The sequence below is a fragment of the Lepus europaeus genome, chromosome 6 (assembly GCF_033115175.1).
Source record: "Lepus europaeus isolate LE1 chromosome 6, mLepTim1.pri, whole genome shotgun sequence".
Lineage (NCBI taxonomy): Eukaryota > Metazoa > Chordata > Mammalia > Lagomorpha > Leporidae > Lepus > Lepus europaeus.
The window spans coordinates 93,480,687-93,769,044 of NC_084832.1; the positions used below are offsets into that span (position 1 = coordinate 93,480,687).

At 41.4% G+C, this 288,358-nt stretch overlaps 1 protein-coding gene and 2 pseudogenes across 1 annotated transcript; 2 read left to right on the plus strand and 1 right to left on the minus strand.

Moving 5' to 3' along the window:
- Positions 1 to 17,027: 17,027 nt before the first annotated feature.
- Positions 17,028 to 222,634, plus strand: LOC133762145 (phospholipid-transporting ATPase IB-like). The gene is made up of 31 exons (XM_062195193.1): positions 17,028 to 17,088; positions 39,057 to 39,176; positions 39,354 to 39,498; positions 46,491 to 46,590; positions 48,974 to 49,072; positions 52,474 to 52,519; positions 59,509 to 59,549; positions 62,728 to 62,801; positions 65,126 to 65,195; positions 68,446 to 68,573; positions 69,462 to 69,573; positions 74,041 to 74,203; positions 95,105 to 95,232; positions 97,063 to 97,140; positions 111,095 to 111,183; positions 112,359 to 112,431; positions 120,901 to 121,006; positions 122,492 to 122,574; positions 123,705 to 123,754; positions 125,690 to 125,759; positions 129,237 to 129,321; positions 130,252 to 130,391; positions 139,723 to 139,861; positions 142,154 to 142,218; positions 158,241 to 158,413; positions 166,580 to 166,763; positions 169,257 to 169,367; positions 185,868 to 185,942; positions 201,203 to 201,325; positions 204,737 to 204,815; positions 222,525 to 222,634. Exons 2-31 carry the CDS (start codon positions 39,131 to 39,133, stop codon positions 222,632 to 222,634), a joined length of 2,985 nt encoding a protein of 994 aa, XP_062051177.1. The 5' UTR covers positions 17,028 to 17,088; positions 39,057 to 39,130.
- LOC133762560 (histone-lysine N-methyltransferase SUV39H2-like) lies at positions 143,409 to 150,063 on the plus strand (annotated as a pseudogene).
- LOC133761781 (chromobox protein homolog 3-like) lies at positions 181,923 to 182,502 on the minus strand (annotated as a pseudogene).
- Positions 222,635 to 288,358: the final 65,724 nt, after the last annotated feature.

Consider the following 288,358-nt stretch of genomic DNA (forward strand, 5'->3'; position numbering starts at 1 on the left):
TGGCGCAGCAGGTTAATGCCCTGGCCTGAAGCACCGGCATCACACGTAGGTACCAGTTCTAGTCCCGGCTGCTCCTCTTCCAATCCATCTCTCTGCTATAGCCCGGGAAAGCAGTGGAAGATGGTCCAAGTCCTTGGGCTCCTGCACCTGCATGGGAGACCCAGAAGAAGCTCATGGCTCCTAGCTTCAGATCGGCTCAGCTCCTGCCGTTGCGGCCATTTGGGGAGGGAACCATCGGATGGAAGACCTCTCTCTCTGTCTCTACCTCTCTAGCTCTGTCTGTCGAATAAATAAAAATAAATCTTAAAAAAAAAAAAAAGAGTGGGTCAAAGGGTTGCCCATGAAAGAGAAAAAGGGAGCTGTATGTCCAAACATGGTCCCTGGCAAAAAGAGACCTCTTCGCAGCCTCATTTATAAGGTAGTGGGTGACATACTAATCAGTTAAACAGAGAGGGGTCCTAGCATGTGCGAAGACTTTGGGGACTTACAACACCACCATGTGGAATCTAAATTCCGTGAGGTCTTTATATTGTCTCCTTCTTAGACCCAGATAAGACACAGGTACATCCTGGGAAGGTGGGCCTATCAAACCAACCGTTAAAGAGACAATCGTTACATTGCAGGTCTGTAGGAATTCCAGCTCACCTAAGCCTAACTAAATACACCTTCACTGCATTAGAAAGGAGGAATCTCTCCCTCCCTCCCTCTCTCATTTATTTATTTCCTTCCTTCCTCCCTCCCTCCTTTTTTTTTTTTTTGTCTCTTCTCTAGGGTCAGGTAGAATATCTTTTCATTCCAGTCAGCTAGGATGAAGTTATGTGGCTAGTCCGCTGCAGCCATGTAGTTTGAGAAGACTTCCATTACATTTCCATTCCCACTTATTACTAGGTGTTGCAGAAAAATCTCTGTGTTGGGGGTCTCCAAGAGTATCCTTGCATTCAGCAATTCAGTAGAACTCTGGAGCCAGCATGTAGTTAAAATTTCTTAGAGGGAAAGGATATGAGCACAATCAGAAAAAGGGAAAGGTGCCCGAGATGAAGTCTGGAGGAAGTTAGGAAGCTTCCAAGAGTCCTGTCCGAGCAAAGTCATGCAAGACATACTTAATTCCTCCCACAATGAACTGTGACAACATGGAAGAAGGGTTGTCTACCAGAGAAGCTCATGTCCAAGGGTTTTCACTGGAGGCTGGTCACACAGATACACTGTGCTTAGCACATACCAAAGTCCCAGACTCCTAGAAGGAAAGCAGGTGTTCCGGATAAACCAAATTATTTGCAAAGACAGTCTAGGCACAGCAATACACCCTTATCATTTATTAGGGAATGGTGGCAATGCTTCTAGCCTACTTCCTGGATGCCAGCCATAGGCCAAGCTTGCAAGCAGGCCTTTCTAAGGATAGGCTGAGGCCCACTATATAAATTCTTTTCTTCACACACTCACATCTCCCTTTCCAGCTCAGAATGTTTTCTTAAATTCTAGGTCACAGTTATGATTTCCTTGGTTACAACATCTACTATGTTGTCCAAGAACCTCAGCTTCAACATGTTCAGAATTTAAATAATTGTCTTCCCATGAAGTGTTCGTCATTCTTTTCCCCAGCTCAACCAATGCCTCTACATTTACTGGTTGATCAATTAAGGCAGGAAAGTCTGATGCACTCCTGCCTCTTTGGAGGTCAGGTGGGACCAGCTGGGCTAGGTGAGGCCCCAGAGGCCAGATTGGGCAGCAGGAGTACCTTGCACTCATGCCTGTGGGGGCACAAAGGTCAAGTACAAAATTGTGGCCAAGACACAGATAAGCCTCAGAAGTGGAGAAGGGGTTAAAATAGGATGTCAAAATAGGAGGGACTGGAGATGTTGAAAGATCAGGAGGAATTAGTCCAATTAGATGGATACAAGAATGTCAGAAAATACCACAGTGTGGCTGTTTCCTTTGTGGTTGGTTGCTTTGATGTGCTGTATTTTTAATGAGTAAGCAAGCATGAATTAAAGGGCTAAATAAGAAAGAAAGAAGAACCTGGGGCCGGCGCCGTGGCTTAACAGGCTAATCCCCCGCCTTGCGGTGCTGGCACACCGGGTTCTAGTCCCGGTCGGGGCGCCGGATTCTATCCCGGTTGCCCCTCTTCCAGGCCAGCTCTCTGCTATGGCCCGGGAAGGCAGTGGAGGATGGCCCAAGTCCTTGGGCCCTGCACCCGCATGGGAGACCAGGAGAAGCACCTGGCTCCTGGCTTCGGATCAGCATGATGCACTGGCCGCAGCGGCCATTGGAGGGTGAACCAACGGCAAAAAGGAAGACCCTTCTCTCTGTCTCTCTCTCACTATCCACTCTGCCTGTCAAAAAAAAAGAAAGAAAGAAAGAAGAACCTGGATTCGACCTCACTCCTCCTCCCAGCTGACCAAGCTGCATCCTTGGGGATGTTTATGTTCATTCTCACTGTCTTAGTGAGGGCTGGCATCGTTCCTCATATAGGCTTTTGCCATCGTCTCTTTAGTGATCTTATGTCATTCTTCCAATGACTACCGTAATCTTTCTATAAGGCACATCTGGATATGCCATTTCCAGTGTTCCCATTCCTCAATATTCTCAGAATAACTTGCCAAGAGTCTCTATATTCTTGGCCTCTGCCTACCTTTCCCAAATGCTTTTTTCTCACTTAAGAGTCTCTCATAGGGCCTTTTTCTGTGGGCTTCCTACTTGTAAGGTTTTGCCCGTGCTGTTCTGTCTTCCCCAAACGGTCTTTCCCCTCATGTCTTCAGGTTAATTCCTGCTCAGTATGTAACTGTTGCTTCCTGTGTCGCTTCTGCAGATCCTCATCTGCTCTCATCTCCAGGGACATCTTATTCACTAGGCACAGAATGCATAATGCCTAAGGCCTATAATAATGCTTTAATTTCTCTTAAAACCAGACACACATCAAAAGAGAACACAGTCCAGTCTGGATGATATTTATCTTTAATACAATGCTTTGGTAAAATACAATTTTTAATATTTTTAAATGGGAAGAGGACCCAGGAAGACCAAATGTGCCAAGGGCCATGCAAGTCACATTGCAGCCCTGCACTTTGCCCCTTCCATTCTACTCTCTTCTCCAGAGAACCCTTCAAGCTATCCTCAGCACCTAGGATGAGGCCTGGTACACACTAATGCTGTGGGTCCAGCCTAGGTACCTCAATCTTCATTCCAGGTTCTTGCCTCCACAGAGATAAGAATTCAAAGCAGAGGCATACATATGTGCACAAGCAAAAGCAGGATTTATTTTAAAAAAAAAACAGAGAAAATAAAAATGCATTCATGTGTGAGGGTAGGCCACCCCGTATGGAGAGATACCTATCATGAGTGGGCCACAGAGCTGCCCAGGAGAAGGGGGAGGAAGAGGAGGACTGAAAAAGATGCCCAAGCCTGGTCAAAAGCCAAAGAAGGGCCCCTCCCATACTATCAGCCTCTTTTATGAGATGGGGGTAGAGTAGAGTTGAATGTCTGTAAGTCTTTCTGGAACTTTCATGATGCCTCCCTGCGGAATTTAACATCTATGTGGCCATCATAGTGTCTTCTCCTTCCTGGTCCCAGATGAGATTCAGATGTGTCTTGGGAAGGAGGACATATTAAATTGACAGTTAAGGGGACAGAGTTGCAATGCAGGGCTGGCAGAAATTCCAGCTCACCTATTTCTATCTAATCTTCCTGCCTAGTTTCCCCGTATCACTAGGTCACTCAATGTATATTTAATAAGCAAATGCATAGGAGTTGCAGTATCTAGGTAGAGCTCCACTTAGAAATAAGTGGCACCTCGGGTTCTATTCCCGGTTGGGGCGCTGGTTCTGTCCCGGTTGCTCTTCTTCCAGTCCAGCTCTCTGCAGTGGCCCAGGAAGGCAGTGGAGGATGGCCCAAGTGCTTGGGCCCTGCACCCCATGGGAGACCAGGAGGAAGCACCTGGTTCCTGGCTTTGGATCGGTGCAGTGCACCAGCTGTGGTGGCCATTTAGGGGGTGAACCAACAGAAAAGGAAGACCTTCCTCTCTCTGTCTAACTGCCTGTCAAAAAAAGAAAAAAAAGAAAAGAAATAAGCTTATACATTAAAACTTTGCTTGTAATTTTTTTTGAAACTCAGAACCCATTTACCATAGAAATAATATCATATGTTTATGCTCTTGAGACTGTGAGGCCTGCCTTTGTCAGATTTCAACTGCTCTGTCTCCATCGGCCTGCTGCAGACCCTGTGTCTACTGGCACCTTGGCTCACCAGCCTCAGTCTCTGCCTCAGGTCATTCTGCCTGGCAGACAAACAGGTGGCTGCCAATGGACGTGCTCTACCTTGTCTTGTCACTCTCTTGCTTCCGTCTGTTTCCTCTGCTGGCTCCCCTCTCCCAACCACCAGGAAGGGGAGGTGGAAATGGAGCCCCCTAGCCACTGGGCTGGCAGCCAGACTGGCCATTCTCACGGTGAGGAGGGGTTCTGGTGGTCTCCGGGGCCCCCGAAGAGCAGGTTAACTCTTCACAGATTCATGCTGAATGTGCATCACCATTAGCTGTGTTTGGATTTTTTTTTTTTTTAACAAAGAAAACTAATTTAGGTTTCATCTGAAAGTGTGTTCCATATCTGTGATTATTTGATAGTAGAGTTGTTTGTGTCTGAGGAACTGAGATTAGCAAACTCTTTCCTTATTCAACAGGACATCCCCCTAGAGCTCTGTGAGCTGTTGAGAAAAGAGGTTTCCCTAGCTCAGTACGCTGAGAGAGAGGCGCCCACGCCAGGAAAGTGTACCATATCCCTATGGAAAGACATTTTCTGAACTAGTCCAGTCCTCATGAGAAGCAAAGAATAAACCTGACCCCTTAAAAGGAAGTAAAGATTACAATTTCAATGGCTTTATAATGTTGAGCCTCAACACTCACGATTTTTTTGGATGATTTAAAGAACTTAAATAATTTATCCAAAGTTATTTGGCTGGTTAGAAGCAGGGCACGTAGTCTTTTTTTTTCTTTTAATGTCCTACTTTATTAACTATAAAGAATTTTTCGAAGATCTAACTTTGTGTTTGCAATTTCCAGAGGAGGTCTGGTTGTTGATCTTGTAAGGCCAATGATTCAAACTTGATATAGGGAAAGCTTTTGTTCAGGGCAAGTATGAGCTGCGAGCTGACGCTTCAGGACTTTGCTGAAGTTTTTAGTTGCTTTATCATGCTGCTCCAGGGACCCTACGTGCTTCCAAAGCTGGTTTGGAAGGACCCAGGCCTCCGATCTATAGCCTTGGGCTACGCAGGGGTATGGTCTCTGTTTACTCCTCAGTAATTTTAGTAGCATCTGTTGGCGCCGTGCAGGTTTCAGATCAAAGAAGGTGGCAGGAGCAATAAAGATGCCATTTCAGACATTGTTCATTTTCAAACAGATGAATACCTTGAGGTCATACTACTCAGGCCCTGTTGCAGCAGATACTTTAAACACTAAAATATCCTAGGAGGGCCGACGCTGTGGCGTAGTGAGTTAATGCCCTGGCCTGAGGTGCTGGCGTCCCATATGGGTGCCAGTTGAAGACCAGCTGCTCCACTTCCCATCCAGCTCTCTGCTATGGCCTGGGAAAGCAGTGGAAGAGGGCCCAAGTCCTTGGGCCCCTGCACCCACGTGGGAGACCCAGAAGAAGCTCCTGGCTCCTGGCTTCGGATCAGTGCAACTCCAGCTGTTGCGACCAATTGGGGAGTGAACCATCGGATGGAAGACCTCTCCACCCCCCACCCCCCACCCCGCCTCTCCTCCTCTCTCTGTGTAACTCTTTCAAATAAATAAATAAATAAATCTTTTAAAAAATAAAATAAAATACCCTAGGGACATTCAACCTGTTATATTTAAACACTAAATACAGACCCATAGGATCTCAAGCCTGAGAGAAGAATGGATAGTCTTCTAAGAACATCTACCATGGGCCCCCAAGAACTTGTACTTGGCATTTCTCATTCAGTTAATTGCCAAGCCTGATTGTCAAGACTAAAGGTGTTGTTTCCCTTTTGCTACACACTCAATATGGTGGCAGACTCAATATTGGGTCTCTGAGAAGTGGACAACAAGGCAGGGTTATATACACAAGAGGTTTATTGGGGAAATGCTTGTCAAGGATAGGGAGAGGGAGGAGTAGTAGGTGAGAACTTCCAGGCCACACTGTAAGTCTGATACTCTGAAAAGGAAAAAGGGGGCAGGGCTGGTGATGTGGCACTGCAGGTTAAAGGCAGCATTTCATATCAAAGTGCCAGTGTGAGGCTCCGCTCTTCTGTTTCCAATTCAGCTCCCTGCTAATGAACCTGGAAAAGCAGCAGAAGACAGTCCCTGCTTCCCACATGGGAGACCAGGATAGAGTTCCTGGCTCCTGGCTTTGGCCTGACCTAGCCATGGCTGTTGTGGCCATGAGGGAGCGAACCAGTAGATGGAAGGTATTTCTCCCTGGCTCTTCCTCTCTCTGTTGTTTTGCCCTGCAAATAAATAAGTAATAAATTAAAAAAAAAAAAAAAAGGAAAGAAAAGGAAAAAGGGAAGGCAGGCTTGGATAGGAAACTTTTTTTTTTTTTTTTGACAGGCAGAGTGGACAGTGAGAGAGAGAGACAGAGAGAAAGGTCTTCCTTTTCTGTTGATTCACCCCCAAATGGCCATGGCAGCCGGTGCGTTGTGGCTGGTACACTGCGGCCAGCACACCGCGCCAATCCAAAACCAGGAACCAGGTGCTTCCTCCTGGTCTCCCATGCTGGTGCGGGGCCCAAGGACCTGGGCCATCCTCCACTGCCCTCCCGGGCCACAGCAGAGAGCTGGACAGGAAGAGGAGCAACCGGGACAGAATCCGGCGCCCTGACTGGGGCTAGAACCTGGGGTGCACCGCAGGCAAAGGATTAGCCTATTGAGCCACGGCGCCAGCTAGGAAACGTTTTAGCTTGCAGTGTAGATCTGAGAGTCTTAGGTAGGGAGTTCTGCAGGCTGAGAGCCCCACTTTGCCAACACCATCAAGCTCAGTCCATGGTAGGGACAGCTGAGTCTGAGCACTGTCACGGGCCCAAAGGTGTGACAGTCAGGGACTGCCAGTCCAGTAAGCTCCCCCAGCAGTCTCTCAAGTGCTGCACCTCCATGGCCTCCGCAAACATTTAGCTTCCTTCATGTCTAGAAACAATTGCAGTTTGATTCCAGCTTACTCAATCCTCTGCAAAACCCTTGTACCTATTCCTTGATCCCAGTTACCATCAGATAAGCTAATACTGTCGTGGGCCATATCCCTGCTTTCTCTTTTCTAAATCAAATGTCCTATCCCTTCGCTGCTCTCCCTTGAATCTGCAAACTGAGCTCTACCCAAGCAAGATGCCCTCTGATAGGCACTTTATGTCAGTGATGACAAGAAACACACACCTTAGGAACAGGTGTCACCTTTGTCTCAGATTTGGTGTTGAATGGCTCAGAGGCCAAGCACAAGTACTGTGACTTTCTGATCTCTCATTTCCTTATTTGTAAAATGTGACTAGCAATCATACCTTGCTGTGGACTAAGTGAGCTAATGTATGCATCCATCAGAAGCCTTTTGTACAGAGTAAGCACTTGGTAAAAATCAGGTCAGCCTATCATTAGCATCATGTCAAGTCCCGTGCTTAATTAGTGAAAGGACTCACATCCAATTCTGTGATCCATTGGCCTTGGCTTGGAAGTACTTTCGTTCATGGTTTGTTCACAGTATCACACAATGGGACATAGGTGTGTATTAGTTTTCCATCACTATAAACTAAATACCAGAGGCAGGCTAAATGCATATAGAGAAGAGGTTTATTTTGGGGCCGGCACTGTGGCTCAGAGGTTAATGTCCTGGCCTGAAGCTCAGGCATCCCATATGGGTGCTGGTTCTAGTCCCGGCTGCTCCTCTTCTGATCCAGCTCTCTGCTATGGCCTGAGAAAGCAGTAGAAGATGGCCCAAGTCCTTGGGCCCCTGCACCCGCTTGGGAGACCTGGAAGATGCTCCTGGCTCCTGGCTTCAGATTGGTGCAGCTCTGGCCGTTGCGGCCAACTGGGGAGTTAACCAGCGGATGGAAGACCTCTCTTCTCTCTGCCTGTCCTCTCTCTGTGTAACTCTGACTTTCAAATAAATAAATAAATAAATAAATCTTTAAAAAGAAAAGAGAAGAGGCTTATTTAGCTCAGTTTTGGAGATTCAAGGCTGTGGCACTGGCCTAAGCTTGGTTCTGGGGAGGACCTCGTGGCAGACGGCAGGAGCACGTGCAAGTGGGTAAAATCACATCACCAGGTGGGAAGCCAGAGAGAGGTGGGGCCAGGCTCAGGCTTTCATACCCACCTTCTTCTCGTCCTTTTCCTTCTCTCCTTCTTCGATTTATTTTATTTACTTGAATGGCACAAAGCTAGAGAGAGAGAGAGAATCTTCCGTCTGCTGTTCACTCCCCAAATGGCCACAAGGGCGGGGCTGGGCCTATGCCAAACTTCTTGCAAGAACTAACTAGGGCGCCACGAGAAATACTTGCATCCACTGGAGAACAGGATCCTGAATGACCTAAGGACCACAGTGGGTCCCATCTTTTCAAGGTCCCAAATTTCTCAGCACCACCACACTGGGGACCAAGTTTTCAACACATGGATGTTGGGGTATAAACCACACCCAAACCTTAGCAGGGTGTCTCTGTTTCTCCTTTCTAAATGTACCATACTATTTAAAAACATTTTAAAAAATGTATATAATGGGAACAAATTTCATAGGCTTCATGTATACAGTTTTAAGAACATAATGGTACTCCCATCCTACTCTGCCTCTCTATCTCACTCCCACCTTCCCTCCTCCTTCCTTTCTTATTTTTCTTTCAATTTTTGCAATGGCATACTTTCAATTTACTTTATAGTCACAAGCTTAACCCTCCACTAAATAAAGAAGTCAACAAGTAAGTAAACACTGTTCCATACTATTTTTAATCTTGCTCATAGAAACTATGTCTTCTAGCTTGGCTGCAGTGTCCTCCTGGGACTCAGTGGGAGGTTTTTATTTTATTATTACTTCAGCGATTCTGAGAGGCCAGATATAAGTTGCCCTGTTTCATTGCGAAAATATTCCATCCCTGAGGAATAACAGCTAATGCTTCATCTGGATTCATAGCGGTTCCTAGGTTTTCGGGAAACTGGCATCGCCATAAAATTCTGTGGTGCTTATTTCACGAGTAACAATTTATTGATGGATATTGTAATTCCCATAACATCTGATTCTGATCCTAACTTTATCCCCTCCCATTGCAAACAATATGGAAGGGAATGGCAGGATACCAGCTGCCATCGGGACTGTCAAACTAACCAGCATTGCACCTTAATTTTCTAAGACATTTCATTTTGTCCAAAAAGATTTATTCTCATTGTCTCTCTTTTTAAAAAATATTTATTGATTTGAAAGTCTGAGTTAGAGAGAAAGGAGGAGAGACAGAGATCGATCTTCCATCTGCTGGCTCACTCCCCAAGTGCCTGTAACTGCTAGGGCTGTGCCAGGTGGAAATCAGGAGCCAGGAGCTTCAGCCCAGACTACCACGTGGGGGGAAGAGGCCCAAACACTTGGGCCATCTTCTGCTGCTTTTCCCAGGCCATTAGCAGGGAGCTGGATCAGAAGTAGAGCAGCAGGGACACAAAACAATACCCATATGGGATGCCAGCTGTGTAGGCAGTGGCTTTACCTGCTGTGCCACAGCGCTGCCCCACCAAGTGACTTCTTAACTCCTGTGCCAAACACCTGTTCTAAGTAATTGTTGCAGTCCTCACTTTCACCAGCCAGTGCGTGGTTTCCAGCTCCTCTGTGTTGTCCAGCTTCTTTCTGCCTGTCTTCCAAGGTGAATATCACATGTGCTTGCAAAAAAAAAAGTCCTCTCAACACCTACCTGTTGTCTAAGGCTGTAACATTAATAGGGACCTGACATTGTAGTGGTCCTATCCTAGACCTTTTAACTCTGGACCTATCCCCAGAACTTTCTGTAAAAGCACACTTTGAAGGTTATTTTTCACAGTATTTGTGGACACTAAGTGGGTATGGCTTGTTGTGCTCAAATTGTCTCAATCATACTGTATCTTTAAACATCCGAACCTCTGTGAAAATAAGAAACGAAGCCAAGTTGTTACTTGCCCCTAGAAAGGTTAAATTTTGCCCTTCAGAAATGGGAAACACTGTTCAAGTTCCCTGAGCTGAAACAGGTATTCAAAGAAGGGGGTGCTCTGGCCGGCACCGCTGCTCACTACGTTAATCCTTCGCCGGTGGTGCCGGCACCCTGGGTTCTTGTCCTGGTTGCTCCTCTTCCAGTCCAGCTCTCTGCTGTGGCCCGGGAGTGCAGTGGAGGATGGCCCAAGTCCCTGGGCCCTGCACCCGCATGGGAAACCAGGAGGAAGCACCTGGCTCCTGGCTTTGGATTGGCGCAGCGCGCTGGCCACAGTGGCCATTTGGGGGGTGAACCAACGGAAGACCTTTCTTTCTGTCTCTCTCACTGTCTAACTCTGCCTGTCAAAAAGAAAGGGGGTGCTCAGAGTTCTCTAGAACCTTGTACATAACTGAAAAGGATATCAATGTCACACCACTATTTACTAAAATGTGCCATACATTAGTGCAAATTTACATGATGCTGTCCTTTCTGACCATTATTTATCCAAATCTGCTCATCTTGGAAGGCTGCTCCTTTTCCAAGAAGCTATTTTACTCTATCAGAAACTTTTCTCTCTTCGAATAATATATTATATGTACATGAGGGTACTTCAAAAAGTTCATGGAAAATAGAATTAATTAAAAGATGTTATTTGGCTACAAAAAGTTTTGAGAGCCATACATAGTTTTTCCTTAATACTAATTTTTCTTGAACTTTTTGAAGGCCCTGTGTATACATGGATTTCAAAAATTTTTTTGCATCCAAATGAACATTTTAAAATCCATTTTCCATGAACTTTTCCAAGTGCCCTTGTATTTTCACTTCCCTCATAGAGTCAGGGCCACAGTTTCTGGTTTGTTTCTGGATCCTTTTTTCAATCCTCCAGTTATCATGCAAGATCCCTGAGGATACTTTTGCACTGGACACATGCTTTGAAACTCAGCAGTTCCAGAACTTCTCATCTTTTTCTAATTGCCCTGATTTATGTTCCCCATGGCACTCATAAGTATCTGAAATTATCTTAGGTCTCTTAGGGCTTGAGTAAGACCTTAAGAGGATGGAGCTCTAAAAATATTTTGTTGTTCCTCCACATGGTAAAGACAATTCTAACATACAAGACACACACAAAAGTCTATTTAAGTTCAAATTTCCCCCAATAATTTCCACTTAGATTGTTTTTAAATAACAAAAATTTTCAAGTGTTATTTTGGTACCCTGTGATCTGATGGTATATCAGAATGTTATAAAAGCTCAATGTTGGACTATTCACCTGTCTCATACATTAGAAAGAAAGCATTATGAGTGTGGGGTTCTTGTCTGGCTAATTAATCACTGTATCTCTGGAGCCTAGAAGCTCCCAAATACAACACATGCCCAAAATGTTCACTTAATGAATCAAAGTGAGCTCTTCTTGTGTCTTCAGCTATTTGAAGAACTTCATGTGGACGGTGAGCAGAAAGGGATCTGGGGTATGAGAACTGTTGGGACTGAACATTGAGAGTGGGTCCACAATACCGTGGGCAGCCTCATGAATCAGGGACCTCCCCATCGATGGAAGCGCTCAGGGTTAAATGAGTGTCTGTCACAAGTATTAGAGTGTTACAGCATTCCACACTTGAGACAGGAATTGGAAGAGTTAACTGTGGTAAGCAGAATGACGGCCCTCCAAGGATGTCCGTCCACATCATCCTACAGCCCAGAATCTGAATATGTTAGCTTATGCGGAAAAAGGGATGTTGTGGATGAGATCAAGTTAAAGAGCTTAAAATGAACAGATGATCTTGGATTATAAATGGGTCCATCTAATCACACGTCCTTAAAAGCAGCAAGCATTTCCCAGATAATTGGGTTGGAGAAAAATGTGAAGAATGGCCAGAGAGAGACATTTGCTGGCTTAGAAGATAGAGGAAGGGGGCCCAAACCAAGGAATGTGGTCAGTCTCTAAATGGTAGAAAAGGTAAGGCAAAGATTCAAAATAATAGCCTCCAGAAAGAAACACATTTGCCAAAACCTTGGTTTTGGCCCAGTGAGAGCTGTGTTGGATTTCTAATGTAGAACTGTAAGATAATAAATTTGTTTTAATCCATCAAATGTGGAAAATTCTATGACCTTTAAGGTTATTTGCCAGATTGAAGATTCCAAAATGCTACATTGTTGGTGCAGAGATTGAATGACAGCCATGGGAGCCATCCCAAAGTGAAGTTATTTATTTATTTTTTGACAGGCAGAGTGGATAGTGAGAGAGAGAGACAGAGAGAAAGGTCTTCTTCTTTGCCGTTGGTTCACCCTCCAATGGCCACTGTGGCCAGCGCATCTCGCTGATCCGAAGCCCGGAGCCAGGTACTTCTCCTGGTCTCCCACACGGGTGCAGGGCCCAAGAACTTGGGCCATCCTCCACTGCACTCCCGGGCCATAGCAGAGAGCTGGCCTGGAAGAGGGGCAACTGGGACAGAATCCGGCGCCCCAACCAGGACTAAAACCCGGTGTGCCGGTGCCGCTAGGCAGAGGATTAGCCTGTTGAGCCACGGCGCCAGCCTCCAAAATAATCTTTTAACTTCACTTTTTTCCAGGAAGTTTTTGAAGTACCTTCATATATACATAGAAAATCAGCCATTTATGTGTTATTCCAACTCTGTCCAAACTGAGCCTCTCATGTGATTCTGATTGACTGAAGTAAGGCTACATAGTGTCATTCAAGGGGCTGTTACCGTGAAAAGCATTTGGATTATATATTAAATTTGAGTCTCTCCTACCTCAGGGCACTCTAGAGCTTTCAAACTACAATAGGCATACAACAGGAACTCTTCAGGTTTCCGTTCTGATTGGCCCAACCAAGATGGAGAGCGAGCCTTCACTGAAACTCCCCTGTCTGCCCTTGTGTGTGTCACCTGCTGCTGGCTTCAGAGAAGTCATCAAACATGCCTTAAACAGCAACAGGACTGTCATGCTTTGTTGGTTACATTCGTTTTGGAAAGTAACATAGAGATTCAACTGCACTAGATAATTCCAAGTAGCTACTCAGTCACAGCTGCTATGAGGCTCTCCCTGCAACCATTATCAGGAGCATTTTGACAAACGATGAGTTCTTGTTTCAAGGGTCAGTATCCCTAATGTGAATGCACACCAGCATGCCTACCTGAGTGTCACAATCAATCGCTATGTGTTAGAAGGGGTGCGGTATGGGTTGGGGGGATAATGTCATAGTCACTGCCCTTGTCACCATCAGCATTTCTCATCTGTCCTTGAGAACTGGTGCCTTTATCCTTACACACTTTAGCTTCCCAACAGCAATGATGAGGCCACTTCACCTTGGAGCTGCTACTTCTATGCACATTAATCTAAAAGCCTCCAACAGGGCTTGGATGGCAGCCTGCAAATGATCAATTACACTTTCTGGAGTTCTCAGATTATTACGGCTGCAAGGGACCTTGGACGTTGACAGCGCCGATCTCATTTCATCCATATGCAGAAACTGAAGCCTAGGGTGTTTAGACCACATGCTGACTTCCAGTTCTATTTTTTTGACTCCTAGTTTCCAGGTACTTTGTGGACCAAGCTAGCTTCAGACAGGTCACGGGAGGAGTCTAACACTGTGGAGCAACACACTGGCAGTGTGCTCTTGGAATGCCACTCATTACCATAATCCCCAAGTCACTGATTAAACTTCCAGAACTTGGCTAATCCCGGGAACGGGACCTCTAAGAATTGGGGTAATTTCCAACCAGTCCATCACACGGGGCAAGGGAACCGTGGGTTGGATGAGGCTCAAAGGCATCAAGTTAACTGGCGATCTCAAGATTTAGAGGCGAGCTGCTTCCTGCTCACCAGAGTCCACGGGTTGCCATTCCTGCCAGCTGCACCCGACCCCGTGAACTCTCCTACTCTGCGATCCACAAGGCCATCACTGCCAGGCCAGCAGAAACTGTTTTAACCTACAAAGGATAAAGTCGGAGGGCTGTGATCCTCTCAAGTCGCAGCCAGTACCACAGGAGCCCACGGTTGCAGGCCAAGTTGTCATCAGGCCTATGGCCTGACAGCGAGGGAGCGAGGACAGCCGCTGACCCGAACCTCTGGCCGGACGAGGTTCGCAACTAGTCCCTGAGCAAAAGCGGAGGGCAGCAGGCCAGTGGGCGGGGGCGGCCAGAGACAAAGCTGGCGCTCCAGCGTTCTCCGGATGCGAACGCAGCACAGCTAACTCGATGCCCAAACCCAGGTGGCGAAGCACCCGGTTCCCCTCGGGAGGGCCCAGTGAGCAATGCCAACAGAGCAGGCCGAAACACAGAGCAACCGTCCAGTTAGGGTCCGCACAGACGTGTGTGCGCATGCGTATGCGCGTTTGTGCCTTCCGTGCGTCTGCGCATGCGCGAGCATCCTGCTGGCGCTCCGAGCGTTTCCCGGGTGTCGGCTGGTCTGTGGCGCGTCGGCGGGTGTGGAGGCTGCTGGGTGCGCGTCGCACGCGGGCTGGTTCCCCCGCACCCCCAGCGGAGAAAGGCAACAGCACGACCTGTCTACCCCTTTGGATGTTCAGCTGCGCAGTCTCGGGCCTTTCGAACACAGCGCTCCTCATCTGCCAGCTTTCCCTCCAGAAATGTTTTTGAGTCCTATTTTATTTTATTTTTTAAAAATTGAAATGTTCCTCTGTAGTGTTTACTCACTATGGACGGGTTTCAAAAAATGTGTTGCGTAGTATGCTTGCACCCCCTTTTGGAAGTACCCTCCTGTATCAAGTCTGACACGTTGTAGGCAAACCATGGTGATGAAAAATGGGAACCAGAGCTTCAGAAAATGCATTCTCAATCCTGAGTAAAGCCTGTAAGTCTTCCCCACTGCGCTTTTTTATTTTTTTAAACATTTATTTGTTTATTTGAGAGGCAGCGTTACAGAGAAGCAGAGGCGGGGGGGGGGGGGGGGAAGAGAGAGAGAGGTCTTCATCTGCTGGTTCACTCCCTAGGTGGCCACAACAGCCAGAGCTTCACCTATCTGGAACCAGGAGCCAGGAGCTTCTTCCGGGTCTCCCACGCGGGTGCAGGGACCGTAGCAGAGAGCTGGATTGGAAGTGGAGCAGCCAGGACACTAACCAGGGTCATATGGGACACCCCCCCCCCCCCATTTTAGTTTGAAATCTGGACTCCTCACCAGGTCTTCAGCCGTGGTGGCCCAGTCCTTGTGTGCTGGGCTGGCCTCTTTTCCTGCGCAGGGCCCACCTGGCGTGGATGTGTCACAGTTGCACGGGGAGACAACGAACGCTTTCCTGCCCTTCGGTTTCCACCAGGGTTAAGATTCTGCCTCCTCTCACTGCCAACCCCGAAGACCTTCACTGGTATACCAAACCTTATTGTCCTTGGCACTTAATGCTATGATTTAAAACATAGATTTTATTTTATTTTTTAAATTTTTTAAATTTTTATTATTTTTTTGATAGGCAGAGTGGACAGTGAGAGAGAGAGACAGAGAGAAAGGTCTTCCTTCTTCTGTTGGCTCACCCTCCAATGGCCGCTTTGGCCTGCGCACCGCGCTAATCCGAAGCCAAGAGCCAGGTACTTCTCCTGGTCTCCCATGCGGGTGCAGGGCCCAGGGACTTGGGCCATCCTCCACTGCACTCCCGGGCCACAGCAGAGAGCTGGCCTGGAAGAGGAGCAACTGGGACAGAATCCGGCGCCCCGACCGGGACTAGAACCCGGTGTGCCGGCGCCGCAGGCGAAGGATTAGCCTAGTGAGCCACGGTGCTGGCCTTAAAACATAGATTTTATGTTTATTTAATACTTAGGTGTACTCCGTTGTAAGTTTCATAAGGGTGCAGGGCTATTTCCTTTTTGTATGTTAACTGTATTTTCAGAATCCAGGAGGAGCTAAGACATGGTGGGTATTGTCCAAATACTTACAGAATGTAAGCAAGAGAGGCACTTTGTGTTCCGAGACCAGACACCCTCTATGCCACAACCCTGGCTGCTCTAAGTATTATTTTCATGTTGGCTATTTAACAGGGTTGTGGCATGGAGAGTTAAGCTACTGCCTGGGATGCTGGCATCCCACACGTGTTCCTGTCTGTGTCCTGGCTGTTCCACTTCCTGTCCAGCTCCCTGCTCATGGCCTGGGAAGAGCAACTGGAAGATGGCTGCCATGATCAGGGCTTCACAGCTCTTGGCTCCTGGCTTTGGCCTGACAGCCCTGCTCATGGCAGCCATTTGGGGGAGTGAACCAGTGGATGGAAGATCTCTCTGTCTCTCCATCTCTCTCTGTACTCTGTCTTTGAAGTAAATAAATGCATTAAAAAATAATACTTATAAATGAAAGTTCGGAAATACTTTCCTGCAGTGCACTTTGGAGCCCAAGATGGTTTGCAGGAACAGGCTGCCCTCTAGAGGGTAACTGCAGACAGTTGCTTTGGATTGCCTGTGAGTTCTTCAGGCTGCAGCAGGTCTCCCGTATTGTGGCCTATGCAGCATGTACTCTTAGCATTCACAGTATACATTATTTCCCATTCGTAGAAAATGCAAAGCAAAGCATAGTTTTGAGCCAGCACTTTTTTTTAAAAAAAGATTTGTTTTATTTGTTTGAAAGGTAGTTACAGAAGAGAGGGAGAGACGGAGCTATCTTCCATCCGCTGGTCTACTCCCTGAATGGCTGCAATGGCCAGGGCTGAGCTTCATTTGGGTCTCCATGTGGGTTCAGGGGCCCAAGGACTTGGGCCATCTTCCGTGGTTTTCCCAGGTGCATTAGCAGGGAGCTCGATCAAGGTGGGGCACCTGGGACTCCAGCTGCACCCATATGAGATGCTGATGTCACAGGCAGCAGCTTTACCCACTGTGCCATAGCGCCAGCCCTACCAGCACATCTTTAAGAGGCAGAAATATTTGTATTTACAGTTGTAATGGATCAGAAAACCTTGAAGCCTCCGAAATAGAAGTGACTGGAAGCTGAGTGTCCACCTTCATAACACCAGGATCAGTACTCAGGAAAGGTAAAGCAATTACTATGTTCTCAGTGTCCAGTCTTACAAACTTTTCCCCTTTGAAGACAACTGAATTATATTATTGAAGCTTTGTGGGGTATGTCCTGCTGATTTTTCAAGACTTGAAGACTTTAGAGGAAAAGCTGAACAAATTTCTCTAAAATGGCATGCCTTTTTTTTTTAAACTTCAATAGTTCAGTGTTTCAACATGAATTTATTTATACAGGGGTAGGCAGTCCTGGGAGTATATTACAGATGTGTGTATGAATTTCTAGCAAGTCCATCTACATCTTCTGTGAGAAATGTGAATGGAATGTACAGCACAGAATGTAGCCAGCTGTGAAGTTGTTTACCAAGTTGCCAGTATCTGGATAAATAATTCAGTTGCTATCTATCATTTATTAGTTCAAGCTAGTTTTTGCTGCGTATCCAACTTCTCACTTTTACTGTCTCAATTCTACTTCTGAAAAAAAACTAGTCTTGTTTTAGAGTCTATCTAAGCTTCACCTATCTCCAAGCTGTTCATTGTCTGAGGGTGGGGGGAATACAGGCAGAATGACAGATGATTATAAGCAAATAAGAATCCTGATCCCTCACCCTAACACAAATAACACATTCACCATCGAATACACCAAAGACCCCCAAATGCCAGGGCAAGGTGGTGAAAGAAAAGAAAAAAGACAAACTAGAATTGCTTTAGCTGTACAATGATTTAGAGTTACTCACATTGGATGGAAATTGCCTTCACAACTTATTTCATTTAGTTTGACTCCATAACAAATGTCAAGTAAGAAAATGTCAAGTAAGAAAAAGCACATAATGCAGCTATATTTTCCAAAGGCTATAAATAACCCAGAATTCCTACCTCAAAACCCATAGGCGAATCCAGTATTCCCATCTTTTGCTTACTCAAAATCACTAAAGGAATTCTTTTTTTGAATCTGTTTATAACTTATATGGGATACCAGATTATGAATGCTAGTCAGGGTTTCCAAAAGTAGATTACTTATTCATTACAAATTTAAAAAGGTACTGTTACAATGGAGAAATTTATAGGTTACTATTTTAATTAGATGATCAATAATAGAAAACTCTGCAGTTTTTGCCCCTAATGTAATGCATCAAGGAGGATACAATTTGTCTTATTTTTGCCAAAGATGTATACTCTGAATCTAATTCAAGGAAGCAGACAAATTCAAATTTAGGGACATTCTTTAAAACAATAGGTCTGAACTTGTCAAAAATATCAATGTGATTTTTTAAAAAGGGGGAGGAACTGTTTGTTTCAGATTAAAATAGATTAACTACAATTTTAAATCTTTGCCTGGGTCCTGGTCAAGATACAAAAATAGTTTCAGGGGCCAGTGCTGTGGCGCAGTGGGTTAAAGCCCTGGCCTGCAGCGTCCACATCTCGTATGGGTACCAGTTCGAGTCCCAGCTGCTCCACTTCTGATCCAGCTCTCTGCTGTGGCCTGGGGAAGCAGTGGAAGATGGCCCAAGTCCTTGGGCCCCTGCACCGCATGGGAGACCCAGAAGACACTCCTGGCTCCTGGCTTTGGATCAGCTCAGCTCTGGCCGCTGTGGTCATTTGGGAAGTGAACCAGCGACAGAAGACCTCTCTCTCTCTCTCTCTTAAAAAACAAAAACAAAAAACCCTGAGAATTGAAGTGACTTCAGCAAGATGGTGGCCCAAGAGGCACCAGCTCTTACTCCCTTCCCAGAACAACAGTTTAACTACCCACCAATGAAAGTCACTCTGACAGAGCCCCAGAGTATAATTAGAAATTTGTTGTAACCCAGTGGAAAACCAAAGACTTCAGAGAAAAGTAGCAGCAGTATTTTACCTTTACCATCCTATGCCCCAGCTGGGCACAGTTTGGCACCAAGAGAGATCTTCTGGGTTTTGATTTATCCCCACCGCCATGGGGAGGTGCCCAAGATTTAGGGACATGCCTACCAATGGTATGATATGGTTTACCCACAGCTCTGCGATGCTAAATGCAGATGGGTCTAGTGAACTGTGGCTGCCATCCAGCAAGTTGATGACCATCCTTTGACTAAGGCTAGATTTGGATGCTCCATTCAATAGGGAGAACCTATTTTTAAAAAGATTTTTATTTATTTATTTGAAAGGCAGAGTTAGAGAGAGGCAGAGAGAGGGGGCCTCGATCTGCTGGTTCACTCAAATGGCTGCAATGGCCAGAGCCATGCCAATCTGAAGCCAGGAGCTTCATCCAGGTCTCTCATATGGGTGCAGGCCATAGTGGAGAGCTGGATTGGAAGTGGAGTAGCTGGGACTCGAACCTGTGCCCACATTGAATGCCAGCACTGCAGATGGTGGCTTTACCTGCTATGCCACAGCACCGGTCCCAAGACAACCCGTGTTCAGTGGTGATGGCGACAAAGCCATCCCTGCTGCCATATCTTGCCACATATTTACTGATTAAGGGGCCATTGCCAATAGTCAGGTCAGGAGAATGGTAACAGAGTTGATCGAACTGTAAGCATGGGTAGCTGCGCCAGGCAACCTCCTGATCAGGCTGTGGAATCCCGATGTCGGTGATCCCAGTGATGTGGAATCCTGATGTCAGTGATCCCAGTCGTTCTTTTTCCTTTTTCCATTTAGAGTGCATGCCCTGGGGGAACTTCTTACCTGGAATGTTAGGATCCCAGGCCTGGTGGCTAATGGCCACCTTCCTCCTGGCTATGGTTCAGCAGTATTGCGCTGACATTGTGTCAGTCAAGGTGCTCCATCAATCTGATGAGATAAACCTCCATCTCAAGGAGGTTGTTGGAGGTGGACTAGCCTTGCTAAGAGGGCTGGTTCCTGAGTTGGGGCAGGGGACTCCAGGAGGACAGGTGGAATGGCCTTGGCTGACCCAGCTCCTCTCCCTCCGAGTTGTAGTCTTCAGGATAAGCCTGAGACAAGGAGGAACTGTGGCTATGAACAGAGTGGGGCACTTTCAGGGTCTCTCAGCTTAGGTGTGAAGTGTGGCACTTGCAGCTGAGACTCCATCCAGCCTGGGATGCTTCCCTGTGCTTTGGGAGACTGGCTTGCCACAGGTCTTGGGCTTCTGTTGATTTCTGCTTGCCTAACTGAGGAATGCCTTTGCGTTGCCTCCCTTAGTGACTGTGCTATGTCACCTGGCCAGACCTGAGGTGACAAGAGGGAGAGAGATGATTGCTGGGGCAGCTGGGTCTGCTTTAAGCCCCTGCCTGAATCAAGAACCTTTCTGAACTCCGGCAGCTGGGCTGTTCAAAACCTCTTGCCAAAGCAGAAATTGGCGAGGTGCTTGGAGTCCTCCCTTAGGATTGATAACCATTGTGCAGTGTTCCTCTCTTGGGGATTCATATGGTTTCATGGTATCTCTGGTTAACAGTATCGTAGGCGTTCAGCTTGACATGACTGTACTCATATTGGATGCAACTGCCACATCAGCTTATAGGATAAAAAACATCATTAAGATAAAAGCTTGTACTCTTATCTGATGTCTGGAATGTCGCTTACTTGACATCTGTAATGTTTCCTATTAGTGTTAATTGTTTTTAAAGATTCATTTATTTATTTGAAAGGCAGAGTTACAGAGAAGGAGAGGCATAGAAAGAGAGGGAGAGACAGAGACAGAGACAGAGAGACAGAGATAGAGAGAGAATGAATGATTCTTCCATCTGTTGGTTTACTCCCAAGTGGCCAGGGCTGGGCCAGGCTGAAGCCAGGAGCCAGGAACTTCATCTGGGTCTCCCACATGCGTGGCAGGGGCCCAAGAACTTGGGTCATCTTCTGCTGCTCTCCCAGGCACACCAGCAGGGAGCTGGATCAGAAGTAGAGCAGCTGGGATTGTAACTGATGCCCATATAGGATGCCGGGATCATGGACGGAAGCTTTACCCACTATGCCACAACACCAGCCCTGAATGTTAAAATGTCTTGAAACAGTCCAAGTACATTCTGATTAGCTGCAAGCCTCCTTTGTCTATAAAATTCCTTTTCTCTTGGCTCATGGCACAGGGATCCACATGTCTTGTGGCCACCCAAGATCCTGCTTCTGATCGGATGTCCCCCCTAGTAAATGACATTCTATGTAATCCTGGAGTCACTCTCTTTCTTTGGGCTCTTGGCAACCTTCTGCCTTTGGCAGCCAGTTCTTTTTTTTTAATTTTAAACAATTGTATTTATTTATTTGAGAGGTAGAGTTACAGACAGTGAGAGGAAGAGACAGAGAGAGAGGTCTTCCTTCCATTGGTTCATTCTCCAGATGGCCACAACAGCAGGAGCTGTGCCTATCCAAAGCCAGGAGCCAGGTGCTTCTTCCCAGTCTCCCATGCGGGTTCAGGGTCCCAAGCACTTGGGCCATCTTCTCCTGATTTACTAGGCCATAGCAGAGAGCTGGACTGGAAGAGGGGCAGCCGGGACCAGAACCAGTGCCCATATGGGATGCCGGTGCCACAGGGGGAGGATTAACCTAGTGCGCTACGGCGCTGGTCCCTGGCAGCCAGTTCTCATACACTGGGTTTTTCTGAAATAAATATGAATACGAATATACAACAAACTATAGTCAGTCTTTAAAAAAAGAAGGAAATTCTGTCTTTTGCAGCAATATGGATGAACTTGGAGGGTACTGTGCTAAGCAAAATAAACCAGTCACAGGAAGACAAATATCATATGACTTCCCTTATGCTGATACATGGAATCTTAAACAGACAAATTCATAGAAGCAGGCAGTAGGGTGGTGGTTGCCAGGGGCTGGAGGGAAAGGGAAATGGAGACATGTTGGTCCAGGGTACAGTTTCAGTTAAGCAAATGAGTCAGTTCTGGTGATCTAATGAGCAGCATGATGACTGTACTTAACAGTAGTGTATTATAAACTTGAAATTTGCTCAAAGGGTAGGTCTCATCACATGCACACACACACACACAAAGAAATGGAAATGCTAACTTCTGTAGTCTAAGTGATTGTGTTCCTCTCACATTCTATGGTAAAGCCTAACCTCCAGTGTGAGTACTGGGGGCAGGGCCTGTGGGAGGTGATTAGATCATGGGTCCTTCATGAATGGGATTGGAGCCCTTATCTCCCTCCACCGTGTGAGGACTCAGTGAGAAGGCGTCAGCTCTGGTGCATGTCTGCCAGCATCTGGAAGGAGTGCTCAGCCTCCAGAGCTATTGGTAACAAACCTCTGTTGCTTTTAAGCTACCCAGTTTTAGGTATTCTTGTTACAGTATCCTGAATGAACTAAGATGGTAAACTGAATGAGGTGATGGGGATGCTAATTAGCTTCACCGAGGTGATTATTTTGCAGTATGTGCCCCCTACACACATGTACAGCAAATGTACACTGTGAATATAAACAATTTCTATTTGACACCTCAATTTCATAGCACCTCAATAAAGATGAAATGGAGACAATTTGGAAATGTGATTATGGATTGCACATTAAGGAATATTTTACCCAGTACTCAGTTTCTTGAAGAATGGTATTGTGCTTGGGTTAGAGAACATGAGTTGAACAGATGTCTTAGAGAACACATGCTGAGATATTTACTGGCAAATGGCTGTAGGGAACTTACTCTAAATGGCTGAGTACTTCACCCTTTCTCCATATGTACCTATAGTTTTATGGGTATCCAGTAATCTTGTCAGGCCTTAGAAAACCTCAGTGTTAGCACCTCTATATAAGCAGTGGTTTTGACTGTTTCTAGTAGTCTCTTTTATTTGCATTACCTGAGAGGCACATAGTTAAACGTATTTTTTTGCATTTTAGAAAATATCACCTGAACAGCTTGATGAGTACATCCATGGATATTTTTCCTGAAAAATTATGATACATTCCTTAGAGAAATGTTGGGTGCTTTTTAATGTTTTTATTTCCGAATTTTAGGCACTTTTGTAGGCCGTGATCTAGAATTAGATCAGCACCCATTACTTGATGATTTTGTGTAACTGATACTAATGGATAATTAGCATAGTTGGGATAGGAGATGAGAGCCAATGCCCTGGCCATCTGCTAGTGAATGCCTTGGGCTTCTCAACCACGTGACTCCTAGACAGGCCTGGGAAGCTTTCAACCCAGATGGAAAGCTCCATGTAAGTTGTCATAGGTATTACTCTATGACTCTGTTGAAAACAATGGCCGACATGTGAGAGGTACTTGATCAAGGTGTGTTGATTGAATGAAAGTTTCCAGCTACCTTTGCTGCCTGCTCCTGTCTTTCCTTTTCCAGTCCTCCAGTGGGGTACAGGGTAATGCTGAAGCACCCCACCCCCCAAAATGGAGCAACAGTAGAAAATGCTTGTGATTGACATGACTCACTGGGGGGCTCTCAAGATGGCATCCTCTTTAAGGTAAGTGGCTGAAGGTTGCACTCATTCCTAGCCCACGGGAATCCCACCTAAACATTTGGGATACAATTTGCATAGAATTATAAGGCCATCAGCACTGGTGGCTGCATGAGTGCTAATGGAAAGGAACGTGCTGATCCCCAATAGTTGCTCTGCTTGTTGCCTTTTGACTGTTAGGTTTTCTATTTGTTTTAGGGAGGAAAAGCACATTTATGTGATATACCGTTTCCTCCTTGGAAAAATCTCATAACACTTAAGTGCCTCAAGAGGGTGGGTGTCTGAGCAAAACATGGTAATTAGGGATCAGGGTGCTTGCAAGGGCACTTGCAAATGGCTTTTTAGAAATTATTTAATAGGTACATTTCATTTATTGAGACAAACCATGGGTGTTTACAGAGAGTATTATTATGATATCACTAAGATGTTATTTACCTGGGCTGGCGATGTGCTTTAGTGGGTAAAGCCGCTGCCTGCAATGCCAACATCCCATATGGGCGCCGGTTTGAGTCCTGACTGCTCCTCTTCCGATCCAGCTCTCTGCTGTGGCCTGGGAAAGCCACTGGGAAAGCCCCTGCACCTGTGTGGGAGACCTGAAAGAAGCTCCTGGTTCCTGGTGTCAGATTGGTGCAGCTGCGGCTGTTGAGGATAATTGGGGAGTGAATCCGTGGATGAATGATTCTCTCTCTCTCTCTCTCTCTCTCTCTCTCTCTCTCTCTCTCCTGCTCCTTCTCTCTCTGTGTAACTCTTTCAAATAAATAAATATTTTTTAAAAAGATGTTATTTAAATTTTTCAATGAGTTAGCATTTGGTCTAAAAGAAATAGCAGGCAAAGTTGGTGCCTTAGCACAAATTCAGGCAGTGGTACCAAACTGTACTATTAGTCATTTTACATATTTAGATTTATTCATTTATTTGAAAGAGTTACAGAGAGAGAGAGAGAGAGAGAGAGAGAGAGGGAGAGAGAGATCTTCAGCCAGTCTGCTGATTCATTCCCCAAATGGCCACAACAGCCAGAACTGGGCCAGTCCAAAGCCTGGAGCCAGGAGTTTCCTCTGGATCTGCCATGTGGGCTCAGGGGCACAAGCACCTGGGCTGTCTTCTGCTGCTTTCCCATGTGCATTAGCAGGGAGCTGAATTGGAAGTGGAGCACCCGGGACTTGAACTGTTGCTCATATGGGATGCCAGAGGGCTTTACCTATTATGCCACAGTGCTGGCCCCTATTGTATTTTTCACGTCATGCACTTTCAGAAAAAGTATCACTTAAGCGAGTACATGATGAAGTGGTAAAATCTGTTAACTTTAAGGTCTGGAACCTTGCATGCATGCCTTTTTTACCATTCTGTGAGATAAAATGGGACAGATGCATAAAGTGCTTTTGGATGCTTCAAGTAACATAGCTGTTTTTATATTGGAGTTCTCAGCTGAACTAACCATATTTCTAAAAAATACTTACTTTGTTTGAGGAAAAACAAGATTGTCAAACTAGGTCTTTTTCAAACCTTGATATTTGGCAGATATATTTTCAAAATTGAATAAAGTGAGCATTGCCATTTTAAGGAAAACAACACACAGTATTGTTTCTAATGTTAAAATTTGAGTTTTCAAGTGAAAATAGAAACTTTGGAAAACATGTATCCACCTCCATGAGCCGGACAGCTTTCCACTAATTGAAGACTTTCTTATGAGAACACTTACAATATTAACAAGCATAATTGAGAAGATTGGTGATCCGATATTTTCCAATTTACTGTGACTTAAGTTACAAAATCATGGTGACAGATTCACGCAAAATGCAAAATAGGCCAACAGATTTTCAGATAACAGTATGCAAGTTTGTTGATAAGGTTTCCTATCCCACATCACAACTAACCTTTAAGAGATATACTCACCATAGGCCGGCGCCGCGGCTCACTAGGCTAATCCTCCGCCTTGCGGCGCCGGCACACTGGGTTCTAGTCCCAGTCGGGGCATCGATCCTGTCCTGGTTGCCCCTCTTCCAGGCCAGCTCTCTGCTGTGGCCAGGGAGTGCAGTGGAGGATGGCCCAAGTGCTTGGGTCCTGCACTCGCATGGGAGACCGGGAGGAAGCACCTGGCTCCTGCCATCGGATCAGCGCAGTGCGCCGGCCGCAGCGCGCTACCGCGGCGGCCATTGGAGGGTGAACCAACTTCAAAAGGAAGACCTTTCTCTCTGTCTCTCTCTCACTGTCCACTCTGCCTGTAAAAAAAAAAAAAAAAAAAAAAAGAAAAAAAGAAATATACTCACTATAATTATACAGACTATTAAAATACTCCTCCAGCTGTGTATCTTTATGTGGCTAGATTTTCTTAATTTATTTCCCGTTTTCTTCTATTAAGCCAGACAGTAAGATGTGTGAGGATGTAAAATGATGTAATTGTTCTCACTCAATTATTTTTTATTTTTGAAAATATTACCTGGATAAAAACATTATTTATATTAACATGTAGTGCCTAGATTGTTTTTAAAATAGATTAATGAATAAGTATTTAAACATTTCCCTTCAGTTGTAATTTTGACTGTGGTACATATCAAAAGATATAAGCAACATAAAAAATTCTCTTTGTGTTCTTCAATAGTTTATAACAATCTGAAGTGTTCCTGAGGCCATAAAGCTTGAGAACCAATGACTTAGACTGCACAAGCATTGCTAATAATTGTCAATGACCAAACTTACATTGAATTCATGTTGTTTTAAGCCAAGTAGTATCTCTCTCTCTTCTCCTCCCTCTGCTTCTACTCTTTTTGTTTTTTAAGATTTATTTGTTTTTTTGAAAGGCAAAGGTACAAGAGAGGGAGACACACACACACACACACAGATCTTCCATCTACTGGTTTACTTTCCAAATGGTCACAACAACCAGATCTGGGCCAGGCTGAAGCCAAGAGGCAGCAACTCCATCTTGGTCTCCTATGTGGGTGGCAGGAACTTAAGTACCATCTTCCACTGCTTTCCATGTGCATTCCAGGGAGCTGGGTTGGAAGTGGAGCAGCTGGGACTTGAACCAGTGTGCCACAATGCTGGCCCCTGAGCAACAAAGCTTTCTCCACACTCGCGATGTACAACACGATGTTCTAAAGTGTGTATACATATGGAATGACTCATGCATGCTCATGAACTTATGCAGCAGCTGAAATGCTTTCTGATGATGGGCTTGCTCCTTGATAGGGGACAAGACTTACTTTTCACTACTTGAAAACAAAGTGGATTATCCTCTGAATGTGGAAGGTCTCCTGCATCCTTCTTTGCTGAGTTAAAAGGATGGGGTACTTCAGAGGGAATGAGAGTGCAACCTGTGAGTGTGGCAGGACAGCGGGTCTGGCAGCCTGGTCCCAGGAACACGGGGTGGAGGGGAATTGCTGAACCCTCAACTGTCAGAATCTTCAGAGGCAAGCTGGGAAGGCTTCCCTCTCCTACCAGGTGAAGATAAGGTGCCACAGTCTGGAACCAGGACCATCCGTGTTGTGCGACAACGCTCAGGTTATTAACACTAAAAGATCAGTTTTGTAATTACAAGTGGTGTCCCCAGCCTGGCTGGTGAGTGACTGGCTTTCAGGTTCCTGTGCCTTTAAGCAGGTACTGCCCTGCAACAGTCACTGTAACTGAACTTGGCACATTCTCAAATGTCCCAGGCTCGCTCAGGCAGCCTGCAAGTCTCTCATTCCAGGTTCTGGCCCTGGAAATCCTCTGTGACTGGCACTTAGATAGTGAAATCAGTGTGCTGTGTCCTACACAGCCAGGGAAATAATAAACCGAGATGATATGTTCAAGTGTAATTAGGTACAGCTTAAAACATTCCAGTAGTTTGGACAGCAATTGTTTGTTGGGTGCTGGTACAGTCTGTGTGACTTGTGTGTGAATAGAAAGGTGAGTGTGTGCACAAAACTCAACAAACACTCAAATTTTCACCTTTCAGAATAAACAACCTTTACTATTATATTTCTTCTCAGGATTTTCTTTATGCTTTCTTTTTTTATAATTTCTTTCTAAATTTTATTTTTATTTATTTGAGAGGCAGAGAAACAGAGAGATCTTCCATCATTCCTTATACCCCAAATGCCTGCACAGGCAGGTCTGGCCAGGTGGAAGCCAGAGCCAGGAACTCCATCTAAGACCCTGGGCAGGGGCCCAAGTACTCGAGGCATCACTGCTATCTCCCAGCGTGTGCATTAGTAGGAAACTAGAATTAGAAGCAAAGCTGGGACTGCAGTCCAGGCACTCCTATGTGGCATACCAGTGTCCCAACCACAGCTTAACTGATGCACCAGACAGTGGCCTGCCCCTCTATGCTTTTCTTCTTCTTCTTCTTTTTTATTTTAAAGAAATAAATTCTTGGGGCCAACATCTCTTATGGGTGCCTGCATCCCCCATATGGGTGCCAGTTCAAGTCCCGGCTGCTCCACTTCCAGTCCAGCTCCTTACTAATGCTCCTGGGAAAGCAGTGGAAGATGACCCTAGTGCTTAGGCCCCTGTACCCACACAGGAGACCCAGAAAAAGCTCCTGGCTCTTGTCTTCGGACCAGCCCAGCTCAGGCTGTTGCAGCCATCTGGGGAGTGAACTAGTGGATGGAAGACCTCTTTCTCTGTCTTTCCTTTTCTGTCTCTCTCTGTAACTCTGTCTTTCAAATAAAATAAATTATTTAAGAAAGAAAGAAATCTTTGAAGATGAGGCAAAGCAAAAATTGCTTTTAACCATCATCTGAGGTTCATTCCTTCTTCCCTCAACCCCACAAACTATTATTAACAATGTGTGTGTATAAGGATTTTTTTAGGTCTAAAATTATATTTTTGCATATGCAACATTATATTTCCCATATACAACATATAATAGTATAGTTATTTTATGAGTTTACATAATTTAAGAGTGTGCATATATTATATTTATCTTTTTCACTCCACTCTTAGGTTTTCGACATCTATCAATTACTTATTTATTGTCACATTTTAAATGTCACATTTCATCATATTTCATCACATCTTTGTTCATTTCTTCTTGCATACATGCATGAGATGTTTCAACCTATTGCTTAATATGGAAGTACTGAATTGTAGGGCATTTGCAACCCAAATTTGATCTCTCTAAAGTGATTGTACCAAGTTATACCCCACCTGTACTATCTCTGTTTCTACTTCCCCATGCCCTTGTCAACCTTTGACTTCCTCATGCCCCTGTAACTTTTAGCTTGACCTTAACTGAGTGTGAGCATATTTTCATATAGTTATGGACCACTTACTTGCATTTTTTTCCTTTCCTAAGTTCTTTGCCTGTTTATGTCTTTTGCTCCTGTTTCTATTTTATAGTTATTTGTATGAATTCTTTATAAATAGTCTAGAAAGAAAACTTTTGTCAATTAGATATATTAAAATCATATTAGTGGCCAGTGATGCGGCTCAATAGGCTAATCTTCTACCTGCAGCGCCGGCACATCAGGTTCTAGTTCCGGTCCGGGCGCCGGATTCTGCCCCGGTTGCCCCTCTTCCAGGCCAGCTCTCTGCTGAGGCCCGGGAGTGCAGTGGAGGGTGGCCCAAGTCCTTGGGCCCTGCACCCCATGGGAGACCAGGGGAAGCACCTGGCTCCTGGCTTCGGATCAGCACAGTGCGCCCTCTGCATCGCACCGGCCACAGCGGCCATTGGGGGGTGAACCAACGGCAAAAGGAAGGCCTTTCTCTCTGTCTCTCTCTCACTGTCCACTCTGCCTGTCAAAAAAAAAAAATCATATTAGAAGCATGTGGTTTGCTTTTAAAATTTGTTTTACTATTTTGATGTATGGGAGTTTCTTTGTTGTAAAGAAGCCAGAATAGTATTTCCCTTTGTGGTTTCTGAATCTGAAACTTTTGGAAGGGATCTTTCTCAGATTCTCATATAAAGATTTCAGTAATATTTTTCTTTTAAATATTTAATGTTTTTTATATTTACTTGAAAGGCAGAGTTAGAGAGAGAGAGAGAAGAGAGAGAGAGAGAGAGAGAGAGAGGTCTTCTATCTGCTGGTTCACTTCCCAGATAGCCGCAATGGCTGGAGCTGCACCAATCTGAAGCTAGGAGCCAGGAGTTTCTTCTGGGGCTCCCATGTGGGCGCAGGGGCCCAAGGGCTTGGGCCATCTTCTACTGCTTTCCCAGGCCATAGCAGAGAGCTGGATTGGAGGTGGAGCAGCCGGGACTCGAACTGGCACACATGTGAGATGCCAGTACTGCAGGCGGCAGCTTTACCCTCTTTGCCACAGTGCCAGCCCCTAATGTTTTACTTTTTATTAGACTTTTTAGCCTGTCAGAATGTATTTTTTGAGTAGTATAAAGTGTGTGTGTACATATATATATTCATAAATGTATATTTAACATTTATACATATCATATATATTCTATATTTCTAGCTAGTTATTCTAGTGTCATTTGTAGAAAAGGCCATTCATTTTCTAATGTATTATAATGCCACTCACAACTTATCAGGCCTGTGAATTATATTTTTAATATAGATTTTTTATTTTTTAAAGGGATTTATTTATTTATTTGAAAGTCAGAGTTACAGAGAGAAGAGAGGCAGAGAGAGAGAGGTCTTCCATTGAATGGTTCACTCCCCAGTTGGCCTCAACCGTTGGAGCTGCACCGATCTGAAGCCAGGAGCCAGGAGCTTCTTCCAGGTCTCCCACACAGGTGCAGGAGCCCAAGGACTTGGGCCATTCTCTACTGCTTTCCCAGGCCCTATCAGAGAGCTGGATCAGAAGTGGAGCAGCTGGGACTAGAACCGGCGCCCATATGGGATGCCATTGTCTCAGGCAGCATCTTTACCCACTGTGTCACAAAACAGGCCCCTACATGTATTCTTTTCAGAAATGTCTATTTAAATCCTGCCCCATTTTAAAATTAGGTTATTTGTTTTATTGGTAATTGTAGGAGTTCTTTATCCTGGAATTGAAATCTTCTCAGATATACAATTTACAATTGTTTTTTTTTTTTTTTCTCATTCTGCTAGCTATCTTTTCACTCTTTTCATAGTCTCTTAGGTACAACAGTTTTTTAAATTTAGATAAAATTCAGTTTATCTGTTTTCTTTTTTGTTGCCTTTGTTTTTGGTGTCATATATAAGAAATTATTGTCAAATTCAATGTCATGAAGATTCTCCCCTGTCTTAAGACTTTAGTGGTTTTAGCTTTTATGATCCATTTTGGCTTGTGTGTACGTGTGTGGGTGTGTGGGTGGGTCGGTGAGTGGGGTAAGAGAAGGGTCCAGCTTCATTCTTTTGCATGTGGATGTGCAGCTTCCCCAACACTACTTGCTGAAGGGACTATTATTTCCCCAATTGCATGGTCTTTGAGCCTTTCTAAAAAGTCATTTGACTGTATTGTGAGGGTTTATTTCTGACTTCTTTGATCCATTAGAAGTTTAAGAGTATGTTAATACACAAGATTATGTGACTTTTTTACCTTTGCTCTGGAGTTCTAATTTTATCCCATGGAGGTCAGAGAAGATATTTTGTAAACTTGAGGCCTCACATATAGTCCGTCTTGGAGAATGTCTCAGGTGCACTTGAGAGGAATGTGTATGCTGTTGTCTGTTACATTCAGTTGGTGTACTGTGTTAAGTTCTCTATTTCCTTACTTATCTACTGTCTGGTGGTTCTATTTGTTATTGAGAAGGTATTGATGTCTCCAACTGTCATGTAGAGCCGTCTGTCTGTCCTTGCTGTTGCTCCAGCGATGGCCTGCTTGCTGGCAGAGTCACAAGGTGGCACAGGATGTCATGCACTGAGAGAAACAACACACGTGTGTATGCTGGTCTCTCTGTGCCTCTTATAAAACTACCAGTGTTCAATAATGAGGCTCCACTCCGATGAGCTTATCTAATCCTACTCATCTCCCAAAGGCTTCATCTCTAAACATCATAGTCAGATTAAGTTTTCACTTTCTTAATCCCTCACAATGGGGATTAACTTTTAACACAAAACTTCAGAGGAAACAAATCATATCCATATCATAGCAGCAGGCCTAGTGGTAACAAATGCCCTCAAATTTGTTGATCTGGAAATAGCTTAATTTCTCACTCACTCTAAAAATTAACTAGTGAATTGATTTTTATTAAATGGAAAGGCAGAGAAATTGGGGAGCTGGGTAGGGAGATGGATAGGCTGATGCAGAGATATCTCCCATCTGTTGGTTCACTGCCAGGTCAAAGCTAGAGGCCAGGAACCTAATCAGGTCCCCCATGTGAGTGGCAGGGGCCCAACTACTGAAGCCATCATCTGCTGCCTCCCAAGGTTTTCATTAGTAGGAAACTTGGGTCAGAAGTGGAGCCAGAACTTAAACCCAGGCACTCTGATATGGAATGCGAGCTTCCCAAGTGGCTTCTTAACTGTTGGGCCAAATGTCCACCCCTTCCCTCCTCCTGAGAATCTTATGATGCACATGTTGTTCTACTTGAAAATTTCCTACAAACCCCTTAGATTTTGTTCATTTTTCTTCAGTCATTTTTTCTTTTCTTGTCCTCACACTTGGTAATTTTCATTATCCTGTCTTCAAGGTTGCTGATTCTTTTGTCTGCTCAAATCTTTGAATCCTTGATTTTCTAAATTTCAATTATTGTGCAGTAGCTCCTCTTATCTGTAGTTTGGTTTGCTTTTTGTGTTTCAGTTACCTATAGTTAACTATGGTCCAAAAATATTAGGTGAAAAATTCTAGAATTTCTAAACAACTCCTAAGTTTTAAATTATATGTCATTCTGGGTAGCCACCTTGATTGTCATATGAACTATTGTGGTATCACAGTGCTTGTATATAGAGTTTGGTACAATCCACAATATCAGGTTCCACTGGAGGTCATCAGCTCCAGAATTTCTTTTTGGTTTCTTTCTATTGGTATCTCTATTTCACTCATTCATCATTTTCTTGACTTTCTTCACATCTTCCTTTAGATTTTTGAGTATGTTTAAGATATTTGCTTTAAAGTTTTTGTTCTGTCTTTTTCAAGGACAGTTGCTGTTGATATTTTTTCCCTTGGAATAGGACATTTTTTTTCCTGTTTCTTTGCATGCCTTGTGATTTTTTTTTGTGGTTGAAAACTGGACCTTTGAATAAAATAATGTGGTCATTTTGGAAATCAGAGTCTCCAGGAGGCTGTTTTTCTTAATTTTATTTATTTTTACTTTTTTAAAATTATCATATGCTATTTCTTTCTTTTTTTTTTTTTTTTGACAGTCAGAGTGGACAGTGAGAGAGAGAGAGCCAGAGAGAAAGGTCTTCCTTTGCCGTTGGTTCACCCTCCAATGGCCGCCGCAGCCAGAGTGCTGCAGCCGGCACACCATGCTGATCGCAAGCCAGGAGCCAGGTGCTTATCCTGGTCTCCCATGGGGTGCAGGGCCCAAGGACTTGGGCCATCCTCCACTGCACTCCCAGGCCGTAGCAGAGAGCTGGCCTGGAAGAGGGGCAACCAGGACAGAATCCGGCGCCCCGACCGGGACTAGAACCCGGTGTGCCGGTGCCACAAGGCGGAGGATTGGCCTGTTGAGCCACGGCGCCGGCTTCATCATATGCTATTTCTAAGCCAAGGATGAGACTGAGGTGTACACTTAAGGTCTTATCAAGGCTTTTCTAAGCCCAAGACTTTCCCAGGGCAGATATGGTAACTTTCTAGTTTTCCTCATATATGTGGTTGTTTTTGAGTGTTCTTGTCCTGAATGTCTGATGCAGCTTGTCCTGCAAGGCCACACTGTTGAGAAGAGCAGAGCGACAGTGTCCTTCCCACAAGAAACACTGGGGACAGGCTTTGGTGAACATGTCCGAGTTTATTCACAGCCACGCATATTTTTAAAGGGCAGGTAGAAAGGGCATAACTAACTCAGAGGAACACTAACTATAGGACAGAACTTACACTGGTGCCAATATGCCTCTCCAATCACCCTGAAGATCACATAGCCAGGGTAACTTTCCAGGTGGTCCTAATGGGCCTGGGCCACATCTGGAGCTACTTACCTGATTGGTAATTACAGGGCCCTTTAACAGGGAGCTGGGGTGGGGAAAAGTACCTGGAGCTTCGGTCACCTGCCAGCAGTCCGGTTGTGGGGTCCTTCCCAGGAGGCATGGTGTGCCATGTCCTCTCAACCTCCTACATGGGCCGGGCAGGCAGACTCCCCACTAGGTACAGTATCACCTGCAGTCTGACTCCCTAAAGGGGAAAAAGAGAAACACAACCACTTGAGCCAGCAGGAGCTGGAGCTGGGGATCACACCCAGGGACTGTGATGTGGAAGGCAGGCATCCTGACTAGTGTCTTAATTGCTAGGTCAAATGCTTACCCTATTCCTTTTACTTTTAACCCATTTACATAGTAATATTCAAAGTGGGTTAATTATAAGTAACATACAACTGAATCTTGTTTTTTAAGTCCAATGTGGCTTTTTCTTTTAATTAGAATATTTATACCACATATGTTTAATGTTTATTTGGCTTTCTACATCCTGAGCAAAAACAAAGCCCTGTATTTATAGTTTTACAAAGTCAATATTCATTTACATCTGTCTATCTACATATTAATCACTTTCTTCACTCTTCATTTCTTCTGGTATCTGATACCTTGCTTTATATCATTTCCTTTCATCCTTTAATAACCTTTGATTTTAACCAACTATCATTATTTATAATTTTTTTTTATTAGTCTTCTTCTGGTGATGAAAATTTGTCTTTAATTAGCCTTCTTAATGTTTTTTTTGTCTGAAAATATTTTATTTTCACTGTTAATTCTCATAATGTATGTGTGTGTGTGTGCATGCCTATGTGTACATACTGGATAAAGAACTCTAAACTGATCATTAATTTTTAGTCCATTGATAATGTCATCCAATTTTTTCTTCGTTTTTGTTACTGTTGAGAAGTTCCATGTCAGATTAGGGCTGCATCTTTTATAGTCATCTGGGATCTTTGTCCCCTTCTCCAGCCCCCCTCCTTTTTTTTTTTTTTTCATTTTCTTTGTAAATCTCAAGGTGATTTTTTAAAAAATTTATTGTTTGAAGCTTATTGGGTTTCTTGCATTGGTAGAAAACTTGTAGCCACTGTTTATTCACGTATTGTTTCTGCTGTTTTTTAGCTCTCTTTCTGGGACTTCAGTTAATTCTGTGTTATCTCTTCTCACTCTGTTCACTTGGTCTTAGATCTTTTATGTGTATATTCGGCATCTTTGCTTCTTCATGCTGCACTTTTGGTAATTTTTAACCTATATTTCACTTTGTATTTTCCCTTTCAGCAGAATCCTACATACTGCCAAACTTACCAATGTGTTTTATGTTTGACTTTGACTGTCCTCTTATTCCTAGGGGTTTCATTTTTTTCCCAAAACTTTCTAGGTCACTTTCATTTTTTCCTCTTTTTTTAGGTATTTTATTTTTTTAAACTTTTATTTAGTAAATATAAATTTCCAAAGTATAGTTTATGGATTACAATGGCTTTTTCCTCCCCATAACTTCCCTCCCACCCGCACCCCTGCCATCTCCTGCTCCCTCTCCCATTCCATTCACATCAAGATTCATTTTCAATTATCTTTATATACAGAAGATTGATTTAGTATATATTAAGTAAAGATTTCATCAGTTTGAAAGTCAGAGTTACACAGAGAGAGGAGAGGCAGAGAGAGAGAGAGGTCTTCCATCCGATGGTTCACTCCCCACATGGCACAGCTCTGGCCATTGCCGATCCTAAGCCAGGAGCCAGGAGCTTCTTCCAGGTCTCGCACATGGGTGCAGGGGCCCAAGGACTTGGGCCATCTTCTACTGCTTTCCCAGGCCACAGAAGAGAGCTGGATCAGAAGTGGAGCAGCTGGGTCTCAAACCGACACCCATATGGGATGCCAGCACTTCAGGCTGGGGCATTAACCTGCTGTGCCACAGCGCTGGCTCTGTATAGTAATTCTTGCTTTTGGTAAGTTATTCAAGTAGATTCTTTGAGGCCTAGTATTATTCATCATGGAGGATTCCTGTTTGCTGTCGTATACCACTACCAATCTGGAACCATTTAAAACTGAATTCAGTGTCTGAGGTTTAGACAACTTTGGTGATGCTGATTGGGACATTGTTCCTCTACTGAGCCACTAGAAATGTCATAGCCTTCCAGAAATGGAGCCGTCACTCCTTCGTTCCTTTCTTTCTCTCTCTTCCTTCTTCATTTCTCCTCCTGGTCAGTTCTAATCCAAGTTTCCTTGAAGCTCTATGGGCGTGGTTGAGTGCTGAGTGAAGCAAGTTTCTCTCTTCTGACCCTTAACCTGAGATGAATCTACATGCCCATGGGGTCCCTCAGGTTCTTCATCTTTTCCATGAATTGAGTCTCTCCTCCCTTGCTTTAGTAGGAAGTGGAAAATTTCTTCAGCTGAAAAGTACTTCTGAATTCTTTATCTGTTTTTCTAGATTTTTGTTTCCGATTATATTGTTAATAGTTAGTATCATGACTATTCAATGCATTTCAAAGGATTTTTAATTTAAAAATATCAAGCTTTTAAAACTGCTTTAGAAGAAAATTTGGTCCCATAAGATGGCCCAGTGTTATCTAAAGCCTTACTTTCATATTTAAATATTGTGCTGTTTCCTACCAATCTTATTTATGAGAACTTTCCATCTAACTTCTGCCTGTGGCTTGCATGTTTCAGTGGTGATGTCTAAGTGTAGTGCCAATATTCCATCTTTCTGCAAACCTCTTTCTGCAGATTGAGCGATTCAATTGGTTTGTGATTATGAATAATGAATTTCTGGGCCAGCACTGTGGCCTAGAGGGTTAAGCCTCCACCTGCAGTGCTGGCATCCCATGCTTGCTGCTGCTTTTCTGATCCAGCTCCCTGCTGATGGCCTGGGAAAACAGAGGAAGATGGCCCAAGTATTTGGGCCCCTGCTCCATGTAGGAGACCCAGAAGAAGCTTCTGGATCCTGGCTTTGGCCTGGCTCAGCCCTGGCTGTTGAGGCCATTTGTGGAGTGAACCCTCAAATGGAAAATCTGGCTCTCCCTCTCTCTCTCCTTCTCTCTGTATCTCTGTCTTTCAAATAAATAAATCTAAGAAACAAGAAAAACCTGCTACAACATTCTTATTTCTTTAAAAAAGCTAAATTAAAAATAAAAGAATAATCATATTCACTTTGTGTTTCTGTGTGGGTGCAAACTGTTGAAATCTTTACTTAATATATACTAAATTGATCTTCTGTATATAAAGAGAATTGAAAATGAATCTTGATGTGAATGGAAGGGGAGAGGGAGCAGGAGAGGGGAGGGTTGCGGGTGGGAGGGAAGTTATGGGGGGGAAAGCCATTGTAATCCATAAGCTGTACTTTGGAAATTTATATTCATTAAATAAAAGTTAAAAAAAAATAAAAGAATAATGAAATTTTCCAACTGCTCTTACAGTCTAATAACTGCCAAGACAGGTCTCAGTACTGGTGGCCTCATATCAGATTCTCCTGAGTTATGTTGTGTTCATTAAAGAAAGGTCTTCTTTTAGTGAAGAGTTTATCCTGCTATGAATTTTGAATTTTTCGTTTTCATTTCTTTCCCAAGAACAATAAACACAAGAGTGCTTCAGGCACCAGATTCTGTCCCGGTTGCCCCTCTTCCAGTCCAGCTCTCTGTGGTGGCCCGGGAAAGCAGTGGAGGATGGTTCAAGTGCTTGGGCCATGCACCCACATGGTAGACCAGGAGGAAGCACCTGGCTCCTGGCTTGGGATCGGCGCAGTGCACCAGCCGTAGTGGCCATTTTGGGGGTGAACCAATGGAAGGAAGATCTTTCTCTCTGTCTCTCTCTCTCTCTCTCTCACTGTCTAACTCTGCCTGTCAAAAAATAATAGGAAGAAAGAAAGAAAGAAAGAAAGAAAGAAAGAAAGAAAGAAAGAAAGAAAGAAAGAAAAGAGTGCTTCAAACAGTTTGTGGAAAAATGGAATTGAAATATGTTTTCTTTAGTTGCAAACGTTCTAGAATCCACACACAGTTTTACACATTTTCCATGAGCTTTTGAAGGCTGCTCAGATGCCTGTATTAGATATCTTCTGTCCCATATCTGTGATTTTATCCAAGCCTTAATCTGCTGTGCTCTGTTCATTTCACTTTGCTAGTTTTCTGTAGTCTCTGCAGCACAAACCTCCATTCAGATATCTAGGCCTTGAGTTGCTTTTGATGTAGTTTTCCTTTTTCTTCAGGTATTTTTCTTTCACTTCTTTTCTGAGCTGTTTCAGATCACTTTAAAATTCTTCTCTGGTTTTATTATTTTAAAAAGTGTATTTTTTGAACTCTTGCTTTATAAACTCTCTATTTAATTTCTTTGAAAGGAAATACATTTTTTTCCATTGTTTTCACCTGCTTTGTAACTTGATTTTATTTATTTATTTTTTTGATGGGGAAAAGAAATTTCCTTTGTTTCTCAGACTTTCTTATATTTTGAGCAAAGGACTTACACACAGAACCCATGCTGGTTCACACTTTTACTGTTACTCAATTTAAGTGGGGTCACTGTAACAGGCTAGTTATACAAGATGTGTTCGATGGAAGGATGCACCTAGTGTTTGAGCTGGGACGTTAGCTTAGCTTTCAGCCTTTCAGCTGAGGACATTTGGCCAGGAGCCACCTTCCCTCAGGTAGCAGGTGGTCAGCAGGTTTCATGAGGCAGCCTTAAAGGTCACAGCAGGGTGATTGGGACTTTATGTTCATCAGCAGCTGCCTAGCTGTCACCCCCCTTATATTCTTCCACCCTCACAAAGGATGTGTTGTTAATGAAATGTCTAAAGAGAGATAACTATATTAAACATACGAGGACAATGGTGAAAAAAACAACAAACCCTTTTCCCAAGGTTGTGAACATCTACACTGACCCTGGACTACAAGAACGTTTGGCAAATGGGGAAAATCTGAGCACATGGATCCTGGTACAGAGGTGTTCCTGGGTGTTGAGGGCCTGCAGGGCAAATGCCTCTCCAGTCTGACGTCTATTGTGCATCAAAAGCAAATAAAACTTGCCTTTGCCCTTTTTGTCAAAAATCTCATTCTCTTGTGGGTTGGGAGACATCAAAGTATAAGTGGCCCTGGACACAGCGTTTATGGAAAACTGTATCTGAGGTGCTTGTAGTAGTGGAGACAATGGCCTCAAGTCTGCTGAAGCAAAGGCTGCAGGGCTGTGCAGCCTCGGGTATGAGTGGGGCGGATGGTACGGCACCTGTGTTTGTGAATTGGCTTTGTCCAGAGGATAGGTATGTGTTCTGCCATCTTCATGGCAGGAAGCAGTTTTGCAGTCTGCACCAAGGCACCTGCTGAAGTTAGTTAGGCTCCTCTCCTGGCTCAGAGTCTGGGGGAGAGGAGTGCCACGGTCCTGGGCAGTGCCATGTCACAGGGCTGCCCTAGGTCCCTGAGAAAGATTTCCCCTGAGCATTGGGGCTGTCAGGAAGCTAGTAAGGAGAAGTATGCATGTTTCAAAGAAGATGGGGAAAGAATTTATAAATACAAGTTCCCTATCATAGAAGCTTTATTTTAGGATGAAGAAAAGAGGGAACTAGGGCCCTGGAATCAGAAGAACCCTGCCTCCAGTCTAGTCAAGCTGAGGACCATGTTAAGGCCCTCCAGGGACAGGACTCCTCAGGTGGTTCTTCCCTCCCCTTCCTTCCCTCTTGTTGCCTCTCCCAGCTCATCTGCCTGAGCCTAGCCTGTGCACCTTCCGTCACCACCTCTCCTGGGGTCACGCTGAGCCTTGGAGCCACATGGAGCCTGCAGAGTGGAATGGAGCCTGGGGAGCCTGCAGTGGAGGTATGGCTGTGTGAGTTGGCAGGGAGCCTGGGTGGAGGAGGGGCCAGGCAAGAGAGGAGCTGGGGGCTGGAGAGCAGCCTTCTCCCATCCCCCCACGTAGGGGCCCCACATGGCTGAGATCCCCAGCCTGCCTTCCTTTGCATTTCGGCTTTAAGCCTCTGTGTCCTCTCACTGCAGGATCTGCTTCGGTATGCCTGGGCAGTCAGAAGGTGGAGGAAAGGATGGGCTGGCAACAATCTCTTCCAGCCTTAGAAGCATCCAGAATTCGTACCATTTACATCAATGACCCCCTGAAGAACATTTTCAGCCAAAACTGGATCAGGTAAGATAAGCGGATGAAGCTGGGAGGAGAGGAAGGAAGACGTTCTGGTCCCCACTCCCCATAGGTCTGCTGCTGTGATTGCATGCTAGGGCTGCGGCTGTTTCCTGCAGCCTTCAGGGAGTTCCGGTTCTCAGGTTCACTACCAACAACAGGTTCTACTCTCACTTTTTTCTGTTCATGGCCGTTACCATGCAGCCCAGTGCCAACTGACAGAACTCTTTGGCAGCTCTGTAAATATAAGCTGATGTGCTTTCCTAGGGCACCTCACACATCTGCTGAGTTCCCACCAGCATACTGATTAGGGCGACTGCACACTGAGCTTCTTAGGGATTCTCTCTCCAAGCAGTTTGCTGAGCTGAGTTCTTACTTCAGAGGCAGAGTTACATGAAAACCTGAAGCAAAGGAAGCTATAAGTCCACCACAAAACACATCAAAGGGAGAGGGCGAAGAAGAGAAGGTGGAAAGGGGGAGAGGGAGAGAGAGAGAGAGAGAGAGAGAGAGAGAGAGTGTGTTCCTGTGAGGGAAGCAGCTCCTGTTATACTCCTGCAGGGAGTAAGGAAGTGGGAGCAGTGAATTCCGTTAGGCTGGGGGTGGAGCTGACACTTGTGGTTGGGCTGGTTGGTCGGGCACCTGGCATCTAGTGAGTGAGGTTGGTGATGGGGCCAGAGCCTGAGATGGTGCCACAGATAAGACACCCTTTTACTAACAGAAACTAATTTTTTATTGTTTATTTATTTTCATCTACTTGAAAGGCAGAGCATCAGTAAGAGAGAGAAAGAGAGAGAGAGAGAGAGAGAGAGAGAGAGAGAGAGAGAGAGAGAGAGAATATGAATCTTCCTTCTGGTGATTCACTCCCCAAATGCCTGAAATAGCCAGGGCTGGACCAAAGAGACCACGAGCCAGGAACTCCTTCCTAGTCTCCCACATGAATGGAAGGAACCCAATTGCTGGGACATCATCTGCTGCCTCCAAGGATGCACCAGCAGGAAAAGCTGGATCAGCGGTGGAGTTGCTGGGACTTGACCTCACACTCCAACATGGGGTGTGGGCATCCCAAGTGGTGCCACAATGACCATCCAGAATAAAACCAGTGTTTTCCTCTTTTTTTTTTAAAGATTGACCTATTTATTTGGAGAGTGGAGTTCCAGAGAGGGAGAGGGAGAAGCAGAGGCACAGGGAAGACTCCCATCTGCCGGTTCACTCCTCAAATGGACACTGGGGCTAGGCTGGATATAAGCCAGGAGCCAGCAGATTCTTTCAGGTCTCCCACATAGGTGCAGGGGCCCAAGGACTTGGGTCATCTCCCATTGCTTTCCCAGGCACATTAGCAGGGAGCTGCATTAGAAGTGTAACAGCTAGAACTCAAACTCATACCCATATGGGATGCTGGCACTGCAGATGGCATCTTAACCCTCTGTGTCACGGCACCAGCCCCTCAGCTCCTACTTTTTTTTTTTTTTTAACCAGCATTAAGATCAGGTTGAATACAATAGCTGGGTAGTCTTTACATTTTTTGATTGTGAACTCATCCTATAGGTTAAAAATACACATCATCAACATGTAAACAAGAGTAATCTGTGGAGGTCCCAAGTGAAGGCAAAGAGGGATTCTAAGGATTGGTGGGGCACTGAAGCAGGTGAATGCCCCGGGGCTCTGCCTTGTCCTGAGGACCTAGAGTTTTGGTTTAAGTGTTCAGTTGCACAGAGCTGTGAAACTAGAGCCCACACAGGGTGGAATACAGAGTTAGAGACCCTACCCCTGCAAAATCAAGACTTTGCAGGGCCACATTTAAATGAAGCAAGAATAAATTAAAAAAAAAATCTGCCTTAGGGGGACGGATGGGGCAGGACTTTGGTGCAGTGGTTTCAAACCCTCTTGTGGGGCTGGTGCTGTGGCGCAGACGGTTAAGGGCCTGGCCTGCGGTGCTGGCGTCCCATATGGGTGCTGGTTCACGTCCTGGATGTTCCACTTCCAATCCAGCTCTCTGCTAATGAACCTGGGAAAGCCACAGAGGATGACCCAAGTGCTTGGGCCCTTGTACCTGTGTGGGAGACCTGAAATAAGCTCCTGGCTTCAGATCAGCTCAGCTCTAGTTGTGCAGTAGTGACATCTGGAGAGCGAACCAGCAGATGGAAGACTTCTCTCTCTCTCTGGCTCTACTTTTTCTGTAACTGTCTTTCAAATAAATAAATCTTTTAAAATAAAAAAGATGACTCTTGGGACACTCATATGTCCTATTAGAGTGCCTGGGTTTGAGTCTCCACACCCTGTTCCAGCTTCCCACTAATGTACATCCTGGGAGGCAGCAAATGATTCAAGTACTTGAGTCCCTGCCACCCATGTGGGAGATCCAGATGGAGTTCCTGGCTCCTGGCTTTTGACTGGCATAGCCTTAGCTGTTGTACTTAGGGAGGGAACCAGCAGATAGGAGCTCTGTCTGTCTCTGTTTCTCAAATCAACAAAATAAATAAAAAAAACTTTTAAAATCTGCTTTGGGATATGGTGTGGAAATTTGACCTCTCAAACTTGGCTCTGAGTTGAAGCAAAAAGCAAACAAACAAACAAACAAAACCATCATTTTAAGAATTATTCAAGCACTCTGACCACCTTCTTACAGTTTTGATACCAGTGGAGTCCAAAAAAATTTAAGTGTAAAAACATATTTTAAAATGGAGCCAGGTCACTGGTGTGCCCAGGCATCTGGCATAAGCAAAGGCAGACCTTGTCAGGAGGAATTGCTTCATCAACTGAGGCCCCAGTACTTCCCAGGGAGAAAGTGTGCTCACTCATGAGTCATGAAGAACACCCGCATGGAGGAGAGCAGGGCCTCCTTGGTGAGAGGCAATTGAGAGAATGAATAATGAGAAGATTTCAGGTAGTAAAATCACAAGTACAGCATTAAAATAAGAATATTTCCTACTAAACGTTTAAGATAATGTGTTTAAAGGAGTCCAAAGAACAGGCTGCAGCAGATTTGGAAAAGAAACAAAATATGATCATCTTTTTAAAAAAAATCTCAGTGGATAGAGTCAAAGACAAGGGGGATGAGGGACATACAGAGCCCTTGTGAGAAACTACTCCTGACCCAACAGAGACCACTGAAGACATGGAGGAGTGTTTCAGAAACATGAACACCAGAGTTAGCAGCTGAACCTGTATCAAATCAGAAGTCCAAATGAGAGAATAGAGAAGATGAGCCAGACATAGTCAAAGAAACCATGGCCAAAACTTTTCCAGGACAAATGAGAGAGGAATCCTAAAACCCAGGAACCTCAATAAATCCCGAGCACATTAAATGAAAAGAAATTCATACCTAGCCGTGTGACACACAGAATAAGTGAGAGTATTGGTGTTGACCAGTATATTAAATATTAATAACATCTACTTTTAGATTAAAACATACAAATAGAGTTTTTAGCACTTTTTCCAATGAACTACTCAGGGTATCTCATTTTTAGGTGACAACTACTCCAGATCTGTCTTTTTCAAAATTATTTGTAAGGTGGAAGCAGAGAAAAACAGATTTTCCATCTACTGGTTCACTCCCCAAATGCCCACAACAGCCAGAGCTGGGCCAGGGCAAAGTGAGGAACCTGGAATTCAGTCCAGGTCTATGTCCAGACCCAGGTACTTGATCTTCATCTGCTGCCTCCCAAGGTGCACATTAACAGGAAACTGGGTTGGAAGCAGAGCTGGGACTTGAACTCAGGCTCTCCACTATGGCATGTGGGCATCCCACAGGGTAATTTAGCAGCTGCACCAAATGCCCACCACCTTGGCTCTGTTTTGTACTTTTTTTTTTTTCTGACTGGGGAAGGACGTTATTAACCTGTTTTACAGTAGATGAAACAGTGGCAGGAAAAAGGTATCATTTGCCCTTGGTCTCCTGGCCATTCAATGGCAGTACCAGAATAAAACACCATGCGTCTTAGATCTGAAAATCCATTTTATATATATATATATGTGTGTGTGTGTGTGTGTGTGTGTATTTTAAAGATTTATTTTATTTATTTGAAAGAGAGAGTTACAGAGAGAGGTAGAGACAGAGAGAGGTCTTCCATCCACTGGTTCACTCCCCTGATGGCCACAATGGCCGGAGTTGCACCGATCTGAAGCCAGGAGCCAGGAGCTTCTTCCGGATCTCCCATGCAGGTGCAGGGGCCCAATGACTTGGGGCCATCTTCTGTTGCTATCCCAGGCCATAGCAGAGAGCTGGATCGGAAGAGGGCAGCCGGGACTAGAACCGGCACCCATATGGGATGCTGGTGCTTCAGGCCAGAGCTTTAACCCACTGTGCCACAGCGCCAGTCCCAAAATTCATTTTCAGCTCTTACTAACCAGAATCTCTAGTTATAGATATTGGTAGTTTCTTAAGCATAACAGCAATTCTTACAACCAATCAGAGAAAGTTATATCCACGAGGAATCTCTCAGATTATCAACAGTGGGAGCATGAGAAACAGAGGTGTTGACTAGTGTAGGGATCTAGTCCAGGATCCAGAGTTAGAGGGAACTCTGGGATCTGGACAGTCTCATGCCCTTTCCTTTTGAAATTTATTTTGGGAACAATCATGAGTGGGCTTATATATGGAAAACTAGTTTTAAAATTATTCACCCAGGGGCTGGTGTTGTGGTCTAGCAGGTTAAGCTGCCACCTGCGATGCTGGCATCACACATGAGTGCTGGTTCAAGACATGGATGCTCCACTTCTGTTCCAGATTCCTGCTCCTGGGAAAGCAGCAGAAGATGGCCCAAGTGCATGGGCCTTTGCCACCCTTATGGGAGACCTGGATGAAGCTGTTGGCTCCTAGATTCGGCCTGACTCAGTCCTGGCCATTGCAAGCATTTAGGAAGTGAACCAGAGAATGGAAGATGTCTCTCTGTCTATCCCACTCTCTCTGCCTTTCAAATAAATGAATAACTAAATCTTTAGCAAATTAACAAACAAAAATTATCCTTTCAATTTATTTTAAAGTATTTACAGATGAAATTAAGACGGCTGGGATTTTTTTCAAAATAATTTGGGAGGCTGGCATTGTGGCACAGTGCGTTAAACTGCCACTTGTGATGCTGGCATCCTGTATGGATACCAATGTGAGTCCTAGCTGCTCCATTTCTGATCCAGATCCCTGTTAATGTGCCTGGGAAAACAGTGGATATGGCTCTAGTGCTTGGGCCCTTGCTCCCATGTGGGAGAACAGGTGGAGTTTCATGCTCCTGGTTTTGTCCTAGCCCAGCCCCAGCCCCAGCCCCAGCTGTTACAGTCTTTTGGAGAGTGAACCAGAGGATGGAAGATCTCTCAATGTCTCTCCCTCTGTCTCTCTGTCTCTCTCTCTCCCTCTCCCTCTCCCTCTCTCTCTCTCTCTCTCACACACACACACACATACACATATATGTTCAAAAATATTATTCAAAAATATATATACCTGTCTCTCCCTCACTTTCTGTCATTCTGCCTTTCAAATAAATCAGTAAATCTTTAAAAAAGACAACATTTTGGAAGCGGGAGCTATTGGGGGCATGGACAAGACATAATTAATTGTCCGTGTAGTTGATAACTGTTGAAGCTGGGAGATAAGTAGCAGGGTTCATTATTAATTCTCCTCTTCTTTGCGTATATTTTAAAGTTTCCACAATAAAAAAAAGCATTTGAAAATTAGCTGGTCAATGAACACATTTTTGGTGAATCCATGTGTCATTGGGCTATTGTACATCACAGGCAGGTGAGAAACACCAACTGCCAGGCTCTCTTTCACAGGGCTTAAAACAGCTCTTCCTGTGTGTTTGCAGAGTGTGTCTTAACCTCCATGCATGTTAACCTTGTTTTGCTTAATGTAACCTGAGGCCCAAGACTAATATTTGGCTTTACTCAAGTAGTAGAATTTTAAAACAAATTAAAAATAGTTTGAGCTGGGGCCGGCGCTGTGGTGCAGTGGGTTAAAGCCCTGGCCTGAAGTACCAGTATCCTATATGGGCGCCAGTTCTAGTCCTGGCTGCTCCTCTTCCGATCCAGCTCTCTGCTATGGCCTGGGATAGCAATAGAAGATGACCCAAGTCCTTGGGCCTCTACACCTGCATGGGAGACCTGGAGGAAGCTCCTGGCTCCTGGCTTCGTATTGGTGCAAATCCAGCCATTGTGACCATCAGGGGAGTGAACGAGCGGATGGAAGACCTCTGTCTCTGTCTCTACCTCTCCCTGTAACTCTGTCTCTGAAATAAATAAAATAAATCTGAAAAAAAAATAGTTTGATCTGGTGGGTTTTGGAGAGAGGAATCTCTTCTAGAAAGAGGTGTTCTCTACCATTAAGGGAAAAAACATGACTTAAGGGTGTGTGTGTGTGTGTGTGTGTGTGTGTGTAAGATGTAGTTTATCTATTTGAAACACAGAGGGAGAAAGAGAAAGAGAGAGCGAGTCACACACACACACACACACATACACACAGAGAAATAGAGATCTTCTATCCACTGGTTTACTCTCAGATGGCTGCAACAACCAGTTCTAGGCCAGACCAAAGCCAGGAGCCAGGAGCTCCATCCAGGTCTCCTACATGGGTGCAGAGGTCCAAGCACTTGGGCTATCTTCTGCTGCTTTCCCAGGTACATTAGCAGGGAGCTGGATCAGAAGTGGAGCATCCCAGACTGGTATCAGCACTCATAGGGGATGCTGGCATCACAGGCGGAGGCTTAACCTGCTGTGCCACAGCGCCAGCCCCCTCTCTCTAGCTTTTGATCCTTAGTTCTCCACATCCACTGTATCCACAGCACTTAGTTCCTCAGATGGGGACCATATTCCTCCTTTATTCTGACAGTGTTTTTGGGTGACTGTGAGTGCTTTCAGAAAGCACAAAATGGCTTGAGGAAAAGATCCGTGTTTTATGACTGTGTTGTATTTTTAATCCACCTGTGATTTATGATGAGTTCTTTGTGTTTTCCATTCATGTTCTTAGAGTCTAGATTATCAACTGACAGTGGTATTTTCCTTCCTACCCACAGCACAGCCAAGTACAGCCTGTGGTCCTTTCTCCCTCGATATCTGTACCTGCAGTTTAGCAAAGCGGCCAATGCTTTTTTCCTGTTCATTGCTATATTACAGGTAATATTTTAAAGTTTTAGATTGAAATCCCTAAGCAGTCTTAAGAGAACACTTGTAAAAAGCCCATTTAATTGAAATAATAGTTTGATGTACATAAAGCATTTAAATATTATAAGAAAGGAATCCTCTTACAATGGTTAAGTCATACAGTGAAACATAATTTTTGGACTGAAAAAACAGGTGGATGCATAATCATTGAATTTGCCTGCAGTTTGTCTTGATCAAGATCTTTAATGAGATCTTATTGGAGTGATTTTGGTCACCAATACCACTGCCATAATGGAATAATTTTATTATATCTTGAAGGAATAATTTAAAGGAAACTCAAATACTAGCTTAAGATAGCATCTTTTCAAAACAGTTAAGTTCAATACTTTCCATAATCTATTTTATTCTTGTTTGTGAAACCTTACTTTGAGCATGACCCCCACAATCCAATTACGCAACTCATCTCACAGTTACCCAGCTTTCCCTCTTGGCCTATATGACCACCTAAACCTTTAAACCAGTGGCTAAATGCCACTCATTCTTGCAGAAGCCCAGCTTAAAACTGCCCTCCAAGTTTTCCCAAATGTCACGGCCCGTCATGATTTCTCCTTTCTCTAAATGTCTATAACAATAATCTGTGCTAAGGGAAGGTACTTTAAAAAGATCCTGGACAAGGGGAATAAAAAGGTGTTTATTTTTGGGCAAAAGTTTTTTTGAAAGTCATGCTCAGTTTTTTCATAATGTACATTTCCAATGAAATTTTTGAAGGCTCCTCATGTGTGTGGGTTTCAAAAAAATTGCTCCAAACAGGCCTAGCTTTTAATTTCATTTTTATAGACTTTAAGTATACGACTATATTATAACTAGTTTTATTTCTCCCAGCAGACTGTAAATTCCTTGAAATAGAAAGAGTGTCTCTGAAACTGCTGCGCTTTGGGATAGGAGTTCAATAAACTTGTTGAATTGACCTTAAACAAAAGGATTCGGTTCAGTAAACATTTATAGAGGTCACATAGCTTGCATCAAAATCTGTCCACGGATTCAAAAATTCAAGGATGAATTATTAGATTTGGCTCCTGCCCGTGGAGAGTTCAGAGTCTTATATACGAATGCTTTAAGACATGTTTATAAAGGAACAGGGAATGCACTTGGCTTAGGGAAAAGCCCCTGAAGCGCTTGTGAATGGGCCACATATTAGACAAGGAGGAGCACAACAGGGTGTTGGGGGCCAATGAAGGACAATTTTGCAGCACAGGGGACAGCAAAGCACATGGAAATGAGGAACATCTCTCACCTTTTTGGAGGAGGATCAGGAACTGAGAGGAATTGTCATTGTGTTTGTTTTGAATTGTGAAATATTTAAATGTGTTACTTATTCAAAAATGAATAAAACACAAGTTAGAAGGATTAAATTTTTCTCTAGTATGTGAAATACTCTGGAAACAGCAAAAATCTTGCTTTTGGACCATAGTCTAGAGTAAAAGAAGCCAAAGTGTTAAGTGGGGCCGGGTTACCAAGAGGCCAGAGTGGTACCCTCTGAAACGGGCATCACCCCGAGGGTGAGAAGGTCATGGCAGTTATGTCCAGCAAAGTGTACAGCTCCAGGTGTCCCTAAAGGAGGAAGAGGAAGGCAGAGGTCCTTGGGATAAGTGACAACTTGGACTATAGCACAGGGACAAAGAGAGGAGGGAGAGATACAAGAGGGGTTAGTCATATGCCACATGGCAGCATTTGAGCCAGCAACGGACAGCGTGAATGATGACGGTCCCATGTATTATATCACTAAGTGACTTCATAGCAAGTTAGTTTGTGAGGCTACTATCGACGATGTTTGCACCATGAGGACATTGCCTAATGACGCATTTCTCATTACGTGATGCATGACTGTGTTTCAAAGTAAAGTAAATTGGTAGCTGAAGCACTTTATTTTTCTCCTGTTTTTAACAGTGTCAATAGACCTTGAGAACTCTCCACAATTACTTTGTACCTAGGAAACTTTACTCTCCTGGGCCTCTACAGAATTTCTTCTCTGCCTCTAAAAGAAATATGATTCAGTTAAGATGGCTGACTATCTGGATTGGACTGTTTTGAAAAGATGCTATTGCAAACTAACACTTAGGTGTTGAACTATTTCTTTGAAAATAATTTTATCCTACAAGGTAACACAGTGACTGAAGTGTTTTTAAGCAGTTGCACTGGTGACTTTTCCTTAGTGGGATATTCAGTGTCACACTCAAGAAGTGGGTTTGAGGAGCTGAGAGTTTCCTTCCCTTTGTTAATGTGTGTTTTGCCTTCATATCCTGGGCCTTGCCATTAGTAGCATGGTTTTGAGTGTGAGAAAACTATGGCAAGGATCTGTCGTAAACCTAATAGTGCAATTCTAATTGTTTTGCAGCAAATTCCAGATGTGTCTCCAACAGGAAAATATACAACTCTCTTGCCTTTGATGGCTATTCTTACTATTTCAGGCATCAAAGAGATTATTGAAGATTATGTAAGTTTGCTGATATGCAATGAAATGTTCTCAAAACCAAAAAGTTCATGAAAAAATGGAATTAAAAGTTTGGAGGTATTTAGTCTAGTTATTAGGATGTCCATATCCCATATCAGAATGCCTGGGTCTGATGCCCCACTCTGGCTCCTATCTCCAGCTTCCTGTAGACCCTGGGAGGTGTTGGTACAAGTGATTGGTGTCCTGTCACCCATGTGAAAGGCCTGGATTGTTTTCTCAGTTCAAACTTTGACCTGGCCCAAACTCGGCTATCATGAGCATTGCGGGGAGTGAACCATTAGATGGGAGCTTTTACTGTCTGTCTATGCCTTTCAAAAACTATTTTTAAAAACTTTTATTTTGTAAATATAAGTTTCCAAAGTACAGTTTATGGATTACAATGGCTTTTCCCGCCCATAACTTCCCTCCCACCCGCAACCCTCCCATCCCCCGCTCCCTCTCCCTTTCCATTCACATCAAGATTCATTTTCAATTCTCTTTAGATACGAAAGATCAATTTAGTGTATATTAAGTAAAGATTTCGTCACTTTGCACCCACACAGAAACACAAAGTGTAAAATACTGTTTCAGTACTAGTTATAGCATTAATTCACATTGGACAGCACATTAAGAACAGAGATCCCACATGAGGAATAAGTGCACAGTGACTCCTGTTGTTGACTTAGCAATTTGACACTCTTGTTTATGGCATCAGTGATCTCCCTAGGCTCTAATCATGAGTTGCCAAGGCTATGGAAGCCTTTTGAGTTCACCGACTTCAATCTTATTCCGACAGGGTCATAGTCAAAGTGGAAGTTCTCTCCTCCCTTCAGAGAAAGGTACCTCCTTCTTTGATGACCTGTTCTTTCCATTGGGATCTCACTCACGGAGATCTTTCATTTAGGTAATTTTTTTTTTTTTTTGCCAGAGTGTCTTGGCTTTCCATGCCTAAAATACTCTCATGGGCTCTTCAGCCATATCTGAATGACTTAAGGGCTGATTCTGAGGCCAGAGTGCTGTTTAGGACATCTGCCATTCTATGAGTCTGCTGTGTATCCCGCTCCCCATGATGGATCGTTCTCTCCCTTTTTGATTCTATCAGTTAATATTTTCAGACACTAGTCTTGTTTGTGTGATCCCTTTGACTCTTAGACCTATCAGTGTGATCAGTTGTGAACAGAAATTGATCACTTGGACTAGTGAGATGGCATTGGTACATGCCACCTTGATGGGATTGTATTGGAATCCCCTGGTATGTTTCTAACTCCACCATTTGGGGCAAATCCGATTGAGCATGTCCCAAATTGTACAATTCCTCCTTCGCTTATTCCCACTCTTATATTTAACAGGGATCACTTTTCAGTTAAATTTAAACACCTAAGAATAATTGTGTGTTAATTACAGAGTTCAACCAATAGTATTAACTAGAACAACAAAAAAAATACTAAAAGGGATAAAGTATTAAATTATACATCAACAGTCAGGACAAGGGCTAATCAAGTCACTGTTTCTCATAGTGTCCATTTCACTTCAACAGGTTTCCCCTTTGGTGCTCACTTAGTTGTCGCCGATCAGGGAGAACATATGATATTTGTCCCTTTGAGACTGGCTTAATTCACTCTGCATAATGTTTGCCAGCTTCCTCCACTTTGTTGCAAATGACAAGATTTCATTTTTTTTACTACTGTTTAGTATTCTATAGAGTACATATCCCATAATTTCTTTATCCAGTCTACTGTCAAAAACTATTTTTAAATATAATTTTATCTTGGTACAGAAAAAAATGAAATTCATGCACGTATGTTCCATAATATTCCATTTCCATGAACTTTTGAAGGCTCCCCTCCCATAAAAGTATTATTTGTTGTTCTTTTTTCCAGGCAGTTGATTGTGGCTGGTAGAATTCTTTCTAAGTTTATACTCAGTGTGAAGAGTGAATTAAAGTTTTGAGGTTTTAAATGTTAAATGCTACACTCTTTGGCTTATATAGTTGAGAAACAACTAGGACTTAAGAGCTGTCATAAAAAACTTGAAAGTTACTTTTGGGGATGTAATGCAAGCACAGGTGGAAGTCTTCTTTAGTTAAAAGGGATGTGCACACAAGTCATGCTGTGTCTTCATTTCTCCTTTAGCCTTGTCACAGATGATTCCCAGGGTTGCTCGGGCAGAGTCTCCTCCTTCCACATTCACAACTCTGATGCTCATTTCCCCAGATCACTAGTGTTGTTAGTCACATACTTCTGCCTGACTCCCACCACCTTGTAAAGATGTGTCCGTCTATTCAGATATCGTCCTGCTGTACAGCATGTGAGAATTTCCTAAACTTGATCAGAGGCCTCAGACTAAGTTAGTGCAAAATCTAGAATTGTTCTTTAGATTTTTAACTAAATATGGTCATTAAAAGTAACATATGAAGGTAACTCAAAAAGTTTGTGGAAAAATGGAAAGAAAAGTCAAGTTTATTTTAGGGCAAAAACATTTTGAGATCCATACATAGTATTTTCATAATACCCATTTTCCACGAACTTTCTGAAGATCCCTTGTAGGTATAGATTTCAGAATGCCTCTGCACCAGAATAAACTTAAACTTATCTTTTTGTTGCATTTCTGTGAACTTCCTTTTTTTTTTTAAAGAAAAGATTTATTTATTTACTTATTTTGAAAGAGTTATGGAGAGAGAGGAAGAGAGAAAAAGAGAGACAGACAAAGAGAGAAATATTCCATCTATTGGTTTACTCCCCAGATGGCAAGAATGACCAGTGCTGGGTCAGGCTGAAGCCATGAGCCAGGAGGTTAATCTGGGTCTCCCACATGGGTGGCAGGGGCCCAAGCACTTGGGCCATCCTCTGCTGCTTTTCCAGGCCATTAGCTGGATTGGATCCAGGGAGCTGGATTGGAAATGGAACAGCTGGGACATGAACTGAAGCCTATATGGGATGTTGGCCTCACATATGGCGGCTTTATCCACTGTGCCACAGTGCTGGCCACTCCTTGAACTTTTTGAAGTTCCTTTGTATAAGCTAACATTTTAAGGAACTACTTACTATATACCAGGCACACTGCACTGTTGAGTGTGTGTGCATGTGTGTATGTTTACACTCACTTAAATTGAGGCACAGACAGGTCCATGACCGACAAGGCTGTACAACTAGAGGCAGTCCTGGGATGTCAACAGCAAGCTGGCTTCCAAGCCCACACTTAGTCTCTTGGCTAGACTCCCTTCCATTGGTCACATCTTGGTGTAGGGAGTCATGTAGGCACAAATGAAATGGAAATAAATTTCAGCCTACAAGGATTTTAATTAGTTCAGCTGCTTCTATTTCTTAAACTTATGTTTTGTATTATGAATTGAATTACTAATTTTTGAACTTTTGAGGTAATGAGCTTTTTCCCCTCCATAACAGAGACGACATATGGCAGACAGATTAGTTAACACAAAGAACACAATAGGTAAGTGTTTTGGTTAATATTGTGTGCCAACTTGACATGGCTACAGAGTGTTCAGATGTTTTGTCAAATGCTGTTCTGAGTGTATGTGAGAATGTTTTAGATGAGATGAACATGTATGTGGGTAGCCTAAATAAAGAAGGTTGCCCTCCATGATAGGGTTGAGTCCCACCTGATCAATGGAAGGCCCGAGTAGAACAGAAAAGGGCAGACCATTTCCTGAAGAAGAAGGAGTTCTTCCTGGCTGATGGCCATCACACTGGGACATGAGCTTTTTCACTGGAACTGAAACACTGGCTCTTCCTGGGTCTCAGGTTCGCTGGCATTTGGACTTGAACATACCATTGGGTCTCATGGGTCTCCAGCTTTTCAACTCACCCTGCAGATCTTGGGGCTCACCAGCCTCCACTATTGCATGAGCCAATTCCTTATCATCATCCTCTTCCTGTTCTAAGTGGCTTCAGAGGAACAGAATTTGGAAGATGAGGTTTCTGAATGGGTTCTATGGACTTTTTTGGAGTTGCCTTTCTCATCTGTTTAAATTTAAAAACACTGCTACTCCCAGTAGTAAAGAGAGCACTGATAGTCCATGCTGTGATCCGGCAATAGAGATATACAATATATCACTTGTAGATAATCCTCATCAATCACATCTCAGGAGTGAAGATCTGGGTGACCGTGTAGAACACCTTCAGACATTTTTGTCAAACTGACAACTATGATGAAGTTGGCAAGCTGCTCCTAATGTCACTGGACAAGGCAAAGGAAGAAAAGAAAGAACTCAGGGATTCGAATTCCCTGCTCAAGAACCACATAAATGCCCTGAAAGCTTTTATGTGTCCCCTGAAAGATACCCTTTTCTCTTATAGCTGTGGGGCTGATGTTGCTGAACACCAAACCCAGAATCATCCTGAAAACTGGCTGAATTACAACACAGGTTAGACACCAAGGCTTTCAGAGTGTCTACTTTTAAAATGGGAAGAAGTAGGATTCTGAAAATTGTGTTAGAAACCTTAGACAAATTAAATTTAGCAGAGTTTAACTGAGCAAAGAACAGTTCATGAATCAGGTAGTCCTCAGAACCACAACAGGCCCAGAGAGCTCTGCCCCGCAGTGTAGTCAGGCAGCAATTATGTTTAGAAAACAGAAGGCACAGATATAGTTCAATTGGTTGTAGCTTAGGGTTTTGCCTTATTTGAGTCAGTTGACCACCTGTGATTTACTGAAGCTTGACTGCCTTCATTGTCCTCAGCTATTTGTTACAAGACTATGATCCTAAGTTAGGCTTTCAGTTTAGTTTATGTACACAGCGTGAAGTCTGTTACATAAGGACTCAGTATGGAGGCCTCCTCAGGCCAAACTTAGTTAAATGTAATAGTTGAAATGGAGATGCTTGGGAAGGCCCTTATGAAACTGGAGACCTTGAATTCATAAATTCTGATGAGTTTTCTTTGCCAATAGAAGCAGTTATGCTCTCCTAACGGTACCAAGCTCTCTATCCCTGTTAGTATCAACCTCCGCACCCAGTGGTATCAGCCTTTCCACCACAGTTGGAGGGGATTAAACTTGCATACCTGAGAAAACTTAATGAGGCAATTGTCTCACAAAACTATGCTGATTCTCATTGGGACCTACCCTGTGACTACTCTAGACTCACAGCTAGACTTAAATCCCAGATCAGACTCTTAGAGGTGAAGCGCAGTGGGTGACTTCACTACACTCCAGAATAACTTCTATAGGCATAAATCCAGGGAACATGGGTGAGAATCAACATTAAAGGTGTAGGGTAATGATTGTAGGAACATAGCATTGAGTCAGGCTGAATTTATCAACATGGATACATTAAACAGAGAGTCTGCATTTAATGTCAAGGAATCTTGGGGAGTGACTGGTTTTTGGTTGGTTGAAACATGGACCAGAAGATGGTCTACAGTAATGAAATGCCAAAACTGCCTTGGTTTAATGTAAAAGAAGGGATTCAAATGCTTAGGGTGATTGGAATGTTAGAATGAATTTGTCATGTAAGACCTATTCCCTCCTGCCCTCCTCTGAATGGTCCAGAAAACATTTGTTTCACTAAAACTGAGAAAGAAGTTTGTGAGGAGAGTCTCAGCATCCTTGCAGAGTTCTTTGATCACTCTTCCATGTAGGCCAGACATTACAGTGGGAACTACAGAGACTACATCGGGAAACCTAAATACAATGGGAATAATTGAATCCCAGGGTAGCTAGGGTCAAGTGTCAGCATTAAACCACCAAAGGCAGAGTGAAATTATCAAGGATGGACAGATGGACAGCAGAGTCAGAGCAGCAACCAATAGTCTGACTCCTAGAAACCTGTGATGTTGGCTAGTTGATGAGATGGGAAATGCATAGGAGGCTGTCTTAGGCAGCTTTTCATTGCAACAACAGCTCCTTGAGAAGAGCTTCTTAGGAAGGTAGAATGTTTATTTTTGGCTATAGTTTTGGAGATTCACAGTTTAAGATCAAGTGATCTAATTTGTCTGACATCTGATGAGAGTGGTGTATAGCAGAATGTGAGGATCACATGTTAGCCCAAGAAGTACACACACACACACACACACAGAGGGAGAGAGAGAGAGAGAGAGAGAGAGAGAGAGAGAGAGAGAGAGACATAGAAGCACAATTAGGCCAGCCTTGGTTTATATAGCCAATCCTCCAGACAGAACTACTTTCTGAAGGCTTTCCCCTAATGGCCTAAGGCTCTCCCAGTAGGCCTATCTCCCAGGCAGCATAATAGAATCAAGCCTCCATCCTTAATCCATCAACCCATGACTCTGGGAGTTCAAACAACAACATGAGTTGTGTAACTAAAAACATAGAAGAGATTTATTAAATTCTTGCTTGATCTATATAAATGGAAACAATGTAAGTAAAACCTGAACGGTAGAAACAGAGACTCATGGTCCCTCAACCAACTCCCAGACTTGAGTCAACTTACAGACCAGAATCCCATGGATACAGGGGAAGCTGGAGCCCCTTAAGGGAGAACCCATGCACACTGCCAACGATTTATACTCTTATTTTTTCTCCTGGGCTTCCCAAAAGGAGCACTACAGCCTCTTACCAGGATGCATTGATGAAAAGGAAATATCCAGACCTTTTGGGAGCCATGGGACACTGGGTCTGAACTAACACCGAGTCCAAAATGTCACTGTGGCCCTCCAGTCAGAGGACCAGTTCATGCAGACCGGGTGATCTATGGAGGTTTTGCTCACATCTGTCTCACAGGTGGTTCAGTGGGTCCCCTAAACCAACCTGTGATTATTTCCTGGGTTCTGGAATGCACGGCCCAAGGAGACAGACTCATACAGCTGGCAGATTTCTCACATTGGTTCTCTGAAGAAGGTCTGTTATGGTGGAATAGCCAAGTGGAAACCACTAGCAATGCCTTTACTGGGAAGATAGTAATTAAGAAAAGCAATGGTGCATTCCTAGAGGGACTGCAGAGATAAGTGCCACCATCAAGGCATTGAAAGATGCAGGGGTGGTGATCCCTACCACATCCCCATTCAGCTCTCCTGTTTGGCCTGTGTAGAAGACACAGGGACATTGGAGAACGAGAGTGCATCATCACAGCTTAATCAGGTGCTGACTCCAGTTGCAACTGCTGTATCAGATGTGGTTTCATTGCTTGGGTAAATTAACATATCCCTTGACCCCTGGTATGCAGCTGCTGATCCAGTACCTGACTTTTCTCTATCTGTACATAAAAAGACCACAAGAAGCACTTCACATTTCAGAGAAGCAGGGCCTTCACTGTCCTACCTCAGGGGATATCAACACGCCGGCCCTATGTTATAATTTAGTTCACAGGAACCTTGAGTGACCTTCCATCTAAAAGACAGGATCTCAGTCCATTATATTGATGACATGCTGCCTGGACTAAGTGAGCAAGCAGTAGTGGTCACTCCAGACTTTTTGGTAAGACATTTGCATGTCAGAACATGGGAAATTAATCTGACCAAAATTCAGGGACCTTCTAGTTTGTTGAAACATCTAGGGGGTCTAGTGGTATGGAACACGTCAAGATATACCCCCCTCTTTTTTAAACCAGAATAGACACTTAATCTGGATATGGATTTGCCTTCTCTGCATGTAGTACTTCTGCCCAAATTACTGTATTCTATGCAGCATTTCTTCTTATGGAAGACCTCACTTCACAGTGAACGAAGTGCAGCAATGGGTCCCTGCTTGTGTAATTTGCTGCTCTTACCACATTCCCCACCATCCTGAGAGCTGGCTTGGTAGAGCAGTGGAATGGACAATAGTTTGAAGAGATGGATCATGGTTCTCCAGGAGGCTCTGAATCAGTGTTCAATCTATGTCATTTGGTGCTGTTTCTCCCATAGCCAGGATTCACACTTGCATGAATCAGGCAGTGGAAATGGGAGTGGCACCGCTTACCATTATTCCTGGTGGTCTACCAGCAACATTTCTGCTTCCTGTTCCTGAAACTTTATGCTCTACTGGGCTAAAGGTCTAAGTTCCAAGGGAAAGACTTCTACCAGCAGGCACAACACTGATTTGTTCCATTGAATTGGATGTTAAGACTGATACCTGGTCATGTTGGGCTCCTCGTGCCTTGGAACCAAAAGACAGAGAAGGCAGTTACTTTGCTACCTGGCGAGATCAATCCTGCCTTCCCAGGGGGGAAATTCAACTGTTCTTCCCCAGTAGAGGTAAGGAAGAGTATGTCTAGAGTACAGATCCCCTAGGGCATCTCTTAGGATTACCAGGCCCTGTAATTAGGGTCAGTGGAAGCTGCAAACCTAATTCAGGCGGATTACTGATGACCCAGCTCCTTCAGGTCATGCTGCAGCTGAAGAACCAAGACCAGTGACCGGTGACCAGCATAAGTGCTTGCTGAAAGCAAAGCAAGTACAAAATGAATAGAAGAACATAGCTGCAAATGCCAGCTATGACCACATAGCAAGTTACAGAAAAGAGGATGCAGTTGTCATGGGTACCTCTTCCTTACTTTGCTACGAATCTATCTGTTTTGTACACAATACTTGTTTTCATCCCTCTGTTATTCCCTTATCATTTAACAGAAACTGTGGTGACTTTATATCATAGTATTTAAGCATGGTCAGCTTTACACGGTGGCATTTAAGTTATGGGTTGTAAAGAAGAGGAAGCAACACTCAAGGGCATTCCAGCTTACTACTGATACATATCCTGGGAGATAGCGAGTGATAGCTCAAGGGATTGGGTCCCTGCTGCCCGTGTTGAAGACTTGGAATGGGTTCTTGACTCCTGGCTTTGGCCTGGCCCAGCTCTGGCTGTTGTGAGCATTTAGGGAGTGAAATGGTAGATAGATGATCTCTGTCTATCTCTGCCATTCAAATAAAATGAAAATAAACAAAAGTAAAACAGTTTCCATATATTAGAATCAACGATTATGTTAATTTGAATAAAATAAAAAACAAGGGGCTCCCACTCACATAACCATTGTGGTATACTGAGCTCCATAGAGACAGTGCCAGGAAATGGGAGAGCCAGGTGGGCACTGGGCGACTGTGCCTTGCTGAAGAAAAATAACTAAATATGGGTAAAGGATATCCTAAGAACCCCAGAGGCCAAATGCATCAGGTGCATTCTTTGTGCAAACTTGCTGGGAGGGACACAGGAAGAAACACCTGGATGCTTCTGTCAGCTTCTGTTTTCTAAGAAGTGCTCAGAGGAGGGGAAGACTGTGTCTGCTAAGAGAAGGGAAGATTTGAAGACACAGCAAAGGCAGACAAGGTGGTTATGAAAGAGAAATAAAAACTGACATCCCTCCTAAGGGGGAAACAAAAAGAAATTCAAGGATCCCAACGCACCCAGGAAGCCTCCTTCAGCCATCTTCTTGCCCTGTTCTGTGTATCGCCCAAAAATCAAAGGAGAACATCCTGGGCTACTCATTGGTGATGTTGCAAAGAACCTGGGAGAGTTGTGGAATAACTCTGCTGCAGATGGGAACAGGCTGCTAGGCTGAAGGGGAAATACAAAAAAGATATTGCTGCACACCGAGCTAAGGGAAAGCCTGATGCAGCAAATGAGGGCTGGAAAGAGCAAGACAATGAAGGAAGAGGAGGAAGAAGAGGAAGATGAAGAGGATGATGAATAAGCACAGTTTTTATTTCTTGTCTATAAAGCATTTAACCTCCCTGTTATACACCTCACTCCTTTTAAAGAAAACTATTGAAATGGAAGACTGTATGAGATTGATTTTTAAACTGTACTCTCTCTTTTTTTGTATAGTTAACACACCACCAAATGTGTCTTTAGATAGCCTTGTCCTGGTGGTGTTTCCAGTAGCCACTAGCCTGGCCTGGTACAATGTGGGGGTTGTAAATTGGGATGGACATTTAGAGCAAGTTCTCGTTGGTACATATGGGGGTGGTAGTTTTTTCATTTTCAGTCGTCTCTGATGCAGCTTATATGAAATAATTGTTCTGTTAAGTAAATACCACTCTGTAATTGCAAAAAAAGTTGCAGCTGTTCTGTTGACATTTGGAATATTTCTAAGTAAACACAATTTTTTATTAGTAAAAAAACCAAAATAGGTCAGGACATGAACAAGTATGTCCATAAAAACATCTGGGTGTTATATATGCTCTCCTACTCCTAGTTTTGATAGGTGCTGTCTCTGGGATTGATTAGAAATTTAATTACTTTTCAGGTTATCAACCAGTATCCCAGCATGTAACAACAAAGTGTTTTCTTTTTAGGACTGGAAGTGACTTAATGTAGCCTCTATCTATCTATCTATCTATCATTATATAAAGCTATGTTATGATACCATACATATATGTAACTCCATTTTAGTACAGTGCATACAAACACAATATACATACTCTTGCAGTCAAATGAACAAAGATAATAGTTTATAAAGAAATCCATTTAGTTTTGGAAAACATAACTTTTATTATTTTGAACTTTCCCTCATGCAATAATTAGAATTAAAATATAACTTTCTTTTTCAGTGTTAAGACAGGATTCATGGTACTCAATTATGTGGAAAGAGGTAAGAATATGTTACAACTTTCTATACAGCACCTATTTTGTGTTTGAAGTTACAGATTTTTATCTGTGTGGAAAGTGTCTTCAGGAACCCCAATATTACCCCCATTTGTAGATGAGGAAGTAGAGGATCAGAGTGTAAGTGTCTGGTTCAAGTGGTGAAAATGTGATTTGAACTCGAATCTAGCTAGAAGTGTACATGCTTGTTAATTGACCATGGTATGATCTGCACCACTGCGTAGAGCATTCAGGGATAATGCTCCAAAAATGCTGCGTGGGTGCAAGTCAGCTCTTAGATGATGCATGCCTCAGGGAATGCTGTCAGGAACACAGACTCTGCTACTGGTCTTAGTTCACTCAGCAGCTGTAACCGACACCTCAGGCAGGGTGACTTGGAAACAACAGAAACTTACTTCTTGTGTTCTGGAGGCTGGGATGTCCACACCCAGTGCTGGCGGTTTCTGGTGAGGGTCTGCTTCCCCACAGTTGCTGTCTTCCAGTCAGGTTCTCCCATGGTGCAAGGGGCAAGACAGCTGTCTGGTGCCTCCCTGGTAAGAGCCCCAGTCCCATTCATTGGGGATGCACCTGCAGGACCTAATCACCTGCTGGGGACCTCAGCTCTTAACACCGCCACATGGCGAGGTTGGGGTTTCTGTTTCAACTTACGAGATTTAGGGGAACACAGACATTCAGATCATGGAAGAATATAAACTGAAGGCACCCTGAATGCACTGGGGCTAGACATTGACTACCAATACATTGACAATCAATAAATAATTGAAAACCCATGTGAAATGTTTTAGGAAGCCAACTCTAAGAATTTTGATTTCTAAGTAGCATCGACATTTCTTTCCCTGAATGATGATCGTATTTTGTGCCTCTCACTGGGACTCAGAGAAGTCACTGAGAGCCTCCGTTTCTGGTGGCAGAGTCACAGTCTGTCTCCTGCAGAAGGGAGGCAGGGGAGAGGGGAGGAAGTGGGGCTGCAGTGGTGGGCTTTCTGCCCAGGGGGCTCCTGTGATTGAAATCTAATTTACCACCAATGCCTGGCACTGGCAGAACAAGTTAATCAGCCAAAGCCAGGGACCTGAAATTCTTGTCCCTCTCAGTCCTCTGTGTACCGTCTGCCTGGTACAATCAAAAGGAGTCCTTCAAGCTCAAAAAAAAAAAAAAAAAAAAAAAAAAAAAAAAAAAAGGAAGAGGGGGTGAATTTGGGGGTGCTGTAGACAGACAAGAAAAGAGGAGTTTATAATAACGGGGTCCTGACTGCCCTTGCACAAGGCTGCTGTCAGGTCCACAGGTGCTTGGTTTTCTACATCAATATTGTTTCGGGGGAAAATCTGGTTTTAATTGCATAGGTTCACTTAGTCTCCTGGTGGCCTTTGCTAGCCCTCTTCCTGTATGTTGTTTGTGTTGGTTATGAGCGTGATATTATTTATTGCATTGTGAACGTTTTAATAAGATGTGACTGTTTTCTTTTTCTTGGTTCTCCCATGTTGAACTTGTCCTTCCCGTCTTTAAAGACACGTGATAGCTTTTAAGATTCTCTCCTCACTTTGATATAGGAGTGCATTTGGCCCTCCAGGCCTTCCATATCCTCAGGTTCACCATCTGCAGATTTAACCAAGTATAGATGGAAAATATTTGAAAAACAACTTTGCATCTGTACTGAATATATAAAGACTTCTTTGTTGTCAGTATTCCCGAAACAGTATAGTATAACAGCTATTTGCACAGCATTTCCATGCTACTAGGAATCTGAAGTTACCCAGAGATGGTTTGAGATTTACTGAAGAATGTGTGCAGGTTCTATGCCATTTTATATAAAGGACTTCAGCGTCCATGGATTCTGGTATCTGTGGGGGTCCTGGAACCAATTCCCCATGAATACCAAGGATGTTTGTATTTAATTAATCTGTAGCTCAATTAAGATAGAAATGATCTGCTTAATCATATTATAAAAAGAAAAACCTGGTCTGCTTGTTCTTTTTTGTTTGATTGTTTTGCTCAGCAATATATTTTCAGGATATGTCCAGAAATGGGTTTAGGAAAGCATTTTGACCACGTTCTTGTGTAGCTATTTTAGGAAGGGCCTGCAATTTTAAGCCTTAGGTCATCACTACTCAACACAGTGTAAGTGTTCAAATGGCTTGTTAAAGCATAAGCATGGAAGAGCTCCCAATGCTTTCTCCATGAATGGCTCCTAATATTTACATGGTCCCCAGTTGCTCACTTACAAACCATACTTCATCCATAACATCATTCACTCATACATTCGGTGCTTATCTCATGCAGGGCAGACTATGCTGAGCCCTAGGAATTCATCTCAGAGTGAAAAAGGCATCCTTTTCTGTTGCTTAGCACATGACAGTGCAGTATTTGTAGGGACACAACATCACTGCAAAAGTAGTACTGCTGGGGCTGGTGCTGTGGCATAGTGGGTAAAGCCACTGCCTAAAGTGCTGACATCCCATGTGGGCGCTGGTTTGAGTCCCAGCTGCTCCACTTCTGGTCCAGCTCTCTGCTGTGGCCTGGAAAAGCAGTGGAAGATGATCCAAGTCCTTGGGCCTCTGCACCCGCGTGGGAGACCTGGAAGAAACTCCTGGCTCCTGGTTTTGGATCAGTGCAGCTCTGGCTGTTGCGGCCATCTGGGAAGTGAACCAACTGATGAAAGACATCACTCTCTCTCTCTCTGCCTCTGTCTCTCTGTAACTCTGCCCATTAAAAAAAAGTAGTATTGCCAATAGGTCTATTTAGGGTCTCTTCCCTTTGAAATCCCCTGTCCAGATGTTGAAACATTTCATCCTTGAGCAGGATCTGCCAACTGTGGCACCACTGACACTTTGGAGTGGGTTGCTCCATGCCATGGCAGGCTGGCCTGTGTGTTGTAGAATGTTCAGCAACATCTGATCCTCCTCGCTCCTACATTTGTGACAAAAGCAACAAAAATATCCCCAGTCATTGCCAGATGCTACCCTCTTCCAGTGGATGGGGAGGATAAAGTCACCCTGGGTTGAAAAGAATGGCATTAGGGGAGATGAGTCCATCAGGAACATAGCTGAAATGCATTAGGATGACTAGACTCTGCATATTTTACTCTTTCATGGCAACATTTGAAAATTTTTGCCTCGGTTTGTGCTTTCGCGTGTCCCACTTCCATCTTCTCTGTCCTGGTTCTAAAGGTCAATGTGGGTGACGTTGTGAAGGCTTCCAACGGCGAGTTCCTGCCTGCAGACATGGTCCTGATCTCTTCCAGGTGAGTCGCGTTATGCTCATGGGCCTCCACAGAACCGGGAGTTTTAAGAACAGAAGTCGTTTTCCCTCCTTCACTGTGTTCTGGGCTGGGGGAGAAGGGGTAACAACGTGGAACACACTTTCTATTGCAGCTGCTCTGCTCAGCTGCTACAATGTTGGGAGCAGTCATGGGCAGACCCGCTAGATTCCAATACCAATACATTTATTAAAACAGATGAGAGCCAGATTTGACTGGTGGGCCCTAGTTTGTGGACCGTTGTTCTATATTTTCATTGTGTTTTTTTTTTTAATTTCCCTGGCCACATTTTCTGCTATCATAACACTTAGATTAATTCCATCTCTTCTGTAATTTCTAGAAACATTCAACTAAAGGAGCAAAATTTACACTTATCTTAGGGCCATGTGTTCTTATCGTATAACACACTAACTCATGCAGAAATGACATGATTTACCTAGTATCATTAAGTGGGCTTCTTTTAGGCCCATACTTGTAAACACAGCCTCTATTCTTTTTCTGGAAATATGAGTTTTGTTCACCAACTGTTTTGAAGGATTCTTATACAGAGAATTCTGACAGGAACTTATTTACTTCCCATTAAGTTTTTTTTTTTTAAATGATTTATTTATTTGAAAGGGGGAGAGAGAGACACAGCACCGACCCCAGGGAGAGGTTTTAAGCACTGTATGGCTTCAAGTGACATCAAATAAAGGCAAACCTTTCAAGTGTTGTCTTGTAGAGAACCACCAAACAGACCAAATGATGGCTCCTTGGGAGTTCCATCTCTGCTTTGCCCTCTCTGGACAGGGAATGTGGGTTATTTTTCAAAGTTGAGCCTCTAAGAAGGGGATGATTCTAGACCAAGTGAAACTATCACAAAGTTTACTGGTTTGTTTTTTAAATTTTTGAACCCAGATTCAGCCACTTTTTTAAGTGAAATATCCCTGGCTTACTTTAAGCCTTTGGTTAATTTTCAGAGTGCTAAAAAACTTTTATTATTATTTTTTCCAACTTTCTCACTGTTTTTAATACAGGAGAGGGGTTATGTGTCACATCATCAGAATCCCAAGGAAGTTATATGCTTAATATTAGACTATATACTAGTCATTATTTGGGGTTATAGTAATCCCCTTTATGCATTCCCAGACTGCTCGTGGATGTCTAAAACCACAGATAGTACTGAACCCTATCTATGCTGGTTTTTTTCCTGTACATATATACCTATGATAAAGTTTAATTTATAAATTAGGCACAGTAAGAGGTTAATAACTAAAAATAAAATTTATAACAATACACTGTAATAGAACCTATGTCAATGTGATGCCTCTCTAAATATTATATTGTACTCATACTTTCTCTGATGATGGGAGATGGTTCAATTTTTGATGAGATGAAGTGAGGTGAATTTAAGCAGGCATTGAGATGTAACATTGAGTTAATACATAGGGGTTAGGGTCATTTGAACACAAGTACTGCAGTACCTGGACAGCTGGTCTGATGACCCAGATGTCTGTTCAGTGACAAATAGATGGGTAGCATAACAGGGTAGGTCTGCTGGACAAGTGGAAAGGAAGAAGCTGGACAATGTGTAATGGTGCCAGTATGGTATACAGTTTAAAACTTATCAATTGGCTGTTTCTGGAATTTTCCATGTAACATTGTGGGACCATCGTTAACCGACGGTAAGAAACCATGGAGAGTGAAACCATGAATAAGAGATACTACTGTGTATTAGTTAAATTATTAGATGGCTTTACTTTAAAATTAACAGCTCAGTGAATAAGATATACAGTCAACAAGACAAGTCAGACTCAGTGCATTTCAGTGGATAATTTTTGTTTCTCTAAACGATTAATGTTTATAAATGAGTTGGCATCTGACATGGAGTAGTCTCACAAGGCAAATGCTTATTAATATAGTGTTTGACTCCCTCACTGCTGAGGTTGAGCTGAAACTTGAACCAGACACTCTAATATGGGATGCAGATACTGCAAGTAGTGTCTTAACTGCTGTGAATGGACCCATTTTAGAGACTAACAGGATTGTGGATTTCACCTCAGATGCGTCTCCTCTGAATTACAGCATATCTGTTTATCCTCAGCGGTTTCTCTTGTTGAGGTTAAAGAGTAATCACACATGGCTGTAAGGGCAGATCCTTTTCCACTGAAGCAGTCATTGTACCAGATGAATTTTAGGCTGGTAGGATCAGACTGCTAATATCTCCCAATAAAGAAGTTGTTTATAGTCCTTTCAGCATTGAAGAATGGTTGTTACTTTCCATTTGGTAAAGAAGTAGTCTTCAATGTTATTTGTTTTATTTTCCTTAGTGAACCTCTGTCAATGTGTTATATTGCAACATCTAACCTGGATGGAGAGACAAATCTAAAGATACGGCAGGTAAAGACACATTTTTTAAAAATCCTAACTACACCTGAGCATCCAGTGTCAAATTTTGTCAGGTACCAGTTGTTTTATTCACTAAGAAGATGAATTATCTCACCCCTATTGAATGGATATAATTTATCCTCATCAAATATTTAAAGAGTATATTATTATTGTTGTTGTTATTGTTGTTTTCTGTTACAAGAGGGCACTAGGTGAATGTGTTACTCTTGTTAGGAAAATGTGTATACTATGAATGTCAGCTCATATGTGTATTGTTTTGAAACTGTTTTCATTAGTATTTTGGTGATACAATGACTATCATAGTTAAATGTCATAATTAGACTGAATGGATGGTGTCTGTGAGGTTTAACCTATCTTAAACACCACTGCTTTAAAAATTCCCTCTTGAAGTCAGGTGTTTGGCACAGCAGTGAAGATGCTACTGTGATGTGTACATCCAACATCAGAGCTTGAGTTCCAGCTCTCCTTTTGATCCCACTTCCTGCTCATGTGCTCTCTGCGAGACGACAGGTGATGGCTCAAGTACTAGGGTCCCTACCACCCACATTGCAAATCAGGATTGAGTTTTTGGCTCTTGACTTCAGCCTGGTCCAGTCCTGTCTGTTGCAGGCATTTCAAAAGTGAACCGAAGGATAGAAGAAGTTCTGCCTCTTCCAATTTGTCTCTGTTTTTCCTTCTCTCTGTGTCTCTGTGTTTCAAGTAAAATGAGAAAATACATTTTAAAAAAGCAGATGTCTAAATAACACATAAATAAAAAAAACTCAATGATTTTAAAATATTTTTTTTTGACAGGCAGAGTGGATAGTGAGAGAGAGAGAGAGAGACAGAGAGAAAGGTCTTCCTTTTTGCCATTGGTTCACTCTCCAATGGCCGCTGCGGCTGGCACATCGCGCTGATCTGAAGCCAGGAGCCAGGTGCTTCTCCTGGTCTCTGATGCGGGTGCAGGGCCCAAGGACTTGGGCCATCCTCCACTGCCTTCCCGGGCCATAGCAGAGAGCTGGCCAGGAAGAGGGGCAACCGGGATAGAATCTGGCGCCCCAACTGGGACTAGAACCCGGTGTGCCAGTGCCACAAGGTGGAGGATTAGCCTGTTGAGCCACGGCGCTGGCCTAAAATATTTTTTAAAAAGTATTATTTGAATATCAGAGAAACTGGTGATTATGAATACAATGAGATGATTTTCCAATTAATTGTTCATCAAAAAAAGACATTGATGCTTAAAATTACTCATTATCTGCTTTGTTAGTTTGCTTAATGAGGAAATCCCTGACTTTATACTTGACAATTCACATGTTTGCTTGTTAATAATTTTTAGCAAATTATAATGTTATGGAATATGAGAAAACATTAGAACTTATAAAGGTAATATACTATCTTTGTAAAAGCAATATAAGCAACACAGAGAATGTAGTCTGTTTAACCTCTCCACCTCCAAAATTCCACCTTTATCCCGTGTGATAATTGTTCTATCAATCTAGTGTACCTTCCAGATTTTTTTTTAAAAAAGATTTATTTTATGTATTTGAAAGACAGAGTTACAGAGAGAGGTAGAGATAGAAATAGAGGTCTTCAATCCACTCGTTCACTCCCCAAATGGCCACAATGGCCCAAGCTGAACCGATCCGATGCCAGGAGCCAGGAGCTTCTTCCAGGTCTCCCACGTGGGTGCAGGGGCCCAAGCACTTGGGCTATCTTCTACTGCTTTCCCAGGCCATAGCAGAGAGCTGGATGGGAAGTGGAGCAGTTGGGACTTGAAGTGGCACTCATATGGGATGCCGGCACTGCAGGCGGTGGCTTTACCCACTATACCACAGTGCCAGCTCTGATGGTCTCTTCTTGTTCCGGATTCTAAAATGCATCGTTACATGTTATAGTCACGTAAAAGAGTTGATTTTAGGTTCTTATACATGTCCTTCACCAAATTAGAGAAATGTCCTCATATTTGCAACTTGCTAAGAGAATATAACTTTTTCCTCTTTATTAAATACCACTCATGAGCATCTGCTTCTGAGTTTGCTGGCAATACCTGTTTTTCTCTCCTGGTGGATATCTGTTCATGTTGTTTGCTCAATTTTTTGTTTTTGGTTTTGAAATTTGGTTTCTGACATCCAAATTTCTGAGATCTTGTGTGCATGTCTGGAAAAATTTCTTTTAAATTTTTTGCATTTTTTGACATTTGTAAGACATTTAAAGGCATTTAATTCAATACTTAAAAAATAAAAATCTACTGTTTTTCTATCATATATTTCTGTTCAGAGGACTTATGAAAATTTGATTAGTGTGCTCTTTTTTAAAAACCACACATTATGAGAAACACTTATTTTCTATTTGTTGGAGAGGGAAGAGGAGAGGGAGGAGGAGAGAGAGGGAGGTAAAACACTCTCATCTACGGGTTCACTCCTCAGATGTCTGCAATGGCTGAGGATGAAGCTGGGAACTCAGCAATATACTTGAGCCTCCATCACTGACTCCCAGGGTCTGACTTAGCAGGAAGCTGGAACTGGGTATAAAATCCAGGCACCATAACATGGGCCATGGGCACCTTGATCAGGGTCATAACTGCTGAGCTACATGCCTGCCCCTGTTGCTGTCTTGAAAATGATCTGCCTTTTCTCTCTCTGGAAAGTTGAGACAATCCTACTGGAATGAGACACCCTTTGGTTCAGTGGTTCTCCAAGTCTGATCTCTACACTAGCAGCAGCAACATTCCCTGGGAACTGTTGGAAATGCAAATCACACCTCTGGGAACTGTTGGAAATGGCACCTCACTCTAGACACACTAAGGAATCCTGGAGGTGATTCCCGGCAATCTGTATTTTAACAGGATCTCTGTGTGAATTTGATGCTTGCAAAGGTTTGGAACCACTATTTTGGGTCCCTTCTGCTCTAACTGTAATGCATAGTTCAGCGTCATCAGCTATGTACTTCCACGTATTGACAGTATACATTCAGTTATGGTGCTTTTTTCCCCAATTATCTTGTCAAGAGAAGTGATAAACACTTAACTTTTCTACCTCTTTCGATTTCATTAAAATTATTTGCAAAAATGTCATTTCCAAGTCTTCTAGGAAAGTTTACATTAACGTTTAATGTGTACTTATTTGATTATCCAGTAAGTGCAGTGCATTTCTCAATACTGACTTTTGTCTTCATCTTTTATTAACTACTAGAAACGTGGAGCTTTGCCATGGAACATGCAAGTTTTATTTTAGTTCCCTTCCCCTTTGATGTTATTTTATAGGCTTTGCCAGAAACAGCTGACATGCAAACAAACAAGCAACTGGCAAACCTAACTGGAAAAATAGAATGTGAAGGACCTAATCGTCATTTCGATACCTTTGTTGGAACCTTGTGCCTACCTGGTAAAAGGTATCATCTTTCTCTTTGCAAACATTTTTTTTTCTTTTATGGGACATAGAATGTGGCAATTTTTGTTCTGTCAACTGATAACATTTTAAAACATTTCACTGGTTTCTGTTTTCCTCCACCATGACATACCCTGACACATCTTTGTAACCATTAAAAAAGAATTCTTAAATATAGGTGGAAAATATAGGGCATTTTCTCAATCAGTGTCTGTCAATGCTATTAGGGGCTGCTAGAGAAGCCAAGTCCAGGTTCCCTGTGAGTAGAAGTAGTTAACATATCCCTTGGAAGTAAATCAATGGGAAGAACGAGGTTTTAAAAAATGACCAAAAAGAAGCCACTGGACTTGTGGTTGATAATCATGCAGGAGTTATCCTTGTTTTTGTCCCAGCTGTGTGTGTTCTATAGGACTTTTACAGACTTTTACAGGAGCACCTTCTACTTAGTGGGTCATTAGTGCCAGAGGGGAGCAGACCAAGCCAACAAAGCAGGCTGAGTTTGTCTTCTGTGCTCTAAATTATCCCACACTGGGCCTTCTGTAGCTTGGTAAATAGGCATACAGCTATTTCTTTGCCCACATAATCCTCTCTGACAAATAATTTTATAGTCACCCTAAGTTTAAGTGATAATTTTCTCACTCCCCAGTTTTTAATCAGCATGCCCCTGCAGTGGTAAAAATGAATACTAAAGCCAATTCCTCCCCACCCCCCAACCCTGCTACCGCTGATCCTTTAGGGAGAGGTGCTTTATGAAGAAATATTTGTTTTATTGCCCCCAAAAGTTGAACTTGACAATAGAAAAGAAACATAGGTTAAAGCCCATGCTTTTATTGTACATCATAACAAGAGGAAACTTCTTTGGTCCTTTATTAATGCTCTCTTTTATTTGTAGCCCTGTTGCAATTGGACCTGACCAGGTCTTGCTAAGAGGGACCCAACTAAGAAACACTCAGTGGATCGTTGGCGTAGTGATTTACACTGGCTTTGACACCAAATTCATGCAGGTAAAATAAACTATAATGACAAATAGTTCTGCTTCTAGATTTTTCCTTCTGCTTTTAAGAAGAGAGCAAAGTCAGTATATGGGTGGTATTCAAAACACTCATGGAAATGCAGGTTATGAAGAAATATATATGAATTCCATTTTTTTTGCCCCAACTTAAAGTTACTACAAAATTTCATTTTCCATGAACCTTTGGAATCATCCTTGTATATGGCTCCCGGCTAAGGTAAGACTGTTTTGGTTTTTAAAATTTTTTTCCAAATGTCTATTAGAAGTTCTACTTAAGTTATCTCTCTCACATACTGCTCCTCTAAGATGTTACGTTTTGATCACCCTTCAGAACATCTTATTTTGCCATAGGATATTTAAAGTATTTATTTTTTAAGAAAACTTTTATTTAATAAATATAAATTTTGAAAGTACAACTTTTGGATTATAGAGGTTCTTCCCCCCATAACCACCTTCCCACCCACAAACCATCCCATCTCCTACTCCTTCTCCCATCCCATTCTTAAGATTCATTTTTAATTATCTTTATATACAGAAGATCAACTTAGTATATACTAAGTAAAGATTTCCACAGACTGCACCCACACAGACACACAAAGTATGAAGTACTGTTTGAAGACTAGTTTTACCGTTAGTTCTCATAGTACAACACATTAAGGACAGAAGTCCTAATGGGAGCAAGTGCAGTGACTCCTGTTGTTGATTTAACAATTGACACTCTTATTTATGATGTCAGTAATCACCTGAGGCTCTTGTCATGAGCTGCCAAGGCTATGGAAGCTTCCTGAGTTCAAAAACTCCGACCTTATTTAGACAAGGCCATATTCAAAGTGGAAGCTCTCTCCTCCCTTCAGAGATAGGTACCCCCTTCTTTGATGGCCTGTTTAAAGTATTGTTAATAAGAAGTAATTTGCTAATCTATCCTTTTTTCTGTTATCGATGAATAATGGCTTTAACTGTTCCTTCCACAAATATCTGTTTAGCAGCCACTTAACTGCGAAAGTCAATTGGAAAACCTCATGGTACAGTAGGGACTTGGGTACAGTTCCTGTCCCTGAGTCATGTTTTGTGCATGCAGGAGCACAGTCAAGGCAATAGACTAGCACATGGTAAAGAGGAAGGCATAGGTAGAAGATGCTGTGTGTATACACGGGCGCCCTATTCAACACAACACTGAGGCTCCTATGGGGAGGCAGCATGTAAAGTGAAACCTTCACATGTGTAGAGTAGATGGAAATTAGAAAGAGTGAGGAGGAAAGAAGGAAGAGGAGGCTGGTATGAGAGGTGTAGGCCAAATACCATGTCAGTGTTGAAACACCATTTGGCAAATGCAACTCAAGGTGGCTGTTGTGTAGAGGGCAGAAGGCATGCAGGGGTGAGGCAATACTCGGTGAGTGTTTAGTACCCATGCACCTGAAGAACTGGTGTATTTCTTGCAAAGCTGTGACTAACTCAGAACGCACTTTGCATAGGCTTCTCTCTTCTCTGCATCACTTTCCTTTTCCCCTCACTGTCACTCTCCTGACACTGCACCCAGCAATAAGGCGTTTTAGCACAGACTCTGTCTAAGGCTAAGACAGTGGTATAAATTCACATTTGGTCACAAATAGGAGTTTATATTTGGATGAGATACCAAGGTTAACAATCACTCATTGCATGTGGTCTGCTGGAACCCACGCTAACATGACGTAATTGCAAGGCGCACAGCTCTTCAACGCCACACATTTTTGCCTTCAGTTGTAATACTCTATTGATTCTACACATGATAGCAAAGCAGTTCATCCATGACTTAAATGCATGCAGTAAAAGAACATAAAACATCGTATTCTCCTCCCAGTGTGGTTGGTTGGCACAGCAGCTCAGGATGAAGTACATCCTGCTCCATCACAGAATTTTGTGTATCTAAATCATAACAGAGGTTATTATCCACATTGATCAGGTTGTCTCAGAATAATGTAAATCCCAGAGAGGCAATTATCACAGCTTGGTAAAGCAACAACTATTTAAGTACATCCTTTCCCAGAGATTTAAAAAAAACAACACACTTGGCTGAAAATCTCTATTATATAGCATTTGAAGCTATTACATATGCAAGGAAACATCAAAAAGTTTGTGGAAAATGAAATCAAGACTTTATTTTTTTATGCAAAAACTTTGAAATCCATGAATAGTGTTTCTCATATATGCACGTTCCTGAACTTTTTGAAGAGCCTTCATTTGAATGGATTTCCAAAAAGATTTTTAAAGATTTATCTATTTATTTGAAAGGCAGAATTATAGAGAAGGAGGGAGGGAGGGAGGGAGGGGGAGAGAGAGAGAGAGAGAGAGAGAGAGAGAGAGAAAGAGAGAGATATCTTCCATCTGCTGGTTCACTGCCCAAATGACCACAATGGCCAGGGCTGGGCCAGGCTGAAGGTGGAAGCCAGGAGGTTCATCAGGTCTCCCATATGGCTGCAGGGGCCCAAACATTTGGGCCATCTTCCATTGCCTTTCCCAGGCCATCAGCTGGTAGCCTGATTCGAAGAGGAGCCATCAAGACTTGAACCGACACCTATATGGGATCCAGCTTAGCCTGGCTGACACTTAAATAAGCTTATCTTTAAATTTCATTTTTCCACAAGCTTCTTGAAGCACCCTTGTGCAAGTTAACAGAAGAGAGAAAATAGCATGATTGCCTTGGATGTGCATATATATGTAATATAAATGTATGTATGTATGTATGTAAGGAGGCTTCAGAAAAGTCAGTTTCCATTGACTTTTTTTTTTTGACAGGCAGAGTGGACAGTGAGAGAGAGAGAGACAGAGAGAAAGGTCTTCCTTTGCCGTTGGTTCACCCTCCAATGGCCGCCACGGCCAGCGCGCTGTGGCTGGCGCACTGCACTGATCCGAAGGCAGGAGCCAGGTGCTTCTCCTGGTCTCCCATGGGGTGCAGGGCCCAAGCACTTGGGCCATCCTCCACTGCACTCCCTGGCCACAGCAGAGAGCTGGCCTGGAAGAGGGGCAACTGGGACAGAATCCGGCGCCCCGACCGGGACTAGAACCCGGTGTGCCGGTGCCACTAGGTGGAGGATTAGCCTGTTGAGCCACGGCGCTGGCCAGTTTCCATTGACTTTTAATTTAGCTTCATTAGCAGGGAGCTGGATCAGAAGAGAAACTGCCAGGATATAAACTGGTGCCCATATGGAATGCTGGTGCCCCAGGCAGAGACTTAGCCTACTGTGCTATAGCGCTGGCCCCAAACTTAGGATTTTTTAACCTTGTCTATTTCTGTGCTTGGTAAGAAAATGGTTATTTCCATTATTAGCTCATATTTCATAATTTGTAAACTTTCAATATTTTGCTTCAATATTTTCATTACAAGATAGATATAGTACATTTTATATGGAAAAGTCTGAAATGTTAAGAATGTTTTTGTTTATGATTCTATGCACCTCTGCTGACAAGTTATACAGAGATTTGAGGAGTCTCACTTGAAATGTTAATAGAAAACCAACATTGAAACCTCTTACTTCAAGTGTGGGATATAGCTCCGAAGATTTTAGCAGCTTTGGTTTCCCTAAAGTATGTACATATTTAGGCAGTTCTTGTCCTAATAAAACTTTTAATATTTTCCCAGCAGATGTAGGTAAATATTTTTTTAATAGTTTTTAAATTAGTACTAAGTCAATAACGAGAGGCAGTACAATTAACAAATTCATTCAGTTTTTTTACTTATTGTTTGCCTACACAGCCGACCACTTAGACTTCGAGATTTATCACACTTGGTGTTTTTAAAAACCCTAGAACACAGAGGTGATAGATCAGCTATGTGAGTGTGTTTTCTAGGGAGTGACAAAGGCTTGTCAGGACCGAAGTGGGAAAAACATGCCTGTTCCAGCAACAGAATGCACTTGTTTGGTGAAGGCTGTAGTCTCTCTTTTTTTAAATGTATTTATTTGAGAGACAGGGTGGGGAGAGGAAGGAGGGGAGAGAGAAGAAGGGGGTGTGAGAGAGGAGGAGAGAGAGAAAGGAAGAGAGGGAGGAGAGATAGAGGAAGAGAGAGGAGAGGAGAGAGGGAAGAGAGAAAGAGAGAGGAAGAGAGAGAGAGAGGAAGAGAGAAACACTCCTATTTGCTGTTTCATTCCCCAAACACCTGCAGCAGGGAGAACTGGGCCATGGCCAAAGCCAGGAGCCTGGAACACTATCCAGGTTGCCCATGTGGGTGGCACTTGAGCCACCACAGCCACCTCCCAGAGTCTGCATTGGTGGGAAGCTGGAGTCAGGAGCCAGAGCCAGTATTGAACCAGGGCTCAGAGATGTGGGACACGGGCCTCTTAACCACCAGGCTAAACATCCCTCACTCTTCTTTCAACTGTTAGAAAGTTTTACCTCCTGTTGCCATCAAAATGTCTGCACACTACAATGCCTTTAATGTTTTATTTTTGTCTTTGTGTTTGTGTGTCCATGTGCTGTTGTGCAGAATTCTGTCAAATCACCTCTCAAGAGATCCAAGGTGGAGAAAGTGACCAACTTGCAGATCCTGGTTTTGTTCACCATGCTGCTGGTCATGGCCTTGGTGAGCTTTGTGGGAGGAGTGCTGTGGAACAAGCAGTACGGGGCCACCATTTGGTACCTAAACAACGGTAAGTGTGAGGATGTGGTAAGAAACTGCCTTACTTTTTGGGTTGTTTTGCTTTTAAAACTTACATTAGAGTCTCTTTTCTGTGCTTTTATTTAAAAAGGAAAACACTTATTCTTTTTTTAAAAAACTTTCATTTAATGAATATAAATTTCCAGTGTACAGCTTATGGATTACAATGGCTTCCCCCTCCCATAACTTCCCTCCCACCCGCAACCCTCCCCTCTCCCACTCCCTCTCCCCTTCCATTCACATCAAGATTCATTTTCAATTCTCTTTATATACAGAAGATCAGTTTAGTATATATTAAGTAAAGATTTCAACAGTTTGCACCCACATAGAAACACAAAGTGAAACATACTGTTTGAGTACTAGTTATAGCATTAAATCAAAATGTACAGCACATTAAGGACAGAGATCCCACATGAGGAGCAAGTGCACAGTGACTCCTGTTGTTGACCCAACAAATTGACACTCTAGTTTATGGTACCAGTAACCACCCTAGGCTCTCGTCATTAGTTGCCAAGGGTATGGAAGCCTTCCAAGTTCGCCGACTCTGATCATATTTAGACAAGGTCATAAAAGACAGAGTGAGGATAGTAACCAATGATCCTAAGAGTGGCATTTACCAGGTTTGAACAATTATACAGCATTAAGTGGGGAAGAGGACCATCAGTACACACAGGTTGGGAGTAGAGCCATTGGTGGTAGAGTAGACGTTATGATTACGAAGGAATGAGGCTCAAGTACACTAGACAGGGTCTAGAACAAAGGACAGAGTCATTATTAGAGGAGCTAAGAAAGGTGCTGTCTAAGCTACAATTAAGTTTTCTGATTGAGAGGCAAATAGAACCTGATAGAAGGGGCTTGATAATAATCTGTTGGGCTTTAGGCCTTGTAAGTTAAGAGGCCCAGACCTATCTATCTCTTCACATGGGGTAGATCCTAAGGGAGCTGTGAACCTCCTAGGGGAAGGCACTCTGTTGACTTTCATTACTTAGCTGGCCTGGGAGGAGAGCTGGCCAGGTAAAGGCAGGGGGCATCTCTAACAAGAAATTTACAGTTCTGCCTGCAATGTTGCTGACCCTACTTGACCATCCCCTCAGCTGCAGTGGTCACTTTGGAAGTTGGGCTGAGTGAAGGGCTTTTCAGCTTAGAGCCAATAAGATCTGTGGCTCTGACCTGGGCATCCTTCGACTCCAGGGCAGGTCCATTTCCAGTGATCCAACTCTTGGCAGAGCTGCCAGGGCTCTTCACAAGCTGACTTCTGCTGAAGCCCAGGCTTACCACATTGCAAGCCACTGCAGTAGACTGGCCTGTTGGGTCTCCTTGAGGGCAGATCACTGTACAGATCAGCCAGTAATAGGCCTGCCACCCATTGCTTCTGATGCCGAGCTTTCTTTTCCTCCTGGTTTGTGTTAAAGCAGACCAGAGGATGCAAGTCAAGGGAGTGCCCAAGTCCCATCTCTAATCTTCGGTGGCCTGAACTGCAAGTCTATAGTCACAGGCATGTTCTGTAGTAGTTTTTCTAAGGTAGACAATGCCCATGAGGAAAATTATATTCTCACTTTAAAACTTTCTTTCCCTTTGGTCTGAAAAGGAGATTTTTTCTACTTACTGTATACTTCGCTGATGGCGAAGTGAATCTAGCTATGAGATTATAATTTAAGATCTTATTTTGGCTATGCTATTACAGAAAAATGTTAGCCATCTCTTTTATAAGGTCTAAAGATTAAATTGTGTGTCCTACAGATTCCTTTACAATAGAATTAGTTTCCTACCTTGAGGAGAATAGAGAAATGAAAGAACAAGTTGAGCTTAGGATAGAGAAATGAGGGAGCAAGTCCTAGATCACTTGCTGACAATAGCAATATCACATGAATACTTAGCAAATAGTTTCAGCCATTAGATAACAACTTAAGAAAACATTTACCAGAAGGTCCAATGCCGTCTATAAATTTTTAAGAATCATGTATTTGGAAACACCTCTTAAATATCTAACGTGGTGTAGTTTGTTTAAGCAGTAAACTTAAGCACAAACATATAAAATGTTTTTAGTTTCTTTCTACCAACAAGTATAAAACATATGATACACAGATTCAGGTCACACGAATTAAAATGTATCTTTGATTAATTTTAGCAGCTTCAATTTATGGACAATCTTATCTATAAGCCAATTAAAATAAAATTCTTAATAAAATTTTCCCATGTGGACATGCAATATGTACACATATATAACATAACATAATAGACCAATATAGAAATTTTAATAATAGCTTTTAAAATCTTTAACTTTGCTGGCGCTGTGGCTCAACAGGCTAATCCTCTGCCTTGCAGAACCAGCACACCGGGTTCTAGTCCCCGTTGGGGTGCCGGATTCTGTCCCGGTTGCCCCTCTTCCAGGCCAGCTCTCTGCTATGGCCCGGGAGTGCAGTGGAGGATGGCCCAAGTGCTTGGGCCCTGCACCCGCATCGGAGATCAGGTGAAGCACCTGGCTCCTGGCTTCGGATCAGCATGATGCGCCGACCGCAGCGGCCATTGGAGGGTGAACCAATGGGAAAAAGGAAGACCTTTCTCTCTGTCTCTCTCTCTCACTGTCCACTCTGCCTGTCAAAAAAAAAATCTTTAACTCTTTTTGTAAATTGCCAATTGATTTGAATTGCTTTTTGTTTTTAGTAACCTCAGTTAACCATACTTTCTCTCAGTTGGTACTGTTAATACATTATTGGCTTCATCTTTTTACAGAGCCATCCCAAAGTACTGAATACAATAGAAGTGGCTGGAAAAAGTCCATAGGAACCTATAGGTGGACAGCTAAACACAGAACCAACACTTTAGTTTTATGAGCAGCAAATCATATATGACTGTGGATGACAAAAGACTTTAAGTTGACATGTTTAAAATTATAAACTCATCAACCAACAAGAGGCACTTGCTTACTACACAGTATTTTTGAAAGCACCTGTAGGATTTTACAAGTATTTAATGCTTTAGGCCTCTGGGGCTTTCTCATGAAGATAACTATCATGTCTAGTAACACAAGATCATTAGACTTTTTAATTCTCAAACATTTGTATTAATAGCATTTTCCATTATAGAAACTTAAAATTTAGTACCACATCACATCTTGACAGTACTTTCTAATATAATCCAAATAGACTGATTAGTTGGTGTCTCTATAAGATGAGAGGCATAGGCCCTTCGATTTTTTCAGTTGGGCCCAAACTGGAAAAACCAAAGTCCAAGATTTACTGGAAATTTTAGAGTCCAGATTGTTTGAAACTTTGATTTTTTGAATGCCTGTCAAGAATGCCAAAAAGGCTCAAAATCCAAAATATCTGGTTGAAATAAGATTCCTTAAAATCATGATATAACATAGACCAAATTTGATCATTGTTACAAGGTGATTATTCAAGTCTTTGAAAATAAGCACATATTTAAATAACCCATAGCTCTTAATAAAAATTCAGCTGTTTTTGAACAATTAGAATGTAACAGACATCAAGAGAACATAATAGATTGCTTTAACACATTGCTTTAACAGAGCATCAGAGTTTAATTCTATGTCAAAGAGATTGAGCTTCCCGTGATCTTTTGCTGTGAGGTTTCCTTCCTTTACCTTCTTTCATACTGGTGACCGTGTTTCTGTGTGTAACACATCTTTAAGCATCTTTTGCAGGGCAGAATGAGTGGCGACAAATTCTTTCAATTTCTGTTTGCTATGAAAAGTCTTTATTTCACCTTCATTCACAAATGAGAGCTTTGCAGGATATAATATTCTGGGTTGGCAGTTTTTCTCCCTTAGTACCTGGGCTATGTCTCGCCATTCCCTTCTAGCTTGTAGGGTTTCTGCTGAGAAGTCTGCTGTGAGTCTAATTGGAGATCCTCTGAGAGTAATCTGACGTTTCTCTCTTGCACATTTTAGAATCTTTTCTTTATGGGCTGGCGCTGCGGCTCACTAGGCTAATCCTCCACCTTGCGGCGCCGGCACACCGGGTTCTAGTCCCGGTCGGGGCACCGGATTCTGTCCCGGTTGCCCCTCTTCCAGGCCAGCTCTCTGCTATGGCCAGGGAGTGCAGTGGAGGATGGCCCAAGTGCTTGGGCCCTGCACCCCATGGGAGACCAGGAGAAGCACCTGGCTCCTGCCTTCGGATCAGCGCGGTGCGCAGGTCACAGCGTGCCAACCGCGGTGGCCATTGGAGGGTGAACCAACGGCAAAAGGAAGACCTTTCTCTCTGTCTCTCTCTCTCTCTCACTGTCCACTCTGCCTGTCAAAAAAAAAAGAATTAAAAAAAAATAGAATCTTTTCTTTATGTTTCACTGTGGTGAGTTTGATTACAACATGTCGTGGTGAGGATCTTTTTGGTCATGTTTATTAGGGTTTCTATGAGCTTCCTGTACTAAGATGCCTCTGTATTTCTCCAAACCTGGGAAATTTTCTGCTAGTATCTCACTAAAAAGGCCTTCTAATCCTTTCTCCCTCTCCATGCCTTCAGGAACTCCTAGAACCCAAATGTTGGCTTTTTTAAGAGTATCCTGTGGATTCCTGACAATATTTTTTAGATTTCTAATTTCCTTTTCCTTTCTTTGGTTTGCCAGTATGCTTTCCTGTTCTCTGTCTTCTAAGTCTGATATTCTCTCTTCTGCTTCGCCCATTCTGTTTTTAAGGCTCTCTAATGTGTTTGTCATTTGATCTGTTGAATTCTTCATTTCATTATGATTTCTTGTCACTATCACAGTTTCTTGTTTTACTAGTTGTTTCATTTCATTTTGATTCCTCCTTAATATTTCATTTTCACTAGAGAGATTTTCTATCTTGTCTATTAAGGATTTCTCTAGTTCAAGAATTTTTTTTTTGAGAACTTCTTAATGTTCTTATCAATTTTTTGAGATCCGCTTCTTGCATTTCTTCAATCTCATCATCTTCATAATCTTGCATTGGGGTGTCTTTTTCATTTGGGGGCATCATAGTATCTTCCTTGTTCTTGTTACCTCTGATTTTGCGTTTGTTGTTTGGCATGTTGGAGATATTTGGTTTCTTCACTGTGGTGTTTTTTCTTGTTATACTATGGCTCTATATTAAGTGGACTGTCTGCTTTCGGTGGAGCCTTAGAGGCTTGAGATGAGTGTGGCCTGAGAGCTCTGTTTGGTTCCTCAGGGTTGAGGGTGTGTCAAAGGTGACACTCCCAGGTTAGGCGTGGTAAGTCTCTCTTTCTTTCATTCTTTTTTTTTTTTGATTCAAAAGGGAAGTAATTCTGCACATCTGAACGTAATTGGAGGTAGTTAGCAGGCAAATGATATACCCACAGGAGCCAGAGATTGGAAGCTCTTTCCCAAGGACCACACAGGGAATTTGTGCTGCCCTTAGTGTGGGCTCCAATTCTCCTGCAGTCTCCCACTGGGTTGCCAAGTTAGATGTTAATATCCTGTTATTTCACCCCCCCAGAGTCAGGTTTTTCTGCTAGGCTCAGGGCCGGTGCAGACCTGAGGTCGCCCTGCTTATGACGTATGTCCAAAATGGCGCCTGCTCTTTGTCTTGCTCGCCTTTGAGGGGTGAGCGGAGAGAGAGAAACTCGTGTCCGTATCGGTCACTTTTTTTTTTTCCTCTCTCTCTTCTTGTTAGCCTGGTAAACTTTTCCCCACGGAGTTTCAAGCCTTGTTCCCTCTAGTCTCCTCTTTCTTTTTTCCCGCTGGTGTCTCAGGCTATTGAGGTTCGGCTCACCTCGCGTTCCAGCGCTGGTGTGTTGAGTCTGCCGCTGGTGTCCCAAACTTGGGCTACCATGCTCTCCACAAGTTCCACTGTGAATCACTAGTTCCAGAAGATTTTCCTCTGCTGTTTCTTCCCCTACTCTTCCCTGAAGCTGCAGTATCTGCACTTTTATTAAAATGTCTCTTCCCGGACTATCAGTGTGCTCCCTTCCTATTCCGCCATCTTGCCCCAAATCCTGTAACTGTCTTTTGATACATCTTTCTCTGGACTCTCTTTGTCAGGTCTCTGTGGATGGGAAGGAGGGGGAAAGCACTTATTCTACTTGGTGCATTTTTGGGAAAGAAACTGATCACTAATGAGTATTACAAACAGAATATTATTTTCCTAAGATTTTTTAAAGATTTGTTTTCAATTGACAAATAGAAATTGTATAGTATTTATAAAATACAATAGGATTTTTTTAAACTAAACTTTTATTTAATGAATATAAATTTCCAAAGTACGGCTTATGGGTTACAATGGCTTCCCCCTCCCAAAACTTCCCTCCCACCCACAACCCTCCCCTTTCCCGCTCCCTCTCCCCTTCCAATCACATCATGATTCATTTTCAATTCTCTTTATATACAAAAGATCAGTTTAGTATAAATTAGGTAACGATTTCAACAGTTTGCCCCCATATAGCAACACAAAGTGAAAAAAAATACTGTTGGAGTACTAGTTATAGCATTAAATAAGAGTGTACAGCACATCAAATACAGAGATCCTACATAATATTTTTTAAAAATTAATTAATTTTCTATGCCATTTCCAATTTAACACCAGTTTTTTTTTTCATTTCCAATTATCTTTATATACAGAAGATCGATTCAGTTTATAATTAGTAAAGATCTCATCAGTTTGTACCCCCGCAGAAACACAAAGTGTAAAAATACTGTTTCAGTACTAGTTATAGCATCACTGCACATTAGACAACACATTAAGGACAGATCCCACATGGGGTGTAAGTACACAGTGACTCCTGTTGCTGACTTAACAATTTGACACTCCTGTTCATGGCGTAAGTAATCTCCCTAGGCTCTAGTCATGAGTTGCCAGGGCTTTGGAAGCCTTTAGAGTTCGCAGACTTTGATCTTATTCCGATAGGGTCATAGTCAAAGTGGAAGTTCTCTCCTCCCTTCAGAGAAAGGTACCTCCTTCTTTGATGGCCCCGTTCTTTCCACTGGGATCTCACTCACAGAGATCTTTCATTTAGGTCTTCTTCTTTTTTTTTCTTTTCCATGGTATCTTGGCTTTCCATACCTACAATACTCTCATGGGCTCTTCAGCCAGATCCGAATGCCTTAAGGGCTGATTCTGAGGCCAGAGTGTTGTTTAGGACATCTGCCATTCTATGAGTCTGCTGTGTATCCCACTTCCCATGTTGGATCTTTCTCTCCCTTTTTGATTCTATCAGTTAGTATTAGCAGACACTTGTCTTGTTTGTGTGATCCCTTTGTTTCTTAGACCTATCAGAGCCATCGAATGTGAACTGAAATTGATCACTTGGACTAGTGAGATGGCATTGGTAGATGCCACCTTGATGGGATTGTATTGGAATCCCCTGGCACATTTCTAACTCCATCATTTGGGGCAAGACTGATTGTGCATGTCCCAAATTGTGCATCTCCTCCCTCTCTTTTTCCACTCTGAAATTTAACAGGGATCACTTTTCAGTTAAAATTTAAACACCTAAGAATAATTGTGTGTTAATTACAGAGTTCAACCACTAGTACTAGAACAACAACAACAACAACAAATACTAAAAAGGATAAAGTATTACATTGTACATCTAGAGTCAGGACAAGAGCTGATCAGGTCATTGTTTCTTATAGTGTCCATTTCACTTCAACAGGTTTCCCCTTTGGTGCTCAGTTGTCGCCGATCAGGGAAAGCAAATGATATTTGTCTCTTTGGGACTGGCTTAATTCACTCAGCATGATGTTTTCCAGATTCCTCCATCTTGTTGCAATTGACTGGGTTTCATTGTTCCTTACTGCTGTATAGTATTCTATGGAGTACATGTCCCATAATTTCTTTATCCAGTCTACTGTTGATGGGCATTTGGGTTGGTTCCAGGTCTTAGCTATTGTGAATTGAGCTGCAATAAACATTAATGTGCAGACAGCTTTTTTATTAGCCAAATTAATTTCCTTTGGGTAAATTTCAAGGAGTGTGATGGCTGGGTTACATAGTAGGGTTATGTTCAGGTTTCTGAGGAATCTCCAGACTGACTTCCATAGTGGCTTAACCAGTTTGCATTCCCACCAACAGTGGGTTAGTGTCCCTTTTCCCCCACATCCTCGCCAGCATCTGTTGTTGGTAGATTTCTGAACGTGAGCCATTCTCACCGGGGTGAGGCGAAACCTCATTGTGGTTTTGATTTGCATTTCTCTGATTGCTAGTGATCTTGAACATTTTTTCATGTGCCTGTTGGCCATTTGGATTTCCTCTTTCGAAAAATGTCTATTGAGGTCCTTGGCCCATCTCTTCAGTGGGTTGTTTGTTCTGTTGTTGTGGATTTTCTTGATTTCTTTGTAGATTCTGGTTATCAACCCTTTATCTGTAGTATAGTTTGCAAATATTTTTTCCCATTCTGTCTGTTGCCTCTTCACTTTCCTGACTGTTTCTTTTGAAGTATAGAAACTTCTCAATTTGATGCAATCCCAAATGTTAATTTTGGTTTTGACTGCCTGTGCCTCCAGGGTCTTTTCTAGGAAGTCTTTGCCTGTACCTTTATCTTGCAGGGTTTCTCCAATGTTCTCTAATAATTTGATGGTTTCAGGTCGTAGATTTAAGTCTTTAATACATGTTGAGTGAATTTTTGTGTAAGGTGAAAGGTATGGGTCTTGCTTCAAGCTTCTGCACGTGGAAATCCAATTTTCCCAGCACCACTTATTGAATAGGCTGTCCTTATTCCAGGGATTAGTTTTGGATCTTTGATCAAATATAAGTTGGCTGTAGATGTTTGGATTGATTTCTGGTGTTTCTATTCTGTTCCATTGGTCTATCCATCTGTTTCTGTACCAGTACCATGCTGTTTTGATAACAACTGCCCTGTAGTATGTCCTGAAATCTGGTATTGTGATGCCTCCGGCTTTGTTTTTGTTGTACAAGATTGCTTTGGCTATTCGAGGTCTTCTGTGTCTCCATATGAATTTCAGCATCATTTTTTCCAGATCTGAGAAGAATGTCTTTGGTATCTTGATTGGTATTGCATTGAATGTATAAATTGCTTTTGTGAGAGTGGACATTTTGATGATATTGATTCTTCTAGTCCATGAGCATGGAAGATTTCTCCATTTTTTGGTATCCTCTTCTATTTCTTTCTTTAAGGTTTTGTAATTCTCATCGTAGAGATCTTTAACGTCCTTGGTTAAGTTTATTCCAAGGTATTTGATTGTTTTTGTAGCTATTGTGAATGGGATAGATCTTAGAAGTTCTTCCTCAGCCATAGCATTGCCTGTGTATACAAAGGCTGTTGATTTTTGTGCATTGATTTTATATCCTGCTACTTTTCCAAACTCTTCGATGAGTTCCACTAGTCTCTTAGTAGAGTTCTTTGGGTCCCCTAAATAAAGAATCATATCATCTGCAAAGAGGGATAGTTTGAGTTCTTCCTTCCCAATTTGTATCCCTTTAATTTCTTTTTCTTGCCTGATGGCTCTGGCTAAAACTTCCAGAACTATGTTGAATAGCAGTGGTGAGAGTGGGCATCCCAGTCTGGTACCATTATCTCAGAGGAAATGCTTCCAACTTTTCCCCATTCAATAGGATGTTGGCCGTGGGTTTTTCATAAATTGCTTTGATTGTATTGAGGAATGTTCCTTCCATACCCAGTTTGCTTAGAGTTTTCATCATGAAAGGGTGTTGTATTTTATCAAATGCTTTCTCTGCGTCTATTGAGAGAATCATATGGTTTTTCTTCTGCAGTCTGTTAATGTAGTGTATTGCGTTGATTGTTTTGCGAACGTTGAACCATCCTTGCATACCAGGGATAAATCCCACTTGGTCTGGGTGGATGATCTTTCTGATGTGTTGTTGCATTCTATTGGCCAGAATTTTATTGAGTATTTTTGTGTCTATGTTCATCAGGGATATTGGTCTGTAATTCTCTTTCAAAGCTGCATCTTTTCCCGGCTTAAGAATTAAGGTGATGCTGGCTTCATAGAAAGAATTTGGGAGGATTTCCTCTTTTTCGATTGTTCTGAATAGTTTGAGAAGAATTGGAGTTAGTTCTTCTCTAAATGTCTGGTAGAACCCAGCAGTGAATCCATCTGGTCCTGGGCTTTTCTTTGTTGGGAGGGCCTTTATTACTGTTTCAATTTCTGTGTCAGTTATGGGTCTGTTTAGGTTTTCTATGTCTTCCTGGCTCAATTTAGGTAGGTTGCATGTGTCCAGGAATCTATCCATTTCTGATAGATTTCCCTGTTTGCTGGCATACAAGTCCTTGTAGTAATTTCTGATGATTCTTTTTATTTCTGTGGTGTCTGTTGTTACGTTTCCTTTTTCATCTCTGATTTTATTGATTTGGGTATTTTCTCTTCTTTTTTTAGTTAGTTGGGCCAATGGGGTGTCAATTTTGTTTATTTTTTCAAAAAACCAGCTCCTTGTTTGGCTGATTTTTTGTAATGTTTTTTTTTTTTTTTTGGATTCAATCCTGTTGATTTCTTCTTTGATTTTAATTATTTATCTTCTCCTACTGGGTTTGGGTTTGGTTTGCTGCAGATTTTCTAGATCCTTGAGATGACTTGAAAGCTCATCTATTTGGTGCCTCTCCAATTTCTTGATGTAGGCACCTATTGATATAAACTTTCCTCTCAACACTGCTTTTGTTGTATCCCATAGGTTTTGGTATGTTGTGCTTTTATCCTCATTTACTTCCAGAAAATTTTTGATTTCTCTTTTAATTTCTTCTATGACCCATTGTTCATTCAGGAGCATGTTGTTCAATCTCCATGTGTTTGCACGTGCTCTGGGGATTCCTGAGTTGCTAATTTCCAATTTCATTCCTTTGTGGTCTGAGAAGCTGCATGGTATGATTCTAATTCTTTTGAATTTGCTGAGACTTGCTTTATGGCCTAGTATGTGGTCAATCCTTGAGAAGGTTCCCTGTACTGCTGAGAAGAATGTAAAGTCCTTAGATGTAGGATGAAATATTCTGTAGATATCTGTTAGATCCATTTGGGCTATAGTGTCATTTAAATCTGCTGTCTCCTTGTTGATCTTCTGTCCTGTTGATCTGTCTATCTCTGAGAGTGGAGTATTGAAGTCCCCCAGTACTATTGTATTGGGGTCTAAGTCTCCCTTTAAGTCCCTTAACAAGTCTTTTAAATAAGCTGGTGCACTGTAATTAGGTGCATATACATTGATAATCATTATATCTTCCTGTTGAATGGATCCCTTAATCATTATATAGTGCCTCTCTTTGTCTCTCCTGACAGTTTTTGTGGTAAAGTTTATGTTGTCCGATATTAAGATGGCTACGCCCGCTCTTTTTTCATTTCTGTTGGCATAGTATATCTTTTTCCAGCCTTTCACTTTCAGTCTGTATGCATCGTTGTTGGAAAGATGTGTTTCTTGTAAGCAGCAAATAGATGGGTTTTGTTCCTTAACCCAATCAGCCAATCGGTGTCTTTTAACTGGACAGTCCAAGCCATTAACGTTCAATGTGACTATTGAGAAGGAGTAACTTTGCCCTGCCATTTGCCAAAGATTTTTTCTAATATATGGTGTGAGACTCCTGTGATCTTTTGCTGTGAGGTTTCCTACCTTTATCTTCTTTCATATTGGTTACCGTGTTTCTGTGTTTCTGTATGTAACACATCTTTAAGCATCTTTTGCAGGGCAGGATGAGTGGCGACAAATTCTTTCAATTTCTGTTTGCTGTGAAAGGTCTTTATTTCAGCTTCATTCACAAATGAGAGCTTTGCAGGATATAATATTCTGGGCTGGCAGTTTTTCTCTCTTAGTACCTGGGCTATGTCTCGCCATTCTCTCCTAGCTTGTAGGGTTTCTGATGAGAGGTAAGCTGTAAGTCTAATTGGAGATCCTCTGAGAGTAATCTGGCGTTTCTCTCTTGCACATTTTAGGATATTTTCTTTGCGTTTCACTGTGGTGAGTTTGATTACAACGTGTCGTGGTGAGGATCTCTTTTGATCATGTTTATTAGGGGTTCTATGAGCTTCCTGTAGTAGGATGTCTCTGTCCTTCTCCAAACCTGGGAAATTTTCTGCTAGTATCTCACTAAAAAGGCCTTCTAATCCTTTCTCCCTCTCCATGCCTTCAGGAACTCCTAGAACCCGAATATTGGCTTTTTTAAGAGTATCCTGTAGATTCCCGACAATATTTTTTAGATTTCTGATTTCTTCTTCTTTTCTTTGATTTGACTGTTTCCTTTCCTGTTCTCTGTCTTCTAAGTCTGATATTCTCTCTTCTGCTTCGCCCATTCTGTTTTTAAGGCTCTCTAATGTGTTTGTCATTTGATCTATTGAGTTCTTCATTTCATTGTGGTTTTTTGTCACTATCACAGTTTCCTGTTCTACTAGTTGTTTCATTTCATTTTGATTCCTCCTTAATATTTTATTTTCATGAGAGAGATTTTCTATCTTGTCCATTAAGGATTTCTGTAGTTCAAGAATTTGTTTTTGAGAACTTCTTAATGTTCTTATCAATTTTTTGAGATCCGCTTCTTGCATTTCCTCTATCTCTCCATCTTCATAATCTTGCATTGGGGTGCCTTGGTCATTTGGGGGCATCATAGTGTCTTCCTTGCTCTTGTTACCTCGGCTTCTATGTTTGTTGTTTGGCATGTTGAAGATAATTTATGTTTTTTTTTTTTTTTTGCTGTGGTGTTTTTTTCCTCGTTATACTATTCCTCTAAGTGGGCTGTCTGCTTTGTTGGATCCTTAGGGGCTGTGATGCGTGTGGCCAGAGAGCTATGCTTTATTCTTGAGGTTTAAGGCTGTGTAAAGTGCGACTCTCCCAGATTGTTCACTCCCTTGCTCCTTTGTGGATCGCTCTCTCTCTCTCTTTTTTTTTTTTGACTCAGTTGGGAGTGGAATTGAGGGTAGTTGAAATCTGGCCTCTGTGAGTATTCGTTTGATCTACCCCTGGGACCACACAAAGAGTTTATGCAGCCCTCAATGTGTTCTCGGGTTTTGCCAAAGTTACTGAGTTTGGCTGCGCTTCACATATGTAAAATCGCGGTGCTCTTTGTTTTGCTTGGTGAGTGAAGGGAGAGGCCTCTGTCCCCCCCCCCCCCAATGTCTCGGGTTTCTGAGGTCTTTGTCTTACCTCCTGTTGGTTCCCACGCCGGCGAGAGTCTGCGGCTCGTCTCCCGCGGTTGGGTTTCCACGCGGTGGGCTCCCTGTAGGTCCTCTGTGTCACATCCACTAGATCCGGAAGCGTTTCCTCTGCAGTTTTTTTCTTGAGTTTTTTCCTGAGGCTACAGTAATTCCACTTTTATGAAACTTTATTTTCCCAAACTACGGCGCACGTCCTCACTATCCGCCATCTTGGCTCCGCCCCTAGTATGTTTTGATACACCTCTATATTGTGAAATGATTTTATCATTTTATCAGTTAATATACCCATTGTCTCATATTTATCATTTTCTAATGGTGAAAACATAACATTTTATTTATTTTATTTATTTTGTCAGAAGTATTTTTTAATGACAGAAACTATGCTGGTACAACTTTGTTCTTCCACTTTTCTGTGTATTATTATTGTTTTTTTTTTCTTAAAGATTTATTTATTTATCTGGAAGGTAGAGTTACAGACACACAGAGAGAGTCTTCCATCTGCTGGTTCAAGTTCACTCCTCAAATAGCTGCAACAACCGGGACTGGACCAGGCCAGAGCCAGGAGCTTCTCTGGGTCTCCCACTTGGATGCAGGTGCCCAGGAACTTGGGCCATCTTCCACTGCTTTCCCAGGCGCATGAGAAGGGAGCTGGATCGCAGGTGGAGCAGCTGAGACTTGAACGCTGCAGCATTTATCTGGGATGCTGGTGTTGCAGGCGGCAGCTTAACCCACCATGCCGCAGCATGGGCCCCTATTGTTATTTTTAACATTTAATTTCAGAGTAGTTTTAAATGTTTAAAACAAAAAGTAAGAGGTGTTATTATAAATAGGTTCAATATACCTTTCATTCATTTACCATATTAACATCCCAAACTAATGTATTTGCCACAATTCATGAGTTACAGTCATTTTCTCCAATTTTTTTTAAAATCTAAACTCCCAGCCTCCCAGCCTCTAGTAATCAACATTTTGTGTTCAGATTCAGCTTTCTTTTTTTAATGTCAGTTCCCACATATGAGGGAAAACATGCAGTGTTTGTCTTTCTGTGCCTGTCTTACTTAACTCAACCTGATATCCTCCAGTTCCATCCATTTTTCTGCAAATGACAGGAATTCATTCCTTTTTTACAGCTCCATAGTATTCCAATGTGTGTATATATATATATATATTTCCTATATGTGTATGTGTTAATTTCCTAAGATTTAAAAAATGTGTTATTAATTAATTACTTAATATAGATGTATATACCCCATTTTCTTTATCCATTCCTTTGATGGTAAGACACCTTGGTTGATTCCATATCTTGGCTGTTGTGAACAGTGCTGCTATACACATGGTGAAACAGGCATCTCCTTGATATCATGAGTTAATGTCTTTTGGGTACATACCCAATAGTGGGATTGCTGGATCATATAGCAGTTGCATTTGTAGTTTAAAAGAAAGTTCTATACAGTTTCCCACAGTGGCTGCACTAATTTACATTCCCCCCAGCAGTGTAGAAGAGTTCAGCTTTGCCCATATCCTTGCCACTTTTGTTGCTCTCTCTCTTTTGGATGCTAGTCATTGTGACAGATTGAGGTGATATCTCATTGTGGTTTTGATTTGCATTTCGATGATGGCAAGTGATATTGAGCATCTTTTCTTACATTTGCTTGCAATTTGTATTTCTTCTTCTTCTTTTTAAGAATTATTTTATTTATTTGAAAGGTAGAATCACAGAGAGAGGTAGAGCCAGAGAGAGAGAGAGGTCTTCCATTGCACTGGTTCACTCCCCAAATGACCGTAATGGCCAGAGCTGAGCTGAGCTGATCTGAAGCCAGGAGCCAGGACCTTCTTCCAGATCTCCCACGTGGGTACAGGGGCTCAAGGACTTGGACCATCTTCTACTGCTTTCCCAGGCCATAGCAGAGAGCTGGATCAGAAGAGGAGAAGCCAGGACTCGAATTGGCGCCCATATAGGATGCTGGCACTGCAGGCTGGGGCTTTAACTCACTGCGCCACAGTGCTAGCCTCCATATTTCTTCTTCTAAGGATTATGAAGTCCTTTGCCAATTTAACTGGATTTTTGTTGTTATTGTTGTTTCTGAGTTTCTGCTATATTCTGGATGTTAATCCTTTGTCGGATAAGTAGCTTGCAAATACTTTCTTCCATTTTGTCAGTTGTCTCTTTGCTCTACTGATTTTTTCCTTTGTTGTACAGAAACTTCTGAGTTTGATATAATCCCATCTGTCTAGTTTTGTTTTTTGTTGCCTGTATTTTAGGGGTCTCATACAAAGAGTCATCACCTACACTAATGTCTTTAAATGTTTTCCTCTAGCAGTTTCGTAGGTTGTGGTCTTGCGTTTAGGTGTGTGATCCATATTGAATTGAGTTTTGCATATGGTGAGAGGTGGGGAGCTAAATTCATCCTTCCATATATGCATATCCAGTTTTGCTAGCAACATTTGTTGAAAAGACTATCCTTTCTCTACTGTATGTTCTTGGTAACTTCATCAAAAGACAGTTGACTGTTTTTGAGTAGATTAATTTCTTGATTCTCTATTCTGATCCATTGATCTCTATGCTAAATTTTAAGTCAGTACCATGCTGCTTTAATTAATTACAATAGTTTTGTAGTATAATTTGAAATCAGATATTGTGATGTATCTGGGTTGTTTTCTTTCTCTCAGGATTGCTTTGGCTATTTTTGGTCATTGGTGATTTCATATGTAGTTCAGGATTGTGTTTTCTAATTCTGTGAAGAATGTCATTGTATTTTATAAGGATTGCATTGTATCTTTAGATCACTTTAGGTAATATAGACATTTTAATTAATTCTTCCAATCCAAGAGCAAGGAATATCTTTCTGTTTCTTGGGTCATTGATAATTTCTTTTATCAATGTTTTATAATTTTCATTTTAGAGAACTTTCATTTCTTTGGTTAACTTTATTCCCAAATATTTGATTTTTTGGTATCTATTTTAATGGGATTTCTTTTTCAGTGATATCATTGTTGGTATATAAAAATGCTATTTTTATTTATTTACAGCTGCATTGTATTTATTTTGAAAGTCAGAGTTACACAGAGAGAGGGAGACTTAGATAAAGAAGGATCTTCTGGCTGGCGCTGCAGCTCACTTGGCTAATCCTCTGCGGCACGGGCACCCTGGGTTCTAGTCCCGGTTAGGGCGCCAGATTCTGTCCTGGTTGCACCTCTTCCAGTCCAGCTCTCTGCTGTGGCCTGGGAGGGCAGTGGAGGATGGCCCAAGTGCTTGGGCCCTGCACCCGTATGGGAGACCAGGAGGAAGCACATGGCTCCTGGCTTTGGATCGGTGCAGCATGCCGGCCGTAGCAGCCATTTTGGGGGTGAGCCAACGGAAGGAAGACCTTTCTCTCTCTGTGTGTGTGTCTCTCTCTCTCACTGTCTAACTCTGTCAAAAAAAAAAAAGAAAGAAAAAAAAAGAGGGATCTTCCATCTGCTGCTTCACCCTTCAGATGGCTACAATGGTCAACACTGAGCTAGGTTGAAGCCAGGAGCCAGGAGCTCTATCCCAGTCTCCCATGTGGGTGGGAGGGGCCGGAGGGGCCCAAACACTTGAGCCATCTTCTGCTGCTTTTTCCAGGCCTTTAGTGGGGAGCTGAATGAGAAGTGGAGTAGCTGGGACATGAACCAGTGCTCATGTGGGAAGCCAGCAGCATTGTCGGCAGTGGATTAACCCACTATGCCACAATGCCGGTCATGAGGTATATTGATTTTTGAACCATGCTTTCATCTCTGGGATGAATCCTGCTCGATCATGATGTGTAATCTTTCTGATGTGGTGTTGGATTTGGTTTGCTAATATTTTGTTGAGAATTTTTGTGTTTGTTCATCAAGGATATTGCACTGTAGCTTGTGTGTGTGTGTGTGTGTTCTGTGTCTTGGTTAGAATTTGGTATCAGAGTGATGCTGGCCTTGTAAAAAGAGTTAGGCAGAGTTCCATCCTTTTTAATATTTTGAAATAGTTTGAAAAGTATTGGAATTAACTCCCCTTTAAATGTTTTGTGGAATTCAGTAGTAAAGCCGTCAGTTCCTGGACTTTTCCTTGATGGGGGACTTAATTACTGCTTCAAATCTTGTTGCTAGTTATGGGTCTGTTTAGATTTTTCTATCTCTTCTTGATTTGATCTTGGTAGGTTATGTGTATTCAGGAAATTATCCATTTCTTTAAGGTTTTCCAATTTGTTAGCATATCATTGTTCATAGCAGTTTGTTTGTTATCTTTGAATTTCTGTGGAATCAGTAGTAGTGTCTTCTTTATCATCTCTAATTTTATTTATTTGAGCTTTTCCTCTTCTTTTTCAGTCTGGCTAAAGGTTTGTCTATTTTGTTTATATTCTCCAAAAGGCAGCTTTTCATCTTGTTGACCTTTTGTATTTTTTAAGTTTCAATTTCACTTGTTTTTGTGCTTATTCTTATTATTTCTCACCTCTTGCTAATTCCAGGATTGATTAGTTCTTGTTTGTCTAAGTCTTTGAAGTGAATCATGACATTATTTATTTGAGATCTTTCTATTTTCCTGATTTAAGCACTTATCACTATAAACTTCTCTCTTAATATTGTTTTTGCTGTAGACCACAGGTTTTGATATGTTGTGTGTTTGTTTTCATAAATATTTTTAAAAGATTTATTTAATTTATTTATTTAAAAGGCAGTATTACACAGAGAGAGGCACATGCACACATACACAGAGCAGAGAGAGACAGAGACAGAAAGAGCGAGAGAGAGAGAGAGAGAGAGAGAGAGATTCTGTTTGCTGGTTCATTCTCCAAATGGCTGCAACCAGTGGCTGTTTCATATTTGCAGGTCTGTGGTCCAGCACCCCTCTTGCCTCAAATACACCTCAAATCTCGCTTTGCATAGACAGGCACCTGCCACTCCTTATGTAGGCCAAGATGAGGCATTAGTTTCTATGGTGGCATTTCTTCATTTCCTGATTTCCTGTGTCTTGCTTACCCACTTCCCCTCCTTTCTTTTTTATTTAGGAGGCTTCTTTCATTTTTATAATATCTTTAATATAGATCATTCCATTTCCATTTTTATTTATTGTTTATTTCTATCCCCTCCCCACCAGATTGTGGATTTTAAAATATTATTTATTATTATATTGGGAGGGAGGTTGTGTGTGTGTATGTGTGTGAGAAAGAGAGAGAGAGAGTCAGAGTGAGCCAATTTGCTGGTTTTTCCCCTGAATGCTTACAATGGCTCCGGGGATGAAGCTAGGAACCTGGAATTCTGTCCAGGTCTCCCATGTGGGCAGTAGGACCCCAGCTGCTTGAGCCATCACCACAGCCTCCCAATATCTGCATTAGCAGGATGCTGGAGTCAGGAGCCAGAGTTGGGTCTCCAGTTTAAGTCAAAACTATGTACTCCAGTGTAGGACTTGGGCATCCTGTCTTAACTGCTATATTCAACACCTGCTCCTAGATTGTAAATTTTTGAGGACTAAAATCATTATACTCTTAACTCTAAGAACAGTGTCTTTGCATAGTAGGAACTTGGCAATTAGTTGTAACAATTGAGCCAGAACTCTATGGATTAGAAAGCCTCTTGTTTACTGAAAGGAAAAATGAGATTCTATATGTATACCAAAAAATATGGAGAAAGTTAGTAGTTTCTTTGGAATAAAAACTCAGAATTGGCTCTAGATATCTTACCAGGATAGTCTAGTCGAAATAAAGATAAGAACATTGGGTGATTAGAGTAGTAACTACATTTTCAATAATTAATATATTTGACAAAGAGTAAAGATTTCATCTCAATTTCTCTGTCCATAAAATTGTCATAGCAAGATATGTCTCTAGTTTTCTTGAAAGAATGACTTATAAACACAAAATAAATGAGAGTGTAATCTGGTAAATAGGGGAAAGTTAGAAAATTTCAAGGTGATAGAGCTTGAATAGATGGGATAGTGGGCCAGCGCCATGGCTCACTAGGCTAATCCTCAGCCTGTGGTGTCAGTACTCTGGGTTCTAGCCCCGGTTGGGGCACTGGTTCTGTCCCAGTTGTTCCTCTTCCAGTCCAGCTCTCTACTGTGGCCCAGGAAAGCAGTGGAGGATGGCCCGGTGCTTGGGCCATGCACCCACATGGGAGACCAGGAAGAAGCACCTGGCTCCTGGCTTCAGATTGGCACAGCTCCGGCCTTAGCGGCCATTTGGGGAGTGAACCAATGGAAGGAAGACCTTTCTCTCTGTCTCTCTCTCTCCCTATCTGCCTGTAAAAAAAAACAAAAAACAAAAAACAAAACAAAAACAAAAACAAAAACAAAAGATGGGATAGTGAATTGAACTTGACTTTTAGGTTGATGGAATTAAGAAATCTAGATTTACTTCCTATGGTTCTAAATTCCTGGTAAGTTTTCTCTAAGAAAATAAATGAATAGAAATGAATCTAAAATTTTATTTAGTAGAATACACTCTCTTTACCAAATAACTTGTGTTTAGCTCTTTTCAGTTGCAACCCCTTCCCTGTTACAGAGCTATGAAAACTTAATATACATGATTGAAACACAGGTAGGCCTGGCACTTTGGCTTTTATACAGAGAGAGGTATATACAGAGAAAGAGAGGTCTTCCACCCACTGTTCACTCCCCAGATGACCACAATAGCCAGAGCTGAGCTGATCTGAAGCCAGGAGCCAGGAGCTTTTTTTGGGTCTCTTACACTGGTGCAGGGGCCCAAGGACTTGGGCCATCTTCTACTGCTTTCCCAGGCCATAGCAGAGAGTTGGATTGGAAACAGAGCAGCCAGGACTCTAACCAGTGCCCATATGGGATGCTGGTGCTACAGGCCAGTGCTTTAACCTGCTGCACCACAGCGCCAGCCCCTTCAATGTGATTTTTCTTATGAGTGTAGCAAGACTTAGTACTGTGATCCCTCACCTGTCTTTCACAGCTCTTTTGAAGGAGATTTGTATAGTTGTATAGGCAAAGGTGTGTGTAGCCATTCCACTGGGAGGTGGTTGCAGGGAGGTGGTCGCCGGAGCCTCTCACTTAGTCAGCACCTTGGTTTTACATCCCAAACCTATCTCTTAATTCCATTTTCCACAAACCTTTTGGAGTACCCGCATAGATACATACTGTGTCTTCCCCAGAGGCCGCCCTACACTCTTTGACTTCACACCAACTTTATTTCCAGTGAGAAGCCTGCTTCATTCCCTTCCCCTCATCTCCTGCAGTTAGCAAACTCCTTCAAGTGTTGCTCACTTCCTTTTTGAAAATCCTGCTCTGGGCCTCTGCGCTATGCTGCTGTTGCCGTACTCGGCATTCAGTGCCTTCATGGAATGCACCTGGCGTAGTTGCTGTGTCAGCTTCCGTTGTGACACTGCACCCTTGGGCAGGGTCTGTGTCTTACTCCATTGTGAATCTCATTGCTTCCCAGACTCCCAATTACATGGCTTGTATTTAACTGATATACTTTTAAAGCATTTATATTTATGTCCACTGTTAATAATAATTTTCATGGAGAAAATGCTACAAGCTTAAAAAGAGTATTTATTTTCATTTTATTTGAAAGACAGATACAGATACAGACAAGCAGACAGATAGGGAGATATCACCTATCCACTGTTCCACTTCCCAAATGCCTGCAACAGCCAGAGATTGACCAGGGTGAAGCTAGGAACCGCGAACCTAACCTGCTTCTCCCTCATAGATGGCAGGGATCCAAGTATCCGAGATATCCTGCTGGTTCCCAGGATGCACATTAGCAGGAAGCTGGAATCAGTAGCAGGGTTAGGACTCGAACACAGACATTCCAGTGTGGGATGCGGGAATCCCAAGATGGTGTCAAGACACTGAAGCTGTGACATGGTTCTTCTGATTTTCTTCCAGATGTCAGCTACCACAGCTTTGCTTTTGACATTTTGGTGTTCATCATCCTGTACCACAATCTCATTCCCATCAGTCTGCTGGTAACTCTGGAAATTGTGAAATTTATTCAGGCCCAGTTTATAAACTGGGTGAGTATTAAAATCAGAAATCAAAAAAAATTTCTCTCTTAATCTATGACTTTTGTTTTCTTTTCTCCTTTAAAACAAATTTCTGTTGCTTTTTAATTTATTTTTATTCATTTTAAAGGTAGAAAGAGAGAGAGAGAGAGAGAGGGAGAGAGAGAGAGAAATCTCCCGTCTGTTGGTTCACTCCCCCAATGCCAGCACCAGCTGGAGCAGGACCAGACTGAAACAAGGAGTCAGGAACTCAACTTGAGTCTCCCATGTGGGTGGCAGGAATCCAACTACTTGGGCCACCACCTGCTACCTCTCAGGATCTGCATTGATAGAAAACTGGACTCAGGAGCACAGCTGAGACCCAGGCCCTCCACTACAGGATGCAGGTGTCCCAAGCAGAGTCTCAGCTTCTGCACAGAAGCCTGCCCCTTGTCTTATTTTGAAGAGTCAGTATAGGCAGTTGAGTCCTTGTGATGGTGCTAGTACAGCCAGGGGTGACTTATGCTTTTACTAGGAAACTCAAGCATCTGTGCCAACATGGCTCAGCAGTACCTGGGTCTCTGCGTTAACCTGGAGGACACCATTTTTCATATATTTTTTCCTAGTTGATAAGAAATATTTAAGAGAGAGTTGCTTAATAGCAAGTGTAGAGAGATACTTAATCTACTAAAATTCAAGATACTCAATGGATGAGGTTAGGAGTGGATTTACAGATCTTGGTCAGAATGACCATAGTCATTACAGAATCACTTCAAATAAGGAAGAGGTTTCTTAGGTGACAATCATGTACTGTCTGTCATTACTTCTTGGTAAATTGGGACTGTACTAATTTTCCAGTTTGAATTGAGGGTTTAAATATTCAGTTGCCTTTTTAACTATTTATTTCTTTGAAATAAAAGTATGGTAAGTGTCATAATATTAACAATGTCCTCTCATCATTTCATTGGATTGCATTCATTTGAAGAGGAACCTCTCATTATTTCATTAGATTGCATTCATTTGAAGGGGAATATACTTTAACAGCGGCAAAGTGAGATAAAATGCTTTTAAATGTGTTCTTGGTTTACACAAGGCTGCCATAAGATTTGTGCTGTTGCTCCCATTTCATAGATGTAGTCACTGAGGCACAGAGGTGTTGACTGCTGAAGATCCACAACTTCCCTGAGGCAGAGCCAGGGATTGGAAAATCAAGTTTTCTAATTCCAGATCGCCAACACATCGAAATTTCTTTATCTGTTTTTTTTCTAAGATTTACTTATTTTATTTGAAAGGCAGAGTTGCAGAGAGGGAGAGAGAGAGAGAGAGGGAGAGAGAGAGAGAGAGAGAGAGAGAGAGAGAGAGAGAGAGAGAAAGAGAAAGAGATCTTCCATCCACTGATTCACTCCCCAAATGGCTGCAACAGCCAGGCTTGGGCCAAGCCAAAGCCAGGAGCCAGGAGCTTCATGCAGGTATCCTACATGGGTGGCAGGGGCCAAAGAACTTGGGCCATCCCCTGCTGCTTTCCCAGGCATATTAGCAAGGAGCTGGATCCGAAAGTGGAGCAGCCATGACTTAAACCAGTGCCCTGTGTGGTATGGTGATGCCATGGGTGGTAGTTTAACCTGCTGCGCCACAATGCTGGCCCCTCAAAATTTCTTTCCACATGGCCCTACTTTCTCCTGAATTGAGTGTCTTAACATAGGAGAAACTAACATATATTGGTTTAACCCAAGTAGTCTGCATTCTCCTTTGCAAGTTCTTTCTGAATTTCAGTCACAGAGAAAGATTAGTATTTTCTTTCTGAAGAAATGTTGAGCCTCATTTTGAGTCTGGTTTGGACCATATTTTTCATTTGTTTTTCAGGATGAAGATATGCATTATAAAGTAAAGGATGTCTATGCCATGGCCAGAACATCCAATCTTAATGAAGAGCTTGGGCAGGTGAGCGCCTCTTTGAGAATGGGACAATGTCATAGAAGCTTAAAAGAAGTCTCCAAGGGGAGCTTGTGCTAGTTAACCTGCTGGAGTCTGCCATGGGAGGGAGTTTGAATTGACACAAATAGGAATCTGGTGGGAATTTAAAAGCATCCTTTGTTCAAAACATTGTAATACACATCACGGGTAATATAGCTGCAACATGGGTATCTGGTGATACTGCATCATGGGTAATAATGTTGCATCATGGGTAATAGCATAGCATCCTGGATAATACACTATGCATCATGTTCAAAGCAGAGCAGACCTACTATTGGCTACTGTGTGCTTATGAAAGAGTGAAAGAGGGAGGGGAAGGTAGAAGAACTTGGCTTTTGACTCTTAGGTTTCCAGGTAGCAGGCAGCGACAGGAACTTGCTGTGGGAGCCCTGACTTTCTTCTGCCTTAGCAGGTCACCCATGGAAATCATCCCAAGGCTGCCAGGAAATTTTAGAGACTGCCACAAAGTTTAACACCTGCCAAACCCTGTGTTTGCTCACAGCTGCCAGAAGAGCAACAATAAAGCTTCTACTTTTTAAAGTGGAATTTCTTCCACAGACAGATCCTGACTTGGATTCCTGCTGATGAAAGATGTGCAGAAATGTGGCTCCCTTCTCCCACCCCTGCCACACCTGTAGGGCCTGGCAGCCCATAGAAGGGGTTGAGAATTGTTTGTGCATTTGATTGGTTCTCTTTTTTTCTGCTTGTTTTCACTTAGGGTGCTCTGCTTTGATTATGACCCCATGATCCTTGGACTTTATTGGTAGGAGTTCTTTGAGGCCTGTGTTGAAGACACTTGAGAATTGTGGCTTTGGTATCAGCAGGAGGTCCTGTGGATACTGAGAAAGGACTGTATTTAAGATCCTAATTTGGGTTAGACCTTTGATGCAACATGTAGACATAGCTTGGATTGCTCACATCCCATTAACAGAGGTGCCTGGGTACAAGTTCCAGCTCCACTTCGGATCCAGTTGCCTGCTAATGCATGCTCTGGGGGGCAACAGGTGATGGCTCTAGAGCTTGGGTCCGTGTGGGAGACCTGATTGACTTCATGGTTTCTGGCTTTAGCTTGTCTCTTCTCAGGCTGTTGCAGGCATTTGGGGGAATGAATCAGTGGGTGGCGGATCTCTCTCTGCATTTCAAATAAAAATAAATATTTTAAATCCTAAGTTTTTCTTTTTTATACTATATTGTTCTTGTTTCTGTGAGAAGGGTGGTTAGTTAGTTCATCATACTACAGAAAATGGAAGATCTCTTTTGCTTTTTCATAGTACATTTTTTTCGCTTCAGTATCAACTTCTGGGTATTTTTTTTTCCTAGGAGGTTACCCATTTCTGCCAATTTAAAATGTTTTAGAGTTGCAAACAATATTTAAAAAATCTCTTTTGTATCTGTGGTTGTATTTCCTTTCTTATTTATCACCTTACATATTTATCTTATTTATCTTCCCTAATGATGGGTATATAATCTATATTACCGATCTTTTCAGAAAATCAAATTTTGGATTTATTAATTTTCCTACCAATTTGTTTTTCATTTCATTCATTTTGTCCCCCCCCCTTTTTAAACAACTTTTTATTTCAGAATAGTTTTATAATCACAAAACAAAAATTGTGGGCTTGTACAAAGAGTTCCATATACCCTACACCTAATGAACCCTATTATTAACATATTAGTAAATTTGTCACAATCTATAAACCACAACCAACTTCCACTATTTTTAAAATACAAATTCTCCCTATCCCTCCACCCCTGCTAGCCTCTAGTAATCAACACTTTGTGTTCATATTGAGGTGTTTTTCCTTGTTTTGTTTTTAGTTCACACTTGAGGAAGAACATGCTATATGTATTGTTCTGTGACAGTTTATTTCACTTAACATGATGTTGTCTAGTTCATCCGTTTTGCTGCAAGTGAAAGGATTTCACTCTTTTTTTGTGGATGAATTCCATTGTATGTGTATGTGTGTTCTATTGTATGTATGTACTATTGTATGTATGTATGTTCTGTTGTATGTATGTATGTTCTATTGTATGTATGTACTGTTGTTTGTATGTATGTTCTAATGTATGTATATGTGTGTGTAAGTGTTTGTGTGATATTTATTTATCCATTCATCTGATGACGGATACCTTAGTTGATTCCATATCATGGCTATTGTGAACAGTATATGCATGGTGGAGGCGGAGCCAAGATGGCAGAATAGTGAGGATGCGCACTGATAGTCTTGGAGAAGATAGGTTGATAAAAGAGGAATTACAGTAATTGCAGGGAAAGGCTCGGGGAAAAAATGCAGAGGAAACTCTTCCAGGTCTAGTGGATGTGACACAGACGACCTGTGGGGAGAGAAAGGATGCCCATGGCTCCGAGTCTACACATCTGCGCTGGAAGGGGAGGTGAGCTCAGCAACCCTAGGCATTGGTGGGGGAAACAGCAGACAGAACTTAGAGGGAACTAGGCTTGAAGCCCTGCTGGGGAAAGTTCACCAGAATAACTACAGGAGAGAAGGGAAAAAAAGAGAAAAAGAAAAGGGAGGGGGGACCGGTACGGATGAGTTTCTCTCTCCACCTACCTTGCAAAGGCGAGCAAGAGACAAAGAGCAGGTGCCATTCTGGATATAGGTAAAAGGTGCGCGTCCTCAGGGCTGTGCGCGACCTCAGGACTGCACGAACTCAGAGCTGAGCGTGACCTCAGAGCTGTGCCAGCCCTCAGTCAAACAGAAAAACCTGACTCTGGGGGAGTGAAATACCAGGAGGTTAGGATTTAGTGAAAGGGTAGAGCTAATAAATTGAGGTGGGGAAAAAAGAGACTGTGGGTGAGAGAACTCACGGAGGTCACGTGAATACTCTCCAGAGATGCTACAATTCGGTAACCTTGGCAACATGGTAGGAGACTGCAGGAGAAATTGAGCCCACACTGAGGGCAGCACAGGTTCTTTGAGTGGTCTGTGGGAAAAAGCAGATGAATGATATACACACAGAAACCAGAGATTGGAAGCTAACTATCATCAATTCTGCTCAGCTGTGTGGTATTACGTCCCTCCTGAATAAAAAAAATAATAAATAAATAAAAAAAGAGAGATCTACCACGCCTAACCTGAGTGTGTCCCCTTTGGCACACCCTTAACCCTGAAGAACTAAGCAGAGCTCTCTGGCCACACCCATCTCAAGCCTCCAAGGCTCCTCCAACAGCAGACAGTCCACTTAACACAGTCAGAGTATAACAAGAAAAAAAAACCACCACAATGAGGGAAGAAGAATTCAAAGAATACCTCCAAAATGCCAAGCAACAAACACAGAAACTGAGAGAATAAGATCAATGAAGACATTATGACGCCCCCAAATGAACAAAACACCGCAAGCCAAGATTATGAAGATGATGAGACAGAAGAAATGAAGATAGGGATTTCAAAAAATTTATGATAAGAACATTTAGAAGTTTTCAAAAGCAAATTCTTGAACTACAGAAATCCTTACTGGACAGGATAGAAAATCTCTCTCATGAAAATGAAATCTTAAGGAGGAATCAAAATGAAACACAGAAACTAGTAGAACAGGAAAGTGTGATAGTGAAGAGAAATCAAAATGAAATGAAGAACTCAGTAGATCAAATGACAAACACATTAGAGAGTCTCAAAAACAGAGTCAGTGAAACATAAGAGAGAATATCAGACTTCAAAGACAGAGCACAGGAAAGCATACAGTCAAACCAAAGAAAGAAGAGGAAATTAGAAATCTAAAAATATTGTCGGGAATCTACAGGATACTCTTAAAAAACCCAACATTCGAGTTCTAGGAGTTCCTGAAGGCATAGAAAGAGAGAGAAAGGATTAGAAGGACTTTTTAGTTAGATACTAGCAGAGAACTTTCCAGGTTTGAAGGACAGAGACATCCTAGTACAGGAAGCTCATAGAAACCCTAATAAACATGATCAAAAGAGATCCTCACCACGACATGTTGTAATCAAACTCACCACAGTGAAACATAAAGAAAAGATCCTAAAATGTGCAAGAGAGAAACGTCAGATTACTTTCAGAGGATCTCCAATTAGACCCACAGCAGACTTCTCATCAGAAACCCTACAAGCTTGAAGGGTATGGCAAGACATAGCCCAGGTACTAAGAGAGAAAAACTGCCAGCCAAGAATATTATATCCTGCAAAGCTCTCATTTATGAATGAAGGTGAAATAAAGACCTTTCATACCAAACAGAAATTGAAAGAATTTGTTGCCACTCGTCCTGCCCTACAAAAGATTCTTAAAGATGTGTTACACACAGAAACACAAAAACATGGTCATCAATATGAAAGAAGGTACAGGAAGAAAACCTACCAGTAAAAGATCATAGGAAGTTCAAACATATACTAGAAAATATCTTTGGGAAAATGGCAGAGCAAAGTCACTACTTATCAATAGTCACATTGAACGTTAATGGACTTAACTCTCCAATTAAAAGGCACAGACTGGCTGAATGGATTAAGGAACAAAACCCATCTATTTGCTGCCTACAAGAAACACATATTTCCAACAAAGATGCATCCAGACTGAAAGTGAAAGGTTGGAAAAAGATATTCCATGCCAACAGAAACTAAAAAAAAGCAGGTGTAGCCATATTAATATCCGACAAAATAAAATTTAATACAAAAACTTTAAAAAAAAACCAAAGAGGGACACTATATAATGATTAAAGGTTCAATTCAACAGGAAGATGTAGCTCTTATAAAGTATATGCACCTAATTACAGGACACCAGTTTATTTAAAAGATATGTTAAGGGGCCGGCGCCGTGGCTCAACAGGCTAATCCTCCGCCTTGCGGCGCCGGCACACCGGGTTCTAGTCCCAGTCGGGGCACCGATCCTGTCCCGGTTGCCCCTCTTCCAGGCCAGCTCTCTGCTGTGGCCAGGGAGTGCAGTGGAGGATGGCCCAAGTGTTTGGGCTCTGCACCCCATGGGAGACCAGGATAAGCACCTGGCTCCTGCCATCGGAACAGCGCGGTGCGCCGGCCGCAGCGCGCTACCGCGGCGGCCATTGGAGTGTGAACCAACGGCAAAAGGAAGACCTTTCTCTCTGTCTCTCTCTCTCTCACTGTCCACTCTGCCTGTCAAAAATAAAAAATAAAAAAAAAAAGATATGTTAAGGGACTTAAAGGAAGACTTAGATTCCAGTACAATAGTACTGGGGGACTTCAATACTCCACTCTCAGAAATAGATCATCCGGACAGAAGATCAACAAGGAAACAGCAGATTTAATCGACACTATAGCCCAAATGGATCTAACAGATATCCACAGAACTTTCAATCCTACATCTAAAGATTTTACATTCTTCTCAGCAGTGCATGGAACCTTCTCTAGGATTGACCACATACTAGGCCATAAAGCAAGTCTCAGCAAATTTAAGAGAATTAGAATCATACTGTGCAGCTTCTCAGACCACAGTGGAATGAAGTTGGAAATTAGCAACTCAGGAATCCCTAGAGAGTATGCAAACACATGGAGATTGAACAACATGCTCCTGAATGAACACTGGGTCATAGAAGAAATCAAAATAGAAAACAAAAACTTTCTGGAAGTAAATGAGGATAACAATACAACATAGCAAAACTTATGGGATACGGCAAAAGCAGTGTCGAGAGGAAAGTTTATATCAATAGGTGCCTACATCAAGAAATTGGAGAGGCACCAAATAGATGAGCTTTCATTCATCTCAGGAATCTAGAAAATCTGCAGCAAACCAGACCCAAATCTAGTAGGAGAAGAGAAATAATTAAAATCAGAGAAGAAATCAACAGGATTGAATCCAAAAAAAATTACAAAAATTCAGCCAAACGAGGAGCTGGTTTTTTGAAAAAATAAACAAAATTGACACCCCATTGGCCCAACTAACTATAAAAAGAAAAGAAAAGACCCAAATCAATAGGATCAGAGATGAAAAAGGAAATGTAACAACAGACACCACAGAAATAAAAAGAATCATCAGAAATTACTACAAGGACTTGTATGCCAGCAAACAGGGAAATCTATCAGAAATGGATAGATTCCTGGACACATGCAATCTACCTAAATTGAACCAGGAAGACATAGAAAACCTAAACAGACCCATAACTGAGACAGAAATTGAAACAGTAATAAAGGCCCTCCCAACAAAGAAAAGCCCAGGACCAGATGGATTCACTGCTGAATTCTACCAGACATTTGAAGAAGAACTAACTCCATTTCTGCTCAAACTATTCAGAACAATCAAAAAAGAGGGAATCCTCCCAAATTCTTCCTATGAAGCCAGCATCACCTTAATCCCTAAGCCAGAGAAAGATGCAGCATTGAAAGAGAATTACAGACCAATATCCCTGATGAACATAGACACAAAAATCCTCAATAAAATTCTCGCCAATAGAATACAACACATCAGAAAAATCATCCACCCAGACCAAGTGGGATTTATTCCTGGTATGCAGGGACAGTTCAATGTTCACAAATCAATCAATGTGATACAACACATTAACAGACTGCAGAAGAAAAACCATATGATTCTCTCAATAGATGCAGAGAAAGCATTTGATAAAATTCAACACCCTTTCATGATGAAAACTCTAAGGAAATTGGGTATAGAAGGAACATTCCTCAATATAATCAAAGCAATTTATGAAAAACCCACGGCCAGCAACCTATTGAATGGGGAAAAGTTGGAAGCATTTCCACTGAGATCTGGTACCAGACAGGGATGCCCACTCTCACCACTGCTATTCAACATAGTTCTGGAAGTTTTAGCCAGAGCCATCAGGCAAGAAAAAGAAATTAAAGGGATACAAATTGGGAAGGAAGAACTCAAACTATCCCTCTTTGCAGATGATATGATTCTTTATTTAGGGGACCCAAAGAACTCTACTAAGAGACTATTGGAACTCATAGAAGAGTTTGGAAAAGTAGCAGGATATAAAATCAATGCACAAAAATCAACAGCCTTTGTATACACAGGTAATGCTGTGGCTGAGGAAGAACTGCTAAAATCAATTCCATTCACAATATGTACAAAAACATCAAATACCTTGGAATAAACTTAACCAAGGACTTTAAAGATCTCTACGATGAGAATTACAAAACCTTAAAGAAAGAAATAGAAGAGGATACCAAAAAAATGGAAAAATCTTCCATGCTCATGGATTGGAAGAATCAATATCATCAAAATGTCCATTCTCCCAAAAGCAATTTATACATTCAATGTGATGCCAATCAAGATACCAAAGACATTCTTCTCAGATCTAGAAAAAATGATGCTGAAATTCATATGGAGACGCAGGAGACCTCAAATAGCTAAAGCAGTTTTGTATAACAAAAACAAAGCTGGAGGCATCACAATACCAGATTTCAGGACATACTACAGGGCAGTTGTAATCAAAACAGCATGGTACTGGTACAGAAACAGATGGATAGACCACTGGAACAGAATAGAAACACCAGAAATCAATCCAAACATCTACAGCCAACTTATATTTGATCAAGTATCTAAAACCAATTCCTGGAGCAAGGACAGTCTATTCAATAAATGGTGCTGGGAAAACTGGATTTCCACATGCAGAATCATGAAGCAAGACCCCTACCTTACACCTTACACAAAAATCCACTTAACATGGATTAAAGACCTAAATATGACCCGACACCATCAGATTATTAAAGAACATTGGAGAAACCCTGCAAGATAATGGCACCAGCAAAGACTTCTTGGAAAAGACCCTGGAGGCACAGGCAGTCAAAGCCAAAATTAACTATTGGGATTGCATCAAATTGAGAAGTTTCTGTACTGCAAAAGAAACAGTCAGGAAAGTGAAGGTGGAACCGACAGAATGGGAAAAAATATTTGCGCACTATGCTACAGATAAGGGATTAATAACCAGAATCTACAAAGAGATCAAGAAAATCCACAACAACAAAACAAACAACCCACTTAAGAGATGGGCCAAGGACCTCAATAGACATTTTTCCAAAGAGGAAATCCAAATGGCCAATAGGCACATGAAAAAATGTTCAAGATCACTAGCAATCAGGGAAATGCAAATCAAAACCACAATGAGATTTCACCTCACCCCGGTGAGAATGGCTCACATTCAGAAATCTACCAACAACAGATGCTGGCGAGGATGTGGGGGAAAAGGAACACTAACCCACTGTTGGTGGGAATGCAAACTGGTTAAGCCACTATGGAAGTCAGTCTGGAGATTCCTCAGAAACCTGAGTATAACCCTACCATACAACCCAGCCATCCCACTCCTTGGAATTTACCCAAAGGAAATTAAATTGGCAAACAAAAAAGTGGTCTGCACCTTAATGTTTATTGCAACTCAATTCACAATATCTAAGACCTGGAACCAACCCAAATGCCCATCAACAGTAGACTGGATAAAGAAATTATGGGACATGTACTCTATAGAATACTATACAGCAGTAAAAAAAGAATGAAATCTGGTCATTTGCAACTCAATGGAGGAATCTGGAAAACATCATGCTGAGTGAAATAAGCCAGTCCCAAAGGGACAAATATCATATGTTCTCCCTGATCGGTGACAACTAACCAAGCACCAAAAAGGAAATCTGTTAAATTGAAATGGACACTGTGAGAAACCGTGACTTGATTAGCCCTTGCCCTGACTGTTGACAAACAACTTAATACTTTATTCCTCTTAGTATTTTTTTGTCTGTTCTACTTAATACTATTGGTTGAATTCTGTAATTAATACACAGTTATTCTTAAGTGTTGAAACTTAACTGAAAAGTGATCCCTGTTAAATATAAGAATGGGAATAAGAGAGGAAAGGGATGTACAATTTGGGACATGCTCAATCGGACTTGCCCCAAATGGTAGAGTTAGAAACATACCATTGGATTCCAGTTCAATCCCATCAAGGTTGCATGTACCAATGCCATCTCACTAGTCCAAGTGATCAATTTCTGTTCACAATTGATCACACTGATAGGTCTAAGAATCAAAGGGATCGCATAAACAAGACTAGTGTCTGAAAATACTAACTGATAGAACAAAAAAGGGAGAGAATGATCCAACATGGGAAGCGAGATACACAGCAGACTCATAGAATGGCAGATGTCCTAAACAGCACTCTGGCCTCAGAATCAGCCCTTAAGGCATTCAGATATGGCTGAAGAGCCCACGAGAGTATTTCAGGCATGGAAAGCCAAGACACTCTGGCAAAAAAAAAATGACCTAAATGAAAAATCTCCATAAGTGAGATTCCAGTGGAAAGAGCAGGTCATCAAAGAAGGAGGTACCTTTCTCTGAAGGGAGAAGAGGACTTCCACTTTGACTACGACCTTGTCTAAATATGATAAGAGTCAGTGAACTCAAAAGGCTTCCATAGCCTTGGCAACTCATGACAAGAGCCTAGGGTGATTACTGATGCCATAAACAAGAGTGTCAAATTGTTAAGTCAACAACATGAGTTACTGTGCACTTATTCCTCATGTAAGATCTCTGTCCTTAATGTGCTTACATTGTGATTTAATGCTATAACTATTATTCAAACAGTATTTTCACTTTGTGTTTCTCTGTGGGTGCAAACTGTTGAAATCTTTACTTAATATATACTAAACTGATCTTCTGTATATAAAGAGAATTGAAAATGAATCTTGATGTGAATGGAAGGGGAGAGGGAGTGTGAAAGGGGAGGGTTGTGGATGGGAGGGAAGTTATGGGGGGGAATCCATTGTAATCCATGAGCTGTACATTGGAAATTTATATTTATTAAGTAAAAGTTAAAAAAAAAAACCAGTATATGTATGGTGAAGCAAATGTCTCCTTGATACAATGAATTGATGTCTTTTGAGTAAAAACCCAGTAGTGGGATTGCTGCGCCATATAGCAGTTCCATTTCTAGTTTTTTTAAAAAAAAATTTTCGTGCTGTTTTCCATAGTGGCTGCACTAATTTATATTCCCATCAACAGTGTGTAAGAGATCACTTTTTTCCACCTCCTCCACCATTTGTTTCCTTTTTTTAAGATTTTACTTATTTATTTGAAAGTCAGAATTACACAGAGAGACAGAGAGGCACAGAGAGATAGAGATAGAGAGATAGAGAGAGAGAGAGAGAGATCTTCCATCTGCTGGTTCAGTCCCCAAATGGCTGCAATGGCTGGAGCTGCGCTGATCCAAAGCCAGAAGCCAGGAGCTTCTTCTGGGTCTTCCACTGGGTGCCGAGGCCCAAGCACTTGGGCCATCCTCCACTGCTTTCCCAGGCCATAGTGGAGAGCTGGATCAGAAATGGAGCATCCAGTACATGAACTGGTACCGATATGAGATGCCTGGCACTGCAGGTGGTGGCTTTGCCCTCTGAGCCACAACACTGGTTCGCATCCTCCACCATTTGTTACTCTCCATCTTTTGGATAATGGCCATTCTAACAAGGGTGAGGTTTTGATATCATTGTAGTTTTTCATTTCCCTGATGGCTAGTGACTTTGTGCATTTTTTCACATATTTCTTGGCCATTTGTATTTTTTTTTTAAAAATATTTTATTTATTTGAGAGGTAAAGTTATAGACAGTGAGAGGGAGAGACAGAGAGAAAGGTCTTCCATCTGCTGGTTCACTCCTCAAATGACCGCAGTGGCCAGAGCTGGGCTTATCTGAAGCCAGGAGCCAGGAGCCTCCTCCAGGTCTTCCATGCAGGTGCAGGGCCCAGGCACTTGGGTCATCTTCCATTGCTTTCCCAGGCCATAGCAGAGAGCCAGACTGGAAGAGGAGCAGCCAGAAGTAGAACCAGTGCCCATGTGGGATGCTGCAACGCAGACAGAGGTTTAACCTACAGCGTCACAGTGCCAGCCCCAAGCCATTTTTATTTCTTCTTTTGAGAACTGTCTCAGAGGGCCTTTTAGATCCTTTGTCTATTTCTTAATTGGATTGGTTTCCTTGTTATTGTTTTTTGAGTTGCTGGTATATTTTGGACATTAATCTTTTGTCAGTTAAGTAAATTGCATATATTTTCTCCCATTCTATTGGTCTTCCCTATATTGATTGTTTCTTTAGCTATACAGAAACCTCTGAGTTTTATATAATCCCATTTGTCTAGTTTTGCTTTTGATGTCTGCACGTTGGGGATCTTATTCCAAAAAAACATTGCCTATGCCCGTGTTTTGAAGCATTTCCTCTATATTTTCTTCTACAGTTTCACAATTTCAGGACTTATATTTAGGACTTTGATCTATCTTGAGTTAATTTTTGTATATGGTAAGAGGTAGTGATGTATTTTTATTCTTTTTGCCAGTTTTATCAGGAAATAAGTATTTTACCCATTAAAGAAAAAAGAAACATGAAAATCCACATACATTTAAAATGTACCTGAGATCAAAGACAACATGATGCCTTTCCCATTGTCCAGTTTTGACAGTGACATTTGGTGAAAAGACTATCCCTTCTCCTTTCTCCAATGTATGTTCTTGGCAACTTTGTCAAAAATCTCTGGGCTGCATGAGAATGGATTCTTTCTGGGCTCTCTGTTCTGTCCATTGATCCATGTGCCAGTTTTTATGCCAGTACCATGTTGTTCTAATTCCTATAACTTTGTAGTATGGTTTGAAATCAGCTATGCCTAGAGCTTTATTTTATTCCCCCTCTGAATTGCTTAGGCTACTCTGGATCTTTTGAGATTTCATATACATTTTAGAGGTTTTTTTTTTTCCTGTAAGGAATGACATTAATATGCTGATAGGGATTGCATTGTCTATAAATTTATTTAGGTAATATGGACATCTTAACATTTTAGTTTTTTATTCTAACTAGTTCCTTCAACTGATTTGTTTTTTTCTCATTATTTTCTTAAACTAAATACATGTTTCTTTGCTTTTAGCTTTTTCTATTTAATACTTAATCAATTCCATACATTTTATATTTTTTTATGTTTATAGCTTTGACTGAATTCTGTAAGCTTTTTATGAAGAACTCTCCCTATTTTTAAAAGATAATTTGTAATTCCAGTTTGATTTTATCTTTGACTAAAAGTCTGTTTCTTAATTTTCAACTAGTAAGGTTTTTGATCTGTTTTATAATCTAATTGTTAATTTCATTTGATTATGATGAACAAATATGACTTATAAAAACTTGTATTTTAAAAATTGTGTCCATGGTCTTTATGTGGCAAATTAGACATTAAACCTGTGATTTTAAAGTGAATTAAAAATATGCTCTTGCAAAATTAAAAGAAAAAAGGAAGGAAGGAGAGAGAGAAGTACCATTATATTCTTAGAATTATATCTGTGAAATACATGAAATCTGTTCTCTTTATATTAATAAAATATTTTAAAATTTCCATTTTATTTGAAAGGCAGAGTGACACATACACGCAACACACTCACACACACACATAGAGAGAGAGAAAGAGAGATCCATCTTCCATCCATTGGGTCAGACTGAAGCAAAGAACCCAAAATCCAATCACATAGGTAGCAGGGATCCAGGTACTTGAACTGTCACCTGTTGTCTCATATGTATCAGCAGGAATCTGGGTTGGAGGTGGAGTAGCCAGAACTCAAGCTAGGCACTCTGATGTCAGATGGGGGTGTTGCCAGTGGGTATTCAACTGCTATGCCACACTACCACCCCTGTAATTCATTTCTGTCAAAGACATTTAAAATATATATATTTTTTCTATACTTATTAAATCAAATTTATTATATTTTCAGTTTTTCTCTAACTTCCCTTATTTATTGAAATCTTAAAGCATTCATATCTGAAGTAAATTGAAATTCTGCAAGAAATATTTTGAATATTCTAACATTTACTTTTATCAAGTTCTTTTATTTTGTGTATTTACTTATGTTTTATTTGGCTAGCACAGGTTCTTGATTGTCATATTTCTTTATAAATGTTTTTTCTTATCCTTAATGTCACTCTTTATTATGTTTTATACCCCAAACTTTTAACTTCTACTTTGATATTAATGTTGCCATTCCTGATAGCTCTTTATTTTCATTTGTTTTTTTCCATCCCTGGTTTTCCTTTTAAAAATCACATTACTTAAATATGTTTGCATGTGTGTGTTTATGTGTAGATATGTGTTAACATATCCCTTTGATTCTTATTTTTGGTTACTTAACAAAATTGAGAGTTAATTAGTATCTATCTGTCTTCTCAAATAATGCAAAAATCTCAAACTGTTTAATTCCATATTGCTTTGCATTGCTTGTTGAATAGAAATGATGACCCACCCAATGTCCTTTTGTATTTTGAAATGAGCTTTATTTTTGTGACCATAATGAAAATAGCTTGAGACTAGTTTTCATTTTCATTTGACTATATAGTCAATCTTTTCTAGATACTTTAGTTGAAATTTCTTGTGGAAGGAAAAATGAACTTGGAATTTTGATTTTGTTAGGTTTGATGGCTTAAAATTTACTCTGTATGTTACTACTTAATTTCACCCTCATTGTAAAAAAGAAAAAAAAATGACCTCCAAAAGTATAAATATTATAGAATTCTTAGAGACTGAGTTTCTTGTTTGCTAAAAAATTCATGTATTTTTAATTTAAAAAATATTTATTTATTTACTTGAAAAAGTGACAAAAAGAGAGACAGAGAGAAAGAGATCTTCCAACTGCTGGTTTACTCCCCAAATGGCCACAGTGGCCAGGGCTGGGCCAGTGTGAAGCCATTAGCCAGCAACTCCATCTGGGTCTTCCATGTGGGTTACAGGGGCCCATGTGCCTAAGGCATCAATCCACTGCTTTCCCAGGCTCATTAGCAGGGAGCTGAATTGGAAGCAGAGCAGCATTCTGATATGGAATGCCAGGATCACAGGTGGTAGCTTAACTCACTCTGCCACAATGCCATATTTTGAGGATTTAAAGAGAAAAGGCATCTTGTTGTCTTTGATCTCAGATATACTTTAAGTTATATGGATTTTCATGTTTATTTTTTCCTTGATAGGTAAAATACTTATTTTCTGATAAAACAGGAACCCTCACTTGCAATATTATGACATTTAAGAAGTGTACCATTGCAGGTATAATGTATGGGTAAGTGTTTCTATTGCCTTCCTATTGGGGATTTTAATTTTTTTTGTCTTAAAATGAGTTCACTTTTATTTACTCCAAGACTTGTGTAATAGCTATGTCTGAATGAGACTGAAACTTTATGTAGCCTAAATGAAAACCTGCAGTTGTTAAAAAAAAAATAGGGTGATATGCTTTTGTGCATGGCTGGAGTGCTTGAGGGGTTTTGTACTGAAAGACTTGTAACAACCACACCACGTTTCCTCCCTTGTTTCCTTTAGAGACAGCGAGCCGAGGGACACCCCCTCAGAAGAATTCAGGTAGAGACCACATCCTGTCCCACTTTGCCTTTGTTGTCTCCCTGCAACCTTCTTGTAGTAGGACTAGAGGCTTGGAATACCACAGAGCCCTCTTGTTCACACCTCCAATGGCAGCTTCCAGAAAACTGTCCTGAGTACATCTTCCCCATGCAGTAGTCCAAGAACCTAGGATCCAGCTTTAATTTACTGTTTTTGCCATTACTTGGCCTCAAATTCCTGATAACTATATGGTTTTCAGCACCATACCTGATGCACTTTTCAACTCCCTTTTGCAGGTCCAGGCTTGGGAGGGTGTAACATTGACAGCACTGTAAATATTGATCATAGTTCTGTAGACTTTTTTAAATAAAAGATTTATTTATTTATGTGAAAGGAAGAGTGACAGAGGGAGAGGGAGAGAGAGAGGGAGACAGGAAGGGAGGGAAGAAAGGTGGGAGGGAGGAATGGAGGGAGGGGGAGAGGGAGAGGGAGAGGGAGAGGGAGAGGGAGAGGGAGAGGGAGAGAAATGAGAGAGAGAGATCTTCCATCCACTGAGTTCATTCCCCAAATGGCTGTGAAGGCTGGGACTGGATCAGGCCAAAAGCAGGAGGCTGGAGGCTGGAACTCCATCTGGGTCTCCCATATGGGTGGCAGCGGGTCATTAGTTGGGAGGTTGACTAGAAATGGAGCAGCCCAGATTCGAACTGGTGCTCACATGGGATGCCGGAGATGCAGGTGTGACACTCACTGTGCCACGACACAGGCACTTTCATAGGTTCTCTGGATGTGGTCCTCCTGAAAACAGAAGGGGCTATGTGTTTACTTTAGCTCCTTCTGATTAGTGGCTGGTACCACGAGGGACTATTTGTTGAAACTGAACTTTTCTCCCTTTCCTCATAGTCAGTCACCTCCCATCACAGACTCCTGTGAATTTAATGACCCCAGATTACTGGAGAATTTAAAGAATGGCCATGTGAGTCTGGGATTTTTATTCTAATTTGATATAACAATGATATATAACTTTAAGAATATATATATAGATATAGTATCCTAACAGGTGTAATTTTCTGAACACAGGAAGAGATAGAGTCTGGATTTTTTTTGATGTTCATATAATGAGCCAGGAGTTTTATACTAATGAGCTAAATGCTGAACTGTGAATTTAAATTATGCAAGACCTTTTTCCTATGCAGCAATCTGTGTGAAGACTGTCTATTTGCTTTTAAGCTATTTGGTTTTATTGCATTGCATTCTACAGACCTCTACATGTGTCTATTATAAGATATTGATTAATTTGATTTGAAATATTCATCTTCTGAAAAAGGGATCTTAAATTTTTTTGTTGTTTATTTGAAAGGTAGTTTGACAGAGAGAGGGAAAGAGGGAGAGAGATCTTCAATCTACTGGTTCACTCCCTAAATACTTTTTTTTTTTAATCTTTTATTATGTGTAAAAACTTGAAGGTGTTCTGAGATTGTGGCTCAGTTTTTAAACAACTCGCCTTAAATACGTTACCAAAAAAGGGAATGTAAAGCTATTTTTTTATTAAACTTTTATTTAATGAATATAAATTTCCAAAGTACAGCTTATGGGTTACAATGGCTTCCCCCTCCCAAAACTTCCCTCCCACCCACAACCCTCCCCTTTCCCGCTCCCTCTCCCCTTCCAATCACATCATGATTCATTTTCAATTCTCTTTATATACAAAAGATCAGTTTAGTATATATTAGGTAACGATTTCAACAGTTTGCCCCCATATAGCAACACAAAGTGAAAAAAAAAATACTGTTGGAGTACTAGTTATAGCATTAAATAAGAGTGAACAGCACATTAAAGGCAGAGATCCTACATAATATTTTTTTAAAAATTAATTAATTTTCTATGCCATTTCCAATTTAACACCAGGTGTTTTTTTTTTTTTTCATTTCCAATTATCTTTATATACAGAAGATCGATTCAGTATATAATTAGTAAAGATCTCATCAGTTTGTACCCACGCAGAAACACAAAGTGTAAAAATACTGTTTCAGTACTAGTTATAGCATCACTGCACATTAGACAACACATTAAGGACAGATCCCACATGGGATGTAAGTACACAGCGACTCCTATTGCTGACTTAACAATTTGACACTCCTGTTCATGGCGTCAGTAATCTCCCTAGGCTCTAGTCATGAGTTGCCAGGGCTATGGAAGCCTTTAGGGTTCGCTGACTTTGATCTTATTCCGATAGGGTCACAGTCAAAGTGGAGGTTCTCTCCTCCCTTCAGAGAAAGGTACCTCCTTCTTTGATGGCCCCGTTCTTTCCACTGGGATCTCACTCACAGAGATCTTTCATTTAGGTCTTCTTTTTTTTTTCTTTTCCATGGTATCTTGGCTTTCCATGCCTACAATACTCTCGTGGGCTCTTCAGCCAGAACCGAATGCCTTAAGGGCTGATTCTGAGGCCAGAGTGTTGTTTAGGACATCTGCCATTCTATGAGTCTGCTGTGTATCCCACTTCCCATGCTGGATCTTTCTCTCCCTTTTTGATTCTATCAGTGAGTATTAGCAGACACTTGTCTTGTTTGTGTGATCCCTTTGTTTCTTAGACCTATCCAAGCCATCGAATGTGAACTGAAATTGATCACTTGGACTAGTGAGATGGCATTGGTACATGCCACCTTGATGGGATTGTATTGGAATCCCCTGGCACATTTCTAACTCCATCATTTGGGGCAAGACTGATTGTGCATGTCCCAAATTGTGCATCTCCTCCCTCTCTTTTTCCACTCTGAAATTTAACAGGGATCACTTTTCAGTTAAAATTTAAACACCTAAGAATAATTGTGTGTTAATTACAGAGTTCAACCACTAGTACTAGAACAACAACAACAATAACAACAAATACTAAAAAGGATAAAGTATTACATTGTACATCTAGAGTCAGGACAAAAGCTGATCAGGTCATTGTTTCTTATAGTGTCCATTTCACTTCAACAGGTTTCCCCTTTGGTGCTCAGTTGTCACCGATCAGGGAAAACAAATGATATTTGTCTCTTTGGGACTGGCTTAGTTCACTCAGCATGATGTTTTCCAGATCCCTCCATCTTGTTGCAAATGTCTGGGTTTCATTGTTCCTTACTGCTGTATAGTATTCTATGGAGTACATGTCCCATAATTTCTTTATCCAGTCTACTGTTGATGGGCATTTGGGTTGGTTCCAGGTCTTAGCTATTGTGAATTGAGCTGCAATAAACATTAAGGTGCAGACCCCTTTTTTGTTTGCCAAATTAATTTCCTTTGAGTAAATTCCAAGGAGTGGGATGGCTGGGTTGTATGGTAGGGTTATACTCAGGTTTCTGAGGAATCTCCAGACTGACTTCCATAGTGGCTTAACCAGTTTGCATTCCCACCAACAGTGGGTTAGTGTCCCTTTTTCCCCACATCCTCTCCAGCATCTATTGTTGGTAGATTTCTGGATGTGAGCCATTCTCACCGGGGTGAGGTGAAATCTCATTGTGGTTTTGATTTGCATTTCTCTGATTGCTAGTGATCTTGAACATTTTTTCATGTGCCTATTGGCCATTTGGATTTCCTCTTTTGAAAAATGTCTATTGAGGTCCTTGGCCCATCTCTTCAGTGGGTTGTTTGTTCTGTTGTTGTGGATTTTCTTGATTTCTTTGTGGATTCTGGTTATCAACCCTTTATCTGTAGTATAGTTTGCAAATATTTTTTCCCATTCTGTCGGTTGCCTCTTCACTTTCCTGACTGTTTCTTTTGAAGTACAGAAACTTCTCAATTTGATGCAATCCCAAATGTTAATTTTGGTTTTGACTGCCTGTGCTCCTGGGGTCTTTTCCAAGAAGTCTTTGCCTGTACCTATATCTTGCAGGGTTTCTCCAATGCTCTCTAATAATTTGATGGTTTCGGGTCGTAGATTTAAGTCTTTAATCCACGTTGAGTGAATTTTTGTGTAAGGTTAAAGGTATGGGTCTTGCTTCAAGCTTCTGCACATGGAAATCCAATTTTCCCAGCACCATTTATTGAATAGGCTGTCCTTATTCCAGGGATTAGTTTTGGATCTTTGATCAAATATAAGTTGGCTGCAGATGTTTGGATTGATTTCTGGTGTTTCTATTCTGTTCCAGTGGTCTATCCATCTGTTTCTGTACCAGTACCATGCTGTTTTGATGACAAATGCCCTGTAGTATGCCCTGAAATCTGGTATTGTGATGCCTCCGGCTTTGTTTTTGTTGTACAAGATTGCTTTGGCTATTCGAGGTCTTCTGTGTCTCCATATGAATTTCAGCATTATTTTTTCCAGATCTGAGAAGAATGTCTTCGGTATCTTGATTGGTATCGCATTGAATCTGTAAATTGCTTTTGGGAGAATAGACATTTTGATGATATTGATTCTTCCAGTCCATGAGCATGGAAGATTTCTCCATTTTTTGGTATCCTCTTCTATTTCTTTCTTTAAGGTTTTGTAATTCTCATCGTAGAGATCTTTAAAGTCCTTGGTTAAGTTTATTCCAAGGTATTTGATTGTTTTTGTAGCTATTGTGAATGGGATTGATCTTAGAAGTTCTTCCTCAGCCGTGGCATTGCCTGTGTATACAAAGGCTGTTGATTTTTGTGCATTGATTTTATATCCTGCTACTTTTCCAAACTCTTCGATGAGTTCCAATAGTCTCTTAGTAGAGTTCTTTGGGTCCCCTAAATAAAGAATCATATCATCTGCAAAGAGGGATAGTTTGAGTTCTTCCTTCCCAATTTGTATCCCTTTATTTTCTTTTTCTTGCCTGATGGCTCTGGCTAAAACTTCCAGAACTATGTTGAATAGCAGTGGTGAGAGTGGGCATCCCAGTCTGGTACCATTATCTCAGAGGAAATGCTTCCAACTTTTCCCCATTCAATAGGATGTTGGCCGTGGGTTTTTCATAAATTGCTTTGATTGTATTGAGGAATGTTCCTTCCATATCAGTTTGCTTAGAGTTTTCATCATGAAAGGGTGTTGAATTTTATCAAATGCTTTCTCTGCGTCTATTGAGAGAATCATATGGTTTTTCTTCTTCAGTCTGTTAATGTAGTGTATTACGTTGATTGTTTTGCGGACGTTGAACCATCCTTGCATACCAGGGATAAATCCCACTTGGCCTGGGTGGATGATCTTTCTGATGTGTTGTTGCATTCTATTGGCCAGAATTTTATTGAGTATTTTTGTGTCTATGTTCATCAGGGATATTGGTCTGTAATTCTCTTTCAAAGCTGCATCTTTTCCCGGCTTAAGAATTAAGGTGATGCTGGCTTCATAGAAAGAATTTGGGAGGATTTCCTCTTTTTCGATTGTTCTGAATAGTTTGAGAAGAATTGGAGTTAGTTCTTCTCTAAATGTCTGGTAGAACCCAGCAGTGAATCCATCTGGTCCTGGGCTTTTCTTTGTTGGGAGGGCCTTTATTACTGTTTCAATTTCTGTGTCAGTTATGGGTCTGTTTAGGTTTTCTATGTCTTCCTGGCTCAATTTAGGCAGGTTGTATGTGTCCAAGAATCTGTCCATTTCTGATAGATTTCCCTGTTTGCTGGCATACAAGTCCTTGTAGTAATTTCTGATGATTCTTTTTATTTCTGTGGTGTCTGTTGTTACATTTCCTTTTTCATCTCTGATTGTATTGATTTGGGTCTTTTCTTTTCTTTTTATTGTTAGTTGGGCCAATGGGGTGTCAATTTTGTTTATTTTTTCATAAAACCAGCTCCTCGTTTGGCTGATTTTTTGTAATTTTTTTTGGATTCAATCCTGTTGATTTCTTCTCTGATTTTAATTATTTCTCTTCTCCTACTAGATTTGGGTCTGGTTTGCTGCAGATTTTCTAGATCCTTGAGATGACTTGAAAGCTCATCTATTTGGTGCCTCTCCAATTTCTTGATGTAGGCACCTATTGATATAAACTTTCCTCTTAACACTGCTTTTGTTGTATCCCATAGGTTTTGGTATGTTGTGCTGTTATCCTCATTTACTTCCAGAAAATTTTTGATTTCTCTTTTAATTTCTTCTATGACCCATTGTTCATTCAGGAGCATGTTGTTCAATCTCCATGTGTTTGCACGTGCTCTGGGGATTCCCGAGTTGCTAATTTCCAATTTCATTCCTTTGTGGTCTGAGAAGTTGCATGGTATGATTCTAATTCTCTTGAATTTGCTGAGACTTGCTTTATGGCCTAGTATGTGGTCAATCCTAGAGAAGGTTCCCTGTACTGCTGAGAAGAATGTAAAGTCCTTAGATGTAGGATGAAATGTTCTGTAGATATGTTAGATCCATTTGGGCTATAGTGTCATTTAAATCTACTGTCTCCTTGTTGATCTTCTGTCCTGTTGATCTGTCTATCTCTGAGAGTGGAGTATTGAAGTCCCCCAGAACTATTGTATTGGTGTCTAAGTCTCCCTTTAAGTCCCTTACCAAGTCTTTTAAATAAACTGGTGCCTTGTAATTAGGTGCATATACATTGATAATTGTTATATCTTCCTGTTGAATGGATCCCTTAATCATTAAATAGTGCCCCTCTTTGTCTCTCTTAACAGTTTTTGTGTTAAAGTTTATGTTGTCTGATATTAAGATGGCTACCCCTGCTCTTTTTTCATTTCTCTTGGCATGGTATATCTTTTTCCAGCCTTTCACTTTCAGTCTGTATGCATCATTGTTGGAAAGATGAGTTTCTTGTAAGCAGCAAAAAGATGGGTTTTGTTCCTTAACCCATTCAGCCAATCAGTGTCTTTTAACTGGACAGTCCAAGCCATTAACGTTCAACGTGACTATTGAGAAGGAGTAACTTTGCCCTGCCATTTGCCAAAGATATTTTCTAATATATGGTTTGAGATTCCTGTGATCTTTTGCTGTGAGGTTTCCTTACTTTACCTTCTTTCATATTGGTGACCGTGTTTCTGTGTTTCTGTATGTAACACATCTTTAAGCATCTTTTGCAGGGCTGGACGAGTGGCGACAAATTCTTTCAGTTTCTGTTTGCTGTGAAAGGTCTTTATTTCAGCTTCATTCACAAATGAGAGCTTTGCAGGATATAATATTCTGGGCTGGCAGTTTTTCTCTCTTAGTACCTGGGCTATATCTCGCCATTCTCTCCTGGCTTGTAGGGTTTCTGAAGAGAAGTCAGCTGTAAGTCTAATTGGGGATCCTCTGAGAGTAATCTGGCGTTTCTCTCTTGCACATTTTAGGATCTTTTCTTTGTGTTTCACTTGGTGAGTTTGATTACAACGTGTCGTGGTGAGGATCTCTTTTGATCATGTTTATTAGGGGTTCTATGAGCTTCCTGTACTAGGATGTCTCTGTCCTTCTCCAAACCTGGGAAATTTTCTGCTAGTATCTCACTAAAAAGGCCTTCTAATCCTTTCTCCCTTTCCATGCCTTCAGGACCTCCTAGAACCCGAATGTTGGGTTTTTTAATAGTATCCTGTAAATTCCTGACAGTATTTTTTAGATTTCTGATTTCTTCTTCTTTTCTTTGATTTGCCTGTTTCCTTTCCTGTTCTCTGTCTTCTAAGTCTGATATTCTCTTTTCTGCTTTGCCCATTCTGTTTTTAAGGCTCTCTAATGTGTTTGTCATTTGATCTATTGAGTTCTTCATTTCATTGTGGTTTTTTGTCACTATCTCAGTTTCATGTTCTACTAGTTGTTTCATTTCATTTTGATTCCTCCTTAATATTTCATTTTCACGAGAGAGATTTTCTATCTTGTCCATTAAGGATTTCTGTAGTTCAAGAATTTGTTTTTGAGAACTTCTTAATGTTCTTATCAATTTTTTGAGATCTGCTTCTTGGATTTCTTCTATCTCATCATCTTCATAATCTTGCATTGGGGTGTCTTGTTCATTTGGGTGCATCATAGTGTCTTCCTTGCTCTTGTTACCTCGGCTTCTATGTTTGTTGTTTGGCATGTTGGAGATAATTTATGGTTGTTTTTTTTTTTTTTTTTTTTTTTTTTTTTTTTTTGCTGTGGTGTTTTTTTTCTCGTTATACTTTGCCTCTAAGTGAGCTGTCTGCTTTGTTGGATCCTTAGGGGCTGTGATGGGTGTTGCCAGAGAGCTATGCTTGATTCTTCAGGTTTAAGGCTGTGCAAAGTGCAACTCTCCCAGATTGCTCACTCCCTTGCTCCTTGCTGGATTGCTCTCTCTCTTTTTTTTTTTTTTGACTCAGTTGGGAGTGGAGTTGAGGGTAGTTGAAATCTGGCCTCTGTGAGTATTCGTTTGATCTACCCCTGGGACCACACAAAGAGTTTATGCAGCCCTCAATGTGTTTCGCTAAAGTTACTGAGTTTGGCTGCGCTTCACATATGTAAAATCGCGGTGCTCTTTGTTTTGCTTGGTGAGTGAAGGGAGAGGCCTCTGCCCCCCCCCCCAATGTCTTACCCTCCTCCGTTGGTTCCCGCGCTGGCGAGATTCTGTGGCTCTGGCTCGTCTCCCACAGCTCGGCTCGTCTCGGTTGGTTTTCCACGCGGTGGGCTCCCTGTAAGTCCTCTGTGTCACATCCACTAGATCCGGAAGCGTTTCCTCTGCAGTTTTTTTCTTGAGTCTTTTCCTGAGGCTACAGTAATTCCAGTTTTATGAAACTTTATTTTCCCAAACTAAGGCGCACGTCCTCACTATCCGCCATCTTGGCTCCGCCCACTCCCTAAATACTTGCAATGACCAAGGCTGAGTTCGGCCAAAGCCATGATCCAGAACTCCATCTGGGTGTCCCATTTGGGTGGCAAGGGCCTAAGCATTTGGGCCATCTTCAGCTGCTTTCTCAGGCGCATTAGCAGGGAGCTGAATCAGAAGTGGAATTGCCGGGACTCAAACTGCTGCTCCAACATAATGTGCTAGCTATGGCTTAACCATACTGTGCCATAATGCCAATCATTGTTTCCCTTGCTCAAAATACTTAAGTCACACTTGTCCAGAAACTCCACAAACAGGCGACGCTGTTCCGTGGCTCAGGGCCTTTGAACATGCTGCTCTGTATGACATGTACATGTCACCATGACTGTCAACTATACAAACGTCTAGCTAGCCTTTTTATTTGGATCTTAATTTAAACATCATCCCTCATATGCTGTATAAAATAGTCTAGTCATGTAAATAGTCCTCCCCGCCCCCGCCACAGCCAAATGCCTTTATCTACGACAGCTCCTATATGTTTCTTATGGTTTTGGCGAATCTCACCCGCCCAAGGAGAACAGAGACTCCAAGAGGGCAGGGTTGACTTATTCTCTGAGGTCCCCCAAGTCTCCTACATCATCTCTGACTCTGTAGCCATGGCACCAACACATTTCAAATGCATGAATAGTTTTTAGCTCATACTGGACTTTGTGTGCACTGGAGGTAAAACTGCAGTTGGTACAAATTGTAGACAATATTGAGTCTCATGTTGCTGGCATAGGAAGAGACCCACTATTTCTGTGTTCCTTTTATAGCCCACAGAAAGCTACATAAAGGAGTTTCTCACCCTGTTATGTGTGTGCCACACTGTTTTTCCAGAAAAAGATGGAAATAAGATAAACTATCAAGCTTCCTCTCCAGGTGTGTATGCTGTGCAGGTAAAGTGCATTGTGGGAGGCAGGTGTCAAGGCCTTGGCAAGGCTTCATGCTGCCACTGCTCCCCTTGGCTGCTCCTGCCTTTGGCCTTCCCAAGGCTTCTCCTGTGCTGGGGCATTCATGATACAGAGTAGCTCTGAGCAGCTCTGCAGGTCTGAGGCTCCCGGTCCCCCGCCCCCACCAGCTGCAGTGAGAAGGCTAGCCTGGGCCCATAGAGCCCAAGGTCAAGGAGCATGCTTGGATTTATCAGTAACAAAGCAGAGGTGAGGTCAAGGCCCTGCAGCACTAGATGGAGATGCTGTTAAGTGCTTGGGTAACAAACAAGATCATTTTGAGTAATAAAAATAGTACTTCTTTTTTTTTTTAATTTTTTTTTTTTGACAGGCAGAGTAGACAGTGAGAGAGAGAGACAGAGAGAAAGGTCTTCCTTTTGCCGTTGGTTCACACTCCAATGGCCGCCGCGGTAGCGCGCTGCGGCCGGCGCACCGCGCTGTTCCGGTGGCAGGAGCCAGGTGCTTATCCTGGTCTCCCATGGGGTGCAGGGCCCAAGCACTTGGGCCATCCTCCACTGCACTCCCTGGCCACAGCAGAGAGCTGGCCTGGAAGAGGGGCAACCGGGACAGGATCGGTGCCCCGACCGGGACTAGAACCCGGTGTGCCGGCGCCGCAAGGCGGAGGATTAGCCTGTTGAGCCAATGTGTCGTCTAAAGCCAAGTGATGCTATGACTGGTACTGAAACAGTATTTTTATACTTTGCGTTTCTGTGTGGGCGCAGACTGATGAGATCTTTGCTAATTATATACTGAAGTGATCTTCTGTATATAAAGAGAATTGGAAATGAAAAAAAATAAAACAACCTGGTGTTAAAATGGAAATGGCATAGAAAATTAATTAATTTGAAAAAAAAATTATGTAGGATCTCTGTCTTTAATGTGCTGTACATTGCTATTTAATGCTATAATTAGTAATCCAATGGTAATTTTTTCACTTGATGTTGCTATATGGGCAAAATGTTGAAATCTTTACCTAATATATACTAAACTGATCTTCTGTATACAAAGAGAATTGAAAATGAATCTTTACATGAATGGAAGGGGAAAGGGAGCGGGAAAGGGGAGGGTTGCGGGCGGGAGGGAAGTTATGGGAGGGGGGAAGCCATTGTAACCCATAAGCTATACTTTGGAAATTTATATTCATTAAATAAAAGTTTAATAAATAAATAAAAAAAATAGTACTTCACTGTCCACCAGAAAACCTAACCAAAAGAGGCCTCATTTAACCAAATCTCCTCTTCCATGAACACAATCTAGTACCTAGAATCCAGTTAAGTGTCTTTGGATCAAGAAAGAAAAGTTTTATCTTTTAATGACACAATATTTTATTGCTAGAGAATGGAAATCGGTATTAAATTAAATTCTCTGTTGATACATTTGCTCAATCCTTATTATTTATTTATTCTTTTATTGACAGATGAAGCAGCGTTAGTGAAAGGGGCAAAAAAACTTGGCTATGTTTTCACTGCAAGAACACCATACTCAGTCACCATAGAAGCTGTGAGTAGGACCCTGAATGCTTTCAACACTTTATAACATACTTGCCTTTCCAGAAAAGTGCATGGAGCCCTGGGCTCACAGTGCTGGGGAGTCCCGCCCAGCCCCCTCCCTCCCAGCCATTATCTCAGGCCCCTTCCTTCACTTCCCACTCTTTGCCCATGTTTAATCGTGACCTCTGTGTCATCGGGTCCTTGTGAGGATTGCATGAGGCCACTGAAATAAAGTCGTCAGAAGTGAGTTACTCCAGAGTTAGACTCATCAGGCCTTCAAGAAATTCCTTAGGAGGAACTACATGGCTCAAATTATTTTTGGGTGCGTTCTGTTATTGTGCTGATTATTCACTGCATTGCATAAGTTTCTTTGTTTCTGTCTTGTTAACTGTTCACCACAAGGCTTTGGTATTTAAGGGGATAAAATGGAATCTGTGCATACACTGGGACCAACATGCTGACTTCCTTTTCTAATAATAATGTGATGGTTGAGATGTTCACTACACATTAAGTCTTCCATAGAAGGGACTGGTTAATTTATCCTTATATCCATATACCTGGCAGATGGACAACTCTCCAATTGTTTGCAATTCTGCAGCGCCTTATATTGGTGATGCTAGGAGCCAGTGGATTCAGAGATAAGTTCAAGAGGCTGTAACTGGAAAACTTTAGAAAATAATATATAATTTCTTTGCAACATTATTTATAGCATGATATCTGTTTCTTTTATTCATCTCAAATTATCTGAACATTAAGGATTTCACTGGATTTCTGCAATGTGACAAAAAATTTATTTATTCCTCAGTTGCTGTGTGTTGATTGTCTCATTAGCTACATTTACCCTTGCCACCTGAGACCACTTAGAAAAGGTTCCTAAGAATGCTGATTGGAGACTGAAACCACCGGTGCCACTTCTAAATTGCGCTGTTAGAAACACGTGTGCTGTTACCACTGCCTGAGTTGCAGAGAACACTCTTACCAGAGGAGGGCGCCATCATCTCATCAGATGTGCAAGAATAGTTTACATTTAGAAAAAACGTGTAAATGCAAAGTCAAACGTTGTGATTGGGGAAGTGAATAGCTTTGCGAGATGAACACTTTCTTCCTCAGGTGAGAACATGTTGTTTTGTCTTCCTGCAGATGGGACAAAAATGCATTTTTGAAATCCTCAATATCCTGGAATTCTCTAGGTAAGCCACCCCTCTGCAAGGAGACGCTGCTTCTCTCCCTCAGGACTCATTTCTGTGAACCTCTTACTTGTGCTCTTAGCCTCATCATTCCTTTCTCGAGCAGCCTTAATCCTGAGAAGAAACAACATCCATTTTGTGGGAAGGGCTTGAGACCGTGGGAGAACTAGTGAGCGGGAGGCAGCTTGGTGCACTTGACTTGTGCAGAGCTGAGGCAGACAGCAGTTGCCCCCTGTCAAAACCACAAGCTCAGTTTAAATGACCTTCCTGACATTGCTAAGCAAATAGCTGCCAGAATCAGGCTTCAGATCCAAGGTCCCTGGGGTGGTGGCCATGGAGGGAGCGGTGGTGGAGCAGAGCAGGAGCTGGGTGTGCGACTCACAGCAGGACTTTCTCTCCTTGGATGTGGCACAAAGCCATTAGAGGATTAAAAGCTTGGGCAGGTGTTATCTGATTTGTTTCCTGGATTACCTTGGGGATTGCAGCACAGTTGAAAGTTTGTATGAAAGCTTTCAGTGCTGGAAGTTCTTGTTGCCTCCCCACTGATCACTTCCTGGAAGGTCAGTGATTTGAGTATGTGCACTGCACCAGGGCGTGGCCATTTGTGTCCCCATGTGGCATGGGCCTTGCCCTGAGGAGCTTACGCTCTTCTAGAAGACAAAGTTATGTGCAGGATCTTGATAGGATCTAGAGAGCCTAGTACCAGGCAGGACCCAGGAAGATCAAAGCAGACGGATATGGCAAGTTGTAGGTGAGCAGGGAAGAGATAGTTCCTGGTTGAAGAACTTGAGGAAGGCCTTAGGGAGGAGGAGGTTGCATTCTGAGTGCAGGTAGACGTGGTAGCTGGGAATAGAGCACATGTCTTGGGAGGAGGGTATGGAGCCAGTGGCGACACGGAGGAGAATGTTCAGGGAACAGAGGGTCTTCTGGCACGCTTTAAGCTTGGATTGTGCAAGACAGAGGGTTGTGACATATGCAGAAGAGCTGGGGACATGGGCGTTTGGAGGTTTTGTGTAGGGGTCCCCTGAAATGTCTTCCTAGGCCACAAAGAGCCACCCAAAGGTGAAGGCTGGGGGAATAATAGGATGAGGAAGTTCTGTTTCAGACTCTTTACTTGGGCCAGGTGTGGGATGAGGGGTAGGGGCGATCTTCAGGCCCACTGAGGCTGCCAAGTGAGGAATAATACATTGATTTAGAAAACGGAAAAAGAAAAGAAATCTACATTAAAAAAAAAAACACCAATTCTCCGGGGTCTCTTGAGCCAGCAGTTTAACATCTCTGAGCGGTAGTTGAGGAACAGGAAGATCTGCTGGACAGAGACACTGTGAGGTCTGAACACACACAGCCCGGGGCAGCTGTCCTCTTTCTTTGTAAGGGTTTTCATGATTCTGCTACAAATGAGGGCACTTTAAAATGTTCCTGGAAAAATGAAACTAACATGCATGTTTATTTTGGTGCAAATACGATTGGAAATCCATGCAATGTGCATTTTCCACAAACTTTTGGAATGCTCCTCATGTGTATTGTGTAAAATGACAAACATATTTTGTACATATTTTATAGAAATGTACATATATTATAATCATATACTCATGATTTATACATATAATATATAAAATGTAATGTATGTATTATATGTATAATTCTGATAAAAAGTTTCCATGGAAGAAAAGAACAGAAACTGAGAAATAGTAGTAGTAGTAGAGGGGTGTGTAGATTTATAACTGAAATTCCAGTTTAAGGAATTAGATAAAGAACTGGTGACTGGCAACTGAAGAAACATTTTGGGCTTTTCACTCACTGTCAGCTGAGGACTCTGAATTCTCTTGCCTTTGATTATTTGATTAAGTGTGTGTATGTGTATGTGTGTGTGTGTGTGTGTGTTGGCACCATGTACCAAATCGATAAAGACAAATAATGCCTTTTACATTGTTCTAGTAATAGAAAAAGAATGTCCATCATTGTCCGGACTCCCACGGGGCAGCTCCGTCTCTACTGCAAAGGGGCTGTAAGTATTTGTGGTCAGTGTTCACAGTCATTCGTTATCTTTGTTCCAACAACTCATCAGAAGCCTTTTAAATTTCACAATTTTTCAAATATTTATTACTTCTTTGAAAGGCAGACAGAGAGAGAGAGAGAGAGAGAGAGGAAGAGAGAGATCTTTCATCTGCTGGGTCACTTCCCAGATGGCAGCAGTGGCCAAGGCTGGGCAATCCTGAAGCCAGGAGCCTGGAACTCCATCCCAGTCTCCCACATGAAATGTCACATTATTTTAAAATGTTTATCTGCTGCCGCCATTGATTGTTGACAATGCCATTCAAGATTAAAAAGTTCATTTTAAGGGAACCAAGAGCTTCCCAACAGCCAACCCCCTTTGAAATTGATGGTGGCAGCCGGCGCTGCAGCTCACTAGGCTAATCCTCTGCCTAGCGGCGCCGGCACACCGGGTTCTAGTCCCGGTCGGGGCGCCGGATTCTGTCCCGGTTGCCCCTCTTCCACCCAGCTCTCTGCTGTGGCCCGGGAGTGCAGTGGAGGATGGCCCAAGTGCTTGGGCCCTGCACCCCATGGGAGATCAGGAGAAGCACCTGGCTCCTGGCTATGGATCAGTGCGGTGCGCCGGCCGCAGTGCGCCAGCCGCGGCGGCCATTGGAGGGTGAACCAATGGCAAAGGAAGACCTTTCTCTCTGTCTCTCTCTCTCACTGTCCACTCTGCCTGTCAAAAAAAAAAAAAAAAAAAAAAAAAAAAAAAAGGAAAAAAGAAATTGATGGTGGCCCACATCAGAATATTGATTAAGCTTTAAGTGAGTAGCTTCTTGTTACTCAGTTATTTTATTGGGAATCAATAATTAGATCGTTGATGCTAAGGATTTGTAGCAGGAATTTTCATCCTAGTTTGAAGCCCTAGGTATTTGGATTTGCTGGGTCTCAGGAATTCACTTTTACCTGTGTAAATATTTTTTTTTATTGAGGATTTTTGCATCTATGTTCATCAGGGATATTCTCTTTCAATGCTGCATCTTTTTCTGGCTTAGGAATTAAGGTGATGCTGGCTTCATAGAAAGAATTTGGGAGGATTCCCTCTTTTTTGATTGTTCTGAATAGTTTGAGCAGAAATGGAGTTAGTTCTTCTTTAAATGTCTGGTAGAACCCAGCAGTGAATCCATCTGGTCCTGGGCTTTTCTTTGTTGGGAGGGCCTTTATTACTGTTTCAATTTCTGTGTCAGTTATGGGTCTGTTTAGGTTTTCTATGTCTTCCTGGTTCAATTTAGGTAGATTGCATGTGTCCAGGAATCTATCCATTTCTGATAGATTTCCCTGTTTGCTGGCATACAAGTCCTTGTAGTAATTTCTGATGATTCTTTTTATTTCTGTGGTGTCTGTTGTTACATTTCCTTTTTCATCTCTGATTGTATTGATTTGGGTCTTTTCTTTTCTTTTTATTGTTAGTTGGGCCAATGGGGTGTCAATTTTGTTTATTTTTTCATAAAACCAGCTCCTCGTTTGGCTGATTTTTTGTAATTTTTTTTGGATTCAATCCTGTTGATTTCTTCTCTGATTTTAATTATTTCTCTTCTCCTACTAGATTTGGGTCTGGTTTGCTGCAGATTTTCTAGATCCTTGAGATGAACTGAAAGCTCATTTATTTGGTGCCTTTCCAATTTCTTGATGTAGGCACCTATTGTTATAAACTTTCCTCTTAACACTGCTTTTGCTATATCCCATAGGTTTTGGTATGTTGTGCTGTTATCCACATTTACTTCCAGATAGTTTTTGATTTCTCTTTTGATTTCTTCTGTGACCCATTGTTCATTCAGGAGCATGTTGTGTAAATATTTTTTAAAGCACTTACATATTTGTTAATTACCATAGGTGCTTTAAAGATTCAGCTTTACTGGCAGGTGTAATTGAGGTTTATTGAAGTAAAATATAAACTGTAGAATTACAAACGTTTTGGTCCTGATGTGCCTTCTGTCACTATATAAGAGTATGAATAATTATTTCTTTGTATTGGTGAGTAATATTTCGTTGTATGGGTGTATAACAGTTTGCTTATCCATGCACCTGTTGGTGGGTATTTTGTTTGTAGTTTTTGCAATACAAATATTGTTCCTATGAACATTTGTGTACAAGTCCTTCTACAGACATTTGGGTTCATTTCTTCTGGCTACCTGTCTAGGGGTGAAATGGCTGCACTATGTGGCAGAAATGGATCAATCTTTTAAGAAACCACAAAAACAAAGTTAACATCCCTACCAGGAATCCTCAACAACACCTGCTAGTCTTTCTTATTTCAACCATTCTAGTAACTGTATTTCTCATGCTGGATTTAATTTCTTTTTCTTTCTTTCTTTCTTTTTTTTTTGACAGGCGGATTAGACAGTGAGAGAGAGAGAGAGAGAGAGACAGAGAGAAAGGTCTTCCTTTTTCCGTTGGTTCACCCCCCAAATGGCTGCCATGGCCAGTGCGCTGCACGCTGCTGTTTTCTTTTGGTAGTTTAGAGTAGGCATCTTTAATTTATCAAATTTACCTTCAAATGATATTATGCTGCTTCATGTGTAAGAAACTTACATTACTCTAATTCAGTTTCTCTCCTTCAAACTTGGTGCTACTGTGGTCATATATTTTATTTTACAAATGCTATATACCTCACACTACATTGTTACTAATTTAGTTAATTATATAGTAAATTATCTTTTGAAAACAAATAAGAATAAAAAGTTTTTATGTATGGTGTTTGGCCAGCACATTACACCCCCTAGCCTTCCCTCTTTCCCCATCATAGAAAGCATTTTATCAGAATATATGATTCAATCACTGACAGCCCTATCCATACTAATAAATTGGGGAATAAAATATTCACTATGTTGTGACATATTTATAAGGGTATTTTTCTATTTAATAAGTTTTCTGTTAACATATGAAGAAACAAATTAGGTTTTTCTGTTTTTTTCCAAATCTTAGAACAGTACAGGGAAGTATTGTGAATTAGAACCTCTACCTGAAATATAAAGCAAGAGTGAAAATTAAGTTTCCACCTATGAACTCTGCTCCTGATCAGAAGTGTTTCCTTTTTTGGAGTGTCTATGGCACTGAGACCCACTTGGCTTGGGACTGCTGGTTTGCATTTGAAATCATTTGGAATGTGGCATTTAACTCTTACTGTTTCTAATGGGTATTATTTTTTTTAAATATGTAAATTTTTATTTCTTTGATAAGTTTGAGATTATGTAAAGCAGTACTATCTTTCTTTCATTACTTTCCCTGATTTGTGGCCTTCTCCAACATGTTTTATTCATGGAGATGATTCTCTTTTAACTAAAATGACCAGATCAGTTACAACTTTACAGCTTACTTTTGAGTGCATTGTGTTTTCACTGTAGCTGCTCAGTCTCCTACACACCAGGAAATATAATAACAATGCTCAAATCTGACTGTAAAACTTATATGAGACATTAATCATGGGATTTTTTTTTTTTAAATATAGGACTTGGTGATTTATGAGAGACTTTCAAGCGATTCTCTGTTTGTGGGTGAGACGTTAACTCATCTGGAACATTTTGCCAAAGAAGGTAAGTAAAAGTACAGATTGTTTAGAATCCAGTTCCCTTTGGAAACGCTACTTTTAAATGTTGGCAGTACACCCTGAATGCATGTCATTGATGCTTTTGGGGCACACGGGGGTGAGGGTGGGGGGCAAGAAACTCTCATTCATTCTTTCATTCACTCAACAAATAGTTCTCGAGAATGTATTAAGTGCCAGACACTGTTCTAAGCACGTAGGACAGTAGTGAGTAAAACCCAAAAAGGTCAGGCCCTGAAGGAACTTGCTAATAAATCAGTAATGCCGGGTGGTGATGGGTGCTTGAAGAACAGTAAAACAGGGGAAAGGGAGCAGAGAATGATGGGGTGCTCTTTAAATAGCATGATCTAGGCAGAGACGGAAGGAAGGAAGGGAGAACTGGGATGCTTTCTAGGATGTCATTTCCCAGGTAAGGGTGGAACAGACGCAAGAGTCTGGGAGGAAGGGGATCAGTGGGGAGGCCACAGTGAGTGAGGAGCGGGCAGAGCCACATAGAGCACTTTACCGCCCTGTGACTCTGAAGTACCTCCCTTGTGATGCTATGACTTGAACAGCCTTTGTTTCAACTGTTGAGGAACAGCTTTTTTTTCCTTCATACTGTTTGTTGAACTCTTTACTTAGTGTAGGGTTAATTTTATGTGTATAAAGTTAATTGAAAATAGATCGTAAGAATGGGAATAAGAGAAGGAGGAAGAAGAAGGGTGAGAATATGGGCAAGAGGGAGAGGTAGGGTAGGAAGAATAACCATGTTCCTAATTTGTATATATGAAATGCATGAAGTTTGTATAGCTTAACTAAAAGGTTTCTAGGTAAAAAATGAAATAAAACAAAATAAAGTGCCTCCATATTTTATTTCCCCATGCTCCTCTGCCTCGATCACTGGTCGCATGGCCAATATATATTCTGTTCTTTCCTGCAGGTCTGAGAACGCTCTGTGTTGCCTACACAGATTTAACTGAGGAAGAATATCAGTGGTGGCTGGAGGATTATAAGAAAGCTACTCTAACTTTACATGACAGAATCAAAAGGATCGAAGAATGCTATGATAAGATTGAAAAGGTAACCGCCCACATGTACTGAGCAGGCTCGAGATACGTGGGAGGGAAATCCAGTTGTCAGTGTTTTCCTGGCTTGCTGTCAGTTTCAAAACCATGACACTTTGTGTATTTTTTCTTCAGAAGTAAAAATTTGTCTTATCTCACTGCAAATCCATAAAATGTCTCTTTATAAAATATTTTAAAATATTTCTCCCTTCTGAATCATATCTTAAGTACTTTAATATTAGAATCTCTTTTTATAACTTTTCTCATTTCAAAAGAAATACATGTTCACTATAGAAAATTAAGCTAAGATGTAAATAATCATTTGTAATGTTGGGCCAGTGATGGTCCATCCTCCACTGCCTTCCCAGGCCAGAAGCTGAGAGCTGGATTGGAAGAGGAGCGGCCAGGATGTGAACCAATGAGTGTCCATATGGGATTCTGGCACCGCAGGCAGGAGGCTCAGCCCACTACACCACAGTGCTGGCCCTGCTGCAGAGCCTGTCTCCTTTCTGTGTTTACATACATGTGTCATATATCTATAGTATTCTGTTGTATGTATTTTACAAGCACAGACTTTTTTCTATGAAAATTAGCATATACTAGTCATACTATGTGAATCATGAACTTTTCACTTACTAAATTGGAAATATTTGTCCATGTCATTGAATATTCTTCTATTTCTTCTTCTTTGATTATTCCAGGGTATTTCATTATATGAAAAGCCCAATATTGTTTTGCACTTTCTTTTCTCTTCTTTTTTTAAAAGATGTATTATTTATTTGAAAGGCAGAGTAACAGAGAGGCAGGGGCAGAGAGAGAGAGAGGTCTTTTATCCACTGGTTCACTCCCCAGATGGCTGCAATGGCCAAAACTGCACCAGTCTGAAGCCAGGAGCCAGGAGCTTCTTCCGGGTCTCCCATGCAGGTTGCACTCTGTTTTCTAGCAATTGCTTTATTCTAGAAGCATTTCATGCACTGTGGGTTTGAGAGTATCTCTTTAGAATCCTTGTGAATTTGCTTCAGCTGGAGCCTCAGGGATTTCACGGGTCCTGAGCTTATTTTTATCATGATTTCTTAGGGTTCTTTTGTCATTTGGCTCTGTGAAGTGTGTATTTCACTCCTGCAGGAACTTGACCAGAACAGATATAAACAGGAAGGTTTTCTTAACATCATCGAATCCATCCCTTTTTCGAAGCCGGGTGTTGCAAGATTGGGAATCTAATCCAGTTCACGCCGGTGCCACGGCTCACTAGGCTAATCCTCCGCCTTGCGGCGCCGGCACACCGGGTTCTAGTCCTGGTCGGGGCGCTGGATTCGGTCCCGGTTGCCCCTCTTCCAGGCCAGCTCTCTGCTGTGGCCCGGGAGTGCAGTGGAGGATGGCCCAAGTGCTTGGGCCCTGCACCCCATGGGAGACCGGGAGAAGCACCTGGCTCCTGCCATCGGATCAGCGCGGTGTGCCAGCCGCAGCGCGCCAGCCACGGCGGCCATTGGAGGGTGAACCAACGGCAAAGGAAGACCTTTCTCTCTGTCTCTCTCTCTCTCACTGTCCACTCTGCCTGTCAAAAAATAAATAAATAAATAAATAATAAAAACTAATCCAGTTCACACCAAGTGCACAGCCAGCTACACCTTCCTCCTGGGTGATTCCCCTGCATCTGTTGCACAAATCACAGTGAGCTGGACAAACTGAGCTGGGTTTTGCACCTCTGCCTCATGTTTCCATTGAAGCTTCCAGAGGGACATCCCACCTGGACCACAGTCCATCGCTGCCACTCACTGAGAAGGAAGCTGAGCAATTGAAACCCATCTTCCAGAACTAGAAAAGCTGTACAGGGGTCAGCATTGTGGCATAGTGGGTTAAGCCTCTGCCTGTGATGCCGGCATCCCATATGGGCGCCGGTTACAGAGAGGCTGAGAGGTTGAGAGAGAGAAAGAGAGAGAGAGAGCGAGCGAGAGAGAGAGAACTTCCATCCGCTGGTTCACTTTCCAATTGGCCGCAACAGCTGGAGCTGAACTGATCCAGAGCCAGAAGCCAGAGGCTTCTTCCAGGTCTCCCATGTGGGTGCAGGGGCCCAAGGACTTGGGCCATCTTCTACTGCTTTCCCAGGTCATAACAGAGAGCAGGATTGGAAGTGGAGCAGCCAGGACTTGAACTGGAGCTCATATGAGATGCCAGCACTGCCGGCAGCAGCTTTATCTGCCACACCACAGCACCAGCCCCAGAATTTGCCTTCTTCCTTTTCATTTTAGATACTTCATTTCTTTTATTGTCTAAATGGCCCAGTAGAACCTCCAGAAAAGTGTTGAATATAAGTAGTGAGGGTGGCATCCTCCTCTTGTTCATGATCTTAAGGGAAAAGTATTGGGTTCTCCATTAAACATAATGTAAAACTGTGGGTCTTTCACAGATGGCTTTTATGACATTGAGGAATTCCATTCTATTTTCAGTTTGTTGAGTATTTGTATAATAAAATGGTTTAGGTCATTTTTTGAAAATTCATGTCTCTTACCTGGAAACATAAGCCATTTCTGAAAATATTTCCACCTATTTGTAGGAAATTTTACATTAAACTACAAAGTTTTAATATAGAAATATCCTGACAATATCATAGCAGAAATGACACAAAAATAGTATAATGAAAATAGAGATGTTCAATAGGATCAGTTTGGTTTGAATATTTAGTATTACAAAAACTTCATGTTGTTCTTAAGACTAATGGCTTTCTGGATCACTTAAGGTTTGTATTTACTGTTTATGTATCATAGTATTTCAATTATTTTGATACTAATTATCAGCATAGAATACATTCACCTTATACCTTTTTTGTTTTTATTTTAATTTTAATTAGTTTTTAAGAGATTCAGTGTTACTTGTAGATACAATTCTAAGAACATGGTATTCCCTTCCTCTTGAAGTGATGTAGAATACTCTTAAATCCTCGGGTTATGCTGGCTTCTGAGAAATGTATCTCAGATGACCTGAGGTCATCTCTGATCTCTTTATGCTTTGCATAAAACCCTTTGCCATCAAACCTCTCAATCTCTCCAGTGATAAGGAAATAATTTACAATAGGAACAAAATTCTAAAAGAAACTATTAAACAAGAAGAACTTTATGGAGATGATTATAAAATTTTACTTAAGGGCAAAATGAAGAACCGAAATAAATGGATGGGTATGTATTGTATATAGAAAAACTCTACATAGTAAATGTAGCAACTCTCCAACTAGTGCAGTGCAGGAGTACATCAAATTCCCAACAGAAGTTTCACATAACTGACAAGTTTGCCTTACAATTCATATAGAAGTAGGCGGAGACTTAGAATGACCAAGGTAGTTTTTGGAGAATGAGAGGGGACTTAACCTGACTAGACATCAGGATTTAAAGTTAGGACTAATATAGTGGATATTTATTACCTATTTTAAATCTGCTAGATATTATTCTGATTGTTTACAATGTTTACTCATAAAAATTGCATGAGTAATCTTATCTTCCCCATTTATCCATTTTATAGATGAGGAAACTGAGGCATAGGGAGCTTAAGTAATTTGCTTAAGATCATGCATGCATCTAGTAAATTACAGAGTGAAGACATGAATCTAAGAACCTATGATTTTTTTAAAAAAACAAATTTATTTATTTATATTTGAAAGAGTTACACAGAGAGAGGAGAGGGAGAGGGAGAGAGGTCTTCTATCCGCTGGTTCACTCCCCAGTTGGCCAAAATGCCAGAGCTGTGCGGATCCAAAGCCAGGAGCAGGAGCTTCCTCTGGGTCTTCCCATGCAGGTGCAGGGGCCCAAACACTTGGGCCATCTACTACTGCTTTCCCAGGCCACAGCAGAGAGCTGGATCAGAAGTGGAGCAGCTGGGTCCCGAACCAGCACCCATATCGGTTGCCAGCACTGCAGGTGGTGGCTTTACCCACTATACTACAGCGCCAACCCAGAACCTATTTTTTTTAACTTTTATTTAATGAATATAAATTTCCAAAGTACAGCTTATGGATTACAATGGCTTCCGCCTCACATAACTTCCCTCCCTCCAGCAACCCTCCACTCTCCCGCTCCCTCTCCCCTTTCATTCACATCAAGATTCATTTTCAATTCTCTTTATATACAGAAGATCAATTTAGTATAAAGGTTTCAACAGTTTGCACCCACATAGAAACACAAAGTGAAACATACTGTTTGAGTACTAGTTATAGCATTAAATCAAAATGTACAGCACATTAAGGACAGAGATCCCACATGAGGAGCAAGTGCACAGTGACTCCTGTTGTTGACCCAACAAATTGACACTCTAGTTTATGGCGCCAGTAACCACCCTAGGCTCTCGTCATGAGTTGCCAAGGCTATGGAAACCTTCCAAGTTCGCCGACTCTGATCATATTTAGACAAGGTCATAAAAGACAGGGTGAGGATAGTAACCAATGATCCTAAGAGTGGCATTAACCAGGTTTGAACAATTATACAGCATTAAGTGGGGAAGAGGACCATCAGTACACACAGGTTGGGAGTAGAGCCATTGGTGGTAGAGTAGAGGTTATGATTACGAAGGAATGAGGCTCAAGTGCACTAGACAGGGTCTAGAACAAAGGACAGAGTCATTATTAGAGGAGCTAAGAAAGGTGCTGTCTAAGCTACAATTAAGTTTTCTGATTGAGAGGCAAATAGAACCTGACAGAAGGGGCCTGGTAATAATAATCTGGTGGGCTTTAGGCCTTGTAAGTTAAGAGGCCCAGACCTATCTATCTCTTCGCATGGGGTATATCCTAAGGGAGGTGTGAACCTCCTAGGGGAAGGCACTCTGTTGACTTTCATTGCTTGGCTGGCCTGGGAGGAGAGCTGGCCAGGTAGAGGCAGGTGGCATCTCAAACAAGAAATTTACAGTTCTGCCTGCAATGTTGCTGACCCTACTTGACCATACCCTCAGCTGCAGTGGTCACTTTGGAAGTTGGGCTGAGTGAAGGGCTTTTCAGCTTAGAGCCAATAAGATCTGTGGCTCTGACCTGGGCATCCTTCGACTCCAGGGCAGGTCCATTTCCAGTGATCCAACTCTTGGCAGAGCTGCCAGGGCTCTTCACAAGCTGACTTCTGCTGAAGCCCAGGCTTACCACATTGAAAGCCACTGCAGTGGACTGGCCTGTTGGGTCTCCTTGAGGGCAGATCACTGTACAGATCAGCCATTAATAGGCCTGCCACCCATTGCTTCTGATGCCTAGCTTTCTTTTCCTCCTGGTCTGTGTTAAAGCAGACCAGAGGATGCAAGTCAAGGGAGTGCCCAAGTCCCATCTCTAATCTTCGGTGGCCTGAACTGCAAGTCTATAGTCACAGGCATGTTCTGTAGTAGTTTTTCTAAGGTAGACAATGCCCATGAGGAAAATTATATTCTCACTTTAAAACTTTCTTTCCCTTTGGTCTGAAAGGGAGGTTTTTTCTACTTACTGTTTACTTCGCTGATGGCGAAGTAAATCTAGCTATGAGATTATAATTTAAGATCTTATTTTGGCTATGCTATTACAGAAAAATGTTATCCATTTCTTTTATAAGGTCTAAAGATTAAATTGTGCATCCTACAGATTCCTTCATAATAGAATTAGTTTTCTACCTCAAACAGAATAGAGAAATGAAAGAACAAGTTGGGCTTAGAATAGAGAGATGAGGGAGCAAGTCCTAGATCGCTTGCTGACAATAGCAATATCACATGAATACTTAGCAAACCGTTTCAACCATTAGATAACAACTTAAGAAAACATTTACCAGAAGGTCCAATGCCTTCTATAAATTTTAAGAATCATGTATTTGGAAACACCTCTTAAATATCTAACATGGTGTAGTTTGTTTAAGCAGTAAACTTAAGCACAAACATATAAAATGTTTTTAGTTTCTTTCTACCAACAAGTATAAAACATATGATACACAGTTTCAGGTCGCACAAATTAAAATGTATCTTTGATTGATTTTAGCAGCTTAAATTTATGGACAATCTTTTCTATAAGCCATTTAAAATAAAACTCTTAATAAAATTTTCCCATGTGGACATACTATATGTACACACATATAACATAGCATAATAGACCAATATAGCAATTTTAATAATAGCTTTTAAGATCTTTAACTCTTTTTGTAGATTGCCAATTGATTTGAATTGCTTTTTGTTTTTAGTAACCTCAGTTAACCATACTTTCTCTCAGTTGGTACTGTTAATACATTGTTGGCTTCATCTGTTTACAGAGCCATCCCAAAGTACTGAATACAATAAAAGTGGCTGGAAAAAGTCCATAGGAATCTATAGGAGGACAGCTAAACACAGAACAAACAACGCTTTAGTTTTATGAGCAGCACATCATATATAACTGTGGATGACAAAAGACTTTAAGTCGCCATGTTTAAAATTATAAACTCATCAACCAACAAGAGGCACTTGCTTACTTCACAGTATTTTTGAAAGCACCTGTAGGATTTTACAAGTATTTAACCCTTTAGGCCTCTGGGGCTTTCTCATGAAGATAACTATCATGTCTAGTAACACAAGATCATTAGACTTTTTAATTCTCAAACATTTGTATTAATAGCATTTTCCATTATAGAAACTTAAAATTTAGTACCATGTCACATCTTGACAGTACTTCTAATATAATCCAAATAGCCTGATTAGTTGGTGTCTCTATAAGATGAGAGACATAGGTCCTTCGATTTTTTCAGTTGGGCCCAAACTGGAAAAACCAAAGTCCAAGATTTACTGGAAATTTTAGAGTCCAGATTGTTTGAAACTATGATTTTTTGACTGCCTGTCAAGAATGCCAAGAAGGCTCAAAATCCAAAATACCTGGTTGAAATAAGATTCCTTAAAATCATGATATAACATAGACCAAATTTGATCATTGTTACAAGGTGATTATTCAAGTCTTTGAAAATAAGCACATATTTAAATAACCCATAGCTCTTAATAATAAAAATTCAGCTGTTTTTGAACAATTAGAATGTAACAGACATCAAGAGAACATAATAGATTACTTTAACACATTGCTTTAACAGAGCATCAGAGTTTAATTCTATGTCAAAGAGAAACTGAGCTTCCTGTGATCTTTTGCTGTGAGGTTTCCTTCCATTACCTTCTTTCATATTGATGACCATGTTTCTGTGTTTCTGTGTATAACACATCTTAAGCATCTTTTGCAGGGCAGGACGAGTGGCAACAAATTCTTTCAGTTTCTGTTTGCTATGAAAAGTCTTAATTTCACCTTCATTCACAAATGAGAGCTTTGCAGGATATAGTATTCTGGGCTGGCAGTTTTTCTCTCTTAGTACCTGGGCTATGTCTCGCCATTCACTTCTAGCTTGTAGGGTTTCTGCTGAGAAGTCTGCTGTGAGTCTAATTGGAGATCCTCTGAGAGTAATCTGGCATTTCTCTCTTGCACCTTTTAGAATCTTTTCTTTATGTTTCACTGTGGTGAGTTTGATTACAACATGTCGTGGTGAGGATCTCTTTTGGTCATGTTTACTAGGGGTTCTATGAGCTTCCTGTACTAAGATGCCTCTGTCCTTCTCCAAACCTGGGAAATTTTCTGCTAGTATCTCACTGAAAATGCCTTCTAATCCTTTCTCCCTCTCCATGCCTTCAGGAACTCCTAGAACCCGGTTTTTTAATAGTATCCTGTAGATTCCCAACAATATTTTTAGATTTCTAATTTCTTCTTCTTTTCTTTGCTTTGCCTGTTTCCTTTCCTGTTCTCTGTCTTCTAAGTCCGATATTCTCTCTTCTGCTTCACCCATTCTGTTTTTAAGGCTCTCTAATGTGTTTGTCATTTGATCTATTGAATTCTTCATTTCATTATGATTTCTCGCCACTATCACAGTTTCTTGTTCTACTAGTTGTTTCATTTCATTTTGATTCCTCCTTAATATTGCATTTTCACGAGAGAGATTTTCTGTCTTGTCCATTAAGTATTTCTGTAGTTCAAGAATTTGTTTTTGTGAACTTCTTAATGTTCTTATCAATTTTTTGAGATCCGCTTCTTGCATTTCTTCGATCTCATCATCTTCATAATCTTGAATTGGGGTGTCTTTTTCATTTGGGTGCATCATAGTGTCTTCTTTGTTCTTGTTACCTCGGTTTTTGCGTTTGTTTGGTATGTTGGAGATATTTGGTTTCTTCACTGTGGTGGTTTTTCTTGTTATACTATGGCTCTATATTAAGTGGACTGTCTGCTTTCGATGGAGCCTTAGAGGCTTGAGATGAGTGTGGCCTGAGAGCTCTGTTTGGTTCCTCAGGATTGAGGGTGTGTCAAAGATGACACTCCCAGTTTAGGCGTGGGAAGTTTCTTCCTTCCTTCCTTCCTTCCTTCCTTCCTTCCTTCCTTCCTTCCTTCCTTCCTTCCTTCCTTCCTTCCTTCCTTTCTCTCTCTCTCTTTCTTTCTTTCTTTCTTTTGATTCAAAAGGGAAGTAATTCCGCACAGCTGAACATAATTGAAGGTAGTTAGCAGGTGAATGATATACCCACAGGAGCCAGAGGTCGGAAGCTCTTTCCCAAGGACCACACAGGGAATCTCTGCTGCCCTCGGTGTGGGCTCCAATTCTCCTGCAGTCTCCCACTGGGTTGCCAAGTTAGATGCTAATCTCCTGTTATTTCACCCCTCCCCCCAGAGTCAGGTTTTTCTGCTAGGCTCAGGGCTGGTGCAGACCTGAGGTCGCCCTGCTTATGATGTATGTCCAAAATGGCGCCTGCTCTTTGTCTTGCTCGCCTTTGAGGGGTGAGCGGAGAGAGAGAAACTCGTGTCCGTATCGGTCACTTTTTTTTCCCCTCTCTCTCTTCTAGTTAGCCTGTTGAACTTTTCCCCACGGAGTTTCAAGCCTCGTTCCCTCTAGCCTCCTCTTTCCGCTTGCCCGCTGGTGTCTCGGGCTATTGAGGTTCGGCTCACCTCCTGTTCCAGCGCTGGTGTGTTGAGTCTGCCGCTGGTGTCCCGACCTTGGGCTCCCATGCTCTCCACGCAGGTCCACTGTGAATCACTAGTTCCAGGAGAGTTTCCTCTGCTGTTTCTTCTCCTACTCTTCCTTGACCCTGCAGTATCTCCACTTTTATTAACCTGTGTCTTCCCGAACTATCAGTGTGCTCCCTTCCTATTCCGCCATCTTGCCGCTCTCGCTAGAACCTATGTTCTTAACTTTAATGCTTCACTGTCTCATGTTGTCATAAAATAGATCAATGGAAACAATAGAAGAAAAGCATGTATGTGTGTACATATATAATTCATTTAATAAAATTATTAGACTGCATATCTTCCATCAAAATTTATTCTTTCATCTTAAATACTTAGTAATTTTTAAAAATCTCTCAAAAACATCTAGAAATTTCTGCTTCTTGGAGCCACAGCCATTGAAGATCGTCTTCAAGCACGTGTTCCAGAAACCATAACAACTTTACTGAGAGCAAACATAAGAATATGGGTCTTGACAGGAGACAAACAAGAAACTGCAATTAACATAGGTAATAGATATAATAGAGTTTTTATAAATCTCATTATACATGTATTCTAAATACGTCCCGATGTCAAGAATGTGTGACTAAACTTTCAAGTGATTTCTTCATGTCCTTGGAAAAATGGAATGCAACAGAATCTTGGCATCACCAAGAGAATTTGAACAAACTAAGCAAACTGTTCTGTCTCCATATTCTTGAGACACAGACTACAGAACGGTAGCATGAGTAATCCATTAGCCTCTTGTCCCTTCCTTCAATACTTAATTCATCTGTTGGCATTTTTGCCCTACCATGTATATACCAATTTTTGTATCATATACATTCTTTTATAAACATTTGATTATAAGTGAGAATGTCTTGATGGTATCCTTTCCTCTGATTTTCAATCTCAGTTCTTCTTGCCTTTGCTTATGATTGTATCTTAGGTTGATAAGTGCAGACAAGGAGTTAAAAACAAACTGTTAGCTGTGTGTAGGAACATTTTGATGGTGAGAAGAAACTGAAGCTTCTGTTCTTTCCCCAGTCATGTAGTAGCCAGCTCTTGTTAGATGAGCATACATGGTGAACTTTGTTGGCTCCATTACTTTGTTTACATTATTTCCATTTGTACCATGGAGTTGAGCACTTGCTATGTGTCAAGAAATTCTAGGAGCTGGGAACGAATAGTTGAGTAGGAAGGTCTCAGTCTCACTGTCCTGACATCCAAGCAGAGAAGACAGAAAATCAATAACCAGATTATGATAAATATGAAGAGTAAAAACAAAGCAAAGCATTAAGTGAAATAAGCGGTAATTCAGATAAGAAGACCTGTTAAGGAGAGGACAATTAAAGCAGGAACCTAAATGAAAAATGGGAGTAAGCATTGGGAAGATCTCTGGGAAGGAGATTTCAGACCAGGAGAACCACAAGCACCAGAGCCCTGGCGTGGAGGTGTGCTTGTTATTACTGAGCAGCCCTGGAAAGGCCACAGGGCTGGAGCACAGGGGGCAGGCAGAGAAATGGCAGGCCATGATAGGGAATGTGTCAGGGCTGGAGCAAGACAGTGATATAATCTGATATGTGCTTTAAGACCAAAATGGAAACAGGGAGACCAGTTAGGCAGCCTTGATAGAAGTCTAGCCGAGAGATGAAGGTGACTTGTTCTAGAGTGTGATGAGGAAAATGGGAGAGGAACTGCATGGGTCGGGGGACACATTTGGTAGGTTGAACTATCAGCATGCTTTGGTGTGGGTTCTGTGAGTGTAGACAACTTTTTCAAAGAGGTTTGCTATGGGAGGCAGAAAAGTGGGGTGGTAGTTGGAAGAGTGAACAATCAAAGGTTGCTCTTTTGAAAGTAACCTCTCAACACCATTTTCTTGCATGTAAAGTGGGGTTATTACTACCTTTTCCCTCAGTGGGTTGTTCCCTCCAAGTCAGTGCTGTGAAGAGCTCAGCTTGGTGCCCAGTGCTCGGTACCTCCTCCATGAACATTAGATATTGACATAACCTTTAAGTAGTCCACCCATGATGCTGTCACTCATTTTTCCATCTGACAAATATTGGAGGACATACCCTAAATATAATCGCATTTTTCCAGCTTTCCTGTATTTCTGGCTTACCATGGCTTGCTGCTTCTGTATAACCACACACTCAGTGGCCCCATACTTAGTGTGAATGCAGGGTGAAGCCCAGCTGACACAAGGACCTGATAATCACTTTCCTCCTTGCTTCTGAGTTCATAAGAACTGGATTCTTAGATAATTGCTATATTGCACTGCATTCATTTCAACACAAAAGTTGAGTGTGGTAGGTTTTTTTTTAAGAAGAACAGAAATAAATTGATGTCTCAGAGCAGGGCTTATAGACTGAAACATCTGGAAGAAATTGGAATGGAACAGAATACAGGACAATGCCATATGAAGATGGGGTGAGCCCATGGGAGAATACTGGCCCCTATGCTACTTCCATGAGCTGGGAAAGTGTATTCTCTCTGGGAGGGCTGCATCTAAGAGCCAACGTCTTCACATCTTCCAAAGAGAAACATACAGTGTGGTGGTTGAAATACCACAGGATTTGGTGTTACAAAGCAAAGTTACTTAAGTTGCTTACTAAGATAAAAAATAACCAGTATTTCAACTCCTTTTTCATCTGTAACATCTTGCTCAGTTTTTTTTTTTGTGATTGTGATAAAAGACTTTGAAGTAATCTTGAAGCCACAAATATGATGAAAGGAGGATATAAACAACCTTTCATTTCTTTCGGATGCTCATGGAAAGCACTGAATATTCAAAAATAACATCTTCATTTTCCTCTTTCTAGCATATTCCTGTAAATTGATATCAGGTCAAATGCCTCGTATTCATTTGAATGCAAATTCATTTGAGGTAAGTGATTTCAAAAAATGTTTAATTTTAGTACAATCTCCTCATTAGGAGTTACCCAGCTCCTTAAAATCTGCATGAGATTGACTCTCTCTCTCTCTCTCTCTCTCTCTCTCTCTCTCTATGTAACTCTGAGTTTCAAATAAATGAATATTAAAAAAACACAATTTTTAGTGTAGAGGTCTTACATATGATTTGTTAGATTAATAACTAAGTATTTTGAATTTTGGAAGTATTTTAAATAGAATTCTTTTATAATTTAATTTTCTAATCATTTACTAGTTTAAAAAATGACCTTGCATTTTTAAAATTAACTTTATACTCTGACTTTGCTAAATTCTCCTGTTGATTCTGTTGCATTATAGATTCTCTGTAGATTACAATCATGTAATCTTTTTTTGTTTGTTTTGTTTTATTTAGTAAATATAAATTTCCAAAGTACAGTTTATGGATTACAATGGCTTTTCCCCCCGATAATTTCCCTCCCACTTGCACCCCCCCATCTCCCACTCCCTCTCCCCTTCCATTCACATCAAGATTCATTTTCAATTCTCTTTATACACAGAAGATCAGTTTAGTATATATTAAGTAAAGATTTCAACAGTTTGCCCTCACATAGCAACACAAAGTGAAAAATACTGTTGGAGTACTAGTTATAGCATTACTTCACATTGGACAGCACATTAAGGACAGAGATCCCACTTGAGAAGTAAGTACACAGTGACTCCTGTTGTTGACTTAACAATTTGACACTCTTGTTTATGGCGTCAGTAATCAACCTAGGCTCTTGTCATGAGTTGCCAAGGCTATGGAAGCCTTTTGAGTTCGCCGACTTCGATCTTATTCCGACAGGGTCATAGTTAAAGTGGAAGTTCTCTCCTCCCTTCAGAGAAAGGCACCTCCTTCTTTGATGACCTGTTCTTTCCACTGGGATCTCACTAGCAGAGATCTTTCATTTAGGTCTTTTTTTTTTCCAGAGTGTCTTGGCTTTCCATGCCTAAAATACTCTCATGGGCTCTTCAGCCGAATCTGAATGCCTTAAGGGCTGATTCTGAGGCCAGAGTGCTACAATCATGTAATCTTAAAATTGCATAAGTTGTACTTCTTCCTTTACCACCTTTAGTCCTTGTTTTCTTTCTCTTCTCCCCCTAATTGCCATACTTGTAACCTGTGGTACAGTACAGAGATAGGTCATGAGAGTGGCTATTCCTGCTTTGGTCCCAATTTTGGAGGGTAAATATTTAGTATTTCAGTGTTAAGTATAATGCTAGCTGTAAATTTCTCATAGATAGTCTTTACTAGATTGAGAAAGTTACTTTCTATTCTCAGGATAGTTATTTTGAATGGATGTTGTTTTTTGGTTTTTGGTTAGTTTTTTTTTTTATCCATTGGCAAAATAATAGTTTTTCTTTAATCTGCTAGTATAGTAAATTACATTGATTTTTTGAATGTTGAAACTGAGGTTGCATTTTTAGGATAAATTCTATTTGGTCATAATATATTATCATTTTTACAAAGTATTTATTTACTTGAGAGTTATAAACACACACACACACACAGAGAGAGAGAGAGAGAGAGAGAGAGAGAGAGAGAGAGAGAGAGAAACAGTGGTCTGCTGATTCACTTTCTAAAGACCCTCAATCGTCAGGACTGAGCCAAACCAAAGCCAGGAGACAGAAACTAAACCCAGTTCTCCCAAGTGGGTAATAGAACCCAGTGTCTTTCTCTCTTTCTCAGATTTATTTATTTGAAAGTCAGAGTTATATATAGAGAGAAATTCCATCAGCTGGTTTCCTCCCCAAGTGGCCTCAGCCACTGGGGTTGGGCCAGACTGAATCCAAGACCCAGGAACTTCATCCAGGTCTCCCATGTGGGTGGCAGAGGTCCAAACACTTGGGCCATCTTCTGCTGCTTTTCCCAGGCCATTAGCAGGGAGCTGGATCAGAAGTGGAGCAGCCACAACACAAACCAGTGTTGTGATGATGGCATTGCAGGCTGTGGCTTTACCCACTACACCACAGAGCCAGCCTCAGGAACCCAGGCTATTGAGCCATCAACACAACCCAGTATGTACATTAGCACGAAGTTGGAGTCAGGAGCTAAAGCCAAGCATCGAACCCAAGCACTTTCATATGGAATGGGGGCACCTCAACAAGTATCTTAACTGCTAGGCCAAATGCCTATCCAATATATTATCTTTGTAATATATTGGTGAACTCAATTTTCTCTTACTTTGTCGTAGATTTTGCATTTATATTCATGCTATGTGAGGATATAAGAAAAATCTATTTTTTCCTACTTTTGTCTCTCCACCCAACACAACACTTCTGATACTGCATGTGCGTGTGTTGGGGAAGGGGATATGTCCCCAAACGCCAGACAGTTCCCCAGTGGACACCAACTAGGCAGCCTATGAATCATTTCAGTTCTGGAAATGAACTGTCTACCTGGAGACTGTGTCACATCACACAGGTGGAGGGCTCAGTCCCACAAAACTGTCCCCACTTCAGGTACCAGTCACAAAGTGTAGGTTCATCATCTATAGTTTTGACCACGGAGTTATAAATCAGGGCTCCCACTGACCCCTCCACAGGTTTAGCCGATGTGCTAGTGCAGGGCAACCCTTCACTTACATTTACAGGTGTATAAAGGGTAAAGCTGAATAGCCAGATGAAGAGATCCACAGGGCAGTGCATGGAGGGAGGGGTATGGGGCTTCCATGCCCTCCTCAGGTGCTCCACCCTCCACAACCCTCTCACCAGCCATATGCAAGCTCTCCTAACCCTGTCCTTTTGGGTTTTTATGGAAAACTTCATTTCTTAGACACGATTGATCAAATCATTGACCATTGTTGATCAACTTAACCTTCAACTTAACCTGCTGTCTTTCAGTCCCCACTTCCCGGAGATTGAGGAGGTGGGTGTAAGTTCTTTTCAGTGAATGAAGCTCTCTGCGTGCTTTCAGCTGCTGGTCATCTCATTAACATACCAGAGAAACTGTCACTCTGGAGATTCCATGGGTTTTAGCAGCTGTGCACCAAGAAACTGGACAAAGACTAAGCAGCTATTTCAAATTATCAAATGGAGAAATGTCACTCCTTTCTTCATTTGTAATGTCTTTGTTGATTTTGAAATAAAGATGATGCTGGCCTCATACAGTCCATTGGAAAAAGTTCTCCAATTTTTTTCCAAAATGTTGTCTGGGATTGGTATATTTTTCTCCCTTAGTTATTTGTTAGAATTCATCAGTTAAATCATCTAAGTTTAAAGTTTTCATTGGGAAAGATTTTTTAGCTATAATTTTAATTTCTGTGAGCTATCTCGAAGATGAATTTCCTATCTAATATGCTCTGGAAATTTCCAAGAAGTTTATTTCATCTACATTGTTCACTTTGTTGACAGAAGCTACTTCAAAATACTATTTCTTCTTATCCTTTTATTTTATATATGTTCTTGTGGTTATAATGCCTCTGAATTCTTGATGCTGGTAATTTATATTATCTATTTTTCTAGATCATTATAGTCATGAATTTATTAGTTTTGATGTTTTTTTTAAAAGATTCATTTACTTATTTGAAAGTCATAGTTACAGAGAGGCAGAGGCGGATGTGGGGTAGGGAGTCTTCCATCCACCGGTCCACTCCCCAAATGGCTGCAATAGCTGGAGCTGGGCCAGTCTGAAGCCAGGAGCCTGGAGCTTCCTCCAGGTCCCCTATGCAGGTACAAGGCCCCAAACACTTGGGCCATCTTTGACTGCTCTCCCAGGCACACCAACAGGGAGGCCAGATTCTACAAATACTTGGGAAACTGCACAATCTCAAGTGCCCATTACTGCTCTAGCAGTTCTCTAATGACAAGAATAATTATTTATCTCCGGTATCTGGTACCAGACAGGGATGCCCACTCTCACCACTGCTATTCAACATAGTTCTGGAAGTTTTAGCCAGAGCCATCAGGCAAGAAAAAGAAATTAAAGGGATACAAATTAGGAAGGAAGAACTCAAACTATCCTTCTTTGCAGATGATATGATTCTTTATTTAGGGGACCCAAAGAACTCTACTAAGAGACTATTGCAACTCATCGAAGAGTTTGGAAAAGTAGCAGGATATAAAATCAATGCACAAAAATCAACAGCCTTTGTATACACAGGCAATGCCACGGCTGAGGAAGAACTTCTAAGATCAATCCCATTCACAATAGCTACAAAAACAATCAAATACCTTGGAATAAACTTAACCAAGGACGTTAAAGATCTCTACAATGAGAATTACAAAACCTTAAAGAAAGAAATAGAAGAGGATACCAAAAAATGGAAAAATCTTCCATGCTCATGGATTGGAAGAATCAATATCATCAAAATATCTATTCTCCCAAAAGCAATTTACAGATTCAATGCGATACCAATCAAGATACCGAAGACATTCTTCTCAGATCTGGAAAAAATGATGCTGAAATTCATATGGAGACGCAGGAGACCTCAAATAGCTAAAGCAGTTTTGTATAACAAAAACAAAGCTGGAGGCATCACAATACCAGATTTCAGGACATACTACAGGGCAGTTGTAATCAAAACAGCATGGTACTGATACAGAAACAGATGGATAGACCACTGGAACAGAATAGAAACACCAGAAATCAATCCAAACATCTGCAGCCAACTTATATTGTATCAAGTATCTAAAACCAATTCCTGGAATAAGGACAGTCTATTCAATAAATGGTGCTGGGAAAACTGGATTTCCACATGCAGAAGCATGAAGCAAGACCCCTACCTTACACCTTACACAAAAATCCACTTAACATGGATTAAAGACCTAAATCTACAACCCGACACCATCAGATTATTAAAGAACATTGGAGAAACCCTGCAAGATAATGGCACCAGCAAAGACTTCTTGGAAAAGACCCCAGAGGCGCAGGCAGTCAAAGCCAAAATTAACTATTGGGATTGCATCAAATTGAGAAGTTTCTGTTCTGCAAAAGAAACAGTCAGGAAAGCAACCGACAGAATAAAGAGGCAACCGACAGAATGGGAAAAAATATTTGCACACTATGCTACAGATAAAGGATTAATAACCAGAATCTACGAAGAGATCAAGAAACTCCACAACAACAAAACAAACAACCCACTTAAGAGATGGGCCACGGACCTCAATAGACATTTTTCCAAAGAGGAAATCCAAATGGCCAACAGGCACATGAAAAAATGTTCAAGATCACTAGCAATCAGGGAAATGCAAATCAAAACCACAATGAGGTTTCACCTCACGCCGGTGAGAATGGCTCACATTCAGAAATCTACCAACAACAGATGCTGGCGAGGATGTGGGGAAAAAGGGACACTAACCCACTGTTGGTGGGAATGCAAACTGGTTGAGCCACTATGGAAGTCAGTCTGGAGATTCCTCAGAAACCTGAACATAACCCTACCATACAACCCAGCCATCCCACTCCTTGGAATCTACCCAAAGGAAATTAAATTGGCAAACAAAAAAGCCATCTGCACATTAATGTTTATTGCAGCTCAATTCACAATAGCTAAGACCTGGAACCAACCTAAATGCCTATCAACAGTAGACTGGATAAAGAAATTATGGGACATGTACTCTATAGAATACTATACAGCATTAAAAAAAGAATGAAATCTGGTCATTTGCAACTAAATGGAGGAATCTGGAAAACATCATGCTGAGTGAAATAAGCCAGTCCCAAAGGGACAAATATTATATGTTCTCCCTGATTGGTGACAACTAACTGAGCACCAAAAAGGAAATTTGTTAAAGGGAAATGGACACTCGGTGACTTGATCAGCCCTTGCCCTGACTGTTGATGAACAACTTAATACTTTATCACTTTTAGTACTTTTTTTTTGGTTGTTCTACTTAATACTACTGATTGAATTCTGTAATTAATACACAGTTATTCTTAAGTGTTGAAACTTAACTGAAAAGTGATCCCAGTTAAATATTAGAGTGGGAATAAGAGAGGGATGAGATGTACAATTTGGGACATGCTCAATCGGACTTGCCCCAAATGGTAGAGTTAGAAACATACCAGGGAATTCCAATTCAATCCCATCAAGTTGCATGTATCAATGCCATCTCACTAGTCCAAGTGATCAATTTCTGTTCACAATTGATCATAATGATAGGACTAAGAGTCAAAGGGATCACACAAACAAGACTAGTGTCTGAAAATACTAACCGATAGAATAAAAAAAAGGAGAAAATGATCCAACATGGGAAGCGGGATACATAGCAGACTCATAGAATGGCAGATGTCCTAAACAGCACTCTGGCCTCAGAATCAGCCCTTAAGGCATTCAGATCCGGCTGAAAAGCCCATGAGAGTATTTCAGGCATGGAAAGCCAAGACACTCTGGAAAAAAAATGACCTAAATGAAAGATCTCTGCTAGTGAGATCCCAGTGGAAAGAACAGGTCATCAAAGAAGGAGGTGCCTTTCTCTGAAGGGAGGAGAGAACTTCCACTTTGACTATGACCCTGTCGGAATAAGATCGAAGTCGGCGAACTCAAAAGGCTTCCATAGCCTTGGCAACTCATGACAAGAGCCTAGGTTGATTACTGACGCCATAAACAAGAGTGTCAAATTGTTAAGTCAACAACAGGAGTCACTGTGTACTTACTCCTCATGTAGGATCTCTGTCCTTAATGTGCTGTACATTGTGATTTAATGCTATAACTAGTACTCCAACAGTATTTTTCACTTTGTGTTGCTATGTGAGGGCAAACTGTTGAAATCTTTACTTAATATATACTAAACTGATCTTCTGTGTATAAAGAGAATTGAAAATGAATCTTGATGTGAATGGAAGGGGAGAGGGAGTGGGAGATGCGAGAGTTTCGAGTGGGAGGAAATAATTGTGGGAGAGAATCCATTGTAATCCATAAGCTGTACTTTGGAAATTTATATTCATTAAATAAAAGTTAAAAAATTGTTTATCTCAGGTAAAAAATGCAAAGCAATAATACCAAAATATAATAAAGCTTTGAAACCTGCTGTTGCTGAGTACATTGTAAAGAAGGCTAAACAGAGGATAGCTTTGCAGAGATGGTAAGATGAACTCAACAGAATAAAGAATCATAAATGAATGCTATTTGTTGAAAATACTGTTGACTTAGAGGGCCCACCTTCTGACTTCTACTACATCAATGAATACAAACCAGCTCCTGGAATCAGCTTAGTAAATGAAGCTTCCTTTGGTTGTTCATGCACAGATTGCTTCTTTGAAAAACATTGTCCTGCTGAAGCTGGAGTTCTTTTGGCTTATAATAAAAACAAATAAATTGGAATCCCATGTGGCACCCCCATTTATGAATGCAACTCGAGATGCCGATGTGGACCTGATTGTCCCAATAGGATTGTATAAAAAGGCACACAATATTCACTTTGCATCTTTCAAACTAGCAATGGCTGTGACTTGGGTGTAAAAACACTTGTGAAAATTAAAAGAATGAGTTTTGTCATGGAATATGTTGAAGAGGTAATCACAAGTGAAGAAGCTGAAAGACGTGGATAGTTCTATGACAACAAATGAATAACTTATGTCTTTGATCTGGACTATGAATCTGATTAATTCACAGTGGCTGCAGCTCAATATGGAAATGTGTCTCATTTTGTAAATCACAGTTGTGACCCAAATCTTCACGGGTTCAGTGTTTTCACTGATAACCTTGATACTCATCTTCCATGAATAGCATTATTTTCTACAAGAACCATAAATGCTGGAGAAGAGCTCACTTTTGATTATCAAATGAAAGGTTCTGGAGATGTATCCTCAGATTCTATTGACCACAGCCCAGCCAAAAAGAGGATCAGAACTGCATGAAAACATGGAGCTGCGACTTGCAGCTGAATTTTCGGAGAATATAGCTAGTGATAATTGTAGTTTTGTTTTTCTCAAATGCTATCATTTTTAAAATATACATTTGGGACTTTCTTCATAGTATTACAGTTGTATCTATATTAATTCACAATTAATGTTTCAAGACATTTGCTAAATGCATTATTGATCTTTCTGAAGAGAGGGTCACATGGAGTAGTGGTAAGTGTTCATACTTAATGGCTAGATACCCAACATGCACACAGACTATTTTAGGTCAACATATGCATACTAAGTCTGTGTAACTAGAGAAATGCCTCAACTATTTGCAAAGTGTTAAACTGATAATGTGACAGTTGCCAAGATCACATTCAACCTGCCATCACCTTGAATTCAGAGAGTTAATTTAATTTGAGTAAATGTACATGTTCTATTTTTGTTACTATATTGTCATTCCTGTTTAATATTTTTTTATTCACTGTACCTGTATTTGAGAGAAATAGATGATGCTGAATTAAAAAAAAAAAGAAGAAGAAGTGGGACTTGAACCGGTGCCCATATAGGCTGCTGGCACTACAGGCAGCAGCTTCGCCCACTGCCACAGTGCTGCCTCCTGTTGATTTATTTATTTATTTATTGAAAGTCAGAGTTACACAGAGAGAGAAGGAGGGGCAGAGACAGGGAGAGAAAGAAAGAGAGAGGTCTTCCATCCGGTGGCTCATTCCCCAAAAGGCTGAAAGGGCCGGAGCTGCGCAATCTGAAGCCAGGAGCTTCCTCCAGGTCTTCCCACATGGGTGCAGGGGCCCAAACACTTGGGCCATCTTCTACTGCTTTCCCAGGCTATAGCAGAGAGCTAGATCGGAAATGGAGCATCCAGGTCTCGAACCAGCTTCCATATGGGATGCCAGCACCACAGGCAGTGGCTTTACCCACTATGCCACAGTGCTGGCCCCTCCTGGTGATGTTTTCAAAGAACCAGATTTTTACTTTGTTCTTTTGCTTTATATTTTGTCTTTATTCAATATCACTGATTATTATTCCTATTCCTCCTACTTGCTTTGTGTTTGCTTTGTTCTAGATTTTTGAGATGTGAATATTAAACATGGCTTTTACTATTTGGAGTCTGATACTTTAACAGCTGGAACCATGCTGGACCCTTGCCGGGTTGGCCAGTTCCTGAAGACAATAACAACTCACCCATGAATGTACCAACCAGATCAGAGCCTGCAACCCCACCACCTTCTTCTTTATTGGGTCCTCACACTATGGACCACTATGCACCTGCTCTGATCATCCCAGGATCAGGTCCTGGAAAACTAGATATGGCTCCAGTGCCCCCAAAACTGCTAAAATTATTCAAACTAGCGAGTTGTAAGCCTGCTTGTCCTGCCTTGCCTGTTCCTTCCCAGGGAAACCATAGAAAAGGCCCTTCCACACAATTCTCTCTTATACCTCTGCCTTCTGACTGACCCCAGTGCTTCTCCCATGTGGCCCCTGTGGCATGGTGAACCTCCTTCTCTTGGGATCTGTGAGTATAACAAGTTGTCTCTTTTTTTCCATTTCATTTCTATACATGTTCTTTAAGAATATTTACAAGGGCAGTGTTGTGGTGTAGTGGGTAAGACCGTTGTCTGTGACGCCAGCACCCCATATAGGCAATGGTTCGAGTCCCACTTCTGATCCAGCTCACTGCTACTGTGTCTGAGAAAGCAGTGGAAGATAGCCCAAGTCCTGGGGCCCCTGCACCCACGTGAGAGACCAGAATGGAGCTCCAGGCTTTTGGCTTTGGCCTGGCCAACCCCAGCCATAGTTGCCATATGGGGAGTAAACCAGCAGATGAAAGATTCTCTCTCTCTCTCTCTCTTTCTTCCCCCCACCCCTCCCCCCACTACAGCTCTGTCAAATAAAATAATGAAATCTTTCAAAAAAAAGAAAGAAAGAAATTTTGATGTGTTGGCGATCTGGAATTAGAGAACTTGATTTTCCAATCCCTGGCTCTGGCTCAGGGAAGCTGTGGGTCTTCAGCAGTCAACATCTCTGTGCCTCAGTGACTACATCTATGAAATGGGAGCAATAGCACAAATCTTACAGCACCCTTGTGTAAACAGAGAACATGTTTAAAAGCATTTTGTCTCACTTTGTGGCTGCTAAAGTAATGTTCCCCTTCAAATGATGACAATCCAATGAAATATTGAGAGGATATTAATATTGTACACTTAGTGGCAATTTTATTTCAAAGAAAAGTATTTTAAAAGGTAACTGAATACTGAAACCCTCAATTCAAACTGGAAGATTAGTTCAGTCCCAATTTACTAAGAATTTAATGACAGACAGTACATGCTTGTCACCTCAGAAACCTTTTCCTTATCTGAAATGATTCTGTAATGACAGTGTTTCTGTCATTCTGACCAAGATCTGTAAATCCACTAGACACTCTGTCCTCCTGCATTGAGCATCGTGAATTTGAATGGCTCATATTACACTGTTTCACTCCCCAGCCAGTGCTGGGCCAGGAATCTATCTCAGTCTGCCACATAGGTAGCAGGGACCCAGTGACTGGCCCATCATCTGATGTTTCCCAGGATGCATTAGCACGACACTGGAGCAGAAGCTGAGCAGTGAGGATTCGAACTGGTGCTCTGATATGGGATGCAGGTGTCCCATGTGGCAGCTTAACCTCTGAACCACAGCACCCACTGCATATTTTATTTTATTTTTATTTATTTATTTATTTTTTATTTAATGAATATAAATTTCCAAAGTACAGCTTATGGATTACAATGGCTTCCCCCCCCATAACTTCCCTCCCACCCACAACCCTCCCCTTTCCCACTCGCTCTCCCCTTCCATTCACATCAAGATTCATTTTCAATTCTCTTTATATACAGAAAATCAGTTTAGTATATATAAAGATTTCAACAGTTTGCCCTCACATAGCAACACAAAGTGAAAAAATACTGTTGGAGTACTAGTTATAACATTAAATAACAGTGTACAGCACATTAATGAAAGAGATCCTGCATGATATTTTTTAAAAAAGATTAATTTTCTATGTAATTTCCAATTTAACACCAAGGTTCTTTTTTTCATTTTCAATTATCTTTATATACAGAAGATCGATTCAGTATATACTAAGTAAAGATTTCATCAGTTTGCACCCACACATAACCACAAAGTGTAAAAATACTGTTTTAGTACTAGATATAGCACCACTTCACATTGGAAAACACATTAAGGACAGATCCCACATGGGACGTGAGTACACAGTGACTCTTGATGTTGATTTAACAATTTAACACTCTTGTTTATGGCGTCAGTAATCTCCCTAGGCTCTAGTCATGAGTTGCCAAGGCTATGGAAGCCTTTAGGGTTCGCCGACTTCAATCTTATTCCGACAGGGTCATAGTAAAAGTGGAAGTTCTCTCCTCCCTTCAGAGAAAGGTACCTCCTTCTTTGATGGCCCCGTTCTTTCCACTGGGATCTCACTCGCGGAGATCTTTCATTTAGGTAATTTTTTTTTTTTCCAGAGTGTCTTGGCTTTCCATGCCTAAAATACTCTCATAGGCTCTTCAGCCAGATCCAAATGCCTTAAGGGCTGATTCCGAGGCCAGAGTGCTGTTTAGGACATCTGCCATTCTATAAGTCTGCTGTGTCTCCCCCTTCCCATGTTGGATCCTTCTCTCCCTTTTTGATTTTATCAGTTAGTATTAGCAGACATTAGTCTTGTTTGACTCTTAGATCTATCAATGTGATCAATTGTGAACTGAAATTGATCACCTGGACTAGTGAGATGGCATTGGTACATGCCACCTTGATGGGATTGTATTGGAATCCCCTGGCACATTTCTAACTCCATCATTTGGGGCAAGTCCGATTGAACATGTTCCCAATTGTACACCTCCTCCCTCTCTGTTTCTCATTCTTATATTTAACCGGGATCACTTTTCAGTTAAGATTTAAACACCTAAGAATAATTGTGTGTTAATTACAGAGTTCAACCACTAGTACTACAACAAAAAAATACTAAAATGGATAAAGTATTACATTGTACATCAACAGTCAGCACAAGAGCTGGTCAAGTCACTGTTTCTCATAGTGTCCATTTCACTTCCACAGGTTTCCCTTTGGTGCTCAGCTAGTTGTCACCGATCAGGGAAAACATATAATATTTGTCTCTTTGGGACTGGCTTAATTGACTCAGCATGATGCTTTCCAGATTGCTCCATCTTGTTGCAAATGATCGGGTTTCATTGTTTTTGACTGCTGTATAGTATTCTACAGAGTACATGTCCCATAATTTCTTTATCCAGTCTACTGTTGATGGGCATTTGGGTTGGTTCCAGGTCTTAGCTATTGTGAATTGAGCTGCAATAAACATTAATGTGCAGATGGCTTTTTTGTTTGCCAAATTAATTTCCTTTGGGTAAATTCCAAGGAGTGGGATGGCTGGGTTTATTTTTTAATTATTCTGTTTGGGCTTCACCACAATTTGTTGAATGTCTAAACTTCTGCTTTTCAGAATATTTTTGATCATCATTTCCTCAAATAATTTTTCTGAAACTTAAAACTTATCTGTATGTTAGATCATGGGAATTTTTTTCAGAGATATCTGTGTTTGTCTTCATGTTTTTTTCCATCTTTCATTTTTCATATTCGTATTAGATAATTTTGACTGCTTTATCTTACGTTTATGGACCCTACCATTTCCATTCTGATATTAATCCTATCTATTGAACATTTTATTTCAGCTCTTTTATTTTTTAGTTCAAAATTTCAATCTTCTGTTTATCCTCTGAGGTTTTCAATATTTTTATTCTCTAAGAGCTGAATTATAATAGCTTTTTAAAAAAGATTTATTTATTTATTTATTTAAAAAATTTATTTGTTTCATTGAAAGAAGGAGATGCACAAAGAGGGGGCATTAGATATCTTCCATCCTCTGGTTCATGCCCCAGTTGCCTGCAATGGCTTGGTCCAGGTCCAAGCCAGAGGACAAGAATTCCATCCAGGTCTCCCACATGGATGGCAGGGGCCCAAATACTTGGATAATCATCTGCTATATTTCCAGGGACATATAATAGCTTTTTAAAAAAGTCTTTGGCAATGTTGGTGTCTGGGTTATCTGACGGTTAACATCTGTTTATTATCTTTTCCCAAATTACCAGATCATTTCCTCTGGGTTCTTCTTACATTGAGTGCTTGTAGATTAAATCTTAGACATTGTGAGTGTTTTCTTGTCGTAATTCTGGATTCAGATATATTGCTATGTTTAGTTTTAAAGTCTTAGTTGCAATACACTTTCAGCCTATCAGTATACACTTGTTCAGGATTCTAAAGCAGATTGGGGCAAGTTTAAATATAGCGTGCACAATTTCACCTTCCTGTCTTTCTCCTTTCCCGTCCCTCTCCCCCTACCTCGCTCACTGGGAGGCCTGAGGTCTTTCACCAGGTTCTTCTAGCTGGAGAGATGGCAGGCTTGCTGTTTTGCATTTTAGCTGTCTCTATGTTGTTGCCACCGCCATGACCACAGCCACGCTGAGGACAGAGCAGAAAAATAGCAAACAAAGCATGACCAGTGTTGGTTACCTGTCCCACGTTGGGTTTCCTCTCTAAAACCCACCTGCCTTTTTTGGTCCCTCATACCCTTAACCAGAATTAAGAACTCTCGCTTGTTTTGATAATGTCATCTAGGTTTTCATATTGGTTGGTATAATCTTATCAATAATTACATAAATTTGAAGTTCTCCATATATGTTATATCCCGCCTTAAATTTTTTTTTCCTTTTTAACATTTGATATATCCATTTTGCTTTGGGAAGATTTTCATTTATTTATTTTTATTTATTTATTTATTTTTTATTTAATGAATATAAATTTCCAAAGTACAGCTTATGGATTACAATGGCTTCCCCCCCCCATAACTTCCCTCCCACCTGCAACCCTCCCCTTTCCCACTCGCTCTCTCCTTCCATTCACATCAAGATTCATTTTCAATTCTCTTTATATACAGAAAATTAGTTTAGTATATATAAAGATTTCAACAGTTTGCCCTCACATAGCAACACAGTGAAAAAATACTGTTGGAGTACTAGTTATAGCATTAAATAACAGTGTACAGCACATTAATGACAGAGATCCTGCATGATACTTTTTAAAAAAGATTGATTAATTTTCTATGTAATTTCCAATTTAACACCAAGGTTCATTTATTTATTTTTATTTATTTATTTATTTTATTTATTTATTTTTGACAGGCAGAGTTAGACAGTGAGAGAGAGACAGAGAGAAAGGTCTTCCTTTTTCTGTTGGTTCACCCCCAAAGTGGCCGCTACAGTCGGCGCATTGCGGCCGGCATGCTGCGCCAATCTGAAGCCAGGAGCCAGGTGCTTCCTCCTGGTCTCCCATGCAGGTGCAGGGCCCAAGGACCTGGGCCATCTTCCATTGCACTCCCGGGCCACAGCAGAGAGCTGGACTGGAAGAGGAGCAACCGGGACAGAATCTGACGCCCTGACCGGGACTAGAACCCAGGGTGCCGGTGCCGCAGGCAGAGGATTAACCTAGTGAGCCACAGCGCCTGCCAAGATTTTTATTTATTTTTAAGGAATTCATTACTACATCATATTCTTATGGTCACAGGAAATGAATGGTAATTACTACAACACAATTCTCATCAATTCTCATGTTGATGTGATATTAATATAAAGGGAATAGATTTAATGCAGCTCAGATATAATTCCAAGAATATAATGGTTATTCCCTTTAGAATAATTTAAAATTTACAAAACAGAAATTGTGAGGTGGTAATACAGTTTCCATATCTCTCACCCCATTTCGCATATTAACACTGCCTATTAGTATCTTTGTCACAACTAATAAGTGACACTAAATTTCCCCTGTTGTTTTAATTCAAACTCCTCCCATCCCTCCCACCCATCTGAGCCTCTAGTAATCAACATTCTGTGTTCTGAGTCATCTAGCTTATGATTCGTCTGCATAAAGCATGCAATTCAATGGATTCTAATATATTCACAGATACATGTAACTATCACCACAGTCAATTTTAGAGTATTTTCCCCACCTCAAGGAAGCCCTATGCTGTCTAATTGTTCCCCCTTATCCTGCCTTCCCTTTACCTCTGATCTATTAACTGCCAGCCACTAATCTGCTTTCTGTCCCTGTAGGTTTGCCTACTTTGGACTTTCATAGGATTGAATCATAGTGTATGTCTTCTGTAACTGGCCTCTTTCAAGTACTACAGTGTTTTCAAGGTTCATTTATGTTCTAGCATGGATTAGTACTTCATTCTGTTTTTTAAAAATTATTTTGAGAAGAGAAAGAGAGAGAGAGAAAGAGAGAAAGAGAGAGAGAGAGAGAATATTTCTATCCTCCGAGTACCTCCCCCCACCCTCGAGTGCCTATAATGGACTGGGCTGGGTGGGCCAGAACCAGGAGCTGGGAACTTACTCCAGGTCTCCCACATGCACATCAGGGAGCTAATTACTTGTGCCATCACCATTGCCTTTCAGGATTTACAAGAGCAGGAAATTGGAGTCAGAAGCCAAAACTGGAAATCAAACTCCAATTCAGGAATCTTAACCACTAGACAAAACACCTGCCCTTATCCTTGGTTGTAGCTAATGAATAATCGGTTTTATGGATACACCATACTTTGTTTATCCATATGTCATGGTGTTTCCATTTTTTGGTAGTTGTGAATAATGTTGCTATGAACATTTGTGTACAAAATTCTTTGTGGACACATTTTCGTTTCTCTGGGGCATGCACCTAGAGCAACACTGCTGTGTTGTGTGGGAACACGGTTAGTCACTTGAGGAACTGCCAGATTGTTGTCCACAGTGGCCAAACTGTTTTACATTCCCACCAGCAGTGTACAAGGGTCTGATATCTCCACGTCCTTGCCAACATTTGCTGATATCTCACTTTTTGATTCTAGCCATGCTAGTGTGTCTGAAATAATGTAGTTTCATTTTGTGTTTTCCTGATGGCTAATAACGTCAAGCACCTTTTCATGTTATCTATTTGATTTTTTACCTCATCTCCATGACATTTTTGAAGGGAAGAATAAGTAAACACATGGCTCAACCCACCATCTTGACTCAGAAGTCTTTTTATTTATATTCAAGAAGAGAACTATAAAGTGACTTTTTCTTCCTCTGTTCTAGGCAACAAAACAAGCAATTGCTCAAAACTGTCAAGATCTTAAACAGTTGCTAGGTAAAGAAAATGAGGTGGCCCTAATCATTGATGGTGAAACACTGAAGTATGCCCTCAGTTTTGAAATTAAGAGGAGCTTCCTAAATTTGGCCCTGTCGTGTAAAACAGTATTATGTTGTAGGTAAGAATATATTCATTTTTCTTTTATTCTTTTATTTCTGTTGTACTTAATGCTGCTTATGTAAAGAAAATATAGGTGTGAAATTGTGTGTCACCTCCCTTTTTGGAGAACCCTGTTGTGTGGGGAAAGACCCCCAAATTGGATCATTTGTCTAGTGTCATGAAGCCAATGATGAAACCGAAGTTGAACATCAATAAGCACCATCTTTATTCAGTGGCCAAAGCGTAGAGAAGCAGGAGCCTCCCTGGCAGATCTGCTTCAGCCTGCTGGAGGTTGGGGCATCACAGACACAGGACCACATGCTCATCAGCAGGCAGAGTGTTCATGGATTTTCTCATAAAGGAGCTGTGTAATTCTCAGAATCAGAGAGCCACCTTCTCTTTGTCCTTTTATGGTCTCTGTGGGAGTAGGGGTGAGTGTTAGCTTGGAAATGAGATTACAATGAGGCTTGAGATCAGGTTCGCAGCCATCTTGGAGTTAAACCATTGCCCTGGGAAGGCACTTTTGTACATATGTCATCCTGTTACTTTTTTTTTTTATTTAGTAAATATAAATTTCCAAAGTACAGTTTATGGATTACAATGGCTTTCCCCCCCCATATTTTCCCTCCCACTCGTACCCCCCCCACCTCCCTCTCCCTCTCCCATTCCATTCAAATCAAGATTCATTTTCAATTCTCTTTATATACAGAAGATCAATTTAGTACATATTAAGTAAAGATTTCATCAGTTTGCACCCACACAGAAACATAAAGTGTAAAATACTGTTTCAGTACTAGTTATAGCACTACTTCACATTGGAAAACACATTAAGGACAGAGATCCCACATGAGAAGTAAGTACACAGTGACTCCTGTTGTTGACTTAACAATTTGACACTCTTGTTTATGGCGTCAGTAATCTCCCTAGGCTCTAGTCATGAGTTGCCAAGGCTATGGAAGCCTTTAGGGTTCGCCGACTTCAATCTTATTCCGACAGGGTCATAGTAAAAGTGGAAGTTCTCTCCTCCCTTCAGAGAAAGGTACCTCCTTCTTTGATGACCTGTTCTTTCCACTGGGATCTCACTAGCAGAGATCTTTCATTTGAGTCTTTTTTTTTCCAGAGTGTCTTGGCTTTCCATGCCTAAAATACTCTCATGGGCTCTTCAGCCATATCTGAATGACTTAAGGGCTGATTCTGAGGCCAGAGTGCTGTTTAGGACATCTGCCATTCTATGAGTCTGCTATGTATCCCGCTTCCCATGATGGATCATTCTCTCCCTTTTTGATTCTATCAGTTAGTATTAGCAGACACTTGTCTTGTTTGTGTGATCCCTTTGACTCTTAGACCTATCAGTGTGATCAATTGTGAACAGAAATTGATCACTTGGACTAGTGAGGTGGCATTGATACATGCCACCTTGATGGGATTGTATTGGAATCCCCTGGCACATTTCTAACTCCACCATCTGGGGCAAGTCCAGTTGAGCATGTCGCAAATTGTACAATTCCTCCCTGTCTTATTCCCACTCTTATATTTAACAGGGATCGCTTTTCAGTTAAATTTAAACACCTAAGATAATTGTGTGTTAATTACAGAGTTCAACCACTAGTACTAGAACAAAAAAAATACTAAAAGGGATAAAGTATTACATTGTACATCAACAGTCAGGACAAAAGCTGATCAGGTCATTGTTTCTCATAGTGTCCATTTCACTTAACAGGTTTCCCCTTTGGTGCTCAGTTAGTTGTCGCGGATCAGGGAGAACATAAGATATTTGTCTCTTTGGGACTGGCTTAATTCACTCAGCATAATGTTTTCCAGATTCATGCATCTTGTTGCAAATGACCAGATTTCATTGTTTTTGACTGCTGTATAGTATTCTATAGAGTACATGTCTCATAATTTCTTTATCCAGTCTACTGTTGATGGGCATTTGGGTTGGTTCCAGGTCTTAGCTATTGTGAATTGAGCTGCAATAAACATTAATGTGCAGATGGCTTTTTTGTTTGCCAATTTAATTTCCTTTGGGCCATCCTGTTTCAAAGAGAAACAATGTTAGGGGGTAGGATGGGGTAGAAAGTTAACTACGCTATGCAGGCATTGCCCTGGATAGTAGAAAGTTTTGCAGAGGCAAAAGTCTTTATTAGGAAAACAGATGGTCAAACTGAAGTGAAATAGTCTGTACTTGATTCAGATTGTTAGGCCTAAGGTTTATTACCTTTTCAACTGTAAATTATTTAGCAATGTATGACAAGATGAAGGAATTGTCTTCAGTAAGATCAGAGGCCCTAAATGTGTTTACAGTAATGCACAAATATGGAAAAAATTCATACTTAGAGAAAAATAAAGTTATGAGCATTATTCATGTCAAAACAGTGATTTTTTAACTTTTATTTAATGAATATAAATTTTCAAAGTGCAGCTTATGGATTACAATGGCTTCCCCCCCCCCATAACTTCCCTCCCACCTGCAACCCTCCCCTTTCCCGCTCCCTCTCCCCTTCCATTCACATCAAGATTCATTTTCAATTCTCTTTATACACAGAAGATCAGTTTAGTATATATAAAGATTTCAACAGTTTGCCCTCACATAGCAACACAAAGTGAAAAAATACTGTTGGAGTACTAGCTAAAGCATTAAATAACAGTGTACAGCACATTAATGAAAGAGATCCTACATGATATTTTTTTTAAAAAAAGATTAATTTTCTATGTAATTTCCAATTTAACACCAAGGTTCTTTTTTTCATTTTCAATTATCTTTATATACAGAAGATCAATTTAGTATATACTAAGTAAAGATTTCATCAGTTTGCACCCACACATAACCACAAAGTGTAAAAATACTGTTTCAGTACTAGCTATATCATTACTTCACATTGGACAACACATTAAGGACAGATCCCACATGGGACGTGAGTACACAGTGACTCTTGATGTTGATTTAACAATTTAACACTCTTGTTTATGGCGTCAGTAATCTCCCTAGGCTCTAGTCATGAGTTGCCGAGGCTATGGAAGCCTTTAGGGTTCGCCAACTTCGATCTTATTCCGAGAGGGTCATAGTAAAAGTGGAAGTTCTCTCCTCCCTTCAGAGAAAGGTACCTCCTTCTTTGATGGTCCGTTCTTTCCACTGGGATCACACTCACTGAGATCCTTCATTTAGGCCTTCTTCTTCTTCTTCTTCTTCTCCTCCTCCTCCTCCTCCTCCTCCTCCTCCTCCTCCTCCTCCTTCTTTCTTCTTTCTTCTTTCTTCTTTCTTCTTCTTCTCTTTTTTTTTTTTGCCTGAGTGTCTTGGCTTTCCATGCCTAAAATACTCTGATGGGCTCTTCAGCCAGATCCAAATGCCTTAACGGTTAATTCTAGGCCAGAAGGCTATTTAGGACATCTGCCATTCTATGAGTCTGCTGTGTCTCCCCCTCCCCATGTTGGATCCTTCTCTCCCTTTTTGATTTTATCAGTTAGTATTAGCAGACATTAGTCTTGTTTGTGTGATCTCTTTGACTCTTAGACCTATCAGTGTGATCAATTGTGAACTGCAGTTGATCACCTGGACTAGTGAGATGGCATTGGTACATGCCACCTTGATGGGATTGTATTGGAATCCCCTGGCACATTTCTAACTCCATCATTTGGGGCAAGTCCGATTGAGCATGTTCCCAATTGTACACCTCCTCCCTCTCTGTTTCTCATTCTTATATTTAACCGGGATCACTTTTCAGTTAAGATTTAAACACCTAAGAATAATTGTGTGTTAATTACAGAGTTCAACCACTAGTACTACAACAAAAAATACTAAAATGGATAAAGTATTACATTGTACATCAACAGTCAGCACAAGAGCTGGTCAAGTCACTGTTTCTCATAGTGTCCATTTCACTTCCACAGGTTTCCCTTTGGTGCTCAGCTAGTTGTCACCGATCAGGGAAAACATATAATATTTGTCTCTTTGGGACTGGCTTAATTGACTCAGCATGATGCTTTCCAGATTGCTCCATCTTGTTGCAAATGATCGGGTTTCATTGTTTTTGACTGCTGTATAGTATTCTACAGAGTACATGTCCCATAATTTCTTTATCCAGTCTACTGTTGATGGGCATTTGGGTTGGTTCCAGGTCTTAGCTATTGTGAATTGAGCTGCAATAAACATTAATGTGCAGATGGCTTTTTTGTTTGCCAAATTAATTTCCTTTGGGTAAATTCCAAGGAGTGGGATGGCAGGGTTGTATGGTGGGTTATGTTCAGGTTTCTGAGGAATCTCCAGACTGACTTCCATAGTGGCTCAACCAGTTTGCATTCCCACCAACAGTGGGTTAGTGTTCCTTTTTCCCCACATCCTCTCCAGCATCTATTGTTGGTAGATTTCTGAATGTGAGCCATTCTCACCGGGGTGAGGTGAAATCTCATTGTGGTTTTGATTTGCATTCCTCTGATTGCTAGTGATCTTGAACATTTTTTCATGTGTATGTTGGCCATTTGGATTTCCTCTTTGGAAAAATGTCTATTGAGTTCCGTGGCCCATCTCTTAAGTGGGTTGTTTGTTTTGATGTTGTGGAGTTTCTTGATTTCTTTATAGATTCAAAACAGTGATTTTTAAGAAGCCAAGTTGTCCACAGCAAAGATGGCTGAACTGAGAAAACAGTGAGGTATGTACATAATACTTGCTTCTTGCTCTGCAATTAGAATATGACATGAACCAATCACTAAACCGTTGATAACTTGGTCTTCTATATATTAGAGAACACTCCTCAATCAATGAATTTCACCATCTACTTCAAATGCCTCATTTATTTATTTATTTTTGACAGGCAGAGTGGACAGTGAGAGAGGGACAGAGAGAAAGGTCTTCCTTTGCCGTTGGTTCACCCTTCAATGGCCGCCGCGGTTGGCGCACTGCGACCAGCGCACTGTGCTGATCCGATGGCAGGAGCCAGGTGCTTCTCCTGGTCTCTCATGGAGTGCAGGGCCCAAGCACTTGGGCCATCCTCCACTGCACTCTCTGGCCACAGCAGAGAGCTGGCCTGGAAGAGGGGCAACCAGGACAGAATCCGGAGCCCCGACCGGGACTAGAACCCGGTATGCCAGCGCCGCAAGGTGGAGGATTAGCCTATTGAGCCATGGCGCCTGCCTAGATGCCTCATTTATTTTAATGTCCAAGTTCACATATATTTAGGTTCTATTTTTAAAGTCAACAGCTTCTATTTTTCTCTGTACTCTGTCCCACCTTTTGTCTGTAGTAGAGCCTTCAGGATTCTTTGGGACCAGGTCTTATGTCAGTGAGAACTCTCTGTATTGGAAATGATGGAAATTATGCTGCAAAAGACAGAATTCAAATCCAGTTTAGGCAAAAGAGGAGGAATTTATTAATTTATGTAATGAAAAGTCTGCATATAGGGCTGATATTTTCAAAGGAAGCAAGCAAATTCATTAATAGCCAATTCACTATTCCTGGTTTCTTCTATTTAGATCTAATTAACTGGTTTCCATTTTGTGTCATTCAAGTATTTCAAGGAGTGCTCATGTTTTCTCCTTCAAATTCCATGCTCATGTTGGTGGAACTGGAGGAAGCAATGGAAGAATATCATGAAGAAGCAGAGAGGGAGAAACAAAGGGGCTAATTTTGCCACAAAGAAAATTCCAGCAGTTGACTTGCAGAGAACTATTCATGGGAGGTCCAAAACCTGGCTTCAGAATCCATGGCTTGACACAGACTCAAATGGTGTCTCCCATTTGATTCATGTGGATTCAGACAATAGCCCTGGGGTTGGGTGACCTTTAGGTTTTGGCCCAGGCTGCTGTTGCACCTAGACTCATGAACAAGGCCAGTTACTATCTGGCAAAACTAGATTTGTTGAAATAGTTGTCTTTTTACATCAGCAAGACTTAGGTGATTCAGGGTCTTAGTTTCTCCACTTAACAAACTCCTTTAAGTGTCTCCATTAGTTGAACAGTAAACATAAAAGGCTACAAAGTTGAAGTCTCCTGACTCAGCTGTACTCTGAACCAGTGAAAACACCTTGGCAGGGAATTGGCTGAAACTGCTAACCTGAAAGGCAGTGCTGGAGGGAGTGAGTGCAGATCCCATCTAAATGTTCTTCATGGCTTTGCATTTTTGATATTTTAATTTGGCTGTTTTTCTGTATATTTTGTATGTAATAAAATTTCATTAAGGATTTGTAGTCTGTGTTTACAAAGGCTATTTATCTCTGGCTTTATTCTTTCACAGGCTGTGCTAGTAGGATAATTCTGGCATGGTATAGGAATTGAGAAGTGTTCTTTTGTCCACTATTTTCTGAAACATTTCCATAGCGTTGGTATTATTTGTTCCTAAAATGTTTGATAGAGATTGTTATTGAAGCCATCTGGGCCTAGGGTTTTCTTTGTGGAAATTTCTTTCTGGAAATTTCTCATTAATAATTCATTTCTTTTGCAGACATATTCTTGTGTCCCTTGTGTTACTTTGTGTCTGTCAAGGGATTTTTCTATTTTACCTAGTTGGCAAATTTGAAGGCATAAGATTTTTAACAATATTCCATGATCATTATTATTTCTGTGTTAACCATAGTAATGTTCCTTCTCTCCTTCCTTATATTAGTAGTTTGTATCTATTCTCTCTCTTTTTATCTCTTGATGCATCTAGGTAAAATTGCTTTACCAATTTTAGTAATCTTTTCAAGGGACAACTCTGTGTTTGTCTAGCTCCTATTTACATTCTGATACATAATTGTAAGGGAAGAAAAATTTCCCCTCCACTCTCTTATGAAATTTTGGCTGGGTCTTCAAATTAAATTGACAGAAGACAGAGCAACAGGAAGAAAATATAAAGTGATCTAATTCAAGTTTTAAGTGTCAAAAGAACCTTGAAAAGGAAATGCAGGAGGCAGGCATTGTGGCACAGCAGATTAAGCCACTGCTTGGAATGCCCTTAGCTTCTAATCCAGCTTCCTGTTAATGCTCTTGGAAGGCAGCAGATGATGGCTCAAATGCTTGGGTTCTTGCCACCTGAGTAAGACACCTGCATGGAATTCTGGGCTCCCTGCTTTGACCTGGCACAATCCCAGCTCTTAGAAGCATTTGTAAATATTTCAGGGAGAGACATGATCTGCTAGTGTGAAAATTTTTAGGACTCTTGAGTTTGTTTTTGTAGCTTGAGGAAAAACATATTAATGCCATATCCTAATCTGTGTCAGACATAGACATTCTTTTCTTTTTTTAAGTTTTTTTTTTTTTTGACAGGCAGAGTGGACAGTGAGAGAGAGAGAGAGAGACAGAGAGAAAGGTCTTCCTTTGCCGTTGGTTCACCCTCCAATGGCCGCCGCGGTAGCGCGCTGCGGCCGGCGCACCGCGCTGTTCCGATGGCAGGAGCCAGGTGCTTCTCCTGGTCTCCCATGGGGTGCAGAGCCCAAACACTTGGGCCATCCTCCACTGCACTCCCTGGCCACAGCAGAGAGCTGGCCTGGAAGAGGGGCAACCGGGACAGGATCGGTGCCCCGACCGGGACTAGAACCCGGTGTGCCGGCGCCGCAAGGCGGAGGATTAGCCTGTTGAGCCACGGCGCCGGCCTCTTTTTTTAAGTTTTATTTATTTACTTGAGAGGCAGAGTTACAGACAGAGAGAGTGAGAGTCAGAGGGAGAGGTCTTCCATCCACTGGTTCACTCCACAAATGGCTGCAGTGGCCCAAGCTGGGCTGATCCAAAGCCAGGAGCCAGGAGCTTCTTCCTGGTCTCTCATGTGGATGCAGGGCCCAGGCACTTAGGCCATCTTCTACTACTTTCCCAGGCCATCAGAAGGGAGCTGGATTGGAAGTGGAACAGCTGGGACTTGAACTGGCGCCCATATAGCAGGATGCAGATAGACTACAGGAATTGGTGGGGGAAGCACAAACTGACAAGTGTATCTGCTTAGAGCGGGTAGCTGGTGGCTGATGCTGTGTATTTCTTTTAAGATGTCGGAGAAGCTTTTGTGTGGTTTGTGTTTGTTTCATCTTTGGTGGGTGTGGGTGGAGGCTTTTTTGTGTGTATGAAAGCTTAATTAAAGAATTGGGACATTTTCCTGTACCTATGATTTAAATGCAGCCACACGCACATCATCATCATCTCCTCTGTAAAAACTTTCAGAACAGCGTGCTGTGAAACAAACCAAAACAAATGAGTAAAATGTAGTTGTTCCCATCTCCCTTTCCAGGCTCTCTCCCCTGCAGAAGGCTGAAATAGTGGACGTCGTTAAGAAGAACGTAAGGGCTGTCACCCTGGCCATCGGGGATGGTGCCAACGACGTGGGCATGATCCAGACAGCACACGTGGGAGTGGGCATCAGTGGGAACGAGGGCATGCAGGCCACCAACAACTCTGATTACGCCATTGCACAGGTCAGCCATGGAGGTGACCAGCTGGTCACAGTGTTGTGAAAACCTTCGATCCACCCCAGAGCTCTACCCACCTCTCCCAGAACTTCTGGCAGTTAGGTCCTTACGCACGTGGAGCAGCAGAGGTTTCCTTTGATCAGTTAATGGGTTGGTCAAGCAGCTGCCTCCAGGAACCTACGGCCCCACTAATGCCTCGTGTCGTCTCTAAATCCTCAGTTCCCATAATCTACAATGTGTGCTTTGCTGTGTGGTGGCCATTGATGAAGATTTCTTAAAGACATATAATCTCCCGATTTCCTTTTTCTTTTTAAAGGAAGAATTACATCTCGGTGGGCTTTTTTGTTTTTAACAATTAGACAATTAGACTTTTTTTTTTAAAAGCAGTTTTAGGTTCACAGCAAAATTGTACAGAGGGCACAGAGATTTTTCCTGATATCTTCTTCCCCTCCTCATGCACACTCCCCAGTATCAACCACCCTCAGCAGAGAGGCAGGTTTGTTATAACTGATGCACCCACATTGACACATTGTTATCGTCCAAGGGCCTTAGTTTACCTTAGGGTCCACCTTTGTGTCCTACACTCTGTGGTTTGGGCGAATGTTCCATAACATGCATGCACCATGACAGAAGTAGAGTATTTCCACTGCCCTAAAACATCCTCTGTGCTCTATTAATATTCTTACCCCCATGAAACCCCTGGTATCCCATGGTCGTTTTACTGTTTTCATAGTTTGCCTTTCCCAGAATGCTACACAGTTGGAATCATGCAGTATGTAACCCTTCTGGGATGACTTCTCTCACCTAATGATATGCACTATTATAGGGAGAACTATAAGGTTCTTTCATGTCTTTTTGTAGCTTGACAGCTCATTTCTTTTATCACAGGTTTTTTACCTTTACCCATCGAATGAGATTTTGGGTGTTTTCCAGCTTTTGGCAACTATCAATAAAGTTGCTGTAAACATCTGTGTGCAGGTTTTTGGATGGATGTAAGATTTCAGCTCCTTTGGGTAAATACCAAGGGGTGGCCTTACTGGGCTGTTTTGTAAGTATTGTCTTCCACAGTGGCTATGCCATTTTTCGTAGGAATTTAAGAAGAATGTGTACTCTGTGATTTATAGCCCCTGTGTATGTGGGAGACCAGTACTGTGCCTGGTGAGGCTCTCAGGAGCTGAATCCCTTGGACTATAATCTTTTCATCACATTTAAGCAATTAATAGTAACAGGTTTCTTTCTTGCTGATTGGAGGAATCACTTTGAGAAGCTCCCTAGCAATAACCACAGGCTCTGGGTAGGCCTCCCTGTTGGGCTGTGCCCTTACTGTGGGCCATGTCAGAGCAGCTATGTGGTTTAGTAATCTGGCCACAGCCAAGTAGATGCCTAGAACAGGAGTGGGATCAACCTGCGTTCCTCGGTGTTGTTCCTCAGAGAGGAAACGATGTGGTCCCCATCTGTGAATCAGGTCAGTTCTGAGATTCTCTTCCTTACAAACTGTCTTGTTTTTATAGAAGTGCAAGCCACTTGTGTGTTAGGAGGTGTGAGTTTAGGACAGTGCCATGGGACTATGATCAGGGACGCTGCCTATAGATGGGGGACTGGCCACACCACTCATCTATTTCCTGTCCTTGATCCCGAGATGTCACTGGGATGCATGCCTCCCATGGTCTCAGCAATTCTAGTCATCCAGTGCTTAATGATGGGAACATGTTCTGAGAGATGCATCGTTAGTCAAGTGCATCATTGTGTGAATGTCATGAAGTAGCCTACACAAATGTACATGGCAGAGCCTACTGCACACAAGCTGAATGATATATGTGTCTACTTGAGGGTACTTCCAAGAGCTCACGGAGAAATAGAATGAAAAGATAAATTCAGTTTGGTGCAAAAAAAAATTGAAATCCGTCTTTAATTTTTTCATTACATACTGTCCATGAACTTTTTGAAGAATGCTTTTTTTTTCCCCTGTGGTGTAGCCCGTGGTTCTAAGGGCCACAATGAGGAAAGCAACCTAAGAGTAAATCAAGCACGACAGAAAATGATGCCTCAAGAGACACAGGCTTCTGCCTGACCTGACAGAAAAATCAGTGACTAGGCTTGAATTTCCTGTTTCCAACACAAGGTGCTTTTCCTTAAATAATTCTGGCCCCTTTCTCATGAGTTAATTCCTGAATATGTATCCAATTAAATTAAAAGCTTTGCAGGTGACAAATGAAAAATCAAGTAGCATTTTCCAGGCTAAAAAGAAAAAGTGATGTTAAGTAGTGGTTAGTGCTTTTTTGAACACTAAGAGTTGATTTTATGAAGCTTTTGAAAATTTTTCTATGGCAAACGGCTATGTTAAGATTGTGGCTTTGGTTTCATTCTGTCTGTCTTCTGTGGTACTTTCTCCCCAGAGGGAGTAGTGGGGCTTTGAAATACCAGGGAGTGACATTTGGTGGGGGTTGTCACTGAACTATAGCTGGGGAACTTCCCTTGACTGTTGTTTCTGTCTTTCAGTTTAGCTACCTGGAGAAGCTTCTATTAGTTCATGGAGCTTGGAGTTACTTTCGAGTGACCAAATGCATATTGTATTGTTTCTACAAGAATGTGGTGTTGTACGTCATTGAGGTAAGAAAGGAGATTTGCTTTTTTTCATGGAGGAGTTAGGTCTTTTCACCAGGCTTGGTAGTTCAAATTTTTCTTATTTTTCTCACTTAAAGTAATATTATATAAGCCTGCTGTAAGTTTTTGCTTGCAAAAGTGGTAAAGTGAAGAAAGAGAGTTATGTTTAGTGAAACAGGTACTGACCTCCTGATTCATTAACATAACATGTGGTTAGGAGTAAATGCCCTGCCAAGCAAAAGAAATTAAAGGGATACAAATTGGGAAGGAAGAACTCAAACTATCCCTCTTTGCAGATGATATGATTCTTTATTTAGGGGACCCAAAGAACACTACTAAGAGACTATTGGAACTCATAGAAGAGTTAGAAGTAAATGCCCTGCCAAGAAAAAGAAATTAAAGGGATACAAATTGGGAAGGAAGAACTCAAACTATCTCTCTTTGCAGATGATATGATTCTTTATTTAGGGGACCCAAAGAACTCTACTAAGAGACTATTGCAACTCATAGAAGAGTTTGGCAAAGTAGCAGGATATAAAATCAATGCACAAAAATCAACAGCCTTTGTATACACAGGTAATGCTGTGGCTGAGGAAGAACTTCTAAGATCAATCCCATTCACAATAGGTACAAAAACAATCAAATACCTTGGAATAAACTTAACCAAGGACGTTAAAGATCTCTACAATGAGAATTACAAAACCTTAAAGAAATAAATAGAAGAAGATACCAAAAAATGGAGAAATCTTCCATGCTCATGGATTGGAAGAATCAATATCATCAAAATGTCCACTCTCCCAAAAGCAATTTATACATTCAATGCAATACCAATCAAAATACCGAAGACATTCTTCTCAGATCTGGAAAAAATGATGCTGAAATTCATATGGAGACACAGGAGACCTTGATTAGCCAAAGCAATCTTGTACAACAAAAACAAAGCCAGAGGCATCACAATACCAGATTTCAGGACACACTACAGGGCAGTTGTAATCAAAACAGCATGGTACTGATACAGAAACAGATGGATAGACCACTGGAACAGAATAGAAACACCAGAAATCAATCCAAACATCTACAGCCAACTCATATTTGATCAAAGATACAAAACCATTCCCTGGAATAAGGATAGTCTATTCAATAAATGGTGCTGGGAAAATTGGACTTCCATGTGCAGAAGCTTGAAGCAAGACCCATACCTTTCATCTTACACAAAAATTCACTCAACATGGATTAAAGACTTAAATCTATGACCCGCAACCATCAAATTATTAAAGAGCATTGGAGAAACCCTGCAAGATAAAGGTACAGGCAAAGACTTCTTGGAAAAGACCCCAGGATCACAGGCAGTCAAAACCAAAATTAACATTTGGGATTGCATCAAGTTGAGAAGATTCTGTACTGCAAAAGAAACAGTCAGGAAAGTGAATAGGCAACCAACAGAATGGGAGAAAATATTTGCAAACTATGCTACAGATAAAGGGTTGAAAACGAGAATATATAAGGAAATCAAGAAACTCCACAACAACAAAACAAACAACCCACTTAAGGGATGGGCCACGGACCTCAATAGACATTTTTCCAAAGAGGAAATCCAAATGGCCAACAGACACATGAAAAAATGTTCAAGACCACTAGCAATCAGAGAAATGCAAATCAAAACCACAATGAGGTTTCACCTCACCCCGGTGAGAATGGCTCACATTCAGAAATCTACCAACAACAGATGCTGGAGAGGATGTGGGGAAAAAGGAACACTAACCCACTGTTGGTGGGAATGCAAACTGGTTGAGCCACTATGGAAGTCAGTCTGGAGATTCCTCAGAAACCTGAACATAACCCTACCATTCAACCCAGCCATCCCACTCCTTGGAATTTACCCAAAGGAAATTAAATTGGCAAACAAAAAAGCCATCTGCACATTAATGTTTATTGCAGCTCAATTCACAATAGCTAAGACCTGGAACCAACCCAAATGCCCATCAACAGTAGACTGGATAAAGAAATTATGGGACATGTACTCTATAGAATACTATACAGCAGTCAAAAACAATGAAACCCGATCATTTGCAACAAGATGGAGCAATCTGGAAAACATCATGCTGAGTGAATTAAGCCAGTCCCAAAGGGACAAATATCATTTGTTTTCCCTGATTGGTGACAACTAACTGAGCACCAAAGGGGAAACCTGTTGAAGTGAAATGGACACTATAAGAAACAATGACCTGATCAGCTCTTGTCCTGAGTGTTGATGTACAATGTAATACTTTATCCTTTTTAGTAATTTTTTTGTTGTTTTTTGTTGTATGTTGGACCTCTGTCCTTAATGAGTTGTACTATGAGAGTTAACGGTAAAACTTGTCTTCAAACTGTACTCTATACTTTGTGTGTCTGTGTGAGTGCAAATAGTAAAAATCTCTACTTAGTATAGAGTTGGTCTTCTGTATATAAAGTCAATTAAAATGAATCTTAATGAAAAATGGAATGGGAGTGTGTGTGGGAGGTGGGATGGGAGTGGGGGTGGAAGGTGGGAATGAGGGGAAGAAACACTATATCACTAAAAGCTGTACATATGAAATTTGTATGCATTAAATAACCTTAAAAAAGAGATTGTATCTTCTCATTCAGCATAATTTGGGTGTGTGTGTAATACTCCATGGCATGAGTGTACCACAATTTACTTTTTTTTTTTTCTGACAGGCAGAGTTAGACAGTGGGAGAGAGAGAGACAGAGAGGAAGGTCTTCCTTTTCCGTTGGTTCACCCCCCAAATGGCTGCCATGGCCAGTGTGCTGTGCCAATCTGAAGCCAGGAGCCAAGTGCTTCCTCTTGGTCTCCCATGCAGGTGCAGGGCCCAAGCATTCGGGCTATCCTCCACTGCACTCCCGGGCCACAGCAGTGAGCTGGACCAGAAGAGGGGCAGCCGGGACTAGAACCCAGTGCCCATATGCGATGCCGGCAGCGCTGTGAGCCATGGTGCTGGCTTTTTTACTTATGAGTCACATGTTGAGGGACATTTGATCTCCCTCTCTCTCTCTCTCTCTGTCTCTCTCTATCTCTCTCCTTCTATACACACACACACACATACACACACACAGCAGCCATGGCTAAGCCAGGCTAAAGATTGGAGATAGGAGCTTCATCCGGGTCTCCCACATGGGTGCAGGGGTTCAAACACTTGGGAGATCTTCTGTTGCTTTCCTAGGCACATTAGCAAGAATTGGGTCAGAGGTGGAGCAGCCAGGCCTTGAATCAGCACCCATATGGGATATTTGCACTGCAGACAGTGGCTTAACCTGCTGTGCCACAGTGATGACCCCCTTGATTATTTATTTTGTCCATGCATGTATGAATGCTCTGCTGCCATTTGATATCAAGGTTATCCTGTTTCCATTAAATATTTTTTGAACTTTTGTCAAAAATGAGTTAGACAACTCATAAAGAAATTGAAAATTTGAACAGACATGTAACTAGTAGGAAGAATGAATCAGTAATCAAAAACCTCTTAACAAAGAAAAACAAAACACCAGCTGGATTCACTAACAAATGCCTCCAATCATTTAAAGAAGAATTAATGGCATCTTCCTCAAAGTTATCCAAAAGTTTGAAGATGAGGGAACACAACCAATTAATCATTACATAATGACCTTCTTTGTCTCTTTTAATAGTTTTTGTCTTAACATCAATTTTGTCTGATATTAATATAGCTACTCCTGCTTGTTTATTTCCATCTGCATGGAATATCTTTGTCCATCTTTTCACTTTCAGTCTGTGTGTATCTTTGTTGGTGAGGTGTGTTTCTTGCAGGCAGCAAATAGATGAGTCCTGCTTTTAAACCATTCAGCCAGTCTATAACTTTTAATTGAAGATTTTAGTCCATTTACATTCATTGTTGTTATTGACAGATAAAAACTTGGTCTTGACATTTTCCCATAAATATTCCTTACATTTTTGGATATCCTTTGTACTATTATCATTTCTGCCTTCACATTCTTGACTGAAAGCCTTTCTTCTAAGATCAGGAACAAAACAAGGATATCCAAAAGAGTACTGAAAGATCTAGCAAGAGCAATTACATAAGAAAAAGAAATACATGTTACAAAAGAAGTAAGAAAATTATCTCTTTTCACATATGGGATACTCTTGTATGCATAAAATTCTAAATATTCTGTGGCAAATTATTAGAATAAATGAATATTTCAAAATTGCATGCTACAAAATCAGCACATAAAAATTAGTGTGTTTCTGTATACTAAAATGTCCAAAAAGGAAATTAAAAAAATTCCATTTAAGATAGCATTTAAAAGAATAAAACACCCATAAATAAACTTATCCAAAGAGGCAAAAGATGTGTACCATAAAAATCATAAAATATTGCAGAATGACACATAAATGGAAAGACAATATATGTTCATGGATTGGAAGAATTAATAATTAATTAATCTTAATCTTAATTAAGATATAATATGACCCAACATGATCTATAAATTCAATTCAATCTCTATCAAAATACCAACAGCAATTTTTAAAGAAATAGAAGAACCTAACTTAAATTTCATATTCAATCACAAGAGACCCTGAAATAGCCAAGACAGTCTTGAAAGGAAAGCATGAAGACAAATAACTCAAAATTGTGATTTCAAATCTTACTACAAAGCTACAGTAATTAAAACAGTGTGACACTCACATAAAGACAGATGCATAGACCAATGGAATATAAAAAAGTCCACAAATAAATTTTAATGTATGTGGTCAAATACTCATTCAATGAGGAAAGGACCTCCTCTTCAACAAGTAGTGTTGGGAAGACTGGATATACACACAAGAGGATAAAGTTGTAATCACTGTGGAAAACAGTATGTCCATTCCTCAAAAACCTAAAATAGAATTACCTTCTATTATTGTATTGGAGTCTATCTCTCCATTTAGGTCAAAGAATATTTGTTGTATGTATCTGGGTGGTCTTGTGATGTTGGGTGCATATGTACTTGTGACTGTTATATCTTGCTGCTGAATTGATCCTTTTATCAAAATATAATGTCCTTTTGACTCAAAGTCTGTTTTATCTGATATGAACATAGCTCTTCTTTCTCATTTTTGTTCTCATTTGTCTGTTATATCTTTTTCCAGCCCTTCACTTTCAATCTCTGTGTATCTTTATTTATTTATTTATTTTGACAGGCAGAGTGGATAGTGAGAGAGAGAGAGACAGAGGGAAAGGTCTTCCTTTTTTCCGTTGGTTCACCCTCCAATGGCCACTGCGGCTGGCGCATCTCACTGATCCGAAGCCAGGAGCCAGGTGCTTCTCCTGGTCTCCCATGCAGGTGCAGGGCCCAAGCACTTGGGCCATCCTCCACTTCCTTCCCGGGCCATAGCAGAGAGCTGGCCTGGAAAAGGGGCAACCGGGATAGAATCTGGTCCCCCAACCTGGAGTAGAACCCAGTGCCGCAAGGCGGAGGATTAGCCCATTAAGCCATGGTGCCGGCCTGTGTATCTTTATTTGTGAAGTGAATTTCTTTTTTTTTTTTTGACAGGCAGAGTGGATAGTGAGAGAGAGAGAGAGAAGAGAGAAAGGTCTTCCTTTTTGCCATTGGTTCACCCTCCAATGGCCACTGCGGAGGGCGCACTGTAGCCGGCGCACCTCGCTGATCTGAAGCCAGGAGCCAGGTGCTTCTCCTGGTCTCCCATGCAGGTGCAGGGCCCAAGCACTTGGGCCATCCTCCACTGCCTTCCCGGGCCATAGCAGGAGAGCTGGCCTGGAAGAGGGGCAACCGGGATAGAATCCGGCGCCCCCAACCGGGACTAGAACCTGGTGTGCCGGCACCGCAAGGCAGAGGATTAGCCTGTTAAGCCATGGCGCCGGCCGTGAAGTGAATTTCTTACAAGGAACATGTAGTGGAGTCTTGTTTTTCTAACCATTCAACCTACCTAAATCTTTTGGCTGGGAAACTTGATCTATTTACATGCAAAATTAGTATTAAGAAATAAGAACTAACACCTGTTATTCTGTTGATAGGATACTGATTATACCTGCTCTGTTAGTGAAGCCACTGATCTATATTCTGGATGAATATAAATGTAAAATGCTCAAAAAATACTAGAAAACAAAATCGAAAACCACATGAAATATCATGCAACATGGTCAATTGGGATTTATCCCAGAGATTTAAGGGTGATTCAGCATTAAAAATCAATAAAGTGTCTGCTAATACAAACTGATAGAATCAAAAAGGGAGAGAAGGATCCAACATGAGAAGCGGGATACACAGCAGAACCTTAAAGCCTTCCATAGCCCTGGCAACTCATGACTAGAGCCTAGGGAGATTACTGACGCCATGAACAGGAGTGTCAAATTGTTAAGTCAGCAACAGGAGTCACTGTGTACTTACATCCCATGTGGGATCTGTCCTTAATGTGTTGTCTAATGTGCAGTAATGCTATAACTAGTACTGAAACAGTATTTTTACACTTTCTGTTTCTGTGTGGGTACAAACTGATGAGATCTTTACTAATTATATACTGAATCGATCTTCTGTATATAAAGATAATTGGAAATGAAAAAAAAATACCTGGTGTTAAATTGGAAATGGCATAGAAAATTAATTTTTTTTTACATTTTTTTAAACTTTTATTTAATGAATATAAATTTCCAGTGTACAGCTTATGGATTACAATGCCTTTTAATTTTTTAAAAAAATTATTATGTAGGATCTCTGTCTTTAATGTGATGTACTCTGTTATTTAATGCTATAACTAGTACTCCAACAGTATTTTTTTCACTTTGTGTTGCTATATGGGGGCAAACTGTTGAAGTCTTTACCTAATATATACTAAACTGATCTTCTGTATATAAAGAGAATTGAAAATGAATCTTGATGTGTATGGAAGGGGAGAGGGAGCGGGAAAGGGGAGGGTTGCGGGTGGGAGGGAAGTTATGGGAGGGGAGAAGCCATTGTAACCCATAAGCTGTACTTTGGAAATTTATATTCATTAAATAAAAGTTTAATAAATGAAAAAAAATCAATAAATGTCATGAACTACATCAATAGAATGAAGAAAAAAGCATGTGGTCTTCTCCTTAGATGTATAGAAAGAGTTAGATAAGATTCAACATCCCTTCATGATAAAATCCTTTGATAAATTAGGTATGTAAGGAATATATCTCATAATTATTAAGGCTATATATGACAGACCAACAGCCAGTATCATAATGAACAGGGAAAAGCTGAAAGCATTCCCCCTTGCATCTGGAAAAGACTAGGATATCCCCTTTCATCACTTTTATTCAATACAGCACTGAAAGTATTAGCCAGAGCAACTGGGGAGGAGAAGGAAATAAAGGGCATCAAAATTGGAAAGAAGGAAGTCAAAATCCCCATGTTTGCAGATGACACAATGTTGTATATGGACAAACCTACATCCTCCCAAAAGCTGTTAGAACGGATAAACCAATCCCATAAAGTTTCAGATTACAAAATATACATTAAAAAGTAGCTTTTTATAAGCTAATGATGAACTCAAAGAAAAAAGAAATCCCATTCACAGCAGCCACACACAAAAAAGTAAATATTTAGGAATAAATTTAACCAAAAAGTGAAAGATCTTTATAATGAAAATTATAAAACATTGGTGAAAGAAATAATCAAGGACACTAAAATGGAAAATATTGCTTGCTCATGAATTGGAAGAACTACTACCATTAAAATGTACTACCTCCCTATAAAACTCTCATTTATGAATGAAGTTGAAATAAAGACCTTGCATAACAAACAGAAATTCAAAGAATTTGTCGCCACCCATCTCATCCTACAAAAGATGCTTAGGGACACGTTGCACACAGAAACACAGAAACATGTTCGTCACTCTGAAAGAAGGTAAAGGAAAAAAAAATCTCTCAGTAAAAGTTCAAAGGGAATCCAAAGTAAAAAAAAATAGGATAATTTTTGGAAAAATGGCAGGGCAAAGTCATTACTTATCAATAGTCAACTTGAATATAAATGACCTCAACTCCCCAGTTAAAAAACACAGACTGGCTAAATGGATTGAAAACAAAACCCATCTATTTGCTGCCTACAAGAAATACATCTCACCAACAAAGACTGAAAGTAAAAGGATGGAAAAAGATATTCCATCACAGCAGAAACCAAAAAAGAGCTGGCTTAGCCATCTTAATACCAGACAAAATAGACTTTAACACAAAAACTGTTAAAAGAAGCAAAGAAGGGAACTATATAATGATTAAGAGACCAGTTCAACAGGAAGATATAACTATTATACATGTATATGTATCTAATTACAGGGCATCTGGCTATTTAAAAGAAATGTTAAGGATTAAAAGGGAGACTTAGAATCCAATGCAATAATGATGGGGGACTTCAATACTCCACTTTCAGCAATGAACAGATCAACCAGACAGAAAATCAAGGCAACAGCAGATTTAATCAACATTATAGACCAAATAGACCTAACAGAAATCTACAGAACTTTTCATCTTATGGTTGCAGAATACACATTCTTCTCAGCAGTGCATGGAACTTTTTCTAGGATTGACCACATACTAGGCCATAAAGCAAGTCTCAGCAAATTAAAAAAAATCGAAATCATACCATGCATCTTCTCAGACCACAATGGAATGAAGCTGGAAATAAGCAACTCAGGAATCTAGAGCATTTGCAAACACATGAAGACTGAACAACATGATCCTTAATGAACAGTGGGTCGTAGAAGAAATCAAAAGAGTATCAAACAATTTCTGGAAACAAATGAAGATGACAACACAACATATCAAAACTTACGGGGTACAGCAACATCAGTATTAAGAGGAAAGTTTAATGCAATAGGTGCCTATATCAAGAAATTGGAAAAGCACCAACTAAATGAGCTATTAATACATCTCATGGGTCTAGAAAAACAATAGCAAACCAAACCCAAAACTAGAGGGGAAAAATAATTAAAATTAGAGAAGAAATCAACAAAATTGAATCCAAAAAATTGCAAAAGATCAGCAAAATTAAGAATTTGTTTTCTGAAAAAATAAACTAAATATGGGGGTTAACACCGTGGTTCACTCAGTTAATCCTTCACCTGCAGCGCTGGCATCCCATATGGGCACTGGGTTCTAGTCCCGGTTGCCCCTCGTCTGGTCCAGCTCTCTGCTGTGGCCCAGGAAGGCAGTGGAGGATGGCCCAAGTCCTTGGGCCCCTGCACCCACGTGGGAGACCAGGAGGAAGCATCTGGCTCCTGGCCTCTGATCAGTGTAGCTCTGGCAGTAGTGGCCATTTGGGGGGTGAACCAACAGAAGGAAGACCTTCCTCTCAAGCTCTCTCTCTCTCTCACTGTCTAACTCTGTCAAATAAAAAAAAAAAGAAAAAATAAACTAAATTGACAAACTATTGGCCCAACTAACAAAAAAAGGAGTGAGAAGAACCAACTCAATAAAATTAGAGATGAAAAAGTAAATGTAACAACAGACATCACAGAAATAAAAAGAATCATCAGAAATTACTTTTAAGAGCTATATGCCAATAAACTGTGAAACCTAGCAGGAATGGATAGATTGCTGTACACATACAACCTACCTAAATTGAGCCATGAAGACATAGAAAATCTAAACAGACCCATAACCAAGACAGAAATTGAATCAATAATAAAGGCCCTCCCAACAAAGAAAAGCCCGGGACCGGATGGCTTCATTGCTGAATTCTACGAGACATTTAAAGAAGAACTAACTCCAATTCTTCTCAAACTATTCAGAACAATTGAAAGAGAGGGAATCCTCCCAAATCCTTTCTACGAAGCCAGCATCACCCTAATTCTGAAACCTGAAAAAAATGCAACAGAGAAAGAGAATTACAGATCAATTTCCCTGAACATAGACACAAAAATCCTCAACAAAGTTGTAGCCAATTGATTCCAGCAACATGTCAGAAAGATCATCCACTCAGACCAAGTGGGATTTATCCCTGATATGCAGGGAGGGTTCAACATTCACAGATCAAGCAATGTGATACAACACATTAACAAACTGCAGAAGAAAAACCATATGATTATCTTAATAGATGCAGAGAAAACATTTGATAAAATACAACACTTTCATGATGAAAACTCTAAGCAAATTGGGTATAGAAGGAACATTCCTCAATCAAGGCAATTTATGAAAGACCCACAGCCAGCATCCTGTTGAATGGGGAAAAGTTAGAAGCGTTCCCACTGAGAATCGGTACCAGAGAGTGGGCTCTCACCATTGCTTTCATTATACTCATGGAAGTTTTAGCCAGAGCCATTAGGCAAGAAAAAGAAATCAAATACAAATTGGGAGAAAGAAGTCAAACTATCCCTATTTGCAGATGACATGATTCTATATTTAGGGGATCCAAAAAACTCCACTGAGAAACTATTGGAACTCATAGAAGAGGTTGATAAAGTAGCAGGATATAAAGTCACTACACAAAAATCAACAGCCTTTGTATACACAGACAATGCCATGGCTGAGAAAGAACTTCTAAGATCAATCCCTTTCACAATAGCTACAAAAAATTAAATACCTTGTAATAAATTTAGCCAATGATGTGAAAGATTTCTATGATGAGAAATACAAAACATTAATGAAAGAAATAGAAGATACAAAAAAGTGGAAAAATCTTCCATGTTCATGGATTGGAAGAATCAGTATCATCAAAATGTCCATTCTTCTGAAAGCAATTTTCAGATTCAATGTGATACCAATCAAAATACCATTCTTCTCAGATCTAGAAAAAATGATGTTGAAATTCATATGGAACCACAGAAGACCTTGAATAGCTAAAGCAATCTCATACAACAAAAACAAAGCCAGAAGCATCACAATACCAGATTTCAAGACATACTACAAGGCAGTTCTAATTGAAACAGCATGGTACTGGTAAAAAAACAGATGGATAGACCGGTGGAACAGAATAGAAACACCAGAAATCAATCCAAACATCAACAGCCAACTTATATTTGATCAAGGATCTAAAACCAATTCCTGGAGCAATGACAGTCTATTCAACAAATGGTGCTGGGAAAACTGGATTTCCACATGCAGAAGTATGAAGCAAGACCCCTACCTAATACCTTACATAAAAATTCCACTCAACATGAATTAAAGATCTAAATCTTTGACCTGACACCATCAAATTATTAGAGAATATTGGGGAAACCCTGTAAGACATTGGCACAGGCAACGGGTTCTTGGAAAAGACCCCAGAGGTACAGGCAGTCGAAGCCACAATTAACAAACGGGATTACATCAAATTGAGAAGTTCTGTATACAGCATAAGGAACAGTCAGGAAATTGAAGAGGCAACCGATAGAATGGGAGAAATTATTTGCAAACTATGCAACTAATAAAGGATTAATAACCAGAATCTACAAATAGATCAAGAAACTCCACAACAGCAAGACAGACTATCCAGTTAAGAGATGGGCCAAGGAATTCAACAGACATTTTTTTTAAAGGAATATAAAACTATTTATTGACCACTGTTCACCAGTATTTACAATAAAGTAAACAATATACAGTTGGATAACATTCTGATTACTACAAAGTTATTTTTCCTGGCATCTGCTGAACCAGTAACCCAAATACCGCGAAGATTGAGCCTACATGTAAGGAATGAGATGGGACAAAGACAAAACATGCAAGTCAATAATTTAGATTACAACCACTTGTTTACCCACTTATGCCAGCAGGTCCTAATAACAATCTGATCAGGTTTTCAGGAGCCAAGTCTTAGTCATTCCATGAATCATGGCCTTTTAGTCGATACAGCACAGCGATTTTGGCGTTTGTAAAGTAATGGCTCGCTAGAACAAATATTCAAATGTCCATTTACCTTGCTTAGTTTATTACAGCACACCAGGAGGTCTATTTTCTGATCTTGGGAGGGATGACTACTAGTACCAATACAATTTTTATAAGCCATTGCATTTATGACTATAGATTTAGATACAGGTTCTGATATGGCTTCTTTTAAATTATCTAATTTAACTTGTCTAAATGACTTACAAACTAATTAATTTAAAAGGTTATGGCTTCATGAAAATCTTCAGTTTAACTTGAAGGGACTTATTTCTTAGGTTGCTCAGAATGATGGAACTTCAGAAACATGGGTCTTCCCATGGTTTTTCTTTTGGTAAAATTTAAAAACAAAAACAAAAAAAAAAGAAAACCATTTATAAAAGTATACACATACAACAACCCAGAACGGTCCTTTAGTATCAGTTAAAATCAAGTCCTGATTGAAGAACTGACTATGACAACTTCCCCCAATATTCAGAAAAGCAAATGTTCTTTTCTGATAAAGGAAGCAACTACAGAAAGCTTTTATCTGTTAGAAGTAACCAGTGCTATCGATGCAAAAAAAAAATAAAAAAATTCACAACTCCCCCAATACTACTTTCAAAACCAATGTATCAAACTTGATTTTCATTAGAATGTAGTTATTTCTTCACACTAGTAAATCTAAAACCAAGACCCAGATTTTATATATATATATATATATATATATATATATACACACACACACACACACATATATATATATAAAACAATGCAAACAATTACTGAGCTTTGTCTTCTGGACAAGAATGCCAAGTTAATCTCTCTTCATAAAAAGCAATCACAATCTGAGGACATTTCATATTTGCCTCTTTCGCCAGCACCAAGTCAGCCTCATCTGAATCTTTCCATTTCATGAGAAACATCAATTCTCCACTGCTGTCTGTGGCACCAATTATTCGTTCAGGATCAAGACCTCTGGCAAAGCCTCTTGGTTTGTCAGCAGCATCTCTCTTCTTCTTTGATTTGCTATCATCAGATTCACTGTCAGATATTTTCTTTTTGTACCATCTTTTTCTTTACCAGCTTTTTGAGAATTAAGAAATGCTTCAATTAACTCTGGACAATCTAAATTTTCTTCAGGTTCCCAAGTATTGTCAGCATCTGTAAATCCCTTCCACTTCAGGAAATACTCCACCTTCCCATTCACTACATGTCGATCCAATACTTTCTCCACCACAAATTCTTCAGGCTCTGCCTCTTCGACCTTTTTACTCTTTCCATTCTGTTTCTTTCCCATTTTTTACAATGCAGTTTTATTGGAGGCCATTTTTTATTGCAGACTTGAGCTATTATTCACCGCTCCGAGCAGCCCCGCAAGCTCCGGCCACATCCGAGGGGGAGGGGGCAGGGGAGCAGCGCATGGGGCCCTGTGTGTGTGTGTGTGTGTGTGTGTGGTGGCCCCGCCCACGCCGGGCGGCCGTGAGGGCGGAGCTGGCAGAGGGGCCACTGGAGCGCAGGGCAGCGGTGCTCACCGTCGTACCTCAGCGCTTCTCGGTCAACAGACATTTTTCAATAGAGGAAATCCAAATGGCCAACAGACACATGAAAGTATGTTCAGGATCACTAGCCATCAGGAAAATGCAAATCAAAACCACAATGAGGTTTCACCTCACTCCAGTTAGGATAGCTTTCATATAAAAAACAACAAACAGCAAATGCTGGTGAGGATGTGAGGTAAAAGATACCATAATCTACTGTTGGTGGGAATTCAAACTGGTAAAACCACTATGTAAAACAGTTTGGGGATACCTAAGAAAGCTGAATATAATCCTACAGTACAACGCAGCCATTCCACTCCTCAGAATTTACCCAAAGGAAATGAAATCAGCAAATAAAAGAGCTGTCTACACCTCCATGTTTATTGCAGCTCAATTCACAATAGCTAAGATATGGAATCAACCTAAATGTTCATCAGTGGAAGACTTGATAAAGAAATTATGGGATATGTACTCTATGGAATACTACACAGTGATAAAAAAAAATCCAGTCATTTGCAACAAAATGGATGAATTTGGAAAACATAATACTTAGTGAAATAAGCCAATCCCAAAGGGACAAATACCATATGTTCTCCCTGATCTGTGACAACTAACAGAACATCTAAAAAAAACCTTAGAAGTGAAACAAACACTTGAGAAGCAAGGATTTGAATAGCCCTTGTCTTGACTATTGAGGAACAATTTATTATCTCATTTTTTAAAATTATTTTCTTTTTCTACTTAGTACCATTGGTTGAACTCTTAACTTAGAATTATTCATAGGTGTATAAAACCAATTGAGAATAGATCCCAGTTAAAAATAAGAGTGGCAAAGAGAGAGAGAGAGGTGTTCTGCACACATTCCCATGGACTTACTCCTAAGGGTAAAGCTAAAAACTTGCCATGGGACTCTTAATCCCATTAATCTGGGTGGTACTAATGCCATCTTACATATTAAAGTGATCATATTAAGTGTGTAATTAATCATATAGACAGGATTAAGTGTCAAAGGGATCACATAAATAAGACCAAGTGCCTGGTAATAACAATAGATAGAATTTAAAAGGAAAGAGTGTTCCAACTTGGGAAGCAGCCCACACAGCAGACTCATAGGTGACAAATGCCCTAAACAGCAATCTGACCTCAGAATCAGCCCTTAAATCATTCGGATCTTGCTAAAAAACCCATGAGAGCATTTTAGACTTGGAAAGCCAAGACACTGTGGCAAAAAATGATCTACATGAATGATCTCTGTGTGTGAGACCCCAGTGGAAATAAGGGGCCATCAAAGAAGGATGTACGTTTTCTCTGAAGGGAGGAGAGAACTTCTACTTTGCATATGGCCCTGTCTAAAAACTGACAGAGTGTGTGGACTCAAAAGGCTCCCATAGCCTTGGCAGTTCATGGCAAGAGCCTTGGGTGATCACTGATGTCATAAATAAGAGTGTCAATTGTTAACTCAACAACAGGAGTCACTGTGCATTTACTTCCCATGTAGGTCCTCTGTCCTTAATGAGTTGTGCTATGAGAATTAACTGTAAAATCTTGTTTTTATTTTTGTTATTAACTGTAAAAACTTGTTTTCAAACAGTACTTTTTACTTTGTTTGTCTGTGTAGGTGCAGATTATGGAAATCTTTACTTATTATAGAGTTGGTCTTCTGTATATAAAATTATTTTAAAACGAATCTTAAGAATGAGATGGGAGAGGAAGTAGGAGGTGGGATGGGAGTGGGCATGGGAGGGTGGATATAGGGGGGAAGAACCACTATATTCCTAAAGCTGTACCTATGAACTTTGTATTCAATAAATAAAAGCTTTCTTAAAAAATGTACTACCTAAAACATTCTCCAGAGTCCATGCGATCTCTGTCAAAATACCAATGATTTTCTTTACTAAGATAGTAAATTTTGAACTTGTGTAAAGGCACAGCAGGTTAAGCCACTGTGTGGGACACTGACATCCCATATCAGAATGCTGGTTCAGGTCCTGGCTTCTCTGCCTCCAGTCCTGCTTCCTGTTAATTCACCTAGGAAGGCAGAGGAAGATGGTCCCAGAACTCAGGTCTCTGCCACTCATGTGGGAGATCTGGATGGAATTCCTGTCTCTTGTCTTCTGCTTGACGTCACCCAGGCTGTTTTGGCCATTTGAGGAGTGAAAAAACACATGGAAGGTCTTCCTGTCTGTCCCTTCCTCTCCCTTGGTTGCTCTGCTTCCCAAATAAGTAAATGAAATCACCTCTTTTTAAAGAAAGATGGTAAATTTTGTTACATGTTTTTTAGAAAAATTTAGAAAACTCAGTTGAGCATATGTCTGTACACCTGTGGATTTTCTAATATTGTCCATTAACCAGTGCACATATCTCTGTGTAAATACCATACTGCCTTGTTTACTGTAGCTAGGTAGTCAGCCCTAGTATCAGTAGACTGATTCTTCCCATTTTTTTCAAAATTGTTCTTATAAATTCTACAACCTTTACCTTTTCATATAAATTTTTAAAAAAGCATATCTATGTCTACAAAAGAAAACTCCTTTGGATTTTGATAGGAATTGAATCAAACCCATCGATCAATTTGGGAATCTTTGATATCTTTTACTATGGCAAGTTTTCCAATTCATGAACATAAGATAACTCCTCCCTAATTTGTACTTTGCAGCATTCAGATCTCGTACATGCTTCGTTAGTTTATTCAGAGCAATTGTAAATGGCTTTGTGTTTTTGTGTTTTTTTTAAATGTTTATTTATTTGTTTGAAAGGCAAAGTGATGGGAAGGGGGAGGGATGAGGAGAGAGATCTTTTATCTGCTGGTTCATCCCAAATACCTGCAACAGCCAGGGCTTGGCAGATTGAAGCCAGCTATCATCTGCTGCCTCTCAGGCACATTAGCAAGAAGCTGGATTGGAAGCAGATATGGGATTCCATCCCAGACACTCTGGTATGGGATGCAGGAATCGCAGGCAGCAGAACAAATTGCTGCACCACAGTGCCTGCTCCAGTGGCTTGTGTCTTCAATTTCAGTGTCCAGGCACTCATTGCCAGTATACAGAAATGTGACTTGATACTTTTCCTCCAGAAGCTCTGACCATTGTGCCATTTCTTTTTAGCATGTAGATACATCTAGGTCAGCATTGATAAAACACCTCATCTTGCTTTCTTTTCTTTACAGCTCTGGTTCTCCTTTGCCAATGGATTTTCTGGGCAGATTATATTCGAACGTTGGTGCATCAGCTTGTACAATGTGGTAAGCCTCTCCTTCTCCATCTGATAGCACAAAGAATTTAGGGACATTCCTTCACTGTTTATGTGTGGGAAGTGTTTCTAATTCAACCATCTGTGCATTTCGCAGGCAGCACGAATACATCTTCAGGCCTTGTTGTTGCAACAAATCATGCAGTAGCTCAAAATGTTCACATGCAGTTTCAATCATACCAGATCATTCTAGAGTCAGTAGATGCATTGTGTATTCCATGTATTTTGTTTTTTTCTCTTTTTAACTTTTATTTAATAAATATAAATTTCCAAAGTACAGCTTTTGGATTACACTGGCTTTTTCCCCCATAACCTCCCTCCCCTTGCAACCATCCAATCTCCCAGTCCCTCTCCCATACCATTCACATCAAGATTCATTTTCTTTCTTTTTTTCTTTTTTTAAAACTTTTATTTAATGAATATAAATTTCCAATGTACAGCTTATGGATTACAGTGGTTTCCCCCTCCCATAACTTCCCTCCCACCAGCAACCCTCCCCTCTCCCGCTCCCTCTCCCCTTTCATTCACATCAAGATTCATTTTCAATTCTCTTTATATACAGAAGATCAATTTAGTATATATTAAGTAAAGATTTCAACAGTTTGCACCCACATAGAAACACAAAGTGAAACATACTGTTTGAGTACTAGTTATAGCATTAAATCACAATGTACAGCACATTAAGGACAGAGATCCCACATGAGGAGCAAGTGCACAGTGACTCCTGTTGTTGACCCAACAAATTGACACTCTAGTTTATGGCGCCAGTAACCACCCTAGGCTCTCATCATGAGTTGCCGAGGTTATGGAAGCATTCCAAGTTTGCCAATTCTGATCATATTTAGACAAGGTCATAAAAGACAGGGTGAGGATAGTAACCAATGTTCCTAACAGGGCATTAACCAGGTCTGAACAATTATACAGCATTAAGTGGGGAAGAGGACCATCAGGACACACAGGTTGGGAGTAGAGCCATTGGTGGTAGAGTAGAGGTTATGATTACAAAGGAATGAGGCCCAAGTACGCTAGACAGGGTCTAGAACAAAGGACAGAGTCATTATTAGAGGAGCTAAGAAAGGTGCTGTCTAAGCTACAATTAAGTTTTCTGATTGAGAGGCAAATAGAACCTGACAGAAGGGGCCTGGTAATAATCTGGTGGGCTTTAGGCCTTGTACGTTAAGAGGCCCAGACCTATCTATCTCTTCACATGGGGTATATCCTAAGGGAGGTGTGAACCTCCTAGGGGAAGGCACTCTGTTGACTTTCATTACTTGGCTGGCCTGGGGGGAGAGCTGGCCAGGTAAAGGCAGGTGGCATCTCTAACAAGAAATTTAAGTTCTGCCTGCAAAGTTGCTGACCCTGCTTGGCCATCCCCTCAGCTGCAGTGGTCACTTTGGAAGTTGGGCTGAGGGAAGGGCTTTTCAGCTTAGAGCCAATAAGATCTGTGGCTCTGACCTGGGCATCCTTCAACTCCAGGGCAGGTCCATTTCCAGTGATCCAACTCTTGGCAGAGCTGCCAGGGCTCTTCACAAGCTGACTTCTGCTGAAGCCCAGGCTTACCACATTGAAAGCCACTGCAGTGGACTGGCCTGTTGGGTCTCCTTGAGGGCAATCACTGTACAGATCAGCCATTAATAGGTCTGCCACCCATTGCTTCTGATGCCTAGCTTTCTTTTCCTCCTGGTTTGTGTTAAAGCAGACCAGAGGTTGCAAGTCAAGGGAGTGCCCATGTCCCATCTCTAATCTTCGGTGGCCTGAACGACAAGTCTATAGTCACAGGCATGTTCTGTAGTAGTTTTTCTAAGGTAGACAATGCCCATGAGGAAAATTATATTCTCACTTTAAAACTTTCTTTCCCTTTGGTCTGAAAGGGAGGTTTTTTCTACTTATTGTTTACTTGGCTGATGGCGAAGTGAATCTAGCTATGAGATTATTATTTATGTTCTTATTTTTGCTATGCTATTACAGAAAAATGTTAGCCATCTCTTTTATAAGGTCTAAAGATTAAATTGTGCGTCCTACAGATTCCTTCATAATAGAATTAGTTTTCTACCTCAAACAGAATAGAGAAATGAAAGAACAAGTTGGGCTTAGAATAGAGAGATGAGGGAGCAAGTCCTAGATCGCTTGCTAACAATAGCAATATCACATGAATACTTAGTAATCAGTTTCAACCATTAGATAACAACTTAAGAAAACATTTACCAGAAGGTCCAGTACCTTCTATACATTTTAAGAATCATGTATTTGGAAACACCTCTTAAATATCTAACATGGTGTAGTTTGTTTAAGCAGTAAACTTAAGCACAACCATATAAAATGTTTTTAGTTTCTTTCTACCACCAAGTATAAAACATATGATGCAGAGATTCAGGTCACACGAATTAAAATGTATCTTTGATTGATTTTAGCAGCTTAAATTTATGGACAATCTTATTTATAAGCTGATTAAAATAAAATTCTTAATAAAATTTTCCCATGTGGACATGACATACAATATGTACACATATATAACACAACATAATAGACCAATATAGCAATTTTAATAATAGCTTTTAAAATCTTTAACTCTTGCTGTCGCCGTGGCTGAACAGGCTAATCCTCCGCTTTGCGGCGCCGGCATACCAGGTTCTAGTCCCGGTCAGGGCTCCGGATTCTGTCCCGGTTGCCCCTCTTCCAGGCCAGCTCTCTGTGGTAGCCCAGGAGTGCAGTGGAGGATGGCCCAAGTTCTTGGGCTCTGCACTCCATGGGAGACCAGGATAAGCACCTGGCTCCTGCCATCGGATCAGCGCGGTGCGCCGGCCGCAGTGCGCCAACCGCGGCGGCCATTGGAGGGTGAACCAACGGCAAAGGATGACCTTTCTCTCTGTCTCTCTCTCTCACTGTCCACTCTGCCTGTCAAAAAAAAAATCTTTAACTCTTTTTGTAGATTGCCAATTGATTTGAATTGCTTTTTGTTTTTAGTAACCTCAGTTAACCATACTTTCTCTCAGTTGGTACTGTTAATACATTATTGGCTTCATCTGTTTACATGCCATCCCAAAGTACTGAATAAAATAGAAGTGGCTGGAAAAAGTCCATAGGAACCTATAGGAGGACAGCTAAACACAGAACCAACGATGCTTTAGTTTTATGAGCAGCAAATCATATATGACTGTGGATGACAAAAGACTTTAAGTCGCCATGATTAAAATTATAAACTCATCAACCAACAAGAGGCACTTGCTTACTTCACAGTATCTTTGAAAGCACCTGTAGGATTTTACAAGTATTTAACCCTTTAGGCCTCTGGGGCTTTCTCATGAAGATAACTATCATGTCTAGTAACACAAGATCATTAGACTTTTAAATTCTCAAACATTTGTATTAATAGCATTTTCCATTATAGAAACTTAAAGTCTGGTATGACATCACATCTTGACAGTCCTTCTAATATAATCCAAATAGCCTGATTAGTTGGTGTCTCTATAAGATGAGAGACATAGGTCCTTCGATTTTTTCAGTTGGGCCCAAACTGGAAAAACCAAAGTCCAAGATTTACTGGAAATTTTAGAGTCCAGATTGTTTGAAACTTTGATTTTTTGAATGCCTGTCAAGAATGCCAAGAAGGCTCAAAATCCAAAATATCTGGTTGAAATAAGATTCCTTAAAATCATAACATAACATAGACCAAATTTGATCATTGTTACAAGGTGATTATTCAAATCTTTGAAAATAAGCACATATTTAAAAAACCCATAGCTCTTAATAAAAATTCAGCTGTTTTTGAACAATTAGAATTTAACAGACATCAAGAGAACATAATAGATTACTTTAACACATTGCTTTAACAGAGCATCAGAGTTTAATTCTATGTCAAAGAGAAATTGAGCTTCCTGTGATCTTTTGCTGTGAGGTTTCCTTCCTTTACCTTCTTTCATATTGGTGACCGTGTTTCTGTGTTTCTGTGTGTAACACATCTTTAAGCATCTTTTGCAGGGCTGGACGAGTGGCGACAAATTCTTTCAATTTCTGTTTGCTGTGAAAGGTCTTTATTTCACCTTCATTCACAAATGAGAGCTTTGCAGGATATAATATTCTGGGCTGGCAGTTTTTCTCTCTTAGTACCTGGGCTATGTCTTGCCATTCCCTTCTAGCTTGTAGGGTTTCTGCTGAGAAGTCTGCTGTGAGTCTAATTGGAGATCCTGTGAGAGTAATCTGATGTTTCTCTCTTGCACATTTTAGGATCTTTTCTTTATGTTTCACTGTGGTGAGTTTGATTACAACATGTCGTGGTGAGGATCTCTTTTGGTCATGTTTATTAGGGGTTCTATGAGCTTCCTGTACTAAGATGCCTCTGTCCTTCTCCAAACCTGGGAAATTTTCTGCTAGTATCTCACTGAAAAGGCCTTCTGTCCTTCTCCAAACTTGGGAAATTTTCTGTTAGTATCTCACTGAAAATGCCTTCTAATCCATTCTCCCTCTCCATGCCTTCAGGAACTCCTAGAACCCAAATGTTAGGTTTTTTAATAATATCCTGTAGATTCCTGACAATATTTTTTAGATTTCTAATTTCCTCTTCTTTTCTTTGGTTTGCCTGTTTCCTTTCCTGTTCTCTGTCTTCTAAGTCCGATATTCTCTCTTCTGCTTCACCCATTCTGTTTTTAAGGCTCTCTAATGTGTTTGTCATTTGATCTATTGAATTCTTCATTTCATTATGATTTCTCGTCACTATCACAGTTTCTTGTTCTACTAGTTGTTTCATTTCATTTTGATTCCTCCTTAATATTGCATTTTCACGAGAGAGATTTTCTGTCTTGTCCATTAAGTATTTCTGTAGTTCAAGAATTTGTTTTTGTGAACTTCTTAATGTTCTTATCAATTTTTTGAGATCTGCTTCTTGGATTTCTTCTATATCATCATCTACATAATCTTGAATTGGAGTGTCTTTTTCATTTGGGGGCGTCATAGTGTCTTCTTTGTTCTTGTTACCTCGGTTTTTGCGTTTGTTGTTTGGCATGTTGGAGATATTTGGTTTCTTCACTGTGGTGGTTTTTCTTGTTATACTATAACTGTATTAAGTTGACTGTCTGCTTTCGATGGAGCCTTAGAGGCTTGAGATGGGTGTGGCCTGAGAGCTGTGTTTGGTTCCTCAGGGTTGAGGGTGTGTCAAAGGTGACTGCCTTCCATGTTAATGGACTTTTCTAAAAATAAACAACCCTGTACCATTAATTGATTCATTCTGAATTAAAAAACTAGTTGTCAATTTAAAAGCAAAGCTAAATGGCTTAGTAGCCCCATTACCTTTTCACTTGTTTCTTTTCATTTCTGTTGCAGTGTTTTTTCACTCTAAATACTGAAAGATAAACTTTGATTAAAAATTAGGTTTCCAGCCAGTGTGATATGACTTTTCTGTGCTTTATCACAATCACAATAGCGTATGTATATGGTGCCCTAATCCCTAAAATTCTGTTCTCTAGAAGCTTAAATTTTGGAACACACAGCACAGGCAGAAGTCACTAGCTAGAAACTGTTAAATGCCCCATTCTGCTATGATGTCAGGTGCTAGGAGCAGCACAGGGGCTGCGTGCTGCTGACTGCAGTGTTGGCCAGAGCACTGCAGCAGGGAGCTGCACTGTGTAGTTTTCTCTGCCAGGCTCCTGCTCACAGGGGACAATACCAGTCACTTTCCTTCAGTGTTTCCTAGGACACTGAGGTGGGGAGTGGCAGAAATTCTTCCATGTTGGAAAAATCACTGTCAGTGTGTCAGCCACAGATATTGATCAATGGAATCTTACTGTTTAAATAAAGAAAAATACAGATACTGGCTTTTTTTTTTGCATGTAGTAAATTGGACTACTCTAGGGGAACTTAAAGTTATGGACCTATATAGGATGAAATAAGATGATTTATACTTAAATAGCCACTGGCTTTACTAAATCTCATACCATTACATGTACATGAGACTCATGGCATTTCAAGTAGTCACGGGAAATTGTGTTTGTGTGTGTGTGAGAGAGAGCTAGAGAGTGAGTGGGCACTCCCATCTACTGGTCCACTTCCCAAATGCCCCCAGTAGCTGGAGGTCTGAAGCCAGGATGCAGAAGCTCAAACTAGGTCTCCCATGTGCCTGGCAGGTACCCATCTAGTTGCACCATCACCACTGTTGCCCAGTGCGTGCATTAGCAGGAAGCCAGGCACCCTGATATGAGATGTGATCATCTTAACCATTAGGCCAAATGCCTACCTCAAGATTTTTTAATCAAATTTGATAATTTTTTAAAAATTTTGTCCATCCTGAGTGATGCATATGTGGGGTTTTATTATATACTATTCTCTAGTTTTTTTGGTATTCAGAACATTTTTGTAAATTATTTCTTTTTAGGAAATTTTTATTTAATAAACATGAATTTCGAAAGTATGACTTTTGGATTATAGTGGTTTTTCCCTCCATAACCACCCTCCCACCTACAAACCATTCCATCCTTCATTAAGATTCATTTTTAATTATCTTTATATACAGAAGATCAACTTACTACATACTAAGTAAAGATTTACACAGATTATACCCACACAGACACACAAAGTATAAAGTACTGTTTGAATACTAGTTTTACTGTTAATTCACATATTTCAACACATTAAGGACAGAGATCCTACATGGGGAGTAAGTGAGCAGTGACTCCTCAAATTTGATCATTTAAACAGATTGTCTTACTATTCCTAAGGGTCTCCTATTACTTCTGCTCATGAATGACTCACTGCCACGAGAATTATGCTCTTACCAGAAAAAAATTATACAAAATGCAAAACAGTGGTTTTTAGACACCTGACATTGGGTTGACGGTTCAAGGCTTTGATCCCTGTTTCCAGGCCACAGTGAGGGAAATACAGAACCAAAGGAATACCCAGTGTCTAACTGAATTGAAGACACAGAGCTCAACAGGCCAGGATACATAGAACTTGCCAGGCTGGATATGAGAAAATAAGGCGCTTAAGAGAGACAGACAGAGATGGAGACAGAGAGTTTGTGGACTGATCTGTGCATGCGTCAGCAAAGGTGAAGCTGGGCAAAGCAGCAACAGAAAGCAGTAGGCTGAGTCGTCCTTGAGCTCATTCAGGGTTGGGAATAGTTTGCTTTCCCAGCAGCCTCGGTGGGTGGACTTACCACACGGGAACTTAGGTCACTTCCTTTTATGGGTCACACTTGGAAGAGAAAGGCAAATTTGTCCCATAATGGTCACTGTTCTGGACCTATCAGTACAGTACTTAAAAGCAAGCCTCAGAAAGGTCCAGCTGATTTGCAGATTACCTGTCTGCACATCAGAACACAGGCAAACAGTAATTAAAGGACAAAATAACCTAAAAGTGCAGTGTTCAGTATTCAATAAAATATAACCAGGCCTATTGAAAAACAGAGAAGCAAGACAAATAATTAGATGGCAAATGAGCCAATAAAGGCCAGATTTGGAAATGACAAAGATGAAATCACCATGGTAAATCTTACAAACACGGTCAAGGAAAGAAAGGGAAGCATGTCTGTAACAGGGAGAAAAGATACAGAAAAGAATCGAATGGAACTTCGTGAGATGAAGGATACAGTATCTGATATGAAAATTCTTCTGGGGGATTAAAATTAGATTATAAACTTCAGATAAGAAATCAATACTTATGAAGACATGACACAGAGAAGCAGAGGTGCTAGCGCTGTGGCTCAGTGGGTTAAAGCCCCAGCCTGCAGTGCCAGCATCCCATATGGACACCGGTTCGAGTCCTGGCAGCTCCACTTCCCATCCAGCTCTCTGCTATGGCCTGGGAAAGCAGTAGAAGATGGCCCAAGTCCTTGGGCCCCTGCACCCATATGGGAGACCTGGAAGAAGCTCCTGGCTCCTGGCTTTGGATCAGCCCAGCTCTGGCCATTTGGGCCATTTGGGAAGTGAATCAGCAGGTGGAAACCTTTTTCTCTGTCTCCCTCTCTCTCTCTCTCTGTAACTTTACCTCTCAAATAAACAAATAAATAAAATCTTAAAAAAAAGAAATAGAAAAGCAGAGTATAAAGAAGATAATATCAAGTAATGTAATATTCATATACTTAGAGCTTCAAAATAAAGAGGGAGGAAATTTATGAAGAAATAATGGCTGAAAATGTAAAATTTAATAAATTTGATAAAAAGTAGGAATTCAAAGATTTAAAATCACAATAAATTTCAAGAATACACCTAAAGAAAAACATATAAGTGCTTCATAATCAAATTTATGAAAATCGGTGACCAAGAGAATAATATTTAAAGTAGCCAGACAAAAAAAGCAAATATTACACATAGAAGATAAATTTAAGAACAAAAGCAGGGGCTGGCGCCATGGCTCACTTGGTTAATCCTCTGCCTGCGGCGCTGGCATACCATAGGGGTGCCGGGTTCTAGTCCCCGTTGCTCCTCTTCCAGTCCAGCTCTCTGCTGTGGCCCGGGATGGCAGTGGAGGATGGCCCCGGCATTTGGGCCCTGCACCCCCATGGGAGACCAGGAGGAAGCACCTGGCTCCTGGCTTCAGATCGGCACAGTGCCGACCGTGGTGGCCATTTGGGGGGTGAACCAGCAGAGGGAGGACCTTTCTCTCTGTCTCTCTCTCTCTCACTTTCTAACTCTGCCTGTCAAATAAAAAACAAAAAAGAACAAAGGCAGACTACTCATTAGAAATCACACCGGTCAGCAGGCAGTGGAATATCTTTAAAGTTCTGAAAGGAAAAGTGATTAACTGGAATTCTATACTTAGAAAAAAATCTTTAGAAAATGAAGATGAAATATAAACACATTCAAGCTGAGAAAACAGAGAATTTATCACTAGATTTGTAATAACATAAATATTAAGCTCTTCAAGAAAGAGAAAAAATATATCCGGAAAGAAATCTGTATCTCTCCAAAGAAATGAAGAACAACAGAGATGTCCATTCTATGGGCAAATATAAGAGGGCTTCAAAATTGTACATTGTTTCTTTAACAGATTAACAGATTAACAGGCTGTTTAAAACAAAACTGTAGTGTATTATAAGGCTTATCAGTTATGTAGTTTAAATACGTGGTAAATATAGCAATATTAAATACGAGAATGGAATTAAGTATGACAGATTTTGAATTTTGAGATATATATGTATATGTAAATTTTAATGGACAACTAAAATAAAAGATTATAGCTAAGAAACTAACAAAAAATTTTAAAAATAATTAAGAACAAAATCAGGTTGTGAGGTAAAAATTAAGAATAAATGCAACAGATAGAAACAAATTGTAATGCGCTGGATTTAAGCCAAAATATATTTATAATTACCTTGAATATAAGCAATTTAAATACTCTAATTAATGCAGAGATTGCCATGTTGAATCAAAAACATTAAGACACAACTACATGATTTCTACAAGGGACCTCCTGAAAGAATAAAGACACAGGGCAGGCACCGTGGCATAGAAGGTAAAGCCACCACCTGTGTTGCCAGCATCCCATATGAGTGCCAGTTCAAGTCCCAGCTTCTCCACTTCCAGTCCAGGTCTCTACTATGGCCTGGGAAAGCAGTGGAGGATGGCCCAAGTGCTTGGGCCCCAGCACTCACTTGGGAAACTCAGAAGAAGCTCCTGGCTCCTGGCTTCGGATCAGTGCAGCTCTGACTGTTGCAGCCATTTGGTGAGTGACCAGTATGGCTGGAAGACCTCTTTCTCCCTCTAGTGCTCTGCCTCTGCCTCTCTGTAACTCTGTCCTTCAAATAAATCAATCTTAAAAATTTTTTTGGCCAGCGCCGTGGCTCAACAGGCTAATCCTCCGCCTTGTGGCGCCGGCAGACCGGGTTCTAGTCCTGGTCGGGGCGCCGGATTCTGTCCCGGTTGCCCCTCTTCCAGGCCAGCTCTCTGCTATGGCCCAGGAGTGCAGTGGAGGATGGCCCAAGTCCTTGGGCCCTGCACCCCATGGGAGACCAGGAGAAGCACCTGGCTCCTGCCATCGGATCAGTGTGGTGCGCCGGCCGCAGCGCGCCAGCCGCGGCGGCCATTGGAGGGTGAACCAATGGGAAAAAGGAAGACCTTTCTCTCTGTCTCTCTTCTCACTGTCCACTCTGCCTGTCAAAAAAATATTTTTTTAAAAAGGTGGAAAAAGATTTTTTAAAAATTAACATAATAAAAACTAGTAAAATCATTCATGGAAAAAAGTAACACACATAGCCAATTTTAGGAATCAGAAGAAAATTATTTTTTATAGAACATATAGACCATAACATGATACTAAGAGGATTTTCTGAAATACTTAGGAGTAAGATTTTTAAAACAGAGACCAAATTCTGAAAAATTTTGAAAACTGGTTTATCAAAAACAAAAATTTACTATAACATAGGAAAATCCTACATAAACTAAATAATTAGAATCAGTAGTTACACTTATAGAACATTCCTAATTTTTTTTTATTTGATAGGTAGAGTTAGACAGTGAGAGAGACAGAGAGAAAGGTCTTCCTTCCTTTGGTTTACCCCCCAAATGGCTGCTATGGTCGGTGTGCTGAGCTGAGCCAAAGCCAGGAGCCAGGTGCTTCTTCCTGGTCTCCCATGCGGGTGCAGGGCCCAAGCACTCGGCCATCCTCCACTGCCTTCCCGGGCCACAGCAGAGAGCTGGACTGGAAGAGGAGCAACCAGGACGGAACCAGCACCCTAACTGGGACTAGAACCTGGGGTGCTGGTGCTTCAGGCAGACGATTAGCCTAGTGAGCCGTGGCACTGGCCATTCTAAATTTTTAATAAAGAAAATACTCAATTTCCCAGATTCACCCAAAGAGAAAAACATTTTTCTATGTGAACACTAACCCAAAGAAAGCAGAAGTAGCTGTATAAATTACAGAAATAGCAGACTTCAGAACAAGAACTGTGGTTAATGATAGACACTTCTTAATAATAAAGGGATTAGTTTATCACAACACATTATAATTCTAGATTTGTAATCATTGATAAGATAATTATTAGAAACAAAGAAGAAACTGATATAATTAAATGGCAAATTTAATAAGTCCACATGTGTGGTTGGAGATTTAAACACTCTCTCTCTCTCTCCCTCTTTTAAAGATTTATTTATTTATTTATTTAAAAGTCAGAGTTAAACAGAGAGAGGAGAGGCAGAGAGAGAGAGGTCTTCCAGCCACTGGTTCACTCCCTGATTGGCCGCAACAGCCGGAGCTGCGCTGATCTGAAGCCAGGACCCAGGAGCTTCTTCCAGGTCTCCCACGTGGGTGCTGGGGCCCAAGGACTTGGGCCATTTTCTACTGCTTTCCCAGGCCATAGCAGAGAGCTGTACTGAAAATGGAGCAGCTGGGTCTTGAACCAGCACCCATATGGGATGCTGGCCCTGCAGACGGCAGCTTTACCCACTACACTACAGCGCTGGCCCCTAAACACTCCTCTCTAAGTGATAGAAATTATGGGTTAAAAATCATTAAGTATATAGAAGATTTGAACAATATTGTAACCTATTTGATAAAATTAATATTTGTAGAAAACTCCACAACAGCAGAATATACATATTTTTCAAATGTGTAGTCGCATGCTAGGCAATAAAACAAGTCTTAATAAACCCAAAAGGATTAATATCATAAGAACATGTCCCCTGCCCACAATGCGTTAAACTAGAAATTAATAACAGCATCATATTAATGAAATGCCTATGAATTAAGAATCAAAGAACACACAAATACAGTATGAGTCACAGAAGAAATCATAAGATATTTGAACAGATCAAAATTGAAAACAGCTTTTCAAATTGTAAGAGGTGAAGCTAAAGCAGTGTGTAGAGGAATGCTTATATCTTTCAATGCTTATATTAGAAAATAAGCTGTGGTGTAGCAAGTAAAGCCGCCGCCTGCAGTGCCAGCATCCCATATGGGCACTAGTTCGAGTCCTGGCTGCTCTACTTCTGATCCAGCTCTCTGCTATGTCTTAGGAAAGCAGTAGAAGATGGCCATAGTCCTTGGGCCCCTGAAACCATATGGGAGACCTGGAAGAAGCTCCTGGCTCCTGGCCTCAGACCAGCACAGCTCCGGCTGTTGGCAGCCAAATGGGGAGTGAACCATTGGATGGAAGACCTCTCTCTCTGTCTCTGTCTCTCTCTCTTTCTGCCTCTCCTCCACTCTCTCTGTAACTCTGACTTTCAAATAAATAAATAAATCTTTTAAAAAAGAAAGAAAGAAAGAAAATAAGGATATAAAATTAGTTATCCAGGAATTATCCCAAAGAATGTTGGAAAAGAAGAGTAGATGGAGCCCAAATCAAGTAGAGCAAAAATAAAATAGAGAATGAATATAAAGTGGAGACACAATAAGAAAAACCAGTCAAACAAAATATGACTCTTAGACAAGATCCGTAGTTGCTAAATCTCAAGCCAGACTGATCAAACAAATCAAAATACATACAGGAAACTAACATTCAAGAATGAAAGAAAAGCCATCACCACAGATTCAACCGATAGTAAGAAATCATGATGAGCATTTTTATGATATAGTTTATATCTTAGATGAAATTGGTAAGCTCCTTGGTGAATTGGACAAATTCCTTAAAAGACATGAATTACAAAATATTATCCAAGAACTCGAAGACCTCATATTTATTAAAAGTTTTGAATTCTGTTTAAAATCTTCCTATCAGAATCTTTTTTCCCTAAGTATTAACAAATCTCAATGTCTTCCAGAAAAGAGGAGGAAGAATCACTCCCAATTTATTTATGATGCATCCTTACCCAAAGGGAAAACAGAAAAGAAAGCTACAGCCCAGTATCCTCCTACATGCAGGTGCAAAAGTCTCTGCAAGTTTTTAACTGATCAAATCCAGTAGTGTATACAAAGCAACATACAGGAGTGGTAATTGAGTCTAGCAGTTACGACATCAGAGAGTGCCTGGGCTTGATACTTGGCTCCAGCTGCTGACTTCAGCTTCCACTAACACACATTCTGGGAGACAGCAGATAATAGATCATGACCTGGGGTCCATATCAACCACATAGGAGACCTGGATTGAATTGCCAGCTCCTGCTTCAACCTGACCCAGCTCCAGCTGTTGCAGGCATTTGGAGAATCAACAGGTGGGCTCTCTTTGTCTCTCTCTGCCTCTCAAATAATTTTTTTAAAGCAGATTTTTTGACAAATGAGAGTTTATACAAGGAATGCAATGATTTACTATTTAAAGTTGAATCAACTGGGGCCAGCACTGTGGTGCAGCAGGTTAAAGCCACTGTTCGCAGCACTGGCATCCCATGTGAGCACTGGTTCAAGTCCCAGCTGCTCCTATTCTGATCCAGCTCCCTGCTAATGCTCCCAGGAAAGCAGTGGAGGATAGCCCAAGTGCTTGGGCCCCTGCACCCACATGGGAGATCCAGAAGAAACTACTGGGTCCTGGCTTTGACCTGGCCCAGTCCTGTTCATTGCAGCCATTTGAGGAGTAAACCAGCAGATGGAAGACCTCTTTCTCTCTGTTTCTACCTCTCGGTAATTCTACCTTTCAAATAAATAAAATAAATCTAAAAAAAATCAATGTAATCCAATGTGTTAACAGATTTAAAAGAAAGAACCAAATAGTCTTCTCAGTAGATGCAGTAAAAACATTGGGAAGAATCCATCGCTCAATCCTGATGAATAATAAGAGAGCTCATATACAGAAACCTTACCGTTAGCATTGCACTCAATGGTGAAACAATGAATGTGTTTCCTTAAGATCAGCAACAAGACAAGAACATCTCTTTCTACCATTTCTGTTCAACACTTCTGAACATCTTAACCAGTAAATCAATGGTTTGGAAAACAAGTAACTTTTTAGTTATGGTCACCATTGACTATGTACAAAATTCCATGCAGTGTGCAGAGACTATAGGTTGTATTCAGTTGTAACAAATCCTCCTAATTAGTTCCTGTTCCTCCATTTTTGTTTACTCATCCCAATTGAGTCTGGATTTGGTCATGTGACTTGATTTTGCCAATGATATAACAAACAAGTAAAAGCTGAGATGTCATGTTTGCTGGTTGAAGTCTGCCCCATTCTTGCTGTTCTTTGTCGTGACTCCCTGGTTAAACAGCTATAGGAAGAAAAACCACACAGAGCAGAAATACATCATTCTGAATGAGGTGAGGTCCAAATGTCATTTTTCCATTTTCTTTTTTTTATTAATTTTTTCCTTTTTTTAAAAAGATTTATTTATTTATTTGAAACTGAGTTACACAGGGAGAGGAGAGGTGGAGAGAGAGAGAGAGAGAGAGAGAGAGAGAGAGAGAGAGAGAGAGAGAGAGAGAGAATATCTTCCATCTACTGGTTCACTTCCCAAATGCCGCAACATCCAGGGTTGGACCAAGTTGAAGCCAGTAGTCAGGAGCTCCACCTGTGTCTCCCTATGGATATCAGGGACCCAGGAACTTCAGCCATCTTCTGCTGCTTCCCCAGGCACATTTAGCAGTGGGCTGGATTGGAAGCAAACGCCAGCCCCTCCTTCACTCATTTTTCTCTCCACTTTCCTCTGGTTTCCTTCCTTCCCCTTTCCATAAATATTATGCCTGCTTTTACCAGATTGCCTCCTTGAGAAGATTCACAGTTATTTTTTTTAAAGGATTACATCTTTTTCATTTAATAGGGTTCCTAGCATAATGGTTGTTTAATAAATATTCAAACAGCAAATGAATGGAATGTTTCATTTTTTGTTTCTAGTGATAGTAATCTGAATAAAGAATTCTTATGAATAGGTTTCATTTAGTCTAACTTTCCCTTATCAGTATCAAGTGCCTTCTGTGTACCAAAACCTAGCAGGTAAATAAGCTCTAAAACAAGGGATTCTTATGAGGGGAGTAGATGATGTTGCTACATTCGTGGCAGTCTTATGCCTATTACTTCCATAGTTGGACACTCAATCCATTCATTTTATACTTGCAAACACAACAAAATAAAGTAGATCCATTATGCTCACAAAGGAACATTTATGTAGTTATAGCTATTGAACAATGAGTTGGTCAGTTAGGAAAATTAGATGATCATGAGTTGGTAGATTGGAATTAATTTATGTGACTCACCTATAGCTCATTTGTAATTAACTTATTTTTAAATAGTTTACTAGGAGTTGCAGAAGTCATTGAGAGCTCTGAGTCTGCCCCATCATGCTGTCTTTGAGAAATACCATCCATTATCAGAACAAGGAGATTGGCATTGGTACTGTGGTACGAACTCAGAGACAACCTCAAAGCTTTATTTTTTAAAAATAGATCCTTGTTTCCATGTAGATTTTCACATCATTACCACCTTTAACTCTGGGAATCTTTGAACGGTGTTGCAGTGAGGAGAGCCTGATCAAGTATCCAGAACTCTACAGAATTTCTCAGACAGGAGAAACTTTCAACACAAAGGTAAACAGAAAATGTGTTTCAGGTCTTTCACCTCAACTTGATTCCAAAGCCATATTTGGTCTCTCCCTTTTCTGCTGTTTTAGGAATAATTGTTTTGTTTTGTCTTTTAAGATTTTATTTATTTATTTGAGAGGTAGAGTTACAGAGAGAAAGGTCTTCCATCCACTGGTTCACTCCCCAGATGGCCACAAAAGCCTGAGCTGAGCCTATCCAAAGCCAGGAGCCGAGAGCTTCTTTCTGGTCTCCCACGTGGGTGCAGCGGTCCAAGGACTTGGGATGTGTTCTACTGCTTTCCCAGGTCATAGCGGAGAGCTGGATCAGAAGAGCATCTGAGACTTGAACTGGTGCCCATATGGGATGCCTACAACTCAGGCGGAAACGTTAGCCAAATAAGCCATAGCACTGGCCCCTGTTTTATTTTAAGATTTTGTTTATTTGAAAGGCAGAGTGACAGAGGAGAGAGAAAAACGGAGAGGTGGGAGGGAGAGAACTTTCATCCGTTGGTTAATTCTCCAAATCACTCAACAGCTGGGCAAGGCCAAAGACAGAAACGAGCAGCTCCATCTGAGTCTCCCGCATGGGTAGCAGGCTCCAAGCACTTGGGCCATCTCCCACTGCTTTCCCGGGTATGTTATCAGAGAGCTGAGTGAAAAGCAGAGCAACCATGACTCAAACTGGCATTCTGATACAGGATTCCTGCATTGCAAGTGGTAGACTAACAAGCTGCTTCACATCCCCAACACCCAGAAAAATAATTTTAAAAACAAAAGGAGGGTCCGTGCTGTGGCATAGCAGGTATAGCTGCTGCCTGTAGTGCTGGCATCCCGTATTGGTGCTGGTTCAAGTCCCTGCTGCTCCACTTTCAATCTCTCTCTCTACTATCTCTATGCTATGGCCTGGGAAAGCAGTAGAAGATGGCCCAAGTCCTTGGAACCCTGTACCCACGTAGGGGACCTAGAGGAAGCTTCTGGGTCCTGGCTTCAGATCAGCGCAGCTCCAGCCATTGTGGCCATTTGGGGAGTGAATCAGCGGATGGAAGACCTCTCTCTCTCTCTCTCTCTCTCTCTCTCTCTCTCTCTCTCTCTCTCTCTGCCTCTGCCTCTCTGTAACTCTGTCTTTCAAATAAATAAATAACTCTTTTAAAAAAAGAAGTGCAGCCTTGTGCCATTGCCCTGCTAGTTTAGCTTATGCAGAGATTGAGATTCAAAGAATAGAAACAATTTTATGTGGGAAATGAAAAAAAGTGTTATGAAAGAGAAGGAAGCTGTCAGGTGTGGTCTCACTGAGCTGCCTCAGGAGGTATGCTGTGTGTCAGGTGGTCCTGGATAGAACCAAGGAGGAACTTCAGTCTGCCTTCAAACGTGATGCTGCTCCAGGTAGAGCAATGACACACTGCCTTGTCAATTCTGAATGTGCATCTCAATGATTTGTGATGCTTTCAAGAAATATAGACACCTAGAAGAAACAGAAGTCTTTTAAGTGTATTAAGACTTATTTGGTGGCTCAAAGGATACTCTGTCTTTGAGACAGTTCATCTTTACTTTAAAAACTGTGTAAGGTGAAGTTCGTAATTAATGTTCAAAATTTCTACTTGTTCTATCAGTTATGAAGAGGCATTGAAATCTCCAACCACAATTGTGGGTTTATTTACCATTGAAATTCTACCTATTTTGCTTCCTGTATTTTGAACCAGTTATCAGGTATATTACTATACACCTATTGTATTGTATTATATATTGGGATTTTTATGTTCTCTTAATTGATCCCTTTATCAATGACCTTTTCCACTTCTGAAAGTGTCCTTTGTACTGAAATCTACTTTTATAGTAATGTAATTACTCTAGCTGCTTCTATTTTTTACCTATTTGAATCCCAAGAATTGTCACTCAGAAGAGGAGCAGTGTTCATTACAGGGAGAACTATTCTTCACTCCTTTTCAGTCACTGTATTGAGTGTTCCATGAATCTTGAGGTTTTCCAGTCTGGCATTTGCTTTTTCTTTTCTAAACTCTTATATTTTTTCCTTAAAACTATCTGATTCCAGGAAATTGAGGATATGCCGTTATATTTTCCCACACTCTTTTTTAGTCCTTTATTAATGAATATTTCTGGGAAACCTGAAAATAATTGGTATACTTAAAACTGAAGGAATAAAAACTTTCATTATTTTTATTGTCTAACTAATGTGCACTATTGTTTGATTGAGCTCAGAGACTTCGTATTATTGAGACTTTCTTTCAGAAAATTTTTCATGGATTATTGAAAATTAATTTGAGCAAAGTCAAGTTGTAAATGTAAAGCAAAAAAAGACCAAACTATATCATACAAAGTACAGAACAAAGTTCCATTTAAGGTTCTGTAATTTCTAAATGGAAAATTTTTTATTTCTTTTAAAAATTACTTCAGGGACCAGTACTGTGGTGTAGCAGGTAAAGCCACTGCCTGCAATGCCAGCATCTCATGTGGGCACTGCTTTGAGTCCTGCTGTTCCACTTCAGATCCAGCTCTCTGCTTTGGCCTGGGAAAGCAGTAGAAGATGGCCCAAGTCTTTGGGTCCCTGCACCCACGTGGGAGACTCAGAAGAGGCTTCTGGCTCCTGGCTTTGGATCAGCGCAACTCTAGCCATTGCAGTCTTTTGGGGAGTGAACCAGCAGATGGAAGACATCTCTCTCTCTCTCTGCTTCTGCCTCTCTGTAACTCTGCCTTTCTAATAAATAGATAAATCTTTAAAAAAATATTACTTCTTGTTCTATTACACTGGATAATTTAAGCCTTCATAGTTTTTTTTATAACAAATACACCTCACTTCTATACATTTATATTTAATAAAATAAAAACAGTGTTACGTTGTCTTATAATAATATTAAATAATTCCAATGATATTCTATAATTTCAAATTATATTAGCCTATAATTCATGTACTTTCAAATAATATTATCCTATAATTTTGCAGTCATTTCTTTTTTTAAAGATTTATTCACTTATTTGAAAGGCAGAGTTACAGAGACAGACAGAAAGACAGATAACGTCCACCAGCTGATTCACTCCCCAAATGGCTGCAGCAGGCCAGAATTCTCACATGGATGCAGGGCCCATGTACATGGACTGTCCTCTGCTACTTTCCCATGAGCATTAGCAGGGAGCTGGATCAGAAGTGGAGAAGCCAGGACTCGAACAAGTGCTCATATGGAATGACAACATCACAAGAGGCGGCTTTACCTGCTATGCCCCAGCTCTGACCCCTGCAGTCATTCCTTTCTCAGTAAAATAGTGAAATACAAATTTTTTCAAACACCAGAAAAACATTTTAACTTTGTAACTGTCCTCTTCAGGAAATATACCTCACAATATCACATGTGTTTATATTCTGATGAAGGTATCATCTTGACTTTCTTCCTTTGTCATCTTTTAGGTGTTTTGGATCCAGTGTATGAATGCTTTGGTCCACTCCTTCATTCTCTTCTGGTTTCCTGCAAAAATGCTGAAGCATGGTAATGCCTTCACTTTTTCAGATATTCAGCAAAGACTATGTTACTCTCACCAGAATTAATGTTTGAGTCTATGTGTGCCCACAGAAAGAACTGGAGGTCACAGAGATAAAATTTAGCAAAATATAAAATATTCACCTAATTCTGATATTGGACATTCCTTTGGTTACCAGCCTGCACTTTGAACAGCTAATGGGTGATCTTTAGGACCCATTCTCTTTGCCTCTGACATGTATAACATGAGAACCAACACTTTTGTTGTTAATTTTTAATAAGTACCTGAGTCAGGTGGTCTGATGCACAGCACAGTAGTTCTGATAAACATTTATGGTCATAGATGCCTCCTAATTAGTGAGTTTGCTTTTAAGCCTACTTGATTTCCTGTATTTGTTGTAGGAATATGTTTCCCAGTTTTATTCCAAGTCCTTGCTCCCATGTGAGATAAGAATTCAATGTAGAAACAAAATAAGGTACATAAATGAAAGCACGATTATTTAAAGTGGGAGAGTGAGTATACATTCAGGCATTAGAGTAGACAACCCCATGAAGAAAGATACTCACTACAAGATGGCCACAAGGGAAGAGTATGGCAGAAAGCAAGAAAGAGCCACTCCCATGTCCAGTTATCCCTTCTACAGGGTGAGGGTTAAAGCCCTAATGAACATGCAGATGGGGTGGAGTTTGGTCAGGGCTTAGTGCGCATGAGGTTTTCTGGGAGCTTCATGGCATTTCCACATGGAGCTCAGCTTATATATGTTCAACACAGTGTCTACTTCCCAGTCTCAGAACCAGGTCCATCATGGGAAAGTGGGTACACTGGATCGGCATATATGGGAGTGGAATTAAAGTGTATATCTGTGAGACAGAAATTGTGGGACTATCTTCCAGCTCATTTTTCCCTATCTCCCTGCCTATTCTGGGCCCCATGTCATTTTCACTTCTAAAATGTCATGGTTCAATTTAGACTGTAATATGATTCTAACAAGATCATATAAAAATTTAAATTTACACTTGATTATTCAAACAAGTCTTCTTTTCATGACATATGATATTCCCAATACTATTATGTGCGTAATTTTCTTCTAAATTCATTTGGGTCTAATACATCCAAAGCTAGGAGATATATTTATAAAGATACCATTTATATACAATGGGTTTATATGTCATATAATAAGATGTGAAGTTTAATTATATATATATATATTTTTTTGACAGGCAGAGTTAGAGAGAGAGAGAGAGAGGGGCCCCCAAATGGCCTCTACGGCTGGCGCACTGCACCCATCTGAGGCCAGGAGCCAAGTGCTTCCTCCTGGTCTCCCATGCAGGTGCAGGGCCCAAGGACTTGGGCCATCCTCCACTGCCTCCCAGGCCACAGCAGAGAGCTGGACTGGAAGAGGAGCAACCGGGACAGAATCCGGTGCCCCAACTGGGACTAGAACCCAGGGTGCTGGCAGCGCAGGTGGAGGATTAGCCAAATGAGCCATGGCACTGGCCAGTTTAATTATATTTTATTAGGTATTTCTAGAAACTATATACTTTACCTTGGACATATTTAAATTCTAAAAAATAAAATCCTCAAACAAAACTCTCAACAAAATACTAGCTAATAATCTAATAATGCATCAGAAAGATCATTCACCCGGACCAAGTGGCTGGCATTTATCCCTAATATTCAAGGATAGTTCAACATTGGCAAATCAATCAATGGGATACACCACATTAACAAACTGAAGAACAAAAATCATATGGTTATCTCAATAGATAAGGAGAAAGCATTTGAGAAAATACAACATCCTTTCATGATGAAAACCTTAAAGCAAATTGGATATAGAAGGAACATTCCTCAACACAATCAAGGCAATTTATGACAAACCCACAGCCAACATCCTATTGATTGGGAAAAGCTGAAAGCATTTCCAATAGGATCTGGAACCAGACAAGGATGCCCGTTCTCACCATTGCTATTTAATATAGTCCTGGAAGTTTTAGCCAGATCCATTAGTCAAGAAAAAGAAATCAAAGGGATACAATTTGAAAAGGAGAAAGACAAACTATCCCTATTTGCAGATGACATGATTCTATATATAGGGGATCCAAAAGACTCCACTGAGAGACTATTGGAACTCATAAAAGAGTTTGGTAATGTGGTAGGATATAAAATCAACACAGAAAAATCAGTAGCCTCTGCATACACAAACAATGTCATGGTTGAAAAAGAACTTTTAAGATCAGCCCCATTCACAGTAACTCCAAAAAGAATTAAATACCTTGAAATAAATTTAACCAAGATGTCAAAGATCTCTACAATGAAAATTACTAAACACTAAAGAAAGAAATAGAAGAAGACATTAAAAAATGGAAAAATCTTCCATGTTCATGGATTGGACGAATCAACATCATGAAAATGTTCATACTTCCAAAAGCAATTTACAGTTTCAATGTGATCCCAATCAAAATATCAATGACATTCTTTACAGATATAGAAAAAAAGATGCTAAATTTCATATGAAAACACAGGAGACCCCGAATAGCTAAAGCAATCTTATCCAACAAAAACAAGGCCAGAGGCATCACAATACCTGACTTCAAGACATACTACAGGGCAGTTATAATCAAAACTGCCTGATGCTGGCACAAAAACAGATGTGAATACCAATGGGACAGAATAGAAACTCCAGAAATCACTCCACACATCTATAACCGACTTGGACAAAGGAGCTAAAATAATTCCTAGAGCAAGGACAGTCTCTTTAACAAATGGTGCTGGGAAAGCTGGATCTCCACATGCAGAAGTATGAAACTAGACCCCTAACTTATACCTTACACAAAAATCCACTCAGAATGGATCAAAGACCTAAACGACCCAAAAGGAACACTGAGGAAATTGAGAATATTGGAAAAACTGGGAGAGAGGTCTAGAAACCAGTAGCCACCCTTCTACAAGTGTAGTGGCTCAAAGATTTTGCTTGTGCGAAGAGACCATGTATATAAAACAGCTCCAAAGCTCTCCCCAAAAGAAATGACTTCACTTGAAACAGAATGGGAGGGAAATTAAGTCTAAAAATGTGCTCCAAAATCACAACTCTTCTTAATTAACAACAACTCTGTTAGTTACAGAGAATGTATCTATCAGACAGGTTCAGGGAAAGAGAGAGTTCACTAGAGCTTTCTTTGGCTCTGCCTCTCTATTTAACTCTGTCTTTCAAATAAATAAAATTAAAAAAAATAATATATTTAGACTCTACCTTACTTCAAGCACACAAATTAAATAAAAACTGATCATAAAATGAATGTGAGTGTTAAACATATACATCTCACAGAATAAAGTACAGGAATAAACTTTTTAAACAAGGTTAAGAAGACACTGAAACAGAAGCAACACAAGAATAAAGAAACCGGAATTCATGAAAATAAAATCTTTTGAAGTATATCCTCATACTAAGTGGCATGCTTGTATATGGCAAACCCACAGCTAGCACTGTACTCAGAAGCTCTTTCTCTAAGATCAAGAATAAAACAAAACTGCCTACTCTCCCACCTTCTGCTCAGTACAGTAGTGAAAGTCCCAGCCCAAGCAGTTAGCAAGAGAAAGAAAAGGCATCCAAGTTGAAATGTAACACTTAGCATTGTTCCTGTTTGTAGGCATGATCTATACACAGAAAATCCTAAATAATCCACACACACACACAAATAGAATTAATAAATTCTGTAAAATTTCAGGATATAAAATTCTTTTTTTATTTAGTAAATATAAATTTCCAAAGTACAGTTTATGGATTACAATGCCCCCCCCCATAATTTCCCTCCCACTCGCACCCCTCCCATCTCCCACTCCCTCTCCCCTTCCATTCACATCAAGATTCATTTTCAATTCTCTTTATATACAGAAGATCAATTTAGTACATATTAAGTAAAGATTTCATCAGTTTGCACCCACACAGAAACATAAAGTGTAAAATACTGTTTCAGTACTAGTTATAGCATTACTAATGTGGACAACACATTAAGGACAGAGATCCCCACATGAGAAGTAAGTACACAGGGAATCCTGTTGTTGACTTAACAATTTGACACTTTTGTTTATGGCATCAGTAATCTCCCTAGGCTCTAGTCATGAGTTGCCAAGGCTATGGAAGCCTTTTGAGTTCGCCAACTTCGATCTTATTCCGACAGGGTCATAGTTAAAGTGGAAGTTCTCTCCTCCCTTCAGAGGAAGGTACCTCCTTCTTTGATGGCCCCATTCTTTCCACTGGGATCTCACTGGCAGAGATCTTTCATTTAGGTCTTCTTCTTCTTCTTTTTTTTTCCAGAGTGTCTTGGCTTTCCATGCCTAAAATACTCTCATGGGCTCTTCAGACGCATCCGAATGCCTTAAGGGTTGATTCTGAGGCCAGAGTGCTATTGAGGACATCTGCCATTCTATGAGTCTGCTGTGCATCCTGCTTCCCATGATGGATCATTCTCTCCCTTTTTGATTCTATCAGTTAGTATTAGCAGTCACTAGTCTTCTTTGTGTGATCCCTCTGACTCTTAGACCTATCAGTGTGATCAATTGTGAACAGAAATTGATCACTTGGACTAGTGAGATGGCATTGGTACATGCCACCTTGATGGGATTGTATTGGAATCCCCTGGTATGTTTCCAACTACACCATTTGGGGCAAGTCCGATTGAGCATGTCCCAAATTGTACAATTCCTCCCTCTCTTATTCCCATTTTTCAGTTAAAATTTAAACACCTAAGAATAATTGTGTATTAATTACAGAGCTCAACCACTAGTACTAGAACAAAACAAAACAAAAAATACTAAAAAGGATAAAGTATTACATTGTACATCAACGGTCAGGACAAGAGCTGATCAAGTCACTGTTTCTCATAGTGTCCATTTCACTTCAACAGGTTTCCCCTTTGGTGCTCAGTTAGTTGTTGCCGATCAGGGAGAACATATAATATTTGTCCCTTTTGGATTGGCTTAATTCACTCAGCATAATGTTTTCTAGATTACTCCATCTTGTTGCAAGTGACCGGATTTCATTGTTTTTGACTGCTGTAAAGTATTCTATAGAGTATATGTCCCATAATTACTTTATCCAGTCTACTATTGATGGGCATATGGGTTGATTCCAGGTCTTAGCTATTGTGAATTGAGATGCAATAAACATTAAGGTGCAGATGGCTTTTTTGTTTGCCAAATTAATTTCCTTTGGGTAAATTCCAAGGAGTGGTATGGCTGGATTGTATGGTAGGGTTATATTCAGGTTCTGAGGAATCTCCAGACTGACATCCATAGTGGCTTAACCAGTTTTTATTACCACCAACAGTGGGTTAGTGTCCCTTTTTCCCCACATCCTCTCCAGCATCTATTGTTGGTAGATTTCTGAATGTGAACCATTCTCACCTGGGTGAGGTGAAACCTCATTGTGGTTTTGATTTGCATTTCCCTGATTGCTAGTGATCTTGAACATTTTTTCATGTGTCTGTTGGCCATTTGGATTTCCTCTTTTGAAAAATGTCTATTGAGGTCCTTGGCCCATCTCTTAAGTGGGTTGTTTGGTTGTTGTGGAGTTTCTTGATCTCTTCGTAGATTCTGGTTATCAACCCTTTATCAGTTGTGTAGTTTGCAAATATTTTTTCCCATTCTGTTGGTTGCCTCTTGACTCTCCTGACTGTTTTTTTTGCAGTACAGAAACTTCTCAATTTGATGCAATCCCAATAGTTAATTTTGGCTTTGACTGCCTGTGCCTCCAGGGTCTTTTCTAGGAAGTCTTTGTCGGTACCTATTTCTTGCAGGGTTTCTCCAATGCTTTCTAATAATTTGATGGTTTCAGGTCGTAGATTTAAGTCTTTAATCCATGTTGAGTGAACTTTTGTGTAAGGTGAAAGGTAGGGGTTTTGCTTCATGCTTCTACACATGGAAGTCCAATTTTCCCATCACCATTTATTGAATAGACTACCCTTACTCCAGGGATTGGTTTTAGATCCTTGATGAAATATAAGTTGGCTGTAGGTGTTTGGATTGATTTCTGGTATTTCTATTCTGTTCCATTTGTCTATCCATGTGTTTCTGTACCAGTACCATGCTGTTTTGATAACAACTGCACTGTAGTATGTCCTGAAATCTGGTATTGTGATGCCTCCGGCCTTGTTTTTGTTGTACAAGATAGCTTTGGCTAATTGAGGTCTTCTGTGTCTCCATATGAATTTCAGCATCATTTTTTCCAGATCTGAGAAGAATGTCTTCGGTATTTTGATTGGGATCGCATCGAATCTATAAATTGCAATGGGAGAGTGGTCATCTTGATGATATTGATTCTTCCAATCCATGAGCATGGAAGATTTCTCCAGTTTTTGGTATCCTCTTCTATTTCTTTCTGTAAGGTTTTGTAGTTTTCATCGTAGAGATCTTTAACGTCCTTGGTTAAGTTTATTCCAAGGTATTTGATTGTTTTTGTAGCTATTGTGAATGGGATTGATCTTAGAAGTTCTTCCTCAGCCGTGGCATTGCCTGTGTATACAAAGGCTGTTGATTTTTGTGCATTGATTTTATATCCTGCTACTTTTCCAAACTCTTCTATGAGTTCCAGCAGTCTCTTAGTAGAGTTCTTTGGGTCCCCTAAATAAGAATCATATCATCTGCAAAGAGGGATAGTTTGAGTTCTTCCTTCCCAATTTGTATCCCTTTAATTTCTTTTTCTTGCCTAACGGCTCTGGCTAAAACTTCCAGAACTATGTTGAATAGCAGTGGTGAGAGTGGGCATCCCTGTCTGGTACCAGAACTCAGTGGAAATGCTTCCAACTTTTCCCCATTCAATAGGATGTTGGTCGTGGGTTTTTCATAAATTGCTTTGATTGTATTGAGGAATGTTCCTTCCATATCAGTTTGCTTAGAGTTTTCATCATGAAAGGGTGTTGTATTGTATCAAATGCTTTCTCTGCGTCTACTGAGAGAATAGTATGTTTTTTCTTCTGCAGTCTATTAATGTGGTGTATCACATTGAACACTGAACCTTCCCTGCATACCAGGGATAAATCCCACCTGGTCTGGGTGGATGATCTTTCTGATGTGTTGTTGCAGTCTATTGGCCAGCATTTTATTGAGGATTTTTGCATCTATGTTCATCAGGGATATTGGTCTGTAATTCTCTTTCAATGCTGCATCTTTTTCTGGCTTAGGAATTAAGGTGATGCTGGCTTCATAGAAAGAATTTGGGAGGTTTCCCTCTTTTTTGATTGTTCTGAATAGTTTGAGAAGAAATGGAGTTAGTTCTTCTCTAAATGTCTGGTAGAATTCAGCAGTGAATCCATCTGGTCCTGGGCTTTTCTTTGTTGGGAGGGCCTTTAATACTGTTTCAATTTCTGTCTCAGTTATGGGTCTGTTTAGGTTTTCTATGTCTTCCTGGTTCAATTTAGGTAGATTGCATGTGTCCAGGAATCTATCCATTTCTGATAGATTTCCCTGTTTGCTGGCATACAAGTCCTTGTAGTAATTTCTGAAGATTCTTTTTATTTCTGTGGTGTCTGTTATGTTTCCTTTTTCATCTCTGATTGTATTGATTTGGGTCTTGTTTTTTTTAGTTAGTTGGGCCAATGGGGTGTCAATTTTGTTTATTTTTTCAAAAAACCAGCTCCTCGTTGGGCTGATTTTTTGTAATGTTTTTTTGGATTCAATCCTGTTGATTTCTTCTCTGATTTTAATTATTTCTCTTCTCCTACTAGATTTGGGTCTGGTTTGCTGCAGATTTTCTAGATCCTTGAGATGTGCTGAAAGCTCATTTATTTGATGCCTTTCCAATTTCTTGATGTAGGCACCTATTGATATAAACTTTCCTCTTAACACTGCTTTTACTGTATCCTATAAGTTTTGGTATGTTGTGCTGTTATCCTCATTTACTTCCAGAAAATTTTTGATTTCTCTTTTAATTTCTTCTACGACCCATTGTTCATTCAGGAGCATGTTGTTCAATCTCCATGTGTTTGCACGTGCTCTAGGGATTCCCGAGTTGCTAATTTCCAACTTCATTCCTTTATGGTCTGAGAAGCTGCATGGTATGATTCTAATTCTTTTGAATTTGCTGAGACTTGCTTTATGGCCTAGTATGTGGTCAATCCTAGAGAAGGTTCCATGCACTGTTGAGAAGAATGTAAAGTCTTTAGATGTAGGATGAAAAGTTCTGTAGATATCTGTTAGATCCATTTGGGCTATAGTGTTGTTTAAATCTACTGTCTCCTTGTTGATCTTCTGTCCAGTTGATCTGTCTATTTCTGAGAGTGGAGTATTGAAGTCCCCCAGAACTATTGTATTGGGGTCTAAGTCTCTCTTTAAGTCCCTTACCAAATCTTTTAAATAAACTGGTGCCCTGTGATTAGGTGCATATACATTGATAATCGTTATATCTTCCTGTTGAATGGATCCCTTAATCATTAAATAGTGCCCCTCTTTGTCTCTCTTAACAGTTTTTGTGTTAAAGTTTATGTTGTCAAATATTAAGATGGCTATGCCCGCTCTTTTTTCATTTCTGTTGGCATGGTATATCTTTTTCCAGCCTTTCACTTTCAGTCTGTATGCATCGTTATTGGAAAGATGTGTTTCTTGTAAGCAGCAAATAGATGGGTTTTGTTCCTTAACCCAATCAGCCAATCTGTGTCTTTTAACTGGACAGTTCAGGCCATTAACCTTCAATGTGACTATTGATAAGTAGTAATTTTGCTCTGCCATTTGCCAAAGATATTTTCTAATAAATGCTTTGAATTCCCTGTGATCTTTTGCTGTGAGGTTTCCTTCCTTTTCCTTCTTTCATATTGGTGACCGTGTTCTGTGTTTCTGTATGTAACACATCTTTAAGCAGCTTTTGCAGGGCTGGACGAGTGGCGACAAATTATTTCAATTTCTGTTTGCTGTGAAAGGTCTTTATTTCACCTTCATTCACAAATGAGAGCTTTGCAGGATATAATATTCTGGGCTGGCAGTTTTTCTCTCTTAGTACCTGGGCTATGTCTTGCTATTCCTTTCAAGCTTGTAGGGTTTCTGATGAGAAATCTGCTGTGAGTCTAATTGGAGATTCTCTGAAAGTAATCTGGTGTTTCTCTCTTGTACATTTTAGGATCTTTTCTTTATGTTTCACTGTGGTGAGTTTGATTACCACGTGTTGTGGTGAGGATCTCTTTTGGTGATGTTTATTTGGGGTTCTATGAGCTTCCTGTACTAGGATGTCTCTGTCCTTCTCGAAACCCAGGAAGTTCTTTGCAAGTATCTCACTAAAAGGCCTTCTAATCCTTTCTCTCTCTCCATGCCTTCAGGAACTCCTAGAACTCTAATGTTGGTTTTTTTAATAGTATCCTATAGATTCCCAACCATATTTTTTAGATTTCTAATTTCCTCTTCTTTTCTTTGGTTTGACTGTATACTTTCTTGTGCTCTGTCTTCTAAGTCCGATATTCTCTCTTCTGCTTCACCCATTCTCTTTTTAAGGCTCACTAATGTGTTTGTCATTTGATCTATTGAGTTTTTCATTTCATTATGATTTCTCTTCATTCTCACACTTTCCTGTTCTACTAGTTTCTGCGTTTCATTTTGATTCCTCTTTAAGATTTCAAATGTGAAGTGATGCTATAACTAGTACTGAAACAGTATTTTTATACTTTGTGTTTCTGTGTGGGTACAAACTGATAAGGTCTTTACTAATTATATACTGAATTGATCTTCTGTATATAAAGAGAATTGGAAATGAAAAAAAACAACCTGGTGTTAAATTGGAAATGGCATAGAAAATTAATTAATTTTAACAAATATTATGTAGGATCTCTGTCTTTAATGTGCTGTACATTGCTATTTAATGCTATAATTAGTATTCCAATGGTAGTTTTTTCACTTTATGTTGCTATATGGGCAAACTGTTGGAATCTTTACCTAATATATACTAAACTGATCTTCTGTATATAAAGAGAATTGAAAATGAATCTTTATGTGAATGGAAGGGGAAAGGGAGCGGGAAAGGGGAGGGTTGCGGGCAGGAGGGAAGTTATGGGAGGGGGGAAGCCATTGTAACCCACAAGCTGTACTTTGGAAATTTATATTCATTAAATAAAAGTTTAATTAAAAAAAGAAGAGTAGGACAATTAGAGAATTTTATCAAATGTATTATCAGTAATTACAAACTATACCTTGCACTGTTATGATCAAATCTTTTTTTTTAACTTTTATTTAATGAATATAAATTTCCAGTGTACAGCTTATGGATTACAATGGCTTCCCCCTCCCATAACTTCCCTCCCACCCGCAACCCTCCCCTCTCCCGCTCCCTCTCCCCTTCCATTTGCATCAAGATTCATTTTCAATTCTCTTTATATACAGAAGATCAATTTAGTATAAAGATTTCAACAGTTTTCACCCACATAGAAACACAAAGTGAAACATACTGTTTGAGTACTAGTTATAGCATTAAATCACAATGTACAGCACATTAAGGACAGAGATCCCACATGAGGAGCAACCGCACAGTGGTTCCTGTTGTTGACCCAACAAATTGACACTCTAGTTTATGGCGCCATTAACCATCCTAGGCTGTCGTCATGAGTTGCCAAGGCTATGGAAGCCTTCCAAGTTTACCGACTCTGATGTTATGATCAAATCTTTAAAGGAAAGTCATGTTATTGATAGTATGCTTATTATCTCAGCAGGAATGACACTTAATTAAAAACCAGTGGGGGGCTGCCTTTGGGTTTCTGTACAACGTGTACAAAAGTATTTGCTGCAATGCAGAAATGTAATAAATGCTTCTCATTTAATCTGGAAAAAAAAAGATTTCATTTTCTCAAAGTAGATTTTTATCCTGTCCAGTAAGGAATTCTGTACCTCAAGCATTTGTTTTTGAAAACTTCTAATTGTTCTTATCATAAATTTTTTGAAATCTGTACCTTGCATTTCTTCCATCTCATCATTTTCATAATCTTGACTTGGGGTGTCTTGTTCATTTGGAGGTGTCATAATATCTTCCTTGTTCTTGTTTCCTCGGTTTTTGCATTTGTTGCTTGGCATTGTGGAGATATTTTTGGATTTTTCTGCCCTCGCTGTGGTGTTTTTTCTTGTTATACTATGACTGTATTAAATTGACTGTCTTCTTTCGATGGAGCCTTAGAGGCTTGAGGTGGGTGTGGCCTGAGAGCTCTGTTTGGTTCCTCAGGGTTAAGGGTGTGCCAAAGGTGACACTCCCAGGTTAGGCCTGGTAAATCTCTCTCTCTCTTTCTTTCTTTTTTTGATTCAAAAGGGAAGTAATTCCGCACAACTGAACAGAATTGGAGGTAGTTAGCAGGCGAATGATATACCCACAGGAGCCAGATATCAGAAGCTCTTTCCTAAGGACCACACAGGGAATCTGAGCTGCCCTCAGTGTGGGCTCAAATTCTCCTGCAGTATCCCACTGGGTTGCCAAGGTTACCGAATTGTAGTACTCTGGAGAGTACTCACGGAAATTATGTAAGTTCTCTCCCCCACTGTCTCTTTTTTCACAGTCTCAGTTCATTAGCACCACACATTCAATAGGTCCTAATCTCCTGTTATTTCACACACCCCTCCCCCGAGTCAGGTTTTTCTACTTGACTGATGGTGGGTGCAGACCTGAGGTTGCCCTGCTTATGACATATGTCCAAAATGGCACCTGCTCTTTGTCTTGCTCGCCTTTGAGAGGTGAGCAGAGAGAGAGAAACTCGTGTCCTTATTGGTCACTTTTTTTTCCCTCTCTCTTCTAGTTAGCCTGGTGAACTTTTCCCCATGGGGTTTCCAGCCTTGTTCCCTCTAGTCTCCTCTTTCCGCTTGCCCGCCAGTGTCTCGGGCTATTGAGGTTCGGCTCACCTTCCGTTCCAGCGCTGGTGTGTTGAGTCTGCCACTGGTGTCCCGAACTTGGGTTCCCACGCTCTCCACGCAGGTCCACTGTGAATCACTCGTTCTGGAAGAGTTTCCTCTGCTGTTTCTTCTCCTACTCTCCCTTGAACCTGCAGTATCTCCACTTTTATTAAACTGTCTCTTCCCGGACTATCAGTGTGCTCCCTTCCTATTCCACCATCTTGCCTCAGGATATAAAATTAAAATACAAGGATTAGTAATGGGGCCAGTGCTGTGGTGTAGCATGTAAAGCTGCCTGCAGTGCCAGCATACCATATGGGTGCTGGTTCAAGTCCTGGCTGTTCCACTTCCAATACAGCTCTCTGCTATGACCTGGGAAAGAAGTAGAAGATGGCCCAAGTCCTCAGGTCCCTGCACCCATGTGGGAGACCCAGAAGAAGCTCCTGGCTCCTGGCTTTGGATCGGCCCATCTCCAGCTACTGTGGCCATTTTAGGATGTGAACCACTGGGTGGAAGACTTCTCACACTCTCTGCCTCTGCCTCTCTGTAACTTTGCCTTTCAAGTAAATAAATAAATCTTTTAAAAAAAGTGTATTTAAAAAAAAGAATTAGTAGCATTTCTATACACAAGACACTAAAAGTGAACTACCTGAAAAAGACATTGGGAAAATAATTTTATTTACAATGGCTAAAAAGAACTAGGAATAATCTTAATCAAGGAGGTAAAAGATCTGTACACTGAAAATTATAAAACATTGCTGAAAGAAATTGAAGGAAGCAGGGCCACTTCTGTGGCACAGCGGGTTAAGCCATGACCTGCAGTGTTGGTATCCCATATGGGCTCTGGTTTGAGTCTCGGCTGCTCCACTTCCAATCCAGCTCCCTGCTAATGGCCTGGGCAAGCAGTGGAATATGGCCCAAGTTCCTGGGTCCCTGTATCTGCGTGGCATACTTGGAAGAAGTTCCTGGCTCTTGGCTCCTGGCTCCTGGCTTCGGTCTGGCATAGCCTTAGCCACTGCATCCATTTGGGGAGTGAACCATTGGATTTAAGTTTTCTCTCTCTCTCTTTCTCTCTCTCTAACTCTACCTTTCAAATAAGTAAAATAACAAATCTTTAGAAAAAGAAAAGATAAAATTTCAAAGGAAACAAGTAAATGGAAAGATATGACACATCCGTGGATTGGAAGAATTGATAGTTAAAATGTCCATACTACTCAAAATGATCTACAGATTTAATGTAGTTGCTATGCAAATCCCAATTAAATTTCCCACAGAAAGAGAAAAATTAATCCTAAAATTTGTATTTAACCACAAAAGACCAAAGCAATGTGGAGGGAAAAAAAGAAGAAGAAGCCTGGACATAATACTACCTGGGTTATACTATAGCACACTGCAGGGCTATGATGATCAAAACAGCGTGGTTCTGATCTGAAGAGACACATAGGCCAATGGAACAGAATAGAGAGCCCAGAAATTAAGCCACACATACATCAATTGATTTTTAACAAAGTTACCAAGAATACACAATGAGGAAAGCACAGTTTTTTGATAAACGTTATTGACATGAGTGGTTATCCACATGTGCAAGTGTGAAATTAGACCCTTATCTCATACCTTACATAAAAATCAATTCAAAATGCGTTAAGGACTTACATGCAATACCTGAAACTATAAAATCACTTAGAAGAAAGGAAACAAGGCAAAAGTTCCATGATACTGGTCTGTGCAGTGGTTTCTTGAATATGAACCCCAAAGTACAGGTAACAAAAGCAAAACAGACAAATGGGATTACATGAAACTGAAAAGCTTCTGTAACACTCTACGTCTGGTAAGGGATTAACATCCAAAGTACATAAAGAATTGAAACAGCTTAATCATAAGACAGCTAATACCCAAATTAGAGTAGGCTTGGAAGTGAACAGATATTTCTCCAAAGAATACATGCAAGTAGTTAACAGGTACGTGAAAATATACTCATGATCACTAGTCATCACAATGAGATTTCATCTCAAACCTGTTAGAATGGCTTTTACTAATAGATGAGTGTTGGTGAGGATATGAAGAAGAAGGAACCTTACACACTGTAGATGGAAATGTGAATCAGTACAGCCATTATGGAAAACAGTCTGGTGGTTCCTGAAGAATTTAGAATTTTGCTTCCCCAGAATGGAATAAAGCATTTGTGAATTATGCAGCAAGAGACTTGTATCCAGAATATGCAGAGAATACTTAAGTCAACCATAAAAAGGCAAATGACACAATGTTTTAAATGGGCAAAGGATTTAAATGGACATTTCTCCAAAAAACAAATAACAATAAAGACATGAAAAGATATTAAACATCATTAATCCTTAAAGCAATATAAATTAAACCCACAATGAGATCCCACTTCATAGCAATTAGGATAACTATAATTAAATAGCAGATTCAAGAAGTGTTGACAAGGCTGTGGAGAGATTGGAACCTTCATGTACTGCTGACCAGAATGCAGCACAGTACAGCTACTTTGGACAAGAATCTGCATGGGACCGGTGCTGTGGCATAGCAGGTAAACCCACTGCCTGCAGTGTCGGCACCCACATGGGCACCTTCCACGCAGATCTACTGTGTCTCCCCCTCCCGCAGAATTCCCACTGCTTGCATTCCTGTCTTAGTATATTTTTCTAATCTTTAATTCTGTGGTTGGTCTTCTTTGTTCTGTTTGTGTGGCCTTATGATACTCAGGAAGGTTTGAATTTTTGTTCTTATGGTCATTTTTTATTATAAGTTTATATAAGCAATATTCTATTTCTGTAGAAAAATCCATTTGTTTCCTTTGTGAAGAATGGCAGAATTATCCTATTTCTCTTCCTTCTTTTTCTTTTCCCTTTTTCCCAGCATCCCGTTATCTTGTACATGGTATGCCTTCATACAGTGAAATATAATTCTGTTCTTGATTTGCTAGCTTTGAATGTGTTTTGGGGACTTGCAGTTAGTATTGATGAGACAACTGCAGATGTCCTTTACTTCCCACCTTCCTCACCTGCACCTTTGCGTACTATGTAAACTGAATGATTTCCACACTATGTGGACATGCAGAAACTACAGTCACATTGACCATCCTACCATCACAGTTGCTTTTACCTGCTTTGTCTTTTATAAAATTTTTTAAACATTTATTTATTTATTTAAAGGCAGAGCAAGCTGGGGAGGGGAGAGACAGAGTGAGAGGGCTTCCATTCACAGGTTCCTAATAGCAACAACAGCCAGGGCAGGGCCAGGCCAGAGCCAGGAGCCAGGAACCCCATCGAGGTCTCCCATGTGGGTGGCAGGGCGCAAGCACTCAAACCATCTTCTGCTGCTTTCCCAGGTGCATTAGCAGGGAGCTGAATCAGAAGCAGGCAACGGCTTAACTTGTTGCACCATAACACTGGCCCCAGCCTGCTTAATCTTAACTCTACAGTTTAATGTATCAAACACTCACAGCCTGCCATATTACTGTGGCTTCTCTGATGATTTGTTTGTTGGTTGGTTACACTGGGCTTTGTTGCAAAATTCCCTGGTGAGTATTCCTCATGTGATGAATTTTGCTGTACTTTTTCACTCATTTACTTTTAAACCATTTAAAAATATATTTTATATAAATGACCAAAATTGATAGTATAATGAATAATTATAACACAAAATCATGAAACACAACATTCTTCTTTTCCCTAACAGTTTATTTTTATTTTTGAAGATTTATTTATTCATTTGAAAGAGTTACAGAGAGGCAGAGACAGAGGTAGAGAAAAAGAGAGAGACAGAGATCTTCCATCCACTTGTTCACTCCCCAGTGCCCTCAACTGCCGGAGCTGGGCTGATCCGAAATCGGGAGCCAGGAGCTTCTTCCAGATCTCCCATGTGCGTGCAGGGGCCCCAGGACTTGGGGCATCTCCCACTGCTTTCCCAGGCCATAGCAGAGAGCTGGATCAGAAGCTGAGCAGCCAGGTCTTGAACCAGATTCCATATGGGAAGCCAGCACTGTAGTCCATGACTTTTACCTGCAGTGAGAGCTAGGCCAAACAAAGCTGGGATCCAGGAACGCAATCCCGGTCTCCCATGTGGCTGGCAGGCACCCGACTCCTTACACCATCACTGCTGCCTACCAGGATCTGCTGGAAGCCAGAATCAGAAGCACAGGGGACTTGAACCCAGGCTCTCTCTTACAGCACGCTGGCATCTTGGTGTCAGGACAGATGCCTACAGGCATGTATTTTGGGGAAGGTCTCCCGAGCTCTGCTGCTGTAGGCCCACTTGGTGCTTCCATCAGAGTCTTCACTGCCAGTCACCAAGCGCAGCTCCTGGGCTCAGCTCAGCTGCCTGAAGCCCTCACTTGCCTCTGACTCTGTGGGGCTTTGTGTCTCCTGGAGTCCCTGATGTTGATTTCGTGGAGGTTTTTCATGGCGTTGTTTCGTATAAAATCCAGGAGGCAAGGAATTTCTGTCTCATTCTATAGTGTTCACTGGACCCTTCCCTCCAACCCCACTGTACTTGGTAATTTCTCTCTGTCTGTTGCGAACATGTATCTGGACAGTAGGAGGCAATATTGCTTTCCTGCACAGTGGTTTTATTTCCTCCAGTCAACAGTAGTGTTCTTCTCATCTATACTATATCTTCCTACTCCCAGAAAAACTCCATGTCTAGGTTAATACCCACCCAGAACCATGATTTTCACGTTCCTAGCTTGTCTAACCTGACCCATGTATTTATCTAAGTTTCTATCAGTCAAATGCCCCAAACAATCCATTTTATATGGTCTTAGGATAGGATTTGGCCTTGAATATTTTAATGGGTTTGAATTCAGGGGAAAACAGAATAAATAATCTTCAGATGCATATGTATAACATCTGAACGATATTAGGGCCAGGAATTTTCACTCCAAAATTTTCATACCTACCAGGATCAGAAACCACCAAAATATAACTGAAAACATTTTAAATATAAAAACGGTCTTAGAAATCACCCATGGCCGGCGCCGCAGCTCACTAGGCTAATCCTCTGCCTGCGGTGTGGGTACTCTGGGTTCTAGTCCCAGTTGGGGCGCCAGTTCTGTCCCGGTTGCTCCTCTTCCAGTCCAGCTCTCTGCTGTGGCCCAGGAAGGCAGTGGAGGATGGCCCAAGTCCTTGGGCCCTGTACCCGCATGGGAGACCAGGAGGAAGCATGTGCCTCCTGGCTTCAGATCAGCACAGTGCACCGGCTGTAACGGCCATTTTGGGGGTGAACCAATGGAAGGAAGACCTTTCTCTCCATCTCTCTCTCTCTCACTGTCTAACTCTGCCTGTCAAAAAATAAAAAAGAAAAGAAAAAGAAAAAGAAATCACCCTAATCTTGGGATAATACTGACATTTCATACAGGATGAAAATCATAAATTTTGTGGAAGATTTAGCAATAGCTGGAGGGAATTAAACATTCCACCATGATTTCAAATTGTTATTTTAGTAATTATAGTTTTAGCAATCTTAGAAAAGGAATAGCATGGAACTATAATGACAAAATTGTTAAAACTCCTATTAACTAACATCACTCATTGGATAGGTTGGGTTTTGAATTTTATGTTCTTCCAAATGGTTTTGATATATGTGAATCTTGGATTAATAATCACATTCATGTACTCCTGTGACTTATTTAACCATTTGATAATATATTTTTGGAGAGAGTAAGAGGTGAAAGAGAGTGCCACGATCATGACAGGCAAAGGAAGCATTGTTGTCACTGATGGCAATTTAGAAATATGACCGATAATTGTAAAAATCTTTAGTGCCCAGTAAAAATAAATTTATTTAGTAGAATAAATTCAACGTCTGTGTTTCAGACTCTGTGAAGATTTAAAAAAAACTTTTTCTCTTTTCAGATATGGTCTTACAGCATGGGTACACTACAGACTATTTGTTTCTTGGAAATTTTATTTATACGGTAAGATCACCCATGTACATGAAATCACTTTTTCCAGTTTCTAATTGAAGAAATTAAGTCAAACATTATAAGACAGTGGAAGTCTCCTTCACACTCCAAAACCTTTGCCAATAGCCAGCTACCAACTCCACCCCCTTTTTGTGATACAAGATGTTCTTATACATCTTAATTTTTCACTATATAATGAGACTTATTGATGGTTTCAAATCAGCCCTTAAATATCTACCTCATCTTTTCAAGGATGCTCGTGTGAACAACATACCATTGCCTAGTCAGCCAGTCTCCTGGGAAAGGACATTGAAGTTGACCTTGGTCCTTTGACTGTCTGAACAGTGCTGCAAAGACTCTTCCTGAGGCCCATGGCCAAGTGAATCTTAAGGATGTATTTCCACAAGTGCAATAGCTGGGCCAGAGGGTATTGTGAATTTTGAAAGACATTATAAAATATTCCTCCAAAGAGGCTGCACAAATTTAGCAATAAGAATGCCGGATTCCTCAGGACCCCATAGGAAGTGATATTACTGTATTTGGATCCAGTGGATGGAATGATATCCTATTGCAGCTTTTACTTTGAGAATAAACATATTTGTATAAAATGAAAAAAAGTAATCACAGAATATTCACTTTCTGTGTCTGTCTTTACTAATTACTCTATTGGGTTGTTGATCATTGTCTTATTAATTATTAGTAATTACATACTAAAGATGTTGATTGTTTTCTCATATTTCTTTCAAAAATACCTACTTAGTTTCACATTAGCACATGCCAATATATATTCTGCATATAAACTTTTATGAAATTAAGTTTATCAATATTTTATTTATGACTTCTAAGTTTTTTTATATTTTTTTTAGCTTTTATTTAATGAATATAAATTTCCAGTGTACAGCTTATGGATTACAATGGCTTCCCCCTCCCATAACTTCCCTCCCACCCGCAACCCTCCCCTCTCCCGCTCCCTCTCCCCTTCCATTTGCATCAAGATTCATTTTCAATTCTCTTTATATACAGAAGATCAATTTAGTATAAAGATTTCAACAGTTTTCACCCACATAGAAACACAAAGTGAAACATACTGTTTGAGTACTAGTTATAGCATTAAATCACAATGTACAGCACATTAAGGACAGAGATCCCACATGAGGAGCAACTGCACAGTGGCTCCTGTTGTTGACCCAACAAATTGACACTCTAGTTTATGGCGCCAGTAACCATCCTAGGCTGTCGTCATGAGTTGCCAAGGCTATGGAAGCCTTCCAAGTTTGCCGACTCTGATCATATTTAGACAAGGTCATAAAAGACAGAGTGAGGATAGTAACCAATGATCCTAAGAGTGGCATTTAACAGGTTTGAACGATTATGCAGCATTAAGTGGGGAAGAGGACCATCAGTACACACAGGTTGGGAGTAGAGCCATTGGTGGTAGAGTAGAGGTTATGATTACAAAGGAATGAGGCCCAAGTACGCTAGACAGGGTCTAGAACAAAGGACAGAGTCATTATTAGAGGAGCTAAGAAAGGTGCTGTCTAAGCTACAATTAAGTTTTCTGATTGAGATGCAAATAGAACCTGATAGAAGGGGCTTGATAATAATCTGGTGGGCTTTAGGCCTTGTAAGTTAAGAGGCCCAGACCTATCTATCTCTTCACATGGGGTATATCCTAAGGGAGGTGTGAACCTCCTAGGGGAAGGCACTCTGTTGACTTTCATTACTTGGCTGGCCTGGGGGGAGAGCTGGCCAGGTAAAGGCAGGGGGCATCTCTAACAAGAAATTTACAGTTCTGCCTGCAATGTTGCTGACCCTACTTGACCATACCCTCAGCTGCAGTGGTCACTTTGGAAGTTGGGCTGAGTGAAGGGCTTTTCAGCTTAGAGCCAATAAGATCTGTGGCTCTGACCTGGGCATCCTTCGACTCCAGGGCAGGTCCATTTCCAGTGATCCAACTCTTGGCAGAGCTGCCAGGGCTCTTCACAAGTGAGTTCTGCTGAAGCCCAGGCTTACCACATTGAAAGCCACTGCAGTGGACTGGCCTGTTGGGTCTCCTTGAGGGCAGCTCACTGTGCAGATCAGCCATGAATAGGCCTGCCACCCATTGCTTCTGATGCCTAGCTTTCTTTTCCTCCTGGTTTTTGTTAAAGCAGACCAGAGGATGCAAGTCAAGGGAGTGCCCAAGTCCCATCTCTAATCTTCGGTGGCCTGAACTGCAAGTCTATAGTCACACGCATGTTCTGCAGTAGTTTTTCTAAGGTAGACAATGCCCATGAGGAAAATTATATTCTCACTTTAAAACATTCTTTCCCTTTGGTCTGAAAGGGAGGTTTTTTCTACTTACTGTATACTTCACTGATGGCGAAGTGAATCTAGTTATGAGATTATTATTTAAGTTCTTATTTTGGCTATGCTATTACAGAAAAATGTTAGCCATCTCTTTGATAAGGTCTAAAGATTAAATTGTGCATCCTACAGATTCCTTCATAATAGAATTAGTTTCCTACCTTGAAGAGAATAGAGAACTGAAAGAACAAGTTGGGCTTAGAATAGAGAAATGAGGGAGCAAGTCCTAGATCGCTTGCTGACAATAGCAATATTACATGAATACTTAGCAAACCGTTTCAACCATTAGATAACAACTTAAGAAAACATTTACCAGAAGGTCCAATGCCTTCTATAAATTTTAAGAATCATGTATTTGAAAACACCTCTTAAATATCTAAGATGGTGTAGTTTGTTTAGCCAGTAAACTTAAGCACAACCATATAAAATGTTTTTAGTTTCTTTCTACCAACAGGTATAAAACATATGATACACAGATTCAGGTCACACAAATTAAAATGTATCTTTGATTGATTTTAGCAGCTTAAATTTATGGACAATCTTATCTATAAGCCATTTAAAATAAAACTCTTAATAAAATTTCCCCATGTGGACATACAATATGTACACACATATAACATAGCATAATAGACCAATATAGCAATTTTAATAATAGCTTTTAAAATCTTTAACTCTTTTTGTAGATTGCCAATTGATTGGCATTGCTTTTTGTTTTTAGTAACCTCAGTTAACCATACTTTCTCTCAGTTGGTACTGTTAATACATTATTGGCTTCATCTGTTTACAGAGCCATCCCTAAGTACTGAATACAATAAAAGTGGCTGGAAAAAGTCCATAGGAACCTATAGGAGGACAGCTAAACACAGAACCAACGATGCTTTAGTTTTATAAGCAGCAAATCATATATAACTGTGGATGACAAAAGACTTTAAGTCGCCATGTTTAAAATTATAAACTCATCAACCAACAAGAGGCACTTGCTTACTTCACAGTATTTTTGAAAGCACCTGTAGGATTTTACAAGTATTTAACCCTTTAGGCTCTGGGGCTTTCTCATGAAGATAACTATCATGTCTAGTAACACAAGATCATTAGACTTTTAAATTCTCAAACATTTGTATTAATAGCATTTTCCATTATAGAAACTTAAAGTCTGGTATGACATCACATCTTGACAGTCCTTCTAATATAATCCAAATAGCCTGATTAGTTGGTGTCTCTATAAGATGAGAGACATAGGTCCTTCGATTTTTTCAGTTGGGCCCAAACTGGAAAAACCAAAGTCCAGGATTTACTGGAAATTTTAGAGACGAGATTGTTTGAAACTTTGATTTTTTGAATGCCTGTCAAGAATGCCAAGAAGGCTCAAAATCCAAAATATCTGGTTGAAATAAGATTCCTTAAAATCATGTCATAACATAGACCAAATTTGATCATTGTTACAAGGTGATTATTCAAATCTTTGAAAATAAGCACATATTTAAATAACCCATAGCTCTTAATAAAAATTCACCTGTTTTTGAACAATTAGAATTTAACAGACATCAAGAGAACATAATAGATCACTTTAACACATTGCTGTAACAGAGCATCAGAGTTTAATTCTATGTCAAAGAGAAATTTAGCTTCCTGTGATCTTTTGCTGTGAGGTTTGCTTCCTTTACCTTCTTTCATACTGGTGACTGTGTTTCTGTGTTTCTGTGTGTAACACATCTTTAAGCATCTTTTGCAGGGTAGGACGAGTGGCGACAAATTCTTTCAATTTCTGTTTGCTATGAAAAGTCTTAATTTCACCTTCATTCACAAATGAGAGCTTTGCAGGATATAATATTCTGGGCTGGCAGTTTTTCTCTCTTAATACCTGGGCTATGTCTCGCCATTCCCTTCTAGCTTGTAGGGTTTCTCTTGAGAAGTCTGCTGTGAGTCTAATTGGAGATCCTCTAAGAGTAATCTGACGTTTCTCTCTTGCACATTTTAGGATCTTTTCTTTATGTTTCACTGTGGTTAGTTTGATTACAACATGTCGTGGTGAGGATCTCTTTTGGTCATGTTTATTAGGGGTTCTATGAGCTTCCTGTACTAAGATGCCTCTGTCCTTCTCCAAACCTGGGAAATTTTCTGCTAGTATCTCACTGAAAAGGCCTTCTTATCCTTTCTCCCTCTCCATGCCTTCAGGAACTCCTAGAACCCGAATGTTGGGTTTTTTAATAGTATCCTGTAGATTCCCGACAATATTTTTTAGATTTCTAATTTCTTCTTCTTTTCTTTGGTTTGCCTGTTTCCTTTCCTGTTCTCTGTCTTCTAAGTCTGATATTCTCTCTTCTGCTTCACCCATTCTGTTTTTAAGGCTCTCTAATGTGTTTGTCATTTGATCTATTGAATTCTTCATTTCATTATGATTTCTCTTCACTATCACAGTTTCTTCTTCCACTAGTTGTTTCATTTCATTTTGATTCCTCCTTAATATTTCATTTTCACGAGAGAGATTTTCTGTCTTGTCCATTAAGGATTTCTGTAGTTCAAGAATTTGTTTTTGAGAACTTCTTAATGTTCTTATCAATTTTTTGAGATCCGCTTCTTGCATTTCTTCGATCTCATCATCTTCATAATCTTGAATTGGGGTGTCTTTTTCATTTGGGGGCGTCATAGTTTCTTCCTTGTTCTTGTTAGCTTGGTTTTTGCGTTTGTTGTTTGGCATGTTGGAGATATTTGGTTTCTTCACTTTGGTGTTTTTTCTTGTTACACTATGGCTCTATATTAAGTGGACTGTCTGCTTTCGATGGAGCCTTAGAGGCTTGAGGTGGGTGTGGCCTGAGAGCTGTGTTTGGTTCCTCAGGGTTGAGGGTGTGTCAAAGATGACACTCCCAGGTTAGGTGTGGTAAATCTCTCTTTCTTTCTTTTTTTGATTCAAAAGGGAAGTAATTCCGCACAGCTGAACGTAATTGGAGGTAGTTAGCAGGCAAATGATATACCCACAGGAGCCAGAGATTGGAAGCTCTTTCCCAAGGACCACACAGGGAATCTGTGCTGCCCTCAGTGTGGGCTCCAATTCTCCTGCAGTCTCCCACTGGGTTGCCAAGTTAGATGCTAATCTCCTATTATTTCACCCCCCCCCAGAGTCATGTTTTTCTGCTAGGCTCAGGGCTGGTGCAGACCTGAGGTCGCCCTGCTTATGACGTATGTCCAAAATGGCGCTTGCTCTGTCTTGTTCGCCTTTGAGAGGTGAGCGGAGAGAGAGAGAAACTTGTGTCCATATCGGTCACTTTTTTAATTTTTTTCCTCTCTCTCTTCTAGTTAGTCTGGTGAATTTTTCCCCACGGAGTTTCAAGCCTCATTCCCTCTAGTCTCCTCTTTCTGCTTGCCCGCTGGTGTCTCGGGCTATTGAGGTTCGGCTCACCTCGCTTTCCAGGGCTGGTGTGTAGAGTCTGCCGCTGGTGTCCCGAACTTGGGCTCCCACGCTCTCCACGCAGGTCCACTGTGAATCACTAGTTCCGGAAGAGTTTCCTCTGCTGTTTCATCCCCTACTCTTCCTTGACCCTGCGGTATCTCCACTTATATTAAACTGTCTCTCCCCCAGACTAATAGTGTGCTCCCTGCCTATTCCGCCATCTTGCCGCTCTCCCTGACTTCTAAGTTTTGTGTCTGCTTTTACTGCTAGCAGTTTCTTATCCATAATTTTAAACATTATAAATGCATATTCAACTTTGTGTTATCCCATTTGCATGTAAGTAAAAACATTCCTCTGCATTTTGGGTTATTTATTTTTTCATTTAACAACATATCGTAAACCATTTGCTCCATGTTTTCCCCTTATAAGAAATAAGTTATTAGGATATTGCCTCCTTTCACTTTCACTGGTTGTTTTATTTATATTATTAGTTGTGATTTTAACTTTATATTACACATTTCTTAATATCAAATTTGACTGGATAGTGTTTTCTCTCTTAGTGGGAAATATGTGTAGAACAAGGTTCCTTCTTTTCAAATCCCACTGCTTCAGGCCTTATCCTTTTCTCATCCCTAGGAAAAAAATCAATAAAATCAAACAAGATTTTATTTTTTTGTTTCTTTCACTCACCAACATTTCTTGAGACCTGTCATGTGTAAAATACTGTGTTAAGTGTTAAACAGATGGCAGTAAACCCAAGCAAGTCCTCCCAAAAATTACATTCTACAGAGATAACAGTAGGATTTTTAGATAGAGTCAAATTCTTCCATGTTAGTTATAGAGAATGTGAATGTCAGAACTGATGGCATGAGCATTGGTTTTAGTCATAGGTTACAGAGTTTCTCAGCGTATTTACATGAGAACATACACACATACAAAGAGAGACCTTGTTAAGATGCCGAAGCAAACTGATGTCATGGACTCTCAATCTCCCAAGGGTAAAAATTATATATAACCAAAATGGTAAATCCAACAATAAAAATTATAGCAAAATAATTCACCACAGCAACTGTAGAAGAAAAGGGAATTAGCAAAATGCTTTTTACAAAGACACCTCAACATTGGTGCTGCTGGAGAAATACAGCAAGAGTCGGCAGGTTCAGCCTGGTATGGGCACTAAGCTCTCTGGGGTCAGCATGTTGGCAGAGAGGTCAGTGATGGTACCAGGGGTGGGGGGTCGGGAAAGCACTGGGGAGCGGTGGATTCTGACAGAAATTTGTAATGCGTCTTCCCATCTCTTTCTCCCTCCCCTGTCGCCTCCCACAGTATGTAGTGGTTACCGTTTGTCTAAAAGCTGGGTTGGAGACAATGTCTTGGAACAAAGTGAGTATTCTTTAGGATTTGTTTTCAGATTTACTTTTGAACTTCAGAAAAAAATAAGCTTTCTTTCCTGGTCTCCATTTTACTTTCTCTTGTGTTGCACACTCAGGTGATGATTTAAACTGGATGAAGGCAAAATTATCCATCTAATGTCTTTAGGGTGTTGATTTTTTTCCTGCCTTTAACTTGAAATTAATTCAAGTTATCATGCCATTAATTGAGACCATTCATTTGCTACTAGTATCCAAATTCAGAATTATAATAGAAACTTTAGCTAATTCAGAAAAAGAAGGAAATATATACTGTCAATACAGTTAAATGCAAATGATACTAACATTTTCGTTTATATTCTTTCAGTCTTTCTATAGATTTTTTTTCTTAAAAATAGAACCATAAGTTACCTAATATTATGTAACACTTTTTTGCTTAGTAATAAGCCTTTAACATTCTTCTAAAATCTTCAATTTTTATGCTCATTTAATGTCTGTATCATATTTCATCACAGGAATACTTAACATTATTTTAGTAGAATAATTGTCTTAACATTTATTATTATAAACAAGATGTCACCAATTTTATTATGAACATACAAGAGGATACTTAAAAAATTCTTGGAAAATAGAATTAAACGACAAATTTATTTTTAAATGTTTATTCATTTATTTGAAAGGTAGAGTGAGAAGGAGAGAGAGAGACAGACAGAGAAAAGAAGAGAGATCTTCCATCCACAGGTTCACTCCCCCAAATGCTGGCAAAAGCCAAGGCTGGGCCATGTCAAAGCCGGGAGCCTGGAACTGAGACTGGGTCTCCCACATGGGTGACAGGGGCTCAAGGACTTGAGCTATCACATTTTCAGGAAGGTGCATGGGAAGCAGAGTAGCTGAGACACAAACCAGGGACTCTGATATGGGTTGCCGGAATCCCAAGTGAACGCTTAACTCACTGCCTACAGTTGCCCTGATAAGTTTATTCTGATGCAAAACTTTTTGAAGTCCATGCATAGGATGGGGGTCTTTTAAAAGTTCATGGAAAATGAATATTAATAAAAGACTATTATGGGTTTCAAAATAGCTTTGCACCAAAATAGCCTCATTTTTAATTCCATTTTTCCATGGACATTTTGAAGTACCCTCATACACACACTTGTGTATTTAAAGACATAAATAATTTCCATAGGTTATTATTAAAAATGGAACCTCTAATGAGTTAAGCAGAATTTTATTTTTATGAATTTATCAATAACTTAAATAATAAATATATATACATATGTACTGTTATGAATGAGCTGTTTTTAGAAGTTCCACTCAAAATGTTAATAAGAGAAAGTGAATTTTTATTAGCCTATCACCTTTAAAGAACCAAGATGAATGTAAATTAGCACATATTTTTTCTCTGATGTTACCGTTTACAGTTCTTGACCGGTGCTATCTTCCAAATTGTACTGACCATTTCTGAACAAAAATATTACTTGAGCAATTCATAAGGCCTACTAGTTTTAAGTGTGGCATCATACCACGTAAATGAAACAGAAATGTAGAAAATATTCTGTTTCTGCTTTTAATTGTTGCTAAATTTGCTCCAGGGAGAGTATTGCCTAGACCCAGGATCACTCACACCCACATGTAGTGAATCTCACTTGTTAATTTTTTCAAGTCCAGAGTAGACTTAGCAACAAGTAGAGGTCTCTCTTCAGCCCCGCCCCCATCTCCCAGGCTTCTGTCTCCAGGAGTCTGGAAGGGAGCACTTACGAGGGGACTGGTCTTGGCTTCTGCCTCTTGCAGGGCTGGGGTTGCAGAAAGTGCAGGATGCTAGAGGTCGGTTTCAGGGCTGGGGAAACCCTTCTGTGCCCAGGGCCATGTGCATATTCATAACATCATTCTCAGGCCACACAAAATGAACAACTTCAAAAGGAGCCTGCTGTAGACACACTGAATTTCGAGTCCTGCCTGTGGTCACCATGGCAGGGCCAGAGCAAATGATTACACAGGCCTGGGCCCAGTGTTCTCCTATAGATACAGGGAATGACCTCCGGAGGCAGCAAAACGCCTCTCAGAGCAGCACAGTGGCTTGCCACTACCCCTGGAGGACTGTCCCTGTGAACACCCACCTGGAGAGACTTGCCCAGCATTTTGCAGCTAATGCAAACCTGGACATAAAAACACATTGCAGTGTTTCAAAAATTCAAAGCTCCCAGCTGTTCCCATCATCTTCTGCATGATCAGTGCCAGAAGGGCAGCAGAAAGAGGAAACTCTTTGACTAACAGGTGTCTATTTAAAGAGTGTGAAAAATTGCATTTGAAGATGATTGGTGACTGCATGTCAACACATACTTTGAGAAGTAGCAGGTCGGTTTTTCCCCTCCTTGTTTTTGATGCTAGGACGTAATCACCACCAAGCAGTACCTAAGAGGAGATGACAGAATTCAAGCCCTGAAGAAGTCATGTAGTGCAGATAATAAGTAGCATATACAGATAATAAATAGATTGTCACTAGAGACAGTAGACCACTGCCCAGCATAACCAGAAGTTCAGGACAGCACTCTCTGGGGGCCCCCTTACTATTCCTCTGCTAACACAAACCACACCAGAGCAACCCACAGATAACCATTCAGGTGTGACCTTAATATTAACCACTGTGGAATTTGGCCTAAGTTCCCAGGCCCAGACACAAGCAATGACCTTTCAGCCAGGCTCCCATGTATGGTTCATCAATTTAAAATCACAACTTCTGCCATTGGCTCAGAACCTTTTACACAGAACAAATTGAATTGGTCAGATTTTTGTCTCATTTATTTTATTTTTTGGTCCTTAAGAAAGTTCTATGTTAACCAGTAGGCAGAAGCAGATAGTCTTGCAAAAGAACCCATCAGCTGTGTGAACTACTTCCTGCTAAGAGCTGACCATTTTCACCGAAGACTCTGGATACCACTCAGCTTGAGTGACCCAAGTGACTGTTATTTTAGATATTCAAACAATTGTTCCTTAAATCTACAGCAAAATATTCTGAGAAGGACGTTGGGGTGGAAGTCTCAAATACCAAACAATTCAAAGATCATCCATATCTTCACATGAAGATGGATGACCTGGGGAAACGTGGTTTGCTGGTTGATGGAGTTAAGTGTTTTCTTCTTCTCTCTGTCTGCAGTTTAGTCACCTGGCAATTTGGGGCAGCATCTCCATATGGCTGGTCTTCTTCATAATTTACTCTCGCTTCTGGCCGACCCTTCCCATTGCTTCTGACATGGTGGGACAGGTTAGTTCTTCTAACCGTGAGTGTGATTGACATGCCTCATGAAAACTTAGGTCCATTAACTGTAGAAGCTGATGTTACCTATTTTCTGGAGAATTTGGGAAGACAAGACAAAATCAATGCAATAAGTAGCTGTTGATCCAACTAAATTCTGATTTAGTGACAACAGAGATTTATTTCCCCCCTAAAATCTCATTACTTCAAACTAAGTGTACTCTTTCTAAAATGTTTATCTTTTATTGATAACTGAAAAAAGGTGTAATATCAGAATCATCTAAAATATTTAAGTTAAAATTGTAATTATATTTGTCTTGTGTTCAGATTGTTCAGTACTGGTAATGAAAGCATAATAACTAAGAAAACAATTATTTAAAATATTTAACTTAGTAGAATAGCTGTGACTTAGTGTTTCAGATACAGTATATGCTTTAAGCTTGCAAATACTTTGAAAATATATGGAAACTGTTCTTTAATTGTGTAAATATTAGAGGTTATATATTAGCTAGATTTTTACATTTATTTTTGTATTTTTAAATTCTACTTTGTTTCTGTTTAGGGGATTATTAGCCCCCTGCTACTTACAAAATGGGCCACAGAATTCCACTTTACTAGAACTAGAGGTAACCTTGGTACAAACCCAGCCAGGGACTAAGTGAAAAAATGCAAGCCCAGAGTTCCCTGCTAAATTTCTTTTGGGATGGTTCATTTTATGGTGAAACCAGACTGCATTAAAGAATACTTAGAAACCTGGAAAAGTGTTATTTTGGGTGGGTCTGGGAGAGTGTTCCCAAATGAGATCAGCATGTGGTCTGAATAGAGGAGGTGGTAGGACCCAGCCAGCCCCCTCCAGTCAGAGAATAAGAACAGAAGACAAGCTGGTCTGTTGCTGTGGGAGTGGGACACACTGCACTCCTGCTGTAGGCATCAGTTCCTGGTCCTTGGACTCCAGGACTTCCACCAGCAGCCTTGCTTCCACTCGGCCTTTCGGCCTTGAACTAACACCATGGCTTCCCTGGTCCTGAGCCTGTTGGACTTGAACTGGACCACACACCTGGCAGCCCACTATCTACAGCCCACAAATGACCTGTCATAGGCCTTCTCAGCAACCATGACCATGTGAGCTGATCCCCTACCAGATTCTCCTTCTTCTGTCTATATCCATTTTCTAGTAACTCAGTAACTCCTGAAAACCCTGACTGACCTCTCTCTCTCTCTCTCTCTCTTTGCAACTCTGTAACTCTGACTTTCAAATAATAAATAGTTTTTTTTATCTTTTATTTAATGAATATAAATTTCCAATGTACAGCTTATGGATTACAATGGCTCCCCCCCCCTCATAACTTCCCTCCCACCCGCAACCCTCCCCTTTCCCGCTCGCTCTCCCCTTCCGTTCACATCAAGATTTATTTTCAATTATCTTTATATACAGAAAATCAGTTTAGTATATATAAAGATTTCAACAGTTTGCCCTCACATAGCAACACAAAGTGAAAAGATACTGTTGGAGTACTAGTAATAAATAGTTTTTAAAAAATTAGAGGTCACAGGCCGGCACCATGGCTCACTTGGTTAATCCTCTTCCTGCGCCGCCGGCATCGCATATGGGCACTGGGTTCTAGTCCCCACTGCCCCTCTTCTGATCCAGCTCACTGCTGTGGCCTGGGAGGGCAGTGGAGGATGGCCCAAGTGCTTAGGCTCCTGCACCCGCATGGGAGATCAGGAAGAAGCACCTGGCTCCTGGCTTCAGATCAGAGCAGCTCCGGCTGTAGTGGCCATTTGAGGGTGAACCAGTGGAAGGAGGACCTTTCTGTCTGTCTCTCTCTCTCTCTCACTGTCTATTTGTCAAATAAAAAAAAAATTAAAAAGAGGTCAGTGAAATAGAAAACAAATGTACAATGGAGAAAATCAACAAAGACCAGAATTGGTACTTTTTTTTTCAAGATTTATTTTATGGGGCTGGCATTGGGGCATAGCGGGTAAAGTCATCATCTGCAGTACTGGCGTCCCATATGGGCACTGGTTCAAGTCCCGCTGCTCCACTTCTGATTCAGCTCCCTGCTAATGCACCTGAGAAAACAGCAGAGGATGCTTTCCTAAGTCCTTGTGCCCCATAACTTATATAGGAGACCCGAAGGGGGTTCCTGGCTCCTGGTTTTTGTCTGACCCAACCCTGGCCATTGTGTACATGTAGGGAGTGAACCAGCTGGCAGAAGACCCCTATATCTCCCTCCTTCTCTCTGTAACTCTGCCTTTCACACAAATAAAATAAATTTTAAAAAATAAACAAAGAATAAAAAGCAGAGTATTGATCAGACTCAGGAGACTCAGACTTTAGGGCCTTCCAGAGGTATGACACCAAAGAATACACAGGTGCTCAGTTAATAAAAAATGTGGAGAATCAAAAGTGACCTAGAGGTAGGGGGAACATTGCCCAGTCTCAAGTCAAAATTGAACTAAGGGATCAGCCAGCCACCAATTAATCCGTCAAAGGGAATGGCAAAGTCTCTCAGGAGAACAGAAAGATAATTGTTTTAAAAACAGTGTTAAGCAGTAAGGGTATATTGCTAAGTAATATAATATTGAACTATCCTTGCATTCTTGGGCTAGAAACTTATTTGATAAATATATTTATTTGGCTCATTGTTTATGGAATATGCTATTAAATTGTTACCTGATATTATATTTAGGTTTTGTGGAGTAGGTTGATTTAGCAGTTCCAGTTGTATGTGGTTGTCTTCGTATCTCTTCTTGCATCTCCAGGTTTGGAAAGGATTGGAATCTGATGGCAGCATTGGTACTTGATGTTGACAAACAGAAAGATTTTTCTCTAAGCACTCTCTATTTCTATTTCTTTGCAGGCTGATTTAGTCCTGATTTGCCCACTCTTCTGGCTGGGTATTTTGATAGTTCCTACCGTGTGCCTGATTCAAAATGTATTATGGAAATTGTAAGTTTAAAAATGGAGAGCTTGCCAAAAAGTATACTTTCATGCTTAACTACCCTTCTCAAATAAGTATATTCAAATAGTGCTGAGTACCACCACAGGGCTTTTAAAGGAAGCAAATGTTTTCTGATGATGGACCAAAAATCAATTTACTAGGATAAAAAATATGAAATCAAAATGCATGGGACAGGGAGTCAGTGCTGTGGCATAGTGGGTAAAGCTGCCACCTGCAGTACCAACATCCTATATGGGCATCGGTTCAAGTCCCAGTTGCTCCACTTCCTATCCATCTCTCTGCTATGGCCTGGGAAAGCAGTAGAAGATGTCCCACGTGTTTGGGCCCCTGTATCCATGTGAGAGATCCAGAACAAGCTCCTGTCTCCTGGCTTCAGATTGGCTCAGCTCCAGCTGTTGCAGCCATTTGAGGAGTGAACCCATCAGATGGAAGATCTCTCTCTCTCTCTCTCTCTCTCTCTCTCTGCCTCTACCTCTCTGTAACTCTGCCTTTCAAATAAATAAATAAATCTTTTAAAAAAATGCATGGAACAGCTATGAAATTTGGAATTTTCTGGGTTTTTTGGAAAATGGGTCTATTTCTTCACTTTTTAGCAATGTGATTTATGTCACTTTAATCTATAGGAATCAAAACCTGATGCCATGGAATCACGGATTAAAAATGAATAATGAAATAAGCAATAGGAGGGAAATATTAAATAGGAACACTCTTCATTTTTCCAAAAAAGTAGATTAAAAATCTCTCAAACAGTTCTCCCAAACTTTGTTGGATTAGATTACAGGATTTTTTAATCCAAATACTGTAAAAAAAAAAGTAAATAAATAAAGATGCTTTAAATTACAGTGTTGGGGATCCCTGAAATCTCTAATGTTATAGAAAAATGGTCCATGCAATAGACATTTTTAAAATTAGAAATAATCGATGTATGGTATGAATTATTACATGTATTTCATAATATGTACATCAAAACTCTAAAGTGGTATAAATTTCTAACACTATACTAGAAGGGATAATACTCATTTTGCTTTTCATTCATTCATTCAATTCTTCCTTAATTTTTCAGTATATCAAGGAAAGCATAATTATCTGCCAACCCCGAAGTGGATGCTGACTTTTTCCTGGCAGACATATGAGGTTCCCCCACACATACTCTCTCCATTTCCCCTCTGTATGTGCATGTCTGTGTGTGTGTGCGTGCGTGTGTGTGTCCATTCATTCCTCCATGAAGCACTGTTTTGACTGACAGCTTAAGAAGCCTTTTGAAGCAATCTTTATGTTGGTAGTAACTCGTCAACCAAAGTTAGCAGAAAGAGATGGTACTGAGGGTGGCGGTACTGAGGCTTTAATACCTGTGTTGATTTGTGTTGTCTGGAAAGCAGGCATGAAGTTTCAGAGGCAGAGACAGGCCTTACCCACACCCAGCAGCGGCACTTGGGCTCCCCTTGCTGAGGCAATGCAGTGAGGGAGGATGGACGGCCCTGGATATCAAGGTTCCCACAGGAGAGGGGCGGCAGAGCGCAAACCTGGGAGTGTGTGCTGGAGACAAACAGCTGTCCCAGAGTGCAGCAGGCTTTGCTCCTTCTCCTGAACAAACTCTCCCTGGGGAATGGAGGGGAAGGGTCGAGGCTCCTCACCCTTTGGAATGTAAACAAGTGTCAGGGTCTCTGAGTTCACAATTCCTGGAATATCTTCTTAGACCCAGGTCTCATCCCCTCCAGAAAATATTCGTGTCTGCCTTCATGACCATTTGTTTTCCATTCAGGGAGGAAATCTCCCCGATGTATTGAAGAGCTATGGACCCAGCTTTCACCTAACAGATCTGTGATTATGTTCATTAAAATGATGACAACCAAAAATGCCCCATAACCAACCATGTTCTATCATTTGGGCACCTTTATTCTGGGTGCTAAAGAATGCACAGCCCAGAAGGCATTCACCCTGTACCCAAGTGTGCCTGGCAGCTCTGGGGACAGGCTACTGGGGAGACAGGGCTGTTTCTAAACTAGAATATATGGAAGGCTCCCAATTCAAGACAAGTGTTTCATGTCTAAACCAGAGTGTAGGTCTCTGTGTTAAACTAGGTATTGGTCCTACTTGATTCTATACTTGCTTTTGCTAGTAGAACATAATATTCCATAATTCTTGTATTTCCCCACTGAGTATAAATCATTTTCATTACATTGAATGAAGTTAAAATGTGTTTCATTTCCAGAAAGAGAAAGTTTTCTATTACATACTCAACCAAGGATAATTTAATTTATTAAATGTTCACTTTGGAAAACATGAAATATTTTCTTCCTGATTATTCCATATTATATTCAAAACTACATCTTATCTGAAAGCTTTTCAATTTAACTTTAGAAATAATTACTGGGGCTTTTGCTGTGGTATAATGGGTAAAGCCGCCACCTGCAGTGCCGGCATCTCATATGGATGCTGGTTTGAGAGCCGGCTGCTCCCTTTCCGATCTAGCTCTCTGCTATGGCCTGGGAAAGCAGTAGAAGATGGCCCAAGTGCTTGGCCCCCTTGTACCTGTGTGGGAAACCCAAAAGAAGCTCTCCTGTCTCCTGGCTTCAGATCAGCCCAGCTGTAGCTGTTGTGGCCATTTAGGGAGTGAACCAACAGATGGAATATCTCTTTCTCTTTGCCTCTGCCTCTCTGTAACTCTGCATTTAAAAATAAAGAATAAATAAATAAATCTCTTTTTTAAAAGATTTATTTATTTTATTTGAAAGTCACAGTTAGAGAGAAGGAGAGGCAGAGAGAGACAGACAGAGAGAGAGAGAGAGTGAGAGAGAGAGAGAGAGGTCTTCCATCTGCTGGTTCACTTCCTAATTGGCTGCAACAGCCGGAGCTGCACCAATCCAAAGCCAGGAGCCAGGAGCTTCTTTTGGGTCTCCCATGCGAGTGCAGGGGCTCTGCACTTGGGCCATCTTCTACTGCTTTCCCAGGCCATAGCAGAGAGCTGAATCAGAAATGGAGCAGCTGGGTCTTAAACCGGCGCCCATATAGGTGGCTTTACCCACTATGCCACAGCACTGGCCCCATAATAAATCTTCTTTTAAAAAAATTATTACTGAGAAGCAAAATAATTGCCTAGGTGCTGCACATCATTACTTAAGGAATGAGGGTCATAGCAAGTATTGGTAACCTTCAAGTATATAGCCATTAAATTAAATATTGCCATCACTTTCAATCTTGAAACTTGAGATTTTAAATCCTGGCACACTTTGAAGTTGTGTTTAACTTTTTAAAAATAATTAAATTCTAGTGCATGTCAAAGTTGCCATTACAAATATATATATGTGTGTGTGTGTGTGTGTGTATTTAAATATTTATTTGAGAGGTAGAATTACAGAGAGAGGTCTTCCACCTGCTGGTTCACTCCCCAATTGGCCACAACAGCCAGAACTGAGGTGATTCAAAGCCAGGAGTCAAGAGCATCTTCTGGGTCTCCCACATGGGTGCAGGGTCCAAGCACTTGGGCCATCTTCCACTGCTCTCCCAGGCCATAGCAGAGAGCTGGATTGGAAGAGGAGCAGCTGGGACATGAACTGGCATCCATATGGGATGCCGGCACTGCAGGCAAAGGCTTAACCTACTACACCATAGCGCCGGCCCCGCCATCACAAATAAATTCCTATGAGCTGGTAAATACTCATTTTCAAAAAAGAAAGATAAATAGTGAGGTTTTTAAAGCTTTTGGTTTTTCTTGCCTTTTTATCTGTTCTTTCTGTCTCTCCCACGTGACACAGGCTGAGAAACACCTACCAAAGAACGTTTCTCGAGGAAGTTCGGGAGATGGAACGTAGCAGAGTTCCAGAAGTTGATATTTCTAAAATGTCTGAAAGGAGGTGAGGTTGTTCTCTTTATCCTGTTCTTCGTGAGAAGCCCATTCTCCTGCCCTTTGGCCCACATTCCTCTCCCAGGAACTTCCACACTGTCCATGATCCCAGAGCTAAGTCCGTGTTGACCAGGCATCCTGACCTGGAGGCCGTGCTGGTGGAGCAGTCCCCTCTCCCCAACACAGGCGAACACAGGATCCAGGAAGATACACATTTAAGTGGCTTTAAAAAAAAGAGAGCAGTTGCTACCCACTGAGGGTTTTTTTGTTTTTTTTTAACAGAGTGGACAGTGAGAGAGACAGAGAAAAAGATCTTCCTTTTTCCATTGGTTCACCCCCCAATGGCCACTGTGGCCGGCACACCGCGCTGATCTGAAGCCAGGAGCCAGGTGCTTCTCCTGGTCTCCCATGTGGGTGCAGGGCCTAAGCACTTGGGCCATCCTCAAATGCCTTCTCAGGCCATAGCAGAGAGCTGGCCTGGAAGAGGAGCAACCGGGACACAATTTGGCGACCCGACCGGGACTAGAACCTGGGGTGCCAGCACTGCAGGCAGAGGATTAGCCTATCCCCACTGAGGTTTTGACTGGGAAGTTTCAGGAGGCAGATTTCAGATTTTATAAAGGAAATGATTCTCTCTTGAGGTGAGAGATGGGTAGATAAGAAATACCTCTGGCTAAACTTCAGCCCTGAGCTGTTGGGACCTGTGCACTTTATCATATACAAAACAAACCGCAATGAAAGAAACCAAGACAAAAGATACAAGCACAGTAGAAATGTAGAAGAGAATGCAGATAACGAAGAGAGAAAACGATTCCAGAAATCAGCAAGAAAAACACCAAGCAACAGAAAAACAGGCAGTTTACATGAACAGTTCATAGACAAAGAGCTAAGAGGACAGTGCAAAAAGTTCATGGGAAAAATGGAATTAAAAGATTTTACTTTGGTGCAAAAACTTTTGAAACCCATGCACACAAGTGGTTTTCAAAAAGCTCCTGGGAAATGCATGCTGTGAAAAACTGTGCGTAGATTTCATAGTTAACGTGGAAAAATCAAACACAGAATACAATGTATGCTATACAAATCTGTGTGCAAAGGGCCAGGATCAGTTAAGTATATAATCACTTTTACTTCTGAAAAATTACCCAAAAATCTCACCCTAGTGGTTACCAGGAAGGCACGGAACTGAGGGACCAGAGAGCAGGCAAGGAAAATGGAGTACTAGCATTTCCCTTATGTTTATTTTTTAAATTTTTGAACCATGCACGTTTGTCTGTGACAGAAGGAGAAGGTGGGGGGTGGCGGGGGCGGGGAGAATGGAAATGGACAAATGGGTTCTAGAAAGTCCTGAGTGAAATACATTTCAGTTCGTGGCTATATGAGAAAAGTAAAGCCCCCGTCTGATTCTTTGGACTGCTCTGAAATACTTCACTGTGCTCTCTCTTCCTCAGGCAGTGAGGAGTGATCTCTGCATGCCAAGGGCAGGTTCTCAGCCCGGCCAGAGGCAGAGGCTCTTGATGGGCCAGCCTCGGAGCGGGAAGAGAGGCAGGCAGGGAGAGCTGGCTGTAGGGGACCCCTCTTCCCGCAGGCGGCCAGGGGGCTGTTGTGATCTCTGAAAGCAGCTGCAGTTTGTCACACAACCTCCGAGCCCCTCAAATCCCTGGAAATACCAAGGCACATGGCAGATGCAATACAGCTGAAGTCTCCTGGGGGCCTGGTGACATTCAAGAAGTGAGAAGACAGAGCAGGCCAGACTGCAGGGGTACGAGGGTTTTAAAACTCTACCTTTGGGTGTATAATGTAACAAAAATTCTTTTAACTGGGTTTTCCTAATTACACCCACAGCAGTGGCAGTCTTGGAGGGAGCGAGTTCATAAAATGACCTCAGTACTTGGAATGGAAAAAAGTCTTGCACTTGAATGTGCACTTTGGGAACTACAGAAGGGGGCCACCTAGATCGAAGGTTAACCCTTCCTGACATGTGACCAAGAGCCTTGAACCAGCCTAGTGTATTGCCTGGCCAAGAGGCACTCATTACCCTTTGCCAATAGGAAGGGAAGCCGGGACTAAAGTTTGTAAGACACATTGGCCAAAATACCTACAGTGCTCTGGGAAGTCCAGGGCTAAAAGGTGACCTCCTGTCCACCCTAACTACTGGCGAAGTCCGGTGAGCAGAGTTCTGTGAATTGCTCAGGGGAAAACACTGGTGTAGAAGCAGCACAGGGTTGACCATGCCTGGAAAACAATTTTTTTAAAAATTTTTAGTACATGAATATTCCCCAAAATCTGAATGCTTTTTTTTTTTTAATTTTCACCTTGCAACTCAATGTTTTTTTCCAATGCAATTCCTTTGAGATTGAATGAACTAAAGTCAGGCTGTGTTGATTTACTCCCAGGGCGACGGCAGCGAGTCTCGACGTGGTCTTTGAGAACAGCTCCGTGGATCTCAGTGCCCCGCGTAAGTAATACGCCGTCCAGCGGGTCAAGACACCAAAACCCCATTTGCTCAACCAGAGGCATGAGTGCCTTCCCCTGGAGGACATCGTGCTTGGTGAAGTCAGCCAGGCACAAAAAGACCCGCACTGTAGGGTTCCAGAGTAGTCAGACTCTGAGACAGAACGGGATGGTGCTGCTGAGGGCTGCTGGGTGGGAAACGGGGAGCTCTGAGTCAGCGCAGGAGCCTCAGCCGCTTCTATGAATGGAGTCAGTAGAGAGCTTATTCTGGTGCAGTTGTGGAATCCATGCATGTGACGAGGCCTTCAGTGAGTTCATGGAAAATGTGTTATGGAAAAACTAAGCATGGATTTTAATTTTCCACACCAAAATAAACTTACCGTTTTATTCTGTTTTTTTTTTTATTAAACTTTTATTTAATGAATATAAATTTCCAAAGTACAGCTTATGGGTTACAATGGCTTCCCCCTCCCAAAACTTCCCTCCCACCCACAACCCTCCCCTTTCCCGCTCCCTCTCCCCTTTCAATCACATCAAGATTCATTTTCAATTCTCTTTTTATACAGAAGATCAGTTTAGTATATATTAGGTAAAGATTTCAACAGTTTGCCCCCACATAGCAACACAAAGTGAAAAAAAATACTGTTGGAGTACTAGTTATAGCATCACTGCACATTAGACAACACGTTAAGGACAGATCCCACATGCGATGTAAGTACACAGTGACTCCTGTTGCTGACTTAACAATTAGACATTCCTGTTCATGGCGTCAGTAATCTCCCTAGGCTCTAGTCATGAGTTGCCAGGGCTATGGAAGCCTTTAGAGTTCGCTGACTTTGATCTTATTCCAATAGGGTCATAGTCAAAGTGGAAGTTCTCTCCTCCCTTTAGAGAAAGGTACATCCTTCTTTGATGGCCCTGTTCTTTCCACTGGGATCTCACTCACAGAGATCTTTCATTTAGGTCTTCCTCTTTTTTTTTCTTTTCCATGGTATCTTGGCTTTCCATGCCTACAATACTCTCATGGGCTCTTCCGCCAGATCCGAATGCCTTAAGGGCTGATTCTGAGGCCAGAGTGTTGTTTAGGACATCTGCCATTCTATGAGTTTGCTGTGTATCCCACTTCCCTTGTTGGATGTTTCTCTCCCTTTTTGATTCTATCAGTTAGTATTAGCAGACACTTGTCTTGTTTGTGTGATCCCTTTGACTCTTACACCTATCAGAGCCATCAACTGTGAACTGAAATTGATCACTTGGACTAGTGAGATGGCATTGGTACATTCCACCTTGATTGGATTGTATTGGAATCCCCTGGCACATTTCTAACTCCACCATTTGGGGCAAGTCCGATTGAGCATGTCCCAAATTGTACATCTCCTCCCTCTCTTTTTCCACTCTGAAATTTAACAGGGATCACTTTTCAGTTAAAATTTAAACACCTAAGAATAATTGTGTGTTAATTACAGAGTTCAACCACTAGTACTAGAACAACAACAACAATAACAACAAATACTAAAAAGGATAAAGTATTACATTGTACATCTAGAGTCAGGACAAGAGCTGATCAGGTCATTGTTTCTTATAGTGTCCATTTCACTTCAACAGGTTTCCCCTTTGGTGCTTAGTTGTTGCCGATCAGGGAAAAGAAATGATATTTGTCTCTTTGGGACTGGCTTAATTCACTCAGCATCATGTTTTCCAGATTCCTGCATCTTGTTGCAAATGACCGGGTTTCATTGTTTCTTACTGCTGTATAGTATTCTATAGAGTACATGTCCCATAATTTCTTTATCCAGTCTACTGTTGATGGGCATTTGGGTTGGTTCCAGGTCTTAGCTATTGTGAATTGAGGTGCAATAAACATGAATGTGCAGATGGCTTTTTTATTTGCCAAATTAATATCGTTTGGGTAAATTCCAAGGAGTGGGATGGCTGGGTTATATGGTAGGGTTATACTCAGGTATCTGAGGAATCTCCAGACTGATTTCCATAGTAGCTTAACCAGTTTGCATTCCCACCAACAGTGGGTTAGTGTCCCTTTTTCCCCACATCCTCTCCAGCATCTGTTGTTGGTAGATTTCTGAATGTGAGCCATTCTCACCAGGGTGAGGTGAAATCTCATTGTTGTTTTGATTTGCATTTCCCTGATTGCTAGTGATCTTGAACATTTTTTCATGTGTCTGTTGGCCATTTGGATTTCCTCTTTTGAAAAATGTCTATTGAGGTCCGTGGCCCATCTCTTAAGTGGGTTGTTTGTTTTGTTGTTGTGGAGTTTCTTGATTTCTTTGTAGATTCAGGTTATCAACCCTTTATCTGTAGTATAGTTTGCAAATATTTTTTCCCATTCTGTCGGTTGCCTCTTCACTTTCCTGACTGTTTTTTTGCAGTAAAGAATCTTCTCAATTTGATGCAATCCCAAATGTTAATTTTGGTTTTGACTGCCTGTGCTCCTGGGGTCTTTTCCACGAAGTCTTTGCCTGTGCCTATATCTTGCAGGATTTCTCCAATGCTCTCTAATAATTTGAAGGTTTTGGGTCGTAGATTTAAATCTTTAATCCATGTTGAGTGAATTTTTGTGTAAGGTGAAAGGTAGGGGTCTTGCTTCAAGCTTCTGCACGTAGAAATCCAATTTTCCCAGCATCATTTATTGAATAGACTGTGCTTATTCCAGGGATTAGTTTTGGATCTTTGATCAAATATAAGTTGGCTGTAGATGTTTGGATTGATTTCTGGTGTTTCTATTCTGTTCCATTGGTCTATCTACCTGTTTCTGTACCAGTACCATGCTGTTTTGATAACAACTGCCCTGTAGTATGTCCTGGAATCTGGTATTGTGATGCCTCCGGCTTTGTTTTTGTTGTACAGGATTGCTTTGGCTATTTGAGGTCTCCTGTGTCTCCATATGAATTTCAGCATCATTTTTTCCAGATCTGAGAAGAATGTCTTCGGTATTTTGATTGGTATTGCATTGAATGTATAAATTGCTTTTGGGAGAGTGGACATTTTGATGATATTGATTCTTCCAATCCATGAGCATGGAAGATTTCTCCAGTTTTTGGTATCCTCTTCTATTTCTTTCTCTAAGGTTTTGTAGTTTTCATCGTAGAGATCTTTAACGTCCTTGGTTAAGTTTATTCCAAGGTATTTGATTGTTTTTGTAGCTATTGTGAATGGGATTGATCTTAGAAGTTCTTCCTCAGCCGTGGCATTGCCTGTGTATACAAAAACTGTTGATTTTTGTGCATTGATTTTATATCCTGCTACTTTTCCAAACTCTTCTATGAGTTCCAGTAGTCTCTTAGTAGAGTTCTTTGTGTCCCCCAAATAAAGAATCATATCATCTGCAAAGAGGGATAGTTTGAGTTCTTCCTTCCCAATTTGTATCCCTTTAATTTCTTTTTCTTGCCTAATAGCTCTGGCTAAAACTTCCAGAACTATATTGAATAGCAGTGGTGAGAGTGGGCATCCCTGTCTGGTACCAGATCTCAGCGGAAATGCTTCCAACTTTTCCCCATTCAATAGGATACAGGCCGTGGGTTTTTCATATATTGCTTTGATTGTATTGAGGAATGTTCCTTCCATACCCAATTTGCTTAGAGTTTTCATCATGAAAGGGTGTTGTATTGTATCAAATGCTTTCTCTGCGTGTATTGAGAGAATCATATGGTTTTTCTTCTGCAGTCTGTTAATGTAGTGTATTACGTTGATTGTTTTGCGAACGTTGAACCATCCCTGCATACCAGGGATAAATCCCTCTTGGTCTGGGTGGATGATCTTTCTGATGTGTTGTTGCATTCTATTGGCCAGAATTTTATTGAGGATTTTTGCATCTATGTTCATCAGGGATATTGGTCTGTAATTCTCTTTCAATGCTGCATCTTTTTCCGGCTTAGGAATTAAGGTGATGCTGGCTTCATAGAAAGAATTTGGGAGGATTCCCTCTTTTTCGATTGTTTTGAATAGTTTGAGAAGAATTGGAGTTAGTTCTTCTTTAAATATCTGGTAGAATTCAGCAGTGAATCCATCTGGTCCTGGGCTTTTCTTTGTTGGGAGGGCCTTTATTACTGTTTCAATTTCTGTGTCAGTTATGGGTCTGTTTAGGTTTTCTATGTCTTCCTGGCTCAATTTAGGTAGGTTGTATGTGTCCAAGAATCTGTCCATTTCTGATAGATTTCCCTGTTTGCTGGCATACAAATCCTTGTAGTAATTTCTGATGATTCTTTTTATTTCTGTGGTGTCTGTTGTTACGTTTCCATTTTCATCTCTGATCCTATTGATTTGGGTCTTTTCTCTTCTTTTTTTAGTTAGTTGGGCCAATGGGGTGTCAATTTTGTTTATTTTTTCAAAAAACCAGCTCCTCGTTTGGCTGATTTTTTGTAATTTTTTTTATTCAATCCTGTTGATTTCTTCTCTGATTTTAATTATTTCTCTTCTCCTACTGGGTTTGGGTTTGGTTTGCTGCAGATTTTCTAGATCCTTGAGATGACTTGAAAGCTCATCTATTTGGTGCCTTTCCAATTTCTTGATTTAGGCACCTATTGATATAAACTTTCCTCTTAACACTGCTTTTGTTGTATCCCATAGGTTTTGGTATGTTGTGCTGTTATCCTCATTTACTTCCAGAAAATTTTTGATTTCTCTTTTAATTTCTTCTATGACCCATTGTTCATTCAGGAGTATGTTGTTCAATCTCCATGTGTTTGCACGTGCTCTAGGGATTCCAGAGTTTCTAATTTCCAATTTCATTCCTTTGTGGTCTGAGAAGCTGCATGGTATGATTCTAATTCTTTTGAATTTGCTGAGACTTGCTTTATGGCCTAGTATGTGGTCAATCCTAGAGAAGGTTCCATGTACTGCTGAGAAGAATGTAAAGTCTTTAGATGTAGGATGAAATGTTCTATAGATATGTTAGATCCATTTGGGCTATAGTGTCATTTAAATCTGCTGTCTCCTTGTTGATCTTCTGTCCTGTTGATCTGTCTATCTCTGAGAGTGGAGTATTGAAGTCCCCCAGAACTATTGTATTGGGGTCTAAGTCTCCCTTTAAGTCCCTTACCAAATCTTTTAAATAAACTGGTGCCCTGTAATTAGGTGCATATACATTGATAATCATTATATCTTCCTGTTGAATGGATCCCTTAATCATTAAATAGTGCCCCTCTTTGTGTCTCCTAACAGTTTTTGTGGTAAAGTTTATGTTGTCCGATATTAAGATGGCTATGCCCCCTCTTTGTTCATTTCTGTTGGCATGGTATATCTTTTTCCAGCCTTTCACTTTCAGTCTGTATGCATCGTTGTTGGAAAGATGAGTTTCTTGTAAGCAGCAAAAGGATGGGTTTTGTTCCTTAACCCAATCAGCCAATTGATGTCTTTTAACTGGACAGTTCAGGCCATTAACATTCAATGTGACTATTGAGAAGGAGTAACTTTGCCCTGTCATTTGCCAAAGATTTTTTCTAATATATGGTTTGAGATTCCTGTGATCTTTTGCTATGAGGTTTCCTTACTTTACCTTCTTTCATATTGATGGCTGTGTTTCTGTGTTTCTGTATGTAACACATCTTTAAGCATCTTTTGCAGGGCTGGACGAGTGGCAACAAATTCTTTCAATTTCTGTTTGCTGTGAAAGGTCTTTATTTCACCTTCATTCACAAATGAGAGCTTTGCAGGATATAATATTCTGGGCTGGCAGTTTTTCTCTCTTATTACCTGGGCTTTATCTCTCCATTCTCTCCTAGCTTGTAGGGTTTCTGATGAGAAGTTGGCTGTAAGTCTAATTGGAGATCCTCTGAGAGTAATCTGGCGTTTCTCTCTTGCACCTTTTAGGATCTTTTCTTTATGTTTCACTGTGGTGAGTTTGATTACGACGTGTTGTGGTGAGGATCTCTTTTGGTGATGTTTATTAGGGGTTCTATGAGCTTCCTGTACTAGGATGTCTCTGTCCTTCTCCAAACCTGGGAAATTTTCTGCTAGTATCTCACTAAAAAGGCCTTCTAATCCTTTCTCCCTCTCCATGCCTTCAGGAACTCCTAGAACCCGAATGTTGGGTTTTTTAATAGTATCCTGTAGATTCCTGACAGTATTTTTTAGGTTTCTGATTTCTTCTTCTTTTCTTTGATTTGACTGTTTCCTTTCCTGTTCTCTGTCTTCTAATTCCGATATTCTCTCTTCTGCTTCACCCATTCTGTTTTTAAGGCTCTCTAATGTGTTTGTCATTTGATCTATTGAGTTCTTCATTTCATTATGGTTTCTTGTCACTAGCACAGTTTCATGTTCTACTAGTTGTTTCATTTCATTTTGATTCCTCCTTAATATTTCATTTTCACGAGAGAGATTTTCTATCTTGTCCATTAAGGATTTCTGTAGTTCGAGAATTTGTTTTTGAGAACTTCTTAATGTTCTTATCAATTTTTTGAGATCTGCTTCTTGCATTTCCTCTATCTCTTCATCTTCATAATCTTGAATTGGGGTGTCTTGTTCATTTGGGGGCATCATAGTGTCTTCCTTGCTCTTGTTACCTCGGTTTCTACGTTTGTTGTTTGGCATGTTGGAGATAATTTATGTTTGTTTTTTTTTTTTTTTTTTTTTTGCTGTGGTGTTTTTTTCTCGTTATACTATGCCTCTAAGTGGGCTGTCTGCTTTGATGGATCCTTAGAGGCTGTGATGGGTGTGGCCAGAGAGCTCTGCTTGATTCTTCAGGTTTAAGGCTGTGCAAAAAGTGACTCACCCAGATTGTTCTCTCCCTTGCTCCTTGCTGGATCTCTCTCCCCCCACCCCTTTTTTTTGACTCAGTTGGGAAGTAATTCCGCACAGCTGAGTGGAATTGAGGGTAGTTGAAATCTGGCCTCTGTGAGTATTCATTTGATCTACCCCTGGGACCACACAAAGAGTTTATGCAGCCCTCAATGTGTTCTCAAGTTTTACCATAGTTCCAAAGTTACTGAGTTTGTGTACTCGTTGGCGTTTTACATATGTAAAATGGTGCCTGCTGTTTGTTTTGCTCGGTTTTGTTAGGTGAGTGGAGAGGCCTCTGCCTTTCCCCACCCATGTCTCGGGTTTCTGAGGTTTTTGTCTTACCTCCCATTCATTCCCGCGCTGGCGAGATTCTGTGGCTCGGCTCTCGTGGTTGGGTTTCCACGTGGTGGGCTCCTTGTAGGTCCTCTGTGTCACATCCACTAGATCCGGAAGCGTTTCCTCTGCAGTTTTTTTCTTGAGTCTTTTCCTGAGGCTACAGTAATTCCACTTTTATGAAACTTTATTTTCCCAAACTATCGGCGCACGTCCTCAGTATCCGCCATCTTGGCTCCGCCCCTCCCATTTTATTCTGTTTTCAGAAGCTCTCTGAGGTCTGCTTGTGCACAGCTGCAGTTCGCAGGTAGAAATGGCTGTGGAGATGGGCAGGTGGGTGGCTGCACTGAAACGTGAATGCGCTTACCACCACTGACCTGTGCTCTCACCGAGTTACCAGGGCAAAGCTTACTTATGCATATTGTACCAAAAGCAGAAAAAATAGCTAAAACGAAAACACTTGTATTCTTATCTACTTCTAAAAAGTGGGATAGTTTTTGAATAGAAGGGATCAGTTACATTTAAGAAATTACTATGTTTGGCCTAAAGCAAGTGGAATGTGAAAGAAAATAACTCCTGGTCCCTCATGCCTAAATCACAAAATCATTCAGTGTAAAACCCCAACATTTTCAAGATCCTTTACAGATTTGCAATGTTCCAGTTATATCGAAAAGGGCTGAGTCTAAATCATTTTTACCTAAAGGAAACATCCATATTTCTTTTTTTATGGAAAAGTTAACAAAGCTTGGTTAGCCACAAAACCTTTTTAAAGTTGTTTTATTTCGGCTGGCGCCTCAGCTCAATAGGCTAATCCTCTGCCTGCGGCGCTGGCACCCAGGTTTTAGTCCCAGTCGGGATGCCGGATTCTGTCCTGGTTGCTCCTCTTGAAGTCCAGCTCTCTGCTGTGGCCCGGGACAGGCAGTGGAGGATGGCCCAAGTCCTAGGGCCGTGCACCCGTGTGGGAGACCAGGAGAAGCACCTGGCTCCGGGCTTCAGATCAGCAAGGTGCGCCAGCTGCAGCGCACCGGCCATGGCGGCCATTGGAGGGTGAACCAATGGCAAAGGAAGACCTTTCTCTCTGTCTCTCTCTCTCTCACTGTCCACTCTGCCTATCAAAAAAAAGTTGTTTTATTTCCCCTCCTTTAATAAGAAGTCTATCCCAGAAGTACCTGGATGCAAGGCCTTTTGTGACCCTTATTTGGCGATGTTAATACTAAATGCTTCACTGGGAAATGAAACAAATGCAACAGAAAGGTATGATCAATAAAGGAATAGCTGATTTTTGCTGGAAATGAGACATAATTGTTCATTTTTCTTTCCTAAGGTGTTCATTGAAAGTTGTACAATTTTTAAATTTTAGTTTCTCCTTTTGTGTATTTTCTTTCTTCTTGCTGAAGTGTATACTTCTTTGGATAGATTTCTATTTCTCTCCCTCCCTCCCTCTCTGTCTCTCTCATACACACACACACACACACACACAGGGAGGCAGGGAGAGAGAGAGAGCGCGCTTTTCAGCCTGTTCTACAAGTAGCACATCACTTGTTCCCCATCCTTAGAAGGAAAAATAGAGGAACGTTATAGAAGATTAAAAATGAACCCAGACAAGAAAACACGAAGCAGAGCAGATGTATTGAAGATTTGGGTTCACATCTCTCTCATTCTCATTCCCAAGGAGTGGTCTCGCTGTCTACTTCCCTGAGAAAATGAAACGAGAGAAGCTGCCTTCCCAGGGCCCCACACCACTCCTCACCTGCCAGCCACACACACCCAAACTCTGGCTTCGCACCTGTGTGTGGTCCTTTGCTCTCCACGCCCTGGTGAAGCCAGTCCTCCTGTGTGTGCCTACTCAAGAACACCACCTGGCAACCCACTCCTGTTGCCTGTGTCACCAGCTTTTCACTCTCCACCGAACCCTTCTCACAGCATACACAGCAGGTTGTCTTCAAAAGCAGAGCTTTCCCCCAACTGCACATCGCCTGTTAGATTCTGCTTCATTTCCCAGGCACTCCCATGCAGCGGTAGTTATTGATACAATTTCTGTATCCATTTCATCTAACTCCTCTCCACTACATTCTGCTCCATTCAGGCTTCTGCTCCAACGGCTCAGCTGTCGCTGCTCCAGTGCCGGTCACCAGTGACCTTCATGTCCCTAAATCTGATTGTCCATGCCAGCCGAGCCCTCGGCAGCAGGTGGCGCAGTACTTACAGTGTGCCACGCTCTATGTTGCATCTCACAGGTCACTCGTCTTTCGTTTTCAACTGACTTCCTTCTTTGCTCCCCAGTCTCTTAATATTTGAGTCTCCCATGGATTTGTTCTTAAATTTTTTTTTCTTTCCTCTGTTTATATTCACTCCACTGATAATCTCATCCCAGCCTCCTGGGATGTTGCTAACGCTTAAATTTCTTTGTCCAGCCCACACCTCTCTCTCAAATCCCAAATTCCAGTGTCCAGCCACCCATTCAACATTCCCACTGGTTGTCTTAGGTATTTCAAACTTCACTTGTCCCAGATGAACTCATGGTCCCCTCACCCACCAAGCCTGCTCCTTCTGCAGCCATACCCATCTCTGTTGGTGATAACTGCATATTTCTAGGTGCTCAGGCCAAAGTCCCGAGAGTCACTCTTAATTCCTCTTTCCTTCTGTTGCCTTGGCTGTTGCCTTGGCTGCATTCACATGATGTTGAGTCTGACCCTTGCTCGCTCCACTGCTGCCTTCTGGTCTGACCACCATCATTTTTGTTCACACTACTGCAATACCTCCTAGCAGGTCTTCCTCTTCCACCCTAGTCCCTCTTACAGTGGCTACTGTGATCCACTTAAAACTATAGCAGAGCAGGCACATCAGCTTTTGGCTCAACACCCTGCAATAGCGATCTATCCATCACTCAGTCAAAGCCCAAATGCCCCCCCCCTTTTTAAATGATTTCTTTGGAGCCAGTGCTGTGGTATAGCAGGTAAAGCAGCTACCTGCAGTGCCAGCATCCCATATGGGTGCCAGTTCAATTCCTGGCTGCTCCGCTTCTGATCTAGCTCTCTGCTATAGCCTGGGTAAACAGTAGAAGATGGTCTAAGTCTTTGGGCCCCTGCACCCATGTGGGAGACCTGGAAGAAACTCTTGGCTCCAGACTTTGGATTGGCTCAGCTCCAACTGTTGTGGACATTTGGGAACCAGCAGATGGAAGACCTTTCTCTCCCTCTCTCTCTGTAACTCTGCCTCTCAAAAAATAAATCTCTTAAAAAAAAACAGAAATTATTATCAGACTGTTCTTCCTGGGCATACAGCACTGGTCAATTAATTAATTCCTCTGGAGATTTCTCTTGGTGACCTTATTATTTATGTAAACTTGAGTAGATCACTTTAAAAACCTATTTAAATCTGCCAGATTTTTAAGACAAAAACATTTCCAGCTAGATAGCCTGTTGTCCTTAAGTACATTTTCAGCCTCACAAATGTGTTTCTGAGTTTCAAGATTGAGATGTCCCCGGCTCCTCTCTTCTGGAATGGAAAGGAAGTCAGGAACCCCAAGGGCCACTACTGGAGCTATGCAGAGTGGGCTCAGCCACAGAGGAGCCGCTGCCCACTCAGCCTCAGCAAGCAGTGAAGACGATCAAAGCAGCAGAGTGAGCAGCCCCGGCCGGTCTGCACCCTGTAGGACAGCAGTGTTCAGACAGCACCTGTTGCCCTTTAGGATCCTCGGTCGAGCTTTAAAAAGCATGTGGTGATAACCTGCACAGATTAGCTGTGGGCCCAGAAACGGGGACTGTTGTAAGGGGCTCCCTAGGTTATAATACAGCCCCGTTTGCAGGCCTATCCCTCACCCTCACTCGATCTGTGAGTTTGCCTATGCATTCTGCCCTGATGGCTGGCCAGTGTGTCTCAGTGCAGCCTGAAGCTTGATTTCTGTCACCAGGACATTCACCAGACATGTGTGCCCTTAACAGATTCCTCTGTCTCTGCTCTTCCAGGTGGCTATTCCTTTTCCCAAACAGAGCGGTCCGTGATGACCCAGGAAGAACTAGTCCGTTCCTACAATCCCGGTAGAAACCAAAGCAAGCAGAGTTCCAATGCTGCCTTCACTGATGTCTTCCTGGAGTGAGACTTCGGTCACCAGAGCGTCCTGCACCCCCATGTCCTTCACCGAGACTGGTCAGTCGAGCTGGCACTCACTGCCACTTCCGTGGCCTTGGCCAAGGAGTTTGTTATTTTTATGTCAACAGAGTCAGGAAGATAAACAGTGAGGGAATGCTTTTGGCTTTTTGTTAACTTCTTCAATGTTTTACCTAATGCATATAGTTTTTCTGTAGCTGTGAATGTATATATTTTTTTCTCTAGCTATTTAGCAGTTCATTCTGAAGTATAAAATTAAAAGTATTATGTTTCACTAAAACAAGCTTTTGTGCAAGTTGTTGTTGGGGTGGGGGGAGATAAAAGACGTCATGTTGCCTAACAGGAAAGGAACCATGCAGACATTTTGTGTCTTGCAAACACAGATTAGAGGCATGAGGCAACACATCAAATGGTTTTCTAGAGAGGATGTCCTGTCACTTGGAGTCACATTCTGTTTCTATGATTTTGCACAATATTCTTAATTTCAATGAACTCCCATAATGAGTGTAGTCTCAGACCTCAGAATCAGGTGTGCAAGAATTAACAGATATCATGATTTCCAGTATTTTCAATTTCATCTCCATTCTGATTCCTCCACCCAGGAGAGCTAGTGTGAAATTCAACCTCGGTCATCCTTGGAGCTCTGCCTCAGGCTGGCCCAGCTTCCCAGGGTCTCAGGGTATAGAGCATAGAGCGCCCTCTGTCTTCTGTCATCTGCCCACACAGATGGCCACTGAGACACAGGCTGCCTTTCAGTCAGGCAGCTCTAGGAGGTGTCTGTGTGAGCTATAGATTCTCTGAAAATCCCAGCATTCATGGCCTCACATCCCTCAGAGAACCACTCTTCTTTTGGAACATGTCGTCACCCCAGTGTCTTTCAAATCCTTCCTCTGATAAAGGGTAAAGTCCCATTCCTCAAACTCTATCCTACTTAGAAAGGTTGTAGAAGCAAACGGCAGGAATTCTTGAAGGCTTACTTCTATTTTTTATCCTGCCAAAATGATGGCTCCGATCAAATCAACCCCAACATCCTGATACCTGTTTGAAGGAACAAAAGGCAATGAGAGGGGCTGGCAATGCGGAGCAGCTGGTCAAGCTGCCATCTTTGACTTCTGACTACTGATGGGGATGTTGCCAACAGTCCTATCTGCTTAGAGGTCTGTGGGATAGAAGGGGGTGTGAGCCAGCGCACCAGCCATAGACCAGGGGAGGCCACGGAAGAGTCCCTGACAGCTCCTGTGTTCCCAGCAGACCTACTCATGCTGAGCCCCTCCTGAGCCTTTCTGAGTATACTTGAGCCCCTCTCCCAGAGGGGAGTATCTGGGACCCTATGGCTAACTTGAACCTTGGCCAAACTCTGCCCCCAACACACACTGGTGCCACAACCACCATCCAGGTTGGGATAATACAGAATCCAAGACTGAAGCACTGGTCACCCACCATACTTGCTTATTCCAACCTTCATAGCCAGTGAATGTTGCTTCAATATAGCAGAATGTTAATCACAACAGGATGCATTTCAGCCTATGCCCAGTGACTGCTATCCTTCTCCCCCTGCTCCCTCTACCTTCTACTGACTTGCCTGTTCTCAGCTTATCTTCAAAGTATATTTCAACATTATGGTCAAATCTGAGCATCGAGCCTAATGGAGTCAAAGAGCATCGAGTCAAAGATGCCCGTGTAATGCATCAAAGTACTGAGGTTTGATTCCTGGCACCAGCTCTCAGCTCCAGCTTCCTACCAGTGCAGACCCTGGGAAGCAGTGGTGATCTCTGAGTAGTTTGGAGCCTCGCAACCACTTACCTGATTACCAATTACCAATTACCTGGAGTACATTCCCAGTTTTGGCCCCTCAGCCCCAACCCCAGCCATTGTGGGCATTTGAGAAGGGAACCGGCAGATGCATGCTGTCTCCCTCTCGCACAAGTTAATAAATAATTTTTAAAAGTTGGAGACAAATCTGTGCCATTCAGATGTAAAGAGCAGCGACATATAAGAAAGAACAGATTTTAAAAGTTCTCACCTCTTAGGGTTGGTGTTATGGTGCCGCTTGCAAACGCCGGCATCCCACATGGGTGCTAGTTCAAGTCCCAGCTGTTCCATTTCTGATCCAGGTCCCCTCCAGTGCACCTGGGAAAAAAGCAGAAGATGGCACAAATGCTGGGGCCCCTGCACCCATGTGGGAGACTCAGATGAAATTCTAGGTTTTTGTTTCAGCCTGGACCAGCCCTGACCACTGCAACCATTTGGGAGGTAAACTAGCAGATGAAAGATCTCTCCTTATCTCTGCCTCTTCCTCTCTCTCTGTCAGTCTGCCTTTCAAATAAATAAGTCTTTATAAGAAAAGAGAAAGTAACAAGGGAAAGCATTGTGGGGAGGGAGACCTAATGCATATTTTTTAAAAAATCAGGAATTTCTCTGATAATGTGGCTCATGAGAACCCAGTGGATAGTTTCCTCTTCAATTGTACTTTGAATGGTGAGGTAGAAGTTGCAGGATATTCTTTGGCTAACAAAACAACAAGTTATGAAAGATTGTGAAGATGATGAAAAATGGAATGTAAAATACAAGACACTAAACAGAAGAAATTTTTCCCCATTAAAAAAATCCACAAAGAACAAGTACAGTGTGGTATATCCATACAGTGATAGCCAAACAGTCTCTCCATGCAAGGGATCAGTCCTGCATTGAATTGCAGCATCGTGCTAAATGAAAAGAGCCAGTCACAAAAGGCCATATGCAGTATGTGCCATTCGTCAAAATGTCCAGAATAAGTGAATCTCCAGTGAGGTAAAGTACAGTAGTGGCTGCTCAGCTCAGAAGGCAGTAAGGGAGTAGTAACACTGGAAGTGTACAGGGTTTCTTGTTGGGGTGATGAAAATGTTTTAAAACTGATGTCTCAGATATTTGTGGATATACTAAAATCCATTGCATTATATACTTTACATGGATGAATTGGTTATTTAAATCTCAATAAAGCTGCTTTGAAAAATCATCCAGGGGAAATCCACTTTCAGTTATGATGTATTAACTGATACAGAACTGGTGCTCTTGCTTGGAACTATTAGAAAATTGGAAAAATATATGTAATGACTATTTTCAGGCAGTGGACAAAGGACAGCTCAGGATGATACTCCATAGAGAATGGAAATAAAGTGAGCAATCTCATATCATTACCCAGACTTACTGCCCAGAGGTGGCTTTTGTCCCATGGTGCAGGGACAAAAATTTTACCCAAGTAAAACACAGTCCATTCTCAAAGTTGAGTAGACGAGACAAGAATCTGGGGAGATGGAGGCAGCTCAGTTTTGCCACGTAGCATACTGTTGAGAAAGGAGTTGCACTAATTTCCACAGGGATACCATAGAATAAATAGATGCTTAGCTACATGTGTAGAGTAAAACCCAGTGAAGATGAAGAGCCTTGGTTACCTCGGATACAACATCAAGCAGCCTCATGTATTATAAGTTTCTCTGTCTGGAGCTGCAATGAAGGCAGAACATGTTCCCAGTATGATGATCCAAGCACAAGCAACCCAACACACACACACACACACAACTCCCCTACATACAACCTGAAAACACATCATAATAAAAAATGTTAGAATTAGCTCACAGTGGGCCAGTGCTGCAGCTCACTAGGCTAATCCTCCATCTGCGGCACTGGCACCCTGGGTTCTAGTCCTGGTTGGGGCACTGGATTCTGTCCTGGTTGCTCCTTTTCCAGTCCAGCTCTCTGCTGTGGCCCAGGAAGGCAATGGAGGATGGCCCAGGTCCTTGGGCCCTGCACCCACATGGGAGACCAGGAAGAAGCACCTGGCTCCTGGCTTCCAATTGGCGTAGTGCGCTGGTCTCAGTGCACTGGCCGTTGTGGCCATTTGGGGGGTGAATCAACAGAAAAAGGAAGACCTTTCTCTCTCTCTCTCTCTCTCTGTCTCTCTCTCTCTCTCACTGTCTAACTCTGCCTGTCAAAAAAAAAAAAAAAGAGCCCACAGTAAACAAGCACATTGTAAAGTTAGCAAACAGAAGCTACATTGAGAATGCCCATGACCATTACTTCTCAGAAAAGCCAAAAGTCAATTTCCTGAAGGAAAAAAAAGTCAACCGAGAGTCTATAGCAATGACAACATCCTAATGACAACAGCCTCCAAAAGAAGGGTGCAGAATGGCATCTGCAGAGGCAAACTGAGCAATTCCTCCCCTAACAAACCCGAACTAGAACAAGTTGCTTCATCAGAAGCAGGTGGACAATTGGGTGTGAACAGAGGAATGAAGATATCAGAAACAGTAATTCTGGGACAAAGAATTTTTTTTCATTTGGCAAAACGTCTTACTTCTCTTTAAATAAGCAAAACTAATAACAATATGTTCTGAGATGGATAACATATGTAAAAGTAAAATACATGTCAGTGGCTGGTGCCGCAGCTCACTAGGCTAATCCTCTGCCTGCAGCGCCAGCACCCCGGGTTCTAGTTCCAGTTGCAGTGCCGGATTCTGTCCCACTCTCTGTTGTGGCCTGGGAGTGCAGTGGAGGATGGCCCAAGTCCTTGGGCCCTGCACCTGTGTGGGAGACCAGGAGGAAAAACCTGGCTCATGGGTTCATATCAGCGCAGTCCGCCGGCTACAATGTGCCGGCCATGGCGGCCACTTGGGGGGTGAACCAATGGAAAAAGGAAGACCTTTCTCTCTGTCTGTCTCTCTCTCACTGTCTAATTCTGCCTGTCAGGTGAGGCATTTGTGTTTGGGAATGACCTGCCTGCACCGGGGATACCGCAAACACTCACAGGAAGTGCTCCCCTCCCATTCTTTCTAATTCTTTTGGTTCATTAAAGTCAGGCCAGCAGCACTATTCAACAAAGAGGAACCCTTTCTCCTTCTTCCTTTGAGCACAACGGGATTATGTCAGTGCGCTTCGTAAAGTAAGCTTTGCTAGCTGTTAAGCCTCGGGAAGCTTCTGAGCAGTCACTCAAGTTGTTCCCTGAAAAGTAGTGCCTTTGGTGACTTTCAGGTCATTCAGTGTCATGGGAGCTGTTGAGCCCGGCAGGTAGGTCCCTGGTTAGTATGCCAGGGTCCTCCCGAGGAAGGAGGAGTGAGTGGAGACTGACCATAAGGTAACCTTGTAAAATACCGTAGAGGGATGGGCACATGTAGGCAAACTCCACTCCAGTACATAAATAGTCCACCTCCCATATGTATCTAATGGCTGTTAAGGGAGCTGTTGATTACTTACTGATTTCATTGATCAACATGTTGTGTCTGACCCCTGTGTCATTCTGCCTTGGTCAGTTCCAATGGGCAGAAATAAACATTGGCTGGGTCTCATGTGTGCCAGAGCCATGTGCTGGGCTCCATCAGGCAACAAGTGAGGGAAGAGATTTTCTGAGCCCTGAGTCCCATTTCTTCCTTGACCAAAACCCCAGGCATGAGACATGCTCCCAAAGCCTCTTGTCTGATTTCAATTTTGTTCATGCCCTCTAGGTTTAAAAACATTTTTAAGCATCATTCAGAAACTTCTAGTACTACTGGCAAGCACAAATACACACACCATGTTGCTTGCCTGTTTGCTGACTTCTCTGGAATGGGAACTCTCTGTCTTCCTGGGCGGCCTCTTTTCCTGTGTTCTGAAAGTCTTCTGCTGTACGTCTCAGATCTAACCTAGATTGCAGCAAGCCTCAAATTCCCAGTGCTCTCAGGTTTTCCTTGCTCCCGGGACCTGGTCTAAAATCCCACAAAGGTCTCTGGGACTCCGCCCTCCTTGGCTGTGGTCTGTGCTTAGCGATCCTCTTTGGCCTCCCAAGCTCTGCTACTTGATATGCACACTCAGTCCTTGTCCCCTCTCTCTGGGTATTCATGTCAGGAGATATCGTGTCCTCAAGTTCCTCTCTGCACCCTCATTAGCTCCACTTCCAGCGGGAGTCAACTCAACGCTACAGCCATCAGCAAACCCCAGACCTCTTTGTCTCTAGTATTTGAATTATTATTATCAGAGTGTTTCATAAATAAGGATGAGGAAATAAAAATACATTCACTATGATACACAGTCTTCTGGGCTAAGAAATCTTGAAAAAAAAAAAAAAAATGACTCAAACCATTTGGAACCTTGCATCTCAGGCCAGTGAACACCAGAGGGCATAGGAGGCTTTCCCGGCTCCGGTTAGCATTAACAATGAATTGAAGACAGCAAAGAGCACACTCAACTTGGGTTGTGCTTGTGGCTTTTCTGCCTATGACACATGTATTTGTTTCACAGTGCATATGTTTTTTTTTTTTACTATGAATGTTTTAAATATTTGTTTATTTACTTGAGAGGCAGAATTACAGAGAGAGAATGTATTCCATCCTCTGGTTCACTCCCCAAATAGCCGCAACAGCCAGAGCTGGACCAATCCGAAGCCAGGAGTCAGGAGCTTCTTCCGGGTCTCCCATGTGGGTGCAGGGGCCCAAGCATTTGGGCCATCCTCTGCTGCATTCCCAGGCCACATCAGAGAGCTGGATCGGAAGAGGGGCAGCCGGGACATGAACCGGCACCCATATGGGATGCCAACACCACAGTCAGAGGCTTAATCTACTACGCCACAGTGCCGGCCCTGATTATAAATCTTGATTTTTGCTCTGTTCTGTATAAACATCTAATTCTCTCTGCATTTGCTGAAAACCAAATATCTGGGCCACTAGAACATGTCTGTCTGCTTCACCGTAATTGCTCCCGAAGCCGTGGCTGAGTGCCTGTGAGAAGCAGCATCCGTTGGGGCAGAACACTCGGATGTGTGCAAAGCGTGCTTTAGGACCAGCGGCATTCACCATTTGTAACCACGTATACCTAAAAATTGCAAGCTTTGTTTCTGGTCTTTCGTTGATGCTATGGGAAATTTCAAAGCAAGTGACCAAGTTGCTTGCTTTGTTTTCCAAATAGCCCATGATGTAATCACAAGGAATGTCCCATGGGTATTCAAAAGTGTCTCCTTGTTTGGGTTGGGAAAGTGTCTGCTGTTTTGGGAAAACGAGGGCTTATCCTGTAACTAATAGGAGACAAGTGGCAATGTTCAGTTTGCTTCTCTTGTTGTCTCCGATCGGTCTCCCTGCCTTACTTCTCTCACCTGTCCAGTCCATCTCCATACGCCCCATAGAATTCTCTTCCAACCATGCAACCTTGGCAGTCCACACTGGTGACAGCTGAATGCCCCCATCCATCTGCTGCATGCATCCCAGATTCTATAGCATGGTGCAGGAGCCTTCCCAGCCCTGGGCCGACTGTCCAGCACCACTGCCAAGTGCTGGCCCCACTTGTGAGGACACCTCAGCCCTCCAGGCTTTGAGAACTCTGCCGTCTTGGTATTGTCCCCCTGCCTGCTGCAAAGCCTCCTCCCTCTCCTCTCAGCTCATAGCAGCCTCCTCTCCAGGGACACTTTAGACCCTGGCCTCTTTGAGCCCGGGCTGAACTAGACTCACTATTGCAGTTGTTGGGGTTCAGAACATGATAGTCCACAGTACGGCACTGTGGTGTGTGCAGTGCGGGGGGACTCTGTCACGAGTGCCTACTTTCACGTAGCTCAACAGTAGCAAGTGTGATGTACGACTTGTCAGTCACAAGAAAGAAAGGAACACATGGACACAAGATTGCCTTTCCTATGAATGATTTTTTGTTTACACACCGGGGACACACCAGGGGTTTATTACATTATTCCACTGCTTAGCTATTTGGATCAATATACTCATCTATGTCACTATACTTATCAATTTTTCCATTTAACACTCTTAATATAATTACTTTACATAACTACTTGGCCTGATCACCTAACGTAACATAACTACTTAATGCACTTATCAATATCACTAATATTACTATCAATAATGTCAATAATATCACTTATCATAACTTATAGCTAACTTAACACACTTACTGAATTACTTAGCTTAACATAACTATTTATCTTAATATATATATATATATATATCTTTTTTTATTTATTTTTGACAGGCAGAGTGGACAGTGAGAGAGAGAGAGAGAGACAGAGAGAAAGGTCTTCCTTTGCCGTTGGTTCACCCTCCAATGGCCGCCGCGGCTGGCCATGGGGTGCAGGGCCCAAGCACTTGGGCCATCCTCCACTACACTCCCTGGCCACAGCAGAGAGCTGGCCTGGAAGAGGGGCAACCGGGACAGAATCCGGTGCCCCGACCGGGACTAGAACCCGTTGTGCCAGCACCGCAAGGTGGAGGATTAGCCTGTTGAGCCACGGCGCCGGCCAATATATATATATCTAATCTTAACAATATCACTTATCGGCCAGAAAATCAATATTCTTATACCATAAGTCACAACAAACACTATTAAAATAATCTTGAGTACTATCACAATGAACAATACAAGTACAGCAAAAGATTAATACACAACATTGGTTTGCTACATATCTAGGCTCACGTCACTGTCACGAACGTGTTTCTCCTGTGGGGAGTGTACAGTGTCCAGGGTTCAACGTCCCAGCAGGGACAGAACTTGGATCTGTCATTTACAGGCTGGAAGTCATGGGAAGGCTATCACTCTTGGCAGTAGGCTCAAAGTTCCCAGGCGGATGGGAAGGTGAGAAGTTGGAGAGGTCCCCTGCTGAGAGGCCTGGTCTGGCACTGTGGTCAACTATGGCAGCAGACTGATAAGGATTCCAGGCAAGGTGGTGAGGCGGCAGCTCCGCTGGTCAGACACGGTGGCTGGGCAGCAATGCAGCAGCTCCACTGGCCTCTTGATCCTGTTGTCTCCTTGTGCTGTGCAGCAAAAGCTAGCGAGCTGGCTCTTTGACTCCAAGTGCGAGGAGATCCAGAGGTTCGCTCACACTGGGCCCGCTCACACACACACACTCACACAGAGAGTGGGGTATTACAGCTCAGGGACAGCTCTGCAGGTTGGCTTGTGCTGCTACCTGTTCTGTGCAGAGTAGTGGGCTGCCTCTTCAGCTCCGGATGTGTGGAGATCCAGAGGTTCACACACGTCGGGCCCTTGGTTCAGCGGCAAAGCCGAAAGTGTTACAGCAACTCTTATTAGACAGTAACTAGACAGGAACAGGGCAGCTCATGAGGCTATGGCAGCTCAGGAGATTGTGGCTGGAACAGCTCAGGAACAGATGCATCTCAGAAAGCTGTGGCTGGGACAGGTCAGGAATGAGTCAGGATCTCGTCAGTGACAGCTCAGTGACAGCTTGGCTCAGCTCCGCTCTTCTTTCTTCTGCTCCCTGTGGTTTACATGCACCAGGCCATGATCCTCGAAAGGATGGAGAGTGGTGTAAGGGCTCCCCTTTTTATCCTCATTTTCTGACAGTCCTCCAGCTTACTATCCTCCAACTTGTTGTCCAATCAATGCTGTTTCCTCCTTGTTTGCAGTTGAACAGTCCAGTGAATACTGTTCCCGCCTTACATATGTATGAACAGTCCAGTCAGCGTGGGTAGGAGGGTATTGCCCATAGCGCACTGTTGTCTGACTGACCAGAGATGTCTGCTTGGTATGATTAGGAGTGTCTCCCTAACAGCCTCTGCTCCCGACTTATAACTCCACTTTATTTTGTAGCTAGTGGTTACTTTTTAACCTAATGTTTTACTGTGGAGTTTTCACAGTTCATCTCCTTTCCAGGTAAGCAGTGATCCGTGACTCTTTTTGAGACTCCTATGGGATTCCCCACACTCGAGAAGGACCGTTTTCTTAGTCCTCGTCCCGTTGCCTCCTCCCCTCCACCATCTTCCAGGGTCCTTGCTCCGCGTTCCCACGTTTTCCCTTGTGCTCAAGCCGAGGGCATCCCCAGCTCCTGGTGGTGGTGAAAGACTTGCGAGCTCAGGGAGACTGAGACCCTGGAGCGAGGGCACGTGGGCCTGGTCCACTGGGGGTCCCCCGTGGCGCCCAGAGCACCCACTTTCCATGCTGCTGGGCCTCCTGTGCCTGCCAGCGGCGGTACAATCCCGACTTGGGCTTGGAGCAGGTTGCCCTCACTCCTCCAGCTTCCTCCGTTCCCTCTCAATCGGGTGCCCTTTATTCTCCTGGTGTCCTGGCCTTTTCTGAACCCCACTTTCTGTCTTTGTCTGCCTACACCCACTGCCGTCTGCATTTCCTTCCATGTCCAGTCTAAATGCCTGGGGCTGTCCTCAGGTGCCCATAGACTAAAACAGCCACTTAACTTCCTGCTGTATTTTCCACCATCTGGGATAGAGATCCCAGCATGGGGCGGTGGATGTCCCTTCGTGCCAGGGGCTCATTGCCCCTTGCGGACTGCTTACCACAAATGTCTCTTTTTCTCCCTTTATCCTCTGCATTTACTTAAACTTAGGATGAAAATGTTTGAAGTCATCTTATAAATGCAGGAGAATATACACAGTTTTCCAAAAATCCTTTTAGAAATAAAAAGGTATTTGAAAACCACTGAGTTTCAGACCACTGTGGGGAGACACGCCTTGAGCCACCCTGTCTCGGAGATGTTCAGTTGTGGGGAACTGAGAAGGGCCAGTAAGAAGTTGAGGTCCTGAGATGGTGCTGTGGGGCAGCGGGTTAGACCTCCACCTGCTGCACCTGCATCCTATGGGAGCTCCTGTTCAAGTCCTGGCTGCTCCACTTCTGATCCAGCTCTCTGCTAATGTGCAGGGAAGATGGCCCAAGTGCTGGAATCCTTGCATCCATATGGGAGCCTTGGATGAAGCTCCTGGCTTCTAGCTTCAGCCTGGCCTGCCTTGACTGTTAAGGCCATCTGGGGAGTGAGCCGGTGGGTGGAAGATCTCTGTCTGTCTCTCCCTCTCTCCCTTTAACTGTGTCTTTCATATAAATAAATAAACAACTCTTTTAAAAAATTGAGATTCTCACTTTGTAATTACAATTACCAGTGTGTAATTACCAGTGTGTAATCGACCACAGTAATATAAAATAATACACACATGATGTAACCATTAAACATAACAATAAACTATTTTTTGGAATTCACCTTTTAATGAGATGAGTGGATCTTTTTTATTCCTGATGACTTTAGGTACTGTGGATGAATATTGCTTATTCATTGAATGAAAAAGCATTCAGCGTCTTAAAAATAACTTAGATGTAAATATTGAAAATCCTTGCTTACATAATCATGACATTATTTTTGTCATAAACATTTCATTCAATTCTTTGGATCCCTTCTGTGTTACATGCTGATCATCACGTGGCCATCTGTCTTCAAATATTTTTTATGACTCAGCAGAACAGCCTGCAACTTGACGAGTCTCAGTTTTGGCAAGGCAACATTTGGAAACCACCTGACATGCAAAAGTGTCTATATATCTATGTACCTACCTACTTAGGTAGTGACACAGTGATCAGAGTCCTCTTAGCACTAGTGTTGGGGTTGTTCCTTTGTGTAGTGCCCACAGTTGTGTTTGTGGCATGTGTGTTTATGCCTGGGACTGGTGAGAAGTCCACATTTCTTCTGCAAGTGGGAGGAATTGTGAAAAAGAAAAGATGGGAAGGGGCCAGCGCTGTGGTGCAGCAGATTAACACCCTGGCCTGAGGTTCTAGTTCTGCCTGCTCCAATTCTGACCCAGGCTGGTTCTAGTCCTGGCTGCTCCAATTCTGACCCAGCTCTCTGCTATGGCTTGGGATAGCAGTACAAGATGGCCCAAGTCCTTGGGCCCTGCATCCACGTGGGAGACCCAGAAGAGCTCCTGGCTCCTGGTTTTGGATCAGCGCAGCTCTGGCTGTTGTGGGCATTTGGGGAGTGAACCAGCAGATGGAAGACCTCTCTCTCTCTCTCTCTCTCTCTCCCTCTCTCCCTCTCTTTGTAACTCTTTCAAAATAAATAAAATAAATATTTAAAAAAAAAAGAAAAGATGGGAAGGAAAAGGCACCTTCACCCACACCGGACACTTTGAAGCTGGCACCTGTCCAGGAAAAATTGCTGGACAAAGACACAGGGATGATGAAATTCCTTTCAAGGTTTCTGCAAAGGACCACAGAGCAAATATTTTAGGCTTTGTCTATTGTGTGGTCCTATTCCAACTGGTTAGCTCTGGCCCTTGGAGCAGCCACACACAACATGTAAGCAAGAGTATGGTTGTGTTCCAGTAAAACCTTATGGACACTTCCCATTTGCATTTCATATAATTTTCATGTGTCCCAAAATATTGCTCTTTTGACTTTTCCTTCAACCTTTTAAAAACATAAAAGGGACTGGTGCTGTGTTGTAGCAGGTAAAGCTGCTGCCTGCAGAGTGAGCATCCCATATGGGCGCCAGTTCTAGTTCCAGCTGCTCTACTTCTGACCCAGCTCTCTGCTATGGCCTGGGAAAGCAGTAGAAGATGGCCCAAGTGGTTGGGTCCTTGCACCGGTGTGGGAGATCAGGAAGAAGCTCCTGGTTCCTGGCTTTGAATCAGCTCAGCTTTGGCTGATGCAGCCATCTGGGGAGTGAACCAGCGGGTGGAAGGTTCTCTCTCCCTCTCTCTCTCTCTCTCTCTCTATCTCTCTCTCTCTCTTTCTCCCAAGTGTGTGTGTAGCTCTGCCTTTCAAATAAATAAATCTTTTAAAAAACATAAAAACTATCTTAGTGAATTGGAGAATATGGAAGCTATGGAGAAAGGGGAATGGCTACTGATGCTGTTCTGGACAGAGAGAGGGGACGGCTGGAACACCTTTCTCTATGAGGGCGATAAATTAGAAAACAGCCTCTGATGACTGACACTGAGATCATTTTGTCTATTTGACTCCCCTAGTCCTCTACCAGTACATCATCTCAGTGAAGGAAGGGACCGGGCGTCATTCTCTACAACCATTCTCTTTTTTTTTCATTTATTAAACTTTTATTTAATGAATATAAATTTCCAAAGTACAGCTTATGGGTTCCTCCCATAACTTCCCTCCCACCCGCAACCCTCCCCTTTCCCGCTCCCTCTCCCCTTCCATTCACATCAAGATTCATTTTCAATTCTCTTTATATATAGAAGATTAGTTTAGTATATATTAGGTAAAGATTTCAACAGTTTACCCCATATAGCAACACAAAGTGAAAAAAATACTGTTGGAGTACTAGTTATAGCATTAAATAACAGTGTACAGCACTTTAAAGACAGAGATCCTACATAATATTTTTTTTGGACAAAAATAGTGTATCATCTTTATTTATTGTGAGTTCCAGGACATGCAATGGTTATTTTGGTTCCATTATGGAAGTGAGGGATTTTGGATTTCAGAGATCTCTTCCATGTACAATATTTTGGTCTTTATTTTTAGGGCTGCATGAGCACTTTCACCCAGGGCCATTCTCAGGCAACCTGTGGCCCAAAAGCATGGCAGGCAGGTACTCGGTTATCTCAGAGAACTTGGGAAAAATGGAAAATATCAATTGAGATGATGGGATCTTATCATGCTGCTGAATGTAGTTTCTGGCAATCAGAAACCTTAGGAAGCTTATTTGTCAGCTTTCTGAAGCCCAACTCTGCTTTGCCTTTTGGTTTAAATATATTTCAGCTATGAACAGAGGTTCAGGTCAGAGGCAGAGGCTGAAGAAAATGTCTTTGTTGAACAGCTTCAGAGGCAATTGCACTTCTATGTTTTCTCATGGTCACACAAATAGTGACAGAAGCAGAATTGAGGCTAGAATCTAAATCTGCTGGACTTTGTATCCGATAATTTGCTCATTTGTATTATGGTGCCTAATTTCAGGAGATGTCATTTTTATTTCTTTTCTTTTGAGCAGATCTAAACCTCTTCAGAGTTTTTTGCATTTTCCCCAACAGCTCCAACCACAGGGTTTTCCATAAGCACAGATTTAGGGTTCTGTAGCCACCAGCTCAACCATTTGGTTTTTATGTCAACTATCTTCCATTTCTCCTCAAACCTTATTTTTTAAACCATCTTCCACATTTCTCTGATATGCCTACCCAAGGATGGCCAATAAGAATGAGTAAAGCGAGATGGAATATCTCAATTTACTGTTTTTAATTCCTTTGAACCCTTCTAGTTCTAGAGGTAAAGATTTCTGTGGAAGTAATGAACATGTACAGACTGTCCCTCAGGGTTAAAGTGGTGACTCCCCATTGCTCATCTAGCTGGTCCCTTTTTTTTCACCTCTCCTAGTTTCTCAGAGGCAATACTGGACATCTCAGTAGCATGACAGGGAATTTAACTGATAATTGTCAACACTTGTTTTTTTATTGGCCAGGCATTGTCATTCCTCTGTATTTCAGGGGTGAGTTACAGCTTAAAGAAAACAGAAACATCACCCGACAACACCTAAAAGAAATGAATTCTGCACAAAATGCATTTCTTTACACTCTGAGTTCTTCTCACAAAGGCTGTTATCTTTCACAGCCCCAAGGGGTGTACAATTGAGTTCCCTCATGTGACAAGTGGGTATTCCCATATGCAGATGTCCTGGGAGCCAGCACGATGGCAGAATGTGGAGAGCTGGGTCCAGGGGACGTACATAATATTTTTTAAAAAAATTAATTAATTTTATATGCCATTTCCAATTTAACACCAGGTTTTTTTTTTTCATTTCCAGTTATCTTTATATACAGAAGATCGATTCAGTATATAATTAGTAAAGATCTCATCAGTTTGTACCCACGCAGAAACACAAAGTGTAAAAATACTGTTTCAGTACTAGTTATAGCATCACTGCACATTAGACAACACGTTAAGGACAGATCCCACATGCGATGTAAGTACACAGTGACTCCTGTGCTGACTTAACAATTTGACACTCCTGTTCATGGCGTCAGTAATCTCCCTAGGCTCTAGTCATGAGTTGCCAGGGCTATGGAAGCCTTTAGAGTTCACTGACTTTGATCTTATTCCAATAGGGTCATAGTCAAAGTGGAAGTTCTCTCCTCCCTTCAGAGAAAGGTACATCCTTCTTTGATGGCCATGTTCTTTCCACTAGGATCTCACTCACAGAGATCTTTCATTTAGATCTTCTTCTTTTTTTTTTTCTTTTCCATGGTATCTTGGCTTTCCATGCCTACAATACTCTCATGGGCTCTTCCGCCAGATCCGAATGCCTTAAGGGCTGATTCTGAGGCCAGAGTGTTGTTTAGGACATCTGCCATTCTATGAGTCTGCTGTGTATCCCGCTTCCCTTGTTGGATGTTTCTCTCCCTTTTTGATTCTATCAGTTAGTATTAGTAGACACTTGTCTTGTTTGTGTGATCCCTTTGACTCTTACATCTATCAGAGCCATCAACTGTGAACTGAAATTGATCACTTGGACTAGTGAGATGGCATTTGTACATGCCACCTTGATGGGATTGTATTGGAATCCCCTGGCACATTTCTAACTCCACCATTTGGGGCAAATCCGATTGAGCATGTCCCAAATTGTACATCTCCTCCCTCTCTTTTTCCATTCTTATATTTAACAGGGATCACTTTTCAGTTAAAATTTAAACACCTAAGAATAATTGTGTGTTAATTACAGAGTTCAACCACTAGTACTAGAACAACAACAACAATAACAACAAATACTAAAAAGGATAAAGTATTACATTGTACAACAACAGTCAGCACAAGAGGTGATCAGGTCACTGTTTCTTATAGTGTCCATTTCACTTCAACAGGTTTCCCCTTTGGTGCTTAGTTGTTGCCAATCAGGGAAAACAAATGATATTTGTCTCTTTGGAACTGGCTTAATTCACTCAGCATCATGTTTTCCAGATTCCTGCATCTTGTTGCAAATGACTGGGTTTCATTGTTTCTTACTGCTGTATCATATTCTACGGAGTACATGTCCCATAATTTCTTTATCCAGTCTACTGTTGATGGGCATTTGGGTTGGTTCCAGGTCTTAGCTATTGTGAATTGAGCTGCAATAAACATTAATGTGCAGACAGCTTTTTTGTTTGCCAAATTAATATCGTTTGGGTAAATTCCAAGGAGTGGGATGGCTGGGTTATATGGTAGGGTTATGTTCATGTTTCTGAGGAATCTCCAGATTGACTTCCAGGTGGCTTAACCAGTTTGCATTCCCACCAACAGTGGGTTAGTGTCCCTTTTTCCCCACATCCTCTCCAGCATCTGTTGTTGGTAGATTTCTGAATGTGAGCCATTCTCACCGGGGTGAGGTGAAACCTCATTGTGGTTTTGATTTGCATTTCTCTGATTACTAGTGGTCTTGAACATTTTTTCATGTGTCTGTTGGCCATTTGGATTTCCTCTTTTGAAAAATGTCTATTGAGGTCCGTGGCCCATCTCTTAAGTGGGTTGTTTGTTTTGTTGTTGTGGAGTTTCTTGATTTCTTTGTAGATTCTGGTTATCAACCCTTTATCTGTAGTATAGTTTGCGAATATTTTTTCCCATTCTGTTGGTTGCCTCTTCACTTTCCTGACTGTTTCTTTTGAAGTACTTTGGTCAAATATAAGTTGGCTGTAGATGTTTGGATTGATTTCTGGTGTTTCTATTCTGTTCCATTGGTCTATCCATGTGTTTCTGTACCAGTACCATGCTGTTTTGATAACAACTGCCCTGTAGTATGTCCTGAAATCTGGTATTGTGATGCCTCCGGCCTTGTTTTTGTTGTACAGGATTGCTTTGGCTATTCGAGGTCTTCTGTGTCTCCATATGAATTTCAGCATCATTTTTTCCAGATCGGAAAAGAATGTCTTTGGTACCTTGATTGGTATTGCATTGAATGTATAAATTTCTTTTGGGAGAGTGGACATTTTGATGATATTGTTTCTTCCAATCCATGAGCATGGAAGATTTCTCCAGTTTTTGGTATCCTCTTCTATTTCTTTCTCTAAGGTTTTATAGTTTTCATCGTAGAGATCTTTAATGTGTTTGGTTAAGTTTATTCCAAGGTATTTGATTGTTTTTGTAGCTATTGTGAATGGGATTGATCTTAGAAGTTCTTCCTCAGCCGTGGCATTGCCTGTGTATACAAAGGCTGTTGATTTTTGTGCATTGATTTTATATCCTGCTACTTTTCCAAACTCTTCTATGAGTTCCAGTAGTCTCTTAGTAGAGTTCTTTGGGTCGCCTAAATAAAGAATCATATAAAATGCAAAGAGGGATAGTTTGAGTTCTTCTTTCCCAATTTGTATCCCTTTAATTTCTTTTTCTGCCTAATAGCTCTGGCTAAAACTTCCAGAACTATATTGAATAGCAGTGGTGAGAGTGGGCATCCCTGTCTGGTACCAGATCTCAGCGGAAATGCTTCCAACTTTTCCCCATTCAATAGGATGCTGGCCGTGGGTTTTTCATAAATTGCTTTGTGTTGAGGAATGTTCCTTCCATACCCAGTTTGCTTAGAGTTTTCATCATGAAAGGGTGTTGTATTGTATCAAATGCTTTCTCTGCGTGTATTGAGAGAATCATATGGTTTTTCTTCTGCAGTCTGTTAATGTAGTGTATTACGTTGATTGTTTTGCGAACGTTGAACCATCCCTGCATACCAGGGATAAATCCCACCTGGTCTGGGTGGATGATCTTTCTGATGTGTTGTTGCATTCTATTGGCCAGAATTTTATTGAGTATTTTTGCATCTATATTCATCAGGGATATTGGTCTGTAATTCTCTTTCAATGCTGCATCTTTTTCTGGCTTAGGAATTAAGGTGATGCTGGCTTCATAGAAAGAATTTGGGAGGATTCCCTCTTTTTCGATTGTTTTGAATAGTTTGAGAAGAATTGGAGTTAGTTCCTCTCTAAATGTCTGGTAGAACTCAGCAGTGAATCCATCTGGTCCTGGGCTTTTCTTTGTTGGGAGGGCCTTTATTACTGTTTCAATTTCTGTGTCAGTTATGGGTCTGTTTAGGTTTTCTATGTCTTCCTGACTCAATTTAGGTGGTTGTATGTGTCCAAGAATCTGTCCATTTCTGATAGATTTCCCTGTTTGCTGGCATACAAATCCTTGTAGTAATTTCTGATGATTCTTTTTATTTCTGTGGTGTCTGTTGTTACGTTTCCCTTTTCATCTCTGATCCTGTTGATTTGGGCCTTTTCTCTTCCTTTTTTAGTTAGTTGGGCCAATGGGGTGTCAATTTTGTTTATTTTTTCAAAAAACCAGCTCCTCGTTTGGCTGATTTTTTGTAATTTTTTTTTTTGATTCAATCCTGTTGATTTCTTCTCTGATTTTAATTATTTCTCTTCTCCTACTGGGTTTGGGTTTGGTTTGCTGCAGATTTTCTAGATTCTTGAGATGACTTGAAAGCTCATCTATTTGGTGCCTTTCCAATTTCTTGATGTAGGCACCTATTCATATAAACTTTCCTCTTAACACTGCTTTTGTTGTACCCCATAGGTTTTGGTATGTTGTGCTGTTATCCTCATTTACTTCCAGAAAATTTTTGATTTCTCTTTTAATTTCTTTCTATGACCCATTGTTCATTCAGGAGTATGTTGTTCAATCTCCATGTGTTTGCACGTGCTCTAGGGATTCCTGAGTTGCTAATTTCCAATTTCATTCCTTTGTGGTCTGAGAAGCTGCATGGTATGATTCTAATTCTTTTGAATTTGCTGAGACTTGCTTTATGGCCTAGTATGTGGTCAATCTTAGAGAAGGTTCCATGTACTGCTGAGAAGAATGTAAATTCTTTAGATGTAGGATGAAATGTTCTGTAGATATCTTAGATCCATTTGGGCTATAGTGTCATTTAAATCTACTGTCTCCTTGTTGATCTTCTGTCCTGTTAATCTGTCTATCTCTGAGAGTGGAGTATTGAAGTCCCCCAGAACTATTGTATTGGTGTCTAAGTCGCCCTTTAAGTCCCTTACCAAATCTTTTAAATAAATTGGTGCCTTGTAATTAGGTGCATATACATTGATAATCGTTATATCTTCCTGTTGGATTGATCCCTTAATCATTAAACAGTGCCCCTCTTTGTCTCTCTTAACAGTTTTTGTGTTAAAGTTTATGTTGTCTGATATTAAGATGGCTACGCTTGCTCTTTTTTCATTTCTGTTGGCATGGTATATCTTTTTCCAGCCTTTCACTTTCAGTCTGTATGCATCATTGTTGGAAAGATGAGTTTCTTGTAAGCAGCAAAAAGATGGGTTTTGTTCCTTAACCCATTCAGCCAATCGGTGTCTTTTAACTGGACAGTTCAGGCCATTAACATTCAATGTGACTATTGAGAAGGAGTAACTTTGCCCTGTCAAATGCCAAAGATATTTTCTAATATATGGTTTGAGATTCCTGTGATCTTTTGCTGTGAGGTTTCCTTACTTTACCTTCTTTCATATTGATGACCGTGTTTCTGTGTTTCTGTGTGTAACACATCTTTAAGCAGCTTTTGCAGGGCTGGACGAGTGGCAACAAATTCTTTCAATTTCTGTTTGCTGTGAAAGGTCTTAATTTCACCTTCATTCACATGAGAGCTTTGCAGGATATAATATTCTGGGCTGGCAGTTTTTCTCTCTTAGTACCTGGGCTTTATCTCTCCATTCTCTCCTAGCTTGTAGGGTTTCTGATGAGAAGTCGGCTGTGAGTCTAATTGGAGATCCTCTGAGAGTAATCTGGCGTTTCTCTCTTGCACCTTTTAGGATCTTTTCTTTATGTTTCACTGTGGTGAGTTTGATTACTACGTGTTGTTGTGAGGATCTCTTTTGGTGATGTTTATTAGGGGTTCTATGAGCTTCCTGTACTAGGATGTCTCTGTCCTTCTCCAAACCTGGGAAATTTTCTGCTAGTATCTCACTAAAAAGGCCTTCTAATCCTTTCTCCCTCTCCATGCCTTCAGGAACTCCTAGAACCCGAATGTTGGGTTTTTTAATAGTATCCTGTAGATTCCTGACAGTATTTTTTAGGTTTCTGATTTCTTCTTCTTTTCTTTGATTTGCCTGTTTCCTTTCCTGTTCTCTGTCTTCTAATTCCGATATTCTCTCTTCTGCTTCACCCATTCTGTTTTTAAGGCTCTCTAATGTGTTTGTCATTTGATCTATTGAGTTCTTCATTTCATGATGGTTTCTTGTCACTAGCACAGTTTCATGTTCTACTAGTTGTTTCATTTCATTTTGATTCCTCCTTAATATTTCATTTCCATGAGAGAGATTTTCTATCTTGTCCATTAAGGATTTCTGTAGTTCAAGAATTTGTTTTTGAGAACTTCTTAATGTTCTTATCAATTTTTTGAGATCTGCTTCTTGCATTTCCTCTATCTCTTCATCTTCATAATGTTGCATTGGGGTGTCTTCTTCATTTGGGGGCATCATAGTGTCTTCCTTGCTCTTGTTACCTTGGTTTCTACATTTGTTGTTCGGCATGTTGGAGATAATTTATGTTTTTTTTTTCCTGTGTTGTTTTTTTCTCGTTACACTATGCCTCTAAGTAGGCTGTCTGCCTCAATGGATCCTTAGAGTCTGTGATGGGTGTGGCCACAGAGCTCTGCTTGATTCTTCAGGTTTAAGGCTGTGCAAAAAGTGACTCACCCAGATTGTTCTCTCCCTTGCTCCTTGCTTGATCTCTCTCTCTCTCTTTTTTATTTTTTTTTTGTTGACTCAGTTGGGAAGTAATTCCGTACAGCTGAGTAGAATTGAGGGTAGTTGAAATCTGGCCTCTGTGAGTATTTGTTTGATCTACCCCTGGGACCACACAAAGAGTTTATGCAGCCCTCAATGTGTTCTCAAGTTTCACCATAGACCCAAAGTTACTGTGTTTGTGTACTCTTTGGCGCTTCACATATGTAAAATGGCTCCTGCTCTTTGTTTTGCTTGTTTTTTTTAGGTTAGTGGAGAGAGAGGCTTCTGCCTTTCCCCACCAATGTCTCGTGTTTCTGAGGTTTTTGTCTTACCTCCAGTTCCCGTGCTGGTGATTCTGCGGCTGAGCTTCTGCGGCTGGGCTTCCACGCGGTGGGCTCCCTGTAGGTAACTCTGTGTCACATCCACTAGATCTGGAAGCATTTCCTCTGCAGTTTTTTCCTTGAGTTTTTTCCTGAGGCTACAGTAATTCCACTTTTATGAAACTTTCTTTTCCCAAACTATCGGCGCACGTCCTCACTATCTGCCATCTTGGCTCCGCCGCCGTTCTCTACCACCATTCTAGTACCTAGAATATGAGAGTACTTCAAGAAGTTCATAAGATATAGTGTTATTTTGGTATAATTTTTATTTATTATTTATTTATTTTTAAAAGATTTATTTATATATTTGAAAGGTAGAGTTATAGAGAGAGAAGGAGAGGCAGAAAGAGAGAGAGAGGTCTTACATCCACTGGTTCAATGGCTGAAGCTGTGCTGATCTGAAGTCAGGAGCCAGGAGCTTCTTTCTGGTCTCCCATGCAGGTGTAGGGGCCCAAGGACTTGGGCCATCTTCTGCTGCTTTCCTAGGCCATAGCAGAGAGCTGGGTCGGAAGTAGAGGAGCTGGGACTAGAGCTGGTGCCCATAGGGGATGCTCGCACTGCAGGCAGCAGCTTTACCTGCTATGCCACAGCACTGGCCCCAGTATAATTTTTTTAAATGCTGAGGCTGGGCCATGCTGAAGCTAGGAGCCAGGGACTCCATCCAGGTCCCCCATATTTGTAGCAGGGACCCAAGTATGATGTATGTATGTATGTATTTGAAAGCCAGAGCATGACAGAGTGAGGGAAGACACAGAGTGATATCTTCCCTGTGCTGGTTTGCTCCCCCAGATGGCTGCATCAACTAGGACGGGTCAGGTGGAAGCCAGGAGCCAGGAACTCCATCTAGATCTCCCATATCGGTGGCACAGGCCCAAGTACTTGGGTCGTCCTCTGCTACATTCCCAGGTATACCAGAGGGGGTGGATTGGAAGAAGAGTAGCCAGGACTCAAACTGGCATTCGGATAAGGGATGTTGGCATCAAAGTGGCAGCCTAGCCTGCTATGCTACAACACTGGCCTGAGATGCAAAAATTTTGAAATACATACACATGAGGGTTCTTCCTAAAGTTCATGACAAATGCATATTTTGAAAAACTGCATGGATTTCAACACTTTTTGCACAAAAGGAACCTTAGTTCCACTTTTCATGGACTTTTTTAAGTACCCTCATAGCACCTCTTACAGTGGATGATCAATAAATATGTTGTGAATGGCTATTAAATAACTATATCAACCAAGATTTATTGAAGCCCAAGAGAAATTTTTGTGTGTATAAAATTTTCTTTCAGTTTCTGGTGTTGTAATTATTTTCCACTTAAGTTGAGTTGTAAGTTTTTAAATTCAATTTACAAAGCTTTCTAGTCCATTTATATAGTAATATTTGTGGATATAAATTAAGAATAATTACTTTTACTTGCTCTTCAATTCATGTACTATTAACTCATAAGTATAACATAGACATAAATATAACACATAACATAAACATAAATATACCTTATGAAGCTCTCTTAAAACATTTAGCATACTTAAGATGAGTAATTAAATTTCCTTAGAGGTGTGATTTTATGTGTTGGCTTCTCTTAACCATGTCAAATGCTGACTGCTAAGATTGCTATAAATTTAACAAACAAAGTAATTCTAAGCATTTAAACACTTAAAAATGTAATAAACTGTTAAATAGGTTTTTGAAGTAATGGCCCCCAACTTGTCCACTGATCCTCGAGTAATTAATCCACTCTCACACTGACACTGTGCTTGGCCATTGGAATTGTTTGGCCAAAGGGACTGCAGATGATGTGACATGATGTGGATTGTTCTCCCATTGCTTTTTGGAATCCTTGGGCTTCTGTGTCAGGAAGGCAGGGCTAACCTACTGGAGGATGAGAGGCTGTGTGGAGCAGAGACAGGCCATCGCATCTGAGGCTTCTCTAGGTCAACCAACCTTCCAACAAGCAGCCATTGACCTTCAGCCCTGACTACTCAGCATTAGCCAAATAAGACAAGCCTAGAAGAACTGTGCGATTCACCCACAGACAGGGAGAAATAGAGAAAACACAACCACTGAGTTTTGTTAGGCAGCAAAAGCAAACTGATAAAAAACTGAAATCCTTCTGATGTAACGGACATTTCCAAGCCAACAGTTTTTTTCCATTTAAATCTGGAAAATTCATCCATTTTTTAATGTAATATATTATAAATTAAAATATAGTAAGATGTCTTTCACAACCTTCATGCTCCTTACTTGATTTTTTAAAAGATTTATTTTGTTTATTTGAAAGGCACATTACAGAGAGAAAAGGGAGAGACATAGGGAGAGAGAGAGAGAGAGAGAGAGAGAGAGAGAGAGAGAGAGAGATCTTTCATCCGCTGGTTTATTCCCAAAATGGCTATAATGGCCAGGGCTGCACCAGGTCAAAACTAGAAGCCAAAAGCTTTTTCTGGGTCTCCTACATAGGTGGCAGGGACTTAAGCACTTGGGCCATCTTCCACTGCATTCCCAGGTGCATTAGCAGGGAGCTGGATCAGAACTTGGAGCAGCTGGGACTCGAAACCATGCCCATATGGGATGCCAGCCTTGCACGTGGCAGCTTTACCCACTATGCCACAACACCAGCCTCTGTTTTTATTATTTTTTTTTATTTTTTGAATTGATGAAGTAATGAGTCCTCTCTCTAGATTACAACTAATTACTTTTTCTGATTGATTAGATTCCACATCTTTGTAATACTTTGCTTTCTTTGTTTTAGCCACTCTCATTCTGAAAGTCATGTGCAGATATCTCTCCCAGGGTCACTGGTGCAACTACCCTTAAAAGTATACATTTTAATATTTTGAAGCAAATATACAAATGTATTTACTAATTTCCTTTTTTTAACTTTTATTTGACAGGTAGAGTTATAGACAGAGAGAGAGACAGAGAGAAAGGTCTTCCTTCCGTTGGTTCACTCCCCAAATGGCTGCTATGGCCAGTGCTGCACCGATCCAAAGCCAGGAGCCAGGTGCTTCTTCCTGGTCTCCCATGCAGGTGCAGGAGCCCAAGCACTCGGGCCATCCTCCACTGCACTCCCGGGCCAAATTAGAGAGCTGGACTGGAAGAGGAGCAACTGGGACTAGAACCCAGCGCCCATATGGGATGCTGGTGCTGCAGGTGGAGGATTAACCAAGTGAGCCACAATGCCAGCCCACACATAGAACTCTTAACAGATATAACCACAAAAGATCTTCACCACGACACATTGTTCAAACTTTCCACAGTAAAGGGTAAAGAAAAGATTTTAAAATGTGAATGAGAGAAATGCCAGATTACCTTCAGAGGATCTACAATTAGACTCACAACTGACTTCTCATCAGAAACCCTACAGGCTAGGAGACAATGGCAAAATATAGTCCAAATCTTAAGAGAAAAAAATTGTCAACCCACAATACTGTACTCTGCAGAGCTCTAATTTATAAATGAAGGGGAAATAAAGACCTTCCATAACAGACAGAAATTGAAAGAATTTGTCACCATGTGTCCAGCCTTATAAAAGATGCTAAAGGATGTGCTACACATAGAAACACAGAAAGAAACCCAGCATCATGAAAAAATGAGAAGATAGAAAGTCCCCCAGTAAAAGTACAAAAGAAACCCCAAGTAAACAATAGGAATATTCACAGGAAAATGGCAGGTCCAAGTAGTTACTTATCAATAGTTACCTTGAATGTAAATGGCCTCAACTCTCACCTAGTGGATTAGAAAACATAATCTATCTACCTGCTGCTTACAAGAAACATACCTCACCAACAAAAATACATGTAGACTGAAAGTGAAAGGATGGAAAAATATATTTCATGTAAATGGAAAAAAAATGGCAGATGTAGCCATTCTAATATCAGACAAAATAGACTTTAACACAAAAACTGTTAAAAGAGACAAAGGACACTATGTGATGATTAAGAGATCAATTCAACAGGAAGACACGACTACAATAAACGTATATGCACTCAATTAAAGGGTGCCTGGCTATCTAAAAGATCTGTTAACATATTTAAAAAGAGACATAGACTCCAATACAATAGTAATGGGGGACTTGGACACCCCACTTTCATCAATGGATAGATCAACCCAACAGAAAATCAACAGAAACAACAGAGCTAATCAAGACTATGGACTATATGGACCTGTTATCTATAGAACTTTTTACCCCAAAGTGGCAGAATACATATTCTTCTCAGCAGTGCATGGAATTTTCTCCAGGATAGACCATGTACTAGGCCATAAAGCAAGTCTCAGCAAATTAAAAAAAATCAGAATCATACTATGCACCTTCTCTGATCACAATGGATTGAAGCTTGAACCCAACAAATGAAGAATCTCAAGAACATAAACTGACACATGGAGACTGAACAACATGCTCCTAAAAGAACAGTGGGTAATAGAAGAAATCAAAAGAGAAATAAAAAAAAATTTCTGGAAATGAATGAAGATGACAATACCCCATATCAAAACTCATAGAATACAGCAAAAGCAGTGTTAAAAGGGAAGTATATAGCAATTAGTGCCAACATCAAGAAGTTGGAAAGTCACCAAATAAATGAGCTATCAATGCATCTCAAGCACCAAGAAAAAAAATCAAACCAGATCTCAATTTAGTAGGAGGAAAGAAATAATTAAAATTAAAAGAATAAGCAAAATTGAAACAAAAATACAAAAGATCAATGAAATGAAGAGTTGGCTTTTTGAGAAAATAAACAAAATTGACATACCATTGGCCAAATAACTAACCAAAAAAAGAGAAGACCCAAATCAATAAAATCAGAGATGAAAAAGGAAACATAACAACAGATACCACAAAAATAAAGAATCACCAGGAATTACTACAAAGAGATGTATGCCTACAAATCTGGAAACCTAGAAGAAATGGATAGATTCCTGGACACATACAACATACCTAAACTGAGTCTTGAAGACATGGAACACCTAAACAGACCAATAACCAAAACAGAGATTGAATCAGCAATAAAGAACCTTCCCACAAAGGAAAGCCCAGGTCCCCACAGCTTCACTGCTGAATTCTACCAGACATTTGAAGAACTAACTCCAATTCTTCTCAATCTATTCAAAACAATTGAAAGAGTGGGAATCCTTCCAAACTCCTTCTAGGATACCTGTATCACCTTAACTCCTAAGCCAGAAAAAGATATGACAGAAAAAGAGAACTATACACCAGTATCCTTGACAAACATAGACACAAAAATCCTCAACAAAATGCTAATCAAATCCAACAACACACCAGAAAGATCATTCACTCAGACCAAGTGGGATTTATCCCTGGTATGCAGGGGTGGTTCAACATCTGGAAATCAAACAGAAGACCAAAAATCATATGATTATCTCAATAGATGCAGAAAAGCATTTGACAAAATTCAACACCCTTTTATGATGAAAACATTAAGCAAATTGGGTACAGAAGGAACATTCCTCAACATAATCAAAACAATTTATAACAAACCCACAGCCAACATCCTACTGAATGGGAAAAAATTGAAGGCATTCCCATTAAGATCCAGAACCAGATAAGGATGCCCACACTGCCACTGCTATTTAATATAGTCTGAAAGTTTTAACCAGAGCCATCAGACAAGAAGAAGAAATCAAAGAGATACAAACAGAGAAAGAAGAAGTCCAACTATCTTTATTTGCTGATGATATGTTCTATATATAGGGAACCCAAAAGACTCTACAGAGAGACTATTGGAACTCATAAGAGTTTGGTAAAGTAGGAAGATATAAAATCAACACACAGAAATCAACAGCCTTTGTATAACATCAACAATGCCATAGCTGAGAAAGAATTTCTAAGATCCATCCTATACACAATAGCTACAAAATTTAAATACCTTGTAATAAATTTAACCAAGGACATCAAAGATCTGTTTGATGAAAATTACAAAACAGTAAAGAAAAAAATAGAAGACATAAAAAAGTGAAAAAATCTTCCATGTTTATGGATTGGAAGAATCAATACTCAAAATGTCTATACTATCAAAAACAATTTTTAGATCCAATGAAGTACCAATCAAAATACCAACAACATTCTTCTCAGATCCAGAAAAGAATGATGCTAAAATTCATGTGGAAAATTCACAAGAGACCCTGAATAGCTAAAGCAATCTTAACAAAGACAAAGCCAGAGGCATCACAATACCAGACCTGAAGACATACTAAAGGGCAGTTATAATCAAAACCGCCTGGAACTGGCACAGACACGAGACCCATGCAGCATAATAGAAACCCCAGAAACAAATCCACACATCTACACCCACCTTATCTTTGATAAAGGAGCAACAATCAATTATTGGAGCCAAGACAGTGTCTTCAACAAATGGTGCTGGTAAAATTGGATCTCCACATGCAGAAGTATGAAACAAGACCCCGACCTCACAGCTTACACAAAAATGAACTCAAAATGGATCAGAGACTTATCTATAGTGTGAAACGATCAAATTACTAGAGAATACCAGGGAAACCCTGGGGAACCGGCTCCTCTCCGCGAAGTCTCCTCGGGGTCCCGCGGCTCTCCCAGCGTCCCAGCCCTGGCAGGACAGTCACGCTGGCCGCTCAGGCCGCTCCACCGGCGCTCTCCAGAATCAGGCCCTCGGAAATGCTGAAGGCGGCCGAGCTCGCGCCCCGCGGGACTCGGGAGAACCCGCGCCCGCCGGGGTGCAGGTGCTGGGTGGCGCTCTGGGGGTCTGCGAGCGCGCTCGCCCCGGGGCAGGGCTGCAGCTCCGCGGGTCCGGACGCCGCCGCACACCTGGCCCCTCGGCAGCGCCTCCCCTCGCGACTGGGGGCTCCCGCACCACCCGGCCGCGGCGAGCAGCGCGGGCCCGAGGGCCTCACGCCCTGCCGCTCTAGAGGCCGGGGCCGAACTCAGGGTCCCCGAGGCTCGGCCTCCGCGCTGGGCGCTCCAGGGCGGATCCAGTGAGGGGACAGTCGCGCTCAGGGGCGGACGGTCGGTCGCGCATCTCTGCCCTGGCCGGAGGGGTGAAGGACGGCGCCAGGCCCAGGGGTTCCAGTCACGGCGCAGCCCACAGCCTCCGAGCGTCAGACCTGGGGAGTCGGGGCGTCCCAAGCTCCACAGAGCCGGAACCCCGGCGCGCCGAAACCCGCGCCCCTGAGCATCCAGGCGCGCGCACGGGCGGCGGCGAGGGGCGTGGCCAGTCGCGCGCTCCGCGTTGGCCGCACGGCGGCGAGGGGCGTGGCCAGTCTCGCGCTCCGCGTTGGCGACTCCTCGCGGCTGGACGGTTGGAAGCGGTGCTGCCTTGAAGAGGGTGGGCGCGGAGCTGCGTGAGGACGGGGGAGAAACTGAGGTGAGAACGGACGGTCTCCGGCGGGAGCGCTCGTGAGGACTCGGCGCCCGCGGCTCCCTGTGTGTGAAGGACGGGGCGCGCCATCGGCGGGAAGCGGTTTCGTCGTGATGGACAGGTAAGGACCCCACGCGAGGGGCGGGGCAGCCGCGAGGCCCACGGGGCGGGGCCTCCTGTTCTGTCGCTCGCGTTCCGGCGCGAGGGAAGAGTGTGGACGATGTCCGTTTGTTTAGCGCTGTGGAAACGCGCGACCGTTGAAAAGTAAAGGACGGCAGTCGGGGTGGGGCTGCAGGGAGGGCTTGGCCAGCGCACGCAGGGCGGCCGGCACTGCAGGTGGCGCGGGGGCCAGACCGGCCGAGGTGAGCCGAGTCCCGGGCGCTGAGGCGTGCGTGGGATCGGCGGTGGCCGTGCCGGTGTGCGCGCTCACCGGTTTCCAGTCGGGAGAGCAGCGGCTGGCCACTCGCTCTCTTGGTATTCCCAGCTCAGAGACGTGAGGAGACTCTTGGCTTGGGGCAGGAGCTGGAGCGGGAAGGCGGGGAGGACGGAGAAGCAGGCGCTGGGCGGGACGCGGCGCGGGAGTCCGCGGTGCTCTGCTTGCTGGGGACGTTCCTGGAGCTGTCTGCACAGCTCTGGGCTGCAGAAGGGGCCGCCTGCCAGGGGCGCCTGTGGGGCTTCCCCAGGTGGTCTGGGGTCTTCACCTCTCCGGGGGTGTCCTTTCAGGAAGCTTCCCCACATGAACCAGGGGTTTGAATGCCCTGGAGCAATTGATTACTTTGCATAAGCACGAGTTCCCGCCCACCAGCCACCCCCCTCCCCACCTCTGGTCATTGGGAGTCCCCTAAAGGATGCCGGGAAAGCAGCGTGGCAGTGACCTTCCCTTATAACCAGACTGAGGGACGCCCCACTCGTCTTTGAGGCCAGGGTAGTTACCATGGGTCTTGGGTTTATCACTGTTAATAAGTGGGTTTATATTTGTTAGTATGTGTGCCTAGGAGAGAGGGACCTGCCAGACAGCTAGAAGTGACTTCTAAAGGAAGTGATCTTAGGGGCGGAAACGTCAGGCCCGCGGCTGTCTGATGCCTATGAAATCCTGTGGCCTGGTGCTGCCCAGGCAGCCGCAGCTGGGGCTCAGAATTACGTCAAGTTGACAATCTGTGTGGCTGCGAAGGATGCTATAAATGTCCAAATGGCCCTTGGCAGAAAGGGGGCTCCCGGGCCCTGGGAGGGGAAGCAGGTGTGTCCTAGGAGCCCAGTGATAAAGCCCAGTGTGGAGACCTTGACCCCGCGGAGAGGCAGGAGGCCCGAGGACTGGTGCAGGTCCCCGGGACCTGGTGCAGGTGTGTGTGCCTTCTCCACGGACGGCTTCAGAGCAGCGAGGATCTGGCTCCTCTGGCTCAGAGTCCCTGGTCCCTCCAGGCTGGGACATCCCTTCTTCCACTTTAGTAAAGGGTTGGCTGTCTCTCAGGGCCTGGAGAAACACAGATTGCTGGACTCAGGTCAGCATGTCAGGTGGGGACCAGGAACAGCAAATCTAGCAAGTTCCTAAGTGATGCCTCTGCTGCTGCTGCTAGCGCTCGGCTAAAAATACAAGAACTAGCCTTTCCCTTTGGGGGAGGAGAGAGAAGCAAAGAGGAGGGCCAGGACTTTATGCTCAGGGTTTTGCTTTGACCAGAGTTGTAGAGAGGGAAACATATCAGATTTCACTAGTGACTCTTTCAGTATTTAAAGAATTATTTGATATTAATTTGGTGTTTTGGTTTATAGTTTGGATCTATGTCAATATGGAAGGTGTTGGAAGAATTAATCTTCTAAAGTATCAGAAAATATTTTAGACATAGTATGTTTCATGTATATATCATTTTTGTATGTTTTAAGTTAATGTTACATGGAGAGACATTTCTAGAATTTTTTTTTAAGTTTAATTATAACCAAAGCTACTGCTACTTTATTATTTAATATTTTATATGTCTTTGGGGCTATCTGCTATATGATGTTTTAGAAATCATATAAAAACACATTTCAATGATGATTTGAAAGACACAGTAAATAACTTAGCAAGGACTTTGGTGGCTGACATTAGGAACACATGAACTCATAATATTTTGCAGAAGCCAGATCTGTCATGTTCTGTAAACATCAGACATAGAAAAAGTAACCCAAAAGGAAAGATAGTGTTAGTAAAACATAGACTGGTAGAATCAGTGCCTTTTTAACTGAAGGAAGAAAAGCATTTTTATGAATGAGAGAATTTACCTTTGAGAAACATGCATGTTTTTTCCATATATAAATTCATTATAATGAAGGATTATGCTAATAAGAATATTTCTAGGATTGCTTAAAAAAAAAAAAAGATTGCATGGATTTCCAAAATCCTTTACGCCAATACACTTGCCTTTTCATGCCACTTTCCACATGCTTGCAGAGTCCCCTTGTGCATGTTGGGGTGCTGGCCTCTCACTGAGCTGGACCCCCACTCCCACTCTGGGACTCCTATCATCCCGCAGAGGCCCCTGCTGTGGATGTGTTGAGGAATGAGTGAATGAACGCAACGTCTGCCTTCCCTCTAGCTTGCTGGAGAAGCCCGTGGACTCTCCCGGGTCAGCGACGGTGCAGCTGGGGTGCTCTGTCATTGAGCTGAGTTGTTTCTCGTGCACAGAGGATGGATCGCAGATACAGAGCAATGGGTGCTCTCAGATCCTACTTGGTTGGAGGTCCTGCCTCCCTTTAAACCTGTGCTGTGGCTCCTTCCCTAGCAGCCCACTAAGTGTTGTTTACAATGAGCAATGACCCCTGGTTAATTAACTGGGACAGCTCAAGTCCTTCCTTGATCGCTGGCAACACTGGAAAGTGCTGGCCAGCTGTTTCTTTTTTGTTTAATTTAAAAATTCTAATCAAAGGTAAATGTGTATCAATTCAAAAGTTAGATTGCTCAAACTTTGTTCCTGGGCATTTCCAGGTCTTTCCACTGGTTCTTCAGACACAGTTATATTTGCACAGCATATTTCACAGTTAGAAGCTTATGCTGCTGCTTCTCAATTGATTGATCTTAGTCACTGGGGCCTTCCTGTTGGGATAGACAAGGTAGCAGCTGTCTAGCCAGGCAGCTGTCCATGGGCTCTGAAATGATAATGGAGAAGTGGTCTCAGCCCCTTCCCATCCCCACTGTGTTCAGTGACAGCTAAAGGCCATGGCTTCCTGCTGCATAGCAGTGCCTAATGGCTGCCCCTTGCTCTGCTGAGTAGTGCAGTCTGGCACTCTTTACCATTTAATATCCATCAAAAGCTGGGAGAAATGAGATAGGCAGGACTTTTCTAACGATGTGTGCTCCAGAGCCAGTTCTGCCTGTGACACTGGCATCCAATATGGGTACCAGTTTGAGTCCTGGCTTCTCCACTTCCAATCCAGCTGTCTGCTCATGTGCCTGGGAAGGCAGCAGAAGATGGCTCAAGTACTTGGGCCCCTGCTACCCACAATGGGAGAGCCAGATGGAATTCCAGGCTCCTGTTTTCTCCCTGGCCCAGCCATGGCCATTGAGGCCATTTGGGGAGTGAACAGATCAGAGTGTGGCTGCAGCCTTAGCTTCGGCTAATCCTGGGAGGGGCAGGGAGATCTTGAGATTTGAAGATCAGGCTAGCTGGGTTCTTACCAAATTCCCTGTTGTTCTCCTTTGCTTCTGCTCTTCTCTTGGTGTCTGTGTCTTCTTGAGTATCTGTTTCTACCTCTCTGCCTCCATCTCTGTTGGACGCTGTGTGTATGTGTGTGTGCTTCTCCATCTTTCTACCTCTCCATCTTTCTGTCTCTCCCTATTTTAACCTATTTTTTTAAAAGATTTATTTATTTATTTGAAAGGCAGAGTTACAGAGAGGCAAAGGCAGAGATAGCGAGACAGAGGTTTTCCATCCGCTGCTTCACTCCCCAGATGGCTGCAATGGCCGGAGCTGCACCGATCCGAAGCCAGGAACCCTGGAGCTTCCTTTGGGTCCCCCACACAGGTGCAGGGGCCCCAGGACTTTGGCCAGGACTTGTGCTCCCAGGCCACACAGAGAGCTGGATCAGAAGAGGAGCAGCCAGGACTCGAACCGGCACCCATATGGGATGCTGGCACTGTAGGCGGCGGCTTTACCTGGTAATCCACAGGGCCGTCCCCTATTTTAACCTATTTGTGAGGCCTCTTTCTTTAACAAGGCAGCAGGGAGATGGACGCTGGGCCTGTCATTCATATTGCAAATACCCTACTCTTTGCCGTCAGCCTTGCAGCTTTGTTCAGGAAGCCCAGGCCAGGCTGCAGCTCAAGGTCCTGTTTCAATCTCTCTGTGTTCTCCTTGACTCTTTCTGCCTTTCCTGTCATGCTTAGGTTTCTCCATCCTCTCAAATTCAACGAATATCCTTTTTTTGTGAAACGATTTCACACGTAATACATATCCCTTTATATTATGTGATTTTATGATTTCCATTGAAGTCGATATTTGATCCAAAATTTATTTTGATTAATGCTGTTTCTACAATTTTTTTTTAAAAAAATTTAAAAAATGGCAGAGAGACAGAGTGAGGCAGCCTCCACCTGCAGGCTCACTCTCCAGATCCCCACAATGACCTTCGCAGGGCCAGGTCAAAGCTGTGAACTGAGAAATCAATCCAGGTGCACGTGGGTAGCAAAAACCCAACTACCTGAGCCATCCCCTGTTGCCTCCCAGGGTCTGTATCAGCAGGAAGCTGGAGTGGGATGTGGGCATCTTTACTGCTAGGCCAAATGTACCCCTGTGGTCACTTTGTACATGAAGAATAGGGATTGCTTTTCTTTTTTAGATTTTTAAAAGATTTATTTATTTATTTGAAAGTCAGAGTTACCCAGAGAGAGCAGGAGAGGCTGAGGGAGGTCTTCTATTCACTGGTTCACTACCCGCTTGGTTGCAACGGCCGGAGCTGTGCCAATCTGAAGCCAGGAGCATTTTCTGGGTCTCTCATGTGGGGAGGGCCCAAGAACTTGGAGCATCTTCTACTGCTTTCCCAGGCCATAGAAGAGACCTGGATTGGAAGTGGAGCAGCTGGGACTCAAACTGGCGCCCATGTGGCACTGAAGGCGGTGGCATTACCTGCTACACCACAGCACTGGCCCCGAGTGCTTTCATTAAAAAATAAATAAATAAACAAAGCTCTTAAGTCTTCTTTTGCCCAGAGGAACAGAAGGCACTTCTGAATAAAACAGTCAAATCCACAGAGAAACCCAGAGCTCGGGTCAAACAGCCTCTGAGCACTGGGAAGCAGGGCTCTGGGCCAGCAGCTGTGAGAGTGCTTCCTTGTTGGGCAGGCAGGTAGACAGGGCAGCGGGTGGATGCCCTTCCCACTCAGCCCTGATTCTGGCCATTACTTTTTTTTTTTACATTTAATTAATTTATTTCTTTTATTTTTTATTTGTATTATTTTTGACAGGCAGAGTGGATAGAGAGAGAGAGAAAGGTCTTCCTTTGCCGTTGGTTCACACTCCAATGGCCGCCGTGGCCAGCGCGCTGCGGCCAGTGCACTGCGCTGATCTGAAGGCAGGAGCCAGGTACTTATCCTGGTCTCCCATGTGGTGCAGGGCCCAAGCACTTGGGCCATCCTCCACTGCACTCCTGGGCCACAGCAGAGAGCTGGCCTGGAAGAGGGGCAACCGGGACAGAATCCGGTGCCAGAACCCGGTGTGCTGGCGCCACAAGGCGGAGGATTAGCCTGTTGAGCCACAGCGCCGGCCTTATTTCTTTTCTTTTTTTTTTTTTAATAGAAAACTTTTATTTAGGGGCCGGTGCTGTGGTGCAGCAGGTTAAAGCCATGGCCTGAAGAGCCGGCATCCCGTTTGGCCACCGGTTCTAGTCCTGGCTGCTCTACTTCCAATTCAGCTCTCTGCTATGGCCTGAGAAAGCAGTAGAAGATGGCCCAAGTCCTTGGGCCCCTGCAACCACATGGGAGATCCAAAGGAGGCTCCTGGCTCCTGGCTTTGGATCAGCGCAGCTCCGACCATTGTGGCCATCTGGGGAGTGAACCAGTGGATGCAAGACCTCTCTCTCTGTCTCTATCTCTCTCTGTAACTCTGTCTTTCAAATAAATAAAATAAATCTTTTTTTTAAAAAAGAAAACTTTTATTTAATTAATATAAATTTCAAAAGGACAACTATTGGATTATAGCAGTTCTTCCCCCTATAACCACCTTCCCACCTGCAAACCATCCCTTCTCCTACTCCTATCCCATCCCATTCTTCACCAAGATTGATTTTTAATTGTCTTTATATATATAAGATTAACTCTATACTAAGTAAAGATTTCAACAGTTTGCACCCACACAGACATACAAAGTATAATGTACTGTATAAAGACCAGTTATACTGTTAGTTCTTTTTTTTTTTTTTTGACAGGCAGAGTTAGACAGTGAGAGAGAGACACACACAGACAAAGAAAGGTCTTCCTTCCATTGGTTCACCCCCAAATGGCCCCTACGGTTGGTGCGCTGCGGCTATTGCGCCGTGCTGATCTGAAGCCAGGAGCCAGGTGCTTCCTCCTGATCTCCAATGCAGGTGCAGGGACCCAAGCACTTGGGCCATCCTCCACTGCCTTCTCAGGCCACAGCAGAGAGCTGGACTGGAAGAGGAGCAACCTGGACAGAATCCAGTGCCCCAACCGGGACTAGAACCCAGGGTGCCAGTGCTGCAGGCGGAGGATTAGCCTAGTGAGCTTACTGTTAATTCTCAAAGCACAACACATTAAGGACAGAGGTCCTACATGGGGAACAAGTGCATAGTGACTCCTGTTGTTGATTTAACAGTTGACACTCTTATTTATGATGTCAGTCATCACCTGAGGCTCTTGTCATGAGCTGCCAAGGCTGTGGAAACCTCTTGTG

Bases quoted from the DNA above. Each gene is read 5' to 3' on its own strand.
- LOC133762145 (XM_062195193.1), top strand. From the start codon at position 39,131: ATGGAGCCTGCAGAGTGGAATGGAGCCTGGGGAGCCTGCAGTGGAG. The intron at 39,499-46,490 runs GTAAGATAAGCG...TCCTACCCACAG, and splicing joins TTCAGCCAAAACTGGATCAG to CACAGCCAAGTACAGCCTGT. The intron at 74,204-95,104 runs GTAAGTGTGAGG...ATTTTCTTCCAG, and splicing joins CATTTGGTACCTAAACAACG to ATGTCAGCTACCACAGCTTT.